This window comes from Heptranchias perlo, chromosome 4, assembly GCF_035084215.1.
Source record: "Heptranchias perlo isolate sHepPer1 chromosome 4, sHepPer1.hap1, whole genome shotgun sequence".
Lineage (NCBI taxonomy): Eukaryota > Metazoa > Chordata > Chondrichthyes > Hexanchiformes > Hexanchidae > Heptranchias > Heptranchias perlo.
Window position 1 is genome coordinate 7,361,095 of NC_090328.1, and position 261,887 is coordinate 7,622,981.

Genomic DNA, 261,887 nt, shown 5'->3' on the forward strand with positions numbered 1-261,887 from the left:
GCGACCGGTGGGGGCACCGCAGGGGGCTGGAGCAGGATAATAAAATTATAATTTGGTTTTTTTTTTCCTCTCTGTACATAAACACACCCCCTCTTCTTATAAAAGTCGTGGGGAGGGGTGGGTTCTAAAACACACACAAAAAGAAGAGGGGTGTGGGGAAAGGACTACAATGACCAGGATGCCTTGCGGGCGGCGGCGCAGGCGCAGTGAGGGGCGCATGGCCAAGTGTGAGTGTGAAACGGGGGAGCCGGCGCGGTGGCCGCCGGGATACGGTCCTGCACTCTCCGCCATATTGGAGTCGGTTTTCGGATCCTGTCAGAGAGCTGAGCCGTGGAGCGGGTCTCAAGCTTTGAAACCCCCCCCCCCCCTCCCTCCCTCCCCTAACAACCATCGGCGGGATCCTCGGAACAATATAAACCAGGAGGAGGAGGAGGGGGGAACAAAAGGAGGAGAAGAAGAACAAAAAAAAAAGGAGAGAGAGAGAGAGAGGGAGAAGGAAAGAGTCAAAGGAGACGATCTCCACCAACCAACCAACCAACCCCCCTCCTTCCCTCCCTCCCCCTTCACCGAACACCCAACCCGGCCACCGACCTCCCTCCCTCCCCCTCCCTCGGGTAGATCGAGCGATCTACGAGTGTCCCCACCACCATCTCCCCCACTCCCTCCCTCCCCTCCACCCACCCACCCACCCGGCCGCAAGTCGAAATGAGTCCGGCCGATGCGAAACGAGCGAAGAGGAGGAAAAATAAGCGGGGCGGTGGCAAGACAGTGAGCCGTCAACAAAAAGCCCTGACGCCTTCGTCCAGCAATGGGAGCAGCGGAGGCGGAGGAGGAGGAGGCGGCGGTAGCGGCAGCGGCGGGACCAACGGCACCTTACACGGGGAGGTAAATAGAGCAGCAACCCACTGTCCCCCGCACCCCCCCCCACCCACTGCCGCCTACCCCCAGCATTTTAGGCCTTTTCCACTCTCCCGCCGACACAGATCTAAATTAGCCGGTGTGGCAGAGAAAGGGAGACAAGTAAAGGGGGACTTGTAAGGGCGTTGTAAACTCAGCCTCGCTCTCTAGGCCTCTGGTACCTGCAACTCCAAACCCTTCAACTCCCAAACTGGATCTCTTACAATTTAAAATAATGAAATCCCTTCTCCCCAAGGGCGCAACTTACGTGTATTTAATACAAGCTTGGTCGATTGAGTACATCCTGGTAGCCAACTTAAGACGTTTTTTTTCTTCAACACACAAAAGTACTGTGCACTATATATCCATGGAATATATTAGTGACCCCCCCACCCCCACCACCCTTCCTCCTCCAAGCTTTTGAGAGATGCAGTCTGATCATCTCTTCAATTTCATATGGTTTTAATTTGTAGACGTTATTCATTTATAAGTTTTTACTTTACATGCACGTAAAGGCCAAGCTTGTGGTTTATTTGGATTTATGCAGTTTCCATTATCTTCCCATCTGCATTTCAGGTGTGTTTATTTTTTTCCTTGATTAGGCATTGTTTTATTGATGGTAGTGTATATAGTACTATACAGGGAATTGCATTTTGAAGAATGATGTTTTATATTTCACATAACTATAGTATACTCATCTTGAGTACTTATTGTTGCCATTTTAGTGCTATTTTGGAAACTGCTTCAGAGGAAAAATAGTTGTGAAATTTGGTGATTTTGGGTTCAGGGTATAAAGTTTAAGGAAGATTTTTGCAAAGAAAAACATTGCACCAGCACTACTGACAGTACACCCCGTTATCATGATTATAGGTAGTAAAATGTCTGTCAATTAAATTTACAAAGTGATTGAAGAGTGCACTGTTGTCTGGCAGTAAAACAATTCTTTGTTTACTTCAAACTTCAACACAAATCTTGCAGAAGGTAACCCTTTCTAATGTCTCAGGTTTCATACAAAAAGTTGACTTTGTGTGTAATTTTGATCTTGAGGAAAGCTGTATTTCTGTTTGATTTTCCAGTTTGAAATAAGTGATCCATGTCTAATGAGCATTGTTGTGATTTTAGAAGTATTGTTTTAAAAATTATTTAACTGTTTGCTTTTGAAACTTCTTGCCCTACATCAGGTGCAAAACATCTCTGAGAAGCTTGACAGAACAGCAAGAACAACATGCATTTATATTGCAGCTTTAACATAGAAAATTGACGCAATAGACAAACATTGACACTGAGCTAAAGGAGGTGATATTAGGAGGAGTGATAAAGAACTTGATCAAAGGGGCAGATCTTAAAGGAGGAAAGAGAGGTGGAAGCTTAGGGAGGGAGTTCCAGAGCTTAGGGCCTGGATGACTGAAGGCACAGCTGGGGTGAAGGGATGCATAAGAGGCCAGAATTGGGGGAACTCTGTTCTTGGAGGGTTGTAGTGATCGGGAGGGATGATGCCATGGAGCGATTTGAACACGAGGATGAGAATTTTAAATTCAAGGCATTGGTGGACCCCGCGGGAGCTAATGTAGGTCAGTGCCCGCAGAGGTGATGGGTGAACGGGACTTGGTGCGATTTAGGATACATCGGGCAGCAGAGTTTTGAATGAGCTCAAGTTATGGAGGATGGAAGAGAGGAGGCCAGCCAGGAGAGCATTAGAATAGTCGAGCCTGGAGGTACTAATCATGGATGAGGGTTTCAGAAGCATACAGGTGATGTTAGAGCTTGAAGTAGGCGGTCTTTGTGATGGAGAAGTCTATGAGCTTCGGTTTAAATATCACGGATTTACACGTGGCAATCCAGACGTATCCTACCTTTAAAAATAGCAATAGGTCAGGTTACAAAATAACTAAAACAGATTTTGTTTTTAGTATTGTCTTTTTGCAGCTTCCCCCTCTATATTCGTTGCAAACAATCTCTTGAAAAAGGCAGTTTTTCATTTTTGACGTGCACTTACAAGTACAACCTACTCACTTCGAAAGTTATTTAGTGCATTTTTCCTCCCCTCTGGCAGTTTCTAATAGTTTGTGTACAGTATATTAGAAATGACATAATTTTATGCCCTCACAGTTATTTTGCTTAAATGTCTTCATTTATTTTTAAAATTTTATATGCTATTCCAAAAAAATTTAAAGTTCACTTTTTGGACCCTAATTAATTTCTTAAAAATTAGATGAGCTTGAAATTCTACTGTTTGCCATTATTTTCCTTTGTTAATCCTTCTTAACCCAGTGTTTACTAAGCAGTGTGCCCTATTTTGGCCATTGAAAGGTGAAGTACTTGATTTGGAGCAATTTGTGTGATTTTAACATTTAATTATTGTGTACATTTTGTTTTTTTATATATGGTTATCAGCTGGTCAGTTACATCAGTTGTAAGTGACGTGATTTTGCTGCGCGGCCTGAGTTCTGACCTCATTGCCATCAATGCTAATCCTTTGTCCTTTGACAGGAGGCTCAGCTCATCTGAAACCCTCATCCACGCCTTTGTTACCTCCTAGATTCGACTACTACAATGCTGTCCTGGCCGATCTCCCTCCTTGCACCCTCTATAAACTTGAGCTCATCCAAAACTCTGCCCATATCCTAACTCACACCAACTCCTGTTCACCCATCACCTCATGCTCGCTGACCTACATTGGTTCCCAGTCAGGCAATGCCTCAATTTGAAAATTCTCATCCTTGTTTTCAAATCCTCGATGGCTTCGCCCCTCCTCATCTCTGTAACCTCCTCCAGCCCGACAACCGTTCGAGATCTCTGCGCTCCTTCAATCCTGGCCTCTTGCACATTCCCGATTTTCATTGCTCCACCATTGGCGAGCGTGCCTTCAGCTGCCTAGGCCCTAAGCTCTGGAATTTCCTCCCTAAACTTCTCTGCCTCGCTACCTCTCTCTCCTCCTTTAAGACCTTCTTAAAACCTACCTCTTTGACCGAGCTTTAAACATAAGAACATAAGAAATTAGGAGCAGGAGTAGGCCAATCGGCCCCTCAAGCCTGCTCCACCATTCAGTAAGATCATGGCTGATCTGATCCGAACCTCAAATCTAAATTTATGTCCAATTTCCTGCCCGCTCCCCGTAACCCCTAATTCCCTTTACTTCTAGGAAACTGTCCTTGTGGTGTCGGTGTCGAATGTTGACTCCTGTGAAGTGCCTTGGGATGTTTTACTAAGTTAAAGGCGCTGTTAAAATGCAGGTTGTTGCCTGCTTGCGATGTAGGGGAGCTATAGCTGCTCTGTTGCACTACAGTCCGAGGAACATCTAGTAAGAACAGTGATTGGTTCTTGCGAGTGGAAAGTCATGTCATGTTCTCTGCCCATGGAGTGGCAGTGATGGCAGCAACTGAGTGGAAGTATTAATTTTCTTAATGAACAGACTATAGTTGTACAATACATGCCCTCTCTTTCCCAACCCCCAACCCCCACCCCCAACACCCCTTCAAGTCAACCATGTTTTTCTAGATGCCCTGCTAGACTGAATTGCAAATTGAAGAGATCCCTGTACTCAAATGATTAACCGTAGAAATATGATAAATGCTGGAACGCAAAACATTGACGTTGTGAGCTGGCTTTTAGGCTAGCTGATCTGACTACTAATTCCAGGGCTCTGTTGGTAATGTATTTTGAAATACCATTTAGGAGACTTGAGTTTGACTTGCGGATATTTTACAGCCAGGCAGTCGGAAGGGAATTTATTTATTGTTGGATTGATCGAGAGGGAGGGGAAAGTGGCTGGATGGTAATCTGTGTTGAATCTCCTCACACTGCTTAGGTCTCGCTCTTGGCAAGTTAAATACAACAACAACTTGCATTTATATAGCGCCTTTAACATAGTAAAAGGCCCCAAGGCACTTCACTGGAGCGTAATCAAACGAAAATTGACACCGGGATATTAGGACAGGTGAGCAAAAACTTGGTCAAAGAGGTAGGTTTTAAGGAGTGTCTTAAAGGAGGAGAGGCGGAGGGAATTCCAGAGCTCGAGAGGTGTATTGATGTCTGCTGACGAGGACAGGGTGAAATGATGGGAAATTAACTCTTGTTTTATTTAAATTAGTGGGAAGCAGGGATTAGTTGGTGATGGGGTTAGCACACTTCAAAGACCTGGGTTTGAATCAGGCACAGACTGATGGGCCATGGATAAATCTCTGTTGGCTGTTAGGGTCCTAAATGAAAGGAGTATGTGTAGTCTGAACCTCATGAAGACCATGGCTCAGTGGTAGCACTCTCGCCTCTGAGTCAGTGGTTGTGGGTTTAAGTCCTGCTGCAGAGATTTGAGCATAAAATCTAGGCACTCCAGTGCAGTACTGAGGAACTGCTGCACAGTTGGAGGTGCCGTCTTTCAGATGAGACATTAAACTGAGACCCCGTCTTCCCTCTTGGGTGGATGTAAAGGATCAAAGAAGAGCAGGGGAGTTCTCCCCGGTGTTCTGGTCAACATTTATTCCGCAACCAACATCGGTAAAGCAGATTATCTGGTGAATTATCTCGTTGTTTGTGGGACCTTGCTGCCGATTGGCTGCCGGGTTTCCTACGTTATAGCAGTGACTACACTTAAAGTACTTCATTGGTTGTGAAGAGCTTTGGGACGCCCTGAGGTCGTGAAAGATGCTATATAAGTGCAAGTCGTTCTTCCAAGTCTACCATGAATTTGACACCAATCTCACTTAGTGTGGCCACAAAGATGGCTAGCAATAGGAACTTGTATAGTATGGAATGCTTGTTTGACGTTGTGGCAGTGCCAAGTGAGCTTCATTCTGCATCCATCCTGTGTTTAACTTGACCCAGGACAGTTTTAGGCTACAACAATGTATTTGGTCATCTAACTCTGTGGGACTGAACTGGGACCTTTCTGTTCTGTACCACTCGATATCACACTAAGTGTATTTATCCACAGTACCATTAGGAAGGCTCAAAACATTTCGTAGCATGGTGAATGCTCTTCGTAATGACTACTTTTGAATGGATCACTGCATGATGAATTTTAGCAGAGTAAATCATGCTCGTATTATATTTGCAGCTTGATCCATATTCATCAGCATTGGGCTTCATCCTGGCCCAGGTTAACAATAATATATATAACGTGCAGGTACAATGCAGGGATTTAGAACCAATTTGAATGAAACCTCCTTTGGGGCATTGTTTTCATATACTAAAATTGAAAATGGCAAATCGAAAAAATTTGTTGTGATGCTGATCTGTTGCATATTTATACAGTCTGTTAATGCACACCATCAATTAACATTGCAGCCAGTAAATAAGGTTGCAAGTGAGTGCAGCACAGTTGTCACGCTCAGCTCTCAATACCTGTGCAACGCTGCTGATGCTACATCCTGTTCCTGCCGCCACTCTGTTTCCCAGGTAACGGCTGTAACTACAAAACTTCCAGTCACTTTACACAGTGGGCAATGTTATAGGCTAATGAAAGATATGGGAAAAATTACTTGATGGGCATGATGATTGGTAACTGTGACTCTAAATCTGCATTCAACTGGAAGTCCCTATTCAGTGAGTTGGAGAGAGTGCAGAAGAGATTTACTAGAATGGTACCAGAGATGAAAGATTTCAGTTATGTGGAGAGACTAGAGAAACTGGGGTTGTTTTCCTTAGAGCAGAGAAGGTTAAGGGGAGATTTGATAGAGGTGTTCAAAATCATGAAGGGTTTTGATGGATTAAATAAGGAGAAACTGTTTCCAGTGACAGATGGATGGGTAACCGGAGGATGCAGATTTAAGGTAGTTGGCAAAAGGACCAGAAGCGACATGAGGACAAAATATTTTATGCTGCAAGTTCTGATCTGGAATGCACTGCCTGAAAGGATGGTGGAAGCAGATTCAATAATGACTTTCAAAGGGAATTAGATAAATACTTGAAGGGGGAAAATTTACAGGGCTATGGGGAAAGAGCAGGGGGAATGGGACTAATTGGATCTTTCAAAGAGCCGGCATAGGCGCGATGGGTCGTATTTCCTCCCGCTGTGCTGTATCATTCTATGATTCTAAACAGGATTGGACCATGATTGTTTGGAGCATTGCCGTAACACTTCGGACAAGACCAGTCAAGGACTCTTACTCGAGAATGCTGCAACAGAAAACAAAGTACCCAGAAAAAATGCAGAAATACTTCCTTTGTTGATTTTCTCCTGGGAGTGGTCAGATGTCCTGAGCTATAAAACCAACATATAGCCGTCATCTGAATCCCAGGCTTGAACTCGTTCTTGGGCATCTTCCATTTTGGGAAACTTGAACTTGCTGTTAGTTTTTATTAAATTAATAACTTAAACTAGATAAACTAATTAGTTAATAAAACTAAAAATAATCAAATGAATAAAAACTTTAACTAATTAAATAAATAAAACAAGGTTCGATTGGGATGGCAGGGCAGGTGGTGTGTCGTAACTGCAGCATGTGGGAGTTTGTGGAGACCAGCGAGATCCACAAGTGCACTGTCTGAAATTCGAGGAATTTCGGCTGAGTTGTTGAGCTGGAGTCTGAGCTGCAGACGTTGCGATGCACCAGGGAGGGGAGAGTTATCTGGACATTTTGATCCAGGAGGCAGTCATACCCCTTTGGTTAGGTAGTAGTTTAGAATTGGTCAGGGACAGGAGGATGTGACTGCTAGTCAGGCAGGTATGGGGACCCAGGATGCAATGATGAGGAGCCTCAGCCTTTGCCCTTGCCCAACGGGTATGAGGTACTTGGTACCCTGTATGGATTAGAGCAAGGGCTGTAGGGAGGATGGGCAAACTGACCATGGCACTGTGATACAGGAGACCATTCAAGTGGAGGGGAGTAAAAAGGAATGTGGTAGGGGATAATATAAATCAGGAGATAGATGTTGTTTTCTGCAGCCGCAACCAGGAGTCCCGAAGGCTGTGTAGCCTGCCCGGTGCCAGGGTTAAGGACATCTCACGGCTGGAAAAGAACTTGGAGAATGAGGGGGAGGATCCAATTGTCTTGGTCCACTCAGGAACCAACGACATAAGTGAGACAGTTTGAGAAGTTAGGGTCTAAATTAACAAGCAGAACCTTAAAGGTAATAATCTCTGGATTACTACCTGAGACACGTGCAAATTAGCATAGGGTCAAGCAAATTAGAGTGTTAAATGCATGGCTGAAAGAGTGGTGTAGGAGACAGGGGTTTTGATTCATGGGGCACTGACATCACTATTGGGCATGATGTGGAGATGCCGGTGATGGACTGGGGTGGACAAATGTAAGGAGTCGCACAGCACCAGGTTATAGTCCAACAGCTTTATTTGAAATCACAAGCTTTCGGAGCTTTGCTCCTTCGTCAGGTGAAGTGAAGAGTTGCATAAAGGCACAGCATATATAGTCAGAGAACAATGCCTGGTGATTACAGATAATCTTTCTAACTGCCCTTTATCACACCTCGGCAGAGAGATAATCACAGCAATCAAAGGAGTGAATGGTGTTCAGACTGGTTAGTCAGGGAAACATTACATCCAAGAATACTGAGGTGGGGTCACAAGGGGTCAAATCAGAAAGACAGAGAGAGAGAGACCAGAAAGACAGAGAGCGAATGACCAGTTGTATTAAAAACAGATAACTTTTCTTCTCTGGAAATTGCAGCAGGTCCGGCGGCATCTGTGTATGGCGAACAAGCCAACTACGACTTGAGTCTGGATGACTCTACGTCAGGTGGGGTTACGTGTAGCGCGACATGAACCCAAGATCCCGGTTGAGGCCGTCCTCATGGGTGTGGAACTTGGCTATCAATTTCTGCTCGACGACTTTGCGTTGTGTGTCTCGATTGGGGAAAGAGGGAGCTGTTCCGTTGGGATGGGCTCCACTTAAACTGGACTGGGACCACTGTCCTGGCGAATTGAATAACCAGGGCTGTAGATAGGGCTTTAAAATAAAAAAAAAAGATGGTGGGGGGAGGGGTTCAGGTGAGGGGAAATTTTAGAAATCTAAAGAGCAAAGTCAAAGCATTAGAGCAGTGTAGCGATTCAGGTGAAGATAAGTAGAGTGTGACAGGAAGGCTGAGCTTAACAATAATTGTTCATCAGCAAATAGTCAATTCAGGGAAAAATGGTAAAACGTTAAAGTTAAAGGTGCTTTATCTGAATGCGTGAAGCATTCGTAACAAGATAGACGAATTAATGGCACAAATGGAGATAAATAGGTTTGATCTAATAGCCAAAACAGACGTGATTGCGAGGTGACCAAGGTTGGGAACTAAATATTCTAGGATACTTGACGTTTCGAAAAGACAGACAAAATGGAAAGGGAAGGAGTGTAGCCCTGATAATAAAGGATGACATAAGGATAGTAGTGAGGAATGATCTTGGCTCAGGAGAAGATCAGGAAATAGAATTGGTATGGGTGGAGATAAGAAATAACAAGGGGCAGAAAACACTGGTGGGAGTAGTGTACAGGCCCCCTAACATTAGTTATACTGTTGGACAGATTAATAAATAATAACTTGTAACAAAAGTAATGCAATAATCGTGGGGGACTTTAATCTTTATATAGACTGGCCAAAGCAAATTGGCAAAGGTAGTTTCGAGGACGAGTTCATGGAGTGCATTCGAGACAGTTTCCTAGAGCAATATTTTGTGTTAACAACCAGGAAACAGGCTATTTTAGACCTTGTCTTGTGTAATGAGACAGGGTTAATTAGTAATCTCATAGTAAAGGATCGTCTGGGGAAGAATGATCATAATATGATAGAATTTCACATTGAGTTTGAGAGTGACGTAATTAAGTCAGAAAATAGAATCTTAAACTTAAAGCCAATTACATAGGTATGAGGAGTGAGTTGGCTAAGGTAGATTGGGAAATTAGATTAAAAGATATAACGGTAGATAAGCAATGGCAAACATTTGAAGAAATATTTTGTAATTATCAACGAATCCACATTCCGTTGAGAAATAAAACTCCAGCGGGAAGAGTGATCCATCCGTGGCTAACGAAAGAAGTTAAGGATAGTATTAGATTAAAAGAGGCTTACAACGTTGTGAAGAATAGTAGTAAGCTGGAGAATTGAGTGAGTTTTAGAAACTAGCAAAGGATGACCAAAAAATTGATAGAGGGAGAAAATAGCATATGAGAGTAAACTAGCAAGAAATATAAAAACAGATTGTAAGAGCTTCTATAAGTACGGTAAAAAGGAAGAGAGTAGCAAAAGTAAATGGTCCCTTTGGAAGCTAAGACAGGAGAAATTATAATGGGGAATCAGGAAATAGCAGATATGTTAAACATCTATTTTGTATCTGTCTTCACAGTAAAAGACACAAAAAGCATACCAGAAATAGTGGGGCACCAAGGGTCTAATGAGAGTGAGGAACTTAAAGTAATCGATATTGGTAAAGAAAAAGTACTGGAGAAATTAATGGGACAAAAACCGACAAATCTGATGGGCTGCATTCTAGGGTTCGAAAAGAGGTGGCTGCAGAGATAGTGGATGCATTGGTTGTGATCTTCCAAAACTCCCTAGAACAGTCCCCGTGGATTGGAAGGTAACAAATGTAACACTGCTATTCAAGAAAGGAGGGAGAGAGAAAACCGGGAACTACAGGCTAGTTAGCCTGACATCACTTGTCAGGGAAATGCTGGAATCCATTATTAAGGAAGTGGTAACAGGGCACTTAGAAAATCACTATGATTAGGCAGAGTCAACATGGTTTTATGAAAGGGAAATAGTGTTTGACAAATTTATTAGAGTTTTTTGAGGATAGAACTAGCAGGGTAGATAAAGGGGAACCAGTGGATGTAGTATATTTGGATTTTCAAAAGGCATTCGATAAGGTGCCGCACAAAAGGTTGCTATACAAGATAAGGGCTTGTTGGGGTGGGGGAACATATTAGTGTGGATAGAGGATTGGTTAATGGACAGAAAAGAGTAGGGATAAACGGGTCATTTTTAGGCTGGCAGGCTGTTACTAGTAGGGTACCGCAAGAATTGGTGCTTGGGCCTCAGCTATTTACAATCTATATTAATGTCTTGGATGAAGGGACCGAGTGTAATGTATCCAAGTTTGCTGACGATACAAAGCTAGGTGGGAAAGTAAGCTGTGAGGAGGACACAAAAAGTCAGCAAAGGGATATAGACAGGTTAAGTGAGTGGGCAAGAAGGTAGCAGTTGGAGTATAACGTGGGGAAATGAGGTTATTCACTTTGGTATGAAGAATAGAAAAACATTTTTTTAAATGGTGAGAAACTGTTAAATGTTGGTGTTCAGAGGGATTTGGGTGTCCTTGTCCACAAAACACAACATTAACATGCAGATACAGGAAGCAATTAGGAAGGCAAATGGTATGCAAGGGGGTTGGAGTAAAAGAGTAAGGAAGTCTTGCTACAATTGTACAGAGTGTTGGTGAGACCATACCTGGTGTACTGTGTACAGTTTTAGTCTCCTTATCTAAGGAAGGATATACTTGCCTTGGAGGCGGCGCAACGAAGGTTCACTGGATTGATTCCTGGGATGAGAGGGTTATCTTATGGGGATAGATTGAGTATAATGGGCCTATACTCTCGAGTTTAGAAGAATGAGAGGTGATCTCATTGAAACATATAAGATTCTGAGGGGGCTTGACTCGGTAGATGCTGAGAGGTTGTTTCCTCTCACTGGAGAGTCTAGAACTAGGGGGCATAGTCTCAGGATAAGGGGCAGGCGATTGAAGGCTGAGATGAGAAGGAATTTCTTCACTCAGGGTTGTGAATCTTTGGAATTCTGTACCCCAGAGGGCAATGGATGCTTAGTTGTTGAGTATATTCAAGATTGCGATCGATGGATCGGGTGGGAAAGTGGAGTTGAGGTTGAAGATCAGCTATGATCTTATTAAATGGCAGATCAGGCGTGAAGGGCCTTATGGCCTACTCCTGCTCCTGTTTCTTATGTTCTTATGTAGATGAAAGCTGTGTGCAAGCTTTTGACTTCATGGGCCACGTGAGTGCATATCAAGAAGCCTGAGAGAAAGAAAGATTGCATTTATATATCACCTTTCACAACCTCAGGACATCCCAAAGCGCTTTATAGCCAATGAAGTACTTTAATTTTTGAAGTGTAGTCACTGTTGTAATGTAGGAAACCCGGTAGCCAATTTGCACACAACAAGCTCCCACAAACAGCAATGTAATAATGACCAGATAATCTGTTATAGTGGTGTTGGTCGAGGGATAAATGTTGGCCACGACACTGGGAAGAACGCCCCTGCTCTTGTTCAAAATAATGCCATGGGATCTTTTAATTCCACCTGCGTGCAGCACTCCCTTAGTACTGCACTGGAGTATCAGCCTGTATTTTGTACTCAAGTCCCTGGAGTGGGACTTGAACCCACAACCTTCTGTCTCAGAGGCGAGAGTGCTGCCCACTGAGCCACAGCTGACACTTGTGGCCAGGTGCAACATTTATTTCCATCTTTCTATTAATTCGTGAAAATATCCAGTTGCTGATACTAATAGATCTTGGTATTCTGATTTAGGATTTATCCCCTAATGAGGCAACAGTGCTAAGAACCAGCCTTTCCAAAAATCCAGGCCCACAAAATGCAAACAGGACTACCCAGAAAATACAAATCTTTAGGAATCAGTAGGACTGACTTGCCTGTCTTTCAAGGAGTGCACTGGCAGAGTGTGGGTGTGACATGTGGTCTTGGGGCCATAGGTTGAACACCAATGTTCTGAGAATCATACTTGGTTAAGTGCAGAGTATGTCCACCATTGGGTCCAAGTGACTTTTATTCATGTGCGTACCTTGGCAGTAGGTGCTGGCAGACTATTTGAACGTGGAGGGGTTGCCAATTCTTATGCCTTCTTGACTGAGTTCAGTTAACTCAGAGGACCTAAGCTGGTGTGTATGGCTCAGCTACTCATTGGATAAATTCTCTAAGTCATCAGGGTTCATCCATTATAGTTTGAAGTACTGCAGTAAATTTCATCGAATAACTCAAAGATAATGTGTTCTGTAGTTACACGGTGGAAAAATTCTCCAAACTGAACTGTCATAGCTCACTAATATATTTCCGGCACACTGTCCTTCCATTTGAATTTAAAAATAAAATTGAAACACGATGAAGGGCTAAAGCGTATACTTCAGGATATACTAAAATCGAAGAGAGTCAGAATGAAGTAGCTCAGGAGGTAAAGGTTAGTTGAGACCAAGCTTTGGTTTAAAATCCTGAAGATTGTTGGAGGAAGGGATGACTGAAGGAGGTAAGGATTTCTGCAGTTTTGAGTTCTTGGGAAAGATTAATTAGAGTAGGCTAGACTGTGAACCTGAATTTCAATACAATGAGGGTGGAGGAAGGTTGTATAGGATGGTGTATTTGCAGCTTATTAGGAACAGGAGAGAAAAGTTCAGAGGAACTGATCATAGAATTATCAATAAAATGGAGCAAGGCAAAAAGATTGCTATGATTGAGAAAGGTTTGAGACCAAAGATGAGAGAGAGATTGCCTATTAGATGAGTGTTTATTGCATCCTATCCAGGAGTGAGAGAGATGCTCCATTGTACCCAAGTCTTAGGCAGATTTGGACTAACTTCACAGCTTGTGAAAAGAGATTGTTGGCTCAACTGGCATGCTGTCACTGGCTTCTTGCAAGTTTATGTCTACCTTGTAATAAGCACTGTTCTCTGACTTAGAGAGCAAGTGGGCCTGTGCTGAAGATCCTTAGCAGCCAGACGCTTGGAGATGGGTGAGAGCGATCAAGGCTGACTTTCTCCTTTTTTGTTTGCTTTTGTGATTGCCTATCAGAGTGGAGGAATTCAGTATCTGGAAAATTCCACATGTATGACACTTGAAGTATTGGCCCTTTCATCATTGCAGAGTTATGGAGGGATGGGAGGTACTGATTTTGTTTCTTCCCAAGTTTTTTTTTTCAGTTCCCTGCTACTCCACACATCTTCCAGCTGAGAGCATGGCAGCCAATGCGGCTCTCAGCTTCTGTTGATCTTGGCAGTAGCCAGTATGGTGGTACGCAAGAGGTTGTTAGTTTATCCTTACTGTGACGTCTCATTCTCTGCAGAAATGCATTTACTTAGTGCCTCCCCAGAGAAGCCCTCACTGAGATTCGGAACACACTCTGAGAGCAGGTTTAAGGTGCACTAATCTGTGCTGCATCACATTAATTAACTGTCAGCCAGCCTGCTTGGAAGTGTGAATTTTTAAAACATTCTTCTCTAATGGCCTCAGTAGAATTTTGGAAGACTGAATATTTAAACGTCCCTGCAATCTTAGACTATCTCACAAGGAGTTGACAAATGCAAGAAGATGGCAGTAGTTCAAGAGTTGCCTTGTTCTCCAAGTCTGTCCATTTAAGCAGTATTTCACACACTTTTTTGTTTATAAATTGACAGCAATTTTTTTTCATGCAGCTGACTCCTGGCTTGACAATTGTGAGAAATTTGTGTCGCAGGATTGACGTCACTGATCAGTAAACGTAGAGGTGCTTGTGAACTCTAAGTTGTACTTTGGGTGCAGGTCACAACTGCCATTTGTGCTAAATTTTAAATTTAAGTTGTATATCTCTTAGAGAGTTGTTTGGTCGCTGAGCTTTAGACAGTTCCAAGCTACTGATTACTGAATAAGTGACGAAGCCGTGAGCCACATGCGATTCTTAGTAAGGAACACAGTGCAACCTTCCACAACAAATCCTGTTAATTTCTGCGCTTGCTGCATGCAGCACGTTTGCTGTCCAAGTATCTCAATTTTGCACAATAGGTCCCAGAGGCAGTGAAACTGCCAGGTTCTGAATGAATGATAACCATTCGCGTGCCGCAGTCAATCACTTGCACAGGGGAGAGTGGAGTTTTTCGTCTCCGTTCTGTTTACACTAGACTCGTCTAGCACACTGGTACCAATATGCCGCAGCAAAAATTGCACTTGCACCAAAATGCTTTAATGTTGTAGTAATATGCTGTTTGTCATGGGACGTTTTTCTACGTTAGGGGCACTATATAACTCCAAATTATTCTGTGATTCTTCTAATTCATCACTTTAAATTAATCCAATTGCTACCGCCACCAGTGACCAGTGGTGCGTCAACTAGCTCAAATCACTCTCTCCAGATACAGTCCAAGTTTGGAAGTTCAAAGTGTAGTACAAAACTTTGAAACACCCACCATAACTCTTGACTGAAATTCTGAGTTAACACTAACATTGTAAATATTTAACTGCTTACTTGTTAGTTATTCCCACCCCTCCCAAAAAACTGTTTGAGAATGGGATTTTTTCTTTCAAAATAATTGGACTCAAAATTAAGACCACAGAACTACTGGATTGTAGGATTCATACCTTTAAAAACACAGAGCTTCAATAGTGGTTTTGCAGAAAGGTTCCACAGAGCAGTTTCCTGTATGTGTATGAATATGCTTACTGGTCAGTCAGACTAGTCTCACCCTTGCTGTCACTGGTGTTGTACTTAACGCACCATTGCCATTTTCAAACTTGGCAGCAAGTTCTTTTTCACTTGAATTGTATTTGTCTTTATTTATTCCAGATGTAAGGAAATTGATACTGCATAGAATTCTTAAAGGTTGGGAGTAAGTAACAAAGATGTAATTTATTACAAGGATTTAGCTATCATCCCAGCCATCTTTGTTTCAGTTTTCTTTCCTTTTGCTCTCTCCTCTGTTGAAGGCCAGTCACACGTGAGTACGGTTCCACACGTACTGCCAGCTCTCGGGAACTTTTTCCCGCGTGTCGTCTTTGTGTCTGAGCTTAAGACAGTGAGTCAGTGATAGCAGAATATTTGCCTTTACAGGGATGAAGAGGGATATGCATCACGTTTGAGCCCGATACCCTTGTTAGGCAAGAGTAGTAAGGGTTACGGAACTAAGGTGGGTAGATAGTTAAAATACTGATCAGCCATGATCTAATTGAATGGCGGAACAGGCTCGAGTGGCTGAATGGCTTACTCCCATTCCTATGTTTTTTGGTTGACGAAAGAGAGGAAAGCTGCTGTCCTTACCTGGTGTGTGGCCTATGTGTGACTCCAGTCACACACCAATGTGGTTGACTCAGGGAACTGGATATATACTTGAAAAGGAAAAATTTGCAGGGCCATGGGGAAAGAGCAAGGGAGTGGGACTAATTGGATAGCTCGTTCAAAGAGCCGGCACAGGCAGGGTGGGCCGAATGGCCGCCTCATGTGCTGTATGAATCTATGATTATGACTGTTAACTTCCTGCTGAAGCGGTCTAGCAAGCCACTCGGTTGTATCAAACTGCTACAAAGAAGGTGGTCCACCATCACCGTCTCAGGTTAACTAAGAATAGAGAATAAATGCCAGCCTGTCCAACGATGCTGCAATGAAGTACTTTTGAAGTGTAATCACTGTTGTAGTGTATGAAATGTGGCAGTGAATTTGTGCACAGCAAGCTCCCATAAAAATCAAAATGACAACGACCAGATAACCTGTTTTAATGATGTTGGTTAATGGATAAGTATTGGCCAGGACATGGGGGAGAACTTCCCATTGGTACAACTCGTGGGTGAGTTGGTGTTCACTATTTTGTTGGGGGAGGAGTCCATATTTCCACCGCTAGGTGATAAATGCATTTGTCCCCTTGTTATATATTAATTAAATCTGAACGTATAACAAGAAGAAGGGTGGCTCAAGTAGAAGTATGCCTTGGGACCATGTGTCCGGTAGAGTGGTGTAGGGGATGTGGCAAGTAACTGTGTCCTGTTGCTGATCAGATTTAGTAAGAAAGCAAGGTGACAAAGGGAGCCTCAGACACCCGAAGGTAGGCCATCACGTTGGGCTTAGAAATCATACCAGAGGAGAGGGACCGGGGGAGAGGAAGGAGTCTGTCTCTGGAACAATTAAATACTTTGCTTTAATAAACATAAATTGCTTAAGTAAATGACTTTTTACATACATGTACATGGTTAATAATTAACCTCTCAAAGTTCATGCTTTACATTGTTTTGTCCTTTTTACAGAAAAATCAAATTCATATCTGCCTTCATTGGCCAAATAACAGCTCACTTGATTTGTGCTGTCAGTACATAGCCATCACTGGACAGGAGCAAGAGAGGATCCAGCTGACACAAAAGCAAGTTCTGGCATGTCCTGTGAATGGCCAGTCTTGCTGTCAATCATTTAAAAAAAAAACTGCAAGTTTACATGCCTAAATGGATTCTGGGAGTTTATTACCTCAGTCTCTTCATAATGTAAACATTGATGGTTCTAAGAAGTCTCATGAATCCAAGCTTCAGTCCTCAGAGAAAACACATCAATGGCTAGTATGTAGATAAGTCTAATCACTCTCTTGTAAGTTGTATGATTGTTTTTGTCTTTATTATGTTACTAGTCTTATTTCTAGTGCTGTTTCTTAGCTGAGTGACAATCCAAAATGGATTTTCAAAAAGTATTTGCAACGATTTTATCGGGTTAATTTTCCACTAACAAAGTTTTTGTACCCACTTCTTCCACTTGACACTTCCCTACTTGTTCAGTTGTGATCTGTTGGTTCTCATTCCATGTTCATAACAGATCAGTTTCAAATGAGATGAGACAAGAATTTGCCCAAGTGTTTTTGCTCGAAGTGTGATTTGTGCAATAGATGTATATGCAAGTGAATCGCCTGTGGTGCTGCTCACATCAAATGACAGGATGTTCTTTTTTTTATATAAGGACCAGGAACATTGCATCATGTAACGTAATCACACAACGTATTGCTCTGCTGATGTTTAGTGTCTGTCGCCTTAATTCTACAATGCCTAATTGGTTTTAAATTGTAAACAATTTTACAACACCAAGTTATAGTCCAGCAATTTTATTTTAAATTCACAAGCTTTCGGAGGCTACCTCCTTCCTCAGGTGAACGATTTGGAAATCGTTCACCTGAGGAAGGAGGTAGCCTCCGAAAGCTTGTGAATTTAAAATAAAATTGCTGGACTATAACTTGGTGTTGTAAAATTGTTTACAATTGTCAACCCCAGTCCATCACCGGCATCTCCACATCATAATTGGTTTTAAATAAACAATAGTTGATATCATTCAAATTCTAATTGCTATTCAGGTTTGTGATGAAAACCCTGGCTTTGTCTGTGGGAAGGTCAATTAAGAGTTTGCAGACATAGAATCATAGAAAAGTTACAGCACGGAAGGAGGCCATTCGGCCCATCGAGTCCGCGCTGGCTCTATGCGAGAGCAATCCAGCTAGCCTTACTCCCCCTTCCTATCCCCTTAGCCCTACAAATTTTTTCCATTCAAGTACTTATCCGGTTCCCTTTTGAAGGCCATGATTGAATCTGCCTCCAACACCCCCTTAGGCAGCGCATTCCAGATCCTAACCACTCGCTGTGTTTTTAAAAAAAAGAAAAGTTTTTCCACATTATGACCGTGGTATCTTCTGACTGGCATCCTTCTCTGCTGCATGATTCTATTCAGCCCGTCGTGCCTTTGCAAGCCCTACTAATTAGTCCCACTCCCCATACAATTTTTTTCCTTTTCAAGTACACGTCCAGTTCCTTTTTTTGAAAGTTATTATTGAATCTGCTTCCATCACCCGTTCAGACAGTGCATTCCAGGTCATAACAACTTGCTGCGTTTTTAAAAAAAAATTCTCATCTCCCCTCTAGTTCTTTTGCCAATTATCTTAAATCTGTGTCCTCTGGTCACTGACCCTCCTGCCAGTGGAAACAGTTTCTCCTTATCTACTCAATCAAAACCCCATATAATTTTGAACACAAAATTTGTTCCTAAAGATTTTTGTTTTGTAAATTGCAAATAACTGCCTTTTCTTTCTTCATACCTTTACACAGAAAACATTGTTAGAGGCATTTCAAATATAAAATATATTATTTAGATTTTAAAAATTATTATATTATATTACATTACCATGGCTTGTTATCCCACTCCTCAGTAAAGGTTAGTAGTCCCAGCTGATCAGTACAGACCACATAGCGAACTGGGACCTCTGGTTTTGTATGGCTTAGCTGCAAGCTGACTTTTATCAACTGAACCAATTAGGGGAGCTCCACTCACACAACAGGAAACAGACTAAAACTACAAGGGTCACTCAAGGGAACATTGCTGATGTGTGTGTGTTTATTTTTATAACTGCAACATGGTTCAGTTAATGGTAGTAAGAGTGAGGTAAAACAAAAATTGTTTTGATGGGGTTCGGGGAGAAGAGAGCACTGTCACTATTGGTGATGCATATTGTATCTACCAGTGCAATGAAGGAGAACTATGCTGGCTTGATACTGTTTTTGCATAAATTTTTGAAAACTTCAAAAAAAAACAATGCTGGTCGAATACTTTTGTATTTTATTTAAAGTTCTGATCTGTCATGCATTCATTTAACACTTGCCTGCACCGTAGTTATATTGCAGAGCAAGCATTGTAAAGTCAGTTGGTAAAATTTTTTTTTGATTGAGTGAACTTGTTTTTCCTTTTTTATTTTGTTTGAATGCAACTTGTTTTCCCTGAGCTCCACATCTTCTGTGGCCAAGATAATGACCGGTTCTATGGCCTGATCCTTCTGTTCCAGGCATTTGGAGATATGGGAGAAAAACAACAACTTTGACATAGTGAAATGTCCTGAGGCGCTTCACAAGAGCGCTATCAAACAAAATTTGATACCGAGCCATGTGAGGAGATATAGGAGAGGTGACTAAAAGCTTGGTCAAAGAGGTAGGTTTTAAGGAGCATCTTAAAGGAAGAGAGAAAGGTAGAGAGGTTTAGGGAGGGAATTCCAGAGCTTAGGGTCTAGGCAGCTGAGGGCATGTCCGCCAATGGTAGAGTGATGAAAATTGGGGATGTGCAAGGGGCCATAATTGGATGAGCGCTGAGAACTTGGAGGGTTACAGGGCTGGAGGAGGTTACAGAAATAGGGAGGGGTGAGGCCATGGAGGGATTTGAAAGCAAGGGTGAGAATTTTAAAATCGAGGCATTGGCTCCCGGGCCACCGATGTCGTTCAGCGAGCACAGGGGTGATCGGTGATTGGGACTGTGTGAGGTTAGGATACGGGCATCAGAGTTTTGGATGAGCTCAAGTTTACGGAGGGTGGGAGGCTGAACAGGAGAGCATTGGAATTGTCGAGTCTAAAGGTAACAAAGGCAAGGATGAGGGTTTCAGCAGCAGATGTGCTAAGGTAGTGGTAATGACTGTTCCCTCCCTCATCGTCGGGAAATGCTTGCTTCCTCTGATTCCTTTTTCACAGCAGCAGGACCGAGATCAGGAAGTCAACAGAACTGAATCCCACCACTGTGTGGCGCTGCAGGCCTCCTAACTTAACTCAAAATACATTTGAGCTTGGATGTGGCAGAGCATAAAAATCAAAATTGTATTTTGAGATTGAGTGATCAGACATAAATGTTTCTGGTTACTCAAACGTATACTTTCATGGGTCGGCGTAAGGACTGAACAATTGCAGTGAAATCTGTTTGTGACAACAGTCTCCAATTTGTACTAGGGAACATAGTCCCTGTGATTTGTTATCTGTTCAGAAAAAAAGCACTTTCACTGCCTCTGGGACTGATTGCAGTACTCGGGCAGCAAATCACGCTACATGAGGTAAAGGTTTGCAGGGTTTGACGAGCTGCGCTTAATCACTTGCCCTAGTAATAGAGAAACTACATTGGTAGTCCTTATTTTTTGAAAGTGCTCTGATACTGTTCTCGAATGCAGTGAATACCAATTACACCGTATCAAATTTCAAAGATTACTGTCGATCTGAGCACAACAAATTGCTGTATACACTCACATTTAAGGTTGACCCCCTACTTTCAATCTCTAATGACCTAAATGTTTGGTCTTGTACTGCGGTGCATATACAGTATTGTATGTTCACTGGCTTGATTTTGAACTTTGGCCTTAATTTATATTCTTCTTAAAAATATTCGCTGCAAATATATGGGTGTGCATGCTTAAAAATGCATCCATTCACTCGTCGTACCTGAAATTGGACAGATTACAATAGTCAACATCCCAGCGGAGAACATCTCTATTATTCTCCTTGCACAGCACACAGAACGTGGCCAGGCCAGAACTTGCCTTATACCAGAAATTGGGAACATGCTTTCTTTACTCAGCTGCAGAGAGCCTGATACAAGCGTAGCCTCTCTTGGTAAACTAGTTATGTAGTTACCAGGAAGGTCTCTTGATTGATTCCCAGTTTGAGTAAGCTGATCTCGGCTGGGCAGCATTTGGAGGTCCTACGGTTGAGCCAGTGGTGGGGTGTGGCGAATTGGCATGGGTTCCCGCTTCTCTTCGCTGTCTCGTGACCCTTGGAAAGTGTAAGCGTGGGGGGGAAGAGACCAGGATCGGTGGTGATTCCCCCGTGGTAGAATGGCCAGATGACACTCACTGTCTAGGCTCGCATGTGAATTCTGGCCGCCTGGATGAAGTGCTGGAGAGCTTCTGGCCTCTAGAACTTGATACTAGCATGAATGAGCACCTTCAGAAAAGGGAGAACATTTAGTGAGGTGGGCTGTAGGATTTAATTGTTCAAATTATCCTGACACACACTTTCACTGTCAATCTGTGTGCAATTTCTGATGCACCGATTATTGCTTTGGCTCATTGAGAGATTCTGTAAATGATGCTTCTGTGTTTGTCGAAGTGTATGTTATGGAGAAGATTGTATTGTCCTCTTTTTCAAGCATTTCTTGGTTCCTGTGTTTAGTTTTGGGCACCGCACCTCTGGAAGGATATATTGGCCTTGAAAGGGGTGTAGTGTGGATTCAAGAGAATGATAGGTTGCATAAACTTGGCTTGTATTCTCTTGAGTATAGAAAATTGAGGGGTGATCTAATTGTGGTGTTTAAAATGTTAAAACGATTCAATAGGGTAGATACAGAGGAACTATTTTCTCTGGTGGGGGAAATAAAGAACAAGCAGACATATCTTAAAATTAGAGCCAGGCCATTTAGGAGGGAAATCAGGAAGCACTTTTTCACGCAAAGGGTAATAGAAATATGGAATTTTCTCCCCCTGAAGGCTTTGGATCCTGGGGCAATTGGCGCTTTCAAGACTGAGATTGATAGATTTTTGTTAGGTAAGGACAGACAGAACGACAGAACACAACTGGACGTTCTCTCTCTCTCTCTCTCTCTCTCTCTCTCTCTCTGCCTTTCGGGTCTCTTTCTCTCTCTGTCTTTATAATCTGACCCCTTGTGTATTCAGTATACTGGGATGTAATGTTTTCCGTGGCTAACCTGTCTGAACACCAACTACACCTTTGATTGCTGTGATCGTCTCCCAGGCGAGGTGTTATAGGGGGCAGTTGGAAAGATTATCTGTAATCACCAGGCATTGTTCTGTGACTATATATGGTATGCGTTTTTAGAATCCCTTCACTCACCTGACGAAGGAGGTAAGCTCCGAAAGCTTGTGATTTCAAATAAAGCTGTTGGACTATAACCTGGTGTTGTGTGACTCCTTACATTTGTCCACCCCAGTCCATCACCGGCATCTCCACCTCATGATATAATTGAATTGCGGAGTAGGCTCGAGAGGCTGAATGGACTACTTCTGTTCCTATGTTCCCATATAGCATTGCACTCTTGTGCCTTGTTCAGTATGAATTAGATATATTGCAGAGTTCTGTACTAGCCCAACCTAACAGTATGTGTAAATTGCAGTATCCTAAAAGAACCCAGTGTAGGAACAGGGTGTCACACTCATTTCCTTGCCCCACTATCCGTTAGCTTTTCTTTATTTTGTTCTGGGTTGTGGGTGACACTTGCTAGCCAGTATTTATTGCCCATCGTGAAATACCCTGAGGGCATTAAGACATAGTCATGTATAGGGGTGCTAGGTCCAGTTGGGGTTTTCAGTGAAAAAAAGCAACTTTCATGATAATTTCTTATTTCTGGTGCCAGCCCACAAATTACCACATTTAATGAATTCAATTCCACAACTTGTCATGGTGAGATTTGAACCTGGGACCTTTGGTCCAGTACCATGACCACCAGGCTACCTTACCCTTGACTGTGATTACAGCTGAATTAAAGGTAGTTGTGAATTTGCAGCTGCAGTGCAAATAGGCTAATAGGTGGTGATTTATCTTTTGCACACAATAATGATTGTAAGCTATTGTTTGCAACAACAGAGGTGCACGGGGAGTTAATGAGAAAGGCAATTAGTGTGCTATTCAGGATCTTTTTCTTATCCAGTGTTAAATTGGTTTACCCATCCAAAGTGGTTTACAGACAGGAAGAAAAATAAGGGCGTGGTATTTGAGTATCATATTTCTTATGACGTGCTTGGCTGCACTTATTCAAAACAACAACAACTTGCATTTATATAATGCCTTTAATGTAGTAAAACATCCCAAGGCGCTTCACGGGAGCGATTATCAGACAAAATTTGACACCAAGCCACATAAGTAGATATTAGGACAGGTGACCAAAAGCTTGGTTAAAGAGGAAGGTTTTAAGGAGCGACTTAAAGGAGGAGAGGGAAGTAGAAACATAGAAAATAGGAGCAAGAGTAGGCCATTCGGCCCTTTGGACCTGCTCCACCATTCAAAATGATCATGGCTGATCGTCTAACTCAGTACCCTGTTCCCGCTTCTTCCCCCATACCCCTTGATCCCTTTAGCATTAAGAAATATATCTATCTCCTTCAATACATCTAATGACTTGGCTTCCACTGCCTTCTGTGGTAGAGAATTCCACAGGTTCACCACCTTCTGAGTGAAGAAATTTCTCCTCATCTCGGTTCTTAATGGCAGACCCCGTATCCTGAGACTGCGACCCCTGGTTCTGGACTCCCCAGCCATCGGGAACATCCTCCCTGCATCTAGCCTGTCTAGTCCTGTTAGAATTTTATATGTTTCGATGAGATCACCCCTCATTCTTCTAAACTCTAGTGAATATAGGCCTAGTCGACCCAATCTCTCCTCATACGTCAGTCCTGCCATCCCAGGTAGAGGGGTTTAGGGTGAAAGGTTAATATTTTACCTCCCATGAGATCATATTTGGGTGATTTGGAGATGCCGGTGATGGACTGGGGTTGACAATTGTAAAGAATCTTACAACACCAGGTTATAGTCCAACAATTTTATTCGAAAATCACAAGCTTTCGGAGATTATCTCCTTCGTCAGGTGAAGGAGATAATCTCCGAAAGCTTGTGATTTTCAAATAAAATTGTTGGACTATAACCTGGTGTTGTAAGATTCTTTATATTTGGGTGAAGCATTGCAGTTCAATCCAGTAATGCTAGTTGGATATAATTATTTGGCCTTTATGATTGCATCAAAAGAACTGTTAACATTTGGGGTGAAATTAAGTTACTCGCATCAGACGTGGACATAGTGCTTTAAACATGGTAAAATGTCTGAGTTTCACAGAGGGGGGAATGGTTGCCAAGTAGTACAATAATAGAAGAATTAGAATAGATGACTGAAAGCAAAGTTTAGAAGAGGCTTTTCAAGGCAGCAAGGTGCAGGAATTTAGAGAGGAAGTTGCATGGAGTAGGACAGAGACAGCTGAGGGCTCTGCCGCTAATGATATCGACAGTAGACCAGAGTCCGAGGATTGAAAAGTACTTGTTGGGCCAGAAGATGCTGCAGAAGTAAGGTTATTAAGCAAGTTGAGAATTTTGAATTTGATGTATTGAGGGACACTTCAGCGAATGGAGATCAGTAGGACAGGCATAATTAACAAATAGGACTTAGTGCAGGAAAAGCTACAGATGTTAGAGTATTGGGCGAGCTGGAGTTTGTGTAGGGTAGGGTTTGGGAGGCCAGTGAGGAGAGCATTGGAGCACTAGTCTGGAGGTAGCAAAAGCATGGATAAATGTCTTGATGAAGTAAGTGTGGAGGTGAGCAGTGTTGCAGAGGTGGAAGTAGGCCTTCTTGGTGATGGATATGATGTGGATTTGAAGTTCGGCTTGGTTGAATAGAACACAGAGGTTGTGCACCATCTGGTTCGATTGGAGTCAGCAACCTGAGAGGGAGGTGAAATCGGGGACATAGGTGTAGAGATGTTGGCAGGAGCTGAGTGGAATGGCTTTATTCTTCCTACTGCTTAATTGGAGGAAGTTCTGCCCCATTTAAGGTTTGATGTTGGATAAGCAGTCTCTCAGCACATGGTGGAACGGAAAAGCTGGATGCTGTCCTCTTATATCTGGAGACTGACCCTGTGCCTACGTATAATGTCACTGACAGGCAGCATGTAAATGAAGAAAATGAGGGTACTCTGGAGGTGACCGTGTAGGGTTCTGAAGTGAAGCCATTGCTAGAGACAGGTTGGTTGAGTGGGATAGGTAGGAGTGGAACCAGGCGAGGGCAGTCCTGCTGCGCGGTACACCGTGGAAGCAAGGCCCTGAATGAAGATGGAATGGTGGACCGAGTCATCTGCTGTGGAGGGAAGATGAGATGGGTTGACGTACTACAGTTGCAGTTAGAGAAAAGTTGTCATTAGAGATTTTGACCCATGGCAGTCTCAAGGCTGTGGGCAAACTGGAAGAATTTGAACAGGGTTTGGTGAGATGGGTGAGTATTGAGCTGGGTGGCAGTGATGGGTTCAAAGACCTTGTAGAGGAAAGTGAGATTTGAGAAGACCGAGTGGGTCTAGTGTGGGCTTTGAGGAGGTGGGAAAGAGGTAATAAAATTTTGATGGGCAGAATGAGCACTGTCTTTGTGGAGGGAGAAGGTATAGAAAGATATATTGTGACTGTCAGCAGCATTTTCTCTGTTTTCTTGTATTATCATTTTCTATCCCTTTTTCATTCTCTAGTCAGTATTAATCTTGGGCACAAATCAGTGAAGACTGAGGAGATTTTTCCTTTTCATTTGGCACTCTCTTCCCCTCTTCACCCCCCCCCCCCCACACCTCCTGAATTACGGTCTGGATCTCAGTATGTGCATTGACGTTGACTAGTTTCTCAGATTTCTAAGTAGTTTCATTAGGGTACGGTAATGCCATGATTATGGTCATTTAGGACTGAGATGAGGAGAAATTTCTTCACTCAGGGTTGTAAATCTTTGGAATGCTCTACCCCAGAGGATGCTGAGGCATTAAGTGTATTCAAGGGCTGAGATGGATAGATTTTTGGATACTAAGGGAATCAAGGGATATGGGGATTGGGCGGGAAAGTGTAGTTGAGGTAGAAGATCAGCCACGGTCTTATTGAATGGTGGAGCAGGCTCGAGGGGCCATATGGCCTACTCCTGCTCCTTTTTCTTATGGACTGAACTAGCAACCTAGAAGTTGAGTTGAAATACCACTATGGCAAGTTGTGAAATTGAATTCAATAAATTTAATTTGTGGGCTGGCACCAGAAAAAGTGACCAGAAAAACATGTTATAGTAAAGCTCAACTGGGAAGGGAACCTGCCACCTTGTAGCCGTGTTCTACATACGAGGCCACTTCCACACTGGTTGGTGCTTAATGCTGTCTGAAGCCAGTCAGTTATAAACAACTCACCTCAACGGTACCAGGGATGGGCAATAAATGCAGCATTGCCCACATCCTGAGAGCAAGTTTCTGCTAGTCAGAAAGCTAAAATAGGTGCCAGAGCTTTGGACCAATGGAAGTTTTGTCCTCTGGATTAAAAGTTATTGTTACACTAGCAGTCTATCCTGTACTGAATCCAGTTCCCTGTTATCCCTGTCGGTGTTAACCTGCACTGGTTACCAGTCCCCCAGCTCATTGACTTCAAAATTTTTGTCCACGTTTACATATCCCTCCATATGTCACCTGAAACCTCTACGACCTCTTGTCATCCGACATTCAACTTGCACCCTCTGCTCTCCAGACTTTGGGCTGCTGTACATTCATCCTTCCCTGCACTTCTCCATCGATGGCAGCCATCTTGTCCTCTGAAATTCTCTTCCTAAACCCTTGCTTATATCTCTCCCCACCTTCAACAGCCTGTCTAAATACGGCCCCTTCAACTATACCTTTGGCCGCCGACCCTAATTCTTTATCCTACACCTGCTCAGTTTCTTCGTTTTCCCCATTGTGAAGCAATTTTTTCTAGAAAAGAGTAAGCTGAGGGGTGACCTGATAGAGGTCTAAGATTATTAAAGGGTTTGATTGGGTAGATGTAGAGGAGATGTTTCCACTTGTGGGGAGACCAAAACTAGGGGTCATAAATATAAGATAGTTACTAATAAATCCAAAAAGTAATTCAGGAGAAACCTCTTTACCCAGAGAGTGGTTAGAATGAGGAACTCACTATCACAAGGAGTAGTTGAGGTGAATAGCATAGATGCATTTAAGGGGAAGCTAGATAAACACACCAGGGAGAAAGGAATAGAAGGTTATGCATATAGGGTTAGACGAAGAAGGGTAGGAGGAGGTTCGTGTGGCGCATAAACATCGGCATGGACCAGTTGGGCTGAATGGCCTCTTTCTGTGCTGTACATTCTTATGTAATTCTATGTAACTTTAGAGTGCTTCCACTATGTTAAAGGTGCTGTATAAGTGAATTTTTCTAATTTGCTTTAAAAAAAACTATTATACATGCCAAGTTATTTATGATTTCCATCTTGCTTGGCAGTGAAGCTTAAATTAATACCCAGTCAAATTCCTTAAATAAATGAACACCTCACTACACACCTACCAATACGTTTTAAAATATTTCCGTATTTGGGTTTCTTGCAGCAAAAAAATCTCTGCAGGCCGCTTTAATTGAGATCAGGATTCTGGGAAACAGTCATGAACAGGAGCCTTGGATGCTTTGTCCTCATTGGGTATAATGTTGACAACTTAAGTATTTTCTGGTATTTTCACCTGCTTTGAATAATGTACTGCTGTGACAAAATAATGCAGCCAGTCGAGACGAAAGCATTTTCTTGCGAGTCGGCTGATGCTGAGTGTTTGATGCATTGGGGTGCAGAGGGTCAGTCAAGAGAAGGAAGTCTTTTAATGTGGGGTTGAAAAATTCCATGGACCCCATGGTGTATCACCTATAAACTTGGCTCTGGACTAAAAGTAAATGGAGTGCGATGGTCCAGTGGCACTGGATTTGCAGTGTGTTTGGGTGCATCTGATTTCTGCCAGGAAGTGCTGCAATGACCAAGTGAGAACTAGTTTGTGGTGTGGCCATGCTTGAGGAGCATGCTGTCAGTGCCTGCACACAGCTGAACTGCAGGTTGTGTGTGCTGCACTAAACTGGAACCGAAGCAAACATAATAGTAAATCTGCACTCAAAGTTATCAGAATACAAGCTGGACAGCTCACTTCTATGGCAGGTTGCTTGCTAAAAACAGTAACATTACTTAGAAACATAGAAAATAGGAGCAAGAGTAGGCCATTCGGCCGTTCGGGCCTGCTCTGCCATTCAAAATGATCATGGCTGATGGTCTAACTCAGTACCCTGTTCCCGCTTTTTCCCCATACCCCTTATCCCTTCAGCTTTAAGAAATATATCTATCTCCTTGAATACATCCAATGACTTGGCCTCCACTACCTTCTGTGGTAGAGAATTCCACAAGTTCACCATCTTCTGAGTGAAGAAATTTCTCCTCATCTCGGTTCTAAATGGCACACCCCGTATCCTGAGACTGCGACCCCTGGCTCTGGACTCCCCAGCCATCGGGAACATCCTCCCTGCATCAAGTCTGTCTAGTCCTGTTAGAGTTTTATATGTTTTGATGAAATCACCTCTCATTCTTCTAAACTCTAGTGAATATATGATGTGGAGATGCCGGTGATGGACTGGGGTTGACAATTGTAAACAATTTTACAACACCAAGTTATAGTCCTGGACTATAACTTGGTGTTGTAAAATTGTTTACAACTAGTGAATATAGGCCTAGTCGACCCAATCTCTCCTCATACGTCAGTCCTGCCATCCCAGGAATCAGTCTGGTAAACCTTCGTTGCACTCCCTCCATGGCAAGGACATCCTTCCTCAGATAAGGAGACCAAAACTGCATGCAATTCTCTTGATGTGGTCTCACCAAGGCCCTGTATAACTGCAGTAAGACATCCCCGCTCCTGTACTCAAATCCTTTTGCAATGAAAGCCAACATACCATTTGCCTTCCTAACTGCTTGCTGCACCTGAATGCTCGCTTTCAGCGACTGGTGTACAAGGGCACCCAGGTCTCGTTGCACCTCCCCTTTTCCCAATCTATCACCATTCAGATAATCTGCCTTTCTGTTTTTACAACCAAAGTGGATAACCTCACATTTATCCACGCTATACTGCATCTGCCATGTTCTTGCCCACTCACCCAACTTGTCTAAATCACATTAGAGCCTCTTTGCAGCCTCCTCACGGCTCACATTCCACCCCAGCTTTGTGTCGTCTGCAAACTTGGAAATGTTACATTTAGTTCCCTCATCCAAATCATTGATATATATTGTGAATAGCTGGGGCCCAAGCACTGATCCCTGCGGTACCCCACTAGTCACTGCCTGCCACCTGGAAAAAGACCTGTTTATTCCTATTCTGTTTCCTGTCTGTCAACCAATTCTCAATCCATGCCAGTATACTCCACCCCCCCCCCCCCCCAATCCCATGTGCTTTAATTTTGCACACGAACCTCTTGTGTGGGACCTTTATCAAAAGCCGTCTGAAAATCCAAATACACCATATCCACTGGTTTTCCCCTATCTATTCTACTAGTTGCATCCTCAAAAAGCTCCAGTAGATTTGTTAAGCATGATTTCCCTTTCATAAACCTATGCTGACTTTGTCCAATTGCGTTAATGCCTTCCAAGTGTTCTGTTATCACATCTTTTATAATATTGTCGAGCATTTTCCCCACTACTGATGTTAGGCTAACTGGTCTGTAATTCTCTTTTTTTTCTCCCTCTTTTTAAACAGTGGGGTTACATTTGCCATTTCTTTGTTCCCCATTATAATTTCCCCCGTTTCTGACTAAGGGACCTACATTTGTCTTCACTAATCTTTTTCTTTTGACATTTATAGAAGCTTTTACAGTCAGTTTTTATGTTTCCCTGCTAGTTTACACTCATACTCTATTTTTCCCCTCTTAATCAATCTCTTTGTCTTCCTTTGCTGAATTCTAAACCGCTCCCAATCCTCAGGCTTGCTGCTTTTTCTGGCAATTTTGTATGTCTCCTCTTTGGATCTAATACTATCCCTAATTTCTTTTGTAAGCCACTGTTGAGCCACCTTTCCTGTTTTATTTTTGTGCCAGACAGGAATGAGTAATTGTTGTAATTCCTGCACACGTTCCTTAAATATTAGCCATTGCCTATCCACCGTCATCCCTTTTAGTAAAGTTCCCCATTCTATCATAGCCAACTCGCACCTCATACTTTCATACTTTCCTTTATTTAGATTCAGGACCCTAGTTTCGGATTCAACTACTTCACTCTTCATCTTAATGAGGAATTCTATCATGTTATGGTCGCTCTTCCCTAAGGAACCCCATAAAACAAAATTGTTAATTAATCCTTTCTCATTGCACAATACCCAGTCTAGGATTGCTTGTTCTCTAGTTGGTTCCTCAATGTATTGGTCTAGAAAACCATCATGTACACGCTCCAGGAATTCCTCCCCCACAGTATTATTGCTAATTTGGTTTGACCAATCTATATGTATGTTAAGTCACCTATGATTATAGTTGTACTCTTCTTGCATGCATCTCTAATTTCCTGTTTAATGCCCTCCCCTGCATCTTCACTACTGTTTGGGGGCCTGTAGACAACCCCCACCAACGTTTTCTGCCCCTTGGTGTTTCTTAGCTCCACCCATACAGATTCCACATCCTGATTTTTCCGAGCCAACATCCTTCGTCACTATTGCATTGATTTCCTCCTTTACTAACAACGCTACCCCACCTCCTTTCCCTTTTTGCCTGTCCTTCCTAAATATTGAATACGCCTGGATGTTCAGTTCCCATCCTTGGTCACCCTGCACCATGTCTCCGTAATCACAACTATATCATCCCCCTTAATATCTCTCTGCGCTGTTAATTCACCTAGCTTATTGCGCATGCTCTGCGCATTAAGACACAATGCCTTTAGACTTGTCTTTTTAAGATTGCTAGTCATCTTAGTTTTATTTTGCACTATGGCCCTATTTGTTTTTCGTCCTTGTTTTCTTTGCCTTCCACTATATTACTATTTGACGTAAAAGAAAAACTTGAGGTGGTAACCAGGTAGGGGGAGAAAAAGTTTTGTTGGAAATGAAATTTCAGGAAACTGTGCCTCAAAAGAAAAATGACTAAAGCTAACAAAAAACAAAGGCAAAAAAGTGACATGACCACAAAAGGCAAATTTAGTAACGTCACTGGACATATTCAGAATTGGTATTAATACAATATTGGCGGAATATTTCATTGAAACCGCTATGTTTCATATAGTCTGACGTACTTCTTGTGGAAAAACTCTTAATTCCACACCTCAGTGGCTCCCACCACTGTCAGCATCAGTACTTTACCCTAATGTTGTACAAGCTCAGAGCTTTCTTTTGACATATGATTTGGGAAGGACAGTCTGTAATTGTACAGCTGCATGTTTTCCACAGTTTGAGGAGAGTCTGAGTGCACAGCTGTAAAGGATCCCACCCAATTTTTTTCTCCATTTTAAATTGTTGGGGGAAAATTGGACGTGTCCCTTTACAGGTGTGCACCACAACACACCCAATTTCCTGATGTTCGCTGCACCCAGGAATCTCCACTATGATGTAAAAAATTTCACTCGATGCCATCGAGCTTTACTGAAATCCTAGTGACAGTGCTGCAAATTGTTTGTAATTATGTAGATAGGCACTGTTGAAATGTACCATTTTAAATCGAAATTCCATGACCTTTTTGAGTCTCTTCTCTCCAGCTATGCAGCTGAAGAAATGTGAAAAAGGCTGAGCCAGTTCTGAGCTTCAGTGCCATCTGTGTCCGTAACTATTCCAGCTCCAAATTTTTGAAGAGATCATTTTCTTTTCTGTGGTGGATCTTGAGCTGATCTAATTTGGTTGTCTCACTTGGAGTAGGAAGTACTGTAGAAATGGGTGAAGGCAGCTGCAAAGTTCTACGTGGCTATCTACTGTCATTTATAGCCTGGCTTCGCTAAAGGTGCTTTTATATTGTACCGGGCTGCCGAATTCCAACTCTTGGACAACCAGCTGCAAGTCAAATGTGCAGTGCCAAGGCCAATTGTACAATGATCATAAGACCCCCTAAAAATGCTTGTAAGTGTGTTGAGATGTATTTAAAAGGATCCCTTTCTGTTCTATTTAAGTGTTCCTCCTAGTAGGTCATCCGAAGACTGGTACTGACTGGACCCAGAGAGATAGCTGTGTTGGCATACTATCCCAAACAAGCTTAGGTAGTGTGGATTGGGGGTGAAGACTAAATTGGGAGGGCAAACAGAGAGAGGGGTACTGATGAAAAATATACTGTGCACATCATTCAGTGGCTTCCTACAAGAATAAATATATCCACCTGTTTACCTGGTGAGGGAGAGATAAAAATATACTATAACAAATAGGTTATCTATCAGTACATCAGGTCCACATTGTTCTACTTGATGGAAGGACATAAAAGATATTTGAAACTGTTGTCAGAGACATTGCTGAATTGTGATTAGAGTGTAAAACAGTTCTGCATTTAATAGTTTGCTTAAGTAGCAGATTTCGAAATACTTCTGCATGTTTAATTTCCTTCTTCCTCCCCGCAACTTTAGTCAAGAGCTCATGTACTGAAAGTCAGTGAGGCGATTAACACAGATTGAGATTTGCAAGGTGCATGCTGATGGGTCGAAGATTTCTGCTGAATGCCTGTATGTGAAATGAGTTTGGCAGTCTCATCTAGTTCCTGGTGGGCGTGGGCCCACAGCTTAGAAGCCACAGGGTGGCTGGTGTGGAAAATGGAAACGTGTGGAAAATGGAAACTGTCACACTGGTACAGTAAGGAGTGCCCTTCTGAGGCACATTCTTGGGATTGTGTAGAGCCAGAGGGGAGATGAGGAGAATTTTTTTTTAAGCATTGGGATGCAACAGCAAAACTTGCAAATTTTTAAGTTATTCTCATTTCTGAACTTTGGTTGTAACTGTATATTTTGAGATGCAGTCTAGTCTTAATTGGAAGTCGGCCAATTCGTGTTTTTAAAAGAATAAAGCTACTTTGAATTATCAGTGTTATGCAAATGAAGTTGGTTTCACATCTTGGTTAAATCACAGCTTTGGAACTCTGAGATGCCCATTTTATTTTAAAGTAACACTTGGTTTACATTCTCCAGAAGCTCTGGTCTCCTTGGGCTGAAATGTGCTGAAGACTTTTTTCCAATAGTACTTCCAGAAAAAATTAGCCACTAATTTTTGCTACATTTGAAATCGGACAAACTTGTGCAAGGCGAGCTTTTAACAAGAAAAGGCTATTAGGCCCAACGAGCTCACCTCTTCACAAATTAACCCAGTATCACCCACCTTCTCACCAAGGAGCATGCTATGAGGGAATCGTTGATGGTAGAAACGGGCAGGTGAGGTGGGTGACCTGTGTGTTAGGGGATCTGGCAAGATCGAATATCTTTCAAAAGTGGCCTTCCTCATGCAGCTCTTGACTGCTGTTGAGGCCCAGGACGCCATCGGTGACTGGAGTTGGGGGCCGACACTGCATGAGGGAGAGTGGTTTCCATGTTTATAACCCCAGAGGTTTGAGTTAGTTGGAGAAGTACTGCAGCAACCTGTACGACCAACAGCACATCATGGTGTAATCCAGCAGGCCTACTTTTTCTTTCCAGCTCTTGTCCACTCAATTTCCCTTCCTTTGCTCTTTACATGTGAACTTAATCGACCTATTTCTATCCTCTGACGTCTTCCCTACATCCTTCAAATCAACTGTCTTTGCCTACTTTTCAAAAAACATGTTAAACCACTCCACCTGCTCTTAACATCCTATTTCAAATCTTTCCTCGTTGGCCAGTACTATGTGTCATTGCTTCATAACTACACATTCCCTGTTTGAGACCTGTCCTCTACTTTTTGTCCACTCATCAGAGTTTGCTCTTGTCAAAATCCTCTGTGACTAAACATGATTCACTGTGCTTCTTGACCCTTTTGTTTTCTTGGACACTTCTGATAATTTTGTCCTTCTCCAGTGTCTCTCCTCACCAGTCCAACTTGGTAGTACTAATATCTCCTGGTTCCTTTTTATACTTGACCCAACAACAACAACACAATATAATTCTCCAGTGGTTTCTCCTTCCATCCCTACACAGTTAAAAGAAAGACTTGCATTTGTATAGTCCCTTTCATGACAGGACATCCCAAAGTGCTTTATAGCCAATTAGATACTTGTGAAGTGCAGTCACTTTTGTAATGTGCAGCAAGCTCCCATAAACAGCAATGTGATGACGACCAAATAATCTCTCTTGCTGATGTTGGTTGAGGGATAAATATTGGCTAGGACACTGGGGAGAACTACCCTGCTCTTCTTTGAAATGGGGCCATGGGATCTTTTACGTCCACCTGAGAGGGAAGACTGGACCTCGGTTTAATATCTCATCTGAAAGATGGCACCGTCGACAGTGCAGCACTCCCTCAGTACTACACTGGAGTGTCAGCCTTGATTATGGAATCTAGTCTCTGGAGTGGGACTTGAACTCATGACCTACTGACTCAGGCGAGAGTGCTACCAACTGAGCTACAGCTGCTATTGCATCCTAGGATCCATCCTTGGTCCCTCCTCTTCTTCTCGCATACTCTTGGTGCCATCATCCTGAATTACGGGATCAGGTTCCATATGTATGGTGAAAACACTCAGCTTTATCTTTCTGCTCCCTCTTGATTCCAAGGCTGTTGTTTGACTCTCCAACTGCCTATCCAACATTAAGTCGAGGAGCAGTCAAAATTTTGTCTGGATTAATGTTGGCAAACTGAAGCTATGCATCTTGATTCCTATGTGTCTGCCTTGTCACCTCAGATTAAGCTAGCTGGTGCAGAACCTGTAGGTGTGTTGCTTGATCCTGAGCTGCGTTTCCTTCCCTATATTTGCTCCCATCATTGTGAACCCCCCCCGCCCAATTCTTCCTGTTTTGTGCTCCTTGTTGCCTCTCTGTAAATTTCTGAGGCAATGTTCTACATGAGGGAAGTTATTGAAACTGAATTTCTGTCATTCCCGTCTAAATATTTACTTGATATAAGTTCATTTTTTTTTCCTCTTGTGCTTGCCTCTAAGCATTCCATTGTTTGTTATCTCCCAGGTACTTTTCCAAGCCCCTTTTGGTTTTCTTGGTGTTTCTCTGAGGCGAGTTAATACTTAAAGGGAAGGTAGTCTTTCTGTTTGTCTTGAACTTGCTGAGTGCCTAATTTCCATGTGAGAAACACTGGCCAGAATACTTGACTACCAAGTGCTGCTCCACTTCAATGATGGGACAAGATTTTGTAACTGAATTGGCAAATAATTGCTCACCTGAAACATTGAGAGTTCAACATTTTAAGAGGAAAGGATTATTTTACAGTAGAAACACATATTCCTGTTGTGAACAAAACTATAGGTTGGCGAGTGCCCGCAATAACACAGGCTCTGCTCACCGTCTCTGATTACTGGCACTTTAAACATTTAGAACTAACTTTAAACAGGAGCTCAATTGCATCTGCACAATGCAAAATAGAGATCAAATGAGAGAAACAGCAAATTGTGAAGTAATGAGATAGCACACTACAGTAGTATCCCAGTAACACCAACATAGCTCTGCAAAGAGTCTTTTTTAAAAAAAGAGCGCGCCGATCAGTTAATGGACATCCTAGTTTGGTGCATTTCAGCAGGATATACTTTTATCTTCTCGATGCGTGTAGAAGATTGCAGTCATTGATTCAGCTATTCAGTTTATAACTTAATTATGTTTTGAATATTTGCTTGATTGTATTTACAGCTTTAATTCTACTCTATTATTTAGAGTAATGCTGTTGATGCACAAAAATGCAAGATTTCCTAAATGTGTTTTGTGTAAGTTTGCTATCTGAAATGTTGGGTCTCTATTGCTGGTGATTGAGTACAGTATTACTAGATCTTAACGATGAGAAAAGGCCATTCATTCTGGTGTGCTAGTCCGATTGTGTTGGTTCATGTTCAGGACCCACACTGACCACAGTTGAGCTCCCTCTTGCCTGAATCATTGTTGAATCAAAAATTTGTCCATTTCTTTCTTGAATGCTTCAGTGGAGTCTGCCTTCACTGATGCAGTTGGCAGTCTTGCTTGCAGTTGTAGAATTATATTGGCTGCAGGGAGAACAGATTTAGCTCCTTAACCTAAATCCCCAATTGTAAGGGCATTGTGCCACCGAGTTGCTTTTTGAACCCTTTCCAGTGTTTGTTTGTAATTAATGTAATGGCAGTGGTCTGAACAATGCGTTATAAGCCACTTTCACACTGATGGTGTGTGCGACAGGCCATTCGGCCCAACTGTTCTATGCTGGCCTTTATGCTCCACACGAGCTGCCTCCCTCATCTAACTCTATCAGCATACCCTTCTATTCCTTTCTCCCTTGTGCTCATCTAGTTTCCCATTTTTTTTCCATCTGGGATATGACTTTTCATGGATTCTAAGAAAGGAGATTGCAGGCGCAGAAAGCATGGGACTGTTTCGATTGGCGCTTTGATTTGGACCGGAGGCAGGCAAGTGGTGCTCTTGGGTCTTTGTTTGAGCGTTGCTATCCTGATACCCTGACAGCAATGTAAAAGTACCTGGGTTGATACTTCCTTTTCTTGGACTTGCACACCCTGATGTTCAGTTTGCTTTAGCAGCATTGTCACACAGTGACTTAGCACACAGGTAAAAGGCTAAACAATTTTTTTCTAAGCAGCAACTAAAATTCTGCTTAACTGTAAGCAGAGTGACCGTTTTAATTGCTTTCAACATTTAGCCAATTAATGCACCAAATTCTCTTTCCCGTTCCACTTTATTTAACGATGCTGCTTCTTGTGATCAGATCTGCTAATTTAGCACCTTGGATATCTTGGTTGAGTGCTACTTGCCACTTATCTGCTTGTTTGCTTAGGTTGCAGTTATACTGCGGTACCTGTCAGAGATTGGTAGGTACAGAATCTCTGTCAAATTGCATTCTAGCAGCCAGTTACCTCTGTGCAAATTGTAAATGTTTTGAGTGCGCTTTCTCAAAACATTAAATAAACACTCTTGAGTTTATAAAGTTTCCGGGTGGTACAGTTTTTGAACTGGCTTTGACACCATATTTCAGTTACATTCTATACTGTGTGCAGCACAGGTGGTGTGCCTTCTCAAGGGGGTCTCGCTCTGCTGCATTTCAGAATCTGACTGGGGCCATTGCTGTGTATCAACACAAAAGTGCACAGTTACAAGGCATCAACGCATTCCAGGATGTTAAATTACATCCTTTATGTGACATGTCTCCCCTTGGGCAGCAATGTTTTGTGCTATGGTCACTCCTGCAGCCGTCCCAAGTTTAATTTTACCCAGGCTATTGTTTGAACTTGTGACTTTCCTTGTGTGTACATGGTGAGTGTGCATGCACGTGTGGGGCTGAGGACCATTTTGGGAGCTGCACTAAAAAAAGTTTATGATGCAGAAGATGTCGCAGCAACTGATTGTCCTCATAAGCAGGAAACCAATTTGGAACAGTCCTTGCACTAAATTGGATAATGATGAAATTTTTACAGTCCTCCCCTCCCCACCCCCCACCCCCTCCCTCTATTTCTCTTCCTCCCTGGCCCTGATCCTATCCAGTCAACTTGATGTCCTCAGTTTCATGCTTGCCAATATCATTCACCTGTCCCCCCTCTTCAACACTGCTGATGCCATCCCACTTTCAACCTCTCCATTCTTCCCAATGTTACCCTCTCAGCAAAATCCTGGAATGGATTGCTGCCTTGTAACTGCTCTAATTTCTCCTATAACTCCTTAATAAAGACCCTCCCAATCCATCGGCTTCCTGGCCTACAGCACCGAGACTGTCCTGGTTGGATGCCTAATGGCATCCTGTGTGATTGCCGCCATGGCTCACTCTGTCTCCCAATCCTCGGCATTTCGTCTGCCTTTGACACCGTTGCTTTCTCCACCCTTATCGAGTGACTAGCCTTCATGACACTGTTCTCTCACTGTTCTAGTTCCACCTGTTGTTGCAAAGTTACAACTGGGTGGGGGGAGGTTTCCTGGATTTATGCTCAAGTTCACTGGATCACCTGATCACAGCAAATATTGGAAAATGTGTGGGTTGGAGTGAAGAACTATAAAGAAACCTGTCTGATTTTCCTCCATTTAACATAAATTAATCAGATGGGACCCTTTCACATGCTTTCTTTCACCTGATCTTTGATAAACTTTGGCACCTGGACACACTGAATATCAGCTTTATTCGTATTGGAGTAGTTTCTCCTTTCTGGTGGGGTTGTAATTACACTTCTAGTTGTCTACTGGCTGAATTCCTTAAGTCACATATAGCCACAGGTGTAAGGGTCTAATCCCAACTATTCTGTGAATTGTTTGACAGTGTTTATTTTCTTGGTAGAGAAAGATTGGCAAGTTTGTTTTTTTTGGTTCTGTTTTTGATAAGCTTTTCCTTAACTATTATCATTAAACTCTCTGGCCACTTTTGATCGCATTTAGGCGCTGTTCTGATTTGCAAATGAGACCTACGTGAACAGACCGCAGCCAGCATTGTTGCTTGACTAGGTGAATATGAGAATTGGGAATTGGCGGCTTCTCGAAACGTTGGTGCTTTAACACTAAGTTGGTACAGAATGATTTTGGTTTTGCACCAATATCAAACTTGTGGAGTGCACTTCGGGTGTTACGGCTTGAACTGACTCTGAAGCAAAGTGGAATAACTCTCCCTTCTCAAGTTCGGGCACTAAATTGGAAAACCAAAATGCTTCACACTAATACTCCCAGATGTCATATGAATACCGTCTAAATTTCATTTTTTGCTAAATTTCATTTGTGTACCTGAAGTCTCCTTTTTTGAAAACACTCTCTCCAGCTTTTAATTGATAACTTGAGACCTTTGTGGATTGCTGGTGCATCTATTTTTGCTGGGGTGGGGGGTGAAGAGAGAGACGCAAACTAGACACATTGGGCTGCTTTTATATTACTCTAATGCTGTTTTAGTGCTGCCAGCTCCCAATGCATGGGTCTTGCACAGTTGGCTGCGATACCAATATAAACCTGCCAGATTCATTAAGGCCACAATGGCTGGGAATCATGACAGGCCCCAGCCTTAGTGAACATGGCAAGCTTGCTTTTTGGTTGGCACCAGTATGGGAGATCCACGTTTTGGGAGCTGGCAGCACTAGTATGGTACAGTAGCCAGTAATAGTGAAACACTCCATCCTCCAACCCGAGATGCGTTTTCAGATATTCAGATGGTTTGTGGATGTGTTTGAAAGTCTCCACGTTTGTGCCTGTTTTATCACGTAAATTCCACATCCAGTAAAATCGTCGCAGTAAGTGTTACATCTTTATATCGTATAGGGAGGCTGAGAATTTAGTTTGAAAATGTACAGTAAATTTGTCAGCCTTGGCTGGGTGACGGTCTATCTCCTAAGTCAGAAGGTCGTGGGTTCAAGCCTCATTCCTGAGACCCAAGTGCATAATCTAGGCTGGCTCTTAAGTGCAGTACTGAGGTAGTGCTGCACTGTCGAAGGTGCTGTCTTGCAGATGAGACATCAAACCGAGGCCCTGTTTGCCCTCTGAAGTAGATGTGAAAAATCCCATGGCATTATTCAAAGAGCAGCGGAGTTCTCCCGATGCCCTGGTCATAATTTATCTCTCAAACAACATCACCAAAAACACAATCTGGTCATTTATCTCTGGTTGTAGGTCCTTGCGGTGCACAAATCAGCTACTTCATTTACTTCATTTTCTTCATTACAGTAGTGGCTACACTTCAAAAGCAATTAATGCTTTTGGGTCCCTTTTGAAGTCATAAAAGGTGCTATATAAATATAGGTTCTTTTAAATGTAGAAATAATGAGATCATGCATTTTTTTCACCGTAACTCAATTTAGTATTGGGCATTTATATTGAATTGTCTGTTCCATAATTAGTACAAACTCTACTGTGAACGATGGCTTTGTATTATCTGGGTCGTTTGTTGTGCAATCCACGGACAATGTCAGTGCAGGAAAATCTACTTTTCCATGTTAACAATGCAGTTGTGCCTCATTAGTGTTGGAACTGACTCATTGAGTGGGTCCTGTGTTTGATCCAGCTACTAAATTCACTGCCCTTTGTTGTACACTAAACCTTGCATGCTTTCGCATCATTTCTAGAGACGGCATTCTAAAAACGCTCCAGTACAAAAGTAGAAACCAAACGCATGGAAAGCTGTAATTTGTAATTTTACTAATGTTGAAAGAGAGTGGTCTGCTAAGTGCTGTGCTGAATGATAGGATGTGGAGTCTCCCTTTTTATTTTCTCTTTCTTAACCAGTTTTCTCCCCCACCCCTCTTTTCCCTCAAGGCAGTGACTTCTTGTTGGTGTCAGTGTTAGCTTTACTTGGTTGGTAGCCCCTAGTCTGAGTCAGGCAGTTGAGGGTTTGATGGGTTTGAGACCCATTCCAGGATTTGAGCACGTGATCTAAGTTGATGCTCCAATGCAGTACTGAGGGAAGTCCTGCATCATCGGAGGTGCCATCCTTTAGGGTGAAATGTTAAACCAGGGCTGGTTTGTGAGTCAGGTGGATGCAAGAGGTCCCATAGTTTATTTGAAGAACAATGGAGTTTTCTAGGTTTCCTGGACAATATTCCTTTTTCAACCAGCACTATCAAAACAGATTAACTGTTCATTCCTCTCATTGCTGTTTATGGAATCTTGTGGTGTGCAAAATGGCTGTTGTGTTTCGGTTCTTTGAATTCACAATCGCCACTGGCAGTGGAGGAATTTAAACTCATGACCTACTTCACTGTAAGTGGTAATACCAGCGACGATGAAGGAACGGTGATATATTTCCAAGTCGGGATGGTGTGTGACTTGGAGGGGAACATGCTGGTGGTGGTCCCATGTGACTACTGCCCTTGTCCTTCTAGGTGGTAGAGGTTTGGGAGGTGCTGTCGAAGAAGCCTTGGCGAGTTGCTGCAGTGCATCCTGTCACAGTGCGCTGGTGGTGAAGGGAGTGAATGTTTAGGGTGGTGGATGGGGTACCAATCAAGCAGGCTGCTTTGTCCTGGATGGTGTTGAGCTCCTTGTGGTGTTGGAGCTGCCCTCATCCAGGCAAGTGGAGAGTATTCCATCACACTCCTGACTTGTGCCTTGTAGATGGTGGAAAGGCTTTGGGGAGTCAGGAGGTGAGTCACTCGCCACAGAATACCCAGCCTCTGACCGGCTCTTGTAGCCACAGTATTTATGTGGCTGGTCCAGTTAAGTTTCTGGTCAATGGTGACTCCCAGGATGTTGATGGTGGGGGATTCGCTGATGGATATGCCGTTGAATGTCATGGGGAGATGGTTAGACACTCCCTTTTTGGAGATGGTCATTGCCTGTCACTTGTCTGGCGCGAATGTTACTTGCCACTTATCAGCCAAAGCCTGGATGTTGTCCAGGTCATGCTGCATGTGGGCATGGACTGCATTATCTGAGGGGTTGCGAATGGAACTGAACACTGTGCAGTGATCAGCGAACAACTCCATTTCTGACCTTATGATGGAGGGAAGGTCATTGATGAAGCAGCTGAAGATGGTTGGGCCAAGAACACTGCCCTGAGGAACTCCTGCAGCAATGTCCTGGGGTTGAGATGATTGATTGTCCTCCAACAACCACTACCATCTTGCTTTGTGCTAGGTATGACTCCAGCCACTGGAGAGTTTTCCCCCTGATTACCATTCACCTCAATGTTACTAGGGCTCTATGGTGCCACGCTCAGTCAAATGCTGCCTTGATGGCAAGGGCAGTCATTCTCACCTCACCTCTGGAATTCAGCTCCTTTGTCAATGTTTGGACCAAGACTGCAATGAGGTCCGGAGCCAAGTGGTCATGGCGGAACCCAAACTGAGCATCGGTGAGTAAGTGCTGCTTGGTAGCACTTTCGACGACACGTTCATCACTTTGCTGATGATTGAGAGTAGACTGATGGGGCGATAATTGGCCGGATTGGATTTGTCCTGCTTTTTGTGGACAGGACATACCTGGGCAATTTTCCACATTGTTGGGTCGATGCCAGTGTTGTTGCTGTACTGGAACAGTTTGGCTAGAGGCGCGGCCAGTTCTGGAGCACAAGTCTTCAGCCTTTGGCCCATATCCCTTAATACCTTTGGTTGCCAAAAAGCTATCTATCTCACATTTAAATTTAGCAATTGAGCTAGTATCAATTACTGTTTGCGGAAGAGAGTTCCAAACTTCTGACAACCTTTGTGTGTAGAAATGTCTTCTAATCTCACTGCTGAAAAGTCTGGCTCTAATTTTTAGACTCTGCCCCCTACTCCTAGAATCCCCAACCAGCGGAAATAGTTTCTCTCGATCCACCCTATCTGTTCCCCTTAATATCTTATAAACTTCGATCAGATCACTCCTTAACCTTCGAAACTCCAGAGAATACAACCCCAATTTGTGTAATCTCTCCTCGTAACTTAATCCTTGAAGTCCGGGTATCATTCCAGTAAACCTAAGCTGCAGTCCCTCCAAGGCCAATATGTCCTTCCGAAGGTGCGGTGCCCAGAACTGCTCACAGTACTCCAGGTGTGGTCTAACCAGGGTTTTGTATAGCTGCAGCATAACTTCTGCCCCCTTGTACTCTAGTCCTTTTGATATAAAGGCCAGCATTCCATTAGCCTTATTGATTATTTTCTGCACCTGTTCATGACACTTCAATGATCTATGTACCTGAACCCCTAGGTCCCTTTGGACATCCACTGTTTTTAACTTTTTACCATTTAGAAAGTACCCTGTTCTATCCTTTTTTGATCCAAAGTGGATGACCTCACATTTGTCTACATTGGGCAAAACTGTGGCAAATGGAATTCATTCACCTAATCTCTCACTATCCCTTTGTAATTTTATGTTTTTATCTCCACTGCTCACAATGCCACCAATCTTTGTGTCATCGGCAAACTTAGATATGAGACTTTCTATGCCTTCATCTAAGTCGTTAATAAATATGGTGAATAATTGAGGCCCCAAGACAGATCCCTGCCGGACTTCACTGGTCACATCCTGCCAATGTGAGTAACTAACCATTATCCCTACTCTCTGTCGCCTTTCGCTTAGCCAATCTCTTAACCAAATCCGTACTTTTTCCTCGATTCCATGGGCTTCTTTCTTAGCTAACAGTCTCTTATGTGGGACTTTATCAAATGCCTTCTGGAAGTCCATATAAACAACATCCATTGACATTCCCCTGTCCACTACTTTAGTCACCTCTTCAAAAAATTCAATCAGGTTTGTCAGGCATGACCTACCTTTCACAAATCCATGCTGGCTCTCTCTGATTAACTGAAAATTCTCGGTGTTCAGTCACCCGATTCTTAATTATAGACTCCAGCATTTTCCCCACAACAGATGTTAGGCTAACTGGTCTATAATTCCCTGGTTTCCCTCTCTCTCCTTTCATAAAAAGCGGAGTGACATGTGCAATTTTCCAATCTTGAGGGACAGTTCCTGAATCTAGAGAACTTTGCAGATGCCCTAACTATAATCTTTCAATGTGCTCACCTACTTCCTTTAAAACCCTGGGATGGAAACCATCTGGTCCTGGGGATTTGTCACTCTTAATAGTGCTATTATTTTCTTCATTACTGTTCTACTTATGTTAATTTTATCGAGTCCCTTTCCCTGATTCAATATTAGTTTTCTTGGGATTTCTGGCATGCTATTCTCTTTTTCTACTGTAAATAATGAAGCAAAGTAATTATTCAACATGTCCGCCATTTCCCCATTGTCAATAACAGTATCCCCACTTTCAGTTTTTAAGGGGATAACACTGCTCCTGACCACCCTCTTTTTCCTAATATAACTATAAAAGTTCTTCGTATTGGTTTTGATATCCCTTGCAAGTTTCTTTTCATAGTCTCTTTTTGTAGCTCTTAGTATCTGTTTTGTGACCCTTTGTTGATCTTTGTATCTTTCCCATTCGCCAGGATCTGTGCCATTTTTTGCCTTTTTGTATGCCCTTTCCTTATGTCTTTTACTGACCCTTACCTCTTCAGTTGTCCATGGCTGTTTTTTTGGCAAGTAGAGTTCTTGCCCCTCGGGTATAAACCGATTCTGTATCACGTTAAATGTTTCTTTAAACATTTCCCACTGATCATCAATAGGAAAGGATCTAAGACTATAGTGGGACTTGTGTATTAACAGATTAACAGATTTGCCCAGTTTACTGTGGACAGTCTCTGTCTCATCCCATTGAAGTCGGCCTTACCCAAGTCTAGAATCTTAGCAGCTGATTCACATTTTTCCTTTTCAAACATTACATTGAACTTGATCATGTTATGATCGCTATTGGATAGATGTTCGTGTACAGTTAAGCTGTTAACTAAATCTGGTTCATTACTCATTACTAAATCTAGTATGGCTTGCCCCCTTGTTGCCTCTAGGACATACTGCTGTAGAAAACTATCCCGGACACACCCAAGAAATTCGCTACCTTTCTGACAGTTGCTAGTCTGCTTTTCCCAATCTATGTGAAGGTTAAAGTCCCCCATTAAGACCACTATGCCTTTGTTACATGCTTGTCTAATCTCTGCATTTATACAATTTAGCACTTCAGAGCTGCTGCCAGGGGTTCTATACACAAGTCCCACTATAGTCTTAGATCCTTTTCTATTTCTCAATTCAACCCATGAGATCTCTGTTGGCTGCTTACCCCTCGTTATATCCTCTATCATTGAAGTGATTTCATCTCTAATCACTAAGGCTACTCCTCCCCCTCTTCCATTTTCCCTATCTCTCCTGTGGACCTTATAACCTGGTCTATTTAGTTCCCAATCTTGACCATCCTGCAACCATGTCTCAGTAATAGCTATCATTTCATACCCTCCAATTTGAATTTGAACCTGTAGTTCATTTAATTTATTCCTTGTACTCCGTGCTTTTGTATATAGAACTCTTAGTTGGGCCACGCACCCTAGCCTGACCTTCAGCTTTGATGCTGGGTTAATCACTTTACACCTTCTAGTTTTCACTTTATCTGTAGAGCTGGGATGTTGTCGGGCCCATAGCCTTTGCTGTATCCAGTGCACTCAGCCGTTTCTTGATATCACATGGAGTGAATTGAATTGGCTGAAGACTGGCTTCTGTGATGGTGGGGATGTCTGGAGGAGGCCGAGATGGATCATCCACTCGGTACTTCTGGCTGAAGATGGTTGCAAATGCTTCAGCCTGGTCTTTTGCACTCACGTGCTGGACTCTGCCGTCATTGAGGATGGGGATGTTCACAGAGCCTCCTCCTCCCGTTGGTTGTTTAATTGTCCACCACCATTCACGACTGGAAGTGGCAGGACTGCAGAGCTTTGATCTGATCCGTTGGTTGTGGAATTGCTTAGCTCTGTCTATAGCATGTGGAAGCATTGGGGATAGTTCTGGGCTCAGTTGGCACACTGAGTGTGCAGTAGGGGGCTGTGAGCTTTAAGAGGGGTTTCCAGGACCGAGCAGTGATATGAGGAAGTCTGGGAAGGAGGTTGAAGCAGGAATGATGGGGTTGGATATGAGGGGCAGAAAGTGGCAGTATTGGGGATAGCTGGAATCAGGAAATGTTGGGTGTGATGGGCAGGGTTCTAACAGCCTTATAGGGGCCTTTCAAACAATCAGGCCCCAGTCTCTCACTGTGTTCCTGCCTGTTGGCCTCCCTCCAGATCTGTCCGTAGACACTATTACACCTCAGGTATACACTCCAACCTTTTCCCCAACAGCTGCTTGTCCATTTACCTGCCATTAAGCAGAAATGTTCAGTTTCTTAAAATTAATGGATGGAAAATCATGAGCTGAGGGGGCACAGTTTCCTGTTATGCACTCTTGGTGTGCAGCGCAAGTGCAGGAGTGGAAAATGTAGTGCACCATATTCGCATGTTATACTTGCTTTAAACATATATTTCTGTTTATGCAGTATCCATATTTTTTATAAATAACTTCTATAAGCCTCAAAATGGTACACTGGAGATGCATTCTGTAACTGAATATATACAATCAAGAAGTGACTGATTTAAAAACAATCTTTTTGTTTTTTTTAAAAAAGGAAACCACTATCACAGCTATTGCAGTTCACACGAGCTGCCTCTCACAGGTGTTGTTTGTCTGTGAGGGATTCATAACAGAAAAGCATAATTGATACATTTATGTAGTACACTTGCCTCTGAGTCACAAGGTTGTGGGTTCAACTTCCACTCCAGGTACTTGAGTACGTAATCGAGGCTGACACTCAAGTGCAGTACTGAGGGAGTGCTGCACCGTCAGAGGTGGCGTCTTTCAGATGAGTCGTTAAACCGAAGCTCTGCCTGCCCTCTTGGGTAGATGGAAAAGATTCCATGGCACTATTTCGACGAAGAGCAGGAGAGTTTTTCCCAGTGTCCTTGTCAGTATTTATCCTTCAAAAAAACAGATTATCTGGTCATTATAACATTGCTGTTTGTGGGACTAGCTGTGTGCAAATTGGCTGCTGCATTTCACTATATTACAACAGTGACTACACTTTAAGAGTACTTCATTGGCTGTAAAGCACTTTGGGACGTCCTGAGGTCGTGTAAGACACTATATAAATGCAAGTCTTTCCTTTTTAAATTCATTACTTGCTTGAAATAAAAACTTTGAAGATTCGATCTACAGTTTCCTTCAAAATCTTTTGGAAAAAGCAAAGAAATTCTCTCAGTATGAGGGGTTACACCCTTCGACTGAGGCTTGAAGTAAAAATTTCAATGGAAGTATTAGAAGTTACAAAAGATAATTCAGTGGGTGAATTTCATTGTTGTTTTGAAATATGTAATTTTAAATTTTGTTCAAGAACCATATTTTGGACATTGTACTGGAAATGCTGTCTGGGTACAACCAGCTGTATTAGTAATTCATTGAAGGATCACCCACATTGGCAGATTTTACATGGGGAGTTTCAACCCATAGGAAAATGCAGGATCTGAAAAGAGCCCACAGTTCATTTGACTGGTCCCAAACATTAATACCTCCTCAAACGCCTACTCGCTCAAGTATTGCTCCAATTTTCCTGTACATTTTCCCATGTCTTTTTGGCTCTACCGCTTCCCTGTATAATCCATTCCACACAGTCACTGCCCCCCTATGTAGCTTAGTTAAATTTAAACTGTGCACCTTTCACTCTTCTAAACATGAGCCCTTTTCCTCTGGTTCTAGATTTTGTCATAATCTCAAGTTATCAGGGTTCAATTTGTTTCGTCCTTTTAAGAACCTTGTATGATAAATCTCTCGAGCATTCACTTTTCTAGAGTAAACAATAAACAGTAAGCTGTCGATCTTTCCTCATAGCTCAGGTACTTTCAGTTAGCTATCTATTTGGTTGCCCTTTTCTGCACTACCTCTAATGTCTCCATGTAGTTTCTGTAGTAAGGCGACCAGAATTTTGCACAGTGCTCCAAGTGTGGCCATACCAGTGCTTTGTACAGACTCATTATCTCCCCCCGGGATTTGTGCTCTTTCCCTCTGACTATATACCCCCACGATCTGGTTAGCATTCCTTATCGCTAGTGCACACTGATGTTTGTTTCATTGAAGTATCCAACAGTACCAACTGATACTTCTCCTGTGTTGTCATGTAGCCTAGAGCCATTTAGTTTATATTCCCACTGTTTATTTCCCTTCCGTAGACTCATTTTCTTGCTTTTGTCTATATCAAACCCATTTGCCACTCATCAACTACCCAACCTATCCAGATTCTTTTATATTTGGCTTGCCTGTTCCCTATTGTTTGAGGACCCCCCTCCCCCATTTGGTGTCATCTACAAACTTAGCTTTGTCTCTGTCTTCAGCTCCAGGCTGTTCATATACACTTCAAACAGCAATGGCCCCAGCTCTGATCCCTAGTGGCACCCCACTAGTGAACCCTGAGCATATTGCCACAGCTCCATTCACAACCACCTTTTGCTTTCTCTGATTTAGCCAATATGCCTCAGAAGCTTGCCTCTGATTTAATGTAAATAAATCAATATTCTTATTCAAGCAATAGAATGTGCAGAACTTGACCTGAAGAAGGAGTTGTTCTGCCTATAATGTGAAGCATTAATATCTCTCTGGCGGCGGAGAGTTTCGAAGGTTAAGGGGTGATCTGATCAAAGTTTATAAGATATTAAGGGAAACAGATGGGTGGATAGAAAGAAACTATTTCTGCTGGTTGGGGATTCTAGGAGTAGGGGGCACAGTCTAAAAATTAGAGCCAGACCTTTCAGGAGTGAGATTAGAAAACATTTCTACACACACAGGGTGGTAGAAGTTGGGAACTCTCTTCCGCAAACGGCAATTGATACTAGCTCAATTGCTAAATTTAAATCTGAGATAGATAGCTTTTTGGCAACCAAAGGTATTAAGGGATATGGGCCAAAGGCAGGCCTATGGAGTTAGATCACAGATCAGCCATGATCTTATCAAATGGCAGAGCAGGCACGAGGGGCTGAATGGCCTACTCCTGTTCCTATGAGCTTAAATTGAAGAGTTTGTTTGAAAGTAGACTGTGTATTTCAAGGATATGTGCTTTCTACGGTTTGTAAGGCATAATTTTAAAGGGGGGTTAAATGCTGCTTTTCAAAAGGCAAGGACGTTGGGGAAGGGTTGTTGAGGGGCTTCTGCTCGATTTTGAGGATGTGAAATTATGCTATGTGATAAAACAGGCACAATTGCGGAGACTTGCGCACAAAACCACAAACCGTCTGAACACCTGTAAACGCATCTCTGGTTGGAGGATGGAGTGTTTCACTGTAACTGGCAGCTTTTATAATTGTACTTTACTAGTGCTGCCAGCTGTTAAAGCATGATGGTGACGTACAGGTGGTTAAGGTGTTACACCTTCGATCCTTATTTCAACATCACTAGTGATTTTGGAGTTAACATTACTATTGATTGGGAAGAGTGATGCTTGTGGTTGTACTCTCCAACTGGGGAGCATTGATGGGCCTCATGGTCCCTTCTAATATTTGTGCTTTAACAGAGCTGTTAACCTGTTGTAAAATTAACCCGTTAACACCTACGTTAAAATAGCAGAAAAGCATATGCATGCTATTATCACAGCATAATTTCAAGACCTTAGTGCTACTGATAAGTTTGTCTTGATTAATCTGCAGAAATTGTTTTTCTTCATTTGACAGTTTTTTTTATTTGGTCTGGCTGATTTGCTGCTGATCAATGAAACTATGTTGCAGAAAGAATTAGTGTATGTTCAATGCACTTTGCTTGCCTGCATGCAGTAGGACTTCGTGGCTGACCTATTTCTACAGTACTATGTATCTTCTTGCAGTATTAGGTCAAATGTGTTAACAGGCTTGAAATTTTAGTGACCGCTTTTTGGAATCTAGATTTTTTGGCAGACCAGGCTGAATTTTATTTCTTGACTTTTTAAAAAAAAAAGTCAATCAGGTTGTGCAATGTTAAAAATTTGTGGAGTAACAGATCATTTGGAATGTGTTACAAGTTTTAGTTCTGATGATGCCTAAACCATAATAGCAAGGCTCAGCAGCTTATAACGTCATCTGAATCCCTCAATGCAACACACTCTCGGACACCTGTTTCTTATGATGGCTGTAGGCTATCCCTTTTTGAAGTTTAATTTGAGTTGAATTTGCCTGTGTGATTGAGCTATCAAATGTGTTGCATGTTGAACAAGAAGGAATTGGAAACTTGCTTTTTTATTGAGTGAAACATAAACTTATTCAATCCGTTTGGAGGAATCTTGATGTTAAGAACTCAAGTGGAGTATCATACCATTACGATATGTGCCTTTGTGTTTTTCTCTGGGGCACAATAAAACTGCTTTCATGCAACTGTTATAAGTGCAACAGCAGCTGTAAGCTAATCTAGAAATTACCCTATTTCTGACTTGGAGTCAGAGGTTTGTACAGACTCCCAAGGTCTGGCTCTTAAAATGCACAGCTTAGCTTGTGTTTGGTTGGCATGGACCAATGTGGTGACCCCCCCCCCCCCCCCCCAACATGGATCAAAGTGGATGCCCTGAAACTCTCATTCTGTCATCAGCAGACTTCACCTGCATTGCTTCTATTCAGCACCCACCCATGTTTGGTGGTGTGTGAACATAGGAAAATTCAAGGCTGAGGAAAAGCAAACAATTTTCAACGTGCGTGTGTGTTTTTAAATGACACAGCCTGTGATGAAGCTTCATTGGCTCAAGTCCTAAATGATGGTCACCAGCCTGCATTTCTCCCCATCCTCCCTCTTTTCCTTTTTCCCGCCGCCCCTCCCCTCCTTCAAAATCAGTGGCTTTCAAACTTTTCTGTGGGACAGAGCCTCCCCTAGCCCTCGCTAATATTGATACACTCTGGCACGTCTTTTTTTCCGCCTCCCACCCCCCACTCCCATCAATAGTGACATCCATGGGGGTCCACTGCAAATATCAAAATGCCCCCAGGGATCCCTTGCAAATACTGTTAGGACAGGGACCCCTGGGAGCCCATCTTGCAGAAGACCCTGTATGCTATCCAAAAGAAAACACAGCTATCATGGTAGAACTTTATTTTATTAGTACACAGCAACAGAGACCACATGCTGTAAGCAGGAAAAAAAACACACAAGTTCAGAATTCTTGAGACACTGCTTGCAGCATATGGTATGACAGGTCCCAGACCTATAGAAATCTAATGTCATTGTGGACTCCCTGGGATCCCCACAGGGATTTCATTTTCCAACCTATGCTCCATAAGCTCTTTGTACAACACAGCTAGTAAAGCAGGCAGGTGACCACCATTTAGGGCTTGAGCCAATGAAACTTAATCACAGGCTGCGTGAATAATCCCATGAGACTTGTGCTCATTTTTCCCTCTGTGGCAGTGGAATATTTACGCTGACTTGCTGTGTTGCTGGATTGCTCCTTCAAATCTTAAGTTTTCTTTTCAGTTTTGAATCTGCTCGCTGTTGCATTATGTGTACTGTAAATTTTAGTTCCTGCAATGCGCGCACACTGTGATACATTTTCTAGTTAGATTCTGAGAGCAGGCAGATTGTAGAAGCTGCACATGCAGATTTGAAAAGCCCCGTATCAAAGCTGTGTCATCAAAACCATTCATTATGTTGCACAGGCCTATTCAGGCTGCCAGGTGCTCTGTGCTGGGAACGCTGTCAGTTCAACAAGTCAGCTTTAGTAGATTCTCAGTCACTTTCACTTAAGCCTTCAATATTATCGCCTTCAATATTATCGCCTTCATAATTGCCTCTTTTTTTTCTAAAGACTTGTATTAAATATTGAAAGTAGGACTGCAGTATAAAGTTCTAACTAACTCCTAGATAGCCCGTCTCTCTGTGTGGGTCTCTCTCTGTTGAGTTTGCATAGCTTTGGGAGAGCCAGAAAAATACAGTTCAACAAAAAAATATTGTCTGTCACCAGACTTAACATTTCACTATTTCACAGTTGTAATTGTAATGATTGTGGGTGGTGACTTTATTTTTACTTTTGTGGGCCCCATCACAAAACACCCGTGCCATAAGGACTCGCCATACTCCACCTCCAGAAGTAGTGACCAAGAACCGTAAGACTCAAATGATGGATTCTTCAGTTGGATATTTCAACTTCTGACCCCCACCTCTTCCAAAAAAAACAATAATAAAACAATAATAAATAGGACTTGAAGAATTCAGTGCAGCTGTTTTATTAACTTCTCGTTAGTGTATTTCTGCATCAAAACCTGATAATTATGGTGCTTGATAATTAAAACCTGATAAAGAAGTAAATTCTTATCTGCTGAGTTAAAGTGTTGAGAAAGATTGCTGATTGAAGTGGGACAAGGTGGAGAATGGGAATGTCCTTTACTGGTTCTTGCAGAAAACCTATAGGACTTGCTGAAAGAATGAAAGCAAACAAACTTCATATGCTGTAATCTATCCAAAACCAGATTGATGGAAGTGGGCAGAGGTAAGTAAACGTGGCGACAATATTCTGGTATGCGTTTTTGGGGTGTTTACTCTGCGCCTTGGGTTCAGTTTGGGCTTCGGGCCTTCAAAAGTGATTTTATGTTGGATGATCTCAGTCACGCAGTGTTTTTCCCCCCCGCCCCCCACCATCAGCTGCACTCAATTATAAATGATCTGACTAGTATAGAATCGGCGAGGAAGAAAAGGTGGGTCTGTGAATCTGTCCTCTGACTAATCGCCTCCTGTTGTAGCAAGCTAGCAGCATGTAGCCAGTCCCGTGTCTCTGCAGTCCTTTAATGCAAATGCAAATTGGATTTTTGTATTTTGTATCGGAGGCCAGCAGGCCAATGTAGACTGGCACTCGACAAATATAAATGGGAGAGCACGGCGCACAGAGGTCAACATCCCGAGACCTGGAAAAAGAGGCAAGTTAAAATAATTTCCAGTAATGACCAGGGAGGCAAATAAGGTAACACACATCACTAAGCTGCTTTATTTGACTGCTTTAAAAGTTCTAGTTTGAGACAGTTGATCTCGGTGTGTATGTGGGGGGGTTATGTATGTATAAAATAAGTTAGTCGTTGGACGGTGATGGGCTGAAGTAACTTCCAAAGCCAGTACTCACCTGTTTCTTGGGCCTGTTAATTGACCAGCATTCTGTTGAATTTCTGACAGTGGTGACTGCATCACTGAATACTTGAAAGGAAATCTGTTGGTTTTTGCTCATTATATAGTAGTTACATTTTGTTTCAGCCTGTGTCTGTATTCTGATTTTTGTCGTTGTGGCAGTGTTTGGATTAATACTCTATGCACGTTGGCATTTCCCGGCCACAACCAGATTTTATTAGAACCATACATGAGAAAAGCCCAAAACGGAATCCATTGTCAATGCATGGATATCGTTTTATAGAATTGTACAGCACAGCACAGCAGGAGGCCATTCGGCCCATCTTGCCTGTGCTGACTCTTTGAAAGAGCTGTCCAATTAGTCCTGTTTCCCTGCTCTTACCCCATAGACCTGCAAATTTTTTGCCCTTCAAGTATTTATCCAATTCCCTTTTTAATCATTTGTTCTGAAGGAGAGGATTCTGGGAGTATTTTTGTTCAAAGTACTCCCCCGCCCCCCCACCACCCAAACTTTTCAGAGAGCATCATAGTCTCAGGAGAAGTTACATTTCATGTTTTTTTTTCCTTTCCTCACTGTTTTCCTTAGCTAATTTTCCCTCACCTCCTTTCCTCCTTGGGCTATGGTTCCATAGGCACCATGCCCTCCAGTATCTTCTCCAGTGGACACCACATTCTTATGGAACCATGTGTAAGTTTTGACAGTGGGTATTGGCAAGCTATTGAACTATGGGGGGCACAGCAGCTTAGTGTAAAGATGTTGCCAAACACTCCCACACATGTATTTTCCAACAGTGGTTGCTGGATAGCAATCAGGAGTGAGAATTCTGGCGGTCTTATTCCCAAGGCGAATTGTAACACTCTTAGCTGTTGCTCAGATTGAGATCAGCTAACTCAGCACAGACTGAAGATTAAATCTGAGACTGTCCTAACATATATCTTCAGCTACTCAATAGATAAATTCGCTGACCCATTAGAGGCACTCCAGATTGGGTTTTTGTTTTGTCTTATTGGTGTGGAGATCCTTCTGTTGAGTCTTCCTTGCTGTTAGGTCATATAAATAACATCACTGGTGGGGAGCACTGTGGAGCTCCTCCATAGGAAATTAATGGCCTTGGATTGGGAGCCAATCTGGAGTCATGGGATCCCAAGAAACCACGCGACAGGCTGGGAAATACACATCCTTAGTCTATAGTGTGGTTTCCTGGTGGCTTGCAGCTCCTGTGTGTATGTCTCAGGACTCTATAGAAGTGGTGGCTCTTGCTGTTTTCTGTGGCTCTATTTCAGGATACACAGTCATGCCACTAAAATGGCTGAGAAGGGAGGGTGAGCAGACTTGGTCTTCAAAACAAAAAAAAAATGATCAAAGTTGTTCCATGGTTCATATTTTCCTTCCTTAAAATAGGGAGCACTGTACTTTAAACAAAATTAGGCAAAGTTGAGTAGCGAAAGATGAGTTTTATATGACACATTGCCGGGGGTGGGAGGAGAAAGTCGTCTTTGTGCAAATTGGAGAAACCAAACTGATTTTGTATTTTCCTAGGCTTGGGAATCGGTTGGGGGTCGGGGGGGGGGGGGGGTTGTGGAGAGACAAGAATTTTCCATTTTTTGTATACAATATGGAACATTTTGACTAAGAACAACTCTCCGCATTTCGTTTCCCCTTTAATGAAATAGAGTAGTAGAGGTGGCTGTGGCTATTTTTCCTGGCCCATTACGTACACTGAGTAGTTATGAGATGGTTCAAAATGAGCTGATAGTTCAGTTTGTAGATGTCGGTCGAGAGTTGTTGATGGGGTCCGTTGACCCTTTGGATCGACCTTTATATGGGAAAAGATTGCAATATAATAGAGGAGGCAATGTAAGAGCATTTAGCAAGAGTAAAAGTGAAATCCATAACCAATAAGGATTTATGAGAGGCAAGTTATGTCGAACTAATTTATTGTAATTCCTTAAGGAGTTAAGAGAATTGGAGGATGAGAGTAATGTGCTGGACCTTGTATCTTGACTTAAGGTATTTGATAATGTGCCCCCTGAGGCTTGTGGCTAAAGTAAAACATCTTGGGATAAATGAAGTTTTAAAAAAAAACATTGGATAGTAAATAGACTAAATAATAGGAAAAGGTAGTTACCAAGGAAATGTTTATAAAATAGAATTGATAAGGTGGTCATGGAGAGGCATTTTGTGCAAAGCCAGGATAAAATAATATCATAAAACCAAGGAAGGCATTTAACAGAAGGCAATGTAAATTTGGCTTAGCAAGTTACATCAAGTCAGAAGGTTATAGGTTGAAGTCTCATTCCAGGCCTTGGCTGATACTTCTGCGCAGTACTGAGTGCAACATTGAGGGGAAAACATTGAGGGGAAAACTGGTTAGGGTTCACGCTCCTGGTTGCTATTAAATTCGTTGTAGTGACCTCGGCTGGAAAACGTGTGGACATTGGGTGAGGGCAGGATCTGGCTTGGCTACAATGCCCCCCACAATTGAATAGCCTGTCAAGGTTCACGTATGAATAATGGTGACTTGGGCGAGGTACCAGAAACTCCCCATGTGCTGGAACCATATTCTAGTAAGGAGAGAACATTTAAAGAGATTGTCAGAGATGCCATCCTTCAGATGAGATCCTGTCTGCCTGTTGAAGCAGCACTAAAAATCCCATGCCCCAACCTAGATGTGGTAGTTGTCCTGGTGTCCTGGCCAACATACCTCCCTCAACCAGCACCACCAGTAACAGATTAATTGGCCATTCATTGCATCGCACTTTTGCAAAATAATTGCTGTTTACTCGCCGAACAGCAGTAACTGCACAATATAACTTTCTTTCCATCTGAAAGCTCGTTTTTGAGATGTGGTAAGGTGCTATATGAATGCAAATTTGTTTTTTTCGTGCATAATCATGGATATATGAAATACTGACACTGCTGAAGCACTTTCATTTCCATCGCCTTGCCTTTCCACCCACCACCCCCCCCCCCCCGGCCCAGGCCACATCCCCTCTTAAAAGCCTGTTCCTGTTCTCACCTGCTGTCCACGCACATGCTTTTCCAGCAAAGTCATTGAATGGCAATCAGAATCAGGAGTGTGAATTCTGACAAGTTTTCTCATAATCCAAGGATGCTGAGGCCAATTCTCCTGCCCCTGGTAAGTTCAGCGAATGAAACAGATCAGGGATCCAATTGTACGATTCACCTATTTACTGGATAAATTCATTGGGGCATCAGGGGAGGGGATATTTTATGATCCCCCCCCCCCCCCCCCCTCCCCATTAAAGTGCTTTGGGACACCACTATATAAATGCACTTAACTGATGTTTTTAACCCCATTATGGGTGTTATAAGATGTGCTATAATTCAATATGGTCTTGCATTTTGTGATGCACTGATGGTCTAGTAACTTGGGTTATAAATAAGCTAAATGACTATTTGGTTTATTCATTTTTCTTTGATATTTTTCCTTCAACCAATACCTAAAAACAGATACCTGGTCTTTATTACCTTGCTGTGCACAAATTGACTGGTGTGTTTCCTGCATTACAACAATGACTACACTTCAGAAGTACTTCATTGGCTGTAAAGCACTTTGGGATGTCCTGAGGTTGTGGAAGGTGCTGTTTAAATGCAGGTCTTTTTCTTCCATGAAAACAGAATTAGATTTTGTAGGTTTGATGGAGAAAGTCTTAAAAGTTCTACACCATGGTTGTGTAGAGCAGTTTTGGGACAGGCAGCACTGTATACATCTGCAATTGGTTGCCAGGAATAGTGGTTGAGACTGCTGGATCCCATAATGGGAAGACTGTAGGGTTGGAATTGTGTAAGGATGAAATCAAATAGGCCTTTTTCATCCAAACCCATCTTGCGATCTTCTGTTTGCAGAAATCACTGTTAAAATCACAGTTATTAAATGAATTGACCACTTAAATATGAATTGAAGTGGCTGAAAAATGACTTTAAAAGGTAATTTACAACAGTGCCCTAGCTTCTTTATAGCCTTGATAATTTTTGAAAGGTCTACGGACCAAGTGCTAGGAAGTGGGATTAAACTGGATAGCTCTCTTTCGGCCATCACGGTTACAATGGGCCGATGGTCTCCTTCTGTGCCGTAACTTTCTATGATTCTGTGAAGCCCTATTTGATCTGTTGACCCTGATCCAGTAGGCCATGTACAATCTATGCTATTATAGATGGTACCAAGTTAGCCTAATTTGCTGAGGGAGTTGATTAACCAAAAGTAAAAACTTTCGGTTATAAACTTAGCTCTAATTGTCTGAGGCAATGGAGTGAAACTGTAGGCTATTGGTTCAACGTTACATTCTACATTGGTCAACTCTGACCAGTTGTGTTCTGCATGTGATGTTGTCATAGTGACATGATTGGAAACATGTCAGTATTGTCCCTAGGATTTCAGTATGTGTAAAATTTTCATATTTAGTCTGCTTGAACTGTGAAACGCCCAATTATAGATTTTGACCTTCTCGTCATAAGTCATATTTGGAGAGAGCATTTTGAGCTTAGGTGAAGGACTGGTGATTACAGGTCTGCCGTTGCTGATCGTTGTGATGGGATCAGTTTGAAGTGATGTATTAAGTGTCGCACAAGAAGTATACTGGTTTAATTACAAGCGCATTGGTTTAATTATGATTTTTCTTGCAAAGTATGGGTACCGTCTCGTGAAATAAACCCAGAGACACTGCATGAAATATTTGATCATTAATGGTTGTACTGACTAAGCTCAGTCCTAAACCAGATGCTCAAGCAGCTCTGTTTTTGAATGATGAAATTGGTATAACATCAACTTTGTCCTGTGTCCTTCCAATCCACCAGTCTACTTCTGTGTTGCAGTTGTTCAGGTCTTTTTTCTGCCTCATTGAGGCTTTAATTTTGTGCTCGTGTCCTTCAGTTCTGCCATCACTATTAACAAACAATTTGCATGCATCTTTGTTCCCCTGCTCTTTTTGGAATCCCAAAAGCTTGGATTTTGACCCCACTCAATTTTTATTTTCTCTAGTGAAAACCAGTTTAATTCTATGAGTATATCTTTGTAACTGGGGGTTTTAACGCTGGGAATTAACCTGGTCACTGAATTTTTTTTTTCCTGATGCCATCATTCTGATTTTGACGATAGGGTGTCCATAATCATAGAGCACTTCAGGTTTGGTTATGAATGTTAAAGTAACTTGTTTCAGCTTAACGATTCAGTTCTCTCGAAATATAGCTGCTACTTGTTGATCATTCGAATTTGACTGGATACTCCTGAGTGAGTTTTAGTGTCAATCTTCATTAATAGATACCCCTTCATTTATATATGTGTTTTTCATGCCAATGCATAGTACCTAATTGAAAGTTAAAATTTATCTATATTCGGAGCCCATCCACTTATTTTTGTCCAGACCACTTTTGGATGCTTTCAGTCTCTTACTAGTCACCTGATGGTGTCATCAATAAATTCACCCTTTGTCATATTCCTGAATAATGGAAGCAACAGGACTAACCACTAATCTGTAGCTGTGAAGAGAGAAGGATGTAATTAAATCTCTGCTGTCATAAACTAATCCTTAAAGGTTGAGCTGTGTTCTGAGAGGTAACTGAGTATTAACAACCGAGCTGAGCGGACATATTTCCATTGGTGGTCCATCAGTGGTTATACGGTTCACACAATGGTGAGAATTTATCATCCTGCAGCCTATCGGCCAGATTGCAGGTTCCCCCAAACAAATCTTCCGCTCACATTACTGAGCGATTCTTTGCTGCTGATGGCACTGTTCACAGCAGGGGGATTGTTTGGGACAGCATTCGATTCCAACTAAGAGAGAGTATCCCTTATCTGAGATCTAATCAACACTTAGCCCAGGCTCATCAATTCAAACAGTCACTGATGTCATCCTCTGGGCCTTCACATCTGTCACTTTCTGTTCTGGCGTTTGTGAGTTACAGAGCTCGGTATAGTAGTACAGGCTCCTAAAGTCAAGATGCTTGTAATGTGGCTGAGCTGTTAACTTTCACAGCATCAGATCAGTGGAGATAGAGAAGTAGATTACAAGTTGATGATAATATGTAACAGACAATAGAAACCGCTCTGGCAGATAAAAGATCTGAAAAGGAGAGTGTAAGAGGCTAGTGCCCATTTCACACACTGATGCTAAGAACTGGACACTGACAGGCAGAAGTTGGATGCTTTTGGAAGATGATGTGTAAAGAGTATTTTGGGAATCAGCTGAGAGGACAGCAGTGAAGGAACTTGTACTGGATGTTCCTGTGTTTTATTTATCAGAGCTTGTCAGCTGCCTTGAGAATCGATCCACAAGCGTGTGTCTGAAATACCAGCTCTAAAAGAGAAGGGATTGTTATCATAGATTTTTTCTTACATAAACATAACCTGTTTTCTTTTCCCCTGTTTTTTTTACAGAACACTTTTATCAGCTGCTCTGTTCCTGGAACTGACGCTTATGACTGGGGTTACCCAGGGCGGGCGCTCGCAGTACAGGGAGACTTCTTGTGGATGTTTTTCTCTCCTGTTCCTCCTGCCCCCATTTCCATCCATATAAGCATAGGTTTAACTCCTAACTGTGTGGAAAGCATCCTGCAGAGAAATCGCAATTACGATGAGTAATGTCCCTTTTTAAGCTTTAGATTACAGGTCTTGAACACTCCAAGTTTGTCTGTAAAGCCACGAAACTTGCAGTGAGAATGTACCAAGAGAATACTAGTAGACAATGTGTGTTAGAGCGGTATACAGACAAAGAAGCTTAAACAACTCTGTTCTCTTTGCACATCTATCACCTGTATTGTGATTTTTTTTTTGTTTGACTTTTATGGGCCTGGAGATTTGAAGAGGGCTGTTGACGCTGTCGCCTCTCTGGGGGATAAGTCCTAAATCAGATCAAGATCTATTAGTATCAGCAACTTGAGATAAATTCAAATTATTAGAAATATGGATTTAAACTCATGTAGTTTAGGTGCATGCAGTAGACCCTTGTACGCTATTGTATGTACCTAAGCATACAATAGATTTGTGCACGCTGTTGTGTAGACCCTGACAAACTATGGGCCCTTGCATGCTATTATATGCTTAAGTGCATACAAAATCCTATGAGGGTGCATTCAAGTAATTTGGCCCATGAAGACAAAAAGCTTCAGTACTCCTGAATCTGAGAGTGGGAGAGAAAGAGTTACAGGAGGAGAAGGATGCAGCTTTTTAAAATTTTGTATGTGAGCAACCCCATGGGCTATCTCATTTAGACTTAAGCAGTGAGTAAGCAAGCCGAGCCATTCCTCACAAACAATGAACAGCACTGCATAGAGATTTAGGGCTTGACATCAGTGGTTGGCTGCTTAGTCCAGGTAATGCTTCCTTTGGTGTGGGTTAAGTGCAAGAAGTGGGCAACTCCATAGATTTTTTTTTAGAAAAGAAGCTACTTGTAAGTAGGAGAAGACACTTAATTATCAGAAGCCCGCTCTAGCTTGAGAATTGATGGTAGATCCCATGTTTATGCACCTGCTGTAAATGTGCTTTTATTTTGTGGCACTGGCACAGTAGCCTGGTGGTTATGGTACTGGACTAGGAACCTGGAGGTCATGAGTGTCCAGTTGTGAAACTGAATTTAAATCTGGTAATTTGTGGCCGAGCTCCAGGAAAAATGAACATGAAAGCTGCCACATTATGGTTAAAAACTTAACGGGTTCGCTACTGTCCTTCAGGGAAGGGAACCTCCTACCCTGTCTGGCCTACATGTGACTCCTGTGCTGCACTCTGGTTCACTCTTCATGCCTTGTAGTTAGGGACGGGCAATGAATGCTGCCATGTCACATCCTAAGAACAAATTAAAAGAAAAATGCTCCTGTTGCCAATTCATCAACCGTTCCCATTTCACCCTGATGCTGGCAGAAGCAAAGCTGGCGAATCTGTTGTCAGCTCGCAAGACTCCGAGTGGGATTCCGCTGCCTCTGGAACTGGATAAGTCGAGCGATTGTTCATTTCTTGCTACTTGATATGGGAGAACCATGCATGTGCCCTTTGCTGTAGTGTTTTAAAGCATTAGTGCCTCAGATTAAAGCATTCTTTGGGTGTTAAAGGACGAGCTGCAATGGGGGCAAAAGGAATGGACAAAAATGTCTACAGGATAAGTGAGAAATCCAGTTCTCTATCCAAAAAGGAGGAGAAAAGGCGGGTAGGAGACACAAGAAATTAAATAAATTAATCCATGCAAATACAGCAACTTCACGCTGTTCAATGCGTGTCAAAGTACAGCAACTTCAGGCAAGGAGCAGATGTGCGGTTAAATGCCAATACCCAAAAGTTGCTGTCCGAGTTGCACCTCTCCGCCGTTAGCTTCAGGAAAACATAATTTCGCTGGCTGCCTCGCCATTGACACGGATTGAACAGCGTGAAGTCGCTGTATTTGCGCGGTAGATACGAACTGAACTCGCCACAGAAAGTGAAGTCTCATCATTGTGAGCCTAAGTATCCCTTTAATGACATAATTGTTAATTACTGCCAATCAACCTCTGGCACGGAATTAACTTAAGTATGGAGTCCCATTCCTTCAGGTAGTAACTGTTGGAGATGTAAAAAATGTCAAATTTTAAAATTTCTTTTTAACTTTTCTGTCTCTCTCGCAATCCAATCTTTCTTTCTCTCTCTTTATTTATTTTTCTGTACCTGATTTGACATTGAATTCACCCACTCTAATTTATGCTACTTTCTCGGTCCTTCTGTTTAATTCTCAATCCTTCAATCTCATTTGTTAAGGAGTTACACTGGTTGCCCTAAGAGATATAGATAGGTTAAGTGAGTCGGCAAGAAGGTGGCAGATGGAGTATAATGTGGGGAAATGTGAGGTTATTCACTTTGGTAGGAAGAATAGAAAAACAGAATATTGTTTAAATGGTGAGAAACTATTAAATGTTGGTATCCAGAGACAGACAGGTGTCCTGGTACAAGAAACACAAAGTTAATGTGCAGGTACAGCAAGCAATTAGGAAAGCAAATAGCATGTTGGCCTTTATTGCAAAAGGGTTGGAGTACAAGAGTAAGGAAGTCTTGCTACAATTGTACAGGACTTTAGTGAGACCTCACCTGGAGTACTACGGACAGTTTTGATCTCCTTAGCTAAGGAAGGATATACTTGCCTTAGAGGCGGTGCAACAAAGTTTCACTGGATTAATTCCTGGGATGAGAGGGTTATCCTATGAGGAAAGGTTGAGTAGAATGGGCCTTTACTCTCTGGCGTTGAGAAGAATGAGAGGTGATCTCATTGAAACATAAGATTCAGAGGAGGCTTGACAGGGTAGATGCTGAGAGTTTGTTTCCCCTGGCTGGAGAGTCTAGAACTGGAGGGCATAGTTGCAGGATAAAGGATCGGCCATTTAAGATTGAGATGAAGAATTTCTTCACTCAGAGGCTTGTGGATGCTGAGTCGTGAGTATATTGAAGGCTGCGATAGATAAATTTTTGGACTCTAAGGGAATCAAGGGATATGGGGATCGGGCAGGTAAGTGATCTGATTGAATGATGGAGCAGGCTCGAGGGGCCTTTTGGCCTACTCCTGCTCCTATTTCTTGTGTTCACTCAGTTCCCAGATACCCTGTTAGAATCATAGAAAGGTTACAGCACGCAAGGAGGCCATTTGGCCCACCAAGTCCGCATTGGCTCTATGCAAGAGCAATCGAGCTAGTCCTACTCCTCCACCCTATCCCCGTAGCCCTGCAAATTTTGTCTTTTCAAGTACTTATCCAGTTCCCCTTTGAAGGTCATGATTGGATCTGCCTTCACCACCCCCTCGGGCAGTGCATTCCAGATCATAATCACTCGCTGTGTAAAAAAGCTTTTCCTCATGTCACCTTTGGTTCTTTTGCCAATCGCCTTAAATCTATGTCCTCTGATTCTTGACCCTTCCATCAATGGGAACAGTTTCTCTATCTACTCTGTCTGGACCCTTCATGATTTTGAATATCTCTATCAAATCTCGCAACCTTCTCTGTTCCAAGGAGAAAAACCCCAGCTTCTCCAGTCTGTCCATATAACTAAAGTCCCTCATCCCGTGAATCATTCTAGTAAATCTCTTCTAAGTACATAAGAAATAGAAGCAGGAGTAGGCCAATCGGCACCTCGAGCCTGCTCCGCCATTCAATAAGATCATGGCTGATCTGATCCTAACCTCAAATCTAAAGAACACATGAAGTAGGAGCAGGACACAGCCACTCAGCCCCTGGGCTCGCTCCGCCACCCACAGGGCCATGACCGATCCGAACTCAGCTTCGTGTCTAATTTCCTGCCCGCTCCCCATAACCCCTAATTCCCTTTACTTCCAGGAAACTGTCTATTTATTTCTGTTTTAAATTTATTTAATGATGTAGCTTCCACAGCTTCCTGGGGCAGCAAATTCCACAGACCTACTACCCTCTGAGTGAAGAAGTTTCTCCTCATCTCAGTTTTGAAAGAGCAGCCCCTTATTCTAAGATTATGCCCTCTCGTTCTAGTTTCACCCATCCTTGGGAACATCCTTACCGCATCCACCCGATCAAGCCCCTTCACAATCTTATATGTTTCAATAAGATCGCCTCTCATTCTTCTGAACTCCAATGAGTAGAGTCCCAATCTACTCAACCTCTCCTCATACGTCCACCCCCTCATCCCCGGGATTAACCGAGTGAACCTTCTTTGTACTGCCTCGAGAGCAAGTATGTCTTTTCTTAAGTATGGAGACCAAAACTGTATGCAGTATTCCAGGTGCGGTCTCACCAATACCTTATATAACTGCAGCAATACCTCCCTGTTTTTATATTCTATCCCCCTAGCAATAAAAGCCAACATTCAGTTGGCCGCCTTGATCACCTGCTGCACCTGCATACTAACTTTTTGATTTTCTTGCACTAGGACCCCCAGATCCCTTTGTACTGCAGTACTTTCCAGTTTCTCGCCATTAAGATAATAACTTGCTCTCTGATTTTTCCTGCCAAAGTGCATAACCTCACATTTTCCAATATTGTATTGCATCTGCCAAATCTCTGCCCACTCACCTAGCCTGTCTATATCCCCTTGTAGGTTTTTTATGTCCTCCTCACTCTCTACTTTCCCTCCCATCTGCACCCTTTCTAAGGCCTTCACATCTTTCCTAAAATGCAGTGTCCAGAACTGGACACAATACTCCAGTTGTGGCCGAACCAGTATTTTTATAAAGGTTCGTCATTATTTCCATACTTTTTCACCGTACGCCTCTATTTATAAAGCCCAGGATCACGTATGCTTTTTTAACCGCTTTCTCAACCTGCCCTGCCACCGTCAACGATTTGTGCACATATACCCTCGGATCTCTCTGTTCCTGTGCCCCTTTTAGAGTTGCCCTCTAGTTTATATTGCTTCTCCTCGTTCTTCCTACCGAAATGTATTACATCGCATTTTTCTGCGTTAAATTTCATCTGCCATGTGTTCGCCCATTCCACCAGCCTGTCTATATATTCTTGAAGTCTATCACTATCCTCCTCACTGTTTACTACCCTTCCAAGTTTTGTGTCATCTGCAAATTTTGAAATTGTGCCCTGTATATCGAAGTCCAGGTCTAATATATATCAAGAAAAGTAGTGGTCCCAGCACCGACCCCTGGGGAACACCACTCTACACCTCCCCCTAGTCCGAAGAACAACCGTTCACCACTACTGTTTCCTGTCCCTTAGTCAATTCTGTATCCATGTTGCTACTGCCTCCTTTATTCCATGGGCTGTAATCTTGATAAGCCTACCATGCGACACTTTATCAAATGCCTTTTAAAAGTCCATATACACCACATCAACTGCATTGCCCTCATCTACCCTCTCTGTCACCTCATCGGAAAACTCTATCAGGTTAGTTAAACACGATTTGCCTTTAACAAATCCGTGCTGGCTTTCCCTAATCAATCCACACATGTCCAAGTGACTGTTAATTCTGTCCCGGATTATCGTTTCTAAAAGTTTCCCCACCACCGAGGTTAAACTGGCCTATAGTTGCTGGGTTTATCCTGACACCCTTTTTTGAACAAAGGTGTAACATTTGCAATTCTTCAGTCTTCCGGCACCACCCTCGCTTCGTTGTTATCAGCTCGAGCAAACTTTGAGCAAAAATGTTTCCTGCTGAAGGGGCAAGTCTTATGGCAGATGCCATTAGATGCCCTGCTAATGCAAAATCTGACCCAGTTTGTTTCTATAGCTGTAGTGATCTCTTTGAAATGTTAAGGTACCATACAGTGCATTTTTAATGCTAGTTTTTGTAATAGCATGCTTTAAAATGTATAATAGTATTTCAGAGACTGTTGCACAGTCATTCAAACAAGTTAATTGCAATTGATTTTTATACACTGCTTGCACTCACTACCAGAATTGGCTTTATTAACATGTAATAATCAGCTTGATGGTCGACTTTATAAGGTTGAGCCCTTTTTGGTAATGTTGATGCAATGCTAGTAATAGTGATTGTGATGTTAGCATGGACATTTGTCTTGGAATTGAAGCTGTTGGATTTCTCTGAGAAACACATATATATTCAGGACAATGTAAACACAGATATTTGTCAAAATTGGTATTGGCAAATGTTCCTTATTTTTAAAATTCTGCATGTAAAATGGCTTCCTGCTCTGGACTGGTCAAATTTATGGTGGAGGCTAAGTATTTCAAGCCTTCATGTGAGGTCACTAACATCTTGCATTGTCTCCCTACTGTCTTGCCCAGTAATTACTCTAAATATTCAAGTATAACATGCTCTGTTCAACTTTTGGACAATTATGAACGAAAAATGTGTGTACAATAGATTTACAGTAATGCAGAGATTTTACAGAAGGCCCTCCTGGAGCTTCCCCATTGTGCCCCTAACATTGGACTGCTGGTTTCATTGGGGAGGGGGAGGTGGAGGTGAAGATTGAAAACCTGTTGTAAACTTTTGTTTTTTAGAAATTAAAAATACAGCTGTTCCAAAGCCTACCTGTTTTGTGGCTGCTCTGGAACGGCTGAATATAGAATTGTGTAAAGTCTGCTGGACCTGGGTAAATTATTGTATATTGCATTGTTCTCTTCCTCCAGTGGAGCTGCAATATTTTGTGTAACTCAGAGGGCCTCTAGTGGTAGCCAGCTGTGCAGCACTATAGAAACATTTATAGCCTTTGACATAGAAAAACATCCCAGGACACTTCACAAAGACATAATCAGACACAGGTGGATGCTGAGCCAAAGGAGGAGAGATCAGGTGATCAAAATCTTAGTCTCAGGTGTTTTAAAGAGGGTCTTCGAGCAGGAGAGGAAGATGAAGAAAAAAGACTTGAATTTATATAGCACTTTTCATGATCTCGGGATGTCCCAAAGTGCTTTATAGCCAATGAAGTACTTTTGAAATGTAGTCACTGTTGTAATGTAGGAAACCCTGCAGCTAATTTGTCTACATCAAGGCCCCACAAACAGTATTGTGATGACCAGATAATCTGTTTGTGATGTTTGTTGAGGGATAAGTATTGGGCAGGACACTGGGGAGAACTCCCCTGCTCTTCTTTGAAATAGATCTTTTATATCCACCTGAGAGGGCAGATGGAGTCTCATTTAACGTTTCATCCGAATGACAGTACCTCAATACTGCACTGGAGTGTCAGCCTTGATTATGTGCTTACAGAGGGATTTAGGGAGGGAGGGTAGGGCCTAGGTGGATGAAGGTACGGCAGACAAGGGGCGGTGGGGGGGGGGGGGAGTAGGATGCACAAGAGGCCAGAGTCAGAGGAACTGGAATCGTTGTAGAAAAAGGGAGGGGTGAAGCCATGAAGGGATTTAAACACAATGAGCATTTTAAATTAGATGTGGGTCCGAGTCAGTGTCGGTCAGCGAGGACAGGAGTGATGGGAGGGAGTGACATGGTGTGGGATAAGATATGGGTAACAGGGTTTTGGATGAGCTGAAGTTCAGAGGGTGGGGGATGGGAGGTCGGTGAGGAGATAATTGTAATAGTTGACTCTGGAAGTGACAAAGGCATGGATGAGGATTTCAGCAGTAGATGGGCTGAGGCTGGTCCAGAGGTTATAGAAATGGAAGTAGGTAGTGTTTGTGATGGACAAGATAGGGGGTTGGAAGCTCAGCTCAAGGTTGAATAGGACGCTGTTGTTGCAAACAGTCAAGTTTAACCTGAGATAGTGACTGGGGAGGGGTATGGAATCGGTGGTGAGGTTATGGAGGTGGGGACTGAAGGTAATGGCTTTGGTCTTGCCAATGTTTAACTGGAGGAAATTGCGCCTGTTGGACAAGTAGTCTGACAACCCAGAGGCAGTGGAGGGGTCGAGAAAGGTGGTGAAGAGGTAAAGCTGGGTGTCGCCAGCATATGTGTGTAAGCTGACCCCATTTCTTTGGATGATGTTGCCAAGGGGCAGCACATAGATGAGGAAGAGGAGGGTTCCAAGGATTCATTCTGGGGAACCTCCAAAGATAACAGTGCAGGGGAGGGAAGAGAAGTCATTGCTGGAGATGCTCTGACTGCGATTGGAATCAAATGTGAGCAGTCCCTCAGAGCTGGACAAAGGGGGAAGAGGCATTGGAGGAGGATGACGTGGTTAGCCATGTCAAGGGATGCAGCGAGGTAGAGAAGGGCAAGGAGTATTCGTGTACCAAGGTCCCAGTCACCAAGGATGATATTTGTGGATTTGTTTAAGGCTGTTTCAGTGAATCACACTTTCTATAACTACATTGAGTGGCTCTGTGATGTCATCTGATGCGGTGTGATTTATTTTGCTGCAAAAACAAAATTGAGATCTGAGGTATAGGAAGTAATAAAATATTCAACTCCTCTAAGGCACGTGTAGGATAATAGTGCCTGACAGGGAGGTGCTAATGACTGAGAACTGCAAATGTGAAGCTTGAACTGTTTCAACATTACCGTTCTGAGAATTGATGCCTGCTCATTCTTTTTAACTTTAAAATTCATATGTGGTGTAATATTTATATATGTCACAAAAAGAGTTTGAACCACGGAGTTAGCTGTCTTGCTTGCACTTCCTTCTGTTTGGTGATTAGTATTAAGGTTCTAGCGAGCGAAGTGATGGGATAACACGTATTATCCCATCAGGAGATTGATTCAGATAAAGAAGCTCCTTTGGCCTGTTTCATCTCATCCTTTATGAATAGTATCCCTACAGTCTTTTCCTGCGGGTAACTGGGGTTGAGGTACACATCAGCCATGATCTAATTGATTGGCGGAACAGGCTCAAGGGGCTGAATGGCCTCCTATTCCTATGTTTGTCTTCAGACAGGAAAGACATTCACTTAATGTTGTCAACTCTGATAATACAGCACTCCCTCAGTACTGCACAGTACCTAAAATTTGCTCAAGTCCTGTTGTGGGACTCAAATCAGAATTTTCTGACCCCGAAAGAAAGCTAAAACAAAAACAGACAATGCTTGTTCCTGTTTCGGGTGCGGACCCTTGTGTTTTGAAGTACAGTCAGCACCCGAGAGATGAACTTGCCCGTCATCTCCATCGATGCTGACCCAGGTTTGAGTTTGTTGCTCACTGAGCTGAACTGATGCTCATATTATAAGAACATAAGAAACATGAGCAGGTGTAGGCCGTACGGCCCCTCGAGCCTGTTCTGAGATTCAATCAGATCATGGCTGATGATCTACCTTAACTCCACTTTCCAACCCGATCCCCATATCCCTTGATTCCCTTAGAGTCCAGAAATGTATCGCGCTCAGCCTTGAATATATTCAACCATTCAGCATCCAAAGCCCTATGGGGTAGAGAATTCCAAAGATTCACAACCCTCTGAGTGAAGAAATTCTTCATCTCAGTCTTAAATAGCTGGCCTTTTATCTTGCAACTATGTCCTCTAGTTCTAGACTCTCCAGCCAGGGGAAACAGTGCCTCAGGATCTACCCTGTCAAGCCCTCTAAGAATCTTATGAGTTTCAATGAGATCACCTCTCATTCTTCTAAACTCCAGAGAATATAGGGGAATTCTACTCGATCTCTCCTCATGGGACAACACTTTCATCCCAGGAATCAATCTAGTGAACCTTCATTGCACTGCCTCTAAGGCAAGTATATGCTTCCTTAGGTAAGGAGACCAAAACTGTACACAGTACTCCAGGTGTGGTTTCACTAAAGCCCTGTACTTCCTTACTCTTGTATTCCAACCCCCTTGAAATAAAGGCCAGCATTCCATTTGCCTTGCTAATTGCTTGCTGTACCTGCATGTTAGCTTTCTGTGTTTCGTGAATGAGGACACCCAAATTTCTCAACACCAACATTTAACAGTTTCTCACCATCAAAAAAAATTCTGCTTTTCTATGCTTCCTAGCAAAGTGAATAACCTCACATTTCCCCACATTATACTCCATCTGCTACCACCTTGCCCACTCACTTAACTTGTCTATATCCCTTTGCAGACTCTTTGTGTCCTCCTCACAGCTTACTTTCCCACCTAGCTTTGTATTGTCAGTGAACTTGGATACGTTACACTCGGTCCCTTCATTTAAGACATTGATATAGATTGTAAATAGCTGAGGCTGCAGCACTGATCCTTGTGGCACCCCGCTAGTTACAGCCTGCCAACCTGAAAATGACCCGTTTATTCCTACTCTGTTTTCTTATTGAGTCATGATGTGGAGATGCCGGTGATGGACCGGGGTGGACAAATGTAAGGAATCTTACAACACCAGGTTATAGTCCAACAGTTTTATTTGAAAATCACAAGCTTTCGGAGTTTACCTCCTTCGTCACCTGACGAAGGAGGTAAACTCCGAAAGCTTGTGATTTTTAAATAAAACTGTTGGACTATAACCTGGTGTTGTAAGATTCCTTACATTCTTATTGAGTGGTATTTGGAATCTGGAGGTTTACAGCATGACATGACTGGTCCTACAGTAGTGCCAGCTTTTAGGAGCAGGTCAATATTGAAAATATAATTGACATATATATCCTTTATCCCCTTTACATTGTTGCATTACCACTGCCCATGGCAACCCAAACTCAGCAACAACTAAAAGAAGTAACACTAATGCCACCCAGTGAAGTCCAGGAGGTGGCCTTCCATGATTCCCCAAAATGGGCAGTGCCCCAATACTGAAGGTAAACAACTACTAGATGATGCTGGCTACCATACTTCAGGCCATACTCTGAGCCTGTCCGTACAGGGCAGCAATGTGAATCACACACCTCTGGTCTGCATGGACCTTCCCTGCCATTAGGCAAGGTCCTTCATAAGCCAGAAACTCAGTAGCTATTGAGACCTTGTTAAGCAAACTGTGCTTGCACACACAGAGACTCTAAATCACAATTGTGATTTTTAAATAACTGCACATGTTTCTCTGCTCTGAATTCTGCACTGTAAATAATCAGAGCACAGGATCTAACACAGGGCAGACTGCTTCTGGTAGTCACGGTTCTGCCATATAAATGGGGCACTGCTGAGCTGTCCTTTCATCCTCACCTGTGGAAATAAGTGCTTTGTGAGAAGACTTGGGAGTGCCCTCTGTATCCTGCATGTAAGTTGGATGTTTATTGACATGGCTTTATGATGGCAATTGGTGACCTAAGATATGAAAAACAAAGCTTTGCTTTGGTTGTGTGATTTAAGTTGTATATCATTAGGGCTGGGCTTATTATGGACACTTGCCCAAGGATAAGTGTGTTTTGCTTGGCATCAAATGCTTAACATACTCTTAAATAATTTAAGAAACGAAGAAGAGTGTTTACTTTTTGAAGATCTGGGACCATGCAAATAAGCTGAGTCAAGACTGTTTTAGTCTGTAACCTAAGATTGCCTCAGTCAAAAATGGGCTAAATGTTTTGTAGCGTTTTAATGCTTTGAGCCTTAGTCTCCTAATTTAAAAAGGTCATAATGAACATTAATAAATCAGTTGAACACTGCTTAAATATAAACTATGGAATCGATTGTTGAGATAGATGGTTTGAAATGAAATATATGTAGATATATATTGCAAAATATGTGGTGTACTTCAATCTAAAGTGCAGAACACCACCACCTCTCTCTCTTAGGTTGTGCTTATTTCTACTGCCTGTCTCAGTGATGAATCTTTTGCCCTGCAGCCTGAGCAGATTGTTCTTTTCTCAGAAAGGAGGGGCTGAGCTGATATGAACAGATCTCTCTCATACGTTGTAAATGAATCAAGGCTGCACCCAGGGAGATGAAAACTTTAGCGCACTCCATTTTACCTGACTAATAGACTTGACTGGAACTGTTTGGGCTGCTCTTTCAAAACTGAGATGAGGAGAAACTTCTTCACTCAGAGGGTGGTAGGTCTGTGGAATTTGCTGCCCCAGGAAGCTGTGGAAGCTACATCATTAGATAAATTTAAAACAGAAATAGACAGTTTCCTAGAAGTAAAGGGAATTAGGGGTTATGGGGAGCGGGCAGGAAATTGGACATGAAGCTGAGTTTGGATCGGTCAATGCCCTGTGGGTGGCGGAGAGGGCCCAGGGGCTGTGTGGCCGGGTCCTGCTCCGACTTCTTGTGTTCTTTAGATTTGTGGTTGGGATCAGATCAGCCATGATCTTATTGAATGGCGGAGCAGGCTCGAGGGGCCGATTGGCCTACTCCTGCTCCAATTTCTTATGTTCTTATGTTCTTATGTTGGTGATGTTAGCTGAGTGCAATCGCCCTTAAAAAATGTTTGTCCGCTTGGGCTTATCCAAAGTAGGAGTTTAATTAACCAGTCCATTGACACGAATAGTTTACTGCTTTCTGTCTTGCCTCCCACCTGACCATCTCTTGAACCCCTCTAAGCTAATAGAATGATGCGCAAGTTTAAAATTTTTATATAACTTTCAATGCTATTCCAATGCTCTCCTGGCTGGCCTCCCACCTTGCATCCTTCATAAACCTGAGCTCTTCCAAAACTCTGCTGCCCGACTCCTAACTCTCACCATCTTGTTCACCCATCACCCCTGTGCATGCTGACCTACATTGGCTCCTGAATCCAACAGTGCCTTGATTTTAAAATTTTCATCTTTTGTTTTCAAATCTCTCCATATCTTGCCCCTCCCTATCTCTCTAACCTCCTCCAACCCTACAAGATCTCTGCTCCAATTCTGGCTTCTTGCGCACCCTTGATTTTCATTACTCCACTGTTGGCGGCCGAGCCTTCAGCTGCCGAGGCCCTAAACTCTTGAATTCCCTCCCTAAGCTCTCTATCTCTCTTGACTCCTTTAAGACGCTTCTTAAAACCTACCTCTTTGGTCAAGCTTTTGGTCACATGCCCTAATATGGTGGCTCAGTATCAAATATTTATTTGATAATGCTCTTGTGCAGCGCCTTGGGATGTTTTAGTATGTTAAAGGCACTATATAAATGCAGGTGGTTGTTTCATTTATACAGCATTTTTATCCTGAACAGTTTACTTGGGTGCCTTGGCACCTTACTAGGAAAGCTCCTAATATTGCAATTCATTTTTGAGGTGAGATGATGTGACCAGAGCTTTGTCCTGTATTTGCTGTGTTCTGACTTTGGCTTGCTGTGGCCTCCACATACTGTGGGCCTTGGTGAAATATTTAATGTAAGGAATCTTACAACACCAGGTTATAGTCCAACTGGTTGTCGAAGGTGAAGACATTGTGATCCAGGATGAAGCGGATGAGTTGTAGGATGGCGTCTGGGGATTGGCTGTTGGTGTTGAGTACTGATGCTGTTGCAGCGATGCCGTCATCGTGGGGGATACTGGTGTAGAGTGCCGAGACGTCCATCGTGGTGAGAAGTGTTCCTGGTTCAACTGGTCCGTGGGTACTGAGTTTTTGTAGGAAGTCTGTAGTGTCGCGACAGAAGCTGGGGGTTCCCTGTACGATGGGTTTCAGGATGCCCTCGACGTATCCAGAGAGGTTCTCACACAGGGTCCCGTTGCCTGATACGATAGGACGTCCAGTTCTTTACCCAAACACACGGAACAGCCATGGGGACCAGATTCGCACCCCAATACGCCAACATTTTCATGCACAAGTTCGAGCAGGACTTCTTCACTGCACAAGACCTCCAACCAACGCTATACACCAGATACATCAACGACATTTTTTTCCTATGGACCCATTGCGAAGAATCACTGAAGAGACTACACGATAACATCAAGTTCCATCCCAACATCAAGCTCACCATGGACTACTCCTCAGAATCGGTTTCTTTCTTGGACACGCGAATCTCCATCAAAGACGGGCACCTCAGCAACTCACTCTACCGCAAGCCCACGGACAACCTCACGATGCTCCACTTTTCCAGCTCCCACCCTAACCACGTCAAAGAGGCCATCCCCTATGGACAGGCCCTGCGAATACACAGGATCTGCTCAGATGAGGAGGAACGCGATGAACACCTACAGACGCTGAAAGACGCCCTCGTAAGAACGGGATATGACGCTCGACTCGTCGATCGACAGTTCCGACGGGCCACAGCAAAAAATCGCATAGACCTCCTCAGAAGACCAACACGGGACGCAACCAACAGAGTACCCTTCGTCGTCCAGTACTTCCCCGGAGCGCAGAAACTACGCCATGTTCTCCACAGCCTTCAACATGTCATCGATGACAACGAACACCTCGCTAAGGCCATCCCCACACCTCCACTACTCGCCTTCAAACAGCCACCCTACCTCAAACAGACCATCGTTCGCAGCAAATTACCCAGCTTTCAGGAGAACAGCGTCCACGACACCACACAACCCTGCCACGGCAACCTCTGCAAGACATGCCAGATCGTCGACACAGGCACCACCATTACACGAGAGGACACCACCCACCAGGTACATGGTTCATACTCCTGTGACTCGGCCAACGTTGTCTACCTCATACGTTGCAGGAAAGGATGCCCCATAGCATGGTACATTGGCGAGACCATGCAGACACTGCAACAACGGATGAACGGACACCGCGCAACAATCGCCAGACAGGAGGGTTCCCTCCCAGTCGGGGAACACTTCAGTCAAGGACATTCAGCCACCGATCTTCGGGTAAGCGTTCTCCAAGGCGGCCTTCGAGACACACGACAACGCAAAATCGTCGAACAGAAATTGATAGCCAAGTTCCGCACCCATGAGGACGGCCTCAACCGGGATCTTGGGTTCATGTCACGCTACACGTAACCCCACCAGCGAAAAAAAGTTATCTGTTTTTAACACACTGGGTCATTCTCTGTCTTTCTCTTCCTTTCGGATGGTTCTCTCTCTCGTTCTCTCTCTCGTTCTCTCTCTCGTTCTCTCTCTCGTTCTCTCTCTCTCGTTCTCTCTCTCGTTCTCTCTCTCGTTCTCTCTCTCGTTCTCTCTCTCGTTCTCTCTCTCGTTCTCTCTCTCGTTCTCTCTCTCGTTCTCTCTCTCGTTCTCTCTCTCGTTCTCTCTCTCGTTCTCTCTCTCGTTCTCTCTCTCGTTCTCTCTCTCGTTCTCTCTCTCGTTCTCTCTCTCGTTCTCTCTCTCGTTCTCTCTCTCGTTCTCTCTCTCGTTCTCTCTCTCTGTCTGTCTGTCTTTTGTTCTGGCCATTTGTGTATTCGGTGGTCCTGTAGGTAACATCACTCTGTCTGAAAACTTTGCCTTGACAACGGGCAGTTGGAAAGATTATCTCTAATCACCAGGTATTGTTCTTTGACTATAAATGCGGTAACCTTCCATGGAATCCCACACTCGCTCACATGACGAAGGAGAAAGCCTCCGAAAGCTTGTGATTTTCAAATAAAACAGTTGGACTATAACCTGGTGTTGTAAGATTCCTTCCATTTGTCAACCCCAGTCCATCACCGGCATCTCCACGTCAGAAATATTTAATGTGGAGTTTATTTAGTGATGCAAGCTTTACTGCTTAATGGTGTGTGAAATACAACTGTAGTCTAGTTCCAGGTGTGATCATTATATTTTTGAATACACTGTCGTCTTGGTGAATGGATATTTGAAATTGTCAGTGTGAGACAGACACCGCTGGAAAACCATTACTGCTGCAAAACTAATTTTGCACATGGTTGCTGCTGGCAAACATGTGATTTTCGTCTTGCGTTTTTGTGTACGATTAGCGCAGTTATCTTTTCGTTAGGGTGTGTACCCCAAAATTAAAAGCGAAATTGCCGTGCTGAATATAAGATTTGGCCAATATTGAATGATTTTGCGAGGCAAACTCCTTTTTAAAAAAAACGGTTGGCCATCATAGGACTGGGACTGCACTGTAGCTTATGAGGAAAACTCAATGGAGTTCAGGAGAAATATATTCCTTTTAAAATGCAAGAACAAACTAGCCAATAATGAAACACCATGGATGAATAAGGAGACAAGGGTAAAATTGAAACTGAAGAAAAAGGTGTACTTTAAGTACATGGATAATAAAGGGGAGGATAAAAGGGAACGCGAAGAGGTTAGGAAAGAAGTCAAAAAACAATTAGGAAAGCGAAGAGGAACTACGAGATTAAATTATCAAGGAATATAAAAAGAAATAGTGAAGTATTCTACAGGCACACAAATAACGAAAGAAAAATCAGAATAGGGGTAGGGCCACTAAGGGATGCACTAGATAAACTCACAGGTAATGACAGTGAAATGGCAGAAATATTGAAGAGTTACTTTGCCTCCATATTTACCAGGGAGATTAACAAGGTGGGCAGGACATTAGAAGAGGTCGAAAAAGATATTAAAGCATTTAAGATAGAAAGAGGGGAGATAATTGATAAACTAATCAAACTAAGGGAGGGTAAGACCCCTGGTCTGGATGGATTGCATCTGCAAATATTAGAAGAAGTTAGGGAGGAGGTAGCAGAGGCACTATTACATATATATAATAATTTACTATAAAAGGGAATAGTGCCAGAGGACTGACGGACAGCTAATGTTGTCCCTGTATTTAAAAAGGGAGAAAGAACAATCCAGGGAACTATAGACCAATTAGCTTAACGTTGGTGCGAGGAAAGATAATGGAATTTTTCCTCAAAAATGTAATAGACATCTAGAGAACAAAAATATAAAAATCAGCACAGATTTCATAAGGGAAAGTCGTGCTTGACCAACCTTATTGAATTCTTAGAAGTAACAGAGTAGACAAGGGTAATATATTTGGATTTCCAAAAGGCCTTCGATAAGGTACCACATTGTAGACTAATGGCTACAGATAGAGCATGTGGAGTCGGGACAGGTAGCAGAATGGATAGCAAGTTGGCTACAAAACAGAAAACAAAGAGTTAAGGGTAGCTACACAGACTGGCAAAAGGTGGGAAGTGGTGTTCCACAGGGATCGGTGCTGGGACCACTGTTGTTCACAATTTACATTAACAATTTGGATTCGGGAATCGAAAGTACAATTTCAAAATTTGCGGATGACACCAAATTGGGGAATTAAGTTAATACAAAAGAAGAATGCATCAAAATGTAAGAGGATATTAATAAACTTGCAGAATGGGCATGTAATTGACAAATGAATTTCAATGTAGGTAAGTGTGAGGTGGTGCATTTTGCTAGGAAGAATAAGGAGGCCACATACTGCTTGGATAGTAGTCTAAATGGGATAGAGGAGTAAAGGGATCTAGGGGTACAGATACACAAATCACTAGAAGTAGTGACGCAGGTTAATAGGGCCATTTAAAAAAAAATTCAAACACTAGGGTTCATTTCTAGAGGGATAGAACTGAAAAGCAAAGAAGTTATGTTAAACTTGTACAGAACCTTGGTTAGGCCACACTGAGTATTGTGTACAGTTCTGGTCTCCATATAATAGAAAGGATGTAGAGGCATTGGAGAAGGTGCAAAAAAGATTCACAAGGATGCTACCAGAACTGAGGGGATATCCTTATCAAGAAAGGCTGAACAATCTGGGGCTGTTTGTGGTAGATGTAGAGAAAGCGTTTCCACTTACGGGGGAGTCCAAAACTAGAGGCCATAAATATAAAATAGTTATTAGGGAATTCAGGAGAAACTTCTTTACCCAAGAGTGATGATAATATACAATGTGCTGCCACAAGGAGTAGTTGAGGCAAATAGCACAGAGCATTTAAGGGGAAGCTAGATAAGCACATAAGAAAGGAATAGAAGGGGATGCTGATAGGGTTAGATGAACTAGGGAGGAGGCGGCTCATGCGGAGCATAAATGCCTGTTCCTTTGGCATAGTTTCGATGTAATTAAATGAAATTATTAATATTTGATTGGGATTTAACAGAAATAACATTTTCATCTGGAGACACTGACTCATCAAGGAGACAGTTCCACAGTTCTCAGCGGTCCTCCCATTCCTGGCTCAGATGCCTGTTCTTGAATAACCATTGTCAGTCAGCATGCTGTTTGGGGAGAAGTATCTGCATCGCTGCTGAGCTTGATCATATCCTACCATCGCAGTAAGTCTCGTTCACCCATCGCCCCAGTGCTTGTTGACCTGCATTGGCTCCTGGTCCAGCAACGCGTTGATTTTAAAATTCTCATCCTTATGTTGAACTCCCTCCATGGCCTCACCCCTTCCTATCTGAACTCGGTAGCGTGAGTGCTGTATGTTCTCTGATCTCGGTAGTGTTAGCTCTGTACGTTCTCTGAACTCGGTAGTGTTAGAATCGTTACAGCACAGAAGGAGGCCATTTGGCCCGTCGAGCCCATGCCGGCTGACTGCAAGAGCAATCCACCAGTCCCACTCCCCCGCCCTGTCCCGTAGCCCTGCAAATTTTGTTCCTTTTAAGTACGTATCAAATTCCCTTTGGAAAGCCACGATTGACTCTGCCTCCACCACCCTTTCAGGCAGTGCATTCCAGATTATAACCACTCGCTGCATAAAAATGTTTTTCCTAGTCACCTTTGGTTCTTTTGCCGATTACCTTAAATCTGTCTCCTCTGGTCCTTGACCCTTCTGCGAATGGGAACAGTTTCTCTCTATCTGGACCCTTCTTGATTTTGAATACCTCTATCGAATCTCCTTTCAGCCTTCTTTGCTCTAAGGAGAACAATCCCAGCTTCTCCAGTCTATCCACATAACTGAAGTCCTTCATCCCTTGAACCATTCTAGTAAATCTTTTCTGCACCCTCTTAGGCCTTCACATCCTTCCTAAAGTGCGGTGCCCAGAATCTCATACAGTTAGCGCTGTGCCTTCTCTGAACTCGGTATTGTTAGCGCTGTGCGTTCTCAGAACTGTGTAGTATTAGCGCTGTGCATTCTCTGAAATCAGTAGTGTTTGCACTGTGCCTTCTCTGAACTCTGTAGCCTGCCTGATAATGACTGGATCAAATTACACATTTCAGACAAAGGGTTGGGTGAATATTGTCGTCCCACATTCCGTCAGTGGCAATAGTAGAATATGTTACTGCCACTATAGTGGTGGCAATAAACGTGACCAACATCCATAGATATCCTAAATTCCAGCAGGAGTTGCTTTGATTATTTGGAGCAGAAATGCCTGCTGATTTCCCCCTCTTCCCCACTAGTCTAGGTCATTGTGGCCTCACTTGTAAACATCACTAGACCCACTCCAGCTCAGAATTTAGTCAGCATAGACCACGGATTGAATGTTAGGCATTCCTCATCTCTGTAGCTCAGTACTGCAGCGGGCAGTGTCTTCACCTCGTAAACCATATTGGGCCAGAATTTGCTGTCAAAATGACGGTGAGGCTAATGGCGCTCGCCGTTGCTTATGTGCAAATTCTGCAGCAACTATAGGCGAGGGGCAGTTGCACGGTTAAATGAGGAAATCCAAAAGTTGCTGTCCGAGATGCGTCTCTGTGCCGTTGACTTCACGAAAATGGCATCTCGCTGTCTGCCTCACCATTGAAATGCATTGACCGGCGTGAAGTTGCTGTATTTGTGCAGAAGGTACGAACTAAACTCACCACAGAAAGTCAAGTCTTGTCCATTTCAGTCTAAGTACCCTTTTAATGACATGTTAATTACTGTCAGTCAACCCCTCTGACACTGAAAATGAACAAGTGCAGTCTCATTCCTTCAGGTTTTAATTGTTGGAGATTTTAAAAGTGTAAAATTTTCAATTAATGTTTCTTCCTAACTTTCCCTTTGTCTCTTTTCTCTCTCAACTCAATCTTTCATCGTTATTTCTCTTTCTGTACCTGATTTGACATTGAATTCAGCCACTGTAATTTACTTCCTTGTCAGTCCTTGCACTGTTAATTTCACAATCCTTCAATCTGATTGTTGGAGATGCACAGTTGCTTTCCCTGTTCACTCAGGTCCCCGATGCCCTGTTTCCTCGCTGCGACATTATCAGCTCATACTCTCAGCTGCTTGCCACGCAATAAAATTTAAAAACCTAAACGTGCAAAGGCAAGTCGAACTAACAGCAGACGTTATTAGATGCCCCGCCTTAGCAAATTATGGCCCAATATTTCAGAAGAATTTGGTGCCAGAGAAACTTGACAACACAATCAAATCTAACCGATCAGCAAGTGATAGAATTGCTGACATTGTAATCTCATTTTACCAACCTGCCAAATAGTAAGTTATACATAGGCTTTAAAATACCATCCATTCAGTAACAATGCTGCTTTAATGTAAAAGCTGCCATTTTGAATCGGGCAGTGCTGTGAAAGCTACGGGGTATCCATTGCTGCCCACTGCCGGTCTGATTGATGCCACATTTCTATTTGTGGAAACAGCTCTCAGCAGGAGGCGTCTGAAATATAGGCGCCACTCTCCGTACTGCTAACCTGTCTACCCTCCTGTGTTGCATTGTAAAATAGAAAAACCACTGCATGTGTACAGTTTTTAATCTGACTGCTGTAGTTTCTTCCAAACCTCCTTCCCCTGGATGGTTTGGAAGATTTATATAGAACAGCAAATGTAAAGCCACTTAGGCTGATGGGTACATGTGATGGCCTGATTCCGTTTGCATTGCTGTTTGCAAGTGTGGAGCGAATCACAATGACACACCCACAGATCTTTTTGGCACTGCACCTCCCAGAGGGGAAATAGAGCTGGGTGGACAAGGAACACATACATATTTGGAGAATTTTTAATAAGTGCTTGACTCCTTTTTAAACTGGGTAGTTTTCTTAAAAAAAAATTGGTCCAAAATTAGAATCTGAAGAACAAATGCTGCAGTGTTCCTTCAAACTTGTTAAATTTATAGCCTTATTTTATAACTGCTTTGTTTTTTTTTAAAACAATTCTGGTTTGCAAAAAAGCACGGGAAATTGAAATCTGCAGAAATAAAGGGATTTAATTGACTTTTTCCCTGCTGATTTTTTTTGTCTTTGATCCTGCTTTATACATTCCCAGACGTATTCCTAACACCTTGCTGTGCTGAAGAACAGAACAGATGGGTATGTCTCACACTTTTTTTCTTTCTTCATTTTCTGCCAATTTCTCCCCTCTCCCGAAGGTGTTGACTCCTTGTTGATGTACGTTGGTGAAATTGATCACGATACACCATCTTAACCAAATGTTCCTTTTTCCCCACGTGTGAAGATATATGTTCACTGTCGGCAGGATATTCAATCATTCGGCAATATCAAAGCTGAGCCCAGTCCTGTTCTCATCTGACATCAGTTCTCCTCTCCCGAACAGCATGGAACCTAGGCTTACCCCCCACACTTCACTTACCCCCTCAAACCCAGGGATACAGAGGCCAAACAGAGCAAATCTCCCCCAACCTGGCCTGATAAGCTAACAGCATAGAGTGGGGATCAAACCTGGGACTTTTCTGGCCTCCAGCTGCCTGGGCCCCATGTTCTGGAATTCCTTCCCCCTCCTTTTAAAACCTACCTTTGAGACCAAAATTTTGATCACCTTTCCTAATATCTCTTCTGGCTTGGCACTTTTATTTTTATTACACCTCAGTGAAGCGCTTTGGGATATTTTCGATGCGGAAGGCACTATATAAATGCATGTAGTCGTGGCAATGGTATGGCAGTGCCCGAACCAGCTGAACCATCGGGAGAGGGCAGGATGTCTCACAACTGCAGATTGTACATTTTTGAAATGCTCATTTTTGAATAGCTGTGAAATAGCTATTTAACATAACAATGAAGAATAATTTAAACATTTTTTTGACTATTCATGAATTTCCAGTATCTCTGGGTGTGAGATGAATAATAAAGAACACCAAATCACTTGCTGTACATTTGAACCAATCATGCTAGGGTTAAAGACGGGAAGGGGGAACATGATTTAATGCCGCTGTTAGTAAATGATGTCTCAGCTACTAGTTTCTGTACTGATAGTGCTTTAGATGGAAAGATTTGTATTCATCCTCGGTGCAGGGCTATGACTTGTTTATGTAAATTCTAGCTGAGTTCAATTCAGAAGATGACACGCTGAAAAGCACTGCGTGCATCCTTTGTAATCCAAATGCAGGTGTATGATTAATGACCTTCACTGCTAATGAGGTTCAATTTAGTAAATCATTCTTGCTTTTCATTCTGTGGAAAAAATTGAGATGACGACTGGTGCATTCATACAAACGTTGATGGATTTCATCAAATATGTATTGATGCCCATGTGGAAGGACAATTGTAAACAATTTTACAACACCAAGTTATAGTCCAGCAATTTTATTTTAAATTCACAAGCTTTCGGAGGCTTCCCCCTTCCTCAGGTGAACGATGTGAAATGAAGTCCTCGAAATGAAATCCATTTCATTTCGAGGACTTCATTTCACATCGTTCACCTGAGGAAGGGGGAAGCCTCCGAAAGCTTGTGAATTTAAAATAAAATTGCTGGACTATAACTTGGTGTTGTAAAATTGTTTACAATTGTCAACCCCAGTCCATCACCGGCATCTCCACATCATGTGGAAGGAATTTGAGTTTAGAGACTCATTATTAGAAATTGCATTTGATTGAAAATTATAGATTTCGGTGCTAGATATGCTCGTTTACCTCCTTGTGAGGACAACCCAAGGCAAGTAACAGACTCCTGTGTGTATATCTCACTGGTGGACATCTCCTGGAATGATCCTGTGAAAGAGCATGTTGGTCTGATAGACCACAACTGCCTCTTGCTCCCTTCAGTACAACACTGGATAGGGGGTGTGGGGTATTTTTTAAAAGAATATATATATATATATATATATATATATATATATATTTCTGGAATATGGATGACATCCTTAGTTAACCTGGAGAGCATTGAGTCAATCATGTAGTTTGGGACTCGAGTCTCCTATATACCAGGGTAGGGGTGGCAGATTCTCCATTAGTAAACCAGTTGGGTTTTTACAATATGATTTAATGGTGCTAGCCCACAAACTAACAGATTTTTTCTGAGTGCGTGATCTCTACATAGCTGGGTGCCAGTCCGGTACCATAACTACTTGACCCATAATGTCATAGAAATGCCTATGTTTAGAGTGCTCATTCATAAACAGATATGACTGGAATCAGGGCTCCAGCAATTGCTATGAGGCTTGAGACAGTTGAGTTTTGAGGCACAGATTGACAAGTTTTCTCCCATCAACCTGATGGGCCATAAGTAAAGGCAATGCCACACCAAAAGTCCCACGGCTGATTCCCAGTCTGTGCTGTTATTCTATCTCAGGGTTGATCGTAATGGCGCTGCAATTGGCTTCAGCTACCCTGTCAAGTTTTGTCCTGTGATTGGCTAATCTTGCTGTCAATCATAAACAAATACTGGTGCTTTTAAAGATACATCCCAATTTTCTGCCTGAACAAACACAACAATTGTCACATACAGTTTTCTGATTGAAATCAGATGTGGGGTGAAACATTCTCAGAACACCTGCCATGGATTGCTGCATTCCCAGTGCTATTAAATAGGTAAATCTGTACTTCTCTGAAGGGTTGGTTATCAAAATTTTGTTCCCTGTTTTCCTTCTCTTTCCGCCCCCCACCCCCAAACATTGTGGTGCTGTATTTCTCGGCCCCTCCCCTCACTGCTCTTGTCCCTAGCCTCCTTCCCTGGTTGTGTTCCACCTCCCTCCTGCTTTTCTCCTCCAGCTGTTCTTTGTTCCCGGCCTCTTTCCCCCATGCTCCCCTCTCCTTCCTCTGCCAGTGTGCCGCCCAGCCCCCTTGCTGTGCACCATTCACTGACTCGCAAATGAGGCCGTGCTGTACATCAAAACCACATGCTCCTGAGGCAGGCTACTGAGTCATGTCCCGGATCAGCTAATTTGTCCATAATAAGCTTCATTTGTTGTATTTTAAAGATCAAATAATCTGAATCTTTTTGTATGCGAGAGTACTTTGTACCACATAGTTTCGTTGTGTGTAATGCTGTATTTTGGTTGGGTTGGAAAGCTGACCTCAGAGGAGCCTGTGACATCAGCAGTCGTGTCAATTAACACTTATTTCTGCATCCAGGTCATGGATTTAAGTTGCTGTAATCCGGTCATTTAAATCCTTATATTTGAAGCAGGTTTTCCATTTTCTAGGCGGGCTGCTCAGTGAAGGGCCTCAGTGGAGCCGTATTTTTTTTTTGGGAAGTGGGGAGGGAAGAGGATAGCGCCAGCGAAGGAAGACAAATTAAGCCACATCTGAAATAACGTTTGCCATTTTGGCCAACTTAGAATTTGTGGAAGCAGCAGGACATGTGGGAGAATAGATGGGTTGAAATATGAATGTATAAATAGGAGTCTCAATTGTATTGACCAAAAATCTGTTTCGATCACTTGAAATAACAGCAACTGATTGAAGTCAGGTGAAACAGTTTTAAGCTCTTCAGATTTAAATGTCGTTTCCTTTTTCCCCTACCCCATTTGAAAAAAATTGCAATATTTTTGGAAATGTCACGACTTTACAATTCAAATAAATGTATAAATTACAAACTGTTTTCTAGGACGAATCCCTTGTGTCTCTTTCAACAATCAGTGATATGCACAGCTTGTGATTTCAAATGTTGTGAACAGAGCCAAGAAAAACTATTGCATCTGCAATATTGTGCCTTCTTTTCAGAGGTGGACCCTTACTTGACAGCCTCATTTATAAACCTGTCACTATATTGTGACTATCTTTTAAGTGATTTGACACATTTTTCTTTCTTTTGCTGAAATGAAGTGACAAGCTTTATGTCCACAGGTTCTGATTTGAGAAGCTATTCCTGCTCCCTCTACATTTAAAAAAATAATTGATTTTCTTTTTGTCCACCCATCCCCTAAAAATGATGATTCCTTGCATGGTGTGTACCCAAGTGGCTGCAGGCTATTTGACCGTGAAGTGCATTACAACCAACCCCGATCGTCATCTCATTTGAAGTCCACGTGTGGATTTTTCCAGCAGGGGTCACTGGCTAATTCACAGGCACAGGGATCCACTGCTAATACGACCCCTTCTCTTCCCAAGGTGGGTGCTATTGCACCGGCTGAGATAAAATAACAGCACCAGCTGTTAAGAGTAGCATGGGAAAACTAAAGAAAAGGCTTGTCGTTTTCCTGTCACTTAACCTCTTTTATAGTCAGCGTCCTCTAAACATTCCTTTCTTGTTCCTTTTTAAATTTCCAGACACACCACCTAGCACCCTCTTACCTGCTCCCCCCCTGTGTTGAAATCAAGATAGCGTAACATGCTCTGTCCCAGGGTCCGCTCCCCCTTTTATCTCTGCTCCCATCGTCCGACTATTTATAGGTCTTTAAAAACATAAGCTCCATGTCACTGAATCACTACCTGATTCAGTTCCCCTTTTGCTCTTCTCCCCTCAGTGCTGTTATCATTGTAGGTTTTGGCACTTCACAAAAATAACTGCTAACCAATCTGCTTGTCTTTGAATCAGCCGTTGTGTACATGGAACGATGCTACAAAATAGTTGGATTCCATCGTTGAATATCAAGTTTCTATTGACAGAAGCAAAATGCTGCAGATGCTGGGAATCTGAAATACAAACCGAAAATGCTGGAAAACATTCAGCAGTTCAGGCAGCATCTGTGGAGAGAGAAATGGTTAATGTTTCAGGTCGATGACCGAGCTATTTCTATTGACCATTCTGTAGATGTAAAAAAAAAAGGCATTTATTTTCCTGTTGAAGTTGGTTTCAATTTAAAAAAAAGGAAGTGTGTGTAAAATGAGGCTGGAGTCGAAGGATGACTGGGGTACACTGTAAATTGGTGACCAGTGAGCAGGTGATCAATGACTTGTGGTTGTGTGGCTGCTTAAGTTGGCAAGGTTGATCTGTGCTGTGACTTTGGAGCACCTTCTGAGCTGAATTCAGGAACTTTGCGTTACTTATTTCATGATGAAAGTACTGAAAGTTTGTACTCTGAACACTTTTACAGGGCTGGACAAATAGTTCTGCTCTGACCCTTTCATTAAAATTGGTGAAAAGTATTTTTACAGCCTTTGTATGTGTGTGTGTGTGAAATATTTCCATGAATTTAAGACACTCAGCAGTACAATTTTAGTTTCTCTGCCCTTTGTTTTTATAAACATTGGTTGCGTCTGCACTTTGAGCGTTTCACACCAAGGTGAAGTATTGGTGCTTATAGCTCTGTCACTAAACGTGGAAGTAATTTGTGGCGGGGAATTAAGTGCATTACACAAGAAGTGCATTGGCACAACACTGAAGCGTCTTGGCTCATGTCCACGGTTTGCTATAGAATATTAGTGCCACACCTCAAAATAAAGCCGTGACTGCACTGGCATTGCGAGGTAATACTGACACTGATTCACTAATTGAATAGAGATGTTGAATCTGGTGAATGGAAACCATTGTGAAATCCACCCTGTGTGCTGCACTCATCCTCCTTCACCTTTATCCAATTTATGAGATACTTTTTGAGCCAATACTATGGAATCTGAAGTCTGCTGAATGTTCTAATTGAGATAGTTACATAAACTGTGTTTTTAAAAGCTGCAGAAATGACTTACGGGCTGAAGACTGGAATTATTAAACATAACTTATGTTTTTAACTTCCAATCTTTTATGAAGGGGGCAGTAAATGAATCCAAGTGGCTTCACCTCTTTTTCATTCTCTTTCCCTCCCTTCACCGTCTGGCCCATCTCTCTCTCTCAAAAAAAAAGCAAAATCTGAGACTTTGATCCATCACTGAACAGGAATGTTTGGAACTGTATCCTGCTTCAACATCTAAAGTGCAGTGTTTCCTGATATTAGGAGCTGCTTTTATTTTGTGAGACATTTTCACTAGTGTAGGTTTGCCAGCACTAGTTGGACGTATTTCTGCTTTGTGTGACATTTGGGATGGGGAATAAGGAGAGTGAGAAACCAAGCCCTTATGACCTAGAGTTTAGGAGAGGAAAGCAGCAGGTATTGAAGTAAGAACAGGATGCTGAAAATCACTGATGTTGCAAAAAGGTTCAGGAATAAAAGTACTATTGTCTACCAGGATATACTCCCCTCTCGAGCAATAAGCCTCAGCTGCACCTGAGCACTGAACTCTTTTAATGAAGATAGGGCGAGTTCTGCCACGCAGAGCAGTCTGGGTAGGTTGCACCTCTATTGAAAGGGGAAAGTGCAAAAGGAAATGTTTTTTGTGATCATGTTAATACTGGAGAATGGAGAAAACCACATCTGAAGGAAGGAAGGAGGGTAGGTGGAGTGATGATATATAACTTAAAAAATCCTTGAGTCCAGGACCTCAGTCTCAGCTTTAGGAAGCTTAAGAAAATGATTGTTTTTAACACTGAAATAGTGATTAATTCTGTTGTATTTTAAATAGAACTGAAAATTTAGATTGATGATAAATGAGCAGTACACAATCCATGAACGGCAGACCTTGAACAATGTGGATCATAACGAGCCTACAGACTTTTCTTAGTAACTTCACTTACCAGTTGCAGAACTTAACAGGCTGCACTAATGAAAGTAATTGAATCGCAATTTCCTCATGGCTAGTTGATCCCACATCCCAGTAATTCTGCTGGACTGCACTTCTGCCAAAGTTACAGCGGGCGGGGGGGGAAAACCAGCTACCAGGAAATTCCAGGTTGCCTCATGAAATGGCAAGAAGGGGACTGACTGGGAGCCGAAGACTGACAGCCGCACATGGGGCCTCGAGCAGCGGAGTTGGGGGGGGGTGGGGGGGAGATTCTAGGTATGAAGGCCGGAAGAGGAAGGGTTTAACCTTGCGCGTCAGCAGCTGTCGCACCAGATGTATACTGGTACTGCGCCAACCGTAGCCGCTTCTCCTGGGTTGCTAGCAGCAGTACCCAGGAGATCAATTTTCCATACCAAGACGCTTCCAGACAATCTGAGAATTGGCAACCCGACACCAATGTCAGGGTATGGTATTTGATGAGCTGTGTTCATGCTGACTACTTTCTCCTGCTTTGCAAACGTGCTTTTCCCTAGCCATTGAAAAGAAGCACTCTTTGTGTCTTGCAATAGGCATGTGTTTGGGTTCTCCTCATTTACATAGTACTATCCCGTGCAAACAAGGAGCCTCCTAGCCTCAGCACATCCCAGTTTCTGAAGAACAGTATAACTGGTTCAGGCTACTACTCTTTGCAAACTATTGTTTTTTGCCAGGCCTCCATTACCTGTATTGTCTATTTTCCTGAGATCATCTAACTTATTTGGGATTGAACCTGGGAATTTCTTGGTCTATGTGGCTCAACTACTTTAGCGAGCTAAGCCATCTGGGGCAGGGAGCGGGGGTGGGGATGGTTACCAGGATGTCAGTTTGCTGCAGTAGAAGTGCTGTTTGGTTTTGATACACTGATTCGTGTTCCACAGGTTCACGGCATTAGTCACAATTACAGGTATCGCTGTGTGACGTCTTGAACACCCCCTCACTGCACCATTGTTGGCTGTTCCTTCAGCCACTCTGGAATTCCCTCCATAAACCCCTCCGCTTCTCCACCTCCATCTCTTTTTAAGACCCCCCGCGCCCACTTAAATCCCACCTCCTTGACCTTTTGGGCCCAACATCTGTTGTTGTTCTGTGAAGCGCTTGGGAGATTTTTCCACATTTAAGTTGCAATGATAAATGTTAAGTTATTGTCATCACCTTGTGCAGAACTGGTGGTTTTTTCCCCCCATTTATACAACACAAGCAAACAAAAACAGACTATGCACTCGGCCAATACTGATTGTGTTCAGTTAATTGAAGAAATTACTTTTTAGACTATTCAGTGTTGCCACTAGGATTTCAGTGAAACCTAATAGTGGGTGTGTAAAATTTCATACCAATGTCCACTTGAAGTGTGAAAAACATCCAGGACAACAATTAATAGACTTTTGTTCTTCTAAGGGTTGTATCTGTAGAGAGTATTTTGGGCTATGTGACAGTAGCATGAAGTACTGGTGGGTACAAGTCTATCACTGGTGATAGGAGCAATTTGTGGTGTTCAGTTTGGAGTATCATTGCGAAAAAAAACATTGGCACAACATGAAAATGCCTTGACTGCAGTGAGATTTCTCCTATATTGGTACTTGCACTCTAAATAAAGCCTGTTGACAGTACTGATGTTGCAATTAATATCAGTGTGATGAGCAGTACATGTATGCTACATTTTAGATCAGTGGACCATTTTTACGAAAGCTTACTGTTTTACATACAGCAACTGAAAATCACGATAACTGCTTTTGCGATCAGTCTGAGCAGATGATCTGGAGCCTGGGATCAGTGAGACTGCAATTTATGGCAGAATTATAAGGTAGTTCTGTTGTGCAGTCTTGCTGAGAACTACACTGATGCTGCTCAAACTCGTTTCACATAGGATCCTTATAACCTGGATGATGAGGGCTTCCATCACATCAGTCTGGACTGGAGGTGAATGCATTCGGTTCAGACCCAGAGTATCACCCAGTCTCATCTCTCATTCTTTCCCAAGTAATTTTAAGCCCCCTATCACATGTGGTTCCTTATTTAGGGACACTTTTTATATTTATGCTCAAGCTTAGGGTGAGCAAGGTTTAAGCAGAGACATCCGACGAGACCTCTAAGTGTCCCGCACTCTCTTTTTAACTGCATCTTTTGTGTAGCTGATTCCATTTAGAGGCCCAGTTTAAAGAGAAAAGGAGGCTCTCTAATTCCCTGTCTCCAGCCCCTATTCTCAGAACCTACAATTAAAAAGGCTAATGGAATGTTGGTCTTTATCTCAAGGGGGCTGGATTACAAAGGGGAGGAAGTGATGCTTCAGTTGTACAGAGCCTTAGCCAGACCCCATCTGGAGTACTGCATTCAGTTCTGAGCACTGCACATCAGGAAGGATATATTGGCCTTGGAGGGGGTGCAGCACAGATTCATCAGAAAGATACCATAGGAACAGGTATAGGTCATTTAGCCCCTCAAGCCTGTTCTGCCAGTCACTGAGTTTGACTAATCTGTGACTTAACCCATATACCTGCCATAGCCCCATATCCCTTAATAGCTTTGGTTAACAAAAATCTATCAATCTCAGATTTAAAATTAACAATTGAGTTCGCATCAACTGCTGTTGGCAGGAGAGTTCCAAACTTCTACCATCCTTAGAGGGCTATATTTTGAGGACAGGTTGCATAAATGTTGCTTGTATTCACTTGAGTATAGAAGATTGTGGGGTGATCTGATCCAGGTGTTTAAAATGTTAGAAGATCCAATAAAGTAAATGCAGAGAAACTGTTTCCTCTGGTGGGGGAAATCAAGAACAAGGGGACATAAAATTAGAGCCAAGCCAGTTAGGAGAGAAATCAGGAAGCACATTTTCGCACAAAGGGTGAAAGGGTCGTAGAAATCTGGACTTCTCTTCCCCCAAAAGGCTGTGGATGTTGGGACAATTGGACACTTAAGACTGAGAGATTTTTGTTATGTAAGGATTTTGAGGGATAGGGAGCTAAGGCTGGTAAATAGAGTTGAGGTGCAGATCAGCCATGATCTAATTCAATGGCGGAGCAGATGCAAGTGGCTGAATGGCCTCCTGTTCCTAAGGTGCGAGAAATCATCTGCAGTTATGTGTGTGGAGTCATGCTGACTGAGAACTGGATTTACATTGCACATACTCATTTCACATAGGATCCTTATAACCTGGCAACATGCATGGGCAGAGTTTGTGTTTCAGCGCCAACTCCTGTTGCTGACACATGCCATGGATGTAAAAGTTCTGAATCAGTCTGTGCCAAACCTCTGCCAGTGGCTGTCCAACAGCCCTCCGATTACCCTTCTGTGGGCAAAATGCTGCTGAGGAAAATATCCTGCGGGAGAACTGAGAGCTCAAGCTCATTTTTAAAAAAACATTTCTCTGCAGAAAATCTGAACAGCTGTAAAGTTTGAATGAATTTAATTTTTTTTCTCCCGAATTTGCAGCCGGATTGCTGCATCTGGTTGATTATATGAGGTTACTTGTTCCAGTTGGATGAATGAGGTAGAAAACTTTGTATCACTCGCCCTATAGAGTTATCTGGCGCATAGTAGAAGCTGGGTCTTAGAAACCGCACCCGCTAATCTTCTAATTTTGCTAGGATATTTCCAAAATGCATAGGAGTTGGCAAACATAGTTAAAACATTTGAATTGAGTGAAGCAATCTTTTGTGCATACGCTGTGGCTCACATTCGGGTCAGAGTGACCTGAACTTAGTTCTTTGTGTGGCTGCGTCTGGCTTGCAGAATTGCTGAGTTTGGAGACCAGGTAAACAGCAAACTTGATCTTCAATATGGCCATCACAGCCATCTGTATTTGTCCTGAGTGAATAAGAAGTATAGTGTGTGAAAATATCATGTTTAAAGGGAAAGGAAGATCTAAGGGACAGTATTTGTTCAAAGTAATCCCCCTTTTTTAATGGAAGAAATTTGCACAAGAACTTAGACTTCTTACTTAAAAACATCAATTTTCTTAGAATGCAGAGGATCTTGTACCAAATTCTTCCTTCCTGCTCTGTTGACGTCACTTATCAGGAATGTCCCAAAGCAGCAGCATAGGAAATGGGGCACAGCTCTGGACCAGCCTGAGTGACGCTCCAGCGCTTTCGATCGGTTGAATGCAAGGAATGTTGGGCAACTCTCAGGACGGGTTGAAGTTGTGCCCGTGTCCTCTGGCTGCTCAAGGATCCACCCCATCAATGCAATATTAGAGCAACCTAGCAGGGAGAGAGAGCAGACTCATAGGTCTCCATTGCAAGAAAGAATATTGATGCTTTTTAAAAAATGTCAATCAGAATTCTCTGAAGCCAATATTTTTTTTGAGTAAAATTGTGGAGTATTGAAGCAAAAAGTACTTTCTCCTTTTTATATCCTATTTTGAAAGCAACTTTCAGCCAGTGATTGACTATTGCCACAAATGTCCTTTTTTAAATTAAGTCACTAATGAAATTATTGATTAGTGTAATCGACTTAGCATAGTTTAAATACTGGGCTTTGGGAGGATGTCTGAGTGAGGCATTGAGTGGAGGTTAGGCACTTGCCTAAATTGAGGGAAAGTTGGCAGGTGAGTCACTTTGAGCCACTTTTGCATATTGTCCAGCAGGAATGATGCAAGGGGCACGACACAGGCATGGCAGGCGAATGCCTGGAAAATTCAATTAAAACAAATGTCGAACGGTTGAATGGAGCTTTTATTTTAAGTCTGTGAGTGGAATATCCTGTCGCCCAGGAGGGTATGTAGAACAGAGCGCCTCAGAAGTGTGTCCAAACTGTATAACAATCACGCTTGTCTTCCAACATCAAAAGGCTCAGTCCTTACCTCAAATACACCTTTTTCCACACTGCATTGTGAAAGCCATGCATCTGTGAATGACATTCACTTTCCTGCAAACAGGAATATAAATTTGTTGCTGTTCTACTTCCTGTGCATTAAACAGTGAAGCATGGAGCCTATTGAAGAGTAAAAAGATTGGTTTTATTAAAAGGAACTGTTTTGGGTTCAACTCTTTGCAGGAGAAGCTTCTGCTGAACTTTCAGTGGCAGATGCTTGGTTTCTAATGTAACGGGGCAATCAGTGATGCCGTTACTTGAACTGTGACACCAATTACCACCTTACCTTTGATTGGACAACGGGTAATTGCCTGGAGTTTGGTGGATGTGGTCTGGTCCAAACTTTGCATTTGGCTTTTGCCTGGGCTGCTGAATACATTGAAGTAGAAAGGCAGCATAAGTGTCTTTTCAATACACATGTAATAAAAAGTACTCGCTATCCCCTCCATTTATGCCATAGCTAGTTTTGTAAACATTAAACAGTCTTAATTTTGTTTTTTTTTCTCCTGTCTTTGTCTATGCATCTTGTGCTAACACAAGTGATAGTGGGTGACCATATTGGGGATAGTGACCACAATTCAGTTAGTTTTAGCATCATTATCGAAAAGGACAGTTAAATCAGGAGTAAATGTTTTAAATTGGGGGAAGGCAAATTTTACAGAACTAAGAGGTGATTTGGCTCAAAGTAAAAGGGTGGCACTGCCAAATTTAGAGCCCCCTGGTTGTCGAAGTAAACGGGGCAAGATAAAGCAGAAAAAGAAAGCTTATGATTGTCACAGAAAACTAAGTACTGCAGAAAGCCAAGAGGAGTATAGAAAGTATAGGGATGATGTAAAAAAGGAAATAAGGAAAGCAAAGAGAGGGCATGAAAAAAATACTAGCTAGTAAGATTAAAGAAAACCCAAAGATGTTTTATCAGTACATTAAGAAGAGGATAGCTAAGGAAAAGGTGGGGCCTATCTGATGATGAGGGTAACTTGTGTGTAGAAGCAGAGGATGTGGGTAGGGTTTTAAATGAATATTTTGTCTCCGTATTCACAAAGGAAAGGGATGATCTGGACGTAGTAGTTATAGAGGAGAGGTGTGAAATATTGGATAAGATAAACATAACGAGAGAGGAAGTACGAGGGGGACTGGAATCCTTGAAAGTTGATAAGTCATCAGGACCGGATGGATTGTTTCCTAGGATATTGAAGGAAGCCAGGGAGGAAATAGCGGATGCTCTGAGGATCATTTTCCAATCCTCACTAGATACAGGGGAGGTACCGGAGGACTGGAAGACTCCAAATGTAGTACCATTGTTTAAAAAGGGTACGAGGGAAAGGCCGAACAATTATAGGCCGGTCCGACTTACCTCGGTGGTGGGCAAACTATTAGAATCAATACTGAGAGATAGGATAAACTGTCACTTGGAAAGGCATGGTTTAATCAGGGATAGTCAGCGTGGATTTGTTCAGGGAAGGTCGTGCCGTACAAATCTGATTGAATTCTTTGTGGAAGTGACAAGAAGGATTGATGACGGTAGTGTTGTCTACATGGATTTTAGTAAGGCATTTGACAAGGTCCCACATGGCAGACTGGTCAGAAAGGTAAAAGCCCATGGGATACAGGGAAATGTGACAAATTGGATCCAAAATTGACTCAGTAACAGGAAACAAAGGGTAAAAGCCGATGGATGTCTTTGTGAATGGAAATCCATTTCCAGTGGTGTGCCACAGGGCTCAGTGTTGGGTCCCTTGCTGTTTGTGGTATATATTAATGGTTTGGACTTGAATGTAGGGGCTATGATTGGCACATTTTCAGATGACACAAAAATTGACTCTCTAGTTGATAATGAAGAGGATAGCTGTAGACTCCAAGAAGATATCAATGGGTTGGTGGAGTGGACAGAAAAGTGGCAAATGGAGTTCAACCAGGAGAAGTGTGAGGCAATGCACTTAGGGAGGGCAAACAGTAAAAGGGAATATGCAGTAAACAGGAATATATTGAGAGGGGTAGAAGAAGTGAGACACCTTGGAGTGCATATGCACAGGTCCCTGAAGGTTGCAGTACAAGTAGATACGGTTGTGAAGAAGGCAAACGGAATGCTCTCCGTTATTAGCCGAGGTATAGAATACAAAAGCTGGGATGTAATGATAGAACTGTATAAAATGCTGGTAAGGCCACAGCTGTAGTATTGTGTGCAGTTCTGGTCGTCACTTTACAGGAAGGACGTAATTGCTCTGGAGAGAGTGCAGAGAAGATTTACAAGAATGTTGCCAGGACTTGAAAATTGCAGCTACGAGGAGAGATTGGATAGGCTGGGGTTGTTTTCCTTGGAGCAGAGGAGGCTGAGGTGAGACTTGATTGAGGTGTACAAAATTATGATGGGCCTAGATAGAGTAGACAGGAAGTACCTGTTTCCCCTAGCGGAGAGTTCAAGAACTAGAGAACATAGATTTAAGCTAACTGGCGGAAGGATTAGAGGGGACATGAGGGAAAACTTGTTTACCCAGAGGGTGGTGGGTACATGTAATTCAGTGCCCGAATTGGTGGTAGAGGCAGGGACCCTCAACTCTTTCTAAAAAGTACCTGGACTTGCACCTAAAGTGCTGTAAGCTGCAGGGCTACGGACCGGGTGCTAGAAGGTGGAATTAGAATGGGCACCTGGTTGTACTTCGAGCTGGCACGACCACGATTGGCCCCTTCTGTGCTGTATCTTTTCTATGATAGAATCATATACCACGGAAGGAGGCCATTCGGCCTGACATGCCTGTGTTGGCTCTTTGAAAGAGCTGTCCAATTTAGTCCCACACCTCAGCTTTTCCCCCCCATAACCCTGCAAATTAGTCCTTTTCAAGTACATGTCCAATTGCCGTTTGAAAATTCCTATGGAATCTATTTCCATCACTCTTTCAAGTAGTGCATTCCAGATCTTAACAGCCCTCTGTGAAAAAAATTCTCCTAATTTTCCCCCGAGTTCATTTGCCAATTATTTTAAATCTGTGATCTCTGGTTACCGACCCACTTACCAGAGGGAAACAGTTTATCCCTACTTGCTCCATCAAAACCCCTCATAATTTTGAATACCTCTATTAGGTCTCCCCTTAACTTTCTCTGCTCTAATGAGAACAATCCTATCTTCTCCAATCTCTTCACATAACTGAAGTCCTTCCTCCCTGGTATCATCCTGTTAAATCTCCTCTGTACCCTCTCCGAGGTTACGATGGGGCTACCCATGAGGTATACAGTGCAGTGAGAAAATGGATTTCATGAGTTGTTGAATAATTGCCACCTGCAAGTAATACTGTAGTCTTTATAGCAATAGTTTCCAAGTTTGTTTTGCTTCATGGACCACTTAATTAAGTTAATGCCGTTGAGCTCCAGGAAGGGACCACATATAAGTGTTAAATTCAAGTTCCCATTAATTTGCCAATATCTCAACTTGCCAATAGTGGTAGGTTTTTCATGTTCTCATTAAGGATTCCTCCACCAGTGTTGAGAAACAGCCCTTTCCAAATCCTGCGGACCACGAAATTCCAACAACAAACTAACGAATAGGAAATATAGGCACAAATAGGACGGTGTTGCTTGGGCTTCAAGGTTCAGATTGCCAGGGATCAGAGACTGCAAGCTGCCCAGAGGGTGTAGTTTGGACATGCCTGCCATAGTATTTGCAATTGTAAACAATTTTACAACACCAAGTTATAGTCCAGCAATTTTATTTTAAATTCACAAGCTTTCGGAGGCTTCCTCCTTCCTCAGGTGAATGTTGTGGAAATGAAATCCTCGAAATGAAATCGCATTTATAAATCACAGAACAATGCTTGGTGATTACAGACAGTCTTTTCAACTGCCCGTTGTCAAGGCAATCAGTGTGCAGACAGACAGGTGTTACCTACAAGGTCTCCGAATATACAAATCACCAAAAAAGAGAGTTCGAGAGGTAGAAACATAGAAAAGACAGCAACTGACCCGTTATATTAAAAACAGATAACATTTGTTCGCTGGTGGGGTAACGTGTAGCGCGACATGAACCCAAGATCCCGGTTGAGGCCGTCCTCATGGGTGCGGAACTTGGCTATCAATTTCTGCTCGATGATTTTGCGTTGTCGTGTGTCTCGAAGGCTGCCTTGGAGTACGCTTACCCGAAGGTCGGTGGCTGAATGTCCATGACTGCTGAAGTGTTCCCCGACTGGGAGGGAACCCTCCTGTTTGGCGATTGTTGCGCGGTGTCCGTTCATCCGTTGTCGCAGCGTCTGCATGGTCTCGCCAATGTACCATGCTCTGGGGCATCCTTTCCTGCAACGTATGAGGTAGACAACGTTGGCCGAGTCACAGGAGTATGAACCATGCACCTGGTGGGTGGTGTCCTCTCGGACACCACCCACCAGGTGCGTGGTTCATACTCCTGTGACTCAGCGGACAAAGGAGGAGCCATCGTCATACAGAACAGAACGGACTATTGCAAAGAAGCATACCGACAACTGGACAACCAGGAACACTACAGACGGTTACCCGCAGATCCGACCAAAGAACACACCCACCAGCTCAACAAACTGATCAAGACCTTCGATCCAGACCTTCAAAGCATCCTACGCACTCTCATCCCACGTACTCCCCGCGTGGGAGACTTCTACTGCCTCCCAAAGATACACAAAGCCAACACACCCGGACGTCCTATCGTATCAGGCAACGGAACCCTGTGTGAGAACCTCTCTGGATACATCGAGGGCATCCTGAAACCCATCGTACAGGGAACCCCCAGCTTCTGTCGCGACACTACAGACTTCCTACAAAAACTCAGTACCCACGGACCAGTTGAACCAGGAACACTTCTCACCATGATGGACGTCTCGGCACTCTACACCAGTATCCCCCACGATGACGGCATCAATACTCAACACCAACAACAGCCAATCTCCAGACGCCATACTACAACTCATCCGCTTCATCCTGGATCACAATGTCTTCACCTTCGATAACCAGTTCTTTACCCAAACACACGGAACAGCCATGGGGACCAAATTCGCACCCCAATACGCCAACATTTTCATGCACAAGTTCGAGCGGGACTTCTTCACTGCACAGGACCTCCAACCAACACTATACACCAGATACATAGACGACATTTTCTTTCTATGGACCCACGGCGAGGAATCACTAAAGAGACTACACGATAACATCAACAAGTTCCATCCCACCATCAAGCTCACCATGGACTACTCCTCAGAATCAGTTTCTTTCTTGGACACACGAATCTCCATCAAAGACGGGCATCTCAGCACCTCACTCTACCGCAAGCCCACGGACAACCTCACGATGCTCCACTTTTCCAGCTTCCACCCTAACCACGTCAAAGAGGCCATCCCCTATGGACAGGCCCTGCGAATACACAGGATCTGCTCAGACGAGGAGGAACGCGAGGGACACCTGCAGACGCTGAAAGACGCCCTCGTAAGAACGGGATATGACGCTCGACTCGTCGATCGACAGTTCCGACGGACCACAGCGAAAAATCGCATAGACCTCCTCAGGAGACTAACACGGGACGCAACCAACAGAGTACCCTTTGTCGTCCAGTACTTCCCCGGAGCGGAGAAACTACGCCATGTTCTCCGCAGCCTTCAACATGTCATTAATGACGACGAACACCTCGCTATGGCCATCCCCACACCTCCACTACTCGCCTTTAAACAGCCACCCAACCTCAAACAGACCATCGTTCGCAGCAAATTACCTAGCTTTCAGGAGAACAGCGTCCACGACACCACACAACCCTGCCACGGTAACCTCTGCAAGACATGCCAGATCATCGACACAGATACCACCATCACACGAGAGGACACCACCCACCAGGTGCATGGTTCATACTCCTGTGACTCGGCCAACGTTGTCTACCTCATACGTTGCAGGAAAGGATGCCCCAGAGCATGGTACATTGGCGAGACCATGCAGACGCTGCGACAACGGATGAACGGACACCGCGCAACAATCGCCAAACAGGAGGGTTCCCTCCCAGTCGGGGAACACTTCAGCAGTCATGGACATTCATCCACCGACCTTCGGGTAAGCGTACTCCAAGGCGGCCTTCGAGACACACGACAACGCAAAATCGTCGAGCAGAAATTGATAGCCAAGTTCCGCACCCATGAGGACGGCCTCAACCGGGATCTTGGGTTCATGTCACGCTACACGTTAACCCACCAGCGAACAAATGTTATCTGTTTTTAATATAACGGGTCAGTTGCTGTCTTTTCTATGTTTCTACCTCTCGATCTCTCTTTTTTGGTGATTTGTATATTCGGAGACCTTGTAGGTAACACCTGTCTGTCTGCACACTGATTGCCTTGACAACGGGCAGTTGAAAAGACTGTCTGTAATCACCAAGCATTGTTCTGTGATTTATAAATGCGATTTCATTTCGAGGATTTCATTTCCACAACATTCACCTGAGGAAGGAGGAAGCCTCCGAAAGCTTGTGAATTTAAAATAAAATTGCTGGACTATAACTTGGTGTTGTAAAATTGTTTACAATTGTCAACCCCAGTCCATCACCGGTATCTCCACATCATAGTATTTGCAGGTAGTGGAGCAAATTATTGCTCAATGATTACAAAGCATGAGTGAGGATGCTTACAGTTTGCTGAAAATATTCGAGGGCGTAACAAAACCATTACTGACTTCAGTTTTTAGCTTACATCTGTAAATGATTGATGTGCCGGTTACAGCAGTTTCCAGACTATGAAAGAGTGCCCCCAGGCTTCCGCTCTGGGTATTAACATACACTTTGAGTTCTTGTAATCTTTGTCAGTTGCTGACACTTGGCCTTTAGTTGCATAACTATACTGCAATGTTGCAGTACAAGTACTAGATGTAATTGGACTAAAGCAGCATTGAAGATGGGGTGGGAGAGACAATGTTCTGATCTTGTAAGCTGAATCAATTGAGAAAATTGAACCACAAGTGCCCAATCGATTTTTCTTGGTGTATGAATTTCTAATCTCCACTAATCAGATCAATCTGAATTGTAAGTGTTATTGTGGTTTTGACTTTTCAGGCTGCATTCTTTTCTGTTAGATTTGTAAAATAAATGGCTATATGGTGGGAATGAATTATCTTAAATTGATATGAGATAGTAATGGGTGGCCGTGGCACTACCACCCTAACATTAATTTCACCCAATTACTATGGTATTCACAAAACTCATGTTCAGCTTTTTTTCTGTGTCTCTCATTTTAACATTACCGCAGAAGGAACCACCAGTTGTGTGTCTTCAAAAGAGTAATTACAGTACAACTAGTTTTTCCCAAATCAAAAATGTGTCCTCGCACATCCCCTCTTAACAGTAATTTACAGCATATTGATGTAGCATTGAAAGAAGTATACTGGAATCCATCTGCAGTTTGTCATTTTAGCACTCTATGTAATCCTCAGCACAGTCAAAACCCTGCAAGTGTTCAGTCTGCCTGTTTAGGTGCATGCTGTTAAGATACCATGTCACTACTCAAAAAAAAAAAAGCAGTGTGTTCTTCCATGTCCTGGCCCGCATTCCTCCTTCAAATAGTGCTATCAAAGTCGGATTAAGTGCTCATTCATGTCGATGCTGTTACTGGGGTATTGCAGGCACAGAACGGTCGCCACATTTGCCCACATAACAGCCACAGTATTTCAGAAAGTAATTTATGTGAAGCACTCTGACATTTTTAACACGATAAGATTTATTAATGCATGTCTGCCTCCTTCCCTTTCTGCCTGTCTACTCAAGTTGCTTCCACCAGTAGTGACATATCTCTAACCACAAGAGTTGTACAGCTCAAAATGCTTTTCCAAACCCAGCCCTTATTTGAAAAGAAAGACATCATCCAAAAATGTCACACTTTTTTAGTGTCAGCCGGGCTCAATGGTAGCACACTCACCTGAGAAGGTTGTGGGTTCAAGCCCACTTGAGCACATAATCCAGGCTAACACTTCAGTGCAGTGCTGAGGGGCTGCTGCACTGTCAGAAGTGCTGTCTTTTGGATGAGACGGTAAATCAAGGCCCTGTCTGCCTGCTCAGGTGGGCGTAAAAGATCCCGTGGCACTATTCATAGAAGATCATGGGGATCTCCTGATGTTCTGGGCAACATTTCTCTCTCAAACAACATCACTAACACAGATTATTTGAACGTTTATTTTATTACTGTTTGAAGGACATAACTGTGCAATTTGGCTGCTGTGTCTGCCTTCAAAATTAATAAATGGGCTGTGCAGTGCTTTAGAAGGTCCTGAAGATGTGAGAAGTGTTTTATAAATGAGAGTTCAATCATTCGTTCTTTACTGAAATCTTTGTGAATAGAATGTAACTTATTTGAAGTTCACTTAATTTTTTGTAAACTGTTTGCTACTGAATAGGACCACAATTACTATTATTTTTAAAAAAACCTTCAAGCCCTCCTGTGCTTTCTGATCGTCTAGTGCTCTGGATATATCCAATCGATGCATGATAGCAGGCAGGAAGCCTATTTCTTTAAGTATCAACTTGCTATATATATGTGCCTGAATTTAGAAAATGGGAATTGCTGTTCATAAGCTGGCACCCTGCCATTCAGATGATGCGGCTTATTGGAATGCAAACTAAAGCACTGACTGTGATTCTTCACTCACAAAACTGCAAAGGCTTTAAGTTACAGGGTGTTCCCCAAATTTAAGGCTAGAAGGGAAACTCAAGGTTCCCACTCTGTACTCTAGCTCTGAATGCCTTTGTCTTTTTGTCCCTCATGGGTTTCCCTCTCCTTCCTGCTCCAGGCCTGAGCACCCATGTCTTCCCCCACTCACTCTTATCAGCTTTTGCTACTCTACCCTGAATGCACAGGGTATGTCTAGGGATGTCGCCTAGGAATTTGTAATGGGGCCTCAGCTTTTCACTATTTATAAGGCTGCATATAGCGACACAGCTATTCCCGGCCAGAATGACAGTCTCATTGGCTGACACAGTGGTGTCAATGGACGCTCGTCACAAATGTCTTGGATGAAGGAATAGAGTGCCGTATAGCCAAGTTTGCTGACAACACTAAGTTAAATGGCACAGTAAATAGTGTAGATGGGAGCCGAAAGTTGCAGAGGGACATTGATAGATTGAGTGGGCAAAATTGTGGCAGATGGAGTTTAATGTGGGCCAATGCGAGGTCATCCACTTTGGACCTAAGAGTGACAGATCCGAGTATTTTCTGAATTGCGAGAAGCTAGGAACTGTGGAGAAGCAGAGATTTAGGGGTCCATGTACGTAAATCACAAAGTTATTGGGCAGGTGTAAATCACTGTTAGTGGACAGGTTACAAAAAAGAATTAAAAATACAATATAAATTTTAATATAAAGGCAATATAAGCTAGAGGGCACAACTCTAAAAGGAGTACAGGAACAGAGAGATCTGGGGGTACATGTGCACAAATTGTTGAAGGTGGCAGGGCAGGTTGAAACAGTGGTTAAAAAAGCATACAGGATCCTGGGCTTTATAAATAGAGGCATAGAGCACAAAAGTATGGCATTCATGATCAACCTTTATAAAACACTGGTTCGGCCACAATTCGAGTATTGTGTCCCGTTCTGGGCACCGCACTTTAGGAAAGATGTGAAGGCCTTAGAGAGGGTGCAGAAGAGATTTACTAGAATGATTCCAGGGATGAGGAACTTTAGTTGCGTGGCTGGACTGGAGAAGCTGGGGTTGTTCTCCTTGGAACAGAGACGGTTGCGAGGAGATTTGATAGAGGTATTCAAAATCATGAAAGGTCTAAACAGAGTAGATAGAGAGAAACTGTTCCCATTGGCGGAAGGATGAAGAGCCGGAGGGCATAGATTTAAGGTGATTGGTTCTTTTGCCAAAGGTGACATGAGGAAAAGCTTTTTTACACAGCGAGTGGTTATGATCTCGAATGCACAAGGAGGTGGTGGAGGCAGATTCAATCATGACCTTTAAAAGGAAACTGGATAAGTACTTGAAAGGAAAAAAATTGCAGGGCGGGGGATTGGGACTAGTTGGATTGCTCTTGCATTGAGCCAGCGCGGACTCGATTGGCCGAATGGCCTCCTACCGTGCTGTAACCTTTTTATGATTATGAAAAAGGCTAATGGTATGTTGGCCTTAATCTTGAGGGCTGAAATACAAAGGGGGTTAGAAGTTATGGTATAGTCATACAGACCTTTGGCTAGATCCCATCTGGAGTATTGCATTCAGTTCTGGGCACTGTATCTTAGGAAGGATATGATTGTCTTGGAGGGGGTGCAGCGCAGATTCACCAGAATGATACTGGGGCTGTAAGGGTTAAATTATGAGGACAGGTTCCAAAGACGAGCCTTGTATTCCCTTGAGGAAAGAAGATCTAATTGAGGTGTTTAAGATGATTAAAGGATTTGAAAGGGTAGATAGAGAGAAACTATTTCTTCTGGTGGGAGAGTCCAGAACAAGGGGGCATAATCTTAAAACAAGAGCTAGGCTATTCAGGGGTGATGTCAGGAAGCGCTTCATCACACAAAGGGTAGTGGAAATCTGGTACATTCTCTCAAAGAGCTGTTGAGGCTAGGTCAATCAAAAATGTCAAAACTGAGAATGATAGATTTTTGTTGGGCAAGGGTATTGAGGGTTACGGAACCAAAATGGGTAGATGGAGTGAAGATACAGATCAGCCATGGTCTAATTAAACGGTGGATCAGGTTTGCGGGGCTGAATGGCCTACTACTGTTCCAATGCACGTTTCTTCTTGCCGGATGGGGTACGGTAGCATAGTGGTTATCTTACTGGATTTGTAATCCAGAGGCCTGGACTAATAATCCAGAGTCATCAGTTCAAATCCCGCCGCGGCAGCTGGGGACTTCAAATTCAATTAATTAGATAAAATCTGGAATTAAAATACTAGTATCAGTAATGGTAGCCATGAAACTACCGGATTGTCGTAAAAACCCATCTGGTTCACTGATGTCCTTTAGGGAAGGAAACCTGCCGTCCTTACCTAATCTGGTCTATATGTGACTCCAGACCCACAGCAACTCAGCATAGTTCTTTAATTGTCCTCTGAAATGGCCAAGCAAGCCAATCAATTGTACAATCTCGCTGAAAAAAGTCATCATAAGAATAAAACTGGACGGACCACCCGGCATTGGACCATTAGGCACCGGACACGACCAAGGCATACCAAGTAGCACCACGACTGACCGAGCTGGCCAAGTCCCAAAGGACATAGCTGCCAGACTGGGCCTGCGGCAGGTGGTGAGCGAACCAACACAAGGGAAAAACTTACTTGAGCTCGTCCTCACCAATCTACCTGTAGCAAATGCATCTGTCCATGACCGTATTGGTAGGAGTGACCACCGCACAGTCCTCGTGGAGATGAAGTCCCGTCTTCGCACTGAGGACACCATCCAACATGTTGTGTGGCACTATCACCGTGCTAAATGGGATAGATTCAGAACAGATCGAGCAGCTCAAAACTGGGCCTCCATGAGGCGCTGTGGGCCATCAGCAGCAGCAGATTTGTTCCAGCACAATCTGTAACCTCATGGCCCAGCATATTCCTCACTAACATTACCATCAAGCCAGTGGATCAACCCTTGTTCAATGAGGAGTGTAGAAGAGCATGCCAGGAGCAGCACCAGGCGTACCTAAAAATGAGGTGCCTGGTGAAGCAACCATTCAGGACGACATGCATGCTAAACAGCGGAAGCAACATACCATAGACAGAGCTAAGCGATTCCACAACCAACGGATCAGATCAAAGCTCTGCAGTCCTGCCACATCCAGTCATGAATGGTGGTGGACAATTAAACAACTAATGGGAGGAGGAGGCTCTGTAAACATCCCCATCCTCAATGATGGCAGAGTCCAGCACATGAGTGCAAAAGACAAGGCTGAAGCGTTTGCAACTATCTTCAGCCAGAAGTGCCAAGTAGATGATCCATCTCTGCCTCCTCCCGATATCCCCACCATCACAGAAGCCAGTCTTCAGCCAATTCGATTCACTCCACGTGATATCAAGAAATGGCTGAGTGCACTGGATACAGTCAAGGCTATGGGCCCCGACAACATCCCGGCTGTAGTGCTGAGGACTTGTACTCCAGAACGAGCTGCACCTCTAGCCAAGCTGTTCCAGTACGGCTACAACACTGGCATCCACCCGACAATGTGGAAAATTGCCCAGGTATATCCTGTCCACAAAAAGCAGGACAAATCCAACCCGACCAATTACCGCCCCATCAGTCTACTCTCAATCGTCAGCAAAGTGGTGGAAGGTGTCGTCAACAGTGCTATCAAGCGGCACTTAGTTACCAATAACCTGCTCACCAATGCTCAGTTTGGGTTCCGCCAAGACCACTCTGCTCCAGACCTCATGACAGCCTTGGTTGCACAGTGTTCAGTTCCATTCACAACCCCTCAGATAATGAAGTAGTCCGAGCCCGCATGCAGCAAGACCTGGACAACATCCAGGCTTGGGCTGACCGGTGGCAAGTAACATTTGTGCCAGGCAATGACCATCTCCAACACGAGAGAATCTAACCACCTCCCCTTGACATTCAACGGCATTACCACCGCCGAATCCCCCACCATCAACATCCTGGGGGTCAGCATCGACCAGAAACTTAACTGGACCAGCCATATAAATACTGTGGCTACAAGAGCAGGGCAGAGGCTGAGTATTCTGTGGCGAGTGACTCACCTCCTGACTCCCCAAAACCTTTCCACCATCTACAAGGCAGAAGTCAGGAATGTGATGGAATACTCTCCACTTGCCTGGATGAGGGCAGCTCCAACAACACTCAAGAAGCTCGACATCATCCAGGACAAAGCAGCCCGCTTGGTTGGCACCCCATCCACCACCCTAAACATTCACTCCCTTCACCACCGGCGCATAGTGGCTGCAGTGTGTACCATCCACAGGATGCACTGCAGCAACTCGCCAAGGCTTCTTCGACAGCACCTCCCAAACCCGCGACCTCTACCACCTCGAAGGACAAGAGCAGCATGTACATGGGAACAACACCACCTGCACGTTCCCCTCCAAGTCACACACTATCCGGACTTGGAAATATATCGCCGTTCCTTCATCGTCGCTGGGTCAAAATCCTGGAACTCCCTTCCTAACAGCACTGTGGGAGAACCTTCACCACACGGACTGCAGCGGTTCAAGAACGCGGCTCACCACCACCTTCTCAAGGGCAATTAGGGATGGGCAATAAATACTGGCCTCGCCAGCGACGCCCACATCCCACGAACGAATTTTTAAAAAACTCCTACCGACCTCCAACCGCCTCCTGCCCCAAGTGCCCAAATCCCCCACACCTCCATCTTTTTTTTGTCCATTGATTTTTATTATTCCTGTCCCCCACGTCCATGCTTTTATGCCACGTTTTAAAATTTCTTCTCGTGTGGGCGATGATGGGTTAGACCAGTATTTATTGCCCATCCCTAGTTCCCAGAGAAGGTGGTCGTGGGTCGTCGTCTTGAACCGCTGCAGATCGTGTCGTTCTTGGTAGCAGTTTGATATAAGTGATTGACTTGCTTGGCCACTTCAGAGGGCAGTTCAGAGTCAGCCAAGTTCGTGTGGGACTGAAGTCACATATAGTGTGGCAAGTTTCATTCTCCTAAAGGACATTCGTGAGCCAGATGGGTTTTGATGACAATCTGACAGCCTGATGATCACTTTTACTGACACCAGCTTTTTATTTCCCGATATTTTTTTTAAAAACTGAATTCAAATTCTTAAACTGCCATGGTGAGATTTGAACTTGTGTTCTCTGGATTACTGGTCCAGTAACATAACCACTACACTTGCCATACCTTCATACTGCTTACCACACCAAACACCCATACATTCCCTACCTTGCTGCTCTACATTTACCATCTTGGCTCCATCACTGTCACTACTACTAAACCTAGCACCACCTCCCACTTTGTAATATTTAAACCAATGAGCCCTCACCCCGGGTAAATCCTGCATACCTTCTCAATCCCTACTATTCACTATTACTGTATACCTCCTCCTATCCACTTACAGCTGTTCACATCTTCCTCTGTATCCTATAGTTAATTTTAGAGATGAACATTAAACTCACATCATCTACAATTTTCATGGAAAACTTGTCCAAGATGCCATTTTTGGTCTCAAATACTGTGTAATAAAAACCCAATTTGTTGCAAAAAGCCAGTTGTCGAGATAATATATTGTCCATTACTGGGTATAACATGTAGCCCTACTGTTTTATAGCACACCGTGTCCTCCAGCTCAACGTGAGCATCGCCGTAGAAGATCTGCTAGTGCAGACGGTGCTGAATTTGTTTCCTTCCCTGGCTTCGAGGCATGGAGGCGACTTGTTCGTCCCTGGTATTGCAGTGACTGAGATCAGCAAATGAAGCGCACACCAGGGGATTATGTTGGGGCCTTCCTGGCCTGTGTAGTCAAGTCGAAGGAGGCTGTTCATCTGGCAGGACAAGGATGCTTTGATTTCAACATCTGGGAACTGAGTAGAAGTGAATGGAAGCTTTCCCTTTTAGGGTGCTTTTCTGTTGCGAAATAAGGGTGAAAATCCAGAAGAAAGGTTTGCAATGAAAAATATTCCCTCTAAATGATTTTTAGTTCAGCGGTGTATGATGGGCTCAGTGGGTCAGTGGTACTGAGCCATACAGATTAGGGAGCTCTCAGCTTCGATCACCAATTTGTGCTGGGTTAGTAAGGTGACCACAGAAGTCCTCAGTATCCTTCGGCTAGAGGAGGAGAGAAATCAGTCAGAGCTCCCACTCATTATTTGTCCTGGCCAATATTGATCCTTCAACCAACATCACTAACGTAGATTATCTGGTCATTATCACATTGCTGTTTGTGGGAGCTTGTGTGAAAATTGGCTGCCTCGTTTCCTACATTACAACAGTGACTAAACTTCAGTGGTATTTCATTGGCTTTGGGATGTCATGAGGTTGTGAAAGACACTATATAAATTCTAGTTCTTTCTTTACCTCCTGATCCCTGTTGGGAAAAGTGCATGTGTCGTTTTAGGATGGGATTGAGTTCTGCTGTGGTGCCTCGTTTCCTTGAGCAGCATGCTGACACCGTCAGGTCTGTTGCATGAGTAATTGCCTCTTGGGAGGTACTGTGGAGGGTTATAGCCCCTGTGGAACTATGTGTGTGTGTGTGTGTGTGTGTGTGTGTGTGTGTGTGTATCCATCTATCCCTGCAAAGGATTGTCGTAGTGTCGATCATGAAGTATTCTTGCATTTTGAACAGCAGCTTCCTGTCTTTGTTTCCTGATGTTGTGCTTTAAACAATGAACGCATGTTGAATTGCTGCAGTACAGTCTGCAGTACCGTAACCTTGAATTGCGTGCTTTAACTTTCAGGTCTATTTTGAATCTTTTCATAGTCGTACCTAGAGATTCCCTCAAGATTTTCCAGTTCGTATCTTGATTTATTTATTTGTCACAGCCCTGATATTTAAATATATTGTCCTAAAAATAAACTGGCTTCAAGGCAAAACAAACACTGCTTTGTGGGTCTTCTGGCAGTAAATAAAAGAATTTTACATATATAAAAAGAAAGATTTACATTTATATAGCGCCTTTCATGACCTCGGGATGTTCCAAAGCGCTTAATAGCCATTGAAGTGTAGTCACTGTTGTAATGTAGGAAATGTGGCAGCCAATTTGCACACAGCAAGCTCCTCCAAACAGCAATGAGATAACGATCAGATAATCTGTTTTAGTGATGTTGGTTGAGGGATAAATATTGGCCAGGTCACCATGAGAACTCCCTTGCTCTTTTTCATGCCATGGGACCTTTTATGTTTACTTGAGCGGGTAGACTGTTTAACGTCTCACCTGAAAGAAGGCACCTGCGACACTGCAGCACTTCCTCAGTACTGCACTGAATTGTCAGCTTAGATATGTTACGCTCAAGTCTCTGGGGTGGGACTAAAACCCACGATCTTATGACTGAGGCAAGAGTGTTACCCACCGAGCCGCAGCTGACAATATATAGTGCCTTGCACATCTTTGGCTGTGAAGCGCTTTGTGACATCCCATCAGTTGTTGACTGGTGTTTTATAGGCAAACCCCATTGCAGCACAATGAGTGTTGCCCACTTGAGTTTTGTTCTGACCCACTTTTGAATGGAGAAACTGAGGTCAAGTTCCATAATGAAGGGCAGGTTGAAAGGATGAGTTAAAGCTGCTGCCAGAACAAGTATCTTGATGGGCTGGATGAATAAAATATAGTCCAACTGTATTGTAGAAAATTTGTTGAAAAGAAAAGGTTGACAGCCTAAAAATGTAACTGCACACCTGAGACTGGATGAAGCTTAACCAGTGAGGGCACTTTTAATTTTTCTTTTGTTTCTCTATCAATACACTCTGCCCCCTTCTCTTCCCTCCCCCCCCACCCTTATAGCTGCAGGCTCATAAGGAGATGTGGTCCGCAGGGACCGTAGTCTTCCAAAGTGCCTCCCTCGTGGCTGTTGTCAAACCACTGCAAAGAATAACTCCCAACCTAACAGCATTGTGGCAGCACCTTCTCAAGGGCGACTAGGGATAGGCAATGAACACCAGCCTTGCCAGCGACGCCCACATCCCGAGAATGAATTAAAAGAAAACTCTGTTGTTCCGTGCTGTACCCGTGTGCTGCCTGTCACTGTTGCATGGTCATTAGAACGATACCTGGGTCTGACAAATCACAGAAAGTTAGAAATTGGAAACTGCTGGAGGTGGAGTTTGCCTCTTTTTTTTATTGCAGTAGAAGTCCTTGATGGCATACTGTCCATGTCAGAATGCCTGAAAGGACTTTACTGGTTGTTTTGAAATCCTCTTCAAAGTGGGTGTTGGTAGAATTTGTTTGAAATCTGGGACCTAACTTTCCCAGATGCTTTTAAGTTATGAATAACTTGTAGCACTAACTTGAAGTAGTACTAGGTGCAAAAATCTGCAGAGTTATCTGCAATGTGGAGAGCATCAGTAAAAGGTGGTGTGACTCCTAGATAATCTGGGAGTTCTGTACAGTTCTGTCCAATTCAGTGTAGAAAACGGAGCATGAAAAATGTGTTTCCCAGTTAAATGTAGAAGGATGCATGGCTATCTGTGTCACTGGGTTAATCGGATCAGGAGCTTTCTGAAATCTGTATGCGTTGCTACTTTAGAATGATGACAGTTTGGGCCATTTATGATACTTTGTACAATTTGGGTTCCCTGTGGGTGGTTTTCCTCACTTTAATGTCAAGGGTCAGAATCCTAACTCGTGTCTTTCTCGAGCGCCACTTTAGATGATGAATCAGAATGACAGAACGTGGATATGCATCTGCGAGGGCACCACGAGTCGTGAGTGGAGGCCAGACAGTTTATCAGAAGAAAGAAGGAAAAAAGTTATTTGATCAGCTATTCTGTTAACTAGTTGTGTGTAAATCGGGCCCCTTCACTTGGTGAATGGAAGCTAGGATACTCCTGTAGCCTAGTAGTAGTCGGAAAGGAGAAGGGGCAGCACCCAATTCCAACTCAACCAACATTCCACACCTAGAGAGGTTGTGAATGGAGTTCAAGTTGTGCAGAGCAGGGTCCATTGTTAAAGGGACATGGGGCCCAGAGCTCACATGTTGAATACTATTGTAATAAAGTAATGCCAGAAGATCTCTAGAGCACTAACAAACCCACCTTGTTTTCTGCTTCAGGGGAATGGTGATGCATGGGGGTTGTCCTGTTTAATGCATATTGTTTACTAATAAGGCTGCATAGTAAGACATGTAACATGGTAACATCGAAACAGAGTGAGTTTCAGGCAGGAAAAGGTCCATCTAGCCCACCTATCCACACTATTGGGAGAGACATTCCAAGCTTAGAGAGTAAACGCCGATATGGGCAGGTTGGGCCAAATGGCCTGTTTCCATGTTGTTGCTTCTGCATATTTCCTTCATTTCAATTCTGATGTGATAAACTGATATGGATCTCATGGGCGCCCCCAATAGGTCTATATAAATGTTTTCTTTAATTCATGACACACAATGATAAATTTAAACACTCTGGGCCAGCCCATTCAATTACATACTGATGTCAGTGAAAGAAAGGCCATAATGTGTTCCTTACAAGTGAGGCTGGATTGACTGGTTCCTTGTAAATTTTTTAATGTTTGAAACCAGGGATTGAAACTGCAGAAAGCTTCAGTGGAAGCAGGATGGACACTTCAACCAGCTACATTCAAAAACTTAAAGTAATCCTTAGTCTGGGAATAGAAGTACACTTTTGGAAATGATTTGTTCCCAATATTTGTGAGTCAGCAAAAGAAAACACATGAATGTTCAAAAATCCAAGTGCTCAGGGCCTGGGATTAGCTGCTTGATCTGTAATCGCAATTAGCAAGAGTGGGCGGTTGGCCATCCGAGCCAGTGTGTGGGGAAACCTCATTTTCTTTCATTAGGGGGAGAACAGTAAAATACTTTTTTATATTAAAAAAAACTGCACTGGTCACAAAAGAGCTTGTTGCATGAATTGTGTGCTGTCTCTCGAAGATGACTTAATATAAAGACTGAGCTGTGTACTGTGCCACTGCAAGTGTATCTAAAGACAATAAATTGGGATTTGATGCAATAACGGTTTTCCACAAAACAGAAAAGCCTTGTGGCGATGTGTATGAAGTCTGGCTCCTCTCGGGGGTTAGTTAATTGGATAAACTGTTTCCAAATTTGCACACCCCCTTCGCCAATAAAAGCTGTACCACTATTTACTTGGCTTTAATAAGCCCAGGGCATCCAGATAACTGAACCTGAAGTAAAAGGTTTCCAAATGGAAATTGAGATGACTGTTCACCCCCTCCCCTCCTGGTGTCTCTTTCACTTTCAAACTGCTACTTTTTATTAGCATTGCAGATAGGTCCTTAATACAGTATGTCTGTAGTGTAATCTGAAATGCATGTATGCTTCAGTGAAAGAACTTTAATTACTTAAAATAAAGAGCACTGTACCAAGTGCTAGTGTTGTCACTAGGTTTATTTAGCATAATGGTTTGGGAAAAATCATAGTCCTTCACGGTTTGATGTGCCAATACATTTCTTTTGTGATACCGTTGACTATCTCAAATCCCACTTATCACAAGCACCAACCGATGTGTAACCAGTACTTCACACCAATGTTAACACACAGCAATGTGCTTTCTCCAGAGACAGCCTAACTTTTGAAGGGACAAAATCTGTCATTGTACTGCTGGCTGATTGCACATATTTAACATGACTATAGTGCTTTCTGAAATTCTAGTGACAAAACTGAGTAGTGGTGGACTGGATAGCACACTGAGTCGGTCCTTTCACCTGCCGATCCTCCGTTTGAATCCAGCCTCGAACGATGAGCTAGAATCTCCTCTTTTAAGGCCATAAAGGGTCGTTTGGGCATTTTTAAACAGCGACAACTTGAATTCGTAATAAAATATCCCAAGGTGCTTAAACCAGTTTCTCGTGCGCAGGACTCCCACAGCACCAATAAATTAATGTCTGTGGTATAATTAGGATGCTGGGGGAAGGAGGAAGAGCTAGTAAAACAATAACTCCATCAATAAGGATAGCTGGTGTGGAAAATGAAAATATTCATGCTGACACCAGGTGGGTGGTTGCGTTGGGGGAGAAATCAATCTTCTGCGGCAGGGCTTGAGAAACATTGCAGGGTAGAGTAAAGGGAGGGTAATAGTCCTGGATCTGACCTGGGAGTGCTTGATGGGCATTGGATGGCCAAAGTAGAATTGTCTTCATCTTTCAGTGCTGTCATTTTTCACTTGATGCATGGAGCAGAAGGATATGGATTAGCATTGAGGGGGAAAAGCTGACATGATTAAAACGTTCCTGAAGTAGGACCTGACGACAGTGGTATAAATGGCCTGTTCTCTTTTCTGGGTTCACATGGGGAAAAGAAATTGTTCAAAAATTTAATTTCTTCATATAGTTTATGAAAATAGTGTATATAAAATAAAAATATTAGCTCTTGGTTAAGGGATGTTTGCTGTCCTTATACATGTGCTGAGGGGACTCATTCCTAATATCAATGAGAAAAATTACTTTAAAAAAAAATAGCATTTATTGGTGGGATCACCAGTTTATGGTGACTAAATAATCAAATTGTATAAATCTGTTACCTCTCGTTACTGACCCTTCTGCCAGTGGAAACAGTTTATTGAATAAGATTAGGAGTTTGTTTTTTTTTACCAGTGTAGCACAGTTCTATCAGTTTGCAAGTCTGTAATCTTGCTATACGTGTTCCCTGTGTTTCTTACTGAATGAGTGCAGGGAATGTTGGACTGTAAGGGTGGGGGGCTGATTGTGTTAATGCAAGGTGAACTTTATCTCCTTCAGTTTTGGTCACTATGCAATAAAAATGTGTAGTTGCATTGCAAAGAGTAAAGTTTTCAAAAATTAGTCTAACCACTGGGAGTGAAGGGATGAGTTTTGAGGACAGATCAAAGAAGCTTGAGCTTTACTATCTAGAAGGAAGCAACACTGTCATGTAAAATATTAAATGGTACAAATGAGATAAACCCAGACATTACTTCAAAGGACAGAAATGGAAATTAGTGAAAAGTAAATTTAGAATGGGTATCAGGGAAAAAAAAACTTCAATTAATGTTTGCAATAACATACAAAGAAAAATATTGGCGGCAAAAGTGCAGGAGTTATTCAAAGTACAATGAATGCCATGGTTGGAGAATGTTCATGTAACAGCATGTTGAGCTTTGATGGGCCGAATGGCCTTTCCTCATCCCTGCATTTTATGTACAAACAAGTCTTTGTGGGTTTGTTTTGACAGCACTTGTCTCTGGGTTTCTAGTTTATAATCCCTCCAAGGAAAACATTTTACAGAAAAGATTTAGTTAATTGTTATAGTTTGCATTTCTCTTGATAGTGCAAAACACAAATGTTGACCTGTGTTAGAAAGAATAGCACCACTAGGCGATTGGACTGTTCGTTCAGTGGCTGGAGATACAGTGCTATTTACTACAGCATTACTTAGCCTGCCACGGCACTTTCTGACCAACTGTTTTGCTGGTTTCCGTTGTATATCTGATTGGCACTTCGTCTATCTTTGTGGTTAACATTGTGAATATCGCAAATCACTACTGAGCCATAGTGCAGTTAAAACTGAGAATTATGGTGGGGGCAATTTATTTAGTAAAATGCCACGGCATTGATTTACCTTGACGTTTTTACATAGTTTTCTTTTGTGATTTAATCTTATCTGAACCCTAGGTTTAGATGATGCAAATATTTTTTTGGGTGCTAATTTTCACGGGGTTGCTGAAAAGCCACTTGGTTGATTTCTCCACCAACCCTTTTGACCCCCGCCCCCCCCCCCCCACAAACCAGGGGCACTGAGGCAACGGAGTTAGAGTCCCAGCTGCGATGAGCTTACTCAGCACAAATGGAACCTGGGGCCTTTGTGGGTGACATGGTTCATAGTAACAGGAGTAGGCCATTCAGTCCCTTGAGCCTGCTCCACCATTCAATTACATCGTGGCTGATCTGTACCTCAACTCCATTTACCCATTTTGGTTCCATTACCCTTGACACCCTTACCTAACAAAAATCCTATCAACCTCAGTTTTGAAATTTTCAATTGACGCCCAGCCTCAACAGCTTTTGTTGGGGGGGGGGGAGGGGGAGAAAGAGATTTCCGCCACCCTTTTATCGCATCTCTTTAGCGCATCAAAGCGTTTCACCTATAATGAATTACCTCGAATTCCATTGACTTGTTGTTTTGTCAAACATGACAGCCATTTTTTGCCAGTAATATGTTGGTTGAGGGAGCAATATTGACCAGAGCACACCTGAGAATTCCCTGGTATCTCTTCCAAAATGTGCCCTGCAACCATTTATATCAGTCACATGGAGTGTCAGGTTTAGATGGTTCCACTGCACTTCTGGCAGAGTGGCGATGGCAGAGGGGTGGGAGAAGCTCAGAACATCCTTGGCCAATGACCGAGAGGTGGGGGTCGTTAAGTCATTCCATTTCAAAATGATGCCGGGGAGAAGCTATAGCAGTGTGGAAAGATTTGAGATACTGGGACTATTTCCACCAGCACAGAGAAAGTTGAGAAGTGGATTTAATACAGGTTTTTAAAAAATTATGAAGGATTTTGATAGTGAGTAGAGAAAGACTATTCCCTCTGGTTGGGGAGTCAGTGACGAGGGGGTCATCAATTTAAAATTATCATGAAGTGAATGAGGAGAGGTTACGACCGATTTCTTTATACTGAGGGATGCTGGAGTACAGGATGCTTTGCCATAGACAGTGGTTGAGGCAGAGACCATTGCATCATTTGAGGGAAGGTTACATTGTTACATCAAGTCTACGGCTCAAACAGGCCATTCGGCCTAACTGGTCTGTGCCGGCATTTATGCTCCACATAAGCCTACTTCATCTAACCCTATCAGCATACCCTTCTATTCCTTTCACCCTCGTGCTTATCTAGCGTCCCTTTAAATGCATCCATGCTATTTGCCTCAACTATTCCTTGTGGTAGCGAGTTTCACATTCTTACCACTCTTTGGGTAAAGAAGTTTCACCTGAATTCCCTATTGGATTTATTAGTGACTCTTATATTGATGACCCCTAGTTTTGGACTCTTCCCCCCCCCCCCCCCCCCCCCCCCCCCCACCACAAGTGGAAACATCTTCTTTACATCTACCCTATCAAACCCTTTCATATTCTTAAAGACCTCTACCAGGTCACCCCTCAGTCTTTTTTCTAAAGAAGAGAGTCCCAGCCTGTTCAGCATTTCTTAATAAGTATTTCCCCTCAGTTCTGGTATCATCCCTATGAATCTTTCGTGCACCTTCTCCAATGCCTCTATATCCTTTTTTATAAAATGGAGACCAGAACTGTTCACAGTACTCCAAGTGTGGTCTAACCAAGGCTCTATGCAAGTTTAACATAACTTCTCTGCTTTTCAATTCTATTCCTTTAGAAATGAACCTTAGTTTGACTTTTATTATGGCCTTATTAACCTGCGTCGCTACTTCTAGTGGTTTTTGTGTCTGTACCCAGTGATCCCTTTTGCTCCTCTACCCTATTTAGATTCTTATTATCCAAGCTGTATCTGACCTCCTTATTCTTCCTACCAAAATGCACCACCTCACACTTACCTATATTGAAATTTATTTGCCAATTACACACCCATTCTGCAAGTTTTATTAATATCTTCTTGCATTTTGATGCATTAAGTTGAATAAATATTTGAAGCAGAGAAAGATAGATGCAGGGCTGTGTGGAGAGAGTGGGCAGTGGGATTAGTTTGGGATTGATCTAGAAAAGAGCTACAACAGATATGATGGGTCGAAAGACCTCTATCTGGGCTGAAAACTTACATGGCTCTGGTTATATATTAAATCACAATCAAAGGACAGCACCACTAACCGTGTGGCACTCCTTCAGTATTGCACAGCTTAGATTATGCATTGAAAAAGTAAAACACCCTCTGCCAGCCTCAAATTTAGTACACACAGTTACCCTGAAGCAAATTTACTGTTCAGTATGTGGTCTTCTAGTGACTAATCTGTATAGTTTTCTAATGCTTTATTTTGTATTTTGCAGGTTTCCATAAATGGCGCACAGCTGTCAGATGGGTCTGTGGGATCAGAGTTCACAGGGGTCCCTCAGGTAGGATGTGCTGTACGTTGTATCTTTTTGTATTTGTAAATTGGTGTAACAGTTTATGGATATGATGGGCTTCAATGAGGATTCCAGTTGTTTATTAAATCCTCAGGATGAGGGTGGGCAGGCCACATTTATTGTTCACCCTTCGTGGCCCGGAGAAGGGGGTAGGCTTTTAAAGCATAGGGATTGTTTGTACAGCATGCGTTAAGTCAACCACATAGTGCATGACTGGAGGGCATTAATGGGATTTGAACCCATGAACTTTGGGTTACTGGTCCTGCACCACAGCCACTACACTACTGTACCTATGTTGTCCCAGACCATCGCTGGTTCCACCTCTGAAAGAATTTGATTTCCAGGAGATCCATGGAGTTGTCATGTGACCAGCAGTGTAGAATTTGTTGGAAGCAGAACCATGGGGATCTCTCCTGTCAATGCTGGATCCTTGAACCATTTAATACCCAAGATTGGCAGCACCTAATCATGACTCCCTGATTTACTGTGTCTTGTACTCTCTTTTTACTGTAACCGTGGTGATATACTACATAACGGTAGCTTTCTCTTTAAAAAAAAATCTCCACATACAGAAAAAGCCATCAGTCCCAAACAGACTTCGCCTGTTGATGTTGCAGCTGTTCTTAATGGGCCCCAAATGGTGTGTTCTCGGATTCTGTAAACATTCAATAAATATTTTTTCCCCAAAACAACAAAATTATCTTGAATAATACATAGGAACAAGAGTAGGCCATTTAGCCCCTCGAGCCTGTTCTGCCATTCCATGAGATCATGGCTGATCTGTGATCTAACTCCATAGACCCGCTGTGGCCCTGTATCCTGTAATACCTTTGGTTAACAAAAATCTATCTATCTCAGATTTAAAATTAACAATTGAGCTAGTATCAACTGCCGTTTACGGAAGAGAGTTCCAAACTTCTATCGTTCTTTGCGTGTAGAAGTGTTTCCTAACTGCACTCCTGAATGTCCTGGGTCTAATTGTTAGGCTATGTACCCTAGTCCTAGACTCCCCAACCAGTGGAAATAGTTTCTCTATCTACCCTATCAGTGCCCCTTAATATCTTGAAAACTTTGATCAAATCACCCCTTAATCTTCTAAATTCCAGGGAATACAACCCTAGTTTGTGTAATCTCCTCGTAACTTAACCCTTGGAGTCCAGGTAGCATTCCAGTAAATCTATGCTGCACTCCCTCCAAGGCCACTATATCCTTCCTAAGGTGCGGTGCCCAGAACTGAACACAGTACTCCAGGTGTGGTCTAACCAGGGCTTTGTATTGCTGTAACATGACTTCTACCCACTTGTATTTTAGCCTTTTTGATTATTTTCTGTACCTGTCCATGACATTTTAATGATCTATGTACATGGACCCCCTAAGTCTCATTGGACCGCCAATGTTTTGAGCTTCCAGAAAACAATACTTAAAATTTTCTCATTACTTGTGTCTGGTTTCTGCTGTCCTTTCAGGTTTCTCTATCAGGCTCTGAACGTTAATAACGTTACTCCACCTAAGTGTCGCCGAAGCCTGCAACCATACACTACATTGTACACTAATTATAGTGGATGCAGTTTGCTAGATGGATAGTCTGACTACCAGACAAAAAGTTGCTTCCTCAAACGCAGTGTATTAACAGTCATGGGTGGTTAATAGGTTATATTTCTTCATTAAACTGACTGTGTATTTGCAGGCAGTATAAGCACAGTGGCCACAATTTGACTGTATCTGGATTCAGTTTGATTTCTGTGCCGATGGTGAAATGGTGCACCTTGTTTCTTCCAAATTTCAAACTCTTAATCTGAGTCAGCAGCTGCTAATTTGTAGTTGTGCCCACTCACAGATTGTGACCAAACAGTCCACATCAGAAATTAGTTCACTGACTTTATATATATTAAAAAAAAATGATGAGATCTACATGTGGGCATTTTGTAGGCATTTATAAAGATGCTGAACAGCCGTCCTTGGCTGCCTATTCCCGTTATAATGGACATCAGTTAAATAAGGCAAATATTGTCAGCATGGATCATTGTAGATTGCATTGTACTTCCCCATACAAAATCATCAGAATTAGACATCAGTTGGACAAACTGTGTGCTTGATGCGCATCAAGTTTTGTTGGTGATTTAGCTCAGGAGGGAGGCGGTGTAATTCTTTTTCACCTTGTAATTTGTGAGTTAAGTCCCTCATTTATGTTATCCCTTTCACAAAGAAATATTTTGTAACTATAAATTAGAAGTGATGTGACAGGTAAAATCATATCCTTGCAAGCAGGAAGTCGAGCAGCATTTTGTGCTTCCTAATATTTATACTACACCAAGAAAAAAATCTTATGCCAAATGTAGCTGTAAATGTACTGTACAGTGAAATCCCAGAGCTGGTCCTTTATATTGCTCTAAAGATGTAGTTATTGTGACCTGATATTTGCCCCTTGTAATTTGAGAGTTAAATCACTCATTCATGTTATCAGTAACTATTTTGTAATCCTATAATTTACCACCAAAGCTACTGCTTTCTGGTCAGTCAAATTCTATTCTTATTCTCGGGGACTCTGGTATCTATCTTTGGGATCGCATTTTGTTTCTTCTACTAGCTTTGGGCCAACCAGAGCATTGCAGGTTGTTGCATTGTCCAGCTCTAAACATTCGTCACCTTTCTAAATAACGTGAGTATCATCAGATTTTAACCAATTTTATACACTGCTTCGACCATGCTTCAAACTTCCTTTGGACTATTCGTGTGTTTACTGTACTTACAGCAGAATATTAGAAATTTATTTCAACTTCACTGTATCCACTCAAGGTTGCAGACACACTTCACCTAGAAATGTGTAGCTCCTTGGCTTGATGGTCTAATCTGATTAACCTGGGGTTAAACAGTGCAAAGGTTGCTTGGAAAAAAAACAGTCGGAGAGTGGGAATCCTCAAGAAATCTCAGCTATACTTCGACTGTGAGCTTCTCAGGGCAACCAGAGATGGACAGTATCTGCAGCCTTGCCAGTTTTGCACACATCTTGAGAACAAATAGAATTTTAAAATATCTGTATCGTATCCTGTAAAACCCATTGATGGAATATTATCTCTCTGTTTGTCAGGCTGCAGAAAATGTCATCTGCTTACTCCTAGACTCAATCCAGAGCAAAGAGATGAAGAGCAGAATTCTTGATGAGGGTTTCTTATCCCATAACAGATTCTGTTCTCTGGAACATCGGTGATTTGGCCTTACCTGTCTGCCCTTTCTAAATTTGATTGGAATAGTGTCATGGAGGCTTCTAGTACCTCAACCGGATCTTCATGTTTGTAGTAGGCGCATGAGCTACTGCAGTTCACCGTTCTGTATCACTCCTAAAAAAAAAAAAACACCATGCAGGAAGCAGCTTCACACACTGCTTCTCCGACCTGCAGAACGCTCTGTCACTATTGTTGTCTGAAATTTTAGTGCACAGCTACCCAAATGAGTTCAATCACTTGCTGAACCACGGCTGCTGGAGCATGTATTAAGCTATGAAGCTTGCTTGTTTTCTTTTACCATCACTCAAGCCCAGTGATGCTCCCAGCAGCCGCCACGGTCCAATTTGTTGGGACATGTATCTGGCTTGTCTGCAAAAAGTAGTGACTGCACTTCAAAAAGTAATTCTTTGGCTTTGCAACACATTGAGATGTTCCGAGGACATGAAAGATACTACACCAGTACCGTGATGTTGCACTGACTTGCTCCTCCCTACCTCTGCAGCCTCCACCAGACCTGCTTGTACCCTCTGCATTTCCAACTCTGCTCTATTGTGTTACCACCCCTCCTCCCCCATCACTTTACCACTGAGGCATAGCCTCAGCCATCTTGTCCCAACACTCTGGAACTGTCTCCCTAAACCCCTCTATCTTATACATCTCTCTGCAGTCAAAAGGCTCTTTTAAAGCCTACCTCTTCATCATTGATTTCAGTAACCATCTAATTTCTCCATCTATTTTGTTCTGACCCCCAACTGTGAATTGCCGAAGGATGTTTTTATGTATGTGCAAGTTATTGCTTGGAAGGGAACAAAAGAACAAGTGGAGAGAAGTTTTAAAAAAAAAAAGAATTGGCTGCAAATTTCTTTTGTGCTGATCATTCATTTGAGCAAGCTTGCTCTACAGTCGAGAGACCTGGAGACCTGGAGAGCTACATTTATTGTCTGAGGAGACAGTCTGGCATTTTCCTTCTGTGCACCTCGGGGAGAGGTGCACATGTGATCAATTTGGTTTACACTTGCCAGGCTGTGCACCGTGGACGATTGGCCGATTGAGCAAGAAAACCGCCCAGACTTGGATGGCTTCCCCCCGCTTTGTTGCCCAAACATCTGCGGCCACAGTACCTGTTTTTTGTTCCGTATAATCGAACTCCAATCAATCATGTTCCCGCAAAGTCCCAAAGCTGAATACAGTTGATTTTAGTGCCACTGAAGTTCATTATTTTTAAATGAATATTGTAGAAAATCAAATTTAAAAATTGCAGTAAGTAGTTTTCTACAGATGTTAAGGTCCACAGGTACATCTTTGAAGTCAGGTGGCCCATCAGCCCACTGAGTGCATTCTACCTCCTTCCCTCCCCTCCCCTTCCTAAAATGTTGCAGTGTTGTTACCAGGTTATAATAATGCACTGGGCATGGGAAGTTGTGTATGTGCACTTCAATATTGTGCAATATGCTTTATGCGTGCTACTCTTAATTCATCACCTCAGTTGTCTATCAGCACCAGTGAAACACCTGCTGTCATCAAAATGATTTCTCTAGACACAGTCCAAGTTGGAAAGAGAAGAGATACAATGCGTGGTGTTCTTTCACAGTTCAAGTGGACGCATTATGAAAATTTCACATGCCCACTTTATCGAAATCCCCTTGACAGCACTATTTGTTGCATGGGAATAGATTGGGCCATGGCGTTAAGATTTCCAATCCCAACTGCCAAAGTACAAAACAGTACTAGAACATACATTATGGCTCTCAAAAAAAAAAAAATGCACTGATTTTTCTTGGTACTGACACAAGAATTTTCCTTGGTCACATTTACTTGGGAGGCCTGAAAAACAAAATTCAACTTCCGTCGCTACTGAAATAATTTGTATGATGAAATTTCACTATCTTGTGACTGTAATATGAGCACCAAAAAAACCCTACGTTGGTTCCTTTTGTTTCTAATTCATTCAGTTTTCTCACACAAATGAATACGTTGTATTCCAACAGTTGTAAGCCATCTAAGGTCACAATCTCATTAAGAACACTTCACCAGGTAGTGTTAGTGTAGTCAGGTGGTGTTCCTTGTTTTTGTTGTATTTGATCTCATCCTGAGTTCTGCTCAGGATGGCTGCTTTTTATACAGACACCAGTTTGTCCACTTGCAATATTTTTACACTAAAACTAGTTGTCATTGCTGTTTAATTTTCAACATTCATTGAAGATTCTTGCAGGTTTTACTTGCTTTGATGTTTGAAAGTGATTGACAGCACATTACTCATCAGCAACAACAACAACTTGTATTTATGTAGTGCCTTTAATGTAGAGAAACGATCAAGATGGATTATTTTCATATGCTCAATGTCCGACAATAAAGACCCAGCCTGGTGCACGATTAAGATCTCCATTCTCTTAGACTGTTCCCAGGAGGTGGCACTCATGACATTTTTGTTGTCCACCAACATTGCATGATTTCCAGCTCCAATGTCAATGATGGGGCTCACCAGGACTATCTGATTTGTTGGATGACAGTTGTTCTCATAAAGCTCTTGATTTTTTTTGATGCAATGAGATGTCAAGTTTTGATTGCTCTGAGAAGCAGGATGAGAACTGAATGCAGGGAAGGACTGCTTGTAAAAGGTAACCTGTGTCCTGAGTTAGTGTGGTACCAGAGTCATGCATAGGCCAGACCAGCTAGGGGTGGCAGGCTCCCTTCCCTGAAGGACATTGGAGAACCAGTTGGGGTTTTATGAGTGTCTGGAAGCCTTCATATCTCTGTTGGCCCCAAAATTGCCAGATTTATTGAATTCAGTATCACAACTTGTCATGGTGGGATTTGAATTCAGGACATCTGCATTGTTAGTGCAGCACTATACCACCATAATCCGAATTGACTCACCTTCGATAACCATTCAATATCTCAGTAACCCTTTGTGTGAAGAAATATTCCTTCTAACTTCCCCATTTAGACTTTCTAGTACTGATCTTGACAATTCATTGAGCAGTAGAAATAATCTTTCCCTACTTGCCCCCTCAAATCCTTTTATCATTTTGAACATTTCTAGTAGACCTGACCCTAGCCTCTGCTCCAGTGTGTTCAGCTCTGAGCTGTCGGACCTATTTGCACATTTTAACTTTGAGATCTGAAAATTGTTATACTTGAGGCGGTCACATTGCTTGGATTTATTTTAGCAGTTGGAGGCCTGAAACCATTTTGTGGCCTGATAGGTGAAGGACTTCTCTTGATGCTGCCTGCCAGGGAATGACCTGGAGGAATTTGCATACTTGCATTGAGCATCGTTTAGCTGAAGCAGTTTCAAGACAACAGATACTTTGGTCCAGTTATGCTCCAAATTGACACATATTTAGTTTAGAGTGTTCCTTATAAATCAACCTTCAGACACAGAAATTTGAAAAGAATGTTAGCTAACATATGGTAGAACTGGTTTTCCTCATTCTTTGATGTAATAATTCTTCATGTAAAAGGTTTCTTTTCTGACCTGGTGCATCTTGGAGCTTCCTAATAATTTCAATCTGGCTTTTACAATCTCACTGCCTCTGGTCGAATGACCGTTGTATGGCTTGGAGCAATACAGTGGGTTGGGGAAGGGTACTGACCAAAATTGGCACCCATGGCTCAAAGTTGTTAAAACATCAGTGCCTTTGAATGTTTCTGCCTGTTGGATGACATATTTGTTTGTATGTGGAGGTGTCCACAGAATGAGGCAGACCATATTTGCAGTAGGCAACCCGAAATTCTGGTCCATACACACTTGGGAATTCAGCAACAAAACAGATGATTTACTTCAGACTTGGATGCAATTTTTATGATTGGTTGTTTTAATAGGCACACCTAGAAATCGAGATTAAGAACATAAATTAATTGTATATTTATCATTCAGCTGTGAAAACTTCATTAAGGTACTTGTTCCAAAATTGAAATACAATGTTACATTGATTGCAGCTTGAATTGCAAAGCTGAAATTTATTGTCTGATCAGCTGCCAACATTTTATTAATCCAAAAAAATCAATGTACAAAGCTCATATTCTTCAAATTAGTTCATAATGGAGTGGCATGGTATGTTGGAGCTCCTTTGCATTGGCTTCAAGTGGATCTTTCTCTGCTTTCTATTGAGCAAGTTCCCAATCTCTGCTGTGGCGAGGTCAAGCAATTCACCCACACCGACAGAGGGGAGAGTATTTCGATTGGGACATCAGAATCTTAAGGACAGGAGAATGACAATAGCCCAACGTTGATTTATTGTTTTGAAAAGTCAGTGCCACCGAACCTGCCATCTCACCTCAATCCCTCAATCTGTTCTGTCATCCAGTTGTTTCATTAACTCATTTATACTGTCCCCGTCAGGTAACTGGCTCCATAACTCCAGTACTCTTACAGTGAAAAAGTTTTAACTTGTGTCACCTGGTGTTTCCTGGAGCGAGCCTTTGGCCCAGTGGTAGCATTCCAATTCTGAGTCAAAAGGTGCAGGTTCGAACCCCGCTCCAGACAGTCCTGGCAAGTGGCTCTGAATTCTAGGTTGACATCCAGTGGGATACACGTGGGTGTGGGTGGTCCCTGCCCCTCATCGTACGGATTGTGTAAGGCCATAAAACCTTCCCGCTGTGTAGGATTAACCACCCTATCAGCTAGTGTGAAGATGGTTACAGTCATGGAAGGAACTTTTGCGTTGCGGCCTGTCAGACCGATAATCAGCCTGCAAATCCTTCCCAACTTCACAGTCTTCTCCAAGGGAAGAGTGTGAAAATATAAAAACAACAACTAGCTAATCGATTACACAGGTGTGCAAATCTTAAAACTCTGCGTACGGGTACGAGCAAGCTGCAATTTATATTACCTTCAATAATTAGCCCCGGAGGGTGGCTTAAGCATCCCAGGCACTAGATCTGAGACTTGAATGTGACATATAAGGCCACCGATTTGTGTTTCTCTCGGGGGAGAAATGGAGGTAATTGCAAAATACGATCTCAAAATACCAGAAAATCCTGGAATCCCAAATAATAGAAAAATTAATTTGGCTCTTTGTTTATTCGTTCATGGGATGTGTGCGCTGCTGGCAAGGCCAGCATTTATTGCCCATCCCTAATTGCCCTTGAGAAGGTGGTGGTGAGCCCCTTTCTTGAACTGCTGCAGTCCATTGTGGCAACAAGAGCAGGTTAGAGGCTGGATCTTCTGCAGAGAGTGACTCACCACCTGACTCCCCAGAGCCTTTCGACCATCTACAAGGCACAAGTCAGGAGTGTGATAGAATGCTCTCCACTTGCCTGGATGAGTGCAGCTCCAACAACACTCAAGCTCAATACCATACAAAGCAAGCCCGCTTGATTGGCACCCCATCCACCACCCTAAACATTCACTCTCTTCACCACCGGCGCAGAGTGGCTGCAGTGTGTACCATCCCTAGGATGCACTGCAGCAACTCGCCAAAGCTTCTTCGGCACCTCCCAAACCCGCGACCTCTACCACCTAGAAGGACAAGAGCAACAGGCACATGGTAACAACACCACCTGCACGTTCCCCTCCAAGTCGCATACCATCCCGACTTGGAAATATATCGCCGTTCCTTCATCGTCGCTGGGTCAAAATCCTGGAACTCCCTTCCTAACAGCACTGTTGGAGAACCTCCACCAGACGGACTGCAGCGTTTCAAGAAGGCGGCTCACCACCACCTTCTCGAGGGCAATTAGGGATGGGCAATGAATGCTGGCCTCGCCAGCGATGCCCACATCCCATGAAAGAATATTTTTAAAAAAGTCCGTGTGGTGAAGGTTCTCCCACAGTGCTGTTATGTAGGGAGTTCCAGGATTTTGACCCAGCGACGATGAAGGAACAGCGATATATTTCCAAGTCGGGATGGTGTGTGACTTGGAGGGGAACGTGCAGGTGGTGGTGTTCCCATGTGCCTGCTGCCCTTGTCCTTCTAGGTGGTATAGGTTGCGGGATTGGGAGGTGCTGTCGAAGAAGCCTTGGCGAGTTGCTGCAATGCATCCTGTGGATGGTACACACTGCAGCCACGGTGGGCCAGTGGTGAAGGGAGTGAATGTTTAGAGTGGTGGATGGGATGCCAATCAAGTGGGCTGCTTTGTCCTGGATGGTGTCGAGCTTCTTGAGTGTTGCTGGAGCTGCACTCATCCAGGCAAGTGGAGAGTATTCCATCCCACTCCTGACGTGCCTTGTAGATGGTGGAAAAGCTTTGGGGAGTCAGGAGGTGAGTCACTCGCCGTAGAATATCCAGCCTCTGACCTGCTTTGTAGCCACAGTATTTATATGGCTGGTCCAGTTAAGTTTCTGGTCAATGGTGACCCCCAGAATGTTGATGGTGGGGGATTCGGCGATGGTAATGCCGTGGAATGTCAAGGGAAGGTGGTTAGACTCTTGTTGGAGATGGTCATTACCTGGCACTTGTCTGGCACGAATGTTACTTGCCACTTATCAGTCCAAGCCTGTGGAGGCCAAGTCACTGAATTTATTTAAGAAGGAGCTCGATAGATTTCTAGACACAAAAGGCATCAAGGGATATGGGGAGAGAGCGGGAATATGGTATTGAGATAGAGGATCAGCCATCATCATATTGAATGGCGGAGCAGGCTCAAAGGGGCGAGTGGTCTACTCCTACTCCTAGTTTCTGTGGACGTTGTCCAGATCTTGCTGCATGCGGGCACGGACTGCTTCATTATCTGAGGGGTTGCGAATGGAACTGAACACTGTGCAATCGTCAGCGAACGTCCCCATTTCTGACCTTGATGGAGGAAAGGTCATTGATGAAGCAGCTGAAGATGGTTGGGCCTAGGACACTGCCCTGAGGAACTCCTGCAGCAATGTCCTGGGGCTGCGATGATTGACCTCAACAACCACTACCATCTTCCTTTGTGCTAGGTACGACTCCCTGCCACTGGAGAGTTTTCCCCCTGATTCCGATTGACTTCAATTTTACCAGGGCTACTTGGTGCTGGTCCTCAGTCAAATGCTACGTTGATGTCAAGGGCAGTCACTCTCACCTCACCTCTGGAATTCAACTCTTTTGCTCATGTTTGGATCAAGGCTGTAATGAGGTCTGGAGCCAAGTGGTCCTGGCGGAACCCAAACTGAGCATCGGTGAGTAAGTGCTGCTTGATAGCGCTATCGACAACACCTTCCATCACTTTGCTGATGATTGAGAGTAGACTGATGGGGCAGTAATTGGCCGGATTGGATTTGTCCTGCTTTTTGTGGACAGGACATAGCTGGGCAATTTTCCACATGTTGGATAGATGCCAGTGTTGTAGCTGTACTGGAACAGCTTGGCTAGAGGCGGGCTTATTCAGTCATTGAGGAACAGTGACCCTGATATTGTGTAAAGATGTAAATGTTTAAATACCTGATTTTTGTTTTGCCTCCTGATTAATTCACTTATCATTTTGCTCCATTGTAGACACCCTTCACTTTTGGTCTGGGTCAGAGGGCACCGTACTCAACAGGGGAACGATGTCTTCTGTGTCGAAGTGAACGCAAAGACTCTTCACTCTCAGAGAGTGGGATTACAAACCCAAACAAAATGGCACTTTCTACATCTCCAAAAACAAATAGCATGTTGCACCTTCCGCTCTGGGTGTGTCCGGACTGCAGGCGTACGGTTGAAAAGGATGATCGGCAAGTTTCTCTCGAGCAGTCTCTAGTGGTAAGTAGGGGCGGTATAATCTTCTGTTTTCCATAAGATCCACCTGACAGTTATGTATCTGCTTCGGAATGTCAAATTGTTTTGTTTCCAGTTTTCCTCCTCCCCACCAGGCTTTGCTTTTTGAAGTAAAAGCAAAATATTAGACAAACTTAATGAGACCATCGTTAGGCGTGAGGAAATGTGTCCCTTTTCTCTCTGCCTTGTAATTGCGCAGGGTAATATTAATGAACACGATAGCATATACTTTTGTTAAAATAGCGAGTAAAGGAATTTATTCTGAACACATTGACATGTTTGTTATTATCACAAGTGATTTCAGGCGCACGTGTTTGCAGTGTATGTTGAAATATTTCAAAACAATAGAATCAAATAAGGATGTTGTCAGAGTGACTACTGAAATAAATGTCTCCAGTGAAAGACCTTTCAGTTTGTACAAACCTAAAATGTTCAAATGAATTGAACGGGATAGGTGGGAACATCGGAACATTGGTAGGTCTCTCCATTTCTACCCTTTCAAACCCTTTTATAATCTTAAACATCTCTATCAGGTCACCCCTCAGTCTTTTTTCTAGAGAAAAGGGCCCCAGCATGATCAGCCTTTCCTGATAGGTATAACTTCTCAGTTCTGGTATCATGCTTGTAAATCATTTTTGCACCTTCTCCAGTGCCTCTCGATCCTTTTTTATAATATGGAGACCAGAACAGTTCACAGTACTCCAAATGTGGTCTAACCAAGGTTCCATACAAGTTTAGCAACTTCCCTGCTTTTCAATTCTGTCCCTCCAGAAATGGACCCCAGAGCTTGGTTTGCTTTTTTTTCAATGGCCTTATTAATCTGCGTCACTATTTTTAGTAATTTGTGTATTTGTACCCCCAGATCCTTCTGCTCCAATACCACATTTAGACTATAATCCAAGCAGTATGTGGTCCTCAAAATGTAATACCTCACACTTATCTATATTGAAATTTATTTGCCAATTACACACCCATTCTGCAGTTGTGCTTGAATTTGCATCTTTGTGATTAAGGGATCCAACAAGATGGTTCAAAAAACGGTGTAAGGATACACCCAGCAACGACAGGCTAGTCAGTTTAACCTCGGTGGTGGGGAAAGTTTTAGAAACGATAATTTGGGTCAAAGTTAATAGTACTTGGACAAGTGTGGATTAATTAAGGAAAGGCAGCATGGATTTCTTAAAGGCAAATCGTGTTTAACTAACCTGATAGTTTTTTGATGAGGTAACAGAGAAGGTCAATGAGGGCAATGAGGTTGATGTGTGTATGGACTTTCAAAAGGTGTTTGATAAAGTGCCATATCATAGACTTGTCATCAAAGTTGAAGCTCATGGAATAGAAGGGGTGTTGGCAGCATGGATACAAAATTGGCTTAGTGACAGGAAGCAGAGAGCAGTGGTGAACAGTTGTTTTTCGGACTGAAGGGAGGTATGCAGTGGTGTTCCCCAGAGGTCGGTACTAGGACCACTGCTTTTCTTGATGTATATTAATGACTTGGACTTGGGTGTACAGGACACAATTTCAAAATTTGCAAATGACACAAAACTTAGAAGTGTAGTGAACAGTGGGGACCGTAGTAGACTTCAAGAGGACATAGGCTGGTGGAATGGGCAAAAACGTGGCGGATGGAATTTAACGCAGAGAAGTACGAAGTGATACATTTTGGTAGGAAGAACGAGGAGAGGAAATATAAACTAACGGGTACAATTCTAAAAGGGGTGCAGGAACAGAGATCTGGGGGTATATATGCACAAATCTTTGAAGGTGGCAGGGCAGGTTGGGAAAGCGGTTTAAAAAAGCATAAAACCAAAAGATCCTTTATAAGTAGAGGCATAGAGTACAAAAGCAAGGAGGTTAGGAAGAACTTTTATAAAACACTGGTTCGGCCACAACTGGAGTAGTGTGTCCAGTTCTGGGCACCGCACTTTCAGAATGACGTGAAGGCCTAAGAGAGGGTGCAGAGGAGATTTACTAGAATGGTTCCAGGAATGAAGGACTTCATTTACGTGGATAGACTGGAGAAGCTGGAGTTATTCTCCTTGGAGCAGAGAAGGTTGAGAGGAGATTTGATAGAGGTATTCAAAATCATGAAGGGTCCAGACAGAGTAGATAGAGAGAAACTGTTCCTATTGGCGGAAGAGTCAAGAACCAGAGGACACAGATTTAAGGTGATTGGCAAATCAACCAAAGGTGACATGAGGAAAAACTTTTTTACTCAGAGACTGGTTGTGATCTGGAATGCACTGCCTGAGGGGGTGGTGGAAGCAGATTCAATCGTGGCTTTCAAAAGGGACTTGGATAAGTACTTGAAGGGAAAAAAATTGCAGGCCTAAGGTGAAAGTGCAGGGGAGTAGGACTAGCTGGATTGCTCTTGCAGAGTGCCGGCACGGACTCGATGGCCCGAATGGCCTCCTTCCATGCTGTAACCATTCTTTGGATGGGAGACTGACTGATTTTCTGAGAATAATTGCATTGAAAGTAGAAGCGAGGGAACGATTTAGTAAATGAACAGCTGCGGAAGTGTGAGGGAGTTGAGGAGTTTGTGAGGGAGCTGGGACACAGTTTTCTTTCCATAGGTTGATGATGAGAATGGAGGTGACAAAAAGCATGTTTCTGTAAACCACAGTCTTGACTGTTAGGAGCAGCGGTCCACACAACACATGTAGGAAAATAGAATCTAGAGGGATAAATACAGTGCTGGTGCACGTTAACAGCAGCTCAGGGTGGCTGGCACATCCCTGATGTGAGATTAGGAAGGAAAAATAGACTCACTGGGAGATGAGCGGTTGGTGGGAGGAAAGTAACACAGAAATTAAGAAAGGTAGAAGCTGGGAGCAGAAGAAGAAAGAGAACGATTTGGAAAGAAAGACAAGAGTAACAAAATAAAACTGTTTCTGAAAGAAAAACAAATTGAGATGAGTAGGCTGGGGTTGCCATTGAAGCTGAGCGAGCAATGAAAGCAAATAGTGACTAATTACTGCACTGTGCGTTTTCTTGTCAGATTCCATCTCGTAGTGTTTCTCCCTCTTTCTGCCATCCCTAACTGCTCCAAGTTGGTGACCTGCACTGCTGTCTGTCATCAATCTCTGTCAGAGGATTGAAACTGCCAACAGCTGCTGCTGCTCCATTGCCCAGCAAGCACGAGACAAGACACAAGTCTAGATTTTTCCATCCGTGTTGTTTTAAAGTCAGCTGTAACCTCCTGAAATAAATGGGTTATTTCTGCAGTTAATGTAATGCCGATTGGAAAATCCAGGCTAGGAGATTTTGATGGCATTAAATTACATCCGTGTTTCTTTTCATGCAACACAAATTTTCAGCGGTGAAAGTGTCCTAGTAAAAGCGGGGTTTCAGTAGTGGCGCTGAATAAGCTGATCAGCCAGGTTGTGCAACAATATGCGTTCAATATAATCTGGGATACCAGCGACCTGTGTTGGTGAAACTGGCTGGTGCATGAGCAGAATGAATTTTGCCCACAGTAGAGGAAGGCGTTTGTTATAAGACATTTTCTGTGCCACAATGGAAAACTGTTGCTTCCATTGTCACCGCCAGACATTAGATTGTTGTGAGTAGACAGGAGAGCATGAAACATGGTGCTCAGTGAGCAATCTCGCATGGAAAGCACCGTTATTGGGCACTATGAAAATGAGTCCAATTTTCATTAAATGATTCATTCGTTTGTTTTTTGACTGGAGCCCTCCCATTTAAAAACAAAGGTAAAATAAATGTTCTCTTGAAAGATTCTTTTACGCTCTATTTGAGAGATTACAAACTTCATGTGTTTGGCAGTAGACCGCACCTCAAGTGCATGGCTGAGAGGCTACAGAAAATCTTGACGTTGACAGCTCTGGGATTATATGCAGGTTTCTGCCCTGCTGATGTCTCCAGTGCTGTGTGCATAAGTTTTCTTGGTTGTTTGGAGATTCTGCCTCTCGTTGTCTCCAGTTTCTCGATGGGTTTAGATCCTATTTCAATCATTGATTGTCCAGTCTTCCATGAAGCATTAACATTCCTGTGTGATGCAATGTTAATTTCTAATGAATAATCTTTACATCTGGGTCCCTTGTAGGTGTGCAGCAGGTTACTAGTCTCGTGTCTGCTGCTGACATTTCTCCTGGCGGGAGTCTTGGAATTAATGTTAGTGTTTGATACCAGGTTTATCTCTGGCAGTGCTGCGAGTGTCCCTACTGTCCCTTGTTCTTAGTTATGTTCCGTTCGTTGAGCAATTTCTTGGGCAAATTGGTGGGCTCAACTTTGTTTTAAGGGCTTTCTGATTGTCTTTTAATAGTCAGAACCCTCGTGCCTCACTTCTCTGCAAGGTGAGCTGGGTTGTTGGGGCTCGATTTTTGCATCATTGTGGATCAATCTAAATCTTAACGGGTATTATTCTGTCAGTAGGTGGGATGTGATTAGTTTTATTAAATAAATTATTGGTCAGGCATATGTTTCAAATCTATTAAATCCATCTTTCATTTCTTTTCTGGTTTTGTTGCATGTGTGTGACCTTTTGAAATAACTTACAAAAGTATATATATTTTTTTCTGCTCATCAAGGTGAGTGTACACTTTGTTTGCATCAACCACTGTGAGGTCAGGGTAGTATGGTCAGATTGCAGGGTGAAGTTCCTTTGACCTCTTCCAATTTCATGTAGGACCATTCCATCCAACCAGCTGACCACAACTAAATACAGCGTAAATGTAGTGTCTTCACATAGAATCTACAGTACAGAAACAGGCCATTCGGCCCAACTAGTCAATGCTTGGTGTTTATGGTCCACACGAACCTCTTCCCACCCTTCTTCATCTAACCCCATGAGCATATCCTTCTATTCCTTTCTCTCTCGTGTACTTATCTAGCTTCTTCTTAAATGTGAGGTTATTCACTTTGACAGGAAGAATAGAAAAACAGAATATTTTTTAAATGGTGAGAAACTATTAAATGTTGGTGTTCAGAGGGACTTGGGTGTCCTCGCACAAGAAACACAAAAAGTTAGTATGCAGGTTAGGCAGGCAATTAGGAAAGCAAATGGCATGTTGGCTTTTATTGCAAAGGGGTTGGTGTGTAAGAGTAAGGAAGTCTTAGAGTTGTACAGGGCTTTAGTACACCTCACCTGGAATATTGCATACAGTTTTGGTATCCTTATCTAAGGAAGGTTATACTTGCCTTGGAGGCGGTACAATGAAGGTTCACTAGATTAGTTCCTGAGATGAGTGTTGTCCAATGAAGAGAGGTTGAGTAGAATGGGCCTATATTCTCTGGATTGTAGAAGAATGAGAGGTGATCTCATTGAAACATACAAGATTCTGAGGGAGCTTGACAGGGTAGATGCTGAGAGGTTGTTTCCCCTGGCTGGAGAGTCTCGAACTAGGAGGCATATTCGCAGGATAAGTGGTCGGCCATTCAAGACTGATGAGGAATTTCTTCACTCAGAGGGTTGTGAATCTTTGGAATTCTCTACCCCAGAGAGCTGTGGATGCTCAGTCATTGAATATATTCAAGGCTGAGAAAGATAGATTTTTGGACTCTAGGGGAATCGAGGGGTATGAGGATTGGATGAGAAAGTGGAGTTGACGTCTTAGATCAGCCATGACCTGATTGAATGTTGGAGCAGGCTCGAGGGGCCATATGGCCTACTCCTGCTCCTATTTCTTATGTTCTTAAACGTATCATGTAACAAAACGTCCCAAGCTGCTGATTTTCAAGAGTGGGAGCTAAGCGGCCTTGGGTGTAGGGCTCTGAGCACAGCTCAGGGTCGAGCAGGGCATCGAGTTCAGTTTGACCAAGCAGCCCAAGAGAGATGGAATAAGTGAGGAGTTGACTGGGGTAACCAAGTGGATTTGAACCTAGACCCCAAGACTGAAAGATCAACATCTGACTAACTGCACCACCCAGTCCTTCTAGATTATTTTTCCAATTGGCAACTCTGCATTGATCGAAGCTTGTGTGGAGTTCCTTTCTCTTACATGGCATTACAGTTGCCACAGGGAATACGTATTACATACGGTTACTCACTTATTTGGGAGAGTGTGGCCTACAGGTTTTTCTAACTGTTTGCAGATGAATCTTTCCTTGTTTGTGCTCCATACTTCACGCCCCCTAACATCCCTTTGAAATTTTACTGGCATTGCTGATGTATGTACATGGTTCTCACGCCTTCTGCTTTGGATTTTGGTTGTTCTTCCTTTTGATTGTTCGAAAGATCCAGGCTGCCTTAAAAAATTTTTTTTTTTTTACTGCTTTGCTTTTACTAAAGCTTTTATGCAGTTACATTTCACAACTTATTCACTGCCCTTCCGGCTCCAGATGTTTTGATGCTGATGAGAACATAGGTGCGAAATAATTGTAGACAGTAATTTCTACACTCATCCTGAGTACTGTTGTTTCAGTGGAGCCATTAGTTTGCCCAACCATGTGTAGGAAAGGGAACTTCAGTTTATCTTGTATTTTGTCTTTCGGATGAGATGTTAAACCGAGGCCCCGTCTGCCCCCTCAGGTGGATGTAAAAGATCCCATGGCACTATTCGAATTAGAGCAGGGGAGTTCTCCCCAGTGTCCTGGCTGACATGTATCCCTCAACCAACATTACTAAAACAGATTATCTGGTCGTATTCACATTGCTGTTTCTGGGACCTTGCAGTGTGCAATTTGGCTTCCTACATTACAACAATGACTACATTTCAAAAGTACTTAATTGGCTGTAAAGCACTTTAGGGCGTCCTGAAGTCATGAAATGTACTATATAAATGCAAGTCTTTCTTTTCTTCTTTTAATTGCAAACATACCTTTCAGATGTAAGCTGATCTGTTAGCTGAAGAAATTAGTTTTTAAATTTGGTATCTGTGCAGAAATCTAGTGCATCATTTATGGGCTGATTTGTAATCTTCTATAATGACACATGTACTGTGTTGCTTGTGTAGTTCTGCTATCACAGATGAGGGGAAGATGCTCCGTCGAGACGCACTCCCATCTGTTTGCCTGTGGTACGCTTTGTTATTAGTGAAAGCAGGCTGTGAACAACTGTCTGTTCAGGTTTGGCTTCTTGTCTGACCTAGTAATTGTATAATAGCAAAGGGATTTATTCAAACAGTGCAACCCTGACAAAATGATGCTCAGGATTCCCACACGAGTAACATCAGTCCCAGTCCTGTCCCCAGCTGCGCCCATTAGTACGCTCTTGTGTTCCTTGCAGTGTGCCTCTTTTCCCCCCCAACTCCCCCCCCCCACCTTTCCCCTTTTAATAGTCAGTGAAGCTGTAAGGCACATAAAATGGTTAGTTACACAGCATTCTCTCTCAATGTATCAATGCCACATTGTGGAACATTTTCCAACGTCCCATGTGAGTATTTTGCTGGGATTTGGCTTTGAAGTGGCAATACCTGCACCACTGGTGAATGTCCGCCTTTATTTCAAGAAGTTAACTGCATGAACTCTGTTACATACAGGGTCTGTGTGTTGCTTATGTGCTGTTGTCTGAGATTTGACTGATAGTGGCTGAAACCAATGCTGATGTTTCATTTTTCTGAGATTTGATTTGATCCTAGTTACCATGTGACTGGATCTCATGGTGTCTTTCAAATTAGTGTGGTCACCACCTAAATATCTACCCCAACCTGTAACACACTCTGACTCTCTTTTCTACCCCCTCGCCCCCTCCTCCCAAACCAAGCCTTGGTTTGCTTCCTGGCCTCATAATTGGGCTGCTTCTCGACCCCGCTGTCAGGTTACTCCAGGCTGGGATGATCCTTGGCCCAATTTGTATTTAAAACGCACACATTCCACTTTTGTACTAAGGCACTCTTGATTTATATTTTACCTTGCCAAAAGCTTTTGAGGTTGTTTGAAACTAAGCACGTAGCATACCAGAATGTTGCTCTGGGACACTGCTTAATTGCTAAGTAAGGTTGCATTGTTTGCAGTAAGTCACAGCTGGCAATCCAGTTCATCTGTTTTTTGGTGGTGGTTAAAGGAGGAATGTTGACCAGGAGAACGCTGCTCTTCAAATTGTGCCACGTGGCTTTAATGTCCACCAGAACTAGCAGACAGTATTGATTTAATATCTCATCCTAAGGATAGAGCCTCCCAACAATGCAGCACTCGCTCAGTATGGAAACTGGAGTGTTGGCCTAGATTTAAGCTTAAACCCACAACTTTCTGACTCCATATTGAGACTGAGCCAGTTGGATACCCTTGATTTTATATATTTTTTTCTGTGTGTATAGCTATATTTTGTCATGTTTTTCAATTGTTGAAAGTCTCTGATTCCCTTTTATTTCTGTTTCTCTCTGCCATGTGACTAAAGAACCAAGACTTCTTATTGCATATGCCAATGGGTAACAATGGAGCGCCCCAGGACTCGATAGGTGGAAGACTGTCTGTCGGAGCACAGTCTGTACCCGGTACAGATGTCAATGCTCCCACACCTTCAGAAATCGCTTGCAACTGTGAGGCATGCAATGAGCGCAGGTCAGTGATTTTTTTTTTGTTATTTATCGAGAGAAGATATGTACTTTTCTCACCCTTACAGTCAAATAATCTGCCAACTCTCTGTCATGGCTCATACATGAAAGAAATGACCACTTGAGCAAGGCACCAAAAGGCAGCTGTGGAATTGTATCCTTGCAAGCAGTTAATGACTTCAGAACAGGAGTAAAGGAGAAAATTGGTGGGAAAAAATAAGGAGCAAGACACTGATACGTTCAGATAGGTCTTTTGATGCGATAAAACGTTTCTAAATAAAGGTAGTGTATGTCACCGTACTTGTAGAAACCACGGAGCTGTTTTCTGAGTTCTGTTAATAACAGTTTTCTTTGACCTGGAATATTGAAACAAATCAGATTTCTTTTCCAGTCTATTGTTGTAACGGGCCTATTGTTGCCTGGGTCAAATCTTAGCTTTCACCCCTTTTAATTTTTAAGCTCTAGATTTTCCTCCAATCCCGTGGAGCCTGAGCAGCACCCAATTAATGTTTCGTGACTATAGTCAGATATGCACAAATTTCCTCCATGCTCTACATCAGTGCCCTAAAGTATCTGCTGTGTCTCCAGAGAATTTGTTAGTCTTCAGTCCATTTATTGAGTACCTTCTCCAGACTGAGTTCAAAACCCTGTAGGATATTCAGTGCACGACAGTAAGGGATAATAAATCAGTATTTTTCAGCCCATTGAACATGTTCTACAAAATAATCATTAATTTAATGTTTTCCCTTTATTTTCAGTTTCTCTGCTACTTTTATCCTTTAGAGATCTAACTTCCCCATAACCATTTCTTTATAATTATATTCAAAAAAAATGTTTTATTATGCTCAACGTCCTTTTCTGTGTTCTTCCCCAGTGCCTTGTTTGTATCTTGGTTACAGTTTTTTAGCCTGTTATATTTTCTATAATTTTTCCCTGTCAACTTTACACAGAATATTTTTATTTCCATTTTGATTTTCTCCATTTTAGATACTACTTGTTTAGCTAGCTTATTTTTCTTGTCTTACATAATTAATAGTTGTAGTTTTGAAGGTTTCCAATTTTTCCTGAACCGGCCTATCTTTCAGCATTGAATATCATTCAGTTTGGTCCTCATTCTGTTTGAAGTTTGCTTGAAGGGAATAATATATTTCTGCCATGGCCATCACTAGTGTTGATTGCCATATCATCTATGATGTGATCATATTGGTAACTTGTCTCCAGATTTCCAGTACCTTTTATCTATGATGGAGGCATGCTGATTACTTGTCAGAACCACATCTGGATGCAAGTTCCTCCATTGGGACATAGCACATTTCAAGAAGCAGTCTTGTACCACACTTCAGTTCTGATTTATTGCCCCCTCCCTAGATGCCCTGAGATGGTGGCGGTAGGCCTTATGGTGATCCCATGATAGTATTAGGTAGGGAATTCCAGGATATTAACCCAGCGACAATGAAGGAACAGAAATATGTTGGGATAGTGTATTGTTTGAAGGGCAACTCGGAAGCGATGGATTTCCCACACCATTGCTACTCTTGTCCTCCTTGGCAGTGGAGGTCATTGAAGGATGTGCTGTCAACGTAACCTTGATGAAGTGCTGCAGTGCATCTTGTAGATAATACAAACTGCAATCACTGCACTGGTGATGGAGGGGATGCATATTGTATTCAGTGGCAAGGATGCCAAACAAACAAACTGCTTTGTCCTGGATGGTTTACTTTGAAGTCTTCTGTTAGATCTCTTAAGCTGCATTAAACAAACAATTTGTATCTGTCGTCACAGTAGAAGACACATAAAGTATACCAAAAATAGTGGGGAACCAAGTGGTAAATGAGAGTGAGGAACTTAGAACAATTAATATTACTGGAGAAAAAGTATTGGACGAACTAATGGGACTAAAAGCCGACAAATCCCATGGACCTGATGGCCTACATCCTAGGATTCTAAATGAGGTGGCTGCAGAGATAGTGGATGCACTGGTTATGATCTTCTAAAATTCTCTAGATTCTAGAATGGTCCCAGTGGACTGGAAGGTAGCAAATATTACACCGCTATTCAAAAAGGGAGGGAGAGAGAAAATAGGGAATTACGAACCAGTTAGCCTGGTACCGATCATTGGGAAAATGCTGGAATCCATTATAAAGGAAGTGGTAATAGGGCACTTAGAAAATCATAATATGATTAGGCAGAGTCAACATGGTTTTATAAAAGGGAAATAGTGTTTGACAAATTTATTCGATTCCTTTGAGGATGTAAATAGCAGGGTTAGATAAAGGAGAACCAGTGGACGTAGTATATTTGGATTTTCAAAAGGCATTTGAAAACGTGCCACATTTGTTACACAAGGTAAGGGCTCATGGGGTTGGGGGTAATATATTAGCTTGGACAGAGGATTGGTTAAAGGACAGAAAACTGAGTAGGGATAAAGAGGTCATTCTCAGGTTCGCAGGCTGTAACTGGTGGGGTGCCGCAAGGATTGGAGCTTGGGCCTCAGCTATTTACAATCTAAATTAATGACTTAGATGAAGGGACAGAGTGTAATGTATCCAAGTTTGCTGACGATACAAAGCTAGGTGGGAAAGTAAGCTGTGAGGAGGACACAGAGACTGCAAAGGGATATAGACAGATTAAGTGAGTGGGCAAGAAGGTGGCAGTTGGGGTATAATGTGGGGAGATGTGAAGTTATTCACTTTGGTGGGAAGAATAGAAAAACAGAATATTGTTTAATTGATGCAAAACTATTAAATGTTGGTGTTCAGAGAGACTTGGGTGTCCTCGTACAAGAAGCACAAAAAGTTAGTATGCAGGTACAGCAGGCAGTTAGGAAGGCAAATGGCATGTTGGCCTTTATTGCAAGGAGGTTGGAGTACAAGAGTAAGGAAGTCTTACTACAGTTGCACAGGGCTCTGGTGAGACCTCACCTGGAGTACTGCGTACAGTTTTGGTCTATTTATCCAAGTAAGGATATACTTGCCGAGGAGGCAGTGCAACAAAGGTTCACTACATTAATTCCTGGGATGAGAGGGTTGTCCTTTGAGGCGAGGTTGAGTAGAATGGGCCAACACTCTCTGGAGTTTAGAAGAATGAGAGGTGATCTCATTGAAACATAAGATTCTAAGGGGGCTCGACAGGGTAGACGCTGGTAGGCTGTTCCCCTGGCCGGAGAGTCTGGAACTAGAGGGCATAGTCGGAGTATAAGAGGTCGGCCATTCAAGACTGAGATGAGGAATTTCTTCACTGAGGGTTGTGAATCTTTGGAATTCTCTACCCCAGAAGGCTGTGGATGTTGAGTCATTAAATATATTCAAGGCTGAGATGAATAGATTTTTTTAATTCTAGGGGAATCTAGGGATATGAGGATCGGACGGGAAAGTGGAGTTGAGGTTGAAGATCAGCCATGATCTGATTGAATGTCGGAGCAGGCTCAAGGGGTCTTATGGCCTACTCCTGTTCCTATTTCTTATGCTCTTCGTTCCAAAGAGCCCCAGTTTCTCTAGTCTCTCCTCATAACTAAAGCCTCTCATCCCATTTATGGTTTTAGTGAATCTCTTCTGCATCCACTCCATGGCCTTGACATCTTTCCAAAAGGCGCCCAAACCAGAACCTGATATTCCAACTGGGCCCTATGTAGCAGAACTGAAGTATATAACTGTCGACTGTTCCTACCAGAAACAGACTTATTGACCCTGCTCCTGAACAGTGAAATCTGACTCTGATCCTTCCCGCTCACAGCTTGCATAATCAAGGCCTGGGAACCTTCCCTCAAATTTGCAAGTTGAAACCCCATCCAACTCTTGTCATCGAGGCTGCAATATTTGGCCATTTGCCTATTTGTAATGAGAAGGTGAATAACTGATCCATTTATGTAACAAAAGAAGAGAAGGTAGACATTGTTGGCAGTTTTTTAAATTAGTATATGTCAGGTAGAGGCAGTTGATGAGAAGTTTTCTGTTTTGTATAGTACTTTGCATAGTGTGGTTATGCGTTGAGTTGCATCATTAATGCAGTTGTGCATATTTAGATGTTTTAAACAATTGTGCATTGGGAAGAGGGGTTCCCAGACCATCCAAAGAAGGGGGCCGAGGTTATGAAGAAAGATGTGGGGTTGACCCGGGTTAATGGAAGAGGTGGTGGAGGACCGGTTTTCTGGGCTTGGACACTTCATCCTGTCCAGTGCCACATTTAACCATATTTTATTCTGCACAGAAATATGATTGCTCCCCTTCCCCTCGTTCTCAGAAACTTCTCCACTCCATCTAAATGCTGGAAATGTGTGTGTGGGGATGTCAGTTGAGGACAGGGTGGGCTCTGCTATGAAGTCTTCTGTGGTAGAAGAGCCTGCTGACACTCCCTGATCAGGTTTACATGTGAAGCACGTCCATTTGGGTGAGGTACTGGAGAGTACCCATTGCTCTGGCAACTCCACTGAGATATGCAAACTCCACTGCAGGAGGGGAGAAAATGAAGGGAGAAAAAATACACGCACTGTGCATTTTTCCAAGCAACAAACGGTAGGTACCAAAACTTAAATTAGCTTTCAAGTTACAGTACTTGATTCAGTGACTACACTTCACCCCCAGCGTGCTGTAATGTCAATGGGAACACAGGAACAGGTCATTCAGCCCTCGAGCCTGCCCCACCATTCAATTAGGTCATGGATGATCTATACCTGACCCCCATTTACCCGCCTTGGTTCCATAACCCTTAATATCCTTTGCCGAACAACAATCTGTCGATCTCAATTTTGAAGTTTCCAATTGACCTTCAGCCTCAACAGCATTTTTGGGGGGGTAGGGAGGGGGTGGAAAGAGTTCCAGATTTCCACTACCCTTTGTATGAAGAAGTGCATCCTGACAACACCCCTGAACAGCCTAGCTCTAATTTTTATGTTATGCTCCTTGTTCTGGGCTCCCCCCACCAGAGGAAATAGTTTCTGCCTCTCCACCCCATCAAATCCTTTAATCATAAACACCTCAATTAGATCTTTCTTTAATCTTCTATATTCAAGGTAATACAAGTCTAGTCTGTGCAACCTGTCCTTGTAATTTAACCCTTTTAGCCCTGGTATCATTCTGGTGAATATGCACTGCACCCCCTCCAAGGCCAATGAGCCGAAGTCCACACCTTCAGCAGCACCTGAGAAGAGGTCAGAGGAGCTCAGAACGAGTGCCCTTTAACGGGAACTGACGGCACGCTGGTTCAGTAAAAAGTGGAGCATGATGCTCAGAGGTCACCGGTCTGTACTAGAGTACTGCTCTCCTGGAGCTGGAGCAGCTGTATAACAGGGCCTTAAAGAGACATCGCACATGAATAGTTTAATCCACGTGCAGGTCCTGTTCAGCAAACAGAAACCAGTGGGTTTATTTAAAGGAATGGCTTCTTGAAATTGAGCCTCTTTCCTCCTCCAGGATGGAAGTGATTAGTTATTGAATGAACTCATTATTTGCAGAGAAATATCGGCAGAGAACGAACGAGAATCTCAGCAGCTTCAGCATTATTGGTCAGAGGTACGTTACATGGTTCGATGTATTTATCGTCAAGCTGGGACACCGTTGGCTGATGATCAGGACCAATCGCTGGTGCCAGATAAGGAGGGAATGAAAGAACTGGTTGATAGGTAAGTGGTTTTGAATTTAATTAATCAAATACTTATTACGGAAAAATTTGCTTGGAGGTAGTTGGAGTTAATCTGCTAATGCTTTTTAATATTTTGATAAATGCAACTTACGGTTTTTATTGTAGTTATAATGGAATAGTTTGTTCAGATGGCAATCAGGTAAAAACCATCACCCCAAACCTAATGCATTGACGGTAATGGATGTTTGGTGCGTTATAGTGGGCAAGAATATTTGTCTTTCCAGAAATTTCTGTGCTTAAACTGACTGTAGTTGCAGGGAAAGTAGGCAAAGTACCACAATCTGACTACCTGGAATCATTTGTGCCCTGTGAAGTGATGCACGGTACATCTCCCAGAATTCGAGCACTTAATGAGTCAGCAGCCTTTAATGTGCGGTTCACCTGCCGAGTTTGTGACGAGATATTCTGTCAGAAGTTACTCCGCTAACTGATTTAAACACTAACAATATCACGGAATCATACAGCACAGAAGGAGTCCATTCGACCCATTCAGCCTGTGTGGGCTCTTTGAAAGAGCTATCCAATTAGTCCCACTTCCCCACTCTTTCCCCATAGCCCTGCAAATTTCTCCCTTTCGAGGACATATCCAATTCCCTTTTGAAAGTTACTATTGAATCTGCTTCCACCGCCCTTCACAAGCAGTGTATTCCGGATCATAACTCGCTGCGTTAAAAAAAAATTCTGCTTCTTTGCCCCGCCGCCCCCCCCTGTGGATTTTTTGCCTGGATCTATATAGGGGCTTTTAAAAGCATTGTCAAGATTCAGAATAACTGTCATTGATCATCTCTTCGCCTGTTGGAAAGGCAAAGGGTGAACCAGACAAGCCAGGTCAGCGTGAATCTTGGATCATTATAAAAACCGTGCAATATACCGTCATTATCTTTGTTGTTAGTCCTACACGGGTCATTTTTAGACAGTAATAGTTCAGCTTTTAAGGTTCTCATAACGACTGGAATACCCTGTGGATGTTTGATTAATTTTTTTGTGTGTTGGAGTGAGTGATGTGATAGAAGAAATAGTGCAGCTCATTCTAAATCATGCATCACTATAAACAATAGAAATTTGCTCTATTATGAGAACCATGTCTATAAGTTAAAGGGTGGTGGAGGGGGGGTTTGTTTAAAGTACTCTTGCATGTTATAGAAATAAAGAATTGGGTTAGTGCAATTTTATTGCAAAGACATCAGTTTCCTCACCTCTTGACTTTTTTTCCACTCTAAGTTGAGAGCGAATGGATTGAAATTGGAAACAGAGAGACTGCAGTGCATGCCTGCAGGAAGGTGCATAGAGTATTGGGTTAGGGTTCGGGTAACCAGACATAGTGCATAAAATCATCAAACAGGATTGGAGAATCAGTGGCAGAGTGAGAAAATGAATTGGAGACAAGTGCCAGACAGAGACTGGCTTGCTGATGTATTTTGCTGCAGAACTATGCCATTGGCTAGCAATTTATATAATTTGCAGTGGTCTTGCACTGAAGCTATGAAATATTGGTGCATTAAACAATATTTTTTGCATTTTTAAAAAAAAAATCTTTGTGAAGAACTAACATCTTGGTTTTTAATTATTATTGTGCACTTGGACTTCAGTAAAGTGCAGTGGTGAGCACGTGAAATATTCATAGTGTTCACTTAGGTATTGAAAATACCCAGCCATAACTATGCCATTTATGGACTTTGTCCTTCCAACCTTCAGTTGTGTCTAGAGAGAGGATGAAGTAGTGGTTACCCTTGTGGTGGGAGCAGTGGGAACAGTTTGAATTGATGAATTTAGAGCATCACGCGTCAATCACGTATCAAACCAGATTAATGGCTGTGATATTTTTCCTGTAATGCATTGGTATCAATACACTATATAAGCATGACAACAAGACTGCTGATCTATACTCAGCAAAATTAGACTCTAGTCTATTGTCTAGGATTCTTAATCTGTTGACAGTCTGTTATGGAGCAGTTTTATTTCTGGTGAGGTATTTGTGTACAAGTCCAAATGACTCTTGGTAGTCTGTACCAAATATAATGGTACAATAGAATGCCCACCATTTGGAGGTTTATACTGCTCACTGCTTGGTATAAATAAAACTACTGTGCAGTAATGATTGCACTCTACGCATAGGAATTGGCTGGCCTAAATTTACACAAGTTTGGACTGGGTTGTATTGGTGTGTAAAGTTTGTACGATTTGCATGAAAAAATTTTTTGTAGTTATATTAGGAAGAAGAGGGTGGTCAGGAGCAGTGTTGGCCCCTTAAAAACTGAAAGTGGGGATATTGTCATTGACAATGGGGAAATGGCAGACATGTTGAACAATTACTTTGCGTCAGTATTTACAGTAGAAAAAAGGGATAGCATGCCGGAAATCCCAAGAAAACTAATATTGAATCGGGGACAGGGACTCGATAAAATTAACATAAGTAAAGCAACAGTAATGAAGAAAATAATAGCACAAAAGAGTGACAAATCCCCAGGACCAGATGGTTTCCATCCCAGGGTTTTAAAGGAAGTAGGTGAGCACATTGCAGATGCCCTAACTATAATCTTTCAAAGTTCTCTAGATTCAGAAACTGTCCCTCTAGATTGGAAAATTGCACATGTCATTCTGCTTTTTAAGAAAGGAGAGAGAGAGAGGGAAACTGGGGAATTATAGACCAGTTAGCCTAACATCTGTTGTGGGGAAAATGCTGGAGTCTATAATTAAGGATAGGGTGACTGAAAATTCTCGAGGTGTTCAGTTAATCAGAGAGAGCCAGCATGGATTTGTGAAAGGTAGGTTGTGCCTGACAAACCTGATTGAATTTTTTGAAGAGGTGACTAAAGTAGTGGACAGGGGAATGTCAGTGGATGTTATTTATATGGACTTCCAGAAGGCATTTGATAAGGTCCCACATAAGAGACTGTTAGCTAAGATAGAAGCCCATGGAATCGAGGGTAAAGTACGGACTTGGTTAGGAAATTGGCTGAGCGAAAAGCGACAGAGAGTAGGGATAATGGGAAGGTACTCACATTGGCAGGATGTGACTAGTGGAGTCCCACAGGGATCTGTCTTGGGGCCTCAACTATTCACAATATTTATTAACGACTTAGATGAAGGCATAGAAAGTCTCATATCTAAGTTTGCCGATGACACAAAGATTGGTGGCATTGTAAGCAGTGTAGATGAAAACATAAAATTACAAAGGGATATTGATAGATTAGGTGAATGGGCAAAACTGTGGCAAATGGAATTCAATGTAGACAAATGTGAGGTCATCCACTTTGGATCAAAAAAGGATAGAACAGGGTACTTTCTAAATGGTAAAAAGTTAAAAACAGTGGATGTCCAAAGGGACTTAGGGGTTCAGGTACATAGATCATTGAAGTGTCATGAACAGGTGCAGAAAATAATCAAGAAGGCAAATGGAATGTTGGCCTTTATATCTAGAGGACTAGAGTACAAGGGGGCAGAAGTTATGCTGCAGCTATACAAAACCCTGGTTAGACCGCACCTGGAGTACTGTGCGCAGTTCTGGGCACCGCACCTTCGGAAGGATATATTGGCCTTGGAGGGAGTGCAGCATCGGTTTACTAGAATGATACCCGGACTTCAAGGGTTAAGTTACGAGGAGAGATTACACAAATTGGGGTTGTATTCTCTAGAGTTTCGAAGGTTAAGGGGTGATCTGATCGAAGTTTATAAGATATTAAGGGGAACAGATAGGGTGGATCGAGAGAAACTATTTCCGCTGGTTGGGGATTCTAGGAGTAGGGGGCACAGTCTAAAAATTAGAGACGGACCTTTCAGGAGCGAGATTAGAAAACATTTCTACACACAATGGGTGGTAGAAGTTTGGAACTCCCTTCCGCAAACGGCAATTGATACTAGCTCAATTGCTAAATTTAAATGTGAGATAGATAGCTTTTTGGCAACCAAAGGTATATGGAGTTAGATCACAGATCATCCATGATCTTATCAAATGGCGGAGCAGGCACGAGGGGCTGAATGGCCTACTCCTTTTCCCATGTTCCCATGTTTATGAAGCGTCACAGGCTAGAGTGTCCTGACCACCTTCCACACGTTTTTATATAGACTGAGTAGAGCCCCAGGGACTGCAAATAATATGAAATCTGTGCAAAACATGGAGTCCTGGAATGGAGGAGACCTGAGTGCCGACAGTGCACTCTGCTTCCCCACAAAAATCTGGTTTAGCTGTTTCCCAGTCACAGCAGAACAGGGATTCGTTGTGCTTTTTCCTGTAGTTTTTCCTCCTCTTCTGAAGGCAGCAACCGTTGTCAGCAGCCTTGCAGAATGTCATCAACTGGTCATTGTCATGTGTGAGATTAGACTGTCTATTAGACCGTAGAGGCGTAACTGAGCACAATCCTGGCCTGAATGGGCATACTTCCAACTGCAGGCACTCAGCTACAAGAAACTATCCATTTCTTTCTCTCCCTCCATAAAAGTCAAAGTTGCAAAATGGTAGGCCTGTCTTTAGTGCAGAGCTGCCTTCTTCAGAAACCCTATTGCGTGTAGAACATTGAACGCAAGTTAAAACAAACCAAATGCGTTGTGCCATAGACTCGAGTGATGCCGTGCAGTATCCGCAAGGAACTTCCACTCCTGTAAGGAGAGCAGGATATCAATATTTGTTTCATTTTCTCGCAGATGATTGCTTGATCTAATTCAAAGCTCATGTTTCCCAAATAGTAATTCAATTTTTTAACATATTCTGGTTGATGGTTTTTACCTGAAAATTAAGATGATATCATTGTATAAATATAACTTAAAATTATGTTTTAATTTAGCTAAAAACACATTTTTAAAATATAATTATTTAATACTCCAATTGCAATGAGACTAGTCCCAAGCATAGAGGATGAACATTTACTGTATTTGGAATCATATGCCAGGTAGGATGGTAGAGAGAAAACATTCAGAATGTTCATAATCCTGAGGTGAGATAGTTGAAGCTGCTGGAAGGACGAGCTTCGTTGGTGAAAGACAAATTTAGGATTGGTGTCCAAAAGTTCTTCACACAAAGAGTGATCAGCATGTGGATTGGACTTCCAGGCAGGGTAGTGGAGGTGAAAAAATCTGGAAACATTTAAGAGATGGATGCTGTGATGGAGGAAACTGAAGGGTCTTTCTGGATGGATGAGAGATATTAGTCAAATGGCCTTCCTCATCCATACCCCAAGGCTGCATCATGCACCAAGGTTAAAGAAAGTAAAACTGGAGACTTGATTAATCAGGAAGCAGTTATTAGTCGATGCCTGGCTTGGGTTTTAAAAGCTCAAAGATTGTAGCAGGATGGAGAGACTGGGGGAGGAGGTTAAAGAATTTCAATTTTGAGGTTCTGGGCAAAGAGTGAGTTAGAGTAGGAGATAATATGAGTTTTAATTACAACATAGTGAAGATGCAGAAAGGAGGAGGACAGTGTAGGACATTATATTTGGAACTTAGGAGCAAGAGGGGGAAGTTTAGACGAGCGTGAATATCAAGGCTGCATGTGTGAGAACTAAGCAAGTTCCCTCAACAATGTCCCAGCAAAATGTCTTCATTGCAGTCTTGGCAGAGTGCCCATATTGCATCAGTATGTGATTTCAGTTTCTCACAACAGGCACCTTTTATGTTGAGATTATCACTTCATGAATATGTATAAAGCGGGGGGAGAAAAGCCCCTCATCAGTGCTCGCTCAGTGTAGTGTACTGGCAGTGAGGGAGATGTTTCTTCCTCACTTTTTCCTTCCCATCTCCTCCCCTCCCTTTTTTCATATTTTCACCCCCCCCCCCCTGCCAAAATCCATGGCTGAGGCCAATGATAGCACCCCTTACTACTGCTCCAGTTGAGATTACCTGTCTCAGAACAGATCGAACTTGGGACCTCGCTGGTCTGTACGACTGAGCCGAGCCAACAGTGTAATGAGCAGAGACTTAAATTCCATTAGTATTCTAGATTGGATTTAAACACAAGTGAAAGGACTGCATTCCCTTGCTTCTACTAACAGATGTAGTTTTCCACAGTGAAGAATAGTTCTAAATTGGAATAGCAAAAAGAATTTAATTAACAGTACTTACGCACAAGGGAAAATTACACAGTCTTAATAAATTTACGCACTGCATTCTTGAGAGGCATTTTTAAGATTAAAATGTACTGAACCAACCTTTTGAAACCTGTCAGGAAAGAAAAGGCAAAATACTGTTGATGCTGAAATCTGAAGCAAATGGTAAAATTGCTGGAAAGGCTCTGCAGGTCAGTAAACATCAGTGCGTAGAACAGGTGAATTAACATTTCAGGTGCCGAGCCTTTGATAGAACTAGAAAAAATTACAGATGAACAGTAAAAGGATCAAGCAAAGGGAAGGGAGAGGGAAACATGCACCCGTGCATGCACAAACAGATTTGCCCATAAACAGGAAGTGGTTAAATGGCTGTAATATTAATATGAGGCGATGGGAGACATGATGAAAGAAATTTTAGACATTTACAAGAGGCGGAGGCAGCGAGGGCTGGGATTAGGGCAGGTGAAGATGGAAGCACATAAACGTGGAAAGTTGTCTGTCTTTGAAAAAGCGGGTTATATTTTGTTTTGAACAAAAGGTTCAGTGCTTCATGAAGAATGAGTTTTAGCACAGCACAAGCAACCTTCAGAAAAAGCCTTGCTGTTAATTTAAAGTTTGCAAATAAGACCTCATAACAAGCCATGCAGCTCTGTACAACAACACATCGTACTCCAGGGCAGCAGAAGCATGTTTGCCGTCCCAGTTCTTCATTGGATGGGTTTCCAATCTGAAGAGGAGCTGTGGAATTTAACTCCGTAGACAATTTTCTGTAGGAAGAAAAAATCAGGGGCAGGGTTGGTGCACTTCTTGCAGTTCGAGTGCACTCCCCCAACACTCTCCTCTTGCTCGTTTCAAAAGTGTTGCATAATATCACTAAATCTGTTACAATAGTAGGCTGTTACTTCACGAATATTAACCCAGTGTAGACCAGTTATCCGCCACGGTTTAGGAAAAGAGATCCCAATAACAGGAGTCAGAAATTTAGAGGAATTTTCCTCCCCCCCCACCCCCCCCCCCCCCCCGCCCTTACTTAGGTACACTTGTTGCAGATGTTAATATATGGAGAATCTCACGGTAGTATTGATTTAATCGGACAGAGTGTCTATTGGCACCACTTTGTCAGCCGATAAGTTGGAGCTGGGGTGGGACTTACAGCAGGACTCGCAGCAAACAACCTATTTTACATCAAACAAAGTCTGTTTAAACAGAGCACTGCAGCAAACAGTCTGCAGAGTCTATTTAAAAAGAATCTCTATGAACTGGAGGAAAAGAACCTGTGACCGAAACTACGGCAACTTCTTCTGATAAAAGCGGTGATTTCTCCAGCAAAATGCAGTGAGTGGGGGATAGTTACATACCACAATTTACGTACATGAAATCAATCCCAGTCACTTACAGCAGTACGGTCTCCAGGCATGATTGACTGGGGAATTCCCCAATCATCTCTATTCTGGCCAAGAATAGTGGTGTCACTATATGCAGCTGTCTCTTGCAGGTCTCCAGATCCACGGCTAGCTCCATTTTAGATGGTTAGCTCTATTTGTGTCCTATTTGTTCATCTCAAAGTTCTGCCAATGTGGACAACGACATTAAATATAAAACGCAACAAAAGGCAGCTTCCATTAGCAGCCTCTTGTGAACTAAAATTTAGCCGTATACATGTAGTGCATGGGATGCAGCATATCTTCAGAGGAACCATCTACTCTCTTAACTCTTAATCTGTAACTCCAGTACTTAATTCCCGATTGTCCCTGTGTTTGCTGGAGTAGACTTAATTATTTTTATGCAAAAGGTACAAGTTTATAATGTTTTGAAAAATGTGAGAAACTGAAACTTGTAACAGATCATTAATGTGCTTTACTTTTGTTTGATTGGCCTTAGGCTATGTGAACGGGACCCCTACCAGCTGTACCAACGCTTAGAGCAGCAGGCCAGGGAATATGTTCTGGAAATGAAGGTACGCTTGCTCCGACATCTGTCACTGGGATCCAAAGTCACAAGTGTGGCGCAGGGACCGCCGCAGGCTCATCAGTTCATCTCGCTCCTATTGGAGGAATACAGTGCACTCTGTCAAGCTGCTCGCACAATCAGCACCTTCCTCGTCACGCTGGTAAGTTGTAAAAAGAGCCATTGCCATAACTCTGTGCGCAGGTGTAAAGATATGTATCCCATGTGACATGTACGAACACATAAGAACATAAGAAATAGGAGCAGGAGCAGGCCAATCGGCCCCTCGAGCCTGCTCCGCCATTCAGTAAGATCACGGCTGATCTGATCCTAACCTCAAATCTAAATTCATGTCCAATTTCCTGCCTGCTCCCCGTAACGCCTAATTCCCTTTACCTCTAGGAAACTGTCTATTTCTGTTTTAAATTTATTTAATGATGTAGCTTCCACAGCTTCCTGGGGCAGCAAATTCCACAGACCTACTACCCTCTGAGTGAAGAAGTTTCTCCTCATCTCAGTTTTGAAAGAGCAGCCCCTTATTCTAAGATTATGCCCCCTCGTTCAAGTGCCAGGGATGAGGACTTGAGTTATGTGGAGAGGCTGGGTTTGCTGTCCTTAGAGCAGAGAAGGTTAAGGGGTGATTTGATGGAGGCGTTCAAAATCATGACCAGTTTTGATAGACTAAGTAAGGAGAAACTGTTTTCAGTGGCAGATTTAAGGTGATTGGCAACAGTTCCAGAGGTGACACGAGGAAACATTTTTTTATGTAGTGAACTGTTACGATCTGGAATGCACTGCCTGAAAGGGTGGTGGAAGCAGATTCAATAACAACTTTCAAAAGGGAGTTGGATAAATACTTGAAGGGAAAGAATTTACAGGGCAATGGGGAGAGAGCAGAGGTGTGTGGCTAATTGGATAGCTCTTTCAAACAGCCAGCACAGGCACGATGAATTGCTTCTCCTGTGCTACAACTACTATATGATATGAGAACAAAGTATTACTTTATCATGTCCTAGTAGCTCCCCAGTGGGGAAACTATTTCTACTGAAGGGATTCATAATATCATAGTATGTTCAGCCAGAAGTGCCGAGTGGATGATCCATCTTGGCCTCCTCCCGATATCCCCACCATCACAGAAGCCAGTCTTCAGCCAATTCGATTCACTCCACGTGATATCAAGAAATGGCTGAGTGCACTGGATACAGCAAAGGCTAGGGGCCCCAACAACATCCCAGTTGTAGAGCTGAAGACTTGTGCTCCAGAACTAGCTGCGCCTCTAGCCAAGCTGTTCCAGAACAGCTACAACACTGGCATCTACCCGACAATGTGGAAAATTGCCCTGGTATGTCCTGTCCACAAAAAGCAGGACAAATCCAATCCGGCCAATTACTGCCCCATCAGTCTACTCTCAGTCATCAGCAAAGTGATGGAAGGTGTCGTCGACAGTGCTATCAAGCGGCACTTACTCACCAATAACCTGCTCACCGATGCTCAGTTTGGGTTCCGCCAGCACCACTCGGCTCCGGACCTCATTACAGCCTTGGTCCAAACATGGACAAAAGAGCTGAATTCCAGAGGTGAGGTGAGAGTGACTGCCCTTGACATCAAGGCAGCATTTGATCGAGTGTGGCACCAAGGCGTCCTAGTAAAATTGAAGTCAATGGGAATCAGGGGGAAAACTCTCCAGTGGCTGGAGTCATACCTAGCACAAAGGAAGATGGTAGTAGTTGTTGGAGGCCAATCATCTCAGCCCCAGGACATCGCTGCAGGAGTTCCTCAAGGCAGTGTCCTAGGCCCAACCATCTTCAGCTGCTTCATCAATGACCTTCCTTCCATCATAAGGTCAGAAATGGGGATGTTCGCTGATGATTGCACAGTGTTCAGTTCCATTCGCAACCACTCAAATAATGAAGCAGTCCGAGCCCGCGTGCAGCAAGGCCTGGACAACATCCAGGCTTGGGCTCATAAGTGGCAAGTAACATTCGCGCCAGACAAGTGCCAGGCAATGATCATCTCCAACGAGAGGGAGTCTAACCACCTCCCCTTGACATTCAACGGCATTACCATCGCCGAATCCCCCACTATCAACATCCTGGGGGTCACCATTGACCAGAAACTTAACTGGACCAGCCATATAAATACTGTGGCTACAAAAGCAGGTTCAGAGGCTGGGTATTCTGTGGCGAGTGACTCACCACCTGACTCCCCAAAGCCTTTCCACCATCTACAAGGCACAAATCAGGAGTGTGATGGAATACTCTCCATTTGCTTGGATGAGTGCAGCTCCAACAACACTCAAGAAGCTCGACACCATCCAAGATAAAGCAGCCCGCTTGATTGGCACCCCATCCACTACCCTAAACATTCACTCCCTTCACCACCGGCGCACAGTGACTGCAGTGTGTACCATCCACAGGATGCACTGCAGCAACTCGCCAAGGCTTCTTCGACATCACCTCCCAAACCTGCGACCTCTACCACCTAGAAGGACAAGAGCAGCAGGCACATGGGAACAACACCACCTGCACGTTCCCCTCCAAGTCACACACCATCCCGACTTGGAAATATATCGCCGTTCCTTCATCGTTGCTGGGTCAAAATCCTGGAACTCCCTTCTTAACAGCACTGTGGGAGAACAGTCACCACACGGACTGCAGCAATTCAAGAAGGCGGCTCACCACCACCTTCTCGAGGGAAATTAGGGATGGGCAATAAATGCCGGCCTCGCCAGCGACGCCCACATCCCATGAACGAATTTTTAAAAAAATGTTGCAGCACAGAAGGAGGCCATTTGTCCCATCGTGCCTGTGCCGGCTGTTTGAAAGAGCTATCCAATTAGTTCCATTTACCTGCTCTTTCCCCATAGCCTTGTAAACTTTTTCCCTTCAAGTATTTATCCAATTTCCTTTTGAAAGTTACTATTGAATCTGCTTCCACCACCTTTTTCAGGCAGTGCATTCCAGACGATTAGAACTCGCTATTTTTTTTTAAAAAAAGGTTTCCTCATGTCCCCTCTGGCTCATTTTCCAGTCACCGTAAATCTGTGTCCTCTGATTGGCGATCCTTGTGCCACTGGAAACAGTTTCTCTTTATTTACTCTCAGAACCTTTCAGGATTTTGAACACCTCTATCAAATCGCCCCTTAACCTTATCTGCTCTAAGGAGAACAACCCCAGCATCTCCAATCTTTCCACATCCCTGGCACCATTCTAGTAAATCTCTTCTGCACCCTTTCTAAGGCCTTGACATCCTTCCTAAAGTGTGGTGCCAAGAATTGAACACAGTACTCCAGCTGAGGCCTAACCAGTGTTTTATAAAGGTTTAGCATAACTTCCCTGCTTTTGTATTCTATGCCTCTATTAATAAAGACCAGTATCCCATATGCTTTTTTTAACAGCCTTCTCAACCTGTCCTGTCACCTTCAAAGATTTGTGTTTGTGTGCCCCTAGGTGTCTCTGTTCCTGCACCCCCTTGAAAATTGTACCATTTAGTTTATATTGTCTCTCCTCATTCTTCCTATCAAAATCCATCACTTCACACTTCTCTGCATTAAATTTCATGTGCCATGTGTCTGTCCATTTGACCAGTGTGTCTATGTCCTCCTGAAGTCTGTTACTATACTCCACATTTTTTACATTTGAATATTTTGTCATCTGCAAACTTTGAAATTATACCCTTCATACCCTTCATAATTCTGAACAACACTTATTCAGTCTCCTCTTAAACTTCTCCATTCTAGTGAAAAGAGCTGCAGTTTCTCATAATTAAATCTCAACCCTGGTATCATCTCAGTGAATCTCTTCTGCAGCCTCTCCATGGCCGTAACATCCTTCCTAAAGTAGGGCACCAGAAACAGGACACAATATTCTAACTGAAGCCCAACCGATGATTTGTACTGGTGTGGCATTATCTCTCTGCTTTTCTACTCTGTGCCCTGATTTACAAAACCTAGGACCCCATGTTTCTTTTTACAATTTGTCTTTCCAGTTAAACATTTATATATCTGAACCTGAGTCTTTATGCCCCTAAACAAATGTATACTTCTACCATTTAGTGTTCATGGCCTCTTTTATGCTTCCTCCCAAAGTGTGTCTTCTCTCATTACTCTGCATTAAATTTCATCTGACATCCCTCTGCTCAATTTGTTAACCTGATTGTGTTCTGCCAAAGTCACTTGCAGTGATCTTCAGCACTTCAGTTAACCACGATTCCTATTTTTGTTCTCCTGTTGTACTGGCCAACATTTATCCTTCAAACAACATCACCACAAAACAGATGATCTGGTTATTCATCCATTTGGCATTTGTGGGACTTTGTGCACAGATTGGCTGCCACATTTGTTGACAAAACAGCAGTGATTGCACTGAAGCAGTAATCCATGGTTTGTAGCACTTTGGGACGTCCTGAGACTGATGAAGTGCTATGTAAATACAAGTTCTGTTTCCTTATGTAAAAGCTAAGCCATAATACTCATTTAGTAACTCAACCATTCTTTCATCCTCTTTGTGAAAGATTTACCTATTCATTTCTGATCCATTCTACCCGAGAGGAACAGGAGCAGTCCATTCAGCCCCTTGAGCCTGCTCCGCCATTCAATTAGATCATGGCTGATCTGCCCCTCAACCCCGTTTAGCTGCTGTTGCTCCATATCACTAGATAACTTTACCTAACAAAATTAAATTGTTCTTTAAAACAAACGCAAAATCAAAATACTGCAGTTGCTGAAAACTCCTAGCCAGCCAGGCAGCACCTGTGGAGAGAAACAGTTGCTCCAACTCTAAACTATTTTGATTTTTTTTTGCTTCTAAAATCTCTTTCTATTTCCTTTTATTACCTGCCAATCTTTCATGTTTCCTTTCTAATCTTTTTTTAATTCCGCTCTATTTTTCTATGCTATGGTTCAATTTTATTTTGCATTATTAACCCATCGTATGTCTCTATTTTAGTCTCATTTTCATTTGAATTTATCTTCCAAGGAATTCCAGATTTTCCCGCACGGCCTTCATTGCACCTTAATCATCCTTCCTGTGAAAGTTTCCCATGTTTTTCCTGTGTCTTATCTGCCAATCGTTCTTTGTAATTTATCTTGGCAAGTTCCCTTTTTATATTAAAATTTGTTTTTTTCTGGTCAGGTAACTTGTATTTTTGACATCTTTTCAATTGCCTACTTGCCCCATTTCATTATCTAGCATTGGATCCGACTCTGCCTCTTTCCCTGTTGAACTAAAAACACTCTGATCCAGAAAGTGGTCTTGGGCACGTTGTGGAAACTTTGCCACTCCCATTAATTATTCCAAGACAAGCACCGGAAAAAATAAAGTCACATGACGTTGTTATGTCTGCGTATTTCTCTTCTATGCCTACATATCACTTCCTCTATCTCATTTGCACTGTTTGCTAGATTGTATTAAACAGCCCAGTAGAATCACAGTTACCTCCTTATTTCTTAGCTCTAACTAAATAGATTCAACTTTTGCTCCATCTCCTATATCATCATTAAATTCCAGTGCTGTAATGGAATCTTTGATTAATACTGTTCACCTTCCTCCTTTTCCCTTGCACTATTGCTTCTGAATATCTTGTAACCAGAAATGTCCGTCCCCCAGTCCTACCCTAACCTAATGCTACTGTATCTTACCAATTTGTATCTATATCAACCATCTTAAGCCAGAAGTGCCGAGTAGATGATCCATCTCAGCCTCCTCCCGATCTCCCCACCATTACAGAAGCCAGTCTTCAGCCAATTCAATTCACTCCACGTGATATCAAGAAACGGCTGAGTACACTGGATACAGCAGAGGCTATGGGCCCTGACTAAATCCCAGCTGCAGTGCTGAAGAGTTGTGCTCCAGAACTAGCCACGCCTCTAGCCAAACTGTTCCAGTAAAGCTACAACACCGGCATCTACCCAACAATGTGGAAAATTGCCCAGGTATGTCTTGTCCACAAAAAGCAGGACAAATCCAATCCGGCCAATTACCGCCCCATCAGTCTACTCTCAATCATCAGCAAAGTGATGGAAGGTGTCGTCGACAGTGATATCAAGCGGCACTTACTCACCATTACCCTGATCACCGATGCTCAGTTTGGGTTCCGCCAGGACCACTCGGCTCCAGACCTCATTACAGCCTTGGTCCAAACGTGGACAAAAGAGCTGAATTCCAGAGGTGAGGTGAGAGTGACTGCCCTTGATATCAAGGCAGCATTTGACCGAGTGTGGCACCAAGGAGCCCTAGTAAAATTGAAGTCAATGGGAATTGGGGAAACTCTCCAGTGGCTAGAGTCGTACCCAGCACAAAGGAAGATGGTAGTGGTTGTTGGAGGCCAATCATCTCAGCCCCAGGACATTGCTGCAGGAGTTCCTGAGGGCAGTGTCCTAGGCCCAACCATCTTCAGCTGCTTCATCAATGACCTTCCTTCCATCATAAGGTCAGAAATGGGGATGTTCGCTGACGATTGCACAGTGTTCAGTTCCATTCGCAACCCCTCAGATAATGAAGCAGTCCGAGCCCGCATGCAGCAAGACCTGGGCAACATCCAGGCTTGGGCTGATAAGTGGCAAGTAACATTCGCGCCAGGCAATGACCATCTCCAACAAGAGAAAGTCTAACCACCTCCCTTTGACATTCAACGACATTACCATCGCCGAATCCCCCACCATCAACATCCTGGGGGTCACCATTGACCAGAAACTTACCTGGACCAGCCATATAAATACTGTGGCTACAAGAGCAGGTCAGAGGCTGGGTATTCTGTGGTGAGTGACTCACCTCCTGACTCCCCAAAACCTTTCCACCATCTACAAGGCACAAGTCAGGAGTGTGATGGAATATTCTCCACTTGTCTGGATGAGCGCAGCTCCAACACCACAAGAAGCTTGACACCATCCAGGACAAAACAGCCCACTTGATTGGCACCCCATCCACCCTATAAACATTCACTCCCTTCACCACCGGTGCACCGTGGCTGGAGTGTGTACCATCCACAGGAGGCACTGCAGCAACTGGCCAAGGCTTTTTAGACTGCATCTCCCAGACCCGCGACCATTACCACCGAGAAGCACAAGGGCAGCAGGTGCATGGGAACAACACCACCTGCATGTTCATCTCCAAGTCACACACCATCCCGACTTGGAAATATATCGCCGTTCCTTCGTCGTCGCTGGGTCAAAATCCTGGAACCCCCCACCTAACAGGACTGTGGGAGAACCTTCACCACACGGACTGCAGCGGTTCAAGAAGGCTGCTCACCACCACCTTCTCAAGGGCAATTGGGGATGGGCAATAAATGTTGACCTTGACAGTGACAGCGACATCCACATCCCATGAACGAATAATAAAAAAAATTTGTGCTTCGAGCTCTCCAATTTTATCCAGTATATATTGTACATCTGCATGTATACAACTCAAACTTACCTTTGGCAATCCTGCTCTTCTTGCTGATCTGTTCTTTATTACTTTCCTGTTTTTTTCTGTTCCATCTTTTCTACATCCCTTTTTACTTACCTCTGTCCTACCTGGTTTTGTTTTTTTCCTATCCCCTGCTATATTAGTTTGATCCTTCCCCAACAAGGGCTCTGGTCCCAGCCTTGTTCAGGTGTGGCCTGTCTTAGACCATAAGAGATAGGAGCAGGAGTAGGCCATTCAGCCCCTCGAGCCTGCTCCGCCATTTAACGAGATCATGGCTGATCTGATTTTTACCTCAACTCCACTTTCCCGCCTTTTCCCCATATCCTTTGACTCCCTTGCTCATCAAAAATTTGTCTAACTCAGCCTTGAATGTATTCAATGACTCGGCCTCCACAGCTTTTTGGGGTAAAGAATTCCAAAGATTCACGACCCTCTGGGAGAAGAAATTCCTCCTCATGAACGTCTTAAACTGGCGACTCCTTATTCTGAGACTATACCCCCTAGTTTGAGATTCCCTAATGAGGGGTAACATCCCCATAGCATCTACCCTATTGAGTCCCACAGAATCTTGTATGTTTCAATCAGATCTCCTCTCATTCTTCTAAACTACAATGAGTATGGACCCAACCTGTTCAATCTTTCCTCATAAGACAACCCTTCCATTATGGAATCAACCTAGTGAATCTTCTCTGAACTGCCTCCAATGCAAGTATGTCCTTCCTTAAATAAGGGCACCAGAACTGTACACAGTACTCCAGGTGTGGTCTCACCAGCACCCTGTACAGTTGTCATATTACCTCTCTGCTTTTATACTCCACCCCCCTAGAAATAAAGGCCAGTATTCCGTTTGCCTTCCGGATTACCTGCTGCACCTGTATGTTGACTTTTGTGTTTCATGTACGAGGACACCCAGATCCCTCAGTACCGCAGCATTTTGTAGTATTTCTCCATTCAAATAATATTTTGCTTTTTTATTTTTCCTCCCAAAGTGGATGACTTTACATTTTCCCACATTATATTCCATCTGCCAAATTTTTGCCCATTCACTTAACCTGTCAATATCCCTTTGCAGACACTTTGTGTCCTCTTCACAACTTGCTTTTCCACCTATCTTTGTATCATCAGCAAATTTGGCCACAAGACACTCTGTTCCTTCATCCAATCATTGATATATATTGTAAATAGTTGAGTCCCCAGCACTGATCCCTGCGGCACCCCACTAGTTACAGATTGCCATTTTGAAAATGACCCTTTTATCCCGACTCTTTGTTTTCTGTTAGTTAGCCAATCCTCTATCCATGCCAGTATATTACCCCCAACACCATGATCTCTTATCTTGTGCAGTAATCTTTTATGCGGCACCTTATCGAATGCCTTTTGGAAATCCAAATATACTGCATCCATTGATTCCCCTTTATCCACCCTGCCTGTTACTTCCTCAAAGAACTGTAATAAATTTGTCAGACATGATTTCCCCTTCATAAAACCATGTTGACTCTTCTTGATTGTATTGCGTGTCTCCAAATGTCCTGCTACTACTTCCTTAATAATGGATTCTAACATTTTCCCAATGACAGATTTTAGGCTGACAGTTACCTGCTTTCTGTCTCACTCCCTTCTTGAATAGGGATGTTAAGTTTCGGTTTTCCAATCCTCTGGGACCTTTCCAGAATCTAGTGAATTCTGGAAAATTACAACCAATGCATCCACTATCTGTGTAGCCATTTCCTTTAAGACTCTCGGATGCAAGGTCTTGTCCTGACCCAGAATTGGTGCGAATGTCCCAAAAATCTGAACCTTTCCCTGTACACCACTTCCATAGTCACACATTTAACTTATCTTACCATTCCTATACTAACGACATGTAGCATCATGAGTAATCATGAAATTACCACTCTTGAAATCCTGCTCTTTAGCCTCTATTCTCCTGAAATTCTTTTTGCAGGACTTCATTCTGTTTTTTTCCTGTCGTTGGTTCCAACCATCACTTCTGGCTGCTTGCCTTCCCACTCTAAAATCTTTTCTCTCCCTTTCCCTGGCACCTGGTGAGCAACACATCCTTCTGACTCCTGGCTGCAGCAGCACCAGTCTATTCTCCTGCCTATGGAATCTCTTACTGCTGCTGTGATTCTGCACGATCTTTGGTTGCCAATTCCCTACTCTCAGCAGATCCCTGCACTGCCTAATGCCTCCTCTTCGTACCCCAGTAGGTTACCTGCTTCGCTTCCTCACTAACTAACTCTTTCTGCCTGTGTGGGTAACTGCATATCGGGAACCCTTCAGCCTCCTGCATGTGATGAAGTACCCAGATGCTCCTCAAGCTCAGAAACTTTGAGCTGAAATGCAAGAAGTCAAGAGACACTTCCCGCACAAGTGGTCGTCCCAAGCCTGAAGCACCTTGGACCTCCCACATCACGTACCTCAACTGTCACCACCCCACTCAAACCAAAGAGTCTTCTCTTAAAAGATTAATGAAAGCAAACACAACAACGTAGTGATTTAACCTCTCAAATATAATTTTAGGCCAGGTGCACCTCAAAGCTAAACTCCACAGCCTACTGACCTTTTGTGCTCCACTGGTTTCTTGCTGCTCAAAACTACTCTCTCACTAACAAAACTCAAATTTATAGCATCAACAGTTTTGAGCCCAACTCCCACAGGAAAATCCAGCCAGTCGGAGAGCAGATAATAACAGCTACTTCATTAATGAACCGATTACTGGCTGAAACCAGCCCGTAGTTGAGGTACCAAATAAACAAGTTGAACAGTTCCTCGTATTTTAACAGAAAAACTGGAATAAATTAAAGTCAAAATAATACAGTAAATAAGTGAAAATTCAGTACCCCAAAATGATACCGGGGCTTAGAGGGTTAAATTATGAGGACAGACTGCATCAACTTGGCTTGTATTCCCATGCATATAGGAGATTGAGGGATGATTTGATCCAGGTGTTTAAAATGTTAAAAGGATTTGATAGGGTAGATATGGAGGAACTATTTCCTCTGGTAGGGGAATCAAGAACCAGGGGACATAATAAAATTAGAGCTAGACCGTTCAGGAGCGAAATCAGGAAGCACTTTTTCACACAAAAGGTAGTGGAAATCTGGAACTGTTTCCTCCCCCCCCCCCCCCCCATAGAGGCTATGGATATTAGGACAATTAGAGCTTTCAAGACTCCGATTTTCCATTAGGTAAGGGTATTACGGGATATGGGGTTGAGGTGCAGATCAGTCATGATCTAATTGAATGGCATGCACCAGTTTTCTATTTCTAGAATGCACCCATCACTCTGGCTTCCCTGAGTGAGATTGCCAAATTAGTTGCAGTTTTGTGGTGCAGACCCATGGCCACAGGGTCTGAACCTATCGAACCCTTCCAGCCCGTAGATTTTCCTCTTGTCACTGTGGCTGGATTTGAACCTGGCTCTCAGGCTTAATGCCCCCCCCCCCCCCCCCCCAAAAGTTGAAAACCTGTTCTGATGATGCGGACTATAGATGTCTTCCTTGCTTTCTCTTCCAGGAAAGTGAACATTTGAAGAAATTCCAGGTGACGTGGGAACTTCATAACAAGCACCTATTTGAAAACTTGGTGTTCTCTGAGCCACTTCTACAGAGTAGCTTACCATCACTAGTAGCACAGCTCCGGTAAGCTCCTCTATAACTAGAACATTTCGGATTTAATGACGCAGAAACTGTAAGGAAAGCTTAATAATTTATATTTTTAGTATTTGGTGCTTGGCAACATTAAGGATGGCATTTCTGAAGTGAAACTACTTTTGTTTTTTGGCACCCAGTCTCCAAGCCTGACATTATTGGATTAGATGGAGAGTAACGCACCCTCAGCTCTGCCTGATTAAGGGTATCATCTGCAGAGTATCAATTGACACCACTGTCAGCCAATGAATTGGATGCAGGGCAGGACTTACAGCAAACATTGTATTTTACAGCAAAAAATGGAAACAAAGTTTATTTAGAGTCTATTTAAAAGAGTCTCTACGAACAGCAACAAACAGAACTCATGACCAAAACTGCAGCAACTTCTCCTGATAAAAGCAGGGTGATTTCTCCAGGAAAAGGCAATGAGTGGAGGATAGTTACAGACAAATTATGTGCGTGAACTCAATCCCAGTCACTTGCAACAGTGCGTGATTGATGTGGTAATTACCACATCATCTCCAGTCTGGCCGGGAATAGTGGTGTCACTATATGCAGCCGACAACTGCTGCTCTGGTGCAAATTTTTCCTGCTCCCACACTAGCCACGTTAGTGGCCTCTTGGACTAAGCTCATCATGTAAAGTAATAATGGTGCCACATTGACTGGAGGTTTGTGCCGTGGACCTGCACCACCCAGAATTGAGTTGCAGCTGCCCACACTCGTTGCACAGTCCGACAGCCAACAGAAAGGGAGCATTTCAGGAACATGAACACACAATTCAGGCTGACACTCCAGTGCAGTACTGAGGGAGGTGCTGTCTTTCGGTGAGATGTTAAACCGAGGCACCGTCTGCCCTGTCAGGTGGACGGAAACGATTCCATGGCACTATTTCAAAGAAGAGCCGGGGAGTTCTCACTGGTATCCTGGTAAATATTTATCCCTCAACCAACAGCTTAAAAAAAAAACGATTATCTGGTGATTATCACATTGCTGTTTGTGGGACCTTGCTGTGTGCAATTTGGCTGCCGCGTTGCCTACATTACAACAGTGATTACACTTCAAAAGTACTTCAGTGGCTGTAAAGTGCTTTGGGACGTCCTGAGGTCGTGAAAGGTGCTATATAAATGCAAGTCTTTCTTTTATTTCACCCCATCATCCTTGGCTGGATTGTTAACTGTGTCAGAAAGGTGAAAAGAGTTTGCCTACCTATTGTTCTATCCAATGCCACACTTTAAAAGAGAACTATTAGTCAAATGGTGAAGAATTCAAATACCGGCAGACACGAGGGATAATAATCTGTCGAGAAGAGATATTGAGCTGTAGAGATATGGATAATCACGGGTAGCATTTGTTTCAGGGGAGACAGGAGAAGGAATTTAGTGTAGTGGATCGCGGTGGTGGTGGGGGGGGGGGTTTGGTGGAATGAGAGGAAGGAATTGTGAAATAATCTTGTACGGATTCTTGATTCACTTTCTGCAATCATCTGCATAAAACTGACTCAGATTTTTGTGGTTGGCAAAGCCATCTTCAAAACAATTTGCTATACTCTGACTCTTATTCCCAACTAAAAGACCTCTGCATGTGAAGGGATTTTTTTTCAAACTTGTGACCGATATAAAAAGTTGCATCGTTAAATCATGTGATTTTTTTTTTTCCTTTCCTGTATCCTGTCCCTATTGCCAGTAAGTTCACAATGCTCCCATGAATGTCGTGTTTTCTTTAAGTACTGTGTCTGTGTTAAAGTCCATGTTGGCTTGAGTTTTATTTTTTCCGCAACCCTTGGAATTTTGAATCCAAGCCATGCCTTGTCTTCTAGAAATAGTGTTAACGGTTCTTTCTCTGTTATTGGTTGTGGTCGGTACCTGATTGGGTTCTCTGGTGACTTCCTACTTGTTGTGCATTGTACATTTCTATAGAGGGCTCCAGAGGAAATGGGAGAGTGAGCATTGCCACTCCGCAACCAGCCAGCACGAGGTGCAACCCAGAGCAGCCACGTGACACTCCATGTACAATGTTTCAATGCTAAAATGCTAATAGAATGCAGGGTATAAAGCCAGAACACACACAACTGACTCCAGTCCAGTATTGAGAGTGCTGCACTGTCTTTTGGATGAGACATTAAACTAAGGCCATGGCACTATTTCGAAGAAGAGCAGGGGAGTTCTCCCCAGTGTCCTGGCCAACATTTATCCCTCAACCAACATCACTAAAACGGATTACCTGGTCATTATCTCATTGCTGTTTGTGGGACCTTGCTGCGTGCAAATTGGCTGCTGTGTTTCCTACATTACAACAGTGATGACACTTCAAAAGTATTTCATTGTCTGTAAAGCACATGAAAGGTGCTATATAAATGCACGTCTTTTTATTCTGTTTGCTAAGTGAATGGTACGTTGATTAGTTGAAGACTTTTATAACCTATGTAAGCACAGTTTGAGGCACCTCTATTTCTGTTAATTGGATATGCGTTCTGAGACAGAATTCTTGGGAGCTTGTTTACTGTGATGAGGGCCCCCCATTGCATCCTCCTTGCCACTTCTGGAAAAGCGAGGGAGATGACCATCTGTTGGTTGAATTCCGTTTGCAGAATTAGACCAATTATGAGTTTTTTTTAGCTTTCAGCATATTTGTGAAATCACAACCCCTGGATGCAATCGGTCACCGTTTACCTCATCAAAACCCTTCATAGAATTATACAGTACATAAGGGGGCCATTTGGCCCATTGTGCTTGTGCCCGCTTTTTGAAAGAGCTATCCAATTAGTTCCACTCCCCTGCTCTTTCCCCATAGCCCTACAAAAAATGTTTTTAATCTTAAAACTTCGATTGGGTCATCCTTAACCTTCTCCGTTCTAGTGACTACTTTCCAATGTACTCCTGTATAGTGCAGTTATTTGGTCACACAAGGTTTTACCTCATTTATTTTTCGCCTCCCCCGAGAGTTAGCGTTACCATTAGTTGGGGAAGGCAGTGCACTTGGTCACGTCGTGTAGTGGAATGATGGGCCTCACAGTCTATATTTTCATCTGTTCGTATTATGTACTTATACTGATGTGTTGCTGTGCTGATTGATTTACTGAAGGCTGGGTACGGCATCTCACGACTCGTACAGTGAGGACATGTATAGTACGTTACTACAACGGTACCTCCAGATGGACCAGGAGATGAGTAGAGTTGCTGCAGAGTGGCTGGAGTGTCAGAAGCGAATAGATGATTACGTGGATGAACAGGTGAGGCTTTCTTTCATTGAAATCTTTTTGCAACTTCCAATTTCACAGCACAGAGCAACAGCCATAGTTTAATAATTAGACGCGGCACCTCTTTAAAGACATGAGCTGTGGAATTGAAAGCAGAAAATGCTGCTAATTCTCAGCAGCTCCTGAAAGAGCAGGCAGGTTCATGTTTTGGGCAGACACTGTCCCAGTTTTAATGAAGGGTCTCTGAATGAAGCTGTAAGCTGTCTTCTCTCTCAGCTGCTGATAGATCTTCTGTGCACACATTGGGGCATTTTACTACATTAAAGGCGCTATACAGATGCATGTTATTGTATTGGCATTTTCTGGTTTTTGTTTCAACCGTTTCTGGCTTTTTCGAAGATCCACATGCAAGAAGAAGCAAAACCCACAAAGGCCTGGTTAGCAAACACAAGTGAGTTTACTGCATCATATGAACCCTTAAAAGGGAAAAAAGCAGAATGCATAAATTCTGAAAATGGAGCATTGTCACACCAGGCTTTTATTCCAGCAAAGTCATAAAATAGAAAGGGAATCATCATAGGAATATGGGTACAGGCTGGACGCAGCCCCGGTGGTAAGTGACATAGGCGTAGCAATACAACCTATCACAGCAGGGCACAATTTAGCTATAAATTAGAGGTGACAGAATTAGATAAGGCCGTTTAAAAAGGCAAATGGAAAAGTTTCCAATAACAAGGAGGTAATGTCAAACTTGTACCCGACCTTAGCTGGCTGTATCGTATGAAGTTTTGGGGACTCCATTACAGAAAGTATGTAAAAGCAATGGAAAAGGTGCAGTGAGATATCAGGGATGGGAGGGGTAACAGTAATGAAGAGACTTGAGAAGTTGGGTCTTTTTTTTCCCCCAGTAGTACAGAGAAAGTTACGGGTGACCTTTTTGAAGTTTTAAGATTATGAAAGGGTTCCGAAAAGGTAAATAGTGACAGATTGCATCACAAGATGATAACCAGTGGGATGCGAATTTGTGATTGGAAAAAGAATTAAAAGTGAAGTTTAGTTTGGAGAATGTTCTGCTGCAAACTGATGTTGAAGCTGAGTCCATAAATTCTTCTAAAAAGGAATTAAATAGCTGCTTGAAAAAGGAAGAAAGTTAAAGGAAATGGGAAGTGAGCAGGAGAGTGTGATTAGACTCGGTGGCTTGTCGAGAAAGAAGACTGGCACAGATTTGCCGAGCCAAATGACTTGTTACTGTGCTGCAACTGTTTTACGATTTTCTGGTTTTATCACAATTTTTCTTTTTATCTCAACTATGAAGAAAAGTGCGATAGTTGGCGGAACAAAACCGTAGTACTTGACTTGAGCACTTGTGTGATTTTAAACTATTTCCTTGAATGTCGAAGAAGTGGAAATAAAAGCTGTAACATACCACACTAACAAAGTTAAACAGTGCAAAATGGTTACAGCACAGTGGCCCTTGTGCCTGTCTGTCGTGCTACCGTAGTTGTAGAGGAGTCTTGTTTTATGGCTCATGTTCATTCATTGTACCACAGTGTTTCAATATTGCTCCAGATGTGGAGGATTCATGATTATTTCCTGTTTAACCAAAACGTTTCTATCCTAAAAATCATAGCATATCTTCAGTTGACTCAAAAGCCTTTTTTTTTAATAACAAAAGCCTTTATATTTAATAAAGGATTTAGACAACGAGTTATTGGGTGAACAAATGAACGAAGTACTGCAGTTTAATCACTTGCATTAAATCTATGGTCAGCTTTTTATCAGTTCACATTGAGTCAGTGGCAAGATGGGAATATTGTGGAGTGCTGTTCTTGGCTGTGTTAGCTCGCTCTCTGCTCAAGAAGCCATCTTGGCCTTCAGCCAAAGACGACATTGTCTGGTGTCTCCTGATATCAGGTCTTTCAATCTCCACCTTACATAAATTCCACTTGTCTAAAATTCTGCTGCCCACATCCTGTCCCAAACTAAATTCCACTTGCCAATCGCTCGAGGATCCTGCAGTGATGTCCTGCCCCATTGCACCTTGTTTACAAATCCATCCAAGACTTTGCCCCCCGATACAATCTCCCCCAGCCCTACGTCTCAGCTGGTGTCGTACAGTCCTCTGACTCTGACCTCCTGTGCATCTCCCCTCTCCTGCCATTCCTCGTTTGGTGGCAAAACTTTGTCATCTAGGTCCTACCCTTTAGAGCTCTCTCCTTAAACCTCATTGCCTTGCACGTCCCTCCCTGCCTTTAAAAGCCTCCTCAATACCTAATTTTTTGACTCTGCATTTGGTCAACTTTCCTACTATGACTGAGCTCATTCTCTCTATGGAGTGCCTTCGAACATCATACGGAGCCTTCGATGTAATACAAATTCAAGTTGTTGATATTTCTATTCGTCTGATTTTATTTTTACTTTGCCTTTCCTGAAGGCATTGACTCCTTGCCAGGTTACGGTTTCCATAGTAAATAGCCGTTCTTCATGTGTGCATACCCAGGCACTGAGTGTCGGCAGGCTTCTTGATTGCAGATGCCATCATAGCCATCTTCACCCCGCATCCTCCCACACAAACCCCCAGCAGGGGTTGCGATTGTGAGTGGGGAACTCCGGAAGATTTTCCTTTCCCTATCCCAGGAACGCTGAGGCTAATTCAGTCACCCCTGCCACTGCCCATCTGAGATCAGTTTAACTCAGTACTGACCAACGATGTGTATGGTGCTGTTAGTTAGTGCCTCAACCAGCTATACCATTGGGGAAACATCACCACCTCATTCTGCTACTGTAAAGGGTGGAACGTTAGCAGCAGCAACAATTCACCATGTGCTGGCATTCTGCAGCATTAGCCATGCTTCCCCGTGCAACCGTTGACTTGTCAATTTAAAGTGGTAGCCTATCTATTAACAATGAAAACACTGTCGTCAACTAAATCCTTCAGTAAAGTTTAATTCTTACCAACAGTTAGATCAAAAGAAAAATGAGTGAGTAGGGTGAATATTTAATTCTAAAAGGGGATGTTTTTCCTTTGCTATGAGACATAAAAGGCCTCTTCCTGTTAATGCATTGTTGTGTCTGCCACGGTCTCAAATGGCTGCACGGGGCAGCAGAACTAATGCTGCAGAATGCCAGCACATGGTGAATTGTTGCTGCTGCTAACATTCCACCCTTTACAGTAGCAGAATTAGGTGATGTTGCTTCCTCGATGACGTGGCTGGTTGAGGCACTAATAACAGCACCATACAGACCCTTGGTCTGTACTGAGTTAAACTGCTCTCAGATGGGCAGTGGCAGGGGTGACTGTTGTTTATGTAAACTGTAACCCTGTGACCTTGAACCTGAAATGCCAGCAAAGCTGAGCCCCGGAGGTTCATATCTGCAAGGTGCAATTTTAGTACGTTGTAAATAATTTAGAAATAGCTGTAATCCCATTAAAATGGGAGACAGAGTAGTGATTCCCCTAAACCAGGCATGTGATACGCAAGTACGTGAGTTGGAATAATAGAGGTTCTAGTATTAAGTGGTGGTAATGGTTAACCAGGTTAGGGTATGGAGGATAAACTGGTGTGTCCAGGAGAATTAAGATGTGTGTATCGTTCCACTGGAAACATAATTGAACAAGAGCGTAGAAAATTCTGCTCCCATTCTGGTTTGTCCTTTTGTAATTGAGTCTTTAATATAACACTAAAAGCAAGAAAAACACACTAGCTCCAGTTTTATGGGAAGCTGGCTGTGGACTAAATGAATGCTGTTATTATTTGTGCCTGGTTGACAACTAAAATTTAAGTCAGTTGTTACAAATTTGAGATCTGCCTTAGATATTCTCTACGGTTAGCATCACTGATCTCTCTAGTAAGTGGACCCTTGCCCCTTACGATCAGGAGTTTACTTTCACTGCCCAGTATCTAGTAATACAATACAATACAATACAACAACTTGCATTTATATAGCATCTTCAACGTAGTAAAACATCCAAAGTGCTTCACAGGAGCGTTATTAAACAAAATTTGGCACCAAGCCACGAGATATTAGGACAGGTGATGAAAAGCTTGGTCAAAGAGGTAGGTTTTAAGGAGTGTCTAAAAGGAGGAGAGAGAGGCTGAGAGGTTTAGGGAGGGAATTCCAGAGCTTAGGGCCCAGGCAGCTGAAGGCACGGCCACCAATGGAGATTGATGTTCTTTTGTTCCTTGCATCCACAAAAACTGGGGGATTGATCTCCAACCCCATCCTTGTCCATGGGTTGGTCGTAGGGCTGCATGTTTTAGCGGCTGCTGCCCTTCCAAGAGGGGATACTTACCAGATAGGCCATGCTGTGTACACAAGAAAAGACCCATCTCGTGTGAATGGCCTGCTGGAAACTTGAAAAGATAACAAATTACTCATTGTCTTGCCCATTATCGATAACGCATTTCACTCATTTTGGACTTAGATTTTTGGACTCTACGGGAATCGAATATGGGGATCAGGCGTGAAAGTAGAGTTGAGGTCGAAGATCAGCCATGACTGGCCGTATGGCCTACCCCTGCTCCTATTTCTTATGTTCTCATTAACATACCCCCCCTGTCCCAGTGGCTCCAGGATTTCCCTCTATTAAACGTAACCAGCGGAAGCTCGTTTGAGAATTAACTCGAGTCCCAAACCTCAATTCATATCAGAAACACGCTATAGCTTTAAAAAAAAAAGTCCGTCCCATGTCAAATAGCCAGTAATTCCTAAACCTCTTTCCTGCATCTTAAAATAGTTTATCCTTGACTAAACTATCTGTGTTACTAGTTGGGGACTTGCAGTGAGTTTTTCCTGTGCTAGCAAATCTAGGTAGGCTGTGAGGAAGCATGGAGTAGGAGGGTCAGTGATTTGATCACACTACTCTACCAAAGTGGGAACACACTTGAGCCTGGAAGAGGAAAGGTGAACACACAATACAGACTTAACTGCTTTGCAGAGAGGTGGATTCAAGAGGAAATTGGACATATACTTGGCAGAGAAGGTGATTGAGGGGTCGAAGAGCAAGAGCACTGGCCTACTCAGTGGTAGCTCTCTTGCCTCTGAGTCAGGGGTTCAAAGGCCACTCGAGAGATTTGAACACACAATCCAGGCTGACACTTCAGTGCAGTACTGAGAGATGCTGCATCGCTGGAAATGCTTTCCTTCGGATGAGAACTCTGGGGCAGATCCAATGTTCTCGTCTCGTTCTATACATTCCTGTATTGCTAAAACCCAATTTCCTTTTCCAATTTAACAATGCAATGCATGGTTAGATTTAGGGGAAAAGTACCAGCTCTTCTGAATATTGCTAATTTGTTCCTTTTCACTGGGAGCATTTGCCAACTTAATGAACCCAACTAATTCTGATACACTGTCTTACCGATTCATTCTGCAATGCTGCAAATCTAAAATAAAAGAAGAAAATGCTGGAAATACATAGCATCTACAAAGAGAAAAAACATGTTTTTAAAAATTATGCCTCTGAGCACCGTGGGATGTTTTTCTATATCAAAACACTATTAATGCAAATTGTTAACATTTTGAGGAACTACTGTATCCATCATTTTCCATGTTTGTTGGAACTGTCAAATGATTTAAAAATTTTAATCTGTTAATTTTGGTTTTAATCACATAGAATTACTGCATCTATCTCATTCAAGTTTGTTTTATTGCTGATATTATTACATGGAATTATATAGAACAACTCAAACTGTACTGTTTATCGTGAAGAGAACATCAAAAACTTTTGAGTCGTCCTATCTGAGAGTGCAAATTAAAAAGGAAAAGTTGGTAGGCGCTACATAACTATAGGCAAAAAAATATGCAATGCAGCCTACAGGTCTGAAAAGAACTTCAGTTCTATTTCTTGCTGCCATTTAGCCTGTTGCTTCGACAGAGAAGTTTGTTTACGTTTTCGAGAGATAATGCTGTTCGTTTCCTATTTGCAATCTGACCTGAAAGTGAGAGAAGTCGTTCGGATGTCACTGGCATTGTATTTATGTGCCAGTTTTGCTAAACTTTCATGGGCACCAACATGCTTCGAGCACCATTGCAGAGGACAATCTTCCATGCTGATCACAGGTTCTGCATTATAACGATCTTTCGTTATGCTGTTATATTAATATTCATATTACTATTCACAACCTTGGTATCCTATTTGACCCTGAGTTGAGCTTCTGACCACATACCCTATCCATCACCAAGACCGCCTACTTCCACCTCCGTAACATCACCTGTCTCTGCGCCCTGCCTCAGCCCATCTGCTCTAAAACCCGCATCCATGCCTTTGCCACCTCCAGCATCAATTATTGCAGTGCTCTGCTGGCCGGCCTCCCACCAACCACCCTCCATTAACTTCAGCTCATCTAAAACTCTGCTTGCTTTATCCTAACTTGCACCAAGTACCGTTCACCCATCACCCCTGTGCTCTCGGACCTGCGTTGGCTTCCAGTCCACCAACGCCTCAAATTTAAAATTCTCATTCCTATGTTCAGATCCCTCCATGGCCTCTCCCCTCCCTATTTCTGAAATCTCCTCCAGCCCTACAATCCTCTGAGAGCCCTGCGTTTCTCCCATTCTGGCCTCTTATTCATCCCTGACTTCCTTCGCCCCACCATTGGCGGCTGTGCCTTCAAACATGTGGGCCCTAAGCTCTGGAATTCCCTCCTTAAACTTCTCCACACCCCTCTCCTTTAAGATGCTCCTTAAAACCTACCTCTTTGACCAAGCTTTTTGTCACCTGTTCTAATGACTCCTTCTTCGGCTTGGTGTCAATATTTTGTCTGGTTACATCCCTTGGGATGTTTTACTGTGTTAAAGGCACTATATAAATGCAAGTTGTTGTATCCGTCCTTAGCATCAGATGCCACTAAAGTGGAGGTTAAATTTCTGTTTGGCGGTTTAGCTTCTGTAGTTTGCTGGCTGCCGGTCTCGTGAGCGTTCTGATAATCGCACGGTAACAATCAACTTGCACACATCATTCCTGCTAATTTGGGAAGACACTTCAGATTCTCAAACCTTAGGCCCAGCGCTGTCACCAACTTTAGCTATTTGAGATTGGTGCTTTCTTTGACAGAAAGAAAGACGTGCATTTATACAGCACCTTTCATGTCCTCAGGATGTCCCACAGCGCTTCACAGCCAATGAAGTACTTGTGAAGTGTGCACACAGCAAGCTCCCACAAACAGCAATGCAACAGTGACCAAATAATCTGTTTTGTGGTGTTGGTTGAGGGATAAATATTGGCCAGGATGCTGGGGAGAACCCCCATGCTCTTCTTCGTAATAGTGCCGTTGGATCTTTTACATCCACCTGAGAGGGCAGACGGGGCCTTGGTTTAATGTCTCATCTGAAACACGGCACCTCACAGTGCAGCACTCCCTCAGTACTGCACAACACATACTGGGTCATCGTCTGAGACAGCCTCGACACAAAGTAAATGGCACAATGCGAGTAAAACCACAGAGCAGGAAACATACGTCTATTGCAAGGAGCTGGGTCACATACCTGCAGGGCTGTAGTAGAACTTCCAACTTTAGGAGTTTGTTAAATTCAGCAGCAGTGGGCACTGCTAGATTGTGCTTCTGAAGAGTTAACGTGGCTGTAATAGCGAATCTATTTCTAAGCAGTCGCTGAAACATCTGCAATGTGGAGTTCCATCCAGTTGAAACATCTTGTATAAGAGATTCTTATTCTTGTCCATTTGCGACCTGTTGTATTTCTAGTTCTGCACAATCAGCTGGACTATGAAATGGCCCACAAGTTTTCTACATTTTGCCAGTAAGCTTCCGAACCCGGCGACAATAAGCACTACTGTGATCGATTGCTGTAAACTGTGAGCAATGCATGGCATGTGTTCCAAGGGCAAAAGATTGGCTGCTGCTGTCATACTGCGTGCGTTGTCATAACCATTATTGTTACCTTGCCTTATATATCCCTCTCTTTTGCAACATCTAAAAGATGCTCTGCCCGTGTTTCAGCATTGTTTGCTTTTCTGTTGGTGCATACGTCTGTAGTGTCCAAGCAGCATCAGTGAGATGTGCAGTGATTCCAAGATTGAAGTGATTGCTCAACAGACCTCCAGTAATCACCAGTCAAAGTAACTGTCGCATTCTTCAGTACCATAGAAGTTGCAGTCTTTTCATTGTTATATAGATCGTCTATTCATGATACGATTGTTCCTCTGGAAGCTAAGGAATATAAATGATTGGAAGATGCTGTTTGCATAATGATTCTTAACTCTATCACTTACAATGTTAACGGGTCTGCAGTCAGTAGCTATCCACTATGCAATAGCATTGGTTATATCATTGTACTTGGCTTGATTCATGGGCTTTCTAAAAGGATACTGTCGAAATGATGGGTTTCATTTGTTGTGGCCTGTAGCGGATGAACTAGAGAGTTTGTGAGAAGTGAAAGCATGCAGGTGGCATAGATGACTGGATGTAGCTCTGTGATACTGGAACTCAGTTTGACAGTAGATACAAGTAACCATCTTTCTATCCAACGAACTGTCAGAAAGTTCTTAAATAAACTTCTCATTCACAAATCTTTTTAGTACATCGCTCCAAAATGCTTTAGTTTAACCTTTTTTGATTGCTTTCTGTTGAATATAGGTCCACATTAGCCACGATCAATTTCTTTTACATGCTGGACAGCCCTCTTCTACTTTTATGTTTAGCGCACTCCCCATTTTTTTAAGGATGGCTCTCTGTCCTGCTCTGCCACATCCAGCCCCTGTGCCCCATCTAACCCAACCTGGTGTCTTTCTGTCTGACCATCCGACCTGGAATGACGACCCTTTTCACCCTCCCAGCCACCCAACATCAAATGGCGAGCGCTATTTCTCCCTGACTGGCCTCAGTTATTCTTTTTCTTCGCACTTCCTACACTTGTCACCACTAGGGTCGGATGGCTGGGAATCAGTGGTGACCAGGGCAGGCACCAGAGGATTTATTCAGGTTTGACAATTTGAAATCATTTAAAAAAAATTTAAAAAAATCTAGGTATCTGTAACAATGACCATGAAGCTACCGGATTGTCATTAAAAACTGAACTGGTTCACCAATGTCCTTTAGGAAAGGAAACCTGCTGTCCTTACCTGGTCTGGCCTACACGTGACAATAGTCCCACACCATCGTAGTTGACTCTTTACTGCCCTCTGAAGTGGCCCGGCGAGCCACTAGGTTGTATCAAACTCAGGGTGACGAGGGATGGGCAATAAATGCCAGACTTTCCAGTAACACCCGCATCCCAAGAATGATTTTTTTTAATGAAAAAAGTAAATTGAAATAATTTTATTTTTCATTTGAAAACACAAGTGGTGTTTGAAAACAAAGTTTTGAACTTCAGAGCACCTTTTCTTGAAATGCGCTATTATTTCCGTGACTCCCGAGGTTAAGGCTTAAAAACGTTAATCGCCAAAAAAAATTAAAGCATTAATCGCAGAAGTTAACTGTGATTAATTGAAGGCCCTCATTTTACTTCAGTTGAATCCTGTACGGAAACATGGCAGCTGAATTGTGCACAGCAAGCGCCCACTTATTGCAGAGGGATAAATGATCAGATAACCTGGTTTTGATGATAGTTGAGTGATAATTTCCCTGCTCTTCCTCGAATAATGCCATGGGATCTTTTACGTCCATCTTGAGCAGACAGATTTGGGGGGGGCCTTGGTTTGAAGTATCATCTGAAAGGCAGCACTTCCAACAATGCAGCACTGAAGTGTCAGCCTAGATTATGTGTTCAAGTCTGGAGTAGACTTTGAACATATGACCTTCCAACTCGGGCAAGAGTGCTGCTACTGAACCAAGGTGGACACCTAAAGGTTATAAGCCAACACTTCATTTTTTTTTTAGAAGCAGAGTAAACGGAGCTGTACTATAATTTTTTTGGACCCTGTTTGAATGACATTTTCTTCTCTTCCTTAGATGGCAATGAAGACCAAACAGCGCATGCTGAAGGAGGACTGGGAGTTCTTCAAACAGCGTCGGTTATTGGAAGAGCAGGTAAAATGGCAGTCTCGGCTATCGTACGTGAGAATAATGTGAAATGAATGCCTTGGCTTGTATCACCAGCTAGGCTCAGTCAATAGTTAAATAAATCCCCTAATGTCACCGTAAGAATTTGAATGTGACAACCAGCAAAGCACTGGAAGCTCCAACAAAGCAACAAGTCTCGTCTGATTTTTGAAGAGGATGAGCTGTCTTGTCTGGAGAGAGAATGTGGCTAAAGTTGATCGTTTCCAAGTACACAGAATATTAAATTGACTGTCAGCTTGACTTGGTTGTTGGTGCAGTCGCCCCTGAGTCAGATAATCGTGGGTTCAAGCTCCACACCAGGACTTCAGCGTATGTAACCCAGTCTGCCACTTCAGTGCACCACCGAAGGAGTGCAGCATCATCAGAAATGCCGTATTTTGGATAAGATATCAAGCGGAGGCCCCATCTTTCTGTTGAAATGGATGTCAACTCATAAAACTTTGCAGCACAGAAGGAGGCCTTTCAACCTATTGTGGGTGTAGCAGCACCCCCTTCGTTCCCTTTATCTGCCCTTTCTCCATACCCCATTACATTTTGCTTTCTGACTCCCTTTTAAAAGTTATTATGTATTCAGTTTCCACTGCTTTTTCTGGTATGGCCTTCAATGTCTGAGTCTAGAAAAATATTCTCCTATTGCCTTCCTTCATACTTTTGGTGATGACTTTAAATTTATGCCGTCCAGTTATTGACTCATTGACCTGTGGAAATAGTTTTTCTTGAATTGCTTAATCGAAATTCCTCATTATTTTGAGGACCACTATCAGATTTCTTCCTAACCATCTTTGTTCTACTAAAAATACAAAATTTTCTAATTTTTCCTCATAACTAAAGCCTCCAGTCCCTAATGTAATTTAGTGAATCTCTTCTACACTCTTCATGGCCTTGAAATCTTTCCTAAAGTAAGGTGCCCAAAATCAGACACACTGTTCTTCTAACTGCCATCTAACCAATAATTTTGAAAGGTTTAGCACCTCTTTCCTTTTGCACTCTTTGCCCCTATTTCTAAAATCTATGCTCTTAACAGTTTAATCAATTTGTCCTCCCACTTTTAAAGATTTGTGCATCTGCATCACTAAGTCACTCTGCTTCTCTATGGAACTATTTGAAGAGCATAGTGTACTCCCAGTCTTCTGGACAACATTTATACCTCAACCAACACTACTGAAAGGCAGATTAACTTGTCATTCATTTCATTTGCTATTTGTGGAGTCTTGCCATGCACAAATTACAAATTGTTTGCCTACAAAAGCACTTCGCTCCTCTCCTCTCTTGATTCCCTCCATTATCTCGGTTAAGTGCCATTCATTCATTCATCAGTCAGCCTGGATATTGAGTGCTGGCAGGCTCTTCAAACACAGGGGGTCATCGTAGCCAAGCTTATCCCTGTCCTGACCCCAACATCAATAGTGTTTTGGTACCATGCCCAAGTGGCCATTCGTCATCCGTGAGTCTAGACAGTGAGTGCTGGCATGCCATTGTACCAGAAAGGGCATCACGGGTGAGCCCAGTGCTGTTCTCTCTTACGTGCTCTCCGGCAAGGGTTTCTGTATAGTGATCAGTAATGGGGAAACCTGTAAGATTTTCCTCTCACCAACCCAGGGATTTTGAATCTCCAGACCAGTCGTAGCACCGTTACAGTCGCCTCACCATCAGAAATGGCTCGGTCATAGCCTGCTGCTGCTTGATTGTGTTCCTGTTATCTTGGTGCTCCCCTCTTGGTTTAAGAAAAAGGAACAGTAAGGCGATCTGGAACAAATCACTTCATTCAGTATTTATAAACAGGTCTATTATTTAGTAACAGAAGGGTATCTGGGATAATAGGTTATGCTGGAAAAATTCAAATTATCCAATAGTTCAAATTAAGCAACTTATTTAAAACAGCGCTTAGCTTTCAGAATAAAAATTGAGCTAACTGATAAGTCAAGTTCAGTGACTCTGAATTAAAAGAAGAAGGCCATAGATCGTTATTTTTACTGTGCTTTATTTTTTTCACTGGTTTTCTTCCCTCCAAAGTGTTGACTCCTTGCTTAGGTAATGGTTCCGTGGTTGCTGATCGCACTCAGTTCCTCACCCCAAGTGGCCATTCCTTGTGCCAGCCTAAACACAATGCATGCCTGCATGCTATTTAACCATGAGGTGGGGCCAGCATGGTCAAGTCAGACCCTGCCCTCGCCCGACAGTAACAGGAGTCAGGAGTTGCTGGATAGCAATCAGGAGCAGAATTCCCAGCACTTCCCCCTCCCTTCATCTCCAACACAGAAATGCTGAAATCAGTTATAGTGCCCCTCCTGTCACCCTAGCTGAGATCGATGAACTCGCCACAGTCCATGGAATGCACCAGGGACCTTCCTGAACTCTGTGGTTCAGTGATTCCTCCGCTAAAAGTCACTGAGCTAATCCAGGAGCCCAGGGACCTGGTTTTATGAATTCTGCTCAGTTTAAACTTCTATTTGATATTTCCACAGTTTGCAAATGTTGTAATTGGCTTGAATTCCATGTGGGAGAAGTGAAGAGTTCAACACTAACTTAGGACGTGCCCTGCATTTTTAACTCTTTACAAGATCAAAGATTTATTCGTAACATTTCATGTAATATGGATTAACTCTTCCATACTGGCACTTCAGTAATGATAGAGGAATAATGTCTTTCTGAAATATACACGTCAAAGGATCACAAACATTGTAAAAGAAAGACTTGCATTTACATAGTGCCTTTCACGACCTCAAGACGTCCCAGTTAAGTACTTTTTGAAGTGTTGTTTCTTTGCGCTTGGTGTGGCTACCTTGGTTTTATTGGGCTTGCACTATTCTAGTAGAATTATGCATCACTTTGCAATGCATTGGTCATGCCATGCTTAATGTCGGTCAGCACACCACAAAAAACGGGATGCTTGCAGTAGAAAGAAAATGGAAAAGAATAAAACTGATTCCAGAAGATGAGCTATGAAAAATGAGTAAAGACACTCCACCTTTTAAAAAATATTTAAGGGCGGGCCTCTATGATTGCATAGACAATATTAAGTAGTATATATCGGTATGGTAAATCCAGGCATTAAATCAAAGTACAGCAAGAAAGTAGGGCCAGAGGACAATTAGTGAAAAGTAAATTTAGTATAGAAACCATGAAAAACTTTCTTCAAAGAGTGCTAAATATTTGCAGTAATCTACGGAGGAAAATAAGAGGCAAAAACACTAGCGTTATTCCAAATACAATTAGATGCATTGGATGTGCTGTGCTTTTGGACATCCTGAGGACATGGTTAAGGCACTTACAAGTTCTTCAATTTTTTGTGCTTGTTAAGGTGAGGGATGCCAGTGTCTAGGGATTGGAACACTTTCCATTTCAGGCACCCATTGTCAGCATCAGGCACTCACAGGCTAGGAATTTGATGTTCAGTCCACTTTGCCCCAACCAACAGTGTGCTTCGACCCTAACCCCAACTCGGAAGAGCAGCCCATACTGCCCCAGTGTAGCATTTTTTTCCCATTTCTTGACGCTAGCCATCCTTATGTCACGTTGCCACTATGTACTGAATATGGGGCAGTTTTGTGCTACCGGATCTGGATTGAGACGGCCCAATATGACTTCACATATAGGACTCCTTAGAGCCAGCAGACGGGAATGATTTTCATCCCATCGCTCTGAGCTGAATTTGAAGTCTAGGTCCAGGAGGTGAAAGACCATAATTCCTTACCAGGAAAATTAATGTAGTGATGGACCAAGTGGCCCTTTCTCATCCCTGAGTTTTCCTCTGTTCTTTTAAGTTTTATTTTTGTTGTGGATTCAATGTATTAAAATTCACAATTTTTTTGTTCCAGCTTACAAACAGCAAGAAAGCACTAACTGGGGAGAATAATTTCACAGACGCGATGAGGCATATGCTGTCATCACGGCTGAGCATGCCCGATTGTCCCAACTGTAACTATAGGCGCAGGTAAGTGTCCAGAGAGCATTCATTTGAGGTGGGCTGGGGGTCAAGGATTTCGACATACTTCAGATCCAAAGAGGTGCAATGTTTTCAATATGTAAAACAAATGAAAAAGGAAGGCTGAATTCTTCCTTATATGTTTGATCCCCATATGCCATATGTTCGTTATCCTTCCCGCGGTGGAGGTGGGGAAGGTTCACCCAGGAATGTACAAGCTGCGTGTCGGGTGCAGTTGTCTTGATCGGGTGACCTTCCATCACTCTGCCATATATGATCCCTCATTCTCTGCTGCATTGTTAGTATTTCTCTCATCGTTGACAGCAGTTCTCTCTCTTGTCCCCAGATGGAAACATTTTCTTTCTCCTGCTATTTATAGGTTTGGTCCTGTTTATTCAGTCAAGTATCCGTGGGCCTGTTTTCAGCCCCCTGGTCCTTTGTTTAAATTTCCTTTCCCTCTTCTGCCAGTGGCCTCCCTGAAGATGTTGGCTTCTTGCTGGGTATAGTTCCACATTTGATGCCCAGTACTTCGCCTTCATGGCGAGTGCTGGCAGGCCTTTCGGTCATAGCGGGCACAAGAGCCCAGACTGATCAGGCTCTTGCCTGATGTCCAGGCACCCAACGTGTTCAATTGGGAAATGCCGACAGTTTTCCCCTCTCTAACCTAGGAGCACTGAGGTCAATTGTAATGCCTCCAACTGGCTGAGGTCAACTAATTCAGCAGGGCCTGGGGGGAAGTCATTTTAACCTAACTCACTGCGGGAAACCCATGGAATCGGGTGCAATGCCTGTTTTACGCCCTGTTCAATATTGCTTTCCACTGACAGTGTAAAACCAGCGTAGCACCCGATCTCTGGGCGGGTAAGGTTAAAATTGCCCCTTGGGAATTAGCTTGGGGCTTTAACTGTTTATGCAACTCCCTGTTTTAATTATCTGATCCTTTGTGGGAGCCCTTGTAGAAATGGTTCTCATTCCCCAGTGCTACTGTCCTCACCTGACCAGCACAAACTTCTCTTGCCTTCTCCACGTGGGAGTGATTTAAAAATAACTTACTTGACATGGCTCCCTTCAATCCAGCAGAAAGAAAGGAACCTTTCATTCCACTAGTTGGAGCCATAAGTGAAAGGACTACCACCCAGCCCCCTGCAACATTATTCCTGATGCAAAGGACTGATTCAGGTGTTTCAGCTTTGTTTTAACCTTTTGCAGGTGTACATGTGACGACTGCAGCCTCTCTCATATACTCACTTGTGGCATCATGGATTCACCTATTCCTGACGACCTTTCTATTAACACATTACCATTACAAGTAGAATCTGCTCCAGATTACCTCTCGGAGATACGTCCTCCTAGCATGTCATCTGCAAGCTCGGGATCTGGCTCGAGTTCACCAATCACCATTCAGCAACACCCACGGCTCATTTTGGCTGATAGCAACTCAGCCCCCACCTTGTAAGTGCTCAGGTCTTGGACCTTGTGACGTTTTCAGTATTTTGTGTCCTTTGTTGTTGTGGAGGGTGGGAGGAGGAGGAGGAGGAAACAATATGCTAAACAGAACCATTTTTGTATATGGAATATTTTCTGATCCAGTCATTAAATGTCAAAACAGAGTCAAAAACAAACACCAATTCGATGACTGTTTTTGTGTCAGCTTGGCTCACTTAGTGGACTCTCAGATCTGGTTGTTGGGTTCGGGGCATGCACCAGGACCTGAGCGCTCAATCTAGTGGAATTTCAGTGCCTTTGAGGGAGCACTGCACTGTCTTGAGATACCACGAGTTGTTAAACAAGGCCCTGTCTGCGTGTTCAGACAGAAATACGTTGCATTTATATCGCATCTTTCATACCCACTGGACATCCCGAAGCTCTTCACAGCCAATTAAGTACTTTTGACGTGTTGTCACTGTAGTGATGTAGGGATACGTGGCAGCCAATTTACACTGAGCAATTTCCCAAAAATAGCAATGAGATGAATGATGAGGTCTGTTTTAGTGATGTTGGTTGAGGGATAAATATTGACCAGGACACCGGAACACCCCTGCTGTTCTTTCAATAGTACCATGAGATCAATGTCAACCCAAGATTTAATGTCTCATCTGAAAGGACAATATCTCCAACAGTGCAGCACGCCCTCAGTACTGCACTGAACTGTCAGCCTGGAATATGTGCTCAAGTCTCTGCAGTGGGGCTTGAACCCAAGGCCTTCTGACTGAAGTGAGAATGCTACACTGAGCCAGGGCTGACAGAAAATGGTCTAATGGCACTATTTGAAGAAGAGCAGTGAGATTTTCCATTGTTCTGACCAATATTGCTCCCCCGCTGAACACCAGCAAAAACAGACCAACTGGCCATTCATCTCATTGAAGTCTGTTAGATGCTGCTGACACAGAATGGCTGCCACATTATCCTCCAGAGAATTGAGCACAAAATCAAGGCTGACACCCCAGTGGAGTACTGAGGGAGTGCTACACCGTTTTTCGAATGAGACGTTAAACCGAGGCCCCGTCTGCCCACACTCATGGACGTAAAAGATCCCATGGCACTATTTCAAAGAAGAGCAGGTCAGTTCTCCCTAGTGTCCTGGCCAATATTTACCCCTTAACCAACATACCAAAAACAGATTATCTGGTCATTATCTCATTGTCATTTGTGGGACCGTACAGTATGCAAATTGGCTGCCGCATGTCCCTACATTACAACAGTGACTACATTTCAAAAGTACTTAATTGACTGTAAAGCGCTTTGGGAGGTTGTTAAAGGCGCTATAGAAATGCAAGTTCGTTCGTTCTTTTACAGAAGAGTCTCTCCAAGTATGTAATAAATTGTATAAAGCATTTTGAGATGTTTGAAGAAAGCTTTACGGTGGTATTTAAAATGCTTGAATACATTACTGCATAACCACATAATACGGTTGTTTTGTTTTTCTCCTCAGTGGCAGTGACGATGAAGACGTGACACCGTTATCGGCCAAATTTGCTGACATATACCCGCTCAACAGCTATGATGATGCAGAAGTTGTAGCCAACATGAATGGTATCCATGGAGAACTCAACGGTGGGGGTGAAAATATGGCATTAAAGGATGAGGTATGTGAAAGTAAAGAAATAAAAGTCAAGGGGTGGGCAAAGGCCACCCCTGTGCTGGATTAACTATCCCACCAGGAACTTTTGAATGACTTAAGTGTTTTTTGCCTCCATTACCATGGTCTGGTTACTTAGCTTTAATTTTTATGCAGCACTTCCCAGCACATTTATCTTCCCCTCAAAGTCAATGATTTTGTGCAACCCTCAAATTTTTAGGATGAGCCAGAGATACCCGTAACTGTGCAGTCCTTCTGTACTCGTAGAATTTTGATTTGGGACAGGCCGCTTGTTAGCTATTTTCTGATCCCTCTTTGCGCTCCCTCCAGTTTCCATTTAAACTATAATAGAAAATAAAACCATTGGAGCTAACCAATAAATCGGAAATAGGATGATTTTTCTTTTTTGCTTGTTTTCCTGGTGCTATTACTCTTGTTCCTTTTCACTTCATTATTAGGATCAGGAAAGGTGATTGGGCCCAACAGGCCGATCCCTTATTCAGAGATCAGGCCCCACATCTTTCTCAGTCCCTTCTCTTTCCTTGGACTTGAGGGTGGACAAAGCAATCCAGAATCAAGGGGAAAGTTTTTTTGATGCAAAAGGGTTGAAAGAATTAATGGAGAAAACAAACTAAGTGTCTTGGTGAAGCCAAGCTTGAGGTTTTAAGTGCCTTGAGATGGAAGGGAGGACTGAGGGATAACATACAAGGCAAGTGTCCATTTTGGTGCCAGTTTATTGCAGTGCTTGTTTCTCGGAGTGTACCTAATTGAACGGTAGTCTTTGTCTCTCCTCTCCGTTTAGTCCCTTTTCTGTATGTGCTCCATTCTTTGGCTGGGAAATGAAGCTGCAGCCTGCCCGCCATTATTTGGATGCCCTTGTGGATTAGCTGGCAGTAGCGTTCAATGTGATGTGCTGGTATTGGAGCGATACAGTCAACACGGACAGATTTTCCTCCCAGTAGGAATCAATCACTTAGCTTAGAAATCAAGACATAAGAACAAGAGGCCCCAAAAATCGGTAGGAACTCTCCGACTTAAGTGCTGGGGCATGGTCACCAGGAACCTCCACCCCTAACTCCGTGTCATAGCCAGGGTCTGAGGAAGATTTTTTAAAATTTCCATATGGCTGACAATGACCCCACTATTATGGGTAATATGGCACTGGGCAGGTGCTAGTTCTTCAGCACAGCAGACAGTTGTTTTTACAAGGATTTTAGAAAGGCACGGATTAATCAAGGACAGTCAGCATGGATTTGTTGAGGGAAGGTCGTGTCTGACTAACTTGATTGAATCTTTTGAGGAGGTAACAAGGAGGGTCGATGAGGGTAATGTGTTTGATGTAGTCTACATGGATTTTAGCAAGGCTTTTGACAAGGTCCCACATGGCAGACTAGTCAGAAAAGTAAAAGCCCTTGGGATCCAAGGGAGAGTGGTAAGTTGGATCCAAAATTGGCTCACTGGCAGGTAGCAAAGGGTAATAGCCTACTGGTGTTTTTGTGACTGGAAGGCTGTTTCCAGTGGGATTCCGCAGGGCTCAGTACTAGGTCCCTTGCTTTTTGTGGTATATATCAATGATTTAGACTCAAATGTAGGGGGGATGATTAAGAAGTTTGCGGATGATACAAAAATTGGCCGTGTGGTTGTTAGTGAGGAGGGAAGCTGAGGTCTGCAGGAAAATATCAATGGACTGGTCAAGTGGGCAGAAAAGTGGCAAATGGAATTCAATCCGGAGAAGTGTGAGGTGATTCATTTGGGGAGGGCAAACAAGGCAAGGGAATACACAATAAATGGGAGGATACTGAGAACAGAGGGACCATGGAGTGCATGTCCACAGATCCCTGAAGGTAGCAGGACAGGCCAATAAGGTGGTTAAGAAGGCATACGGGATACTTTCCTTTATTAGCCGAGGCATAGAATATAAGAGCAGGGAGGTTATCCTAGAACTGTATAAAACACCAGTTAGGCCACAGCTAGAGTTCTGGTCACCACATTACAGGAAAGACGTGATTCCACTAGAGAGGGTACAGAGGAGATTTACGAGGATGTTGCCAGGACTGGAGAATTTTAGCTATGAGGAAAGATTGGATAGGCTGGGGTTGTTTTCTTTGGAACAGAGGATGCTGAGGGGAGATTTAATTGAGATGTACAAAATTAAGAGGGGCTTAGATAGAATGGATAGGAAGGACCTATTTCCCTTAGCAGCGAGATCAATAACCAGGGGGTCATAGATTTAAAGTGATTGGTAGTAGGATTAGAGGGGAGTTGAGGAGAAATTCTTTCATCCTGGGGGTCCGGAACTCATTGCCTGAAAGGGTATTTGAGGCAGAAACCCTCATCGCATTTAAAGGATACCTGGATGTGCACTCGAGGTGCCGTAACCTACAAGGCTACGGACCAAGAGCTGGAAAGTGGGATGAAGCTGGATAGCTCTTTTTTCGGCCGGCATACATACGATGGTCTCCTTCTGTGCCATACATTTCTATGATTCTATGAAGGAGGCCTAGGCCTACACCCCCAGGTTTCCTAGACAGCTGCTATGCTAACAGCTGGCATGCCTCGTTGAGCCCCACATTCCGGGCGCTCAGTGTATTGCAGGCCAGGGACAAGGAGATTTCAAGCCTGGAAATTCCCTCCCGAGCCCACCCCCTTTGAAGTCGGGCAGGAGATTCTGGTTCAAACAGGCAGCCATGTTTTTTTTTAACCAACCCCCTGTTGAGACCATGTTGGGGCTAGGGTCTGGCATAATCCAGGTCCTGATCCAATTCCTGGCTTCTCTTCTGCATCCCTGGCATCGAGTATGCGTGGCTAGGCGCTGATTATCCATCTGTTTATCTTGTTACTCTTAGTGGAAGCTTGCTGTGCACAAATTAGCTGCCTTGTTTCCCAACATTACCACAGTGACTGCACTTCAAAAGTACTTCATTGGCTGTGAAGCGCTGTGGTTGTCCTGAGGATGTGAAAGGCGCTACATAAATGCAAGTTCATTTGTTCTTAATACCCTTTTGTTTTTTACACTCTAGTCTCCCCAGATAAGCAGCACCAGTAGTAGCTCTTCGGAAGTTGATGATGAGGATGGTGATGATGGAGAGAGCAGCAGCGAACCCCCTGTGTCTCATACGGAGGAAATGCACGGGAAGAGAGCAGCTCGAAAGGAAGAAGTGAGGAGGGACAGTCCACCGCCATCATATCCCAGTCAGCAGGTACTTGTCGCGTTAGCAAAAAGGAAAAAAACTGCAATTGCTTGAAATATGAAATAAAAACTAAAAATGCTGGAAATAAAACAGCAGTCAGTCAGCCTCTTAATGAGAGAAGACGGCTTAATGTTTAAGGTCTAGACTCGTCATCACACCTAGTCGAATCAAGGGATGAGAAACCAGTTGGGAAGACAGATAAGAGGGTTATATGATTATGAAAGGTTTTGATGGATTGAACATGGAAAGACATGGGTGATTTGTCAGTGACATTGGATCATCAATTTAAAATTACCACTAAGAAATTGAGGAGAGGTGTTCGGTTAGAGGTTCTTTACGGAGAGGATTGTTGAAGCGTGGAATGCTCCGCCACACATCGAGGCGGAGATCATTACATCTTTTAAGGGTAAGGTAAATTTTTGAAGCAGAGGAAGATGCAGGGCATGGACAGAATGATCTGAATGGTCTCTTCTTGTTCTGTAATCTTCTATGATTAACTGGAAGATACGTTAGATCCTTTGTAGGACTGAACAAAACCCAAGGGAAAGAGGGCACAGAGGACAACAGGTAAAAGTGTCAAGGAAAGGCGTTTACCTCAGAGACATTCCAGCAATGGCCCTTCACTCTTCCCACTCTGGCCTCCTTTCAATCTTGTCCTCCCACTGCTCCACCTATCTCGGCCTCACACTCTGGAATTCTCTATCTAAACCCCTCTGCCTTGTTACCTCTCACACCTCCTTCAACAAGCTTCCTCAAACTTACCTCTTCGATCTTTCCTTCAGTCACCTCCCCCCCAACTCTTTTATTACTGCTCAGTGTTCGATTATTTCCACGTGTATGAGATGCTATGTTTTATTACGTTAAAAGTGCTATACAAGTGCAAGTATTAGGCGTTGTGATAAAGCCTTGATCCTTTCCTCAGCATAATTGCTTCAGAAAGCATTTAGTTGATGCAGGGTCAAACCCAAGAAAAATTGACTTTTTTACAAACATGAAGTATAATTGAAGCCTGTTAAATTGGAACATCCTTTAGAATGAAATTGTGCAGTTGTATCAATTATTAAGCAGATCCCATTATAATTTAATTACACTTTAATGAACTGAGAGAATTTTATTTATTCATTAGTTATCCTCACATCATTAAATAGCGGAAGTCATCAACAACATGGATTCTGTCCCTCAAGATGCTATTGATGTTCGCTCACAGTGGCACAAGGATAATATTCCAACCCAATGGCACTTTCAGACCTGTTAGGGTGCCCTCCATGGTAAAATCCCCCAATGACCACTGCCAATCAAACAGCATGATCTTGTAGTGTATAACTCTTGATACACCAATTTATATAATAATGTAAACAGACTCATTGCAGCAGTGTAAGGAAAATGTACAACTGCACCGTTACGTCAACCAATGTAAAAGTCTGGGGGGGAAAATGAAGATGATAAATATATTGCTGACACCCAAGGCAAATTATTTGTTGTTTCTCAGATCCATTTGGAAACCAGCATTTTCCTTGCCTCTGAGCCCTTTTGTGCAAAATTATGGTCCTCTGGCACCAGATTGCACCTCACTCGGTAGGTTTGGAGATTTGCAGGATGTGTCGAGGGATCTTGTGCTGCTGGCATCATCTGGGTACATTTTGTATGAGTAAATCTCTGCTGCATCTAAGGTGCGTGGCAAAGATGCCAGGCGGTTTTGTACAGTCTGGTGCTGCACTATCATGCACCATTGCCATCATGCTAAGACTGTCTGGCCACCTCCGACACAATGTTCTGTCAATTGTGGGGTCACTCCAATCTAAGGCACGTCTTAAAAATGCATTTGACATCAGGTAAAGCTGCTAACATGTTTGTTCTTCCAAAGGCTGACCAGGTTCAGAATGTTTGTGAATGCCATGTCTGCAAGCAAGAAGCCTCTGGCCTGAACACATCCGCACTTGCAGCCGGGCGTCTACCCAGCGGTCACCAGTTTTTACCCACAGAGAAGCCTTCCCATCCTGCTCTTCACCTCTACCCACACATCCATGGGCATTTACCACTCCACACCATCCCTCACCTGCCTCGACCTCTCCTCCATCCAACCCTGTATGCAACAACTCCGCCGTTCACGCACAACAAGGTAAGGCTCCGACCTGCTGCAGAAAGAGGGTTTTCTTTCCACGTTTACTTAGTTTGTACAAAGCACCTTTCTGAATTATTTCGTCTCTAAAACGCATTTAATGTTTGCGCGCGGAAGAGCAGTACAGCTTTGATGTGCATAGGATTTAGGGTTCCCACCTTGTTTTCAGCTTAAAACCTAGCAAGTGGCTACGCTGTTGCTAACGATGATTTAGCAACCAGCTGAAATTCCCCATAGATATGTAGCTGACTATTAGCTGTCCTGATGTGTTTATATGTCAGAAGGAGTCTATTAATGAACTGTGCCCATCTGCTTTAACCATTGTTCTCAGTTCTTTGTCATTCTTTCCTTTTTAAAAAAAATATTGTGCATTTATCTTAAGTTTAAAGTTTGGTGTATTGTTCATTCGACTTAATTATCTGAATGTTAGACATCTATCTGTATAAAGTATGAGTTACCATTGCTGGGTTAAAGTCGTGGAATTCCTGACCTAACGCCACGGTAGGAGCACCATCACAAGGACCGCAGCGATTCCAGGAGAAGGCCCATAACCACCTTCTGAGGATAACTATGAATGGGCAAAGCGTGCGGCTTTGCCAGCGTCAGCGTTTTTAATAAAACAAATATTTAAAAATTGAGGGCGACACACTAGCGCAGTCTTGAGCAAGTTCCGCACTGTCAGAAATGCAGTCCTTTGGAAGAGCTCAGACCCTGTCTCGCCTGTTCCTGTGGACATTGAAAGAGCCCTTTGCATCATTCAAAGACTAGAACAGAGGAACACGGGTCGGCCATTCAGCCCCTGGAGGCTGTTCCACCATTCAATTAAATCATGGCTGATCTATATCTTGTAAGTGTCCTGATCAATCATATTCCCTCAACCAACACCATCAATATCAGATTAACTGGTCACTCATCTTATTGCTCTCTTGCTGTGCATAAAGTGACTTTTCCACTTGCCTACATAACAGTGACTGCACGTCAATGTAGTTCATTGCACATGTAGAGCTTTTAGGCATGGCTGAAAGATGCGACAAGGTGCTGTATAAATGTAAATTTTTCTTCTTCTCTCCATATAAGGTATGCATTTTTCTCTTTAGAAAAGATACTGCAGAACGTACTTAAACAATACCAATATCATTTATAACAGTCGTGCCTCTCCACTGAAGTGTCTGTGAAGCCAAGACTAAATTGTAACACCTTTTTGACATCATCTGAGACTGGTGGGATGGAGACTTCTGACCATCATTTATTTGTCAGCCCCGTAAACAGATGGTTAGACATTCAACTCCTCAAACCTGTAGCCCGGTAGCAGCTTGAATGTGCAGGTTAGATTGCGATGCGTCAACGGGGTGTTGAGTGAATAACGGTAACCGTGTAATTTTGCTTTGCTTTGCTTTGCAGACTCTTCCGTCAGCCCCGCCTCCCAATCACACGAGCAAACATCAGGTGTTCAATGCTTCGCTCCAGGACCACATCTACCCAAGTTGTTTTGGAAGTACTGACTGGAACAATCCGCTCCTTACGTCCCATAAATTGGCAAGTCTCTGGGGATCCGAACTAATAAATGGGGACAAACCATGGAACCCTGCTGCTTTCCTACCAGAAACATTATCTGGTAAGGAGTTGCCATTTACATTTCGATTCACTTCGAGGGAAGAAACCCTTCCACACAGTCCTGTGAATTGCTGCTGCTTGACTGAATATTATATGGTGTCATCCTCTTGGTGTAACTTTGAATGTAATGCGCGTATTTTGAAATTTCTCCATACTGTCTCTTGGGTATCTTCACACTAGAAATTTATTTTACCGTAACCTTTTTCTTTTTGAATGTTGTTATTATAATAGGGAACTGGGTGTTGCAGTGGGTCAGACACTGTCCTTTCACCTCTGGGCCCTGGATGTAAATCCAGCCCAGACTGTTGGGATCAAAGTCCTCTGTCTGTCAGCTAACTGTAAGGATCCTACGTGAGGTGAGTTTGAGTGGTCTCGGTCCCATTCATATAGGCATGTGCCTGCAGCACAAAACATCCCCTAATCAGCACTAAAATAGCGACCTTGCTAAGAGAGGGGACATAGGATGGGTGGTGTATGAAAAGAAAAAATGTGACAGTCGTGCAGTAGGAGGTGCTCTTCTGAGGCTGGAGCTGAGACACGTTGGGGTAGAGTAGGCGATTTACTCTGTATCTGGCTCTGCTATTCCTGACCCGAGAGAGCTTGGTGTTGACTGAATGCCTGAAATGGAAAGCGTTTCTCATTTCCCAGCAGTAAGATTTGCAGGATGGGTTCGGATGAAAAAGGCCCTTCGCCCCAATTGGTCTTACTCTTCCAGAATACTAGCCCCACTGTCTTCCCATTGCAGCATCCAGACGATTTTTAAACGAACCCCTGTCCTAACCTCAACTGCAAAACGAGCAAAAAAATTCCCCCCCCCCCACCCAGAAATTGTGATTATAATTAACCTTCTTGAGTATGTGTTTCCTAGTACCCTGCAGTTTCAGTGTGGAAGCTGGTCAGTTTTCCTTCCGCTTGTTGGTTACCATGTAAAGTTAGGCGCGTTTGAAAAGAAGGGCGAGAAAAGAGGGCTCGGCTCATCAGTGGCCATTCTGTTAACTAGATGGTGCGACCTTGTGCACTGCCCTCCGTGGAGGGGATAGAAAGAACACGAAAACCGGCAACCAATTTCAGTGTGTGAGGGGGGACTCGGGGATACAACTCACCAATTCTACAAGTCAACTGAGCAAGCTCCGTGAGACCATGGTCACTCGTGCTACATCACTAGGCAAATTTAATTAACCCATGTAACCTCCTCGCACACCCTAATGTCCTCATTGCCAAGGAACTTGTCGCGTCCCTTTTTTTTTATAAGGACTGTACGATATCCATACTTAGACATTCACTTTCCCAGACAGTAAAAAACCTTCTGAGAAAAGCATAGTCCTGGCATCTAACCTATGTATTTATAGGCCTGCTAGGTGGCTAGCCCATCAATAGAGAGAAATAAAATTAATTTTTTTTAAACTGAAAGTAATAATATTTCTGAATCGAAGATTGCCGTGAAGGTATTGCAGGTCCACGGTGATTTGGTGGACACACGGGGAGGGTTCGAAATGTTCACCATCTGTGTTTGTCATCGTCCCGCAGGTGACATGTTGGGGTCACCGCTTCCAGAGATTAGGCCCGAAGCACTTCCTCCCACAGCCAGCACAGACACTGCTGTCATGGATACCAAGGAGAAAAAGCCCGCAGCAAGGAAAAAATGTCTCTACAATCCCCCTGCCTCCATGGAAACAAACAAAGTCGTCATGGCAACCTCGTCAGCCACCTCCTCTGTCTCATCTACAGCCACCACTGTGCAATCCAGCTCCAATCAGTTTAAGGTTTCATCTAAAAGGCCTACATCACTAGGTAAACGTAACCCACGTTCTCCAGCGTTTAACTTCAGTTGAACCTGGATTATTCAGAGTTATACTGGTTACCTTTTATACAATGTATGTTCCGACGTGTTTTGATTCACAACCAAAAGGCTTAGCTTTTAATGGGTATTTTGTCTCGTGTAGATTGTCTTTTCCTTTTCATATTTTTGCACCATCTTTTGTTACCAGTCCTCCCCCTCCCTTGAACAGACTGATCGCTTGCTAGGGTTCAATTCCACAGGCGGCGGGCAAACCCCAATATCTTGCCCAAATGGCTGTTCTTCATGTTAGTTTTGACAACTGGAGCCATCATGGATGAGTCCAATCCTCACGGATGAGTCCAATCCTGTCCTCCTCCTAACATTCGCACTCATGCATTTCCAATATGAGTTGCTGGATAGCAATCGGGACCGAGAACTCTGGCTGTGGGTTCTTTCCCGTCTTCCTCTCCCTAACCCAGGAGTGCTGAGTCAAACTGTAGTGCCCCTCCTGTCATTCTAATGATCAGCCGAATGGCTCAGCTCCTCACCAGATAAATGCACTGATCCGCCAGTGAAGGGCAGTCTATTCTTCCGTGGAGTGAGCTACAATGACACAGCAGCGTAGTGGCGGATACTTTTGCGTATTGAGAGCCACGATGTTTGACCTTCGTATCGTGCGGAGTGTAGTACGGTGTCGTCCGTGGCTCAGTGGGTAGCACTCTCGCTTCTGAGTCAGAAAGTTGTGGGTTCAAGTCCCACTCCAGGGACATGAGCACATAACCTAGGCTGACACTCCCAATGCTGTACTGAGGCAGTGCTACACTGTCGGTGGTGCCGTCTTTCAGATGAGATGTTAAACCGAGGCCCTATCTGCCCCCTCAGGTGGATATAAAAGATCTTGTGGTACTATTTTGAAGAAGAGCAGGTGAGTTCTCCCCGATGCCCTGGCCGATATTTATTCCTCAACCATTTTTTAAAAAAAATTAATTAATTATATCTGGTGCTTATCAAATTGCTGTTTGTGGGAGCTTGCTGTGTGCAAATTGGCTGCCGCGTTTCCTACATTACAACAGTGACTACACTTCAGAAGTACTTCATTGGTTGTAAAGCGCTTTGATATGTCCTGAGGTCGTGAAAGTCTTTCTTCAGCAGACCATGTGAGGTTTGATTGGCAGTGGTTACAGCTGGTACTGAGCATGAGTGCACAGCTTTTTTGGAATCTTTTTTTCAACTGTGGGGAAGGTCGATCTGGTTGGGCAGTTCCCCTGTGGACGCAACAAATTCTGTGTTGTGAATATGAGAGGTGACGGCTTATCACTTGACGTTATTGGCTGCGTGCGTTGTATAAATTACACTTCAACTCAGTGATATCCTAATTATTAAGCTGCAGTAACTTGGGGCTGCTTTCTCACTAATTTATCATTACCACGGCTACGGTGCATCAAACTCCTTTTAGCTCCAAAGCTCAATATAAACTTAATTCATTTCCTGTCAAGTTCACAGTTGTCTGCTGTACAGAAATAGAAACTGTGAATGTTGGTTCAGTTCCACATAGCAGTTCAGTGCTGTCACCAGGATTCCAGAGAAGTAGTCATTTTCGTCTCCCACCACAACTCTGCTCCCTTGCCATTGATCCCTGGCTACACTCTCAGGCTGAACCAGACCATTCACAATCTTGGCTACCTGTATGCCCGTTAGCTGGGATTTAAATGCCATACCCTATCCATCATACCACTGCCTGTCTCCATCTCTACGCCCACTGGCACTGAAACCCATAGGTATATTTTTGTCACCTCCAGACCCGACTGCTCTCCTGACTGGCCTCCCTCCACCCTCCACAAACTCCAATTTGTCCAAAACTCTGCCGCCTGTATCCTGTTGCACACTATGTCCCACTCACCCATCATCCCCGATATCGCTGACCTACACTGGCTCCCGATCCCCAACACATGCAATTCAAAATCCTCGCCCATAAGTCCCTCCATGGCCTTACCTGACCCTAACTCTTGCAATCTCCTCCAGCTCAAATTCTCTGCTGAGTACTCTGTTCTTCTTGCTGTGATATCTTCGTCTCGCCATTGTTGGCATAGCTTTCAGTTGTCTCGGTCCTGCTCTTTGGAAAACCCTCCCCAAACTCTTCTCCCTCTCCTGCTTTTAAAAACCTTCCAAAACCCATTTTGTTGACTGAGCCTTTGCCAACCCCCTTAATTTTTCCTGCCTGGCTCAGTGCCCTTCTTCCTTGCCCCTATTTGTAAAATACTTTGGCCCATTTATCTATGTCACGGAATGCCCTACCAGGAACAGTGGTACCTAAGGAAGGATATACTTGCCATTGAGGGAATGCAGCGAAGGTTCACCAGACTGATTCCTGGGATGGCAGGACTGTCGTATGAGGACAGATTGGGTCAACTCTGCCTGTATTCACTTGAATTTAGAAGAATGAGAGGGGATCTCATTGAAATATACAAAATTCTGACAGGGCTAGACAGACTGGATGCAGGGAGGATGTTTCCCCAGGCTGGGGGGGGTCCAGAACGAGGGGTCACAGTCTCAGGATACGGGGTAGGACATTTAGGACTGAGCTGAGGAGAAATTTCTTCACTGAGAGTGGTGAACCTGTGGAATTCTCTACCACAGAAGGCTGTGGAGGCCAAGTCACTGAATATATTTAAGAAGGAGCTAGATAGATTTCTAGACACAGAAGGCATCAAGGGATATGGGGAGAGAGCGGGAATATGGTATTGAGACAGAAGATCAGCCATGATCAATGGCGGAGCAGGCTTGAAGGGCTGAATGGCCTACTCCTCCTGTTTTCTATGTTTCTATGGAAGCAGAATCCATAATAACTTTTAAAAGGAAAGTGGATAAATATTTGAAGAAAAATTTCAAAGGGTGGGGGGAATGGAAGTGAGGGGGATCGCTCTCTGAGAGCTGGCACAGATGTGATGGGCCAGGTGGGCTGCTTCTTTGTTGTAAAGTTCTGTGCAGAAACCAGAAATATGGATTCCACTGATCACCAATTTCCAGAGCAGAGATGGCATACATAGACAAAGAGAAATTAATATTTGAACTGTTAGCAATAAATTTAACACTTTATGCACTTTGAACTACCAACTTTTAAGGATTACAACAGATTTGAGAAACAAAAGCAAATTTTATTAGACAGCTGACAGACACCACCTTCAGGACACCATAGGGCCACGCACACTGCTGTATTCATTTGATTCAATTCTTCTCCTTCACGGGACCTGAGTCAGTCATAGCTGGTTAATGATTTCTGTCATAGAACCAAGGGGAATGTACAGTCGAACAGTAGACAATGAGTGCACGAGTGCTGGGAAAAGATAATTGTGCTAATAGTAATTACCAGGCTATTCCGTCAAGTAAGCATTTTAAAAAAATATTTCTAATACACTGTGTGGTGTAAATGTATCTGGTGCAAGGACTAAGTGAATTGGTTTAAATTTCTTGTTCACTTCTTTCCATCTTTCCCCTTTTATAGCTGCCCATTGCTGCTGGCGGGGAAGCTTTTTGGGTGGTAGATTTTTCAATGGCTGCCACAGTACGTTTGCTTCTCCAACTGCTGGGCAGGGGACTCAATTCAAATGTTGGTGACTCTTCTCTGCACTGTTTTGCCTGGAAAAGCACTGGTCAAAACACCCTTGTGTGGAAAGTAGAGCTGAGTAACCACAACCTGAGGACTAGAACAGGCCATCTCAAAGTTGGGAGACGGACGAGGTGTCTCTTGCAAAAATTGCAGACTTAAAATTGGCAAGCTAATGCTAAACTTCAGTTTTTCTGACATAAAATTTATTGTTATTTTGTAATGTCTTCAATTTGCTAAGTATTTCTCTACTTGAGGAAATATGTTAACCCAAAGTTTGTAACATGTTGGTGTTCTGCATTTCCAATGGCAGTATTCCAAGTTGTTTACTTCCTTTGTGCTTTGCTTTTGGTACAGGTGAAGTGTTCCACAATTTAGGTAAAGAGGACCATAGACATCCCACACCAGTCGCACCTAGGAACAGCCCCACAGGTTTAACATCTCTTCCATCTCTCACACCCACGCCGCTGTCCCCTGCCTCTGCACCTCACATGCCTAACCTTGTGACTTCGCCTTTTCCAAAGACAGCTTCAACAGCCCCAGGTTTTGTCGATCCCCATTCTGTGCTCTGTCCAACCTCAACTGCACCCCCTGCAGCTGCTACAGAAAGTTCAGTGAGTGCTTCAGCCAGTGTCTGCAGGTTAGTACGTGATGTGTATCTGTGATTGTTACGGTTATTTGAGGTTTCAGTAAAGTATTTCCAATCAATGAGTCGAGTAAAGCAAGTCTGGGACAAAATGGATCCAAGATTTATACATAAATTTCATGGCGGATACTTCAGGAATGACTGCAGCTGAGTTAAGATGGTGTGATAATGTTGTCTAACGCTGAACTCTGTGTATCGTGAGCACTGACGTTAGACAGCAGACCATAGGGCCTGAAGCAGTGCTGATCCTGATTCCATCTGCTTTGTTCCACATATCCTTTTATTTGCATAGAAAATGAGGCCATCACTGAAGCCCTGTTGCCCAATATATTGACACATCGCTCATCTTAGTACGTAATCTGGACTTGATGCTGCCGCGCAGCACTGAGGGAGCGCTGCATTGTCGGAGGTGCCGTCCTTTGGATGAGACGCTAAATTTAGGTTGTTGCTGTCTGTTCCTTTGGTTCAAGTGGATGTTAAAAGATCCCATGATACCATTCAAAGAAAGGCAGAATGTTCTGACACCCCAGCTGAAATTGCTCCCTCACCCAAAACCACCATCAACTACACATTTATCCATTTACTGCTCGAGGGATCTTGCTGTGCATAAATTAGCTGCCGTGTTTGCCTACATCATGTGCATGAAACACTTTGAGACACTTCGGAGAGACGTAAGTTGCTATATAAATATAGTCAGACTAGAAGTAACAATAACAACTTTACATACAGAGAGAAGTCTGAGTGTTTTACAGGGCATGAAAATAATCAGTGAATGGCAAGCAAGGGCGGGGGGGGAGGAGTAAACTAAAGGTTAGAGGGTATGCAGGAAAGCTGTAGTTAAAGAGAAATTACAGTTTATAGAATAATAATGACCAATTTAACCTTTGGAAGCAACACGCTAACCTAAAATGGTATCCCTTGATAAGCGGGCCTGAAAATTGGCAGATATGAAACCTATATTTTTGTATTCTTTTCTCTTCCCATACTTGTGCACCGTCACGTCTCTCTCTGGTCTAACTGCTGGTTTGATGCTTCTGCAGTGATCCGGACTGTGAGGGACACCCATGTGAGAGCAGCAATGTGTACGATCATCAGCAGTTTGATGGGGAAGAGAGTCAAGATGAAGACAGCTGCTCAGAACACAGCTCTAGTACCTCAACGTCAACCAATCAGAAGGAAGGAAAGTACTGTGACTGCTGCTACTGTGAATTCTTTGGGCACGGCGGGGTAAGTGATCCTTGCTGGGGTAGCATTTCAACCAGAGTTGCTGCTGTTGCTTCAAATTATATTCCGCTATGGGCGCACACATCTGCCTCAACCTTTCACAGGACCAGTGGCACCATGCTGGCGCACTTGTTCCAAGCATTTTTCCACGCGATACCTATTTCCCTGTGCTCCTGCTGCCAGCCATACCACTGGAGAGGGCTGGAAGACCCATGGTCTAATACTATTGTAGTAAGAGTGAACTGCAGTGCTGAAGCAGCCAATGACTAGCTCAGATATAGGGGTAGAGAAGATGTTTCCACTTGTGGGGAAGTCCAAAACTAAGGGCCATAAATATAAGATAGTCACTAATAAATCCAATAAGGAATTCAGGAGAAACTTATTTACCCAGAGAGTGGTGAGAATGTGGAACTTGCTACACAAGGAGTAATTGAGGCAAATAACATAGATACAGTTAAGGGGAAGCTGGATAAGTACGAGGGAGAAAGAAATAGAAGGATATGCTGATTGGGTTGGATGAAGTAGGGAGGGAGGAGGCTCGTGTGGAGCATAAACACTGGCATAGACCAGTTGGGCCAAATGGCCTGTTACTATGCTGTACATTCTATGTACAGGGTAAATTTCCGTCCTCGCTGCCTGTGTGGTAATTTGGCCGAGTGGATCGCATGCCCATGTGGAACCCACCCGATTCCATTCGGCCAGATTACCACCCAGGCAATGAAGACGGAAATTTACCCCATAAAACTCCTGGAACTTGCCACCCTGATTTAGAGGCTGAGCAGTGTACCTGTACCTGTGTGCGAGTATAGGGCACCAGCCATTGCGGGGCTGCCGAGACCGGCGACTGAAACCGAATCCCCCAACATCAACCTCCTGGGGGTCACCATTGACCAGAAACTTAACTGGACCAGCCATATAAATAGTTGGCTACAAGAGCAGGTCAGAGGCTGGGTATTCTGCAGCGAGTGACTCCCCTCCTGACTCCCCAAAGCCTTTCCACCATCTACAAGGCACAAGTCAGGAGTGTGATGGAATACTCTCCACTTGCCTGGATGAGTGCAGCTCCAACAACACTCAAGAAGCTCGACACCATCCAGGACAAAGCAGCCCGCTTGATTGACATCCCATTCACCACCCTAAACATTCACTCCCTTCACCACCGGTGCACTATGGCTGCAGCGTGTACCATCTACAGGATGCACTGCAGCAACTCGCCAAGGCTTCTTCGACAGCACCTCCCAAACCCGCGACCTCTACCACCTGGAAGGACGAGCAGCAGGCACATGGGAACAACACCACCTGCACGTTCCCCTCCAAGTCGCACATCATCCCGACTTGGAAATATATCGCCGTTCCTTCATTGTCGCTGGGTCAAAATCCTGGATCTCCCTTCCTAACAGCACTGTGGGAGAACCTTCGCCAGACAAACTGCAGCGGTTCAAGAAGGCGGCTCACCACCACCTTTTCAAGGGCAATTGGGGATGGGCAATAAATGCTGGCCTTGCCAGCGACGCCCACATCCCATGAACGAATTTTTTAAAAAAGGGCTGTAAACTCAGTCTGGTCAGTAGCTTGCAGCCTGATCCCTCTACTCCAATTTTTTTTTTATTCGTTGATGGGATGTGGGCGTCGCTGGCGAGGCCAGCATTTATTGCCCATCCGTAATTGCCCTTGAGAAGATGGTGGTGAGCCGCCGCCTTGAACTGCTGCAGTCCACGTGGTGAAGGTTCTCCCACAGTGCTGTTGGGATTTTGACCCAGCGACGATGAAGGAAAGGCGATATATTTCTAAGTCGGGATGGTGTGTGACTTGGGGAGCGTGCAGGTGGTGTTCCCATGTGTCTACTGCCCTTGTCCTTCTAGGTGGGACAGGTTGTGGGTTTGGGAGGTGCTGTCGAAGAAGCCTTGGCGAGTTGCTGCAGTGTATCCTGTGGATGGTAAACACTGCAGCCACGGTGCGCCGGTGGTGAAGGAAGTGAATGTTTAGGGTGGTGGATGGGGTACCAATCAGGCATGCTGCTTTGTCCTGGATGATGTCGAGCTTCTTGAGTGTTGTTGGAGCTGCCCTCATCCGGACAAGTGGAGAGCATTCCATCACACTCCTGACTTGTGCCTTGTAGATGGTAGGAAGGCTTTGGGGAGTCAGGAGGTGTGTCACTCGCTGCAGAATACCCAGCCTCTGACCTGCTCTTGTAGCCACAGTATTTATATGGCTGGTCCAGTTAAGTTTCTGGTCAATGGTGACCCCCAGGATGTTGATGGTGGGGGATTCGGTGATGGTAATGCCGTTGAATGTCAAGGGGAGGTGATTGGACTCTCTCTTGTTGGAGATGGTCATTGCCTGTCACTTGTCTGGCGCAAATGTTACTTGCCACTTATCAGCCCAAGCCTGGATGTTGTCCAGATCTTGCTGCATGTGGGCACAGACTGCTTCATTATCTGAGGGGTTGCGAATGGAACTGAACACTGTGCAATCGTCAGCGAATGTCCCCATTTCTGACCTTGTGATGGAGGGAAGGTCATTGATGAAGCAGCTGAAGATGGTTGGGCCTAGGACACTGCCCTGAGGAACTCCTGCAGCAATGTCCTGGGGCTGAGATGATTGTCCTCCAACAGCCACTACCATCTTCCTTTGTGCTAGGCATGACTCCAGCCATTGAAGAGTTTTCCCCCTGATTCCCATTGACTTCAGTTGTAGAGGGCCTTGGTGAGACCACATCTGGAGTATTGTGTGCAGTTTTGATTTCCTTGCCATGGAGGAATTGCAACGAAGGTTTCCCAGACTGATTCCTGGGATGGCAGGACTGACGTATGAGGAGAGATTGGGTCGACGAGGCCTATATTCACTAGAGTTTAGAAGAATGAGAGGTGATCTCATCGAAACATATAAAATTCTAACAGGACTAGACAGACTAGATACAAGGAGGATGTTCCAGATGGCTGGGGAGTCCAGAACCAGGGGTCACAGTCTCAGGATATGGGGTATGCCATTTAGAACTGAGATGAGGAGAAATTTCTTCACTTGGAGGGTGGTGAACCTGTGGAATTCTCTACCACAGAAGGCAGTGGAGGCCAAGTCATTAGATGTATTCAAGAAAGAGATAGATATATTTCTTAATGCTAAAGGGATCAAGGGATATGGGGAAAAAGCGGGAATAGGGTACTGAGTTAGACGATCAGCCATGATCATTTTGAATGGCGGAGCAGGCCCGAAGGGCCGAATGGCCTACTCTTGCTCCTGTTTTCTATGTTTCAATTTTACCAGGGCTCCTTGGTGCCACACTCGGTCAAATGCTGCCTTGATGTCAAGGGCAGTCACTCTCACCTCACCTCTGGAATTCAGCTCTTTTGTCCATGTTTGGACCAAGGCTGTAATGAGGTCTGGAGCAAGAGTGGTCCTGGCGGATCCCAAACTGAGCATCAGTGAGCAGGTTATTGGTGAGTAAGTGCCGCTTGATAGCACTGTTGACGACACCTTCCATCACTTTGCTACTGATTGAGATTTAAAGGAACCTTATGCGGACTGTGCTACAGACCTAGAAGCAGCACTCCCATAGGCTGGGGAGCATTTTCCCTGCCTGGCCTCTTTTCCAGGGCATGTTTTGTAGGAAGCTAATGACTGACCAAAAAAAAAACCTCTTTGAAAGGGCTACACTTACATCTACAATGGCAAATATAACTTCAATTCTTAGTGTGATCAAGTGTCTTACTGTCTCTAAATCTTGCTGAAAGTTGCTGATTGTGCGCACACAGTATTGTCACTTTTGTTCAATCATTTTTGATTTAAGGTGGGAGCAGGCTTGTGTGGAGACCTGTTGGGCCGATTGGCCTGTTTCTGTGCTGTGCAGTCTATGTAATTTTTGCTCTAACCTCTGTTTTTGCATCCACTTTATTCCATGGGACAAGTAAACTTGCACATTGATCTAGCAGATTTACTTGGGCAAGGGAATGGCAAGTGGTATTTTGCATTGTTGAGGATCATGCAGATTGAGTCTGACTGTACAAGGTGGAAACAATTTTTTTTTAAAAGTGCTAAGTTGAATAAAAGTGATCTCTATCCAATAGACCCGTGTCTGTTTGACAAACCGTGGATTACCAGCTGATAGCAAGGTTCCCTGGGGCCTCCGATCAACTTCTGTGCTGTAAAATTCTGTGTTTCTGTAAGGAAATTCTTAAAGTTTCCACAAGAAAAGACAACAAATGAGCTCAGTTGGCATCATTCTCGCCTCAGAGTCAGAAGTTTGTGAGTTCAAGCCCCACTCCAGGACGAGAGCACAGAATTTAGGCAGTAATGAGAAAATGCTGCAGTGTCAGGAGTGCCATCTTTTGGGTCACATGTTAAATCAAGGCCCTGCCCATCTGTGTTAAGGATCCCAAGGCATTATTCAAAGGAGTTCTCCTTGTGTTTAGATGACATTGCTGTTTGTGGGATCTTGCTATACACAAAAGGGCTGATTAATTCATTGTATGTGAAGTGTTAAAGATACTTTTTAATACAAGTTTTTTTTTACAAGAAGTGCTTGGGAGTAATAATTAACAGCACATTGAAGTGATCAAGGAATTGTAATGTAGCAATTAAGAAGCTCTGATATAATGGGTTTTTTAATTTTTTTGGATGGAATCAAAAATTGATGAAAATAGTGATACATTTTGGTAGGAAGAATGAGATGAGGCGAGGCAATGTAAACTAAATGGTACAATTGTAAAGGGGGTGCAGGAACAGCGGGGCTTGGGGGTGTATGTACACAAATCTTTGACAGTGGTGGGACAAGTTGAGAAGGCTGTTTTAAAAAAAAAAGCATATGGGATCCTGGTCTTTTGTTAATAGAGGCATAGAGTACAAAAGCAAGGAAGTTATGCTAAACCCTTATAAAACACCCGTTGGGCCTCAGCTGGAGTATTGAGTTCAGTGTTGGGCACCGCACTTTAGGGAGGGTGCAGAAGAGATTTACTAGAATGGTGCCAGGGATGAGGGACTTCAGTTATGTGGAAAGACTCGAGAAGCTGGGGTTGTTCTTAGAACGGAGAAGGTTAAGGAGAGATTTGATAGAGGTGTTCAAAGTGGCAGAAGGGTCGGTAACCAGAGGACACAGATTTAAGGTGATCAGCAAAGAAGGCAGAGGGGACATGAGGAAACATTTTTTTTACACAGCAAGTTGTATTGATCTATAATGCACTGCCTGAAAGGGTGGTGGAAGCAGATTCAATTGTAACTTTTTCAAAAGGGAATTGGATAAATACACTTGAAGGGGAAAAATTTACACAGCTATGGGGAAAGGGCAGGGGAATGGGCACAACGGACCGAATGGCCACCTCCGCTGTACCTACGACAATACTTTCTTTATGAACTTAACCCCAGAGCATATATATGAACAGGTGGCTAGAAGCAATTTGCATAATATAGTCTTAAGGTTGTCAGGACTGTGCATCTGCTGTTCATCGCATTGACAGTAGACATGATCTTCATCAAAACAGTAGTAGTGCTATTATGGTACATTTTGCTTCCAGCTGCAAAAACGGTGAGATTTTAATGCCAGATTTAGAGTTAATGGTACGTGATTTATAACTTCGGTGGTTTAAACTTGTTGCCACCCTAACTTTGTTTTAGTTGTGGTAATTTGAGCGAATATCATCAGATGCCTACAATTGAACGTTGTTGCCCATGTCTTTCAGCCACCTGCTGCGCCAACGAGTAGAAACTATGCAGAAATGCGGGAGAAGCTCCGTTTACGGCTCACGAAACGTAAAGAGGAGCAGCCAAAGAAAGCAGACCAGATCCTCGAAAAGGAGCAGATAGTAGACCATAGAAAAGTAGAAGATCTATTACAGTTTATAAATAGCACAGAATCAAAACCAGTCAGCAGCTCGAGGGCAGCTAAACGAGCACGGCACAAGCAGCGAAAGGTAAGAGATTTCTCTGCACCGCAGGCTGAAGAGCGCCTTCTGTACAGTCAATTTCCACTACTACTTTGTCTGTAGGCTTTTGATTCGGACAAGTAACATGGTCACTTTTGGTCTTCAGTCACACAGCGATGAAGTGGTCACTATTCATCTCTTTGTTTAGATAAGTATTGATGTCATATGAATCATATCTTTGGAGTACGGCTGTTGTGGTTGTCCCTATTATGATGCCAATGCTTTGGAATCCAGCAACAAATGGCCGTTCAGCTCTTTAACCCTATTCCGTCCACAGTCCAAGTATCGCGGACTTCTCTCCCACACCACCTGTTGATCACCTATTTTAGGTACGGTAAATTATTCCCTCCCCACCCCCATTCCCCTGGAAAATAAAGTATTAATATCTTCCTAACGCTCAATCTCCTTTCTCAGTGCTCAATCTCCCTTCTTAACAGGTAGCGATCCAGATCCTTTTTCCAAGATACTGTTTGCCCTTCCTCTAAACTCCATCCTCTGGGAGTCTGTTCCACAAGTCCACTACCATGTGGGAGAAATGGTTTCTTTTAACCCCTATCCTTGCTCGAAGCTTCTGAACCTTTGTACTTGTGTTGTTTGGTGCTGTGTTCATTGGCTATGTTAAATGGCTTGTTTACCACAGCCTCATCTACATCTTTCATTATTTTGAACACCTGTATCATGTTTCTCCTCAGTCTTTTCTCCAGCTAAAATAAGATTAGTTGCTTGAACCTTTCTTCATTACCCAGTGCCCTAGGCCTGGAATCATCCTGCTCACTCGACTCTGAACCCTTAACGATACATGTACATTCATGCGATCTCCTGGACTGGTTTCGATCATCTGAGGGGGTCGGAGAGGAATTTTCCAGATTATTTTTTCCATTATTGGCCCTGGTTTTTTCTCTTTTTTTGGCTCTCCCAGGAGGTTATGTGCCTGTTGGGATGGAATGTAGGAAGTGTTTAGTCATGATGGTCCATCCATCATGGTGTGTGGGGCAGGCTTGATGGACCAGCTGGTCTTTGTCTACCTGTCAATTTCATGTGTTTGTATCCTTTTTAAGGTAGGGTGATCAAAACTGAGTGCCATTCTCCACTCCATGGCCTCACTATTTATCGTTACAATGTCAGTCGAAGTTGTGGTCCAATGTCCTCCAGTTGTCCCAGTGCCCAATTTGACCCTTTCATGTTATACATGGGCCTCAACTATTCACTGTATTCATTAACGACTTAGATGACAGGGTAGAGAGCCACATATCCCAATTTGCCTATGCTATAGATAGGCAGCATTGTAAGCAGTGTAGGTGGAAGCATAAAAATACAGAGATATATTAATAGATTAAGTGAATGGGCAGAACTGTGGCGAATGGATTTCAATATAGGCAAGTGTGAGGTCATCCACTTTGGACCTAAAAAGGATAGCTCAGAGTACTTTCTAAATGGTGAAAAGCTCGAAATAGTGGGGGTCCATGTACATAGATCATTAAAATGTCATTGACAGATACAGAAAATAATCAAAAAGGCGAATGGAATGCTGGCCTTTATATCTACAGGACTAGAATACAAGGGGGTAGAAGTTATGCTACATATAAAGCCCTGGTTAGACCACACCTGGAGTACTGCGTTCAGTTCTGGGCACCGCACCTTAGGAAAGATATATTGGCCTTGGAGGGAGCGCAGCGTAGATTTCAGAGAATGACACCTGGACTCCGAGGGTTAAATGACGAGCGATTACACAAACTAGGGTTGTATTCCCTGGAATTTAGAAGATTAAGGGGTGATTTAAACATAAGAACGTGAGAAATAGGAGCAGGAGTAGGTCAATCGCCCCCTCGAGCCTGCTCCGCCATTCAATAAGATCGTGGCTGATCTGATCCTAACCTCAAATTTAAATTCATGTCCAATTTCCTGCTCGCTCCCTGTAACCCCTAATTCCCTTCACTTCTAGGAAACTGTCTATTTCTGTTTTAAATTTATTTAATGATGTAGCTTCCACAGCTTCCTGGGGCAGCAAATTCCACAGACCTACTCCCCTCTGAGTGAAGAAGTTTCTCCTCATCTCAGTTTTGAAAGAGCAGCCCCTTATTCTAAGATTATGCCCCCTAGTTCTAGTTTCACCCATCCTTGGGAACATCCTTACCGCATCCACCCGATCAAGCCCCTTCACAATCTTATATGTTTCAATAAGATCGCCCCTCATTCTTCTGAACTCCAGTGAGTAGAGTCCCAATCTACTCAACCTCTCCTCATATGTCCACCCCCTCATCCCCGGGATTAACCGAGTGAACCTTCTTTGTACTGCCTCGAGAGCAAGTATGTCTTTTCTTAAGTATGGAGACCAAAACTGTATGCAGTATTCCAGGTGCGGTCTCACCAATACCTTATATAACTGCAGCAATACCTCCCTGTTTTTATATTCTATCCCCCTAGCAATAAAAGCCAACATTCCATTGGCCTTCTTGATCACCTGCTGCACCTGCACACTAACTTTTTGATTTTCTTGCACTAGGACCCCCAGATCCCTTTGTGCTGCAGTACTTTCCAGTTTCTCGCCATTAAGATAATAACTTGCTCTCCGATTTTTCCTGCCAAAGTGCATAACCTCACATTTTCCAATATTGTATTGCATCTGCCAAATCTCTGCCCACTCACCCAGCCTGTCTATATCCCCTTGTAGTTTTTTATGTCCTCCTCACTCTCTACTTTCCCTCCCATCTTTGTATCATCTACAAACTTTGATATGTTACACTCGGTCCCCTCCTCCAAATCGTTAATATAGATTGTAAAGAGTTGGGGACCCAGCACCGACCCCTGCGGAACACCACTGGCTACTGGTTGCCAGTCCGAGAATGAACCATTTATCCCAACTCTCTGCTTCCTGTTAGATAACCAATCCTCCACCCATGCCAGAATATTACCCCCAATCCAGTGATTCTTTATCTTGAGCAATAATCTTTTATGTGGCACCTTGTCGAATGCCTTCTGGAAGTCTAAATACACTACGTCCACTGGTTCCCCTTTATCCACCCTGTACGTTATGTCCTCAAAGAACTCGAGCAAATTTGTCAGACATGACTTCCCCTTCATAAAGCCATGCTGACTTTGTCCTATTAAATTATGTTTATCCAAATGTTCCGCTACTGTCTCCTTAATAATAGACTCCAAAATTTTACCCACCACAGATGTTAGGCTAACTGGTCTATAATTTCCAGCCTTCTGGCTACTACCCTTTTTAAATAAGGGTGTTACATTAGCAGTTTTCCAATCTGCCGGGACCTTTGCCGAGTCCAGAGAATTTTGGAAAATTATTACCAAAGCATCCACAATCCCTACTGCCACTTCCCTCAAGACCCTAGGATGTAAGCCATCAGGTCCAGGGGATTTATCCGCCTTGAGTCCCATTAATTTACTGAGTACCAATTCCTTAGTGATTTTAATCGTATTTAGCTCCTCCCCCCCCCTAGAGCCCCCTGTTTGTCCAGTGTTTGAATATTCTTAGTGTCCTCTACCGTAAAGACTGAAACAAAATATTTGTTCAGCATTTTTGCCATCTCCTTGTTTCCCACCATTAATTTCCCGGTCTCATCCTCTAAGGGACCTACGTTTGCCTTAGCCACCCTTTTTCCTTTTATATAACTATAGAAACTCTTGCTATCTGTTTTTATATTTTTTGCTAATTTATTTTCATAATCTATCTTCCCTTTCTTAATCAATCCTTTCGTTACTTTTTGCTGTCTTTTGAAGACTTCCCAATCTTCAATCCTCCCACTAAGTTTGGCTACCTTATATGTCCTTGTTTTTAGTCGGATACTATCCTTAATTTCTTTACTTAGCCACGGATGGCTGTCATTTCTTTTACCCCCTTTTTTCCTCAGTGGAATATATATTTTTTGAAAGTTATAAAATAACTCCTTAAATGAACACTACTGCTCATGTACCATCTTACCCTTTAATCTATTTGATCCAAGTTTTTAAGGTATTAGGGGGAACTGGTAGGGTACATTGAGAGAAACTATTTCCTTGTGTAGGACTGGGGAACATAGCCTAAAAATTAGAGCCAGGAGTGAAGTCGCACAGAAGTTTGGAACTCTTTTCCACAAACGGCAGTTGATACTAGCTCAATTGTTAATTTTAAATCTGAGATTGATAGATTTTTGTTAACTACAGCTATTACGGGATTTGGGGCTAAGGCAGGTATATGGAGTTAGGTCGCAGATCAGTCATGATCTCATTGAATGGTGGAACAGGCTTAAGGGGCTAAATGGCCTATGTTACTATGTACTCATGTTTACTGTTGCCTGGTTTTAGATGCATTGCTTCACAGTAATCCACAATAAAAATTCACCTTCTGGTTGTCCCTGCTCTGGCCTTTCAACCTGTGAGATGTTGAAAGCCTCCCCATTGTCTGTTCATCGTGATGTTCCGCAGCCATCCTTATCTGTCCAAGCAGCTCCCCGTCCACCACCTCGCCTTGTGTAGTGTTGTATAGTAGTTACTAATTAATAAATTTCCATTCCTGGTACTCAGCTTATCCACATTGTTTTAATCCATATCCATTTCTGCTGCTATGTTCACCCTGTCTGTAGCTGCTACATTTTTTTTTGTAGGCCTATCCTTGTGAAACATTTTCTAGCCTCTCAGCTCTTGGACACCTTCTCCCATAATTCATGTTTGAGAGCCAATATCAATATTCTCCCTAGTTGCCCCAGTATGTTGTTCTATCGCTCAAAGCATTATTTGTTTTAATCAGTTGTCATTGATTTTGCTTCTTTTTGGTCTGTTTCATTTATCCTCCCCCTATGTGTGTTGACGACGCCTGGCTTTACCTCTCCACCACTTACATGACTCTTGCTGTGCTGTCTGATCTGCCAGTCTGACATCAAGTCGTGGATAAGCGAGAACTCCCTCAAGCTAAACACTGGCAAGAACAAAGCCATTCTGCTTAGTTCTCGCTACAAACTCTGCACTCTAGCCCCTGACTCCTGACTCCTTCCACCTTCCCAGTTGCTTGTTTTGGCTGAACGTGACTGTGCAGCCATGGTGTCCTGTTGAGCGCCACCAATATCCTCGCGGGGAGGGTTTAAACTAGCTTGGCGAGGGGACGGGCACCTGAGTATAGATTCAGAAGGGAGAGAAGCAGAGCTGGAAATGGAAGGCAGAAAGTTAGTTCATGAGTTTGGAAGGCAGAGGAAACTAAGGTTAGAAACAAGACAACAAAGGAGTTTGGCAGTGCTTAATGGTATATACCTCAATGCAAGGAGTCTGGTGAACAAGGCAGACGAGCTAAGGGCACAGATAGACACATGGAAGTACGGTATCTTAGCTATTATTGAAACATGGCTTAAACAGGGCAGGAATGGCAGCTCAACAATCCTGGTTACAGGGTTTTCAGACGAGATAGAGAGGGGTAATAAAAAAGGAGGGGGTTGGCAGTATTGGTTTAAGAAACAATTACAGCTGTGAGGAGGGATGATATCGAACCATAGAAAAGATACAGCACAGAAGGGGGCCATTCGGCCCATCGTGTCCACACTGGCTCGAAGAACAACCAGGTGCTAATCCTGCCTTCCAGTGTCCGGTCCGTACCCTGCAGCTTACAGCACTTTAGGTGCAAGTCCAGGTACTTTTTAAAAAGAGTTGAGGGTCCCTGCCTCTACCACCAATTCGGGCAGCGAATTCCATACACCCACCACCCTCTGGGTAAAAATGTTTTTCCTCATGTCCCCTCTAATCCTTCCGCCAATCAGCTTATATCTGTCTTCTAGTTCTTGAACTCTCCATTAGGGGAGATGGGTACTTCCTGTCTGCTCTCTCTGGGGCCCCTCATAATTTTGTACACCTCAATCAAGTCTCCCCTCAGCCTCCTCTGCTCCAAGGAAAACAACCCCAGCCTATCCAATCTCTCCTCGTAGCTGCAATTTTCAAGCCCTGGCAACATTCTTGTAAATCTTCTCTGCACTCTGTCCAGAGCAATTACGTCCTTCCTGTAATGTGGTGACCAGAACTGCGCACAATACACCAGGTGTGGCCTTACCAGCGTTTTATACAGTTCCATCATTACATCCCTGCTTTTGCATTCTATACCTCGGCTAATAACGGAGAGCATTCCGTATGCTTTCTTCACAACCATATTTACCTGTACTGCCACCTTCAGGGACCTGTGCACATGCACTCCAAGGTCTCTCACTTCCTCTATCCCTCTCAATATCTTTCCGTTTACTGCATATTCCCTTTTACTGTTTGCCTTCCCTAAGTGCATTACCTCACACTTATCCGGATTGAACTCCATTTGCCACTTTTCCGTCCATTCCACCAACCCATTGATATCTTCTTGGAGTCTACAGCTATCCTCTTCACTATCAATTACACGGTCAATTTTTGTGTTGTCTGCAAATTTGCCAATTATGCCTCCTACATTCAAGTCCAAATCATTAATATATACCACAAACAGCAAGGGACCCAACACTGAGCCCTGTGGCACACCACTGGAAACGGATTTCCATTCGCAAAGACATCCATTGACTTTTACCCTTTGTTTCCTGTTACTGAGCCAATTTTGGATCCAATTCGCCACATTTCCCTGTATCCCATAGGCTTTTACCTTTCTGACCAGTCTGCCATGTGGGACCTTGTCAAATACCTTACTAAAATCCATGTAGACCACATCCACTGCACTACCCTCATCAATCCTCCTTGTCACTTCCACAAAGAATTCAATCAGATTCGTAAGGCATGACCTTCCCTAAACAAATCCATGCTGACTATCCCTGATTAAACCATGCCTTTCCAAGTGACAGTTTATCCTATCTCTCAGTATTGATTCTAATAGTTTGCCCACCACCGAGGTAAGACTGACCGGCCTATAATTGTTCGGCCTTTCCCTCGTACCCTTTTTAAACAATGGTACTACATTTGCAGTCTTCCAGTCCTGCGGTACCTCCCCTGTATCTAGTGAGGATTGGAAAATGATCCTCAGAGTATCCGCTATTTCCTCCCTGGCTTCCTTCAATAGCTTAGGAAACAATCCATCCGGCTCTGTCCCCCTCGTACTTCCTCTCTCGTTATGTTTATCTTATCCAATATTTCACATCTCTCCTCTTTAACTACTACGTCCGGATCATCCCTTTCCTTTGTGAATACATGTTGGAAGATCATCAAATGAGACCATATAGGTTGAGCTAAAGAACAAAAAAGGGGCAGTCACACTGCTGGGAGTGTACTATAGACCCCCAAACAGTAAAAGGGAGATAGAAGGGCAAATATGTAGGCAAATTTCTGAAGTGCAAAAACAATAGGGCAGTAATAGGGGATTTCAACTACCCTAATATTAACTGGGATACAATCAGTGCAAAAGGTATAGAGGGCGCAGAATTCTTAAATTGCATTCAGGCAAACTTTTTTGACGTAGCAAGCCGAACAAGAGGATGGTGGTGGGGGGCAGTTCTGGATTTAGTTTTGGGGAATGAAGCTGGGCAGGTGGAAGGATTATCAGTGGGAGAGCATTTTGGTGGTAGTGATCATAATTCAGTTAGATTTAGCAAAGTTGTGGAAAAGGACAGAGATAGAACAGGAGTAAAAGTTCTAAATGGGGGAAAGGCCAATTTTACTAAGCTGAGAAGTGATTTAGCAAAAGTGGACTGGAAACAGCTACTTGAAGATAAATCAGTGTCAGAGCAGTGGGTGGCATTCACGGGGGAGATTCAAGGGGTTCAGAGTAAACATGTTCCCACAAAGAAAAAGGGTGGGACTACCAAATCTGGAGCCCCCTGGATGACCAGGAGCATACAGGGTAAGATAAGACAAAGAAGGGAAGCTTATGTCAGACACTAAGAGCTCATTACTGCAGAAAGCTGAGAGGAGTATAGAAAGTGCAGGGGTGAAATTAAAAAGGAAATTAGGAAAGCAAAGAGAGGGTATGAAAAAATATTGGCATGTAAAATTAAGGAAAACCCCAAAATGTTTTCTGACATTGTGTTTTATAAATACATAAAGAGCATGGGGATAACGAAGGAAGGAGTACGGCCTATTAGAGACCAAAAAGATAACCTACGTGTGGAGGTGGAAGATATGGGTATGGTTCTTAATGAATACTTTGCGTCTGCCATCACAAAAAAGGGGGACGATGCAGGAGGAGGAGTGTGAAATATTGGATGGGATAAACATAGTGGGAGAGGAAGTATTAAGGGGTTTAGCATCTTTGAAAGTAGTTAAACCGCCACGCCCAGATGAAATGCATCCCAGGCTGCTAAGAGAATCATAGAATAGAATCATAGAAGTTACAACATGGAAACAGGCCCTTCGGCCCAACATGTCCATGTCGCCCAGTTTATACCACTAAGCTAGTCCCAATTGCCTGCACTTGGCCCATATCCCTCGATACCCATCTTCCCCATGTAACTGTCCAAATGCTTTTTAAAAGACAAAATTGTACCCGCCTCTACTACTGCCTCTGGCAGCTCGTTCCAGACACTCACCACCCTTTGAGTGAAAAAATTGCCTCTGACCATTATTTTCCAATCCTCCCTGGCTGCAGGTGTGGTGCCGGAAGATTGGAGGACTGCTAACGTACTGTTGTTTAAAAAGGTAGAAGGAGATAGACTGAGTAATTACGAACATACTTATGAATTAAGAGCAGGAGTAGGCCATTCGAGCCTGCTCTGCCATTTGATAAGATCATGGCTGATCTGATTGTAACCTCAACCCTACCTTCCTGTCTACCTACTATAACCTTTGACTACCATGTTAATCAGGAATGTATCTAACTCAGCTTTAAAACTATTCAATGACCCTGCCTCCACCACTCTCTGGGGAAGGAAGTTCCACAGACTCACGACCCTCTGAGAGAAAAAGTTTCTCCTCATCTCCGTCTTAAATGGGAGACCCCATATTTTTAAACTGTGGCCCCTAGTTCTAGTCTCTCCCACAAGGGGAAACATCCTCTCAACATCTACCCCTTCAAGTCCCCTCAGGATCTTATATGTTTCAATAAGATCACCTCTCATTCTTCAAAATTAGCTCAGGAAGCAAAGGGTAATGGTCGACGGGTGTTTTTGCAACTGGAAGACTGTTTCCAGTGGGGTGCCGCAGGGCTCGGTACTTTGCTTTTTGTGGTATACATTAACGATTTGGACTTAATCATGCTCCCTACGTTTAAGAAATTTGCGGATGACAGTGAGGAGGAAAGCTGTAGACTGCAGGAAGATATCAATTGACTGGTCAGATGGGCAGAAAAGTGGCAAATGGAGTTCAATCCAGAGAAGTGTGAGGTAGTGCATTTGGGGAGAGCAAACAAGGCAAGGGAGTATACAATAAATGGGAGGATACTGAGAGGTGTAGAGGAAGTGAGGGATCTTGGAGTGCATGTCCACAGATCTCTGAAGGTAGCAGGATTAAGAAGGCTTATGGAATGCTTTCCTTTATTCGCCGAGGCATAGAATATAAAAGCAGGGATGTTATGCTAGAACTGTATAAAACACTAGTTAGGCCACAGCTTGAGTACTGCGCACAGTTCTGGTCACCACATTACAGGAAGGATGTAATTGCACTAGGGAGGGTGCAGAGGAGATTTACGAGGATATTGCCAGGACTGGAGAATTTTAGCCAAGAGGAAAGATTGGATAGGCTGGGGTGGTTTTCCTTGAAGGCTGAGGGGTGATTTGATTGAGGTGTACAAAATTATGAGGGCCCCAGATAGAGTGGATAGGAAGGACCTATTTCCCTTGGCGGAGGGGTCAATAACCAGGGGGCATAGATTTAAAGTAATTGGTAGAAAGATTAGAGCGGAAATGAGGAAAAATGTTTTCACCCAGAGAGTGTTGGTGGGGGTCTGGAACTCACTGCCTGAAAGGGTGGTCGAGGCAGAAACCCTCAACTCATTTAAAAAAAAACCTGGATGTGCACCTGAAGAGCTGTGACCTGCAGGGCTACGGATCAAATGCGGGAAAGTGGGATTAAGCTGGGTGGCTTGTTTCACAGCCGACGCGGACACGATTGGCCGAATTGCCTTTTTCTGTGCCGTAAGTTTTCTATGATTGATTCTAAACTCCAATGTATACAGGCCCAACTTGTCCAACCTTCCCTCATAAGATAACCCCCTCATCCCAGGAATCAGTCGAGTGAACCTTCTCTGAATTGCCTCTAAAGCAATTATGTCGTTTCTTAAATAAGGAGACCAAACTGCACACGGTTTTGTGGATGTGGTCTCACCAAAGCCCTGTACAACTATAGCAAAACATCTCTACTTTTATATTCCATTCCCCTTGCAATAAATGACAACATTCCATTTGCCTTCCTAATCAGTTCATTGATTTCAACATCTTCGACCTTCTCTGCGGCTCCCTTCAGCCCTCTGTGAAAATTGCCAGGAGTTTAATTTCAGATCTGGCCTAACTCCATTAATGGCTGAGCTGGCTAAAGCAGTGAACAGCTGAGCCGTACAGACCAGGAGGATTGCAGGCTCGACCATTAATTGGTACCGAGTATTTTGCTGAGCCGCATATTCCATGTTGAGTTGCGTTTTTGAATCTAAATGACCGATTCAAGAGGCTCTTTATGCAGAGGGTAGTTGGTATATGGAATGCTTTCCCACGGGAGTGGTTGAGGCAGAGACCATTGCACGTTGAAGGGAAGATTGGATATATGAACCAGAGGGAGACACAAGGCTATGGGAAGAGTGGGGGGCAGTGAGATTAGTTTTGGGAAGGAGCTGGCACAAACACAGTGGGCCGAATCTGTGCTGTAAACGTCTTCAGTTTTGGGTCCGTGAGTTTTGAGAAGCGGTTTCTGTAGTAATGAGATGGGAGAACGCGGGAACTCCAAATGGATTTTCAATTCTAGAAACCGAGGAGTTTCTCGGGACATTGACTTCATCATGTGTATATAAAGATTGGCACTTGCAAATCAGATTGACAAAGTTGTACATCCAAGTGCTTTACATTTTGAAGCCACAATCAGTAGCTGTCACTGATGTTGAGTGACGTTTGGTATTTCTGCTTCCCCAGGGTTCAAGGCATTGCAGTATCAATTAGGTAATAAGACGTGCATTTTTCTGTGTAATAATGGAAATGCATGTCATTCACTCGATGAAAAGAACTGGAAATGTCACCAGGTTGAGCCACGTGACCTGGTGGGATGCAACGGACCCTTTGAATTCATACACTTGCCACATGCAGCCCAAGTACCACATTGAAAAAAAAACAAAAGTTAATGGAGAGACTGGAGAAGCTGGGATTGTTCTCCTTAGAGCCGAGAAGGTTACGGGTAGATTTAATAGAGGTGTTCAAAATGATGAAGGGATTTGGTAGAATAAATAAGGAGAAACTTTTCCCACTGGCAGGAGGATTGGTAACCAGAGGAGACAGATTTAAGGTAATTGGCAATAGAACCAGAGGGGAGATAAAGACATTTCTACACACAGCGAGTTATTATGATCTGGAATCCACTGACTGAAAGGGCAGTGGAAGCAGATTCAGTAGTAACTTTCAAAAGGGAATTGGATAAATACTTGAAAAGGAAACATTTGCAGGGCTATGGTGAAAGAGCAAAGAAGTGGGACTAATTGGATAGCTGTTTCAAAGAGCCAGCATTGGCATGATGGGCTGAATGACGACCTCCTGTGCTGTATGATTCTATGTCAAAGCTGTTTTCTGAGCACATCTACCTTAACAAGTCATTTTCTGTGGACATAGTGTGAGACATGGCAAAAATCAGTCTCTCAAGGAAGCAAAGGGTTTGGGGCCACGTTTTTCCCTCCGAGTTATGGACCTCAATTCTTAGCTGGGGGAGAAATGTATTTGAAGAACTTAAGGACCAGCACGCCACTGGGTGAGTAACACACCTTTTCTAATAGTGACAAAAGCTTTAGCTCAATAAACTTACTGCTGTTTTCCTCCAGCAGGAAGAGAAGGCTCGTCTTGAGGCCGAAGCCCGTGAGAGAGAGCAGCTGCAACTGCTGGAGGAGCAGAGGCAGCGGGAGGAGGAAGAGCGGCTAAAACAGGAGCTGCAGCGGCTTCAAGAGCTGCAGCAAATCAGATCGGCCAAGAAAAAGAAAAAAGAGAGAACGAAAGAGTCTCAGAGAAGCCAGGGTTTTCTACAAAACGCACAGCTGAAGGAAACTGCTGCGGATCTGGTCAATGATGTTAACAGCAAATCCCCGCAGCCAGACACTATAGCAAAACCTACCAACTCTCCACCAACGCAGGCAAACTGCAAAGAGGAGCAGAGAGCGGTGCCAGAACCAAGCGCGACGCAGCAGGCTCCAGCAAATGGGAAAGACCCCCGACTGCTCCAGGCTCCATCTCAGAGGGAGGCAAAGGCCAAGCTGCCGGAGGCCAACGTCAGCCCAGACCCCACAGTGGTGCACGATGAAATAAACAGCAAGCAGAAGTTAAAATCGCAGGCGATCAAACCGAGTACTGAGCGATCATCAAAGCCAGCTGAGGGCTTCAAACATTGCGAGGTGCACCAGAGAACCGCGGCCAAGTGTCAGGCAGAGCTGGGAACGCCCAAACCAAAGCTGTCCGAGTGCCAAACGGTGACAGAGCAGCGGAAGGAGGAGAAGAAAGGAGTCAACGGCAACGGGAGGAAGCTGAACCACGTGAAGGAAGACAAAGTGTCGGTTGTGAGCGAACCCACTCCTTCTAATGATCAGCAACAAGTTAACAAAAACACTGCGGAATCGCCCCAGCCCAAAGGAAAGACCAAGAAAAACAAAAAGAAGAAAAGCGACAAGCTGAACAATTCCATCGGTAAGTTTTACTTTTTGTTAAAAGAAGAGGAATATTTTGACTAAATGGGCCTTGTTAGTAATGTTACTCAGTCAAGCGATCCCCATACATCGACTTTCCCCTGGACAACTAAAAGATTGTTTTGTTAAATACACTCTGATTACTCTACACCACCATTAAATCTGCCTTTCTAGAAATACTCTCCGCCGAATCGCTTGTCCGTGTCTTTTGATTGCTTCCAACAGCTCTCGTCAGTCTTTGTAGGCTGATGGATTTTTTCCGAACGTACGAGAAAAAGACCAGCTGGCCCATCAAGCCTGCCCCACACGTCGTGATGCCTGGAGCATCATGACTAGACACTTCCTACCCACTCTTTCCCACCAACCCACCCCCCCCCCCCCCCCCCACACTCCCAAACACGGCCATGAAAGCCCCTAGGAGTGGTAAAAAACAGAGGAAAAATAACTCCAAAAGGACCAAAAGAGGAGAAACAAGCTGAGAAATTCCTGAATAACAATATCTTATTTTGTGCTCGAAAGGTGAGGGGTGTTATTGCTGGATAATTATTCACTTTCAACTGCAGACACCCAGTGTCAGGATCAAGGACTCAAGCTCAGCATCAGTGGTTGTGATACTGGAACACGGGGTCATGAGTCCAAAAGCCAGCAAGTTTATCAAACTGAATTCAATAAATAAGGAAGTAGTAGCAGGACATTTGGAGACTCATAATACAATCAAGGAGAGTCAACATGTTTTATGAAGGGGAAATCATGTCTGACAAATTTATTGCCGTTCTTTGAGGAAGTAACGGGCAGGGTGGATAAAGGGGAACCAATGGATGCAGTATATTTGGATTTCCAAAAGGCATTCGATAAGGTGCCAGATTAAAGATTACTGCACAAGATAAAAGCTCATGGTGTTGGGGGTAATATACTGGCATGGATAGAGGATTGGCTAACTAACAGAAAACAAAGAGTCGGGATTAAAAGGGTCATTTTCAAAATGGCAATCCTTAACTAGTGGGGTGCCGCAGGGATCAGTGCCTGGGCCTCAGCTATTTACAATATATACCAATGACTTGGATGAAGGAACAGAGTGTCTTGTGGCCAAATTTGCTGATGATACAAAGATAGGTGGAAAAGCAAGTTGCGATGAGGACACAGTGTCTGCAAAGGGATATTGACAGGTTAAGCGAATGGGCAAAAATTTGGCAGATGGAATATAATGTGGGAAAATGTGAAGTCATCCACTTTGGGAGGAAAATAAAAAAGCAAAATATTATTTGAATGGAGAAATACTACAAAATGCTGTGGTACAGAGGGATCTGGGTGTCCTTGTACATGAAACACAAAAAGTCAACTTACAGGTGCAGCAGGTAATCCGGAAGGCAAACGGAATATTGGCCTTTATTTCTAGGGGGATGGAGTATAAAAGCAGGGAAGTCATGCTCCAACTGTACAGGGTGCTGGTGAGACCACACCTGGAGTACTGCGTACAGTTCTGGTGCCCTTATTTAAGGAAGGACATACTTGTATTGGAGGCGGTTTAGAGAAGATTCACTAGGTTGATTCCGGGCGTGGAAGGGTTGTCTTATGAGGAAAGATTGAACAGGTTGGGTCTATACTCATTGGAGTTTAGAAGAATGAGAGGAAATCTTATTGAAACATACAAGATTCTGAGGGGACTCGATAGGGTGGATGCTGAGAGGATGTTACCCCTCACGGGGGAATCTAAAACTAGGGGGCATAATCTCAGAATAAGGGGTCGCCCGTTTAAGACGGAAATGAGGAGGAATTTCTTCTCCCAGAGGGTCGTGAATCTTTGGAATTCTTTACCCCAAAAAGCTGTGGAGGCTGAGTCATTGAATACATTCAAGGCTGAGTTAGACAAATTTTTGATCAGCAAGGGAGTCAAAGGATATGGGGAAAGGGCGGGACAGTGGAGTTGAGTTTAAAAAATCAGATTAGCCATGATCTCGTTAAATGGCGGAGCAGGCTCGATGGGCCGAATGGCCTACTCCTGCTCCTGTCGCTTATGATCTTTTAAATCTGGAAACCTGTTTTCTAATACTAGGGGGAAAAAAAAGACACTCATTTTACACTACGTGTTTGACTCTTGATGCCCTTCGAAGTCAAGCAGTTGTTTTAAAAAAAAGTCTTGGGAGCGCCATTGTCACAAGGACCACAATGGTTCAAGAAGGCGACCCCATCACCATCTTCTTGGGACAACTGGGGTGGGTAAAAAAAATGCCTTGCCAGTGTCACTATGCACCCCAAAAACAAATTTTAACAAAACCTCCCAGGTATTCTGCAACCAGGTGCAGAGTAAATCTCCCTCTGCTTCTGCCCCAGCCTTGGAAGAGCACTCCCTGACTGAGATTTTTTCCATTTCCCATACAGTAACAACTTGCATTTGTATAGCGCCTTTAACCATAGTAAAATGTCCCAAGGCGCTTCAGAGCAGCGTAATCAGACAAAATTTGACCGCCAAGCCACATATGGAGATTATGGGACAGGTGACCAAATGCTTGGTCAAAGAGTTCTGAGGAGCGTCTTAAAGGAGAGAGGGAGGGAATTCCAGAGCTTAGGGCCGAGGCAGCTGAAGGCACAGCCGCCAATGGTGGAGTGATGGAAATCAGGGCTGTGCAAGTGGTCAGAATTGGAGGAGCGCAGAGATCTGGGGGTGGGCGGGTTTGAGGGCTGGAGGAGGTTAGAGATACCAGCGAGATTGCCAGCTCGTGCTGAATTGGGGAGAGTTTTCCACTCTCCTAGGAACTGGATGGTGACTGCCCAAATCCTTTTCACAAAAACATTCTCATAGCCAGCAGCCGGAGCAGACTTCTCATCCCTGTCGGCTGAATTTGAACCCAGGACCCAAAGGTCAAAAGCCAGAGTTTAACCCACTGCATCTCTCAGTTGCCAGACTTTTTAATCAGAGTTTGTGATCGACTGATGCACGAGACTAGGTCCGTTGTTTCCTCTGACACCAGCTGGTCCCAGGATTAATATTTGTTAGGAGCCACTTCTTGACTAGAGACATCCATGATTTATTGCTGCAGTACATTTCTCTGGGTTTCTGCCACATTCCCACCAAAGTTAGGGAAGGAAAATGGCAGATCTCCCCCCTCTGCGCCCCCCCCCCCCCCGCCCCCCCCAACCTCAGAATTTATAGGCCAGTATCACCTACCTGATCAACCCTGGAAATGGATCTGCACCACAATCAAATCTGCATCCTTTGGGAGGCCATCTCCTAGGGAGAGTTATGTCCTCTCATACAGTCTCTTTCTTGCATGCTGTCCTGTGCTCTGCTTTTCTTCTCCCCCCGTGCTCGCTCTCGCTCCTTCCTCCCCTTCTCCCTCCCCGGCCTCTCTCCTTCCCCCTTTTCTCTTCCACCCCGCCCTCCCCAGTCTCTCTTTCTCTCCCCCTCATGTGACCCAATGACTTGAGACCTCAGCATGAAGATAATTATGAATGGCTTTTCGAGCCATGTCGGTTGTCATCCTGCAGCTAATTTCCACCACAAGAGGGAGCTCTGAGACTAGTTAGGTACATTTACTGCAAAACCTGTTATCATTTTAAAATATGTTAGAAAACGGGCACTGAAGCTTAATTTTCCGTTCATGGCATCTAATCATTCTCTTAAATAACTCATCCATAGCCTTACTCTGTCCTACCTCAATGATCTCCTCCAGCTGTATATTCCCACACACGCACTCTGCTCCTCCAATACCAAGTTGCTCCGTCGTCTCTGCTCCACCATTGGTGGTCACTCTTCCATCCATCATGAAGGGGGTCATAGCCAAGGCCAAATGGCCTCACCTGACGTCTGCACTTCTAGGATGGTCGCTGGATAATGACCAGGAGCAGGAATCCTGGCCAAATATCCCTATCTTAACCCAGAAGCACTCAGGCCAATTTTGGATTGATGGATTTTTTTTTTTGTTAGGTAAGGGTATCAAAGGAGTTGAGGTACAGATCAGCCATGACCTAATTGAATGGCAGAACAGGCTCGAGGGGCTGAATGGCCTACTCCTGTTCCTTTGTTCCTACATCAGGATTTTTTCCAGTCTAGCCTGGGAGTTTCCTAGTTGCTGATCCGTTCTCCAAGCCATCGGGCGATCAGCCGTTATCTTTCTCCAGTTTTACGCTCCTCTTTTCTCGATTGCTTCTCTTTTCTGCGATTTTTAAATTCTGCCCTCTTACTTTATCATTTTCCCTCTGGTAGTATTTTTCCCATTTGCATCATCCTTTACTACAGTCTCCATATTGGGAAAAATTGTTCTGAGATTTGCCATCAGCGGTGAGCTTTGTCACTGTGACAATGCACCTCGTGGCTACGCAATGTCATGTTTTCTGATTCGCTAATTTATATAATTAATGACATCAAGTATTAATAGGTGTTCTGTGGAACCGCACTGTATTTTTAAATTTGTTGACTTTGAGTCATCTCTGTTGTTGTGCAGTGCCAATATTGGACAACCTGCATGGAAACTAGTATTTTGTTCCCTTCCTTTTGCCACCGGTTTTCTCCTCCTCCTCCCCCATCCCCCTGTTGCTGGTACAGACTCCTCACTGGTATGTCTGCACAGGCACCTACCACCCTCTGCTCCCTCACTCAAGTAGCCACTCTTCATCCTCGATGTTTGACAGCGAGTTGGTCATTTATTTAACTGCAGGGGTTTTTGTAGCCGAGCGGATTCTGCCCTCACATGGGCACACGCTCACTGCCAGCCAGGATCAGTGGATGGTGATCAGGCGCAGGAGCGTTGGCCGATGTTCCCTCCTCTAACCTGGGGGCACTGAGGCCCATACCACAGTCCTGGCTGAAATCAGCTAACTTAGCATAGATGGGTCATCAAACCCGAGACCTTCCTGGTCTGTCTGGCTCCGCTACTGCCTTAACTGGCTGATACATTCTGGAGCCTCAGTTGTTTACCCAGGTCTGACAAAAGAACTTTAAGGTGATTCGATACCAGTGGTTTTCAGTGTTTACACTAAATGTTCGGGATGTGCAAAAATCCTTGGAACAAAGGAACAGGAGTAGGCCATTCAGCCCCTCGAGCCTGTTCTGCCATTCAATTAGGTCATGGCTGATCTGTACCTCAACTCCTTTGATACCTTTACCTAACAAAAAAAAATCCATTAATCTTAGTCTTAAACTTCACTTGACCGCCCCCGCCCCATCCACAACCTTTTGCGGGGAGAGGATGTTAGAGAGTTCCAGATTTCCATTGCCCTTTGTGTGTAAAAGAGCTACCTGATTTCACCTCTGCACGTTTTCATTTGAAATAGCAACACAACCGTGAACTGGCAGGCAAAGGCTGACTGATTCTAAAAAGACCATGTTAGGGCTTTATCTTGGTGATTCCTCGCTGATTTAAATGCACTTGCCGAGTTTGTTTTCAAAACTATTCTAAGATGGGAATGACATTTTCTACAATAAGCTGTCCTACCACAAGCTGAAGAAACTCAGCTAGGAAAAGCATAGTCCTACCTGTTCAGTAGATGTGATGTAATAGTCATAAGCCAGTCATGTGTAGCAGCTTATACAAACTATATTTGCTTGTAATTGGAGCAACATCGGAATTGCGAGATGAAAAAAGACCAAGGCCCATCTAGTTCGCCTTCTACCATCCTGGTAGTCACATGATTCAACGATAATGGAGTTGTTGACTATTCATGGCAATCAATCTCTTATCATTGAGTCTACAACAGACCCAGACATGAGGCGAGGAAAACCCCCAGAGGTGGAGAGATTTGGGAAACATAGATCCAAAGTCACCCGTTCCTCCCAAGAATGTTACACCCGCCACACGTCATGTCTCAAATTACTCACACTGTGTCCCAAAATGTTATTTTTTGAAAGAAATCTCTCATTTGTGTTTGTTTGAATGAATCAATTTATGAGCAAGTTATATATATTTTTTTAAATAGATGATGTGTTCCTACCTAAAGACATCGATTTGGACAGTGTGGAGATGGATGAGACTGAGCGGGAAGTGGAATACTTTAAGAGGTAATGTGGATCTTGGTGGTTTGAAATCTATCAATAGTGATACTGCTTTGTACATGCCTGGATGTGCTGTACCCTTTAACCTCTTAATAAAAAGGAGCTTGGACAACGTGTGCAGGAATAAGATTTCAAGGGCACTGGGCCACTTTTCATTTGTTCTTGGGATGCGGGCAACACTGGCGTGTGCCAGCCTCGTCTGTGATATTTGGTGGGCTATTTGTCCGTGGGGTCCTCTCCCAGCATTCTCTCTCATGCACACCAACCAGCAGATCACTTGATAGCAAGCAGACATAGGGGACTGTGGTTGCTTTTTTAAAAAAAAAATCTCTTCTCTATACCCAGTGTTACTATGGCTAATTGTAGTATCTCTACTGCCAGTGTATCCAAGAGCTAACTCAACACAGACCAGGGATAACACCTGGATCCAGGTCTGCAAGCTCTGTTTCAGACTGGGCATAACTGATTGTTTCTCTTTAAAGTAAATAAATACTGAGAAAGTTTGTGTTCCAAGACTGCATCAAACAGCCGTTTTCTAGCTAATCTCAAAAATATGACACCAGAAAAGTACTGAGGACTTCAGCTACTGGTGTTCCAACAGCGTGATGAATCAAGGTATGAGCCTAGATTTTGCAGTCTGTTATTTTAGCGCTGGCATTAACCTGTTTAAAATAACTGGGCCGATTGGAAAGTCGACTCTGTGAACTCTAAACTGATAGCCGGCAACTTCAGTATCAGGCAGGTTTGAAGTACAGTCCCCACCACTTAAAACAGGCAGTCGCTTATATTGGCTAAAAAGCGAGAATGCAAAAGTTTACTGGTCATGGTCAATTTCAAAGTTGCAGATAATACCGACTTAAGTACTCTGTTTATTTTGGGCAGAAACAGCTGTGTTTACTCACTAGTTCGCACTTTGTTACAGTGCATTGACTGCAAGAACAAACATAAGTAAATAACACCTCGTTAATGTTACGGTTTGCAGTAAGCACTCACTACAGTTTAAATAAAACCAGTTTAGTTGCATGCAGTCTTGATCTACAGCATTTTTGTTCAATAGTAGAGTACTGTACTAGCACTACCACGTTATACCGGCCATCGCATATAGAGGGCAAATCGCGTTTGCACGCATGCGCCCAATATAAGGAGGTGGGGACGATACTTGAGAGCTGCCACAGATGTTTCAACTGGTTACAACCCTCTGCGTTGAATTAGCTCCTCCCAGGTGAAATGAGGATGGGAGAACCACATCTGACCTGACCCAGGTTTTGGTGGGGTGGGGAATGAGCCAGGGTTCCCGGTACCGATTGCCATCCAAGGACTCCTCCTGGAAAAGTTTGTGTTTGTAGTTGTCAAATGCGTATCAGGCTCCACTGTGGCGCGCGCTCTGGAACTGAAAAGCCCGCCGACAGTTGCACCTAAAGATTAGCCAAGTGGGTGAGGTGCTGGGGGGGCGACCCATGCCTGTTGCCACCAGCAGGGACTTGATGCATTCGGGTTGGGTGAAGAGAAAGTTGACGATAGGGGAAAAAGCCTTCAGAACCTCATGAAATAATTTTGTACAAGGCATTGTTTAGGCCACAGAGTATTGTTATGGGCACTCCATTATAGAAAGGACACTAAAGCAATAGAGTCCAAACAGTGTAGATTCACCGGGATGGGAAACTATAGCTATGAGAGATTTGAGATTTTGAAACTATTTCCACTGGAGCAGAGAAGGCTAAGAGGAGATTTTAATAGAAGTGTTTAAAATAGAGAAAGGCTTTGTTAGAGCGAAAGGGAAAGAGTATTTCCTCATATTGGGGAGTCGGTGACGGGGTTATCAATTTCAAGATGAAACTGAGGAGAGAGGTCAGAAACAATTTATTTGCGTAGAATATTGTTTGAGCATGGAATGCTTTGCCACGAGGAGTAGTTGAGGCAGAGACTGTTGCATCTTTTAAGGGACGAGTAGATTAAACATTTAAATTAGATGATGATACGGGGCTACGGGGAGAGAGCAAGTATTAGTTTTGGATTCCCCCCGCCCTCCTGATCGAATGGCCGGCCAGCACTCACTGTCAAGTCTCGTGGACAAACCATTATCCCATGGGCGAGGGAGCAGAGAGTGATGGTCACCCATGGACCATAGTCCAGCCACGAACCGGTGGGGAGGAGGTGGGGGGGGTGGGGGAGAGAGAAGGAGAGGGGGACGCAAAGCTGTTGAGGCTGAACATACAGACATGCTTTCAAATGGCTGACTCGCAGTGAGCAGTTCTCGTGTCTTCCATTTAATTAACCAGCTGTTGAATCACAGGAGGAGGCCATTCAGCCCATCGTGACTGTGCCAGCTCTTTGAAAATGTCTCTCAGTTTGCCTGGCACTTGTCACATTCTCTTTTTTTTTATATAATCTTCCCAGGTTCTGCTTAGATTCAGCCCGGCAAACCAGGCAGAGGCTCTCCATCAACTGGTCCAACTTCAGCTTGAAGAAAACCACCTTTGCTGCTCACTGATCAGATGAGAAGTTCCTGCAGGAACCGACTTGTGACTCCACTGAATATTCTCACTCAGAGATACAGTACTCTGCTGCGCTGAGAGCTAACCAGGTTGTTCATCTGGAAACTGCCTTGCCTTTATTCCTCCCCTCCCTCTCATCTCCCCACTGCTGTGTGTGGTTCTGCACTGGGATAGGTGCAGGGCGCCTTGGCCCCTTTGATGTCCTTGCAGTTTGGAGAGCGAGTTGGCCGGCTGTTAATCCACTTTTTCCTTACCTGATTTTTTTGTTTTGCTTGTGTGTTTGTAGTCTGTGAGTGGGACTTGTTCGACAGTCGCCATGAATCTGCTGGGGTTGGAGCTCGAAACGACCTTCTGTCTCTGGCTGTTCTGCCCCCTCCACCCCCCCCCCCCCCCCCCCCCAATGGCCCCGGTGTTCTGCCCAAGCTCCTGCTCGGGTGAAGGTCAATGCATTTGTTCCCTCGTCCGCATCAATCCGCTGCATCTTTTTATTCACGTCTTGCATTCTACACTGTACATACGGTCCGACTACTGACAAGGGAATGGACTTCGTCGATTTTTACTCTCCTTGCTCCAGCATTTCCCCCACCTCCCTCCCCCCCCCCCCCCCCCAAACGAGAAGGTTTGAACGAAGGAAACGCTCATACTGAACCGGACAGTGAAAACCCAGTTGCCTCCAGTACTCCTTCACAAATTCACTGTTTAAAGTGTACAAGGTTACGCTATATTGTGTTTGATTTCTGACTTGTAGCCAGCTTGTGTAAGAATACTTGCAGAATGAATTCAAAAGAACAATGCTCACACTATCGATCTGTTATAGAGTGTATAATTGTATTAACACTGAAGCCTAAACTGGCTACTTTTTTAACATATTGTTAAGTAATATTAAAAAAAAATCATGTCTTTCTTTTTGAAAGATGGAATACAGTAGTATGGCAGAAAGGTGAATGTCTGACTTGCCTTTTTCTCTCAAAAGTCTAAATGTCCTTTTATAGGCTTGCATTTCTTAAGAACATCCAGGAGGAAGATTGAGGAGAAGACATGTACAGCAAATGGTAAAACTTTAAAAGGAATGGAGGAGCAGAGAGACTTGGGGGTTCAGATACACAGACCTTTTAAAAGTGGAACAACAAGTTGATAAAAGAAAGACTTGCATTTATACAGCATCTTTCACGACCTCAAAGCGCTTTACAGCCAATGAGGTATTTTTGAAGTGTAGTCACTGTTGTAGTGTAGGAATGCGGCAGCCAATTTGCGCACAGCAAAGTCCCACAAACAGCAGTGTGATAATCACCAGATAATCTGTTTTTAGTGATGTTAGTTGAGAGATAAATATTGGCCAGGACACCGGGTAGAACTCCCCTGCTCTTCTTCCAGATAGTGCCATGGGATCTTCTACGTCAACCAAAGAGAGCAGACGGGGCCTCGGTTTAACGTGTCATCCGAGAGACGGCACCTCTGACAGTGCAGCACCCACTCGGTACTGCACTGGAGTGATAGGCTAGATTTTATGCTCAAGTCTCTGGAGTGGACTTGAACCTACAACCCTCTGACTCAGATGAGAGTGCTACCCACTGAGGCACGGCTGACACCGTATATTGCTGTTTATGGGATCCTGTGTTTTATAAATAGAGACATGGAGTACAAAAGCAAAGAGGTAATGCTAAACCTACACAAATCAGTGGTTAGGTCACATGTAGAATAGTGTCCAGTTTTGAGCATCCAACTTCGGGAAGGATATCAAGGCCATGGAGGATACAGAAGAGGATACATTAAGATGATTCCAGGGATGCGGAGCTTTAGATATGAGGAGAAACTGGAGCTCTTTTCATTAAAACAAAGCTTAAGAGGTGACCTGATGGAGTTGTTGAAAATTATGGGAGGCTTTGATGAAGTAAATTGGGAAAAACTATTTCCAATGGTTGGTGAGTCATTTAATTAAGTGGTTTAAATTGATGATCAACAACGAAGGAGCAGAGAGAGAGAGAGAGAGAGATTATGAAACCTTTTTTTTAATGCAGAGTTGTTAGGACGTAGAATGTCTGACCAGAAACCGTGGTGGAAGCAGAATCCATAATGGCTTTTAATAGGGATGTAGATAAATATTTGAAGAAGAAAAAATACAGAAGGGTATGGGAAAAGGGCAAGGGAATGAGACTAAATGGATAGCTCTTTCAGAGAGCTGGCACAGGTGTGATGGGCTGAATGGCCTCCTCCTGTACTGTAAATTCTATGATCCTAGGACTGAAGAACACCGTTGTGGTCCATCTGCCTAGTTCAAAATAAACCGTACCATAGTCTTATCTGTTATACCCCTCCGTCACTTTTTATGTCAAAAGAATTTAAAGACCCTCTTCAAATTGCTGACACAAGCCGCTCCGATTGTTTGACAGACCATTTTGCCAACCCTGTTGTTCGTGCCGTAATACACTGTGTTCTAATGAGCTTGTAAAGGAATAACTTCAAATTAACTCTGAGCTCTGCTGATGCCAGTTCATCTCCATAATTGGTCTGCTTACTGCTTCAGCCTTTCTTAGTCGTTCAGTAACATGGGAATAAGGTCATATTTGAAACTCTGAGTGATAGTGGTCTATTTTACAGAAAAACAAAAGTACTTTCGGTATCCAAAAGAAAGACTTGCATTTATAACTGGGCTTTATCAGGTCACAAATCCCCCCAAAGCGCTTCACGTACAATGAACTGCATTGAAGTGCAGTGATTGTTATGCAGGCAAATCAGAAAATAAGACAATTATCTTATTGTCTCTAGATAATAAAGACATAGCTAACTTTAGGGGAAGAATTGCTTTGATTACTGTGCAGTGGAATTGTAAACCTGCCCTTTGTGAATACATTTATGATGTTGCTACACGTCGCGATTAGACAGTTGTTTTTGTCGGTCGCTTTCCCTCCAATGGAGACCGCCCCTTTCACAGGTCAACTCAAATCAGGAGTTGCCCAGCCTGTTACCAGGCCACTGGTCTCCCTCGACCACCACCAGGCCACTGGTCTCCCTCGACCACCACCAGGCCCCGGGTCTCCCTCCACTTTGGGCCCCGGGTCTCCCTCCACTTTGGGCCCCGGGTCTCCCTCCACTTTGGGCCCCGGGTCTCCCTCCACTTTGGGCCCCGGGTCTCCCTCCACTTTGGGCCCCGGGTCTCCCTCCACTTTGGGCCCCGGGTCTCCCTCCACTTTGGCCACGGCCCCCGGGCGCTGTTCTCCTCCTGCCACAAGCTTTAGATTTCTTCGGTCACCACTTGGTCTTGGATTCTTTTCTCCTTGCTCAGCACCAACGAATAACTCCACCGCAGAACTCGCACAGTCCTGCCTGAGTCTCCCCGTTTACATATGTAACCCATAGCCACTTCTGTGCGCACTGTGTGGGAGTTTTGGTTGCTGCCCTAGGACCAAGCTCTTTTTCTTGTTGACTGCCTCCTCTTGTCCCACTGTCTAATTTTTTTTTAATCCCTGTTATCGATTCACCTTCCATTTCTCAGCCTTAGACCTTGTGCCTAAACCATTCACCATTAGTCATCTGCTAACCTCTTCTGCCACTGTTCCAGGATTGAGTCCCTCTTTAAGGGTATACAGCTTCCCTCCACTGCTGGCTCTCTCAAGCAGAAGTCCACATTGCTTGATTCTTCTAACATTGGCAAAGAACCAGTGACAATTAAGAATAGAAATTAGTGTCCCCTCCCAAGTCCTCCGCCCCCACTGATCGTCGGTACCATTCCCACTCTGCATCTTTGAATCGGAGAGCTGGACTGTCACCTGGGGCACAACTGCTCTAGTGGTTCACATCCAGATCTGGCTGTATTACCTAAGGCATTACTGCAACTCCCTCTTCTCATTCAAATTAATTCCAAAATACCCCGGAAGGTAAGGACAAACTTGGGTCCTCTTCTCGATAAACTAACTGCACCGACCCCTTTGCTGGCCTTCATGTTCACCTTCACCAAATGTGAAGGGTTCGTGGTTTTCTTTGTCTTGGGGATCAAAACCATCCACTTTGCTGCCTCAGCTCCCACTCCTCGACTGCCACCTCCCCCTTGCCCCAGTCACTCTAGTTTCTTCCCCACCCACAAACTCACCAAGCTTATCTCCTCTGTAAAGCCTACTTTCTTAACCCCCATCCAAATTCAACTCACATAACTACCCCTTCTTGACCCAGTGTTCACATACAATTAATGGCTCCCTGTTCTTGGGCTTTGTTCCTCTACCTTTGTGGAGTGTCATGACCATCATCCTATTTCTCAAAGAAAAAATTCAATCAAGGCTACATTCCCTGGCCTCTTATGTTGTCGACATACTGTCCCATGCTAATATCATTTGTAGCCATAGGGCAAACATGCCTTGTAGATGACACCCAGTTCTACCAACATCACAAACATGACCTGGTCATTATCACACTGCAGTTTGTGGGACCTTGCTCTGAACAAATTAGCTGCCGTGTTTCCTACATTACAACAGAGACTACACTTCAAAAGCACATTGGCTGTAAAGCATTTTGGGGCATCTTGAGGTCGTGAAAGGCGCAATGCAAATGCAAGTTCGTTCTTCTTACCTCTCTGCCATCAAGCATGACTCCTCAACCATCACTGCTGTCCTTCTACCTGGCTGATATGCAGCCCTTCATGAGCAAGAACTTCCTTCAACTCAACATCTGCAAGACTGAAACCATCCTGTTAAGCTCCAGCCCCAAATCCATCCTTTCCTTTGTCAGCTGGCTCAGGATGAGCCCAATCATGCACAACCTCATTGTCCTGGGCTAAGCTTCCAATCCCACGTCCCTATGTTTCTGCACACGTCCTCCATCCTCCTGACCCTGACCTCCTTCGCATTTTCCACCCCACTCCCTCTATCACCAGCCATTAAAGGAGATGTGCTGGGGAAGGCAGAAATGGAACCAATAAGGGGTTTTGATAGTCGATAGGGAGAAACTGTTTCCACTGGCTGGAGGGTCAGTAACCAGTGGACACAGATTGAAGATAATTGGCAAAAAAAAGGCGGGTGGAGATGAGATGTTTTTACTAAGTAAGTTGTTATGATCTGGAATGCACTGCCTGAAAGGGCGATGGAAGCAGATTCAGTAGTAACTTTGAAAAGGAAATTGGATAAATACTTAAAAAGAAAAAAAAATTGCAGTGGGGTGGGACTAATTGATAACTCTTTCAGAGAGCCAGCACACGCACAATGAGCTGAATGGCCTCCTGTGCTGTAAGATTCTATGAATACTACAGATTTCTACCTCCAAAAATCGACAGCCTCTACCCGTATTTCATTCCCCACCACTGCTTAGCCACGCCTTTGTCACCTCTTTGTCTAACTCCAATGCTCTCCTTGCTGGCCTCCCAAGTTCCTGCCCTTCACAAATTGCAACTTGTGCAGAAATCTGATGCCTACATTGTATCACAGATTAAGTCCTGCTCCCCTATTGCCTCTGGCCTCCCAACCTTTACTGCTTTACAAACACACAGTACATCAGTTTCAACATTTCAAGCAGAGCTGATCTGTACCTCAACTCCCATTTACCCGCCTTTGCTCCATATCCCTTGATACCCTTACCAAACAAAAATCTATCGATCTCAGTCTTGAAAATTTCAATTGACCCCCAGCATCCACAGTCTTTTGGGGGAAGAGAGTTCCAGATTTCCACTACCTTTTGTGTGGAAAAAATGCTTCCTGATTTCATTCCTAAATGGCCCAGCTCTAATTTTAAGATTACGTCCCTTCGTTCTGGATTCCCCCACCAGAGGTAATAGCTTGTCTTCCCCATTGAATCCCTTTTATCAGTTTAAAAACCTTGATTAGATGACCCCTCAACCTTCTAAACTCAAGGGATAACCAAGTTTATGCAATCTAGCCTCATAAGAACATAAGAAATAGGAGCAGGAGTAGGCCAATCGGCCCCTCGAGCCTGCTCCGCCATTCAATAAGATCATGGCTGATCTAATCCTAACCTCAAATCTAAATTCATGTCCAATTTCCTGCCCGCTCCCCGTAACCCCTAATTCCCTTTACTTCTAGGAAACTGTCTATTTCTGTTTTAAATTTATTTTTTTAAATTTTTATTTATTTAATGATGTAGCTCATAATTTAACCCTTTAAGGCTTGCTATCATTCCGGTGAATCTGCACTGAACCCTCTCTAATGCTAATATATCTTTCCTGAGGCTTGGTGCTAAAAACTGAACGAAGTACTCCAGATGAGGTCTGACCAAGACTCTGTACAACTGAAGCATCACTTCCACACTTTTTTGTATTCCAACCACTTTGAGGTAAAGGCCAAAATTCCATTAGCCTTTCTGATTACTTTTTGTACCTGTGCACCAGCATTTAGTGATTTGTGTACATGGACAGCTAAATCCCTTTGCTCCTCCACAGCTCCTAGTCTTTAACTATGAAGAAAATATTCCGATTTGTTTTTCTCCGTTCCAAAGTGGATGACCTCACATTGAACTCCATCTTCCACAGTTTTGCCCACTCGCTTAGTCTGTCTGTCAATTTGTAACTTCCTGCTCCCATCTTACTGCACCTCCTAACGTCGTGCCATCTGAAATTTGGATATACAACTTTCTATTCAGTCATCCAAATCATGGCTATATATGGTGAAAAGCTGAGGCCCAGTACGCATCGAGAAGTCTCTCCGAGAAGACACCCCTCCCTGTACTGCAGCCCCCTTCAACCCTATGTTTCTGCACAGGTCCTCCATCCTCCTGACTCTGACCTCCTTCGCATTTTCCACCCCACTCCCTCTGCTGCACCTTTAGCCTCCTTAAATCCCTCTGTCTTGAGACGTCTCTCCCCTCCTTGAAAAGTTCCCCCAACACTTATGATCATTCTTTCAGTCACTCCCCCACCCCGTTTGCCTACTGTTGCTCATTGTCCAGTGTTTTCATCTCTGTGCAGTGCTGTGGTGTGTTCTGTTATGTTGAAGGCACTATAAAGGTGCAGTCTGTTGTGGGATGGCCAGAGTGCTATTTTTCACGAATTCAGCCGCAACTCCATTTCGATAGAACTGGTCTAAGTTCAGACTAGTCTGGCTGCCAATGTAAAGGTGTCCAGTGCAGGAGAAGTGAATGCTGGTTGGGTATTACTGTGCACTTGGACAGCCTTGACTTTCCCAGACTCGGCTGACTCCAGACTGGCTGAAGCGAGCAACGCTGTCCCAAGTGTACATTCGTAACCTACCTGACCAGAGCAGCAGAAGATACTGATGACGCCTGCTAGCAGGTAGGACATGGGTTTGTATTTTATTTTTTGCGTTTCAAGACAAATTGTTGGGAGTGTTTTATGCTGAAAGTACTTAATCCGGGGTGCTTTTGGTTGCAACAAGCGAACTAAAGTCTTCGCTCCACCATTGGCGGCCGTGCCTTCAGCTGCCTAGGCCCGAAGCTCTGGAATTCACTCCCTAAATCTCGACCTCACTCTCCCCCTTTAAGACGCTCCTTAAAATCTACCTACATTAAAGGCACTTTATAAATTCAAGCTGTTGTTGTAAATGGATAGTATGAAATTAAGTAAAGGGGTATATCGAGTCATTGAAACATTTTGGAGATCTGGATTTAGAACCAACTCCTGCATTTTTACACGTGTTGCGCCACAGATGGTTTCAGATAGCAAGTCAATATGCAGTATTTTAAAGGGAGCATCTTCAAGTATAGATTTGCAAATTGATGGACTGACAGAAAATAAGCCAAGCGCGATCACCACTTTCAGTGAGGCCAGATATGCATCTTGGAAACCAGTGCTGATGTTTGACGTTCTGAGACTTGTCGGCCCAATCCATTCCCACGTCTCCAGGACTGTCCTGTTCTTGCATTGAATTCAGTTCTTTTTTTCCCCCTCTGTCAGAATTTTCTCTGACATGAGTTGTTCTGCACGGGTGAAGCAAGAAACAGAGAATTTTTGAACTATTTTCTAAATGTAATAAATGGTGGGGTTAGTTTGGTGTGGGCGGGGGGGGGGGGTGGGAGGGAGAGAGATCAGAGGGGGAAAAAAAACAAACAAAATCAGAACAGATGTCAACTTGCAGCTTTGGATGTGGGGACAAGGTCCAGTGGAAATACTTGAATTTTTATGGCGACTTACCACATTGCTGTGTCTCAAAGCATTCTGCGCAGTGAGTTGTTTATGGAGTGCAGTGACTTGCTGCTTTGCAGGCACACGTGGTCGAATTCACGTCGTCGCAAGTTGGAGGAAGCGTGATCAGAATGTGGATTCTCCCTTCCACACCGGCCAAAAAAAAAACCACCAGAAGAATCATCCTCTTGGCATTTGTTGAGTAACCTTTTGAAACGCAACTTGGGAAATACGAGTGATAACCCTGTGTGGGTTTTCTGCACACTCAATCATATCATATGGTAGTTACGGCAGAGGAAGAGGCCATTTGGCCCATCGTGCCTGTGACGGCTCTTTGAAAGAGCTATCCAATTGCTCCTGCCCTCCCCTTTCCCCATAGCCCTGTAAATTTTTTCCCCTTTGAGTATTTATCCAGTTCCCTTTTGAAAGTTACTATTGAATCTGCTTCCACCGCCCTTTCAGGCAGTGCATTCCAGACCATAACAACTCGCTGCGTTTTACAAAAAAATGTTTCCTCGTGTCGCCTCTTGCTCTTTTGCCAATCACCTTTAATCTGTGTCCTCTGGTTGCCGACCTTTCTGCCACTGGAAACAGTTTCTCCTTATTTACTCTATCAAAACCTTTCATGATTTTAAACACCTCTATCAAATCATCTCTTAACTTTTTTATTGGTTCATGGAATGTGGACGTCGCTGGCAAGGCCAGCATTTATTGCCCATCCTTAATTGCCCTTGAGAAGGTGGTGGTGAGCCGTCTTCTTGAACCGTTGCAGTCCATGCGGTGAAGGTTCTCCCACAGTGCTGTTAGGTAGGGAGTTCCAGTATTTTGACCCAGCGACGATGAAGGAACGGCAATATATTTCCAAGTCGGGATGGTGTGTGACTTGGAGGGGAACGTGCAGGTGGTGGTGTTCCCATGTGCTGCAGCCCTTGTCCTTCTAGGTGGTAGAGGTTGTGGGTTTGGGAGGTGCTGTCGAAGAAGCCTTGGCGAGTTTCTGCAGTGCATCCTGTGGATGGTATACCCTGCAGCCACAGTGCGCCGGTGGTGAAGGGAGTGAATGTTTAGGATGATGGATGGGGTACCAGTCAAGCATGCTGCTTTGTCCTGGATGGTGTCGAGCTTCTTGAGTGTTGTTGGAGCTGCACTCATCCAGGCAAGTGGAGAGTTATCCATCACACTCCTGACTTGTGCCTTGTAGATGGTGGAAAGGCTTTGGGGAGTCACGAGGCGAGTCACTTGCCGCAGAATACCCAGCCTCTGACCTGCTCTTGTAGCCACAGTATTTATATGGCTGGTCCAGTTAAGTTTCTGGTCAATGGTGACCCCCAGGATGTTGATGGTGGGGGATTCGGTGATGGTAATGCTGTTGAATGTCAAGGGGAGGTGGTTAGACTCTCTCTTGTTGGAGATGGTCATTGCCTGGCACTTGTCTGGCGTGAATGTTACTTGCCACTTATCAGCCCAAGCCTGGATGTTGTCCAGGTCTTCCTGCATGCGGGTATGGGCTGCTTCATTATCTGAGGGGTTGCGAATGCAACTGAACACTGTGCAATCATCAGCGAACATCCCCATTTCTGACCTTATGATGGAGGGAAGGTCATTGATGAAGCAGCTGAAGATGGTTGGGCCTAGGACACTGCCCTGAGGAACTCCTGCAGCAATGTCCAGGGGCTGAGATGATTGGCCTCCAACAACCACTACCATCTTCCTTTGTGCTAGGTATGACTCCATTCACTGGAGAGTTTTCCCCCTGATTCACATTGACTTCAATTTTACTAGGGCTCCTTGGTGCCACACTCTGTCAAATGCTGCCTTGATGTCAAGGGCAGTTACTCTCACCTCACCTCTGGAATTCAGCTCTTCTGTCCATATTTGGACTATGGCTGTAATGAGGTCTGGAGCCGAGTGGTCCTGGCAGAACCCAAACTGAGCATCGGTGAGCAGGTTATTGGTGAGTAAGTGCTGCTTGATAGCACTGTCGACAACACTTTTGCTGATGATTAAGAGCAGACTGATGGAGCGGTAATCGGCCAGATTGGATTTGTCCTGCTTTTTGTGGACAGGACATACCTGGGCAATTTTCCACTTTTTTTTATTCATTCATGGGATGTGGGCGTCGCTGGCGAGGCCGGCATTTATTGCCCATACCTAATTGCCCTCGAGAAGGTGGTGGTGAGCTGCCTTCTTGAACCGCTGCAGTCTGTGTGGTGAAGGTTCTCCCACAGTGCTGTTAGGAAGGGAGTTCCAGGATTTTGACCCAGCGACATTGAAGGAACGGCGATATATTTCCAAGTCGGGATGGTGTGTGACTTGGAGGGAAACGTGCAGGTGGTGTTGTGCCTGCTGCCCTACTCCTTCTAGGTGGTAGAGGTCGCAGCTTGTCAGGTAGATGCCAGTGTTGCAGCTGTACTGGAACAGTTTGGCTGGAGGCGCGGCTAGTTCTGGAGCACAAGTTTTCAGCACTTTAGCCGGGATGTTGTCGGGGCCCATAGCCTTTGCTGTATCCAGTGCACTCAGGCTTTTCTTGATATCACATGGAGTGAATCGAATTGGCTGAAGACTGGCTTCTGTGATGATGGAGATATCGGGAGGAGACCGAGATGGATCATCTACTCAGCACTTCTGGCTGAAGATGGTTGCAAACGCTTCGGCCTTGTCTTTTACACTTGTGCTGGATTCCGCTATCATTGAGGATGGGGACGTTTACAGGGCCTCCTCCTCCCGTTAGTTGTTTAATTGTCCACCACTTTTCACAACTGGATGTGGCAGGACTGCAGAGCTTTGATCTGATCCGTTGGTTGTGGAATCGCTTAGCTCTGTCTATAGCATGTTGCTTCCGCTGTTTGGTATAGAAAATAGGAGCAAGAGTAGGCCATTCGGCCCTTCGGGCCTGCTCTGCCATTCAAAATGATCATGGCTGATCGTCTAACTCAGTACCCAGTTCCCGCTTTTTCCCCATATCCCTTGATCCCTTTAGCATTAAGAAATATATCTATCTCCTTCTTGAATACATCTAATGACTTGGCCTCCACTGCCTTCTGTGGTAGAGAATTCCACAGGTTCACCACCCTCTGAGTGAAGAAGTTTCTCCTCATCTCGGTTCTAAATGGCACACCCCATATCCTGAGACTGTGGCCCCTGGTTCTGGACTCCCCAGCCATCTAGTCTGTCTAGTCCTGTTAGAATTGTATATGTTTCGATGAGATCACCACTCATTCTTCTAAACTCTAGTGAATATAGGCCTAGTCAACCCAAAATCTCCTCATACATCAGTCCTGCCTTTGCAGGAATCAGTCTGGTAAACCTTCATTGCACCCCCTCTTTGGCAAGGACATTCTCAGATAAGGAGACCAAAACGACACACAATACTCCAGATGTGGTCTCACCAAGGCCCTGTACAACTGCAGTAAGACATCCCTGCTCCTGTACTCAAATCCTCTTGCAACGAAGGCCAACATACCATTCTCCTTCCTAACTGCTTGCTGCACCTGAATGCTCGCTTTCAGCGACTGGTGTACAAGGACACCCAGGTCTCGTTGCACCTCCCCTTTTCCCAATCTATCACCATTCAGATAATCTGCCTTTCTGTTTCTACAACCAAAGTGGATAACCTCACATTTATCCACGTTATACTGCATCTGCCATGTTCTTGCCCACTCACCCAACTTGTCTAAATCACATTGGAGCCTCTTTGCATCCTCCTCAGAGCTCACATTCCACCCCAGCTTTGTGTCGTCTGCAAACTTGGAAATGTTACATTTAGTTCCCTCATCCAAATCATTGATATGTATTGTGAATAGCTGGGGCCCAAGCACTGATCCCTGCGGTACCCCACTAGTCACTGCCTGCCACCGGGAAAAAGACCCATTTATTCCTACTCTCTGTTTCCTGTCTGTCAACCAATTCTCAATCCATGCCAGTATGTTCCCCCCAATCCCATGTGCTTTAATTTTGCACACTAACCTCTTGTGTGGGACCTTATCAAAAGCCTTCTAAAAATCCAAATACACCACATCCACTGGTTCTCCCCTGTCTATTCTACTAGTTACATCCTCAAAAAACTCCAGTAGATTTGTTGAGCATGATTTCCCTTTCATAAACCCATGCTGACTTTGTCCAATCCCGTTAATGCCTTCCAAGTGTTCTGTTATCACATCTTTTATAATAGACTCTAGCATTTTCCGCACTACTGATGTTACGCTAACTGGTCTGTAATTCCCTGTTTTTTTTCTCCCTTTTTTAAATAGTGGGGTTACATTTGCCACCCTCCAATCTATAGGAACTGTTCCAGAATCTATAGAATTTTGGAAGATGATCACCAATGCATCCACTATTTCCAGGGACACTTCCTTTAGTACTCTGCGATGTTTCGTATCAGGCCCCGGGGATTTGTCAGCCTTTAGCCCCATTAATTTCCCTTGCACTATTTTTTTTACTAATATTGGTTTCCTTCAGTTCCTCCCTCTCATTAGACTCTTGGTTCCCTAACATTTCTGGCAGGCTATTTGTGTCCTCCTTTGTGAAGACAGAACCAAAATATGTGTTTAATTGTTCTGCCATTTCTTTGTTCCCCATTATAATTTTACCGTCAGTTTTTATGTTCCCTGTTAGTTTACTCTCATACTCTATTTTTCCCCTCTTAATCAATCTCTTTGTTCTCCTTTGCTGAATTCTGAACTGCTCCCAATCCTCAGGCTTGCCGCTTTTTCTGGTAATTTTATATGTCTCCTCTTTGGATCTAATACTATCCCTAATTTCTCTTGTAAGCCACTGTTGAGCCACCTTTCCTGTTTTATTTTTGTGCCAGACAGGAATGAATAATTGTTGTAATTCCTGCACACGTTCTTGAAATATTAGCCATTGCCTATCCACCTTCATCCCTTTTAGTAAAGTTCCCCAATCTATCCAGCCAACTCGCACCTCATACTTTCATAATTTCCTTTATTTAGATTCAGGACCCTAGTTTTGGATTCAACTACTTCACTCTCCATCTTAATGAGGAATTCTATCATGTTATGGTTGCTCTTCCCTAAGGGACCCCGCACAACAAGATTGTTAATTAATCCTTTCTCATTGCACGTTATCCAGTCTAGGATCGCCTGTTCTCTAGTTGGTTCCTCAATGTATTGGTCTAGAAATCCATCATGTACACATTCCAGGAATTCCTCCCCCACAGCATTATTGCTAATTTGGTTTGTCCAATCTATAATGTATATTAAAGTCACCCATGATTATAGTTGTACCTTCTTGCATGCGTCTCTAATTTCCCGTTTTATGCCCTCCCCTACACCTCCTGTTTGGGGGCCAAGAGACAACCCCCACCAACGTTTTCTGCCCCTTGGTGTTTCTTAGCTCCACCCATACAGATTCCACATCGTGATTTTCCAAGCCAACATCCTTCCTCACTAATGCATTGATTTCCTCCTTTACTAACAACGCTACCCCACCTCCTTTCTCTTTTTGCCTGTCCTTACTAAATATTGAATACCTCTGGATGTTCAGTTCCCATCCTTGGTCACCCTGCACCATGTCTCCGTAATCACAACTATATCATAACCGTTAATATCTCTTTGCGCTGTTAATTCACCTAGCTTATTGCGCATGCTCTGCGCATTAAGACACAATGCCTTTAGACTTGTCTTTTTAAGATTGCTAGTCATCTTAGTTTTATTTTGCACTATGACCCTATTTGTTTTTCGCCCTTGTTTTCTCTGCCTTCCACTATTGCTTCTTCTCTTTCTGTCTTTTGTTTCTATCCTTGTTTCCCCTCCTCTGTCTCCCTGCTCAGGTTCCCATCCCCCTGCCATTCTAGTTTAAACCTCCCCAAACAACACTAGCAAACACCCCCGCGAGGACATCAGTCCCGGTCCTGCTCGGGTGTAACCCGTCCCGCTTGTACAGGTCCCACCTTCCCCAGAACCAGTCTCAATGTCCCAGGAATCTAAATCCCTCCCTCCTATACTATCCCTGCAGCCACGCATTCATCTGGTCTATTCTCCTGTTCCTATACTCACTAGCACGTGGCACTGGTAGTAATCCTGAGATCACTACCTTTGAGGTGCTGCTTTTTCATTTATCTCCTAGCTCCTTAAATTCACCTTGCAGGACCTCATCCCTTTTTTTTTGAACCTATGTTGTTGGTACCGATATGGACCACGACTACTGGCTGTTCAACCTCCCCCTCCAGAATGCCCTGCAGCCGCTCCATGACATCCTTGACCCTAGCACCAGGGAGGCAACATACTATCCTGGAGTCACGTTTGCGGCCGCAGAAATGCCTATCTGTTCCCCTTACAATTGAATCCCCTATCAATATAGCTCTGCCACTCTTATTCCTCCCCTCCTGTGCAGCAGAGCCACCCATGGTGCCACGAACTTGGCTCTTGCTGCTTTCCCCTGATAAGCCATCTCCCCCAACAGTATCCAAAGCGGTACATCTGAGAGGGAGATGGCCCCAGGGGACTCCTGCTCTACTTGCCTAGTCCTTTTACTCTGCCTGGGTTCACCCATTTCCTTTCTGCCTGCGTAATCTTTACCTGCGGTGTGACCACCTCACTGACTGTGCTATCCACGATAATCTCAGCATCGCGGATGCTCCACAGTGAATCCACCCGCAGCGCCATCTCTGAAATGCAGTTAGCCAGTAGCTGCAGCTGGACACACTTCCTGCACGCATGGTCGCCGGGGACACCTGTCGTGTCCACAACGTCCCACATAGTGCAGGAGGAGCATATCACGGGTGCGAGCTCTGCTGCCATGACTTGCCTTAGATTTACACCGCGTTCACCTCTCGGGCTCTCTTCCTGCTCTCGGGCTCTCTTGCACTGTGCTCACCTCTCGGGACTCTCTTCCTGCTCTCAGACTTGCATGTAGTCCTGTGTTGTAGCTTCACCAGGTTAGCACCTCATTTTTAGGTATGCCTGGTGTTGCTCCTGGCATGCTCTTCTACACTCCTCATTGAACCAGGGTTGATCTCCTGACTTGTTGGTAATGGTAGAGTGAGGAATATGCCGGGCCATGAGGTTACAGATTGTGCTGGAATACAAATCTGGTGCTGCTGATGGCCCACAGCACCTCTTGGGTGCCCAGTTTTGAGCTGCAAGATCTGTTCTGAATCTCTCCCATATAGCACGATGGTAGTGCGACACAACACGTTGGATGGTGTCCTCAGTGCGAAGACAGGACTTCATCTCCACGAGGACTGTGCGGTGGTCACTCCTGCCAATACTGTCATGGACAGATGGATCTGCAACAGGTAGATTGGTGAGGACGAGGTCAAGTCGGTTTTTCCTTCGTGTTCGTTCGCTCACCACCTGCCGCAGGTCCAGTCTGGCAGCTATGTCCTTCAGGACTCTGTCCTCAGGAGAACAAGCCCAGCTTCTCCAATCTCTCCACAGCAATGGCGATTGTGTCTACGGATTCCTCCCAATGCCATAGTTTTTTAATAGTTCCCTTCCTTTCCCCCCGTGCTCAACCTCTATAGTGAACAATTTCCTGGGACTTAACCATTATTGTGAATTGCCCTTCGAGCAACCGAGTGACAGACATGGGAGAAGGAAAATGGGGAGGATTTTGATTGCAGCTGAGGGTCTATCTACGCTCTTGTTTCAAACTAGACAAGAAACACAATCGACCAGGGAGATGAATATGCTCCTTAAACCTTATGGTCGAAGTTTCAGAAGTACATTTATCCCTGCCTCAGTGTAAGGAAAGACCAATTTAGGAATAAACATTAATTGGGACTTCAAAATCACCTAGAAATCAAGACACCAATACTCTATGGCCTTTCTCATGAACTCCTTGTCCCAATCGAAGGTCTCATGCCAGGTTGAAAGTATCATAGTAGGTACAGCACAGGAGCAGGCCATTTGGCCCATCGTGCCTGTGCCGGCTCTTTGAAAGAGCTATCCAATTAGTTCCATACTCCTGCTCTTTCCCCAAAGCCCTGCAAACTTTTCCCCTTCAAGTATTTATCCAATTCCCTTTTGAAAGTTACTATTGAATCTGCTTCCACCCCGCCTCCCCCCCCCCCCCCCCCCCCCACCTTTTTCAGGCAGTGCATTCCAGATCATTACAACTCGCTGCGTAAAAAAAAAAAGTTTCCTCATATCGCCTCTGGCTCTTGGGAATAATAAGCTGAACACTACAGATGTTGGAAATCTGAAACAAAATTCGAAAATGCTGCAACAGGCTCAGCAGGTCAGGCAACAGTGCAGCACTCCCTCAGTGTCAGCCTAGATTAAGTGCTCAGGTCTCTGGAGTAGGGCTTGATCTCACCACCTTCTGACTCAGAGGTGAAAGGGCTACCAATGAAACCAAGCTGACTCGAGCCCAATGGTGTGGGGTTTCCACAGGAAGAACACACAATTGTGAAATGTGATTTCCAAAATATCGGTAAACATGCCAGAATCCTGTGTAAGGATAATGGGTTATGTCTTTATTCAGACCCATTAATCCAGAAGTTCCCATCTGGGGGGTACGACCCCTGCAAAGGTGGGGTGGAGGGGGGGGCCTGACAATGTTATCAGGAGTGGCGGCCCAGGCTATTACCAGTGGACCCTGTATGAAGTATAGAAATACTGGATGTGCATGACTTTATGCATTGTGTAATAAACCCTGTGGATTTAAGTTAAATCCCACATCCTGAACTTACCTTCTCAGTATTTGAATATTGACCATCACTCAATACAAGTGATAAACCAATATTCAGTATTGATTAAACAACGACAACTTGCATTTATATAGTGCCTTTAATGTAGTAAAATGTCCCAAGGAGCTTCACGGGAGCATAATCGGTCAAAATTTGACACCGAGCCACGTAAGGAGATATTAAGACACGTGACCAAAAGCTTGGTCAAAGAGCTAGGTTTTAAGGAGCGTCTTAAAGGAGGAGAGAGAGGCGGAGAGGTTTAGGGAGGGAATTCCAGAGTTTGGGGCCAAGGCAGCCGAAGGCCAATGGTGTGGGGTGCTGGAAATCGGGGATGGGCAAGAGGCCAGAATTGGAGGAACGCAGGGATCTCGGAGGGTTGTTGGGCTGGAGCAGGTTACAGAGATAGGGAGGGGTGAGGCCACAGAGGAATTTGAAAACAAGGATGAGAATTTTAAACTTGTGGCGTTGCCGGACCGGAAGCCAATGGAGGTCCGCAAGCACAGGGGTGATGGGTGAACGGGACTTGGTGCGAGTTAGGATACGGGCAGCAGTCATTTTCCATTCTAAATCGAGACGGGAACGCTGTACTGTGCTGCCTGCTATGCCGTGATGGACTTATGCAATCGGTTGATTAGTCTGGGCTGAGCTCAGCTTTACTGGTAGTTTTTCAGTCAATTTGCCTGCTGTGGCCCCTCACTGAGTCACTTTTTACTGACTTTCCTTGCTTGTTTTCCTGTTTGTACTGGGCTTCAATTGGTCTTTTTTTGGTTGGGGAGAGCGGGGGTGGAATTTGCTGATTTCATTAGTGGGATTTTCCAGTTTGCTCAGAGTCCAACGCCCTTTTCCAAACAAATCGCAATGGTCCCGATAAAGACCTCGCAGCTTTGACCCATTAAACCCAGGCCCCCGGCTGCCTGCTCAGGTGGGTGTTAAAGATCCCATGACATTACTTAAAAGAAAGCAGCACAAGGATTATAAAACCCAATTCACTCTCCAATGGCACAGTTGGTTATGACCATGAGCAGCTGAGCCATACAGACTAGGAAGGTCCCAGGTCTGATCTCTGGTCCGTGTTGAGTGAGCTGATTGCAGCCAAAGTGGTGATAGGGAACGCTGTTATGGGTCACTGCTACTCAGCGAGTTGTCAGAGGTGAGTGCGTTACCAATGAAACCCAAGCTGACACGAGCCCAATGGCATAGGTTTTTACAGCAAAAACACCCACAATTGTAAAATGTGACTTCTAAAACATGCCAGAATCCCAAACTGTTTTGAAGTATATAAGAACATAAGCGACAGGAGCAGGAATAGGCCAATTGGCCCTTCGAGCCTGCTCCGCCATTCAATGACATCACGGCTGATCTGATCCTGGCCTCAATTCCACTTTCCCGCCTGTTCCCCATATCCTTTGACTCCCTTGCTGATCAAAAATTTGTGCAGTGACTGTTGTAATGTAGGGAAACGCAGCAGCCAATTTGTGTGCAGCAAGGCCCCACAAACAGCAATATGATGATAACTAATTTGTTTTTTCGTGATTTTGGTTGAAGGATAAATATTGGCCAGGACACCAAGGAGAACTCCTCTGCTCTTCTTCGAAATAGTGGCCATGGGATCTTGTATGTCCACCTGAGAGGGCAAACGGAGCCTCAGTTTAACATCTCATCCGAAAGACGGCACCTCCGACAGTGCTGCACTCCCTCAGTACCTTCCAATGCATATAAGGGCTTTGCGACTTGTTCTGGAGCTGTGTGATTGGAGGATGACTGATGGTGCAGGGAGTTTGTGTGGTTGTGTAGCTTTTGAACCTTTTACTGAAAGTTCCAGCTAAACGCCTCAAAATACAGCTGTTTACTGTGTGCAAACACCACTTCGGGTCATGGATGCTCAAACAGCCACCGACAGTGAGCTTTTAAGAGAAAATCTCCAAAGGGGAACTCTGTTTTAAAAAAAAAAGTTTGGGTACCTCTGTTCTGTACAGCAATACCGATTCTTAGAAAGAGATTGCGGGGGGAGGCATGTAAGGACTTGAATCTCCGATGGGGAGGGGGGCTCAGAAAAAAAAAGTTGGGACCTCTGCCATAAACCTATTGATTATGATCCAGGAAATTATGCTATACTAGCTTCTGCCACTTGATGGGGTTACATATACGACATACTAAGTGGTCAAAAGAAGCCAAGAAATTAGCATTCATCCCTGTATGAAAAGTAAAGAACTACCGGATGTGCATGGTTTCATGTGTTGTGAAACAGACCCTGTGGTTTAAGTTAAATCCCGCATCCTGAACTTAACCTTCTCATTAATTGAATATCGACCATCACTCAATACAAGTCAACCAGTATTCAATATTGATGAAACACTCAACAATAACTTGTATCCTTAACATGACGAAATGTCCCGAGGTGCTTCACAGTTCAGCACTGGACCTGTGCAAGTTGGGGAGGAGGAGAAGGAGGAGGAGGAGGAGGAGAAGGGAGTGTGACAGAAGTGCAGTGGAAGAGGTAGGTTTGAAGGACATTTTTGAAGATAGGGAAAAATGTAGAGGGACTGAGAGATTTAAGGAAGTCGTTGTAACAAGGGGAGGGGAGAGGCGAGACGGTAGAGCAGAGGGAGAGGGGTGCACCCAGGAGACTAGTTAGAAGAGCAGAGGTTGCGAACAGGGACGTCGGACTGGAGGAGGCTGCAGAGATGGGAATGGGTGAGACCATGGACAGTTTTGAAGAATCTCATAATCGATGCAGAGGGATGATAGGTGATTGGGATTTTGTGCGGGATGATATGTTAATCGTTAATCCTTTGGCGTGGACTTCTACACGATGATGAGAACACACTGGGTGTATGATGTACCTTGCTTTTGCACACACAAAACAATTTGCATTTATATAGCACCTTTTTAACATAAAAAAACATCCTAAGGCATTTCACGGGGGGGGTGAATGAGCAAAAATGGACACTGAGCCAAAGGAGGAGATATTAGGAGGGGTGACCAAAAGCTTAGGATTAGGGTGGGTTTAAAGTGGAATGTTAAAGAAGGAGAAAGAAGGCAGAGCGGTTTAGGGAGGCAATTCAAGAGTGTGGCCACTAGGCGTCCGAAGGCACGGCCGCCAATGATGGGACAGAGGGAAGGACAGATCCACAAGAGGTCAGAGTCAGAGGATCGAAGAATTCTGGGAGGGTTGCCGGGCTGGAGGTGATGGGGAAAGGTGAGACCATGAAGGGATTTAAACACGAAGATGAGAATTTTTATTTGAGGTGTTGGTGGACTGGGAGCCAATGTAGGTCAGTAAGGGCAGTGGGTGAGCAGGATGGTGCAGGATAGGATACGGGCAGCAGAATTTTGGAGCAGCTGAACATTATGGAGGATGGGAGGCCGGGCAGGAGAGAATTAGAATAGTCAAGTCTGGAAGGGCGTTTCAGCAGCAGATGGGCTGAAGCGGGGCAGAGACAGGGCAACTTTATGGAGGTGAAAGTAAGCCATCTTTGTGATGGAGAGGATATGTGGTCGATAGCTCACATTCACTTCATCCAGCAGTAATGAGCAAACTTTTTTTTATTATTCATTCATGGGATGTGGGCGTCGCTGGCAAGGCCAGCATTTATTGCCCATCCCTAATTGCCCTCGAGAAGGTGGTGGTGAGCCGCCTTCTTGAACCGCTGCAGTCCGTGTGGTGAAGGTTCTCCCGCAATGCTGTTAGGAAGGGAGTTCCAGGATTTTGACCCAGCGACAATGAAGGAACGACGATATATTTCCAAGTCGGGATGGTGTGTGACTTGGAGGGGAACGTGCAGGTGGTGTTGTTCCCATGTGCCTGCTGCCCTTGTCCTTCTAGGTGGTTAGAGGTCGCGAGTTTGGGAGGTGCTGTCGAAGAAGCCTTAGTGAGTTGCTGCAGTGCATCCTGTGGATGGTACACACTGCAGCCACAGTGCGCCGGTGGTGAAGGGAGTGAATGTTTAGGGTGGTGGATGGGGTGCCAATCAAGCAGGCTGCTCTGTCCTGGATGGTGTCGTGCTTGAGTGTTGTTGGAGCTGCACTCATCCAGGCAAGTGGAGAGTATTCCATCATACTCCTGACTTATGCCTATTAGATGGTGGGAAGGCTTTGGGGAGTCAGGAGGTGAGTCACTCGCTGCAGAATACCCAGCCTCTGACCTGCTCTTGAAGCCACAGTATTTATGTGGCTGGCCCAGTTAAGTTTCTGATCAATGGTGACCCCTAGGATGTTGATGGTGTTGAATGTCAAGGTGAGGTGGTTAGACTCTCTTATTGGAGATGGTCATTGCCTGGCACATGTCTGGTGTGAATGTTACTTGCCACTCATCAGCCCAAGCCTGGATGTTGCCCAGGTCATGCTGCTTCATTATCTGAGGGGTTGTGAATTGAACTCAACACTTCACCTCTGGAATTCAGCTTTTTTGTCCATGTTTGGACCAAGGCTGTAATGAGGTCTGGAGCTGAGTGGTCCTGGCAGAACCCAAACTGAGCATCGGTGAGCAGGTTATTGGTGAGTAAGTGCCGCTTGATGGCACTGTCTATGACCTTCCATCACTTTGCTGCTGATTGAGAGTAGACTGATGGGGCGGTAATTGGCCGGATTGGATTTGTCCTGCTTTTTGTGGACAGGACATACCTGGGCAATTTTCCACAGTGTTGTCGCTGTATTGGAACAGCTTGGCTAGAGGCGCGGCTAGTTCTGGAGCACAAGTCTTCAGCACTACAGCCGGGATGTTGTCGGAGCCCATAGCCTTTGCTGTATCCAGTGCACTCAGCCGTTTCTTGATATCACGTGGAGTGAATCAAATTGGCTGAAGACTGGATTCTGTGATGGTGATGATCTCGGGAGGAGGCTGAGGTGGATCATGAACTCGGCACTTCTGGCTGAAGATGGTTGCAAACGCTTCAGCCTTGTCTTTTGCACTCACGTGCTGGACTCCGCCATCATTGAGGATGGGGATGTTCACGGAGTTTCTTTTGTGACGCAATGAATAAGCTGATGTTTTAGGCCGACAGGCAGCCATGTCATTCGTTGCAGTCGCCGTCTAATAGGGAGATAAGTGTCAGTAGGCCACATTTTACTTTAAAAAAAAGGCTTGCTTGTTTCTGCACGGCTGCACTTTGCAATTAAGCCCTAACTTTCTGGAATGCCTGTAAGTGAAATCTGCCAGCTTTCATTGCTTAAAGTTTCCATTAACATCCAAGCAGATGAAACATCTGGTGACAGCGTGTCTCGCCATACAGCAAATGGGCTTAATGGCTGTGCTGTTGAAGGGCGGGACCCGTGTTGTATGAAGGGCAGGGTATAAACTAAGGTTGGCAACTTTGGTTGTATTCCTAGAGGTTTCATGACCTGACCATCTGCCCTCGCCCCCACACTCCCGCCACTGTCCATCCTCCAGGCGGTACTGCCCTCCCAACCCCAATTGGAAAGTGAACAGACTCTTTGTTACCCAATTGGATTAATCTTGACCGTTTGTGAAGTAGCCGCCTTTCCCCGCCACCCCCCCATTTCCAAAATTTTTAGAACTAATAAGCATTCAAACAATATGAAAAAAGCAGAATTTTGTTTAATGCCTCTATTGCAACCCGCCCACTTACCTTCTGGGTTTTGTACCCACAATTCTTCCCCCTTCCCAGCTCGCAGTTAAAATTTACCCCAGTGAGTCCGTACAAGGCTCTGATACAGCCACATCTGGGACACTGTGTACAGTTGTGGTCACCTTACTGCAGCAAGGATATCCAGGCATCGGAGGCAGACCAGGAAACAGAAACCAAACTTAGAGCGAGCATAAGGGATCTGAACTATCGGAGAGGTTAAAGAGCCAGGGATTGTTTACTCTGGAGGAGAGAAAGCTTAAGGGGAGACGCCATTCAAGACCCTTCAGGGAACGGATAAATTGAACTCTGAGATTGCCACATCACAGGCTGAAGCTTAGAAAAGGGAAAGAATCACAGAGTTCAGATTCACCTATGTTATGCAGAGGGTGGTGGATGTGTGGAATGGACTGACCAAAGAGGCAGATAGTGTGAAAAAAAGACTTGGGTAGATAATTTAGGCAGTGAGCGATTGAGGGCCATTAGTTTCTGGGGTTTAGCCAAATGAGTCTTTTCCAATCTAGTAGTTTCATATTTAAATTATTCCATCTGTGAGATGTTTTGAACTACCTGAGACCTGAGTCTCCTACAATAGATTTTTAAAAATTTAACGTTGTTAAATTGTTTTCCAGTAATATTGGTTGCCATATTCTTCTTGTGAAACTTTCACTTTCGTTGCCAGCTAGAACCATATTCAGCTCAGGAGGAGGCCATTCGGCCCATTGTGCCTGTGCTAGCTCTTTGCTGGAGCAATCCAACACTAATCGCACTGCCCTACCCTCCCTCCATAGCCCTGTTTCTTTCTCTGCTTCAAATATTTATTCAATTTTCCCTTGAAATGCAACAGTCTCTGTCTCAACCACTCCTTGGGCAAAGCATTTCATGCTCCAGCTACCTGGTATATAAAGAAATTTCTCCCAACCCCCCTCCTCCATTTTGTAGTGATATTTTTAAATTAATGCCCCCTCATCAGTGACTCCCCATCTGCAGCAAATATCCGTTCCGTATTCACTCTTAGTCATTTTTTAAAAACTCAATTCATCTCTTAGCATTCTCCATCCCAGTTCCAATATCTCAAGTCTCTTCTCCATGGCCTCGCCCCTCCCTATCTCTGTTATCTCCTCCAGCCCTGCAACCCGCCGAAATCTTTGCGCTGCTCCAACTCTGACCTCTTGCGCATCCCCGATTTTCATCGCTCCACCGTTGGCGGCCGTGCCTTCAGCTGCCTCGGCCCTAAGATCTGCAATTCCCTCCCTAAACCTGTGTGTGTCTCTCCCTCATCCTTTAAGATACTACTTAAAATCTACCTCTTTGACCAAGCTTTAGGTCACCTGTCCTAATATGTCCTTATGTGGCTCGGTGTCCAACTTCAGTTTGATATCGCTCCTGTGAAGCGCTTTGGGATGTTTTACTCCGTTCAAGGTACTATATAAATGCGAGTTGTTGTTGTTGTCGTCTCTGCTGATCTCAGTCAAGATGGTGAAACGGACTCTACAGTTAGGGTGGTGGGGGAGGAACAAAAAATCAGTCAGGGTTCCTGCTCTGGATTTCTGCCTAATGACTCCTGCTGGAAGGTGTGTATAGGTGCGTGGGCAGAATTGGATTCTGCCGTGATTCTGCTCTTCCCCCACCACCCCCCCCCCCCACCCCATAGTTGAATAGCCTGTTGAAACTCAATGTCAAGGTTTCTTTTGAAGAATGGCTACTTGGGGTGAGGTACTGGAGGGTAAGCAGTGCCCTGTGGAACTGTACCCCAACAAGGAGTCATCGTCACCATGAGAGGAGGCGGGGGAGTTTTATAACAGTCACAGAATAAAATAACAGCGTAGAAGAAAATTAAAGGAACTGAGAGAATACAATCGAGCAGTGCCATTTGTTCACCACACTCAATACTTGGTTCATAAATTATGCAGATAAGTTGCAGCTAATTTCACTTCCAGAAATGTCTGTTCAATGTCTAGTTGTACAAGATGACGACTACCAAAACTGGCTCACACTTGCACCCACTGCACACTGCAGCTTGCCCCCCCGGCTCTTCCCTCCCTTCCTCATTTTGAGGTGGCGGTCGTGGTGTCGATGAGAGGTCAGGTGCGGTAACGGGCACTTTCACATCACTGGAGCTCGAGGGGTTGAGCCGAGTCCCGTTGTTGAAACTGTGATCGTTAGAACCAAAAAGGTCTGCTATGGGGAAGATAAGACTGTCTAGGTTGGCAGAACTTAGTAATAAACAAATGGGACGTAAACAGAACTAACCGTCCAAAACAGAGCTAACTGTCCAAAGTAGAGTTCTGACGAAGGGTCATCGACCTGGAATGTTAACTCTGTTTCTTTCTCCACAGATGCTGCCTGACTTGCTGAATATTTACCAGCATTTTCTGTTTTTATTTCAGGTTTCCAGCATCCGCAGTGTTTTGTTTTCAAAATAGAGCTAACCAGCCAACTGGAGAACAGCAGGAGAGACATCCAAAAAACATGCCCTAGCTTCTGAACATAGGAACAGGAGCGGGCCATTCACCCCCTCGAGCCTGTTCTGCCATTCAATGAGATCATGGCTGACCTGTACCCTAGCTCCATTTTCCCATCTTGACTCCATATCCCTTAATACCCTTGGCTACTGCTTTTCGTGAGTTAGGCTTCTACCGCCTAAACAATCTCCTAACCAGGTCAATAATTTGCCTTCAATTCCATGAGCTTTAATTTTAGCTAACAGTCTCTTCAGTGGAACCTTATCAAATGCCTTCTGGAAGTCCATATAAACTATATCCATTGACATGCCCCTGTCAAAAAAAATCAATTACGTTCATTAGACATGTCCTATCCTTCACAAATACATGTTTGCTCTCTCTAACGCTGATTAAGCATTAGTCCTTGGGAACATCCTTACCGCATCCACCCGATCAAGCCCCTTCACAATCTTATATGTTTCAATAAGATCGCCTCTCATTCTTCTGAACTCCAATGAGTAGAGTCCCAATGTACTCAACCTCTCCTCATATGTCCACCCCCTCATCCCCGGGATTAACCGAGTGAACCTTCTTTGTACTGCCTCGAGAGCAAGTATGTCTTTTCTTAAGTATGTAGCTGCACTGGTAAATATAATCGGCCTGACCTTTGTTGTTGCGGTGGCAGGGGTCATCGAGTCTCCGTTTGAAAGTCAAAGCCCAAAGCCGGATTCCCTGGTTTGTAGTGAAGGGAATCGTGGGCCTGGGGCACCAATGGGTTTTCCTTAGATGTGCCAACATCAGGTAATGTAAACAAGAAAAAAGAACTTGCATTTATATAGCACCTTTCATGACCTCAGGGCGACCCAAAGTGCTTTACAGCCAATGAAGTACTTTTTGAAGCGTAGTCACTGTTGTAATGTAGGAAATGCAGCAGCCAATTTGCGCACAGCAAGATCCCACAAACACCAATGTGATAATGACCAGATGCTCTTTTTTTTTAAACTGATGTTGATCGAGGGATAAATGTTGGCACAGGACACCGGGGAGAATTCCCCTGCTCTTTTTCGAAATAGTGGCCTTGGGATCTTTTACGGCCACCTGAGAGGGCAGACGGGGCCTCGGTTTAACATCTCATCCACAGACAAGAGAGCCCCCTGCACAGAGGTTGCTGTTTTGCATCTATCCACCTCCACCCCCCTGGACCACCAATCTAGAAGACCATGGGAACTCACTCATGGCAACTAACAGGCACTATTTTATGTGGTTGGAAGTAAACTAAGATCACATCAGTTTAAGGATGTTGTCACATCAGTGCTCAGGCTACAAGAGTGTTTGTTCATGCGGGAGTCTAGATGGTGAGTATCGACAAGTTGTTTGACTGTTGCAGAGAGAGGGGATGTATCTCAGCCCAACCCAATCTTGTCCTCACCGAATGTCCACCTTCCAGCATGGATAACAGTCAGCAGTGGGACACCTGTTTGGTTTCCCCTCCCTCATCCAGGGGGAGGGGGAGGGGGAGGGGGAATGGTGACCCACAAGAGCGTTCCCTATCATCACCCTGACCGCAATCAGCTCACTCAACGCGGACCTGGGACCTTCCTGGTCTGCAAGGCTCAGCTACTCATGGTCATAACCAACTGTACCATTGGAGAGTGAATTGAGTGTTTTAATCCTTATGCTGCTCCATTCCCCAGTGTTGTTGATCTTTACTGCATATTACGAAGTGGGTGTTGGATTCCTTTCACTACTATGAAACCTCCTGAGAGTCACAAATCAGCAGAGGAGGGTGCTAAGCTTTGCTGCTGTTTCTATTCCAGTGAAATAAAAGAGCATACATTTATATACGCTCGTCATCAAGGCATCTGACGCAATGAACTAACTGTTCGCAGTGTAATTTTCTTTAATATTCATTTTCAGGATGCGGCTGTCACTGGCAAGGCCAGCATTTATTACCTATCCCTAATTACCCTGAGAAGGTAGCAACTGAGTGATTTCAGGGGACAGTTAAGAGTCAACCACGTTGGTGTGGGACTGGAGTCACATATAGGCCAGACCGCATGAGAACAACACGTCCCCTTCCGCTAAAGGACATCAGCGAACCAGTTGGGTTTTTATGACAATCTGACAGCTTCATGGTCACTTTTACTGATACCAGCTTTTTTATTTCCAGATTTTTAAGACTGAATTCTAATTTGCAAACTGCCACAGTGGGATTCTGAACTCACGTTCTCTGGATTACTAGTCCAGTAGCATAACCACGACACTAACATACCCGGAACCACAAACACTAACGAGTTAATGAGGCTTTAATCTGTGGTAGTTTTGGTTGTGGCAAGAATGTTGGCCAGGACACCAGGGCAGGGCAGGGCAGGGAAGGGAAGGGAGGAGGGGCTGGGGCGGTACTCCTTGCTTTCTTTTAAATAATGTCATGGGATCTTTAACGTCCACCTCAGCAAACGGGGGCCTGGGTTTAATGGGTCAAGGCTGCGAGGTCCTTATTTGGGCCATTGCGATTTGTTTGGAAAAGGGTGTTGGGCTCTGAGCAAACTGGAAAATCCTACTAATGAAATCAGCAAATTTACCCCATCCCAAAACAGAACAATTGAAGTCCAGCCCAGTACTACCAGAAAAACAAACAAGGAAGGTCAGTAAAAAGTGACTCAGTGAGGGGCCACAGCAGGCAAATTGACTGAAAAATTGCCAGTAAAGCTGAGCTCAGCCCAGACTAATCAACCGATTGCATAAGACCATTACGGCATAGCAGGCAGCACAGTACAGTGTTCTCGTCTCGATTTAGAATGGAAAGTGACTGCTGCCAGTATCCTAACTCGCACCGAGTCCCGTTCACCCATCACCCCTGTGCTCATTGCCTCCAGCTTCAGCAATGCCTCGATTTTAAAATTCTCATCCTTGTTTTCAAATCCCTCCATGACCTCGCCCCTCACTATCCCTGTAACCTCCTCCAGCCCTACAACCCTCCGAGATCTCTGCGCTCCTACAATTCTGGCCTCTTGCGCATCCCCGATTTTCATCACTCCAAAAATTGGTGGCCGTGCCTTCAGCTCTGGAATTCCCGCACTAAACCCCTCTATCTCTCTCTCCTCTTTTAAGTCGTTCCCTAAAACCGACTTCTTTGACCAAGCTTTCAGTCACCTGTCCTAATATCTCTATGTGGCTTGGTGTCAAATTTTGTTTGATGATAGCTCCTTTGAAGCTCCTTGGGACGTTTTACTACGTTAAAGGCTCTACATAAGTGCACGTTGTTGTTCTTTAATCTTTGAATGTTGCAGTTTCCTTTCCAATGGGAGGACAAACTGCTGTAGAAGATGGTCCGACAGCCTTGCTTTTCCTCTCTCCTCTCCTCTCCCGAAGGACAATTCACTCCGCCCTCTCGTTCCTCGCCCAAGTTCTCGTCCTTCATCTGTGGACGTTGGCCGTGAGCGATGGCAGGATACAGGGGTGGCGCGGGAAGGATCATCGCAACCGAGCCCAGCGCTGCCTTTCATCTGATATCCACGCACGCGTTTCCCAGCAGGGGGGTCACTGGATAGCAATGAAGAACAGGAACACCTCCCCAACACAGGACCAATTGTAGCACCCCTCACTGAGATCAGCCAACTCACTGCAGGCCAGGGATTGAACCCGGGCCCTCTCACCAGCTCTTTCTCCAAAAACATTATTTTTTGTTTTCAAGAACAAATTTACTAGAATGGTACCAGAGATGACGAGGGACTTCAATTACGTGGAGAGAGCAGAGAAACCGGTGGTGTTACCCCAAGAGCAGAGAAGGTTAAGGGGAGATTTGATAGAGGTGTTCAAAATCACGAAGGGGTTTTGATAGAGCAAATAAGGAGAAACTGTTTCCAGCGACAGGAGGGTCGGTAACCAGAGGACGCAGATTTAAGCTGATTGGCAAAAGAACTAAAGGTGTGAAGAGGAGAATTATTTTTACGCATCGAGTTGTTACGATCTGGAATTCACTGCCTGAAAGGGAAGCAGATTCAATACTAATTTTCAAAAAGGAATTGGATAAATACTTGAAGGGGAGAAATTTGCAGGTCTATGGGGAAAGAGCAGGGGAGTGGGACTAATTGGATAGCTCTTTCAAAGAGCCGGTAAAGGCGCGACGGGCCGAATGGCCGCCTTCTGTGCTGTAAGATTCTATGAAATTTACAAAAGTATCATTCGTTCAGTTTTAATATTGTATATAGTGGAAGTGTGAACCAGTCTGTTCGCGAGCCTGTCAAAGGCGACCTGTTTTTCGAGAGGCAGGAATTCACCATGTGGTTGAAGTGCAGCTTGGTTCCTTCATGTGTAGGCGTAGGAAGAGATGTGACTCATCTGCAACAATGAGAAAAGAATAGTGTCTCTCTCCTTATTTGGAAAACAAGGTTTCAAGGTTCTTCAAATGCAGTTTGATTAAGTAAGTGCGGCCTCACCTCCAATATTTTATTTTTAATTGGGGAAACCCTGGAATGATTATGCAGGACGTTACCATAGCAACACAAGAAACCTGGAGTCGAGGTGATTCGAGAAGTAGTGGTTTGATGGGATGGAAAGGGGTGGATGGAGACGGAGTATAACACACAGGGTTAGGCAACCCACCCAGGGCACTGGGACAGCCTGGTATATGGTGGGACAATTCCAACCATTTGTATGGAAGGCTCTAGCCCTCTTCCCAGGACAGGCTGGGAGAGCTGGGCCTATACCAGGGATGAGAGACTTCAATTATGTGAAGAGAGTAGACAAGCTGGGATTGTTCTCATTCGAACATAGAAGGGTAAGGGGAGATTTAATAGAGGTGTTCAAAATTATGAAGGGTTTTGATAGAGTAAATAAGGAGAAACTTTCCACTGGAAGGTCGGTAACCAGAGGACACAGATTTAAGGCAATTGGCAATAGATTGGATAGAGGGGAGATGGGGAGAAATTTTTTTTACGCAGCGAGTTGTTAGCCTGACGTCGGTCGTCGGGAAAATGCTGGAACCCATTATTAAGGAAGTGGTAACAGGGTACTTAGAAAATCATAATATGATTAGGCAGAGTCAACATGGTTTTATGAAAGGGAAATCGTATTTGACAAATTTATTAGAGTTTTTTGAGGATGTAACTAGCAGGGTAGATAAAGGGGAACCAATGAATGTAGTATATTTGGATTTTCAAAAGCATTTGATAAGGTGCCACATAAAAGGTTGTTACGCAAGATAAGGGCTCATGGGGTTGGGGTACTATATTATCATGGATAGAGGATTGGTTAAAGGACAGAAAACAGAGAGTAGGGATAAATGGGTCATTCTCAGGTTGGCAGGCTGTAACTAGTGGGGTGCCACAAGGATCGGTGCTTGGGCCTCACTATAATCTATATTAATGACTTAGATGAAGGGACTGAGTGTAGTGTATCCAAGTTTACTGATGATACAAAGGTAGATGGGAAAGTAAGCTGTGAGGAGGACAGAGAGTCTGCAAAGGGATATAGACAGGTTAAGTGAGTGGGCAAGAAAATGCCAGATGGAGTATAATGTGGGGAAATGTGAGGTTATTCACTTTGATAGGAAGAATAGAAAAACTATTTTTTAAATGGTGAGCAACTGTTAAATGTTGGTGTTCAGAGAGACTTGGGTATCCTCAGAAGAAACACAAAAAGTTAGTATGGAGGTACAGCAGGCAATTAGGAAAGCAAATGGCATGTTGGCCTTTATTGCAAGGGGGTTGGAGTACAAGAGTAAGGAAGTCTTGCTACAATTGTACAGGGCTTTGGTGAGATCACACCTGGAGTACTGTGCACAGTTTTGGTCTCCTTATCTAAGGAAGGATTAACTTGCCTTAGTGGCAGTGCAATGAAGGTTCACTAGATTAATTTCTGGGATGAGAGGTTGAGTAGAATGGGCCTATACTCTCGAGTTCAGAAGAATGAGACATATAAGATTATGAGGGGGCTTGACAGGGTAGATGCTGAGAGATTGTTTCCCCTGGCTAGAGAGTCTAGAACTAGGGGGGGCATAGTCACAGGATAAGGGGTCGGCCATTCAAGACTGAGATGAGAAGGAATTTCTTCACGCAGAGGGTTGTGAATCTTTGGAATTCTCTACCCCAGAGGGCTGTGAATGGTGCGTCATTAAATATATTCAAGGCTGAGATGGATAGATTTTTGGACTCTAGGGGTGTCAAGGGATATGGGGATCGGGCGGGAAAGTGGATTTGAGGTCAAAGATCAGCCATGATCTTACTGAATGGCGGAGCAGGCTAGAGGGGCCGAATGGCCTACTCCTGCTATTGTGTTCTTATGTTATGACCAGGAATTCACTGCCTGAAAGGGTGGTGGAAGCAGATTCAATACTAAGGCAATACTGCGTTGGTGAAGTCTCTAACTTCATCGCCCCCCCCCCCCCCCATACACATCGTAAGAGGTGTCACTCACTTTACCCACTTAAGGCTGATGAAAGGTTAAGTGAACCCTGTCTGGATCGAAAGTGAAGGCCCCGAGTCATTGCCCAAGTGATGTATCGACAGCTGACTCGCAGCATTACACGCTCAGGCTGCTGGACGTTGCGCACAATGCAGTCCTAAACCCGAGAGGCGCTCACCGGCGATTAAGACCCACCAGTGGTGAGTCGTCTGTCCCCACTCCCACCCCTCCAATGAACCGGCTGACGTTGCGTCACAAATTCCCTAAAAATACCACTGAGTGGGTTATTTTAGAAACGACAAAAAAAAATTGCCGGTTTTTACTTCAAAGAGCGTGTGTTGGTGGGGAAACTGCGAGTCGAGCTGTCAGTGCTGGGGTCTAGTGCTCTCTTCCTGTTTTAGGGGATTGGTGTTCTCATTTCCTCCAGCTGTCCACAGTGACCTTTTAAGAACAGTAAAGATCAGCAAAGGTTGACTTCAGTAAGCCCAGTGGTGCGGAGAGGGGGAGGGCAAAATGGCATAACCATAGCATTCAGTATCACAGGAAAGGACGCTGGACACTGCCATCCAGATGTGCCTCCGATTGATGATGGACGTAACATCGAGGCGATCATTAAACATAATATTAATTAAGAATTTTTTTTTTTTTTAAATTATAACCCTCTGAGATCTCTGCGCTCCTCCAATTCTGGTCTCTTGCTCATCCCTGATTTTCATCGCTCCACCATTGGCGGCCGTGTCTTCAGCTACCTAGGCCCTAAGCTCTGGAATTCCCCCCCTAAACCTCTCTACCTCTACCCCTCTCTCTTCCTTGGTGCCAAATTTTGTTTAATAATCATTCCTGTGGCGTTTTTACTAAATTAATGGTGCTAAATAAATGCAAGTTGTTATTGTTTTAAAAGAGTAAATAAGGAGAAACTGTTTCCAGTGGCAGGAGGGTCGGTAACCAGAGGACACAGATTTAAAATAATTTGCAAAAGAACCGGGGGTGGGTGGGGGGGGGGGGGCGGAGAGCGGAGATGAGGAGAATATTTTTTATGCGGCGAGTTGTTATAGTCTGAAATGCACTCCCTGAAAGGGTGGTGGAAGCAGATTCAATAGTAACTTTCAAAATGGAATTGGATAAATACTTGAAGGTGAAAAAATTTACAGGGCTCTGGGGAAAGAGCAAGGGGGAGTGGTACTAATTGGATAACTCTTTCAAAGAGCTGACACAGGCACGATAGGCCGGATGGCCTCCTTCTGTGCTGTAACATTCTATGATTGTCAGAAATTCCTCCACCCCGCCCCGGGCTAGAATAGGTCACAGTGTAGGAACCTTGTAGTCAGTAAGGATTCTTTCTATCTGGACCGATGGAATGTTACGCTCAAAATACACCACATGGTTGATAATGAGCTGTGATGTGGAGATGCCGGTGATGGACTGGGGTGGACAAATGTAAAGAATCTTACAACACCAGGTTATAGTCCAACAATTTTATTTGAAAATCACAAGCTTTCGGAGGCTTTCTCCTTCGTCAGGTGAATGTGGGAATCATTCACCTGACGAAGGAGAAAGCCTCCGAAAGCTTGTGATTTTCAAATAAAATTGTTGGACTATAACCTGGTGTTGTAGGATTCTTTACATTTGATAATGAGCTGGACAGATTCAGGGGGTGTCCTGTTGCTATCTTTCATCAGTTGATGGAGGAGTGATTAGGTCGGGGGGGTCAATCGTGGCTCAGTGGGTAGCAGTCTCACCTCTTGATTCAGAAGGTTGCAGGTTCAAGTCCCACTCCAGAGACTCCAGCATAAAACCAAGGCTGACACTCCCGGTACCAACACTGAGGGAGTGCTGCGCTGTCGGAGCTGCCGTGTTTCAGATGAGACGTTAAACTAAGGCCCCATCTGCCCTCTCAGGTGAAGGTAAAAGATCCTATGGCCAACATTTATCCCTCAATCAACATCACTTAATGACCAGATAGTCTTTCTTTTTTATCACATTGCTGTTTGTGGGACCTTGCTGTGCACAAATTGGCTGCTGAGTTTCCTACGTTACAACAGTGACTACAAGAACTTCATTGGCTGTAAAGCATCCTGAGGTCATGAAAGGTGAGATATAAATGCAAGTCTTTCTTTCTTTTCTGTCGTTCTTTACAGTTCCCGGTAATAACTGAGTGCCACAGTACTTCTGGCAATCTCCCCCCCTCCCCCTCCTAATGTCATCCTGATCGCCATTGTACCAAAGCACTGAGAAGTCCAGCTGGACTCTGCCATTAAACAATCTTTAATCTCTTTCTTTTCCATCAGCTTTCTCCACTCCCGCTCTCTGGAAGTCGTTGACCTCTCGCTGGGTACAGTGAACGATACTTGCGATCTTGTGGTTAATTTTTAATGACCGCAATTTACCCACTGCCAACTTTCCACTGGTCTGAGGCAAGTGCTAATTCAGTTGCTAAGGTTACAGTGATTTTGACTTGTTTTTGCAGAATGCCTGTGATGTCGCCAGTACTGGGAGGAGCGGCACAGAGTGGGCCCTGAGGGAGCTGGACTCAGTGATGATTTTATTTGGGAACTTGCTTTTCTTCATCTCGAGGGGCTGAATGACCTCCTCCTGTTCCTGTGTTCAAGTCGAGGGGCTGAATGGCCTGCTCCTGTTCTTATGTCCATCTCGAGCGTCTGAATAGCCTGCTCCTGTTCCTGTTCCTATGTCCATCTCGAGCGTCTGAATAGCCTGCTCCTGTTCCTGTTCCTATGTCCATCTCGAGCGTCTGAATGGCCTGCTCCTGTTCTTATGTCCATCTCGAGCGTCTGAATAGCCTGCTCCTGTTCTTATGTCCATCTTGAGTGGTTGAATGACCTGCTCCTGTTCCAATGTTCCATCTCGAGGGGTTAAATGCCCTGATTCTGTTCCAATGTTCCATCTCGAGGGGTTAAATGCCCTGATTCTGTTCCTATGTCCATCTCGAGGGGCTGAATGGCCTGCTCCTGTTCCTCCTTCATGTGTGAGTGACGGTGAAGGTCGGCAGGCTCTGTGACCGTGGACAGTCACTCCCAATCCTGATTTTGCCCAACACGCACATCTACACTCTTCCAATACACATTGCCAGACAGCGATCAGGAGAAGGAATCCTAGACGATTTTACTTTTTCCTTCCCTAAACCGGGGTGGGGGGGGGCATAACCTTAAAATTAAAGCTAGGCCGACCAGGGGTGATGTCAGATAGCACTTCTTCACACGGAGTAGCGGAAATCTGGAACTCCCGCAAAAAGCTGTTGACGCTGGGGGGTCAATTGAAAATTTCAACACTGACGTTAACAGATTCTTGTTGGGCAAAGGTTACGGAACGAAGCCGGGTAGATGGAGATAAGATACAGATCGGCCATAATCTAACTGAATGGCTGAACGGGCTCGAGGAGCTAAATGGCCTCCTCCTGTTCCTGTGTCACAGCTGAGGAGGAGGAGGAGGGGGGAAGGAGTGGCAATGGAATCTGGGATCTTCCCGGTCTGTGTGGGTCAGCTATCTTAACTGGATAAACTCACTGTGACTTCGGGGCAACTGCGCATTGATTTCTTTATAGCCTTACCAGTAAATGAGACAATGACTGCGTATCTGACGACAAATAATTTACAGGAAGAATAATCAGTCCTTTGTCGTAAATATAGAAACGCCCAGAGAGAGCTACAGGAATTACACAAGATCTCAGGATGCAAGGTCATTTTTAAATGATGTTTTAAGTTAAATGCTTCCTCATGTCATTTCCCATTTCCTGCTTCGCTGCTTCTATTTTCTTATCGCAGAACAGATTCCTATCAGCGACTCTGTGGAGTAGAAAGAACAAAGAGGAGTGTGGAAAATCCGAGGCAATGCGCCGCCCTGTCAGCGTTCCAGTGAAATTCTCCCAAAGGCCGAGAATGAAATCTGAAGCGTTCTGCGTTGGGCTTTAGGATAAAAGTGCGAGCTGTCCGTGGTGGAGGTGGGATGTGTGGGGACATAGATCTCAGTCAGAAAGCCTTGGGTTCAAGTCCCACTCCAGAGGCTTAAGCATATAATCCAGGCTGTCACACCCAGTGCCAGTACTGAGGGAGTGCTGCACTGCCGGAGGTGCCATCTTTCGGATGAGATGTTAAATTGAGGCCCCGGCTGTCCTCTCAGGTGGACGTAAAATATCCCACAGCCACTGTTTTGAAGAGTAGAGGGGGCTCTCCCCGGTGTCCTGGGCCAATATTTATCCCTCAACCAACATCACTTTTTAAAAAAAAACAGATTATCTGGTCGTTTATCTCATTGGTGTTTGTGGGAGCTTGCTGTGCCCAAATTGGCTGCCAAGTTTCCTACATTACAATGGGGGCCACCTATACCCATCGGACGTGGGTACCTCACTGGAGCTCTGGTCCTCACTCTCCAGGGCTGTCTGGAGTGGGGCCCAAACCCAACCCTTCTGACTCGGAGGTGGGAATATTGAGCCAGTGGAGGGATTTGCACATGAGGATGACATTTTTTTAAAACACCAGGGAAGTAACTGTATACATCATACAGTGATAATTCATAGCCACAGCTCTAAACAAACATTGGCCCTCTCTGATACCCAGCTAGTCTCATGAACTCTTCTGTAGGGTTGGGACAGGAAACCGTTTACTGACTAGGCCTGACCCTTTCGGGCTACTTTAGTGACTCGGTGCTGAATGAACTGAACTCTCAGTAAACTTGTGAGGGGAACAATTCCAAACACACATTTCTTATTAGCACAGGGGGATGCTCTCACCAGGCACGGAAACTTCCAGTTGCATGAATGGCATCGCCATTAACGAAAGAAAAGAAAGACTTGCATTTCTGTCATGCCTTTTATAATGTCTAGAAGCATTTTACAGCCAATGAAGTACTTCTGAAGTGCAGTCACTGTTGTAATGTAGGAAATGCAGCAGCCAATTTACACACAGCAATGTGATAATGACCAGATAACCACCTTAACTGATGTTGGTTGAGGGATAAATATTGACCAGGACACCGGGGAGAACTCCCCTGCTCTTCTTCAAATGGTGCCGAGGAATCCTTTGCAGCTACCTGAGAAGGCAGGCAGGGCCTCGGTTCAACATCTTATCCGAAAGACAGCACCTCCAACAGTGTAGCACTCCCTCAGCACTGCACTGGGAGTGACAGCTGAGATTTTGTGCTCAAGTTCCTGGAGTGGGATTATGAACCCGTTATCTTCTCACACACAGGCGAGAGTGCTACCCTCTGAGCCACGGCTGACACACATTAGGGAAGTGCGTTTTGCCTGTGGCCGAGACAGGGCCGGGATGTGTCTGGAGGCCACGGTTTTTAAAAGGGGTTTTTCTTTTAAATCAGTGAACTTCCTCAGTGATATCACTGGAGTCGAAAGTTGGGCTTCCTTCTATTCAGAGAAGTGGTTTACCTGTAACCGGATGGAGATTCCAAGTGAGTTTGTTTCAAAAACCAGGGGGCAGCTACTTGTGGTGTGAAAGTCATTGGGTGTTACCTTGACATCCCAGGGACAGACCCCTGGTCAAAGCTGTCACGTGTTCTTGTTAGAACCCCGACAACACCAGCAACAACTTGCGTTTATGTAGCGCCTTTAAAGTTGTGGAACGTCCCAAGGCGCTTCACAGCAGAGTTATCAGGCACAAATTGACACCAAGCCAAAGAATCTTAACGCATCTTAGTTACCAAGATAAGCTATAAGGTGATGAAGGGAATAGATTGTGTTCCAGTTGACAGTTTGCTCCATTTAAATAGGTTAGGGAGGACCAGGGGGGTCACAATTTCAAGTTGTATAAGGCCAGATCGAGGTTAGATCTCAGGAGGTGTTTCTTTTCCAGGAGAATAGTGAACCTCTGGAACAGGCTGCCGGCTTGTGCGGTGGACGTTGATTCGCTGAATTCCTTCAAGCGAGAGCTGGACCTGTTTCTGGCTGGGGCGGAGATCAGCTCTTACAAAAGGTCGTTAATGTACTGCATAGAATTATCAATGCCAGAGTGATCTCCTGGACTAGTTTCAATCTTCGAGAGGGGTTGGAGAGGAAATTCCCAGATTTATTTTCCCGCAAATTGGCCTGGGTTTTTATCAGGAGATCACGTGGTTTTGGGTGGAGTGCCGAGTGTATATAATGCATGGCTGCCAAGGGTGGGGCGAAGGGAATCGGGGATGTGTCAGAGGCCAGAGTTGGAGGAGGGTTGTAGGGCTGGAGGAGGTTACAGAGAAAAAGGGAGGGTCAAGGCCATGGAGGGATTTGAACACGAGGATGAGAATTAAAATCGAGGCAATGGTGGGCCAGGAGCCAATGTATGTCAGCGGTGAAGAGTAAATGGGACATGATGAGAGTTAGGATACAGGCAGCAGAGTTTTAGATGAGCTAAAATTAAGGAGGGTGGAAGATGAGAGGCCGGACAGGAGACCATTGGAATAGTCAAGTTTAGAGGTAACAAAGGCATGGATGAGGGTTTCAGCAGCAGATGAGCTAAGACAGGGGCGGAGACGGGCGATGTTATAGAGATGGAAGTAGGCGGTCTTAGTCATGGAGCGGATGTGGGGTCGGAAGCTCATCTCAGGGTCGAAGAGGACGCCGAGGTTGCGAACGGTCAGATTCAACCTGAAACAATGGCCGGGGCGGGGGATGGAATCAAGGGCGAGGATACGGAGTTTGCGACAGGAGCCGAAGACCGTGTCTTGAGTCGTCCCAATGCGGCTCATCCCGGACCGGATGTCGGACAAACCGGCTGACAACGTTCCAGGTGCAGATCCTCCTGTGGGATCCCAGAGTATAGGATCTGTGCTCTTCCTCAGGGCCCTGAAGTTTTGGGTGTGCAGCTTCTGTCAGACAACAAATGGGTTGGATGTTGACCTTGTTTGCGTCTTTTAAAAAAAAATCAAAATCACGTGAATATTTTAAACTGCACAATAACAACAACAACTTGTATTTATAAAGAGATATTAGGGACAGGTGACCCAAAGCTTGGTCAGAGAGGTAGGTTTTAAGGAGCGTCTTAAAGGAGGAGAGAGAGACGGAGAGGTTCAGGGAGGGAATTCCAGAGCTTAGGGCCGAGGCAGCTGAAGGCACGGCCGCCAATGGTGGAGCGATTTAAAATTGGGGATGCGCAAGAGGCCAGAATTGGAGGAACGCAGAGATCTCGGAGGGTTGTAGGGCTGGAGGAGATTAGAGAGATAGGGAGGGGCGAGGCCATGGAGGGATTTGAAAACAAGGACGAGAATTTTGAAGTCGAGGCGTTGCCCGACCGGGAGCCAATGTAGGTCAGCGAGCACAGGGGGTGATGGGTGAACAGGACTTGGTGCAAGTTAGGATATGGGAAGCAGTATTGGATGAGCTCAAGCTTATGGAAGATGCAAGGAGGGAGGCAGGCCAGGATACCAGAAGTTCCAGAGGACTGGAGAATTGCAAATGTTACACCCTTGTTCAAAAAAGGATATAAGGATAAACCCAGCAACTACAGGCCAGTCAGTTTAACCTCGGTGATTGGGAAACTTTTAGAAATGATAATCCAGGACAGAATTAACAGTCACTTGGACGAGTGTGGATTGAGTAGGGAAAGCCAGCACAGATTTGTTAAAGGCAAATTTTTTTTTTTATTCGTTCATGGGATGTGGGCGTCACTGGCGAGGCCAGTATTTATTGCCCAAATCATGTTTAACTAACCTGATAGAGTTTTTTGATGAGGTAACAGAGAGGGTAGATGAGGGCAATGCTGTTGATGTGGTGTATATGGACTTTCGATAAAGTGCTTATCATCAAGATTGCGGCCCATGGGATAAAGGGGGCAATAGCAACATGGATACAGAATTGGCCAAGGGACAGGAAATAGAGAGTAGTGGTGAACGGTTGTTCTTCGGACTGGAGGGAGGTGTACAGTAGTGTTCCCCAGGGGTCAGTGCTGGGACTGCGGTTTTTCTTGATGTATTTTAATGACTTGGACTTGGGTGTACAGAACACAATTTCAAAATGTGCAGATGACACAAAACATGGAAGGGTAGTAAACAGTGAGGAGGATAGCGATAGACTTCAAGAGGATATAGACAGGCTGGTAGCATAGGCAGACAAGTGGCAGAAGAATTTGAAGTGATACATTTTGGTAGGAAGAACGAGGAGAGGTAATATAAACTAGAGGGCGGAACTCTAAAAGAGGTACAGGAACGCAGAGATCTGGGGGTATATGTGCGCAAATCGTTGAAGGTGGCAGGGCAGGTTGAGAAAGCAGTTTAAAAAAGCATATGGGATCCTGGGCTTTATAAATAGAGGCTTAGAGTACAAAAGTTAGGGCTGGTTCAGCCACAACTGGAGTATTGTGTCCAATTCTGGGCACTGCACTTTAGGAAAGATGTGAAGGCCTTAGAGAGGGTGCAGAAGAGATTTACTAGAATGATTCCAAGGATGAGGGACTTTAGTTACGTGGATAGATTGGAGAAGCTGGGGCTGTTCTCTTTGGAACAGAGAAGGTTGAGAGGAGATTTGATAGAGGTATTCAAAATCATGAAGGGTCTAGACAGAGTAGATAGAGAGAAACTGTTCCCATTGGCAGAAGGGTCAAGAACCAGGGGACATAGATTTAAGGTGATTGGCAAAAGAACCAAAGGTGACATGAGGAGAAACTTTTTTACACAACGAGTGGTTAGTATCTGGAATGCACTGCCCGAGGGGGTGGTGGAGGCAGATTCAATCATGGCCTTCAAAGGGGAACTGGATAAGTACTTGAAAGGAAAAAATTGCAGGGCTACGGGGATAGGGCAGGGGAGTGGGACTAGCTGGATTGCTCTTGCATGGAGCCACGCAGCCTAGATGGGCCGAATGGCCTCCTTCTGTGCTGTAACCTTTCCACGATTCTAAGTGCTTTAATTATTAATAAAGGCTGCCCCCATCCTCCCCACAGTCTCAGCCACCGAGTGAGATATAGAACATGCTGCCTGTGCTCAGAAACAGGCATTAACCAAGCTGTTAGCACTGGAGGAATCTTTGGTGTGAGGAATCTCGGTCTCCAGCTGTGCAGCAGAGATGTAAATTGGTGCCAGAAACACAAACGCTGTGTCAAAATCCTGAAACTCCCTACCTAACAGCACTGTGGGAGCACCTTCACCACATGGACTGCAGCGGTTCAAGAAGGCGGCTCACCACCACCTTCTCAAGGGCAACTCGGGATGGGCAATAAATGCCGGCTTTGCCAGCAACGCCCACATCCCGAGAATGAATAAATAAAAGCAGAAGACATCACCTGCCACAGAACCGTGGGGGATTAGCAAATGGCAGTAATTTCTTAATCTAATTTCTTTTTTCTCTTTCTCGTTTGTTCTGTTTCTTTTTCTCTCTCTCTCTTTACCGACCATCTCTGCCAAGGAAAGACAATACCCCTCAAGAGGTTCTCCAAGTAACTGAATTCTTTAGGAAACGTAGAGCAGAGGAGGTAAAGGGAAGATTTAATATAGGTGTTCAATATGATGAGGGGTTTTGATAATAGGGAGAAACTGTTTCCAGTGGCAGGAGGGTCAGTAACCAGAGGACACAGATTTAAGGTAATTGGCAAAAGAACCCAGAGGGGAGATGAGAAATTTCTTTTACGCAGCGAATTGTTATGATCTGGAATTCACTGCCTGAATGGGCGGTGGAAGCAGTTTCAATAATAACTTTCAAAAGGGAATTGGTTAAATACTTGAAGGGGGAATATTTGCAGGGCTTTGGGGAAAGTACAGAGGGAATAGGACTATTTAGATAGCTCTTTCAAAGGCACAATGGGTGGAACGGCCAGCTTCTGTACTGTATGATTTTATGATTGTATGAACAATCACATGTCTAACGCTTTGTGCTATGAAATGGGGAGGAGAGCATTTGGAACAGGAAGTGCAAACCTCAGACTTTCCTTCTGCTTTAAGGAATGGATGGTCTCAATCTAAAGTTGGAATTTTAACTGATCTCAATCTGCCCAACCTACAAACTGCCCTTGGCTTTGTGAAGTCACTTACAGTCTTCTTCACAGTTAACCAAAGTCCCTATTTTTGTCATCTACAAGTTGTTATTGTGCCCGTTGTACTAGAGTCCAGATCATTCCTACTCAATATATATACGTGTAGAGATAACATGCATGCATGTACACATACATGTGTTTAGAGATAACATGCATGTACTTATACATGTGTGTAGAGATAATATACATGCATGTACATATACGTGTGTAGAGATAATATACATGCATGTACACATACATGTGCATAGAGATAATTTACATGCGTTTAGATATAGAGGTAAGCAATAAGTGGTCTTAACACTGATTCGTTGAAGACAACACTGCTTACATCTCTCCAATGTGAAAAGTATCCATTAACCACTACTGTTTTCTGTCCTTCAACCAACTTCCCATCCATACTTTCACACTCCCTTTAAGACCATTCATAATTTTATCAAGTAGTACCGTACTAAATGCCTTTTGAAAATCCATATATACAACATCCAGTGCATTTTCTTTATTAATATACTTATTCCATCAAAGTTTTTTTTCCTCATAGTCACTAATAAATCCAATAAGGAATTCAGGAGCAACTTCTTCACCCACAGAGTGGTCAGAATGTGGAACTTGCTACCACAAGGAGCAGTTGAGGTGACGAGCAAGGGGAAGCTAGGTAAACACACGAAGGAGAAAGGCATAGAAGGTTATGTTGAT

General features: G+C 43.8%; 1 protein-coding gene across 3 annotated transcripts; it reads left to right on the plus strand.

Moving 5' to 3' along the window:
- The first annotated feature begins 296 nt into the window (after positions 1-296).
- Positions 297-221,007, plus strand: fam193a (family with sequence similarity 193 member A). 3 transcript variants are annotated; one of them, XM_067982416.1, is made up of 22 exons: positions 297-885; positions 114,417-114,482; positions 125,128-125,373; positions 133,688-133,851; positions 139,294-139,461; positions 147,401-147,629; positions 158,395-158,519; positions 161,612-161,759; positions 171,638-171,715; positions 175,567-175,682; positions 176,883-177,125; positions 178,606-178,759; positions 181,773-181,952; positions 183,808-184,062; positions 185,464-185,677; positions 187,204-187,467; positions 191,418-191,700; positions 192,747-192,933; positions 198,603-198,833; positions 210,733-211,585; positions 217,498-217,579; positions 219,971-221,007. In XM_067982416.1, exons 1-22 carry the CDS (start codon positions 706-708, stop codon positions 220,062-220,064), a joined length of 4,560 nt encoding a protein of 1,519 aa, XP_067838517.1. In that variant the 5' UTR covers positions 297-705; the 3' UTR covers positions 220,065-221,007. The 3 variants fall into 3 exon arrangements, with proteins under 3 accessions (XP_067838517.1, XP_067838518.1, XP_067838519.1); XM_067982417.1 differs by having other exon boundaries at positions 298-885; positions 210,736-211,585; XM_067982418.1 differs by lacking the exon at positions 297-885 and adding an exon at positions 105,410-105,415.
- Positions 221,008-261,887: the final 40,880 nt, after the last annotated feature.

Excerpts from the sequence above, each read along its gene's own strand:
- fam193a (XM_067982416.1), top strand. The coding sequence starts at position 706 with ATGAGTCCGGCCGATGCGAAACGAGCGAAGAGGAGGAAAAATAAGCGG. Across the intron at positions 886-114,416 it reads ACGGCACCTTACACGGGGAG|GTTTCCATAAATGGCGCACA; the intron begins GTAAATAGAGCA and ends TGTATTTTGCAG. Across the intron at positions 171,716-175,566 it reads GTCGGTTATTGGAAGAGCAG|CTTACAAACAGCAAGAAAGC; the intron begins GTAAAATGGCAG and ends TTTTTGTTCCAG.